The 288,358-nt window shown below is 27.2% G+C and overlaps 12 protein-coding genes and 1 long non-coding RNA gene across 29 annotated transcripts in view; 6 read left to right on the top strand and 7 right to left on the bottom strand.

Annotated features, from left to right (window-relative positions):
- Positions 1 to 6,883: 6,883 nt before the first annotated feature.
- Positions 6,884 to 22,438, top strand: LOC135923685 (uncharacterized). Its single transcript, XM_065458574.1, has 14 exons — positions 6,884 to 7,017; positions 7,200 to 8,269; positions 11,534 to 11,626; positions 12,306 to 12,470; positions 13,186 to 13,347; positions 14,278 to 14,318; positions 15,125 to 15,257; positions 15,525 to 15,658; positions 15,804 to 15,914; positions 16,311 to 16,969; positions 19,882 to 20,018; positions 20,260 to 20,783; positions 21,349 to 21,450; positions 21,608 to 22,438. Exons 2-14 carry the CDS (start codon positions 7,247 to 7,249, stop codon positions 21,669 to 21,671), a joined length of 3,348 nt encoding a protein of 1,115 aa, XP_065314646.1. The 5' UTR covers positions 6,884 to 7,017; positions 7,200 to 7,246; the 3' UTR covers positions 21,672 to 22,438.
- Positions 22,439 to 23,345: 907 nt separating this feature from the next.
- Positions 23,346 to 25,775, bottom strand: LOC135924918 (uncharacterized). 4 transcript variants are annotated; one of them, XM_065460048.1, is made up of 7 exons: positions 25,692 to 25,775; positions 25,494 to 25,645; positions 25,407 to 25,453; positions 25,251 to 25,369; positions 25,072 to 25,211; positions 24,857 to 25,035; positions 23,346 to 23,694 (listed from the first exon to the last, which is right to left on the bottom strand). In XM_065460048.1, the coding sequence occupies exons 1-6, from the start codon at positions 25,744 to 25,746 to the stop codon at positions 24,934 to 24,936; spliced, it is 615 nt and encodes a 204-aa protein (XP_065316120.1). In that variant the 5' UTR covers positions 25,747 to 25,775; the 3' UTR covers positions 23,346 to 23,694; positions 24,857 to 24,933. The 4 variants fall into 4 exon arrangements, with proteins under 4 accessions (XP_065316120.1, XP_065316117.1, XP_065316119.1 ...); XM_065460045.1 differs by having other exon boundaries at positions 24,857 to 25,211; XM_065460047.1 differs by having other exon boundaries at positions 24,894 to 25,211.
- A 5,074-nt stretch (positions 25,776 to 30,849) lies between these two features.
- LOC135924557 (uncharacterized) lies at positions 30,850 to 38,314 on the bottom strand. 4 transcript variants are annotated; one of them, XM_065459624.1, is made up of 5 exons: positions 38,145 to 38,314; positions 37,367 to 37,565; positions 37,099 to 37,250; positions 33,259 to 33,411; positions 30,850 to 31,601 (listed from the first exon to the last, which is right to left on the bottom strand). In XM_065459624.1, exons 2-5 carry the CDS (start codon positions 37,510 to 37,512, stop codon positions 31,354 to 31,356), a joined length of 699 nt encoding a protein of 232 aa, XP_065315696.1. In that variant the 5' UTR covers positions 37,513 to 37,565; positions 38,145 to 38,314; the 3' UTR covers positions 30,850 to 31,353. The 4 variants fall into 4 exon arrangements, with proteins under 4 accessions (XP_065315696.1, XP_065315695.1, XP_065315693.1 ...); XM_065459623.1 differs by lacking the exon at positions 30,850 to 31,601 and adding an exon at positions 32,078 to 32,571 and having other exon boundaries at positions 37,367 to 37,656; XM_065459621.1 differs by lacking the exon at positions 30,850 to 31,601 and adding an exon at positions 32,078 to 32,571.
- Positions 38,315 to 54,963: 16,649 nt separating this feature from the next.
- On the top strand, positions 54,964 to 91,715 carry LOC135923227 (uncharacterized). 2 transcript variants are annotated; one of them, XM_065457867.1, is made up of 12 exons: positions 54,964 to 55,072; positions 79,886 to 80,290; positions 84,080 to 85,196; positions 85,888 to 86,153; positions 86,452 to 86,594; positions 86,858 to 87,085; positions 87,382 to 87,489; positions 87,691 to 87,809; positions 88,323 to 88,418; positions 89,313 to 89,705; positions 89,916 to 90,198; positions 91,275 to 91,711. In XM_065457867.1, the coding sequence occupies exons 2-12, from the start codon at positions 80,111 to 80,113 to the stop codon at positions 91,444 to 91,446; spliced, it is 3,105 nt and encodes a 1,034-aa protein (XP_065313939.1). In that variant the 5' UTR covers positions 54,964 to 55,072; positions 79,886 to 80,110; the 3' UTR covers positions 91,447 to 91,711. The 2 variants fall into 2 exon arrangements, with proteins under 2 accessions (XP_065313939.1, XP_065313940.1); XM_065457868.1 differs by lacking the exon at positions 86,858 to 87,085 and having other exon boundaries at positions 91,275 to 91,715.
- Positions 67,226 to 68,004, bottom strand: LOC135925050 (uncharacterized). 3 transcript variants are annotated; one of them, XR_010571505.1, is made up of 3 exons: positions 67,886 to 68,004; positions 67,644 to 67,682; positions 67,226 to 67,424 (listed from the first exon to the last, which is right to left on the bottom strand). It is a non-coding gene; the product is annotated as an uncharacterized LOC135925050 (long non-coding RNA). The 3 variants fall into 3 exon arrangements; XR_010571507.1 differs by having other exon boundaries at positions 67,226 to 67,356; XR_010571506.1 differs by lacking the exon at positions 67,644 to 67,682 and having other exon boundaries at positions 67,886 to 67,999.
- A 17,395-nt stretch (positions 91,716 to 109,110) lies between the features above and the next one.
- LOC135923371 (sodium-coupled neutral amino acid transporter 7-like) lies at positions 109,111 to 110,971 on the top strand. 2 transcript variants are annotated; one of them, XM_065458072.1, is made up of 3 exons: positions 109,111 to 109,128; positions 109,706 to 109,816; positions 109,949 to 110,953. In XM_065458072.1, the coding sequence occupies exons 2-3, from the start codon at positions 109,741 to 109,743 to the stop codon at positions 110,467 to 110,469; spliced, it is 597 nt and encodes a 198-aa protein (XP_065314144.1). In that variant the 5' UTR covers positions 109,111 to 109,128; positions 109,706 to 109,740; the 3' UTR covers positions 110,470 to 110,953. The 2 variants fall into 2 exon arrangements, with proteins under 2 accessions (XP_065314144.1, XP_065314143.1); XM_065458071.1 differs by lacking the exon at positions 109,111 to 109,128 and having other exon boundaries at positions 109,269 to 109,816; positions 109,949 to 110,971.
- Positions 110,972 to 117,875: 6,904 nt separating this feature from the next.
- LOC135923773 (coiled-coil domain-containing protein 25-like) lies at positions 117,876 to 121,458 on the bottom strand. 3 transcript variants are annotated; one of them, XM_065458708.1, is made up of 7 exons: positions 121,441 to 121,458; positions 121,269 to 121,316; positions 121,188 to 121,227; positions 121,095 to 121,146; positions 120,977 to 121,052; positions 120,834 to 120,937; positions 117,876 to 118,275 (listed from the first exon to the last, which is right to left on the bottom strand). In XM_065458708.1, exons 2-7 carry the CDS (start codon positions 121,288 to 121,290, stop codon positions 117,991 to 117,993), a joined length of 579 nt encoding a protein of 192 aa, XP_065314780.1. In that variant the 5' UTR covers positions 121,291 to 121,316; positions 121,441 to 121,458; the 3' UTR covers positions 117,876 to 117,990. The 3 variants fall into 3 exon arrangements, with proteins under 3 accessions (XP_065314780.1, XP_065314778.1, XP_065314779.1); XM_065458706.1 differs by lacking the exon at positions 121,441 to 121,458 and adding an exon at positions 121,366 to 121,428; XM_065458707.1 differs by lacking the exon at positions 121,441 to 121,458 and adding an exon at positions 121,366 to 121,418 and having other exon boundaries at positions 121,269 to 121,310.
- Positions 121,459 to 130,616: 9,158 nt separating this feature from the next.
- On the top strand, positions 130,617 to 133,507 carry LOC135924727 (uncharacterized). The gene is made up of 2 exons (XM_065459832.1): positions 130,617 to 130,656; positions 132,509 to 133,507. The coding sequence occupies exons 1-2, from the start codon at positions 130,621 to 130,623 to the stop codon at positions 133,448 to 133,450; spliced, it is 978 nt and encodes a 325-aa protein (XP_065315904.1). The 5' UTR covers positions 130,617 to 130,620; the 3' UTR covers positions 133,451 to 133,507.
- Positions 133,508 to 135,379: 1,872 nt separating this feature from the next.
- Positions 135,380 to 152,740, bottom strand: LOC135923292 (phenylalanine--tRNA ligase beta subunit-like). Of its 2 annotated transcripts, XM_065457964.1 has the most exons (20): positions 152,663 to 152,740; positions 152,562 to 152,617; positions 152,414 to 152,517; positions 152,313 to 152,369; positions 152,201 to 152,273; positions 152,093 to 152,155; positions 151,992 to 152,047; positions 150,659 to 150,809; positions 150,086 to 150,194; positions 148,119 to 148,189; positions 147,965 to 148,026; positions 146,642 to 146,696; positions 145,783 to 145,844; positions 144,650 to 144,759; positions 144,334 to 144,434; positions 144,117 to 144,197; positions 143,501 to 143,593; positions 138,367 to 138,484; positions 136,082 to 136,333; positions 135,380 to 135,628 (listed from the first exon to the last, which is right to left on the bottom strand). In XM_065457964.1, exons 1-20 carry the CDS (start codon positions 152,718 to 152,720, stop codon positions 135,441 to 135,443), a joined length of 1,920 nt encoding a protein of 639 aa, XP_065314036.1. In that variant the 5' UTR covers positions 152,721 to 152,740; the 3' UTR covers positions 135,380 to 135,440. The 2 variants fall into 2 exon arrangements, with proteins under 2 accessions (XP_065314036.1, XP_065314035.1); XM_065457963.1 differs by having other exon boundaries at positions 151,992 to 152,155.
- Positions 152,741 to 160,704: 7,964 nt separating this feature from the next.
- Positions 160,705 to 184,159, bottom strand: LOC135925185 (EH domain-containing protein 3-like). Its single transcript, XM_065460404.1, has 4 exons — positions 184,074 to 184,159; positions 183,100 to 184,024; positions 162,793 to 162,967; positions 160,705 to 162,297 (listed from the first exon to the last, which is right to left on the bottom strand). The coding sequence occupies exons 2-4, from the start codon at positions 184,012 to 184,014 to the stop codon at positions 161,591 to 161,593; spliced, it is 1,797 nt and encodes a 598-aa protein (XP_065316476.1). The 5' UTR covers positions 184,015 to 184,024; positions 184,074 to 184,159; the 3' UTR covers positions 160,705 to 161,590.
- Positions 184,160 to 187,317: 3,158 nt separating this feature from the next.
- LOC135925498 (ATP-dependent (S)-NAD(P)H-hydrate dehydratase-like) lies at positions 187,318 to 193,544 on the bottom strand. 4 transcript variants are annotated; one of them, XM_065460856.1, is made up of 10 exons: positions 193,374 to 193,534; positions 193,283 to 193,328; positions 193,156 to 193,244; positions 193,001 to 193,109; positions 192,905 to 192,955; positions 192,758 to 192,862; positions 190,865 to 190,985; positions 189,671 to 189,733; positions 188,059 to 188,167; positions 187,318 to 187,701 (listed from the first exon to the last, which is right to left on the bottom strand). In XM_065460856.1, the coding sequence occupies exons 1-10, from the start codon at positions 193,478 to 193,480 to the stop codon at positions 187,545 to 187,547; spliced, it is 957 nt and encodes a 318-aa protein (XP_065316928.1). In that variant the 5' UTR covers positions 193,481 to 193,534; the 3' UTR covers positions 187,318 to 187,544. The 4 variants fall into 4 exon arrangements, 3 of the variants coding, with proteins under 3 accessions (XP_065316928.1, XP_065316929.1, XP_065316930.1); XR_010571657.1 differs by lacking the exon at positions 187,318 to 187,701 and adding an exon at positions 188,888 to 189,038 and having other exon boundaries at positions 193,374 to 193,543; XM_065460858.1 differs by lacking the exon at positions 187,318 to 187,701 and adding an exon at positions 188,938 to 189,038 and having other exon boundaries at positions 193,374 to 193,544.
- Positions 193,545 to 202,343: 8,799 nt separating this feature from the next.
- On the top strand, positions 202,344 to 263,556 carry LOC135925285 (low-density lipoprotein receptor-related protein 2-like). The gene is made up of 28 exons (XM_065460527.1): positions 202,344 to 202,588; positions 234,572 to 234,808; positions 236,394 to 236,562; positions 236,767 to 236,894; positions 236,985 to 237,076; positions 237,652 to 237,844; positions 237,991 to 238,143; positions 238,525 to 238,779; positions 239,288 to 239,453; positions 240,276 to 240,403; positions 241,437 to 241,670; positions 242,127 to 242,303; positions 242,774 to 242,921; positions 246,520 to 246,614; positions 246,856 to 247,024; positions 247,243 to 247,370; positions 247,516 to 247,716; positions 248,158 to 248,300; positions 254,131 to 254,475; positions 254,839 to 255,082; positions 255,837 to 256,013; positions 256,828 to 257,013; positions 257,845 to 258,222; positions 258,422 to 258,677; positions 258,810 to 259,045; positions 262,108 to 262,290; positions 262,576 to 262,675; positions 262,813 to 263,556. Exons 1-28 carry the CDS (start codon positions 202,495 to 202,497, stop codon positions 262,916 to 262,918), a joined length of 5,121 nt encoding a protein of 1,706 aa, XP_065316599.1. The 5' UTR covers positions 202,344 to 202,494; the 3' UTR covers positions 262,919 to 263,556.
- A 12,465-nt stretch (positions 263,557 to 276,021) lies between these two features.
- LOC135925230 (lamin-B2-like) overlaps positions 276,022 to 288,358 on the top strand; it is a 13,404-nt gene continuing 1,067 nt past the window's right edge. Inside the window, exons 1-8 of the mRNA XM_065460457.1 lie at positions 276,022 to 276,497; positions 285,399 to 285,531; positions 285,921 to 286,070; positions 286,332 to 286,502; positions 286,822 to 287,168; positions 287,288 to 287,615; positions 287,831 to 287,938; positions 288,094 to 288,342. Coding sequence (XP_065316529.1) covers positions 276,118 to 276,497; positions 285,399 to 285,531; positions 285,921 to 286,070; positions 286,332 to 286,502; positions 286,822 to 287,168; positions 287,288 to 287,615; positions 287,831 to 287,938; positions 288,094 to 288,342 — 1,866 coding nt within the window. The 5' untranslated portion in view covers positions 276,022 to 276,117. The remainder of the gene's footprint in view (positions 276,498 to 285,398; positions 285,532 to 285,920; positions 286,071 to 286,331; positions 286,503 to 286,821; positions 287,169 to 287,287; positions 287,616 to 287,830; positions 287,939 to 288,093; positions 288,343 to 288,358) is intronic.

Genomic DNA, 288,358 nt, shown 5'->3' with positions numbered 1-288,358 from the left:
ATCAACGTATTTCTACAATATAGCTTATTAATAAATTTACATAAAATATTATTACCTACACTAGAAAATAATTTATGATATCAATCTCTAAATAAAATGGAAGTTCATGAAGAAAATTGAAGAAAAAACGTGAAGATAAAATAAATGATTCCATAAAAAAGTTAATAAAATATGATACCTAAAAACCTTGGACCCTTCGCTTTTAAAAAGGGTCCGGGTTCGGGTTCAGCCAAAATACAAGGGCTCAAGAGGGTTCCGGGTTCTATGAAACATATGTAATTAACAATTCAAAATATATACAATATTATTTATATATGCAATTATACATGTAATTTCTACATTACTATAAAAGTTAATAGATTTTTTCTATTACTCCTATTTATAACAAACAGTGGACGGGGTTTGAAGAAATTTGGTATCCAATTCTTTTGTAAACAACCTAGTAAATTTAGTGTGAATGTTAATATTTAGTATTGCTCATTTTTGTATTTTGTTCATATTTGGAAATTTTGCAAATCAATTTCTTCTTAGAAGATTTTTAGTATATTCTTTGGTAATTATAGCAGTTCCAAAGTTCGCTCTGAATATCGTATATATATACTATAGCATATCCTAGATTAAATTCGTACAGATATAGCCTTTTAGATTAGACAGGCATGTTGCTTACAAAGAATATTTAGTTTGTCTATCTAATCTAGGTTATTTATTATACCTACTCCAATTCAAGAAATCTATTATGATATCATTATTATTTATCTTTATATCTACCAAAAATTCTTGTAATAATATTTTGTTGTTTATTATCGATATAATCAGTTTCTTTCCTTCATATCCGAGAAATGTACTTTGAACATGTTATTCTTGAATGGATAATTCTCTGTTTATTGGCATGGATTATTTTTTCTTTAGGATTTGTCACTATTAACTGTTATATTTATATTGTTTTGGTTGTTTATTATAATCACTATGAATTTTTTAAAATTATATTTGAATTATCATATTTTTCTATTTAATTGTAATTTTTTATTTTTATTATTTGTTTTTGATCTTTGATTCTAGAGTTGTAGATGTTCGAACATTTTTATTTAGCAATATAATTTTTGAAATTCTAGTTCAAATATATATTATCTCAATGCAATATTTTAGTAGTCTCCAAAATCACAGGTCATGGCTAACTAAAAAGATTCTGTCTTGTGTCGATTAATTTTTTTATCTTTTATTTGTTTAAATTAGCAAAAGTAAAGTAAATTTTTATCATAAAATAATTATATTTGATTTGGGGTGAAAAAAAATTTGGTTAAAATATAATAATATTTACGCATTATGTTATATTAATAGAAATATATTTATTTAACTAAACCAATAAGCATAAAAACTGCCCTAATGGTACCTGATAACTGCAATTTTATCTCAGTTGTACTTAATAACTGCATCTTGATTAGCCTCATAGGAAAAAAAAAATCTTTAAATTATAACAATAAATTGATAAATCCAAATTATTAAAAAAAGGCTAAAATTTACCAAAAACTAAAAAAATTATCAAAAATAAAATTGGGATACTTAAATGTTAACAATATGTTGTAAAAAAGGGGATACTATGGTATTGAAAAAAGTCCTATTGATAATGCTAAAGGAGACTTTGTAAATAGAAAAAGGTTATCATGTAAAAGGAGACTATGTGCTTAAAAAATACATTCTATCACTAAAAAATCATAAATAAAATGAATGTAAGAGAGTGTAAAACAATAAAATATAAAAAGCTTGGTTTGCACCACTCTGAACTCAAGTCGTCTTGGGTAGTTAAACATGACAAGTTGAAGCAGGCGCGTACGCAGGAATTTGGTCTGGGGGGGGGGGGATAATATAATTTTTTTAGAAATTTTATTGTTTTAAAAATATCAAGCATAAATTTATTAGGACTAATAACTATTACTAATACACAATTTTAAATTAATGTGAATTATAAAAATTATATGTAAAGAATCGCTTAAATGACCCAAAATAGAAATTTGAATTTTTTGAGCCTTTACACAAAAAGTTTCTTAAAAATAAATGTATTTTGTATGTTATATATTTACAATGTAAAATCCAATCTTCGTTGGGATTGAGCTAATTTTTCAATTATCTCATCCATGCTTGTTGTCAAATGCCTATGAATATTCAAAAGATCCAAACCTTTCAATCTACTTTCAGATGTTGTACTTCTTGGTATGTTTTCGGACAGTATTTTAATTTTTTTAAATATACCCGGGCAGGGCCCGAAATTTTTAAAAAAACACCCAAGCCAGGCCTGAATTATTTTAAAAAAAAACACCAAGGCCGGGCTTATTTTTTAAAGAGCCTATATTTGAAATCGTTATTATTAGCTAAAAAAATCAAAAATAAATTTAAAAAAAATCCGGGCAGGGCCTGAAAATTTTATTTTTAAAAAATTGGACCGCGTCTGAAAATTTTTTAAAAAAAGCCGAGCCGGGCTTAAAAACTTTTTTTTAAAAAGCCGGGCCAGGCCTGAAAATTTTTTATAAAAAACCCAGGCAGGGCCGTAAAAAATCTTTAAAAAAACTCCGGGCCGTGCCCTGCAAATGGTACTTCTGCAGGCCTCTGTTATTCTTCTTAAAAAAGAGAATGTTCTCTCATTAGTTTACTAATGGGAAGAGTTTATAAACCCTTTTAATACATTAGGAATTTAATCTAAAATGTGTTTGAAATAATGCAGAGCATCCATAGCATTTTTTGGAACTATATCAACCATAGTTAATCTTATAAACATCGTTATTCAGCTAGTAAGGCATCATAAGATACTTTAACATCTTCAATAAAAATCTAACAAATATTTTTTTTTCTATCACTATCTGAAAAAGGTTGGGAAGGCTTTTGTGGAAGTAATATTTGCAGATTAGTAAGTGCTGCATGATGAATTAAAAATTCATTTATTTGGGTTATAAATGTATCTGTATCTAAGTTATACTCTTCTACTGATCCTGTATTAATTTTAACGATGAGCTTGCCTTGCTACAAGTCGAGGGAGACAAATATTAAACGCATATAGCTCTGCTTTGACTCAACAATAAAATATAAAATATGAAATTCTTCATCAACATTAGCCCTAATTTCCTTGAGTTCTGATAAAATGCTCTCCGCTATTCTCATCTTCTTAATCAAGTCAATGTCATGTTTTTGAAAAGTAATACTTAAAAGAGTTGTATAATTAAATAATACATTCTAATGAGAAATAAAATTTGGAATAAGCATTGAATCCAATAATTTATTGCTTCTGAGGAAATATTTTTTTCAGGCAATTGTGATATTTCAGTAATAGCAAATAATTGGCTCTTCTAACCAATGACATTATACTATAGACTGCTGATCGTAATGCTAAAATCAAATTTGAAGTGGCAAAAATTGAATTGAGTAGCAGCCATTTTGTGTTTGGAGCTTATACGTAAGAAACATATGATAATTTCATAAATTTCAGATTTATTTTTATTATATATTATATTTATAATCTCATTTTTTTTTATACTAGATGAATAAAAAACATTTTTAGAGCATTTATGGTTATACTGTTTTGATTATTGCCTAATGTAATCAAAAATTAAAATTAGATTTTTGCCAAAAATTTAACAGAACTGTACTTTTTCAAGGGCATAAATCAAGTATTATAAAAATATGTTATTTAACTTAAATATTTATAGGTCAAGGAAAAATTATGGTGATTATTTGTAAGAAAAAACTACACTTTATACCATATACTTTTAATTATAATAATACATTTATTTTATTAGAAGTAAATATAACATATATACATTATTTGTATTTATTATTGTAAAAATTTATAAGATTATTTTATTCTTCACAATATACATACTCATTATTGATTTTTGTACTTTAGTAAATTAAATTAAATAAATATATTTAGAAATGGATAGTTATAATTATTAAGGAATAACATAATTCAAAGCAAAAATAAAATATAATATAAAAAGACTTATAAATTATGACCTCTTTTTATTTGCTAAAAAAATAAATACAAAAGAAATTATATCAAATTTTTTTTTTATAATTTAAAATATTTATCAATAAAATCATATATATTCAATTTTGTTTTGGAGTAATTTCTAAAATTCCAAATCACATGTTAAATATTTTCATAGCAAATATGACATAATAATTTTTACAAGAAAAAATAGGTTATTAATAGCTGCATCTTTAGATTTAATTCTGAATATTTAATTTGAGATATCATACTTATGACAGGAAATTTTGCTTCCTGAAAAATATTTTTGGTTACAGCCATATGCACTACTAGATATTATCATTTTCTTAAATTATAAAAAATGTATTAAATTTTTTAATAAATTTCTAATCATAATATATCCTTCCTCACTTTGATTTTTTTTATTGAATATATAAATATAAAATATTAAATTAATTCTTATAAAAAATATTCATTCTAACTTGATAAGATATATATTTAAAAAATCTTAAAGATATTCATGAGGTATTAAATAAAACAATAAATCCTTACTTCTCTAGAAATGACAAAATTTTAAACTATATTCTTATTATTATACAGATTTATTTTATATTGATTAGTCTATATAAAATATTAAAGATATTCATTAAGTAATAAACCGCAATGTTTATAAAATGTTTTTTATTCATCTAGTATATAATAAAAATAAACCTGAAATTTATGGAATTATCATATGTTTCTTACATAAAAGCAGAGTTGTACAAAAGATCTTCTTTATTTGAGCAAGATCTTTGAAGATCGTAAAATTTGAAGATCTTTTATTTTTTAAAAATTTTGTGTAACGATCTTCAAAAATCTTCATGATATTTATTTTTTTACCCCTTTATTAAAAGCCCAGATGTTTTTCAATTTTCATCAAGGCAGGAGGAGAGGTATAAAACATAAAAGAAATATTATATTAATAAAATTGAAAAACATCTGGGCTTTTAATAAAGGGGTAAAAAAAATAAATATCATGAAGATCTTTGAAGATCGTTGATCGCAGCTATCTTCAAAGATCTAGATCTTTGAAGATCGTTACACAAAATTTTTAAAAAATAAAAGATCTTCAAATTTTACGATCTTAAAAGATCTAGATCCTAGATCCTAGATCTTTGAAGATCTTTTTATTTTGAGCAAATGCACAACTCTGCATAAAAGATCCAAACACAAAATGGCCTCTACTCAATTCAATATTTGCCACTTCAAATACATTAATCGGCAGTCTATAGTATTAATGTCATTACTTCTAACTCCTTGAAAGCTGTTAATGCACGATGGTAGAGACTCTATCTCGTTGGACAAGGTTGCAATTTCTTTTTCCCTGTTGGACCAGAAGTTATATTAAATAAAATAAATTATTTATTATAGGCTCAACCATCTTTCTCCTCTTTCTTTTCAACTAGAAATTTGGAAATGGTAGATAAATATTCCACTAAAATTTTAAAAATAATAACTAAATATTACGCTGGAAAACTTGAAATCGAGATTAATTGATAAAATAATCTATGAATGTGATAATAAATATAATTAAATATATATTTAATATGAGATACGAATAAATATTAACAAATTAATATAAACAATAAATTTTTGAAAAATATATCCGGCATCTGCATTTTTTGGCTTTGGGGGGAGGGGAGATTTGCCCCCTGCCTCCTCCCTCCCCGCTGCGTACGCCGATGAGTTGCATGAGTCGATTATACTCTATATAGTAGTCAGCGTCTATGATATGATATTCTCTGGAGGCAAATCTTCCTCAAAAAATTATACATACCCCCCCCCCCCCAATATTTTTCAATACTATGGGCGTCGATTTTTGCACATTATTAATTATACTTTTTCAAATAATGATACTCCCATCATTTAATTTAAAAAGAATAACTCAAATTATCATTACTCTATATCAAAATATTGTTAGTATAAAATATATTTCTTGGAACACAAATTAAATAACCCCCCTCCCTTACCCCACTTACAATGAATGCATTATAATAACAGGCTCTTAATTATGGGCATTGTAAATTTTCCTGTTCTAGTAAGTATTGGCTAATAAAAATTTCTCCCTACACACCTCCCCCACCTCTTGTCGTAAATGAATAGAATATACTACTCAGCGTCTACGTGACAGTATATTCACTGGATGCAAACCCCCCTCAAAAATATATATCAACCCCCCTAAAAATACCAAAATGTTATCCATAGATAATTTAAAAATGTAATGAAAAATTTTCTAGATTATTATAGCCTACCCCCCATAATGCCTACCCCCTACTCCCTACCACCTACCCCCTACCCCTTTATAGATATTAGGAAGCAAACTGTTCCTACCCCCGCCCCCCCCCCCGCTCTAGACACTGATACTACTATAAAGAAAATTTTGAAACAAAAATTAGTAAAAGGTATTGACTTTTTAAAAGATCGACTATATTTATAAATTTTTTATAAGAAATAAGTAAAAACTCAAAGTTATTTTTATATAAATATAATATAGCTAAATGCCTAAAATAAATGGACTGAAGGACTCAAATAAAAGTTATTGGGTGTAAAACCACCTAATAGTGCCCCCCTCTCCTAGGTATATTGATGTATTATTATATATTATTTGACATGAATAAGAGTTTGTAAATAGAATTTCTAGCCCTTTAAATTACATACAAAAAGATAGCATAAAATTATTCATAAATAAATTTTAAAAAATAATGACTATAATTATAACTGATAGGTAATATATAGAGTTTGTTAATGTTTAGCAATATTTTATTTTATAATATTCTATAAATTAATTTTTTTTAAAGAAATATATTTGGCTCTATTTCATTAATTTAATTGATAATTATTCAATAAATTTACCCTATCCACCTAGCCCACCTTCTAGACTGTCCCTCTTAAATGTCTATTCTGCATCGTTTCTAAATAATTATAGACAAAATGTTCCTAACCCCCTCCCCCAACCCTACTCATATAGGCGCTGATAGTATCATAGTTTTTTGGCCACAGAGGTTGAATTATTTTTAATTTAATGCCCATAATTTATTTATAATTTTATTTTTTAATTTTCTAACATTTTTACGTACAGCTGTTAAATTATCTTTATCTGATTTTGTTGAGCTAAATGACAATACTAATTTATAACTGATTAAATGTAATTTAATAATAAAGTTTCTATTATATTCCAATAAAGTTTTTAACAGATACCACACATAAAATATTATAAACATTGGTCACAGGATGAATAATCGAGACATTCACATTAATCGTTTAGCTACTCATAATACAAATATTTTTAGAAGATTTTTATTCTTTAATCATTCCAATCAAACATGGAATAATAATTCAAATAATAATGGAACCCGACGAGGCAATAGTAGATTTTTCAGATTTGCTTCTTTCAAAAATTATGCTTTACTTAGCATAACATTTTATCTTATATTGTTTTCACATCGCTATCACAAAAACAATTATCAATATGCTCTTTATAGTGCACACACGCCCAAAAGTCTAGATTATAATGATTTATTTCCATTTATTCTTGGTGAAAAACATTTTATCAATTTTTTTACCAATGGTGAACATGTAGATGAAATTTTTCACATGGAACCTTATAATCAAAAATCAGATATTCTATCAAACCAGAAAAATATTCATAAAGAACCATTACTAAGTGACACCTATAAAGGAAACAAAAATTCCTTTTATGATTTTAATTTTTTCAAATTTCCATCAATAATTAAAATCTCTAGTTATAAAAATAAGGATATCAAAAATGAAAATAATATAAATGTTAACAATGAGTTATCTAATCATACATCAAGTGAAACTCCTGAGGTCACCACGGAAGAGGATGAAAATGACATAAATAACCAAAAGTCTATATGGAGAATTATTGCTGATGCCATTATATTCCAATATTCTAAAAGAAAGGCATGGTCTTTAAGAAACATTCATATATTATCTAAAAAAATTGTTGACTCCTCAAATACTGCATTAAATAGTGTAAATATAATCACTTATGATGCAAATAAAGTAACAGATGATGAAGCAAGTCCATTGAACAAGGATACATTTATATATAAAATGACTAAAAGATTGATCACATTTGTATTTAGAAGTTGGGACAAATTTTTTGCTCCACCGGATAAATATAAATACAAATTCTCTGCATTTTGGGAATCAATGGAGTTACCATTTTATTTTGGTATGGTAGATAAATTAGTATTTATGGTGGTTAGAATCATTCGAACAGATTATTGGGTAATTAAAATCTATTTATTTACATTGACACATTTTTTATTTATTTATCAGTTATCATAGGATTCTAACCTAACAATTCTTTATCACACTATTTGTTTCATCTTATTTTTTATTTTAATTAAAGTGCTTGATATTTTACTTTGAAAACATTTCTTTCTTATACATTCAATTTTTTTAAAAATTTATGTCTTATTAAGGCTAATTTTTTTTTAAAATAAATTAAGTTAATTATTATCTTCCTCCTTTATATGTATATTGACTTCTACTACGTGATTTTTTTAAAAAAAAACACTATGTTTAAAATCTCAGCTTTTAACTTATCCAAAAAAAGTATTATTCGTATTTTTCACTTAGATATTTACATAATTAATGGTTTTAATATATAGTAGAGGAGACCAGGACTAGTCGGCTTAGGAGCTTGTTAAAAACAGTAATTATTATAAATTAAAATTTTGTTCTAAAATAGAATTCTATGATATTCATATTTGAGGAAGAAAATAATTTATATTATTTAGCCATTTAAATTTTTATTTGTTATGACATGTATTTGATGTTAAAATTACAATATTTTCACTTTACATTATTAGGTAGCATTAAAAAATTAAAAGTTTAAACATGACAAAATGGAAAATATATTAAGTTAAAACTCTATTTTAATATTTAGGAAAATTTCAGATTGATATGTAAGGCATAAATATATGTTAAGATTATATTAGTATTATTAATACTATTGGGGTTAAAATTGTGGCTTTTTGGTATATCAATCAATTAATATATAAAAATTCCAAAGAGGGAAATTTTCACCATAAAGGATTATGAAGAATTAAAATTATATGAAAATGATATATATGACAATTATTATATTAATTTATCAATAAATTTTTCATCAATTTTAATAATCAGACATAAATAAATATCCTGCAAACTAAAATCTTCATATATAAATATATATTGTGACTTATTTGATTAAATTCTAATTATATTTAATAAATCAGATATAAGCATTTTATTTACCATAAATGAATTTTTGGCGAACAAAGATTTTCATATCTATTGTAATTGACAATATAATATGATTCAAAGTATTTCATTTAAATAGATATGAACATTTTTGTTATCAAGATATTTATTTTGGCCTGATAGTAAGATCCAATTAATGTTATATATATTTTAAGTGAATTTATTATTTACTTTATTAGGTATACCTACTAGAAATTTTTTAATACATTATAAAATATATAAAATGGCTGGCACTATGCCCAAGATAGGTCAAGATAATAAATAAAAAATATTTGATGATGAGGAGGAAAATAAAATGGTTGAATATCTAATTTCATGAAGTAAAACTTTTTATGGTTTATCTGTTAAAAAGTATTAAAAATTTATAGTCAAATTTTACCTCATCCCCATTCAAGAAGCTCAATTAAAACAGCAGAATAAAAAATCAAAAAAACACATTTAAAACATTAATAAAAGATATTTTATTACATGTAAACACTATAAAATTTTCATAATTTTGAAAATTGGTTTCAATGCAGTGTTTAAAGATTGGGCGCATGGGTTCTGTGCCAAAAAAATTACCATTTTATTTGTTATAATTGAAAATATAATATTATATAAATAAAGTATACATGAAGAAGAAAATTTTTTTTGTGTCTCATAGGAAGCTTAATGCTCCACTTGATTGATTAGCCCCATCCATAATCCGACTAACCGCGAGTTCTACTAGCAAAAAATTACTTTTATTAAAACATTTTTGGAGAAAAAATTATGGTATCTATTGGTATTTTGCAAGATCTATTATTATTTTCGGAGCTGTAATGAATTTGACAAAAATTGCGCCGACTAGCCCTGGTCTACCTTACACTATTTTTTTAAAAGAAAAAATTATATAAAAAGGCATCGTTGTCCTGCTTAAAAGAGTTTGATTTAGAACCTGCACAAACTGCTCTGAATTATTATTTTTTAAGTATAGTTCTAGTCGGCTAAATTTGACTCATTCATCCTTGAAGAGCACCACACCTAAGTTTTTTTTATAAAAAAATAATCAACACAGATTGTAAGACAGATTTTATGTTTATTTGCTTTTTTTAAAGAAAAAAATAATTTACATATCTTATATTATAGAGTTGGAGTTTGTTTCCCTTCTTTTAACAAGAAACATGAGATGTTTCTATTTATTATTATTAAAAATTAAATTAATTTATCGATAAATAATTATTTTTTTAAATAATAATAAAAAAATATAATAATCATTTTTTTTATCAATCTGAGAGATGAGACAAAAGCTCTTTATCGGAAAGGTTGGATAAGAAATATTTTTTTGTGAAAATTAGCCAAAAAAAAATACAAAATATTTTGCCTAGCAATTAATTCTAAAAATTACTTAAATTAGATAATCTCTAATTTGATTATGTTTAAAAAAATTCAAATAAAAGTTTATGAATGAATGAATTATTTGAACATGCAAATTTTATTTTAAAAAGTATATTAATAAATCTATGACAATTCAAGAATGAGGGGGAAGGAGGGGGGAGAAGAATTATTGGAAAATTTTTAATTATACGTTATATTTTATCAGTTAGCTTTTTTTAACGAAATGTGACGTAGAAGGATATCTCATGATTTTCAATTTTTAAAAAAAATATGGCCGAAGTATTCTAATAAATAGCCTGATGGTGTGATATTTTTTTTGTACCAATTCTGAATTTTCATATATAGGATCTTGCATTGTAACTTATAGCCAATTATTTTACATATAGAGGCAGACTGACGATTTATTCATCGAAACGTATGTCAATACAAATCGGCTGTTGCCACGCCTATTTTTGAATGAAAAATATATGGTTGGTTTTGCATATTGGCAAGAAAAACGAGAAAATATTTTTAAACAAACTCATGCATACCGATACTTCGCGATATCGTTCAGTATCGACCGATACTTCTAGTAACCGATACTAGTTCTAGACCTAATATAGAGTTTTGGGCTCGGGTATCCACCCCATTTTATAAAACTTTCAAACTTGATCCATGCCGAACCCGACTAAAAAATTGTCGGGTCTAGAACTTCCGGAATATCCGAACCCATAACGCCATATTAGGGTTTGGTGGAATTTGGAAATAGAATCATTTTATTTTAAAATAAAGATCTTTTCTTTTTTACAAGAACGCTTCACAGCATGATTCTGTTTTCCTTCTTCATTCTTGTCTTATTTATTTTTTATGTTTCCCTTTTTTAAAAAAAAAAAATTATTGTATCCTTAGATTTCTATAAACACGGCCTATTGTTGCTTGATACTGTTTGCCAAAATAATCCACAAAGCCATATTCGGGAGTTTACGGAGCGCCGAACAAATAGTAAAATAAATAACAATAATAACCTTTATAAATAAATTTTATTTTTTAAAATTTAATTTAACCTTGGTTAATAAAAAAACTGACAGATAAAAACGGATTTTGCTCTGTGTTGAAATATAAAGCATTTATTTAAATTTGGTGTACGTATGGTTAGAGGCATAACGCAATAAATCTTCTCTTCACCCTTGCGAAAAAATAAATTCTTATTGGACTTTCTATTCATTTTTTTAGGCTCCTATATTTGTGAAAAATAAATTTGACCGTACGGTACGATAACTTTGTTCTTTATTTGATAAGAGCATGATAAAGCGAAGGACGAAAATTGGGGACAAAGATGATATTTCCATTTTTAAAGATTTTTTCTTAAAAAAATCAATTTAAATAGATGTGTTTACTTCCCTACTATTATTTATATTTTTCAATATTACTTTAATAATTTTCTAGGAGATATAAGCGAGATTCACCTTTTTCGCTGTGTCGTTTTTCTCGATTTAGAACGTGAACCCTTCCTTTCTTCGATTAAATTGAGTAATTTTGGGATTAAAAATCCAAATCTCAAGTCCGTCCTAAAGTCCAATTTCCCCAAAATAGAAAATAATGGAAATATAACCATTATTGCAATTCCGAATTTGGCGGACATATTTATATTTTATTGTTTTCAAATTAAATAAATAATAAGCTATTGAAGGACAAAATATGCAATTTCGTGTTCAATAAAATGATCTTCATGTTCGGGCTTCTCAACGTAGACAATTTGGGCGATTTTACCCTTTGGACAACATGGTTTAGCGTTACTTGCTTTCTACATTCCACGGCTCTGCTACTCAAGACCAGATTAGATTATGTGAGTCAAATAATATACTAACATTTTTACTATTTGAGGTGACAATACTAAACCGCCCACTATTTTCCATAATTAGCCATATTAATGAGAGAACTCCGGAGAGATTATCCATTAACAACACGCGTGATGTGCATATAAAAAAAAACATTTTCTATGCTACACGTATTTTTTTAAAAAAAGATATCTTTACTTATGCCTGGGTATAGATCTCGAAAAAAAATATGTACCTAGTGAAATATTAAAATTTTAGATATGGAGACCTAGAACCAACGATTTTCTTTATTATTTTTTTTCGTAGTCAAAATTTTAGCATCTATCAGTCTCAAAATATGGATGAAAATACTAAAATAAAATTCTTCCAAAATTCAAATGACAATTTTATTAATTATGAATACAATGTTGTTTGTCTATTTATAATATAATAAAGTATGCTTTGTGCCTCATTTATGTGCTCCTTACTCGGTATTTTTCAAAAGCGAGCGAATGATAAGAAAAATTTATAATCTATAACCATATAATTCATTTTATCGCATCGCGCGGTCAATTATAAATATAACCTATTAGCTTGCTCTTGAAAAATACACAGCGATGCGTATGTCGCTTGAATGATACGCGCCTTGCTATATACGAGGTCTGACCTTTTAAAAATCTTCACTTTAAATAAAAAAAAAGGAAGATTAATAAATTTATCTTTTTTTTAAAATTTAATCTATAGTTATCGCTGAGTCCGAAGATAAACAAGCTGACAAAGTTTAAGCTAGGAATTTTACTTTGCGCCCTAATCATTTGGGCGAATGCCATCACGCTAGCGGTCATATTGGCGTACGTTCAATTTCAATTACTCGCCGCTCCCGTATATCTGTTTTTACTCTACGAGGTTTCACTAATATTTTTTTTAAATACAAAAATACATAATATATCATTAGAGCAGCATTTATGTTTTGATTTGTTTTTTTTCGTGGCCCAGGAATCTTAAAATCTTGCCTAATAGTCACTTAATCCTTCTAGAATTTTCTAATCGGAGGGCCGGAACCTTAAAAAACAATAAAGCATTGAAAATAATTTGCAACCAGAAAAGGAACCAGAACGTCTAAAAAAATTAGTACTCTTGTTTACAAATTTTCAAACATTAAAAAAATAATTTGTTTTTTAATTAAACAAATTAATAAGCATTCATTCAAACGTCGTTGTTAGTTATATAATTGTGCCTTACATTTTTTTGTATGGATATTGTTCAATGTTCATTTAAATTTTTTTAGGGCGGAACCTTTTTAAAATCGATTTTGGCTAAGCCCTATAGACCCCCCCCCGTAAGTTAACCACGCTGAGATTCTCCTGGTGACTAAAATATAACATTTGATCATAAAATATACTGATGTATGCTGGCTATGAGGGTGCGGCCCACGCCCCAGGTTACCCCCTTCAATGACGCGATAACTTCATATCCCCCAACCCGAGTTAGTGGGACCCTGAGTTCTGGGCACCAAAACGTTAAAAAAGTAGAACTCGGAAACTTCATAAAGGTTTCGGTCCTTGGTTCTAAGCTTCATTTATTTTTGATCAAAATTAGGTTAGAGATTGGCTAAATCCCCCTCCTTGGAAAATTGTTTTATAGGTTTGGTCATGAAAATAGGAATAAAATTTTTTTATTGATTTTGAAAAAATAGGAAGAATTAATTAAATACAAACTGATTAACTTTCAAATCTGTTATTCCTTTTTTTAAGATATTTGATTTATATTACAAAATAGATTTTATGTTTAATTTTTTTAAAAATGTAATTATTTATCAATTTATTTATCATATAGTGCATGATGCTACAACTCAATACCTACCATATCCTTTACAAGTAAATATTTTTTTGTTTTTCTTTTTATAAAAAAAATAAAATTAAATATGACGAGGAAAAAAATAGCTCCAATTAGTGTTGACATTTGTCAGTGAATAATTTTTTGCAGTAGAGATAGGAATTTAGACCGGACATAAAAATATTACGAATCTTCGCCAAGCCCGTAAAAAATCAATTTTAAAAAATTGTTTGGGCCATGCCGCACTGATTTAAAATGTGGAGCAATCAACTTGGTTGTAATCTTTAAGGATTTTGGAGCGGGGTTTTTTTTACAATCGGATGCCCTTCCTGACATCAAACCCTTAAGGTGACTTTTGGACCCAGTCGAAGAGATGATGATCATATTCTAAACCCTGACCTCAGAGAATTTTTTTAAACCTCTATTAGGTAGGATTTTGGGGGAGAAGCAATCAACTATTAATAAAAAAGTTATAATCTTGTACACTGACAATAAATCGTCACCTCAGTGTTGGCAAAATCTAACCTCTGCTAATACCTTTAAAATTAGAAAATTTAATATAAAAAATAATAAATTTTCTTTCTTGCAGAGACAATTTACATTAATTATGAAATATATTATGATAGAATGATCAATAAAAAATCGATCTGAATAATGATTATATTATTTGTACAAAAACGAATAATCCAAATATTATAATTTTTTTGTAAGTCTGCCATTTGTGTGAATATATATAAAATGAGAATAGGTAATTATTTGTTTTTATAACCTTGACAATTCCAAATAGTTTCATAACCCGACTTAGCTGATAAATGGTTATCTTTCGATTTTTTTTGTTTGCTAAAAGCGTGTTGGTCAACGTTTATGACACCTATCACACCGGATGTTGGGAGAGCAAAAACCAAATGAGTTATTACGGAGATTTGATATTCGGTGTTTCCATACTCGTTATCGATTTATTCTATCACGTTCATATGCTGGTAACACATTTTTATTATACTCTTTATTTTTTTAAAATTTCATCATAGTAAGATTGTACGTCTCGGTCTCATTTGTATAGATCTGAATCCTTCGAGGAAGAGATTTATAAGGTTTTAGATATTTGCTTCAAAAGATAATTCGGAGTAATGGAATAATTTTAAGGTTGAATATCTTTGGTCTTTTTATAAACAATATCTTACTTATATAAAACTAAAGTGAAATATATAAAAAAAAATTTTATCATCCTATTAAAATATATTATACAGCTATGGGGTAGTATAATACTGAGTATGGCTAGCCTATTCATTTGCATGGAACTAAGGTGGCTTTTCGGCGAACTTAAAAGCAAGCTTATCAAGCATCAAAACTATTTGAGAATCATCAAACAAATGGATAAAAAGTTTATTTGATTTTGATATTTATGAGAATTTTTTTTTCGTATACTAATTAAGATTTTTATTTATGTATTTATTATTTTATAAATTTAACCTGCTAACTTTACATAAAAACTTCTTTTTTTAAAAAAAATACATTTTATATCAAAGATATCCAATGGCCAGCAGCGAAGAAATTGAGAAATTTAGCAATAATTGTTCTATCTGCTGGGATCCTATGAGGAGAGCAAGGAAGCTACCTTGCGATCATTTGTTTCACGAGTATACTTAATTTTTAGTTTATGTTAATATTAAAAAGAAAAAAAAAGAGAGAGAAAGAGAAAGAAAGAAACAAAAGAAGAAATAAAGAAACAAAAGAAGAAATAAAGAAAGAAAGATAATATCTATTTTTTTGAAACTTGTATACTTTAAGTAAACGTTATCAATTTAGAATAAGTGTTTCAAATTTTATACGTTTTCCAAAATATTTCATTATTATGGGGCTATATATTTATTATTTAGCATTCACCTTTACTTATTTTGTCAATCATTCATCCAAATCATTTTGAATTATTTGTTTACATTAAAACACCGAAAGAAAATAAAAATATAACTAACATAATGTGTAAAAATTTTAATATAATTTTCTAACATTTTAATTATTTTTTTTAAAAAAAGTTCTTGCCTTAGATCTTGGCTAGAGCACGATTCCTCATGCCCAATCTGCAGAAGATCTCTTAATACTCCACCTCAACTTACTAATAATAGAAATATCACTGAAACGCATAACGCTAATTTAAGTACGCAAAACACTAACTCACTCATAAATACTGATAATGCGAATAATATTATTTCGGATATCAACCCCAGCAATTCTTTATTAGAGAATTCTCTTATTTCCAGTGTTAACAATGCAACTGCCCCATCTTCCGCTTTTAATAACGCCACAAATCACACGGAAGGTATAATAAATAATTTGACTAGAATAAGAGACCAAAATAACGATAATCTTTTGACTAGAACCTTGGAAAGGTTGAACGCTTGGAACCAGCGAATGATTTTTATGCTCTTAGATTTTCTTTTTAACGCTTCCGCCGCCTTAACTTTGGAAACCAACGAAAATTCTAACGCTACTATTGGGTTGCCATCCCCTAATAATAATATAAATGGTCTTAACGTAAATATCATCTCTCCAAATTCGAATAATCCCAATCCAACTACAAATTCTACGAATACCGGAATTTCGACAAATGAAATTGGAGGAGCTAATAACGTTACGAATGGAAATAACGCGGGAGCAAGAGTTAATAGGGTCAATCGGTTTTTCCATTTCGATGGTATTATATTAATGATATATTATTTTTTTAAAAAGATTGAAAAAATTTTGTAGATAATTTATTGTAATTTAGAAGTACTCATTTTTAGAGATTTTTATTATTGAGTATAGACCGATTAAAATTTATTTATCCATTTTCACTCCCTCCCCTACCTCCACCACCATGAAAATTAAAAAAAAAAATTTAAATATGCTTAAATTAAAAACAAATATTATGTTATTATAATCATTGATCTACAGAATTTTATTATTTACATATTTTTTAAATAAATTTTAAATTATTTTGCAAAAAACTTTTCTAGTTTTGTCGTATTCTTTTTTTAAAAAAATCTACTATGTCAATTTCATTGAAGAAACAATCATTTATTTATTCTTATTTCAACAAATGTTAAGCACAGATATGCCAAAAGTCTATTTGACTACCTTTTTATCCCGCTTTTAAATATAAAAGTATCAAAGCTACAACCACATCAAGTCTCATATTTTGAAAGATGATAGGATTTTTTATAATGATAATAATAGTAAATTTTTTTAGACATTTCGTTTATTTAATTTTTTTTAATTGCTTTGTGCTTCTAGAATCTTCTTACTATCTTGTTTAATGAGGTTTAAATTAGAGATCTGCAAAGTTAGACCCAAGGCCGGGCTCGGGCTTAATATTTTAATAAAAATTCGGGCCGGGTCGGATTTTGGAAATTTTATTAAATATATCTAAATTTATCAATTCTATATTGAATTTTTTATATAAAATAAAAATTTTTGATTTAATTTATTGAAACTAAACGCTATATAACATATGTCTTTTATTTTAAGTAATTATAAAAATTAATTTCTATATTTAAATAAATTCGGGCCTGGTCGGGCCGGTAAATTTTTTAAAAATAAATTTCGGGCCGGGACGGGCTTGAAAAATTAGGCCCAATGCAGATCACTAGTTTAAATTACCTCCATATTTATTAAATAAATTGAAAAGAAAAATAACATCTATGAAGATCATAAATTTCTAAAATATCTTGAATAGGGGAAAGAGAAGCCTTAATATATTCAGACTAAATTGATTTTTTGATCATTTAAGATTTGATATTTATTGGTGAAAAATAAAACTGATCGATGAGCTAATAAGTACTTATTATGCATTACATATTGTTGATTGATTCTATAATTTTCCTTCAAGCATGATGTCAATTTTGGCGTTTTTTTTATTTCGCCACAAAATTTTTTCTTTAAAGTCCAAACGGGTTGAGACAGTAAAGAAATATGAAATACGCCCCAATTATTGGCATAAACTTCCGAGATATTGCTTCTAGATGATTTAAGCTACTTTACGCTTAAGTCGTGATACCATAGTTAGATTCTTAATTTCGGCTACTTTTTTAATGGTTGGCGAAATTGATTAAAGAATTAATAAGGCACTAAATATTAACGCAAGCCAGATAGTTAGAATTTCTATATCCTGCGTTCTGACATGATGCTTATTTTTTACCTATTTTTTTCCTCTTTAAATCAACTACTAAAGAGAATATAGTAATAAAATATACTAATAATGCCCTATAGTCCCTAAAACCTTGGTACGTGCGTGACGTCATAGTTTGTTTTTAACCCAGTTTTTTTTTATGATTCTAATATTTGAGTGAGGAATTGGAAGTACTAGTCAGGCATTAAATATTAGCTCACGCCAGATATATTTATATTTCCCATTTTGGCAATTTTCTTTATTGTCTACTAAACGGATTAAATTAATAGACAATTGTGATCTATACTTTGATAAAATTTACTTAATAAATGCTTTCTGTCACTTTTTAATCCTAAGGTTGTACAATATCTTGTTACTAATAATTTTTTCTTTTATACTGGTTAAAGTTAGATAATAATAATGCACAAAACATTACCTTATTTTATCAACTCTTATTGAAATTATATAAAAACCACCGAAAAATTTAACCCCCCCCCCCCCCCACAAACATTGGAAAATCCTGGCTACGCTACTGTCCATTATGATATAATTTTTACAATCATTATTAATTTTTATATTTTTCAGCGCAAATCTACTAAAACTTTAAAACGATTAAATATATAACATTTTTGATTATATCTTTATATTTTTCCGTCCTTAATGAAGCAAGGTGTATTCAAATCATTGAGTATTTTATAAAAGGTTCGATTTTATATGACCAACGCTTTAAACTTGATGATTTATGAATATTATTTTTATAGGGTCTTATTTACTTCATATTTTTATTTTAATACATGAAAAAGTACATTTTTAACATTTCACTGGGTGTCATTATAAAATACAAAGATGATTTTAATTGCATGGTTACAGTTTATGCTTAACGCATAAAACATATTTAATTTTTCTTATGCTTGTGAGGAGATGTAAAACTAAAAGTTTGAAGGAACAATATTAAATATTTATTAGAAATATTTTACTTTATAAAAGATTTTAGTGGGGATAGACAGAATACCATTAATACAGTACTTAAATATATTTAAGTCACTAACCAATACTATGAAAAATAATTTGTAAAGAATCCCAAAAAATAATTTACCAAAAAATTTTAAATACTTATTTATCTAATGTTTTTGTCAAAATTTATATTTAAAAAGATGAGAGCTATAGTATATTTGAGAATTGTTTGTCAGTGCTACAAATATAACATCAAATCAATTGATGACAAATTTTAATATTAAAATAATTTTTAAGCATAGGAAAGGCCACCAAATAATTCCTCACTTATTAAACTGCTAAAATATCGAAGTAAAATGCAAAGTGATTAAGTAATGAATTTTAATAAGGATTATTTTAGTCTAGAATGGTGATTTAAATCCAAATTGATTTTTATTTCCACACCCTTTTTACGGGACCACTAAACGAAAAAGAGCGTAATTATGCATTTTTTTAAATTTAACTAGCCTCACGGTACATCAGTTGGCTTCCAACTTTTTCTCTCCAAATCTCCCATTTAAGGATTCATCAAACAGTTTCTACAAATACCCCTCACGACGCGAATATGGCAACCACAATCAACTCATTTTTATTAGACGATATGGTAATTTATATTTTTTGATGTGATTATAATTAATAGCATCCTGCTATAATATTAATTTAAAAATTGAGAATATCCAATCACAATCGATCCCTCAGTATGGTTATGCGATCCTATTAAACTAAAGGGGATTTTATTTTTGAATATAATTCAAAACAAATAATTCACATGGAAAATGACATAATTTATTTAAAAAAATATAAAAAAAAGAATGATTTATAAAAAAATGTAATTTTTAAAATAGGTTAGACAAGTTACCCATATATTTCCCCACATCCCGGGTCACGTCATTAGATCCGATCTCACACTAACCTGGTCAGTCGATAGGACAGTCGAAAACATCCTCGAGGGAGACCTCGGCAACCCTTACTTGCTTCTCGACGAAAATTTAGACGATACATACATATCCCAAAATCGGGAGGCCAATTTTCCATCCACTGACGATACATTTAGCACTAATAACTCTCTTAATAACAACTCGAATTTCGGGAACTCATCTAACGTAAATCAAAGTACTAATAGTTATTCCAGTACTTCGAACGACAGTGAAAGCGGAGAAGAGACTGACGAGGCTCCCATAAATTCATTAATTAATGAAAATTTCAATATAAATAATAATAGGGGTGAAAGGCGGAGTGGGATGGAGCACTATTTTGAAAGATACTCTTCGCGGGGAATTAATAGTAATAGTGATAGTACAAGTGCACAACAAATTTATGACTTGATGGACGAATGTGAATTCGAGCTCGATGAAGAATGCAAAGAGAGGTCATTATTTTATATTTCGTATAATTTACTATAAAAAAAAGAAGGGGTTTCGTCAAATTGTCTAACAATATTTTCTAAATCGTTTTCTATAAACTCCTCTTTATAATGACTACCTCCATAATATGGGTAGAACGGGAAATTTATTAGGCGTACTCTATAGAGCTATCAATGCCTTATGAACGAGGGGAGTAGTAATTTGTCTTCATAAACCCTTTAGTAGAGTAGGCTATTAGAGCATGGGGGTAAAAATATTTATGAGACTGGGGAAAATTTAGAAGTGTTGCTTCCAATCTTTTTTTTCTAATTTACGTTGAGTTTTATGTATAGCTACTTTTCAAATTCATGAAAAAATATATTTACTTATTTAAAAATTAACGCCTCTGAAAATAGAAAAAAAAAGAAAACAGTTTCGAAGAGAGCATACAATTAGATGTTGTGCTATAATAGTAAATATTTAAAAATTCTTTATCCTTTCATTAAATTGTATCTTTTTTGTGATATCAACCTGTTTTTCATAAAAGTATATTACCCAATTCAAAAATATATATTATACACATTTTGATAGCTATCCTTTTGTATCATACAATGGAAATTTTGTCGACAATTCGAAAGAACGAGAAAGTATGCTGGAAAAACGCAAAAAAACTATGTTGAAACAAGCCCAAAGGTTTTTAATTTCTAGCCATGAATGAATTTACCATATATTAAGAGGATGATAAAATATTATATCAGCTGATTATTGACTTATATTTATGCACATCAAAGCAAAAAAAAATTAAGATTGATTTGAAAATATATATTTACATTAATTTTTCGTTTAAAAGGCGATATTTGTATGAATCCAACCGTTGCGACGAAAACATTGACAACTCTAAAAGATCTTACTAATAAATGATAGCTCGACATATTGATTGAAATTAAAAAAATTTCCTAATAAATAAATCGAACATATAATCAACAAAAACATCTTCAAGTAAAATGACAATTGATACAAAAACATCTTCAAGTAAAATCACAATTGATAAAATGTAGTTTTATATTTAGAAAATATTTTTCCCCTCTAGGAGACTAAAAAAAAATTAATTAGGTTCACTCGTTATTTTTTAAAAAAATTATATTTATATTCGTGCGTAACTTTTAATCCCTAGATGCAATGTTTTATCGTCTTTTAATAAATTTATAATTTCATCAACCTCATGTTTAGTGCCAAAAAAGATTAGATAAGCCGAATTCCATTAGATTTATAATATATAGTATTATATTATATAAATTGCCTAATTGAATCTCCGCTACTAAAAAAATATATATACTAACATAATTTTATAAATATTTCTTTTTATCTAACTCCCCCAAGATTAATATCTTCTTTGAAACATTCTCTAATAGTAAAATGAATATCATGCTAAAACAAACATACAAAAAAACCCATAATGATGTTTCAAATCGATGCTTAATTATTTGTTTTTTATTTCCTGGTAATTTAAAAGGTGAAAATTAATAACTCATATCGCAATATATTTAAACAAATATAATTTTTTTTAAAAGAAATCTTACCATGTTAAAATGATTCGTTATTTATTTTTATTGTAAAAAAATACACCACCTTTAACAAGATTAATGTCATCATTTTTAGTTAAAGGACATTTCGGTTAAAAATTGTCATATTATTATATTTTTTTTAGATTATTGCATATTGTATACATTATCATATTGTAACATAATTATTTTTTGACAAGAAATAGATCTGCAAAAAAAATTATAAGATATAATAAAATATGTACTAGATTACAGATTTTATAAGTAATAATAATAATAATATATATTTGATTAATGATTTTTGTTTTCTGATTTTAGAAAATGTAATTTAGTTAGTAATATTTATTATAATGGAAATAAATTAATTTGTTTTACAAAGAGGGTAAAAACATTATAATTAGCAGAACTGATGATTTTAAAAAAGATTTTGAAATGTTTTCTATTTTAAAGATTGCCTCATTGTTGAAATTTAACATAAATTAATACAAAATAGATTATGAATAACTATTGAATATGGGTCTATAATTTATAATTTGATATTAATTAAGCCAGAGACCGGTAGGCCTAGAATAAGCCAGGTGTATGGGAATAAAAATAATTTTAACAAAACCTATGCCACTTTTTTTAAAAATAAATTTATATTATATCCATTAATCGGTTGGAAAATTGTATACTGAATAATAATGAAGCTTTTAATATTAATTTACTGCTCATATTTTTAATTTCCCCTTTAAACAATGTAACAGAATATACTCAAAAAAATATTTTAAATAGAGAAATTTAAAAAAATCTTAAAAGTGAATTTTTTTTAATATGAGATTTCCAAAAAGTATAGTATTTTCACTCATTGTAGTGCTTAAAAGTAATTAGGGATGTACCAATATTAAATATAGGATCAGTACTTATATTGGACTTAATAAAAATATTATACTGGCCAATATTTTTTAAAAATGTAGTCAATATCGATTTTACACATAATTTTTGTATCATTTTTATTTATTTTTGAAATGATTTCCCTTGTAATAAATCTTCGTAACACCCATAAAAAGGTGTCACTTATAAAATTGTTTAATGTTTTTTTTTACATTTTTTAACAATAGATGGAGTAAAGTTTGCAAAATTCACTTTATTAAATCATTAATAAAATACAATTTTTGTTTTTAACATTTAAACTTAAATATTCCATATTAAATCATTGATTATCACATTCATCTATTTTCTTTGGTATTTTAACTCAAGTGTCTGCAAGATTTGACAAAATGTGGCATCCCAAGTTGATATAAGTAGTTAAAGTGATCATAATCAAACATGCTTTACCATTATTAAATATCGGTCTTTTATGGCTATTTCATTCATTAAACTAATCTTACCATACCTTCATTATTAAATACAAATATATGTACTATGTAAAAACTATTGGAAATAAAAATGTTACTATAAATTAATCATTTTAACAACCATTTCATAAATCTCAAATTTTATAGTGGAAATATAGCTCAAATCATCAGCTAAAGTTGGTTTAGTAATTGAACAACCCTACCAGTTCATAAAATCAAAAAATAAAGATTTGAAAATGTTTTTAGTAGAATATTTCATATCTATTCAATAGTTACTAGTGCTGTAAATGTTACTATAGAAACTCATTATGTTTTAAAGAAAAAGAACATATTACCCTTTACTCATTACATTGTGAAAAAAGGAACACGTTATTTGTTAATTAGAAAATACTAAATAATATATATAAATTTTCTTTTTATATATTTTTCCCAAATAGACAATAAAAATAAGATATTATAAGTTCCTCTTGTATTCATTTTTTACAATTGATCTTCAAAATTTTGACCATAAAAACAAGAGCTCTTATGCTAAATGCATGTTCACTGGTGCTTATGGGATGGGAGTATTGTATCATATTTAATAAATAAAAATTCAAATTGGGGGAATTTTTAAAAATATTTAAAGAATGATTATTATTTTCAAAAAATCTTATTAGATCTCCTTCACAAGAATCTTTATTTAGAACCTCATCAAATTTTTTTTTACTTTATCAGAATTCAAATTTTTATTTCATGTTTTTCAAATTTAAGCTCATGAATATTGATGTTAAAATATTTGAATTGCAGTGTAATTTACAGTGCCCTTAATTTTCTTTATTTATGTAAAAAATGCTTCATACTGGGGACAGGGAAGAGTTAAATCATCTGAAGAAATAGGTACTATTACATATTTTTATAAAATAAATTAAAAATTTAAAACGTAATAAATAAAATATAAATGAAGAATATTGGTATTTGATCTGAATTTAAAACTTGGCATAAATTATTATAAAATTTTAGAAAAAATATAATTTTAGAATATATTAAGTAAAAATTTTATGTTACCATATTTCAAAAAATTGAAACAAGTAATGAGGCATTCCTTTTTCTTAAAAGGCAACGATGTTAATTTACTGCATTAATAATTACTGATTAAAAATCCCTTAAAAAAATTTAATATAATAAAAGCAATCTAATCAATAAGTTTATACAATCATTAACCTTTAATCTTATGATCGTAATCTTTTAACAAGATTACTTTTTCCATTTCTTAATCATTTTAACCCTAACAGATCATTTTAAATATTGATCCATTCAAAGCACAAATATTTTGTCATGTTTTGATCAATTTCTTCCATATTTGTTTTTAAATTGGCATCTTGATATTCATTGTCAACCTTCTGTTTTTCATAAGCTAATATAAACATCTTTTTTACTGAAGTGGCTAATCTTGCTAATATAATAAAATCAAGTATTGATTCTAAACATAAAATGTTTTGGATATCATTTTCAAGTGTATTCTTTATATTTTGATAGCACAATATTATAAATGATGAATGATAGAATTCAGGATCACCTATATCAATTTTAAAAATATGTTATGTTTAAATTTTACCTAAGTATCCTAAAAAATCTGTTCCAAATTTTAATCCTGGTGTAATATATAAATTTTTTAGCCAAAGATCTTCAAAAACTTTACATTGCAAGTTTTGAAATAATGACTTTTCATTTCTCCTATAAAATAGTTTTACAGTTAATAAATTATAGAAACTTTTGAGGGCTAGGGTATTCAATAATGGTTATTGTATCTTTAAATCTCTAAATCATTATTTGTTAAATATTATAAAAAAATATATACTTTATCTAGTAATTCTGCCTGTTCACGAAATAAGCAAACAGGAACAAAAATTTTAGATGAGTTATTGGATTTCTTTTTTCTCTTAATTTTTTGGGGGACATATGGATCAATAGAATTGCCAATTATATGTAAATCCCTTAATTTTTGAACTGCTAAATATAATGTAATATATACAAAGATTCTCGTGTTTAATTTAACTTTCTGGTTCAAAAATTATGAATGCATCTTTAGTTTGGTAAATTTTATAAGACATTATAGAATAAAATTTTAAATTGATGTCACTTCAATCACTAAAATGTTAAAGAAATTTCAAAATATTGTCATGAGAAAATTTAATTGATTACTATTGTCATGCAAATTAGTAACCACTATAATATAATATTGTTGATTTTTCATGTTTTAAAAAAAAATAATAATAAAAAATATATAATATAAAAAAATATCTTAACTTATCCTTAAAGTAACCTAATATTTATGGACTGATTTTTATTTCATTTATCTTACATTATAAAGATATCCGTTAAATCAAAAATTTGTTATATTTATTTATCAACACTGCGAGCGACTAACCAAAATGGTTAACATTTAATGATTGATTTTATATTTTATATAAAGTAATGTAAATAAAGAAACGAGAACACAAAATATTTTTTGAAGTTCAATTACCATGATTTTTGTAATAAATTATCCATCTAATAAATTATATATTTATTCTCCCATATACTTCAAATATTTAGTTCAAATATTATTTTTTTTAAATTTTAAATGATAATAACAATGAGTCCCTTTTCAATATCACAGAGTTGTGCACAGGTCCTAAAAATCCAGATGTGTATTCTTTATATAATAATTGTCCTGGATACGGAAAGTATAAGATTAAATTTTCAAAAGATATAGGGCGCTTATCTTTTTTTTAAATAAGAATATCTTCGATATAAGCAGCGTCTACATGACAGGATTTTCAGTGGATGCAACACCCCTCAAAAACATAAACCCACCCCCTAAAATAATTTACCGGCGATGTTTCCACATTATTAATCACACTTTTTTAACTACAATGGTACTCCTTTCATAAATTTTAAAAAGAATAACTAAATTATTTTAGCTCCACTAACAATTATCTATATTATTAATTCAATTAAAAATCCCCTCATTTAAAATGAATGTAATATTATAGCATATTGTTTGACATGAATATGAGTTTTCTGAGAATTTCCTTTTTTAAATTATATTTAAAAAGATAGCAGAAAGCTTTATATATGAAATAATATCTATGATTGTCTACAGTATATAGATTTGGTCGATGATTTATATCATTGTATTATAATAGGTGTATAATAAAGGTATTAATTTTTACAGCAATATATTTTGCCCTATTTCATCTAAAAATTTAATAGATAACCCCCAATTAATTTATCAACCCCCCTCCCATCCTTAAAGACGCCTACCCCTCTGCAAACTGTTCCTACACACGCCCCCCCCCCGCTTATATAAACCCTGGATATAAGATACTTTTATGGAAAATGTATTCATTCCTTCTGCGCAAAATGTCATAAAATCGATGAGGTCATATGGTACATCTTCATTGGAATTTTAACTCATGTTAATAATATAAATTTTAACCAATTTATTTTTAAAAAAATGCTTTTTGAAATTTATTTAATATGTTTATAATATATATTTTTATCCATTTGCTTCAAAAAAAGTTAAATAATTATGTTTATAACAATTATCACTTCTCTTCTCTATGATACATCTACATTGATATTTTTAATTTTTCATGTTAATAATATAACTTTTAACCCATTTGAGTCAAAACAGAAAAGTTAATAAATAACGATTATGACAATTATCACTTTTGTGTGGTACATTACATCTTCATTGAAATTTTAATTTAACATTTTTTTTAATAATATAAATTTTTAACCATTTGTGTTCAAAAAAGTTAAAAAATAACAATTATGACAATTGTAACTTTTTTATGGTATATCTTCATTAAATTATTATTTTAATTTAACATGCTTACTAACCCATTTACTACAAAAAAATATTATAAAAATAATTATAATATGAAGATCTTTCAAGATCGCTGATCAAATATATTTAAAAAATCTTAGATTTAGATCCTTCAATACCATTACCGTTAAATTTTACTATCTTCAAAGATCTCGATCTTAAAAGATCATTGCTCAAAATATTTTTAAAATGAAAAATCTTTTAATTTTACGATTTTCAAATATCTCCATCTTTGAAGTTTTTTTTATTTTAAGATAATGTATAACTCTGCTGAGAATGAAAACCTAGAAAAGACAAAAAGGCTAAAACTTTTTTATCTTTATTTTACTATGTGTCGCATCTGTTAGGCGAAACCGGTTTTTATTCTGCGTTTTACAATTATCAAAAAATTAGAATATTTCAGAAATTGCTAAACGTTTACAAATTATGGCCTCTACATGCTAATTATCTTAATGATCTGTAAAATTAAAAGAATGATTTTGGGATGTACGAAAAAAAATATATTAAACATAATTAAAATTGATTAAAATCCGAGTAATAAATTTTTACCAAAAGAAATAAATTGCTAGAAAATTTTGGGAACATAGCCAATATTTTGGTCAAATCGAAATAAAAAAATATCTCCCTGGATAAAAGTGAAAGAAAAATTAGAACTGTTATCAAAATTATTAAAATTTAATATGATTGTAAATAATTTTTGGGATTATTTAGCGAATCATAAGCGAGCAGATTCAACAATATTGAAGGAGCCAAAAATAAATTGCAAATATGATTTGAGTTAACAGTGTAGGATCAAAGCTTGGTTTAGGTTTAATGAATAAAGCAACCAGGGACAAATTGCACCTATTTTATAACAATCCGTTTGATCAGAAAACCTCCTCATCAAGGGAGGCTATGCCATCCTAAAAATCATAGATGAATGATTATATACTTGAGACATTTCATAAGAACAAAACTGAGAATTACTTGAAACACATTCGGTCATTATCCACATGTATAGATTCAATTCCTAAGAAGAATAAAACAAATTTCTTTGAATCCATCATTCTAGGACTGAAAAATGAAAATATAGAAGGCTAAATCATTTTTATTGAAAACATATTTTAATTTTAATAGTTATAATAATTGATTCCTAGAAAAAATAATTATAATTTGATCTATCTCTCAAACAAGACCTAAAAAATATAGAAAGCTCAAACTTTTTTATTTTGGATTTATGTAGAATCAATTAATGAAAAAAGTAATTTTTTAACTCATTTTCTTTTTGGGTTTTTTTTACAGTTATAGCAATGTGCAGTCTATGTAAATGAGATGAGAAGTTTATAAGAAATTTGCCCCGATTTGTCTTTCAGGGGTAGATTCTGGTGCAATGGGCGAGGTTTTAGTACGTCCATTCTCCTAATAGACTTTCTAAAATATTTTAAACATTGAGCGGGCGGCAGAGTTGTTACTCGCTACAAGTAGCGCGCTATCTTTTTTTGGTAGCTGTCGCTATTAATTTCCCAATTATTTATTTTTTTTAGCGTGCTACTTAGATATTTTTATAAATATTTAACTATAAACATGAAAATATAAATATAATAACATAATTAATATTTTCAATTTGTAAGTTATATTTTCAATTTTATAAACCTAAATCATCTGGTTTAAATTATTTAAAATGTCATCGCAAATGGCTATCCAAATCGATAAAGTGAGTCATTTCTATTATAATTAATAGAATGGAAGGTGCCCTGGAAGAAAATGTTCTTGATAACAATAATACAAATTCTCATTTTCAAAATTTGGACATATTTTTAAATTAATTTTAAAACAAAAGGTAACTACAAATTTATTTGTCCAAACTATAAAAATATACATCCTCAAATAAATCTAGTAGCTATAATTTCAAAAGCAAAGGTAATTGTCATTTTTATATTTCTAATAGTATTTTTATTTTGTAAGAATGTTCATGCCAACAATTAGAGATAGATAAACAACTTAATAATTTTGGTAGAGGAGAGAAAAGACCAATTCAATTTAAGCTAAATTGATTAATAATATTGCACATGCCAATATTATCAATTTTATATTGATACAGTTCAACCAATGTCATTTGATAATCCATCATTTAAAACTCTATCCCCTGGTACAACAATTTTTTGTCGCCAGACACTGATTGAGATAGCAGACAAAGATGCTCTAGTTAGAACCATAAACGACTTTTATTGATATTTTTTGAAATAAAGGATACTAATATAATAGAAAACCCCTAAACGCGTTACTTAAATCTAAAATACAAATGAGTATTTTGATAATTTTCCTTATATTAACAATATGTATATAAAATTAAATACTGCCTTGCGCTCAAGTGCTAGTGTTGAGAGATATTTAGTAAGGCGAAGCGAAACTCATACTTTCTGATCGTCGCTCTAGACTTGGGAATGATAGTATAGAAATGATTTTATTATTAAAATGCAAAAAAATAAATAAAAATATTACCATAAATAGTTATTTTTATATATCATAAATTATAGTCTTTTTACATATTTTTTTTATAATCAAAACTAACTATATTTAAATATTTATAAATGATGATTTTATGTATTATATACTATGCAATTAAGCAAAAAATAAAACAAATTTAAAAATAGCCAAAGCTACTTTAAAAAAAGAGTAGCTAATAGCGAGCTACTTTTTTGGCAGATAGCTATAGCGGTAGCGCGCTACTTTTAAAAGTAGGGTTTAACAACTCTGGCGGATGGGCAAGCGAGCTAAACAAAATTTTTAGACGGGTGGGCCGGTTAAAAATTTTTGAAAACGACGAGTGGGCAGGCTTGTTGGCTAGAACCCGCCCATTGCAGACTTCTAGAAAGTTCATTAATGGAGATATAACAAAAAGATTGTTGGAGATAATGGGGTAAATGTAGACGCGTTGCCCCTTAAAAAATGAATATGCTGCCCTGTGTAGAATCTGGAATTATAGAAATTGAACTGGAAACTAAAAAAAGATTAGAAAAATGTGAAAAACGAAAACTTTTTTTCTATTGAAATCCTATTTTTGTTTTTTTTTACAGTTAAGAATAGCTTTGTGACTAATGGAAAGCAGAAACTTTTCTGTTTTCCCCCCAGTAATAAATAATCATGCGCTTTAGTTTGCCAAACTGATCTTAAGGAAAATCTTTTTGTGTCCGAACATCATTTAACAACGTTTTCTTCCTTAACTGATAAAGATGTATAGTAATAAATTTATTCATCGTCTATATATTGTATAAAAAAAATTTTATATAGTATTATATACAATTAAAATTATTCTTAAATGTTGAAAAAAAAATGAGATATTTTATAAAATGGAGCGATCACAGTAAAAAACATTTTTACATTTTTGTACAAACAATTCATATAAAAAATTTTTAATTAATATAAGATAACGAAATTGGAAAGAAAAAATAATTATATGTTTGTTTTTGGAATGTTTATCGAAGTTGTGTCATTTTGATTTTTCGTGTACTTACAAAATAATTCAATATAAATGAGAACATATATATATGTAAGATTATCGAAAAGGACTGGGCTAAAATGGTCCAATCAAATTTGACAAATATTTGAATTTAAAAAAAATTTATTTATAAGATAAAGGAATAATTTATGATTAAATTCATGACAAAAAAAAAATGTGATAATAAGAATAGTAGTTAATAATTTTTTTAAAAAAAAATTAATAAAAAACTAATTTCAAATATTATATAATTTTTAAAAAACAAAAAATGATAATTGTTTTAAATTTATAAATTTGACTCTTGTATTTTTAAAAAAAAAATTGATGTAAATTTGTGGGGAATTAAACCAATAAATATTGATTGATTTAAACTCCGCTACCTTGAATTTTCCTAGCCAAATCGAATTGAATATCTTCCTTTTTACGCTCAAATATAAATTTTTTACGGCCCGTACAGTCTACCAAGAATAAGATGGCGGAGGTCAGCTGTAATAAGGCACCCACGACTCCGAAACCGAAAGACCATGAATAATAATTCCACTTCCAATGAGGCATCCAATCCGAATCCTTGCCGCGAAAACCAAAAATTACCAATCCCATAAAATGGCAAAAGACTTTAAATTTTTTTTTTGGATAAAATATAAATAAATTTAGAAAGAAAAAAAATAGGGGAGATTAGATAATAAAGAAATTATAAAATGTGAAATCGTTATATTTACATATCCTATTTATATCTCTCTAAAAAAATTGATGATGTAAAAATAGAAAATAAGCAGTCTTTCCCCATTTTATTTTGATGTTTACAATGGGACTGGTAATATGTGGCTCGGAGTTAGATATAGCATATGATGAAATTGTAACCGATAGATAATATGATGTTTATGGGAGTTTGATCATATTACATATTCATTTACAGCAGCATAATTTTATAATTACATTTTAATTTATAACACATCAAATTTACATATTTTTATTATAAAATAAAAAAGTAGTACATATAAATATACAAATGAAATAGCAGAGATTAAAAAAAATATCAATTTTTGGTATCATTGTTCTTTGAAGGAACCAATATGATATTTGGGTAAATTTTAAAGGATATAAATGCTCATTTGAAAAGATATGCTATAATAAATACTGAAAGAAATAGTATACATGAGTTATACATAAATAAATAAGATTTGTGTCGACAAGAGGCACTAATTTTCAATCTTTTTTATTAAACATACGGCATCCTTTGCTGATTTTGATATATAGAACTTATCCGGCTATTATTGTTATTATTATAAGAGGAGCCATGATTGATATATGAACCATCTTCATTCTTTCCACGAGGGTGGGAATCGTAAGGATAATATTGTTTAGACATTGCAAGGTTAACGTGTTGGGCTAATTCTTTGTTTCTCCGAGAATTTTGATATCTCGCTTCTGAAAAAAACATAAATCCGGCTATCGATTGAGTCACTAGAGCTATCCAACCAATGTAAAATGCCCAAGAATAAACGAGCCATTGGGCGTCTATCATCCAGTCTCTATCGTCTCCGTGGATGGAGAATATCATGAGACCGATAAAATTACTACATGCTTTTTTTGGCATTATTTAAGTTAACATAGTGTGAAAGTTAAAATTTTTAATGGGTTTAATTATTATCACAATGTAAATTACCCGGAATAGTAATAAATAATATGTTTTTCTTTCATTGATTACACGTTTTTGTTTTAGATTTAATTGCTTAAAATTTATGGTTATCATAATACTGAGTTCTATTAATTATTGTGGGTAAAAATATCAATATCTACCAGCAGTAAGCTATTAGAGCACATAAGCCTATTTTATATTATAGTCCATCACATATGAATTTTGGTAATAATTGAGCCGCTTATAAATTAAGGTGAACTTTATGGCAATTTTATCATAAATTTTTAAATTTGGAAAGTCTGATTTGATTGGAAATGTATTCCAGCGGATATACTAGAGTAACTTTCTGCAAATGTTTAGACAATTTTCGCCATTAAATTTTTTGTATAATTGAAAAATCTAGTTTAAAAAATATAGATAAATTAAATGTAGTCCAAAAGTTAACGGCAAAAACTTGCATACTGAAACTCAAATCAGATGTTCGAAATTTAAAAATGGCGCACTGTAATTGTTATCAGAATTAAGAGAATCTGAATCCACAATGGATTCCATTGTCAATTATGGCATAAAAACTGTATAATAAAATATCGTACAAAGGAGGGGAAATAAAAAAAAACTATATTAGAACTTACATGATATCAGCATGATTCCTGACATAACTAGCGTAACACTGATTTCAGTATCGATGTCGAATAAACGTAGGAAAACCGGGATTAACATGGCCATGGATATGAAAAATAGGAGAAACCCAAGGCTCATGAACACTTGGACCGCTATGAAAAATCCTGTCAAATATTTTGAAAAAGTAATGAAAGTTATTAAAAAAATAATTTAATTTAGAATAGGAATTTATATTTAATTATTCATATTGTGATTTGTCAAGTTTAAAGAAGGTTAAGAGATTGAAAAAAAAGACTTTTAAAGAAGTTTTTTATCATTCATTGAAGATATACATTACCTAACCCCCTTACCACTCTTTTATACTAAATTAATTAACTATCTTCCTAAAACTTCAGGCGAAGTTATTACACCATATAATAGGAAAAATTATGATTATGAGCAAAAATTTTATCTAGACCTGCAAACAGGGTTCGGGATCAGACTGAAAAATGGTAAGATTTTAAAAATCGGGCAGGGGGTTTATAACTTTAAAAAAAAATCGAACCAAGCAGATCTCTAAGAAAATAAATTGTAAATTGTTAATTATTCAGTCGCAAAAATCAATTTATTGCTCGTATTTTCAGTTTTATTTTGAAAACAATTTGCAAAATTATTCAAAATAACCAAATTCTAAGAATTCCGGGCCAGGGCTTTATCCATAATTCCGAATTCTATCAATGGAGTAGAGTTTTTAATCGATAATAGAAATTTAGGAAATATTTCGATCGAAAACCCAATTTAAACTTTAAAAAATAATATTTTACATTAAAATATATATTGTATTATATAGAAATTTTGAAAATTTAGACGAATATTGTATGAAATTTATAAATGTTAATAAAACTAAATAAGTGATTATCCTTTAGATTTTTTTAAAAAAATTATGAATAATAAATATATTAAACAAATATGCTGTTATGTTTTGTTCAAAATATACATAAATTTTTTTAGTCCTGCTCAAATTAAACTTATGTTTGTATTTGGAAACCCTTTTGCCCTTTCTCCCCCCCCCCCAAGTAAGTGTGTTCACGTATATTAATTAATTAATAACAAAAGCGTTTGATTAGATAATTATTAAGTATTGTATTTATATTAGAATATATATCAATTTTAAATTTAAAACATTTAATTCCTGTAATAAAATGTTTGTGCAATAAGGAAGAAAAGTCAAAGCTTAAAACAAAAAAAATTAATAGAATCGATCGATTATATAATTTAAATAATATTAACTCGCTTTACGTTTACCAAGATAGCACAAAGTATAATTTTATTTTTTAGAATAATTCAATTTTATTGAAAATATGCTAATATTATGCCGTTTTAATTTATATTAGTTTCTTTCAAATTTGAGCTACTATATATTCAGGAAAATCCCCGAGGCTAAAGTGATAGTTTTAGGCTAAAAATTTGGTTTAACCGATTTTTTAGACTGTTAAAAATTGGCTTAAACGGCTAAAAATATAATAATCTCGCTTCTTACAATATTTTATTCAAATCTTAAGGTTTCCTAAGAAATATTATTCAAAGTAATACAAGATATTGTCTGAAAAAATTATCGCGTTATCTTTAATATATTTTTAATTTTAAAATAAGGGTAGTATAAATCATAATAATTGGCCATGATTATGTTGATATATACAATCAGTGTCATCTTCCTCACCAGGCCAAAATAAAAAATAGAATTGGATTCTTAGTTCCATATTTTTTCTTTTAATAAACAATGGTTCATTTTTATATCCACGCAAAAAAAAGTTATAAAAAAATATTCTCTATCTTCGCAAGATCGTGGAAATAATTTATAATGTCAATGTAAATAATCATTTTTAAAAAAAAACATAAAGTGCAAAATTGCGAGGTAAATATTAATAATTATATTAAATTTTGACCTGGAGGGGAAAAAACATATATATAATTTTGCTTTTATTACAATAATAGGTGCAGATGAATTTTGTAAAATTATGCGCAATAAAAATAAAATATTATATATAATACATAATAATATTCCCAACATATTTAATGGGACATTTGAAAAAGATTCAATTTGGGGGATAATATTAAAAAAATTAGTTGATAAAATTTTTTCCACTTGATATACAATTTTTATTAATATAAATAGTGACATATTAATTAGGTAGGGGAGAGGCGTGTCTAGAATTGTTAAACAGCTCGTCTCTTGGTCCGATAATATTAATACGATCTAGAAATGTTGAAAAGGAAAGGATAGAGGTAGGGATGACAAAAACTCCTTTAATTACCAAAAATTCTTTCTGTGTATATATATTATATATTTGATGAGTTATGACGATATTACATTAGAAGTGATAATCCATAGAATATAGGGTTTTTTAATTTAACCACCCCAAGATTGTAAATAGTTTTTATTTTGGTGTTGGGCTAGCAATATATATTTTGGTTTACGCCTTGTATTTAAAAATCAGGCCGGGCTAGGCAACCTTAGTATTAAACTGGGTAGGGCTGGGCTTGAATATTTTTAATATGCAAACTTTGATACAATAATCAAAACACCTTTATCACATAATATTTATATTCTTTTTTTTGAAAAAAAAACATACATCAACTCTCTATTACATATTTATCGATAAATGATTCAAAGACTATTGTTTTTTAAAAAAAATATATTCGGTCATAATCGGGTAAGGTATGTTACATATAGATCATAACATGTGAACAATAATTACAGTCTATTACACATTATACATTGTTACGCAATAAAACAAATAAGATTCTTATCGCGGATGCCTTAAAGTTAGGTTTAGGCGTTAATTTTTCTGCTCAAAATATAGCTCTAAACCATAGGCAAACCCGAGGTAGTATCAAAAGCCCCATTTAAGGGGTTTCATAAAATGTATGAGCGGCTTAAGTTGAGCAAATTTTTTTATTGATCAACAAAAATTTCTCTTTAAGGCTTTTACGTTTGCCGAACAAAGTGGATATTTTAGTAAATTTTAGATAATTTGGAGATTGTAATTTTTTCTCTCCATTTTGTTTCTCCTCGTCTATAAAAGGTATCATTGTTTGAAAATTTTATAAGTCATTCTTAATAGCTTTGTCATCCCCTAATTTGGAAAAAAACTAGGTTGGAACCGTCATTCATTGTTAAAAAGTAATTTGATTAGATGTAGATCACCCTACCCATCTCCCAAAATATTTTGAGCTAATAGACCTACCCGTTGATAATATCTTTCATTCTCTAACCCACTCATAGTTTATTTTTTTTATTCCATCCGTTTCAAATCTCTAATTAAAGCTAAACCTATGATGTGGATAAACTACTAGATTGGTCATTAGTACATTTAAATGTGTACTTATATACTATTCAGCAGTTAAGCCATTTTATTGCACGTTGATTCAATGATATTAATCTGCATTAATATAATGATGAATAGGAGAATTAGTCTACGTGCAAACGACAAAATGGTTATACAGCTGAGTCTTATCCATATACATTTTCATTAATGAATCGCTAATCGTAGTATATAAACGTTATTTGGCTTGACCAAGTTAACGAAAAAATGTCAATTTGGGGATAGTGTTCTTGAATAAAAAATATTCAAAAAAATTAAACATGATTCTATGTTCTTCTTTATTCCATATTTATTTTATATATTATATAGTTTACTACATTTTCAAACCCTCGCATTTGAGTTTGCCCGTTTATAATACCAAAAAATCTCGTATTTAAAGTAATAAAAATGAATAGCACTTTGAATTCCTTTTTTTTTGATCTCTTGCAAACACTTGTCAAAAATTAAGGGTTTACGGTTATAATCTACTATCATTTCATAAATAACCTTTCTCTATGTAATCGAGCAATTCGTCGTAATAACGCGAGAAGACCCACCAGCAACCATTGTAGACTTTATCGAACGTTTGATGCGGGTGACGAAATCCTTTGAAGCATACTTCCCAAAGACCCAAGTTCTTCATTTGATATTGGCTGAACCTAAAGATAGATAAATTATAAAACCATAAATACTCCCCTGATTATAATAATCGATTAAATACTAATTGGGTAAAATAAGAATTTCATAAATTTATGAAAAATAATTTTGACTAAACCTGGAGTCATGTTGTAACCAATTAGGGCTGGCGAATGATATGACTATACAAATCATCGCCACGAGGGAGAATACTATGGCGATTTTGAAAGCCGGACTCAATTTCCGCTCACGAATTTGTTGGTTGTGATGATCGTGGGGTGGCATTTTTTTTGGTAATGTCTTGTTATTTTTAGTAAGTAATTAGTTTATCCTTTCCCCTATTTGTTTAAGAATAATATTTGATTTTGGTAAAATGTGAAAAATATTTTGTCTTTTGAATAACGAAGATTGAAAATGAACAACATGCATCTGAAAGTTGTTAATTTAATTCATGATATTTAGAATTTAAATCATTAAATGATTTTCGTTTTATGTTTTAAATTTTGTAACTATATAATTTAAAAAAACTTCGAAAATTATATTTTAGTTAAATTATGTTTAATATCTTTAATTTTATGACTTTCGTTCTTTTCTCGATCATTTTTTTAGAAAACCCTTAACACATAAATATTTATTTATCATATTATATATAGATATCACAGAGACCTGCCAGAATATTTCAAATCGCCATTATTATCTTAAAATTAAAAATAATATATTTTTAAAAAAAAATCCGGGCAGGGCTTGAAAATATAAAACCCGGCCGGGCCGAAAAAAATACGAGCCAAGCCGGGCTAAAAAAAATTTTTTTTTAATCTGGGCTGAGTTTTGCAAAAGGTACTTCTACGCCTCTGATATATATATAATTAATATATGTATATATATATATATATATAATTAATATAAGTATACTATACTTTAATGTAAGATTAAGAATAAGAACATATTTTCTTTAAATCAATTTTATATTTTAGAATAATTATGCCCTTGGGCTGAGTTTTCTAGGCAAGGCGTGCATAGTGGAATTGAAATTGATAATCTAATTGAATTTTCCTCATTGGTAGATAAAAAAAAAAAAATTTTTTAAAATGTGATTTTTTTTTTAATTTTAAAAATGTGATTAGGCACACAAAAAGGTAAAATAATAATTTTTATTATATTTTTTATTTAAAAAAATAAAATAAAATAAAATAAAATATCAATAAAAAAAAATATACATATTTTACGCGAGGTATATTCTAACAATACAGACGATATTTATTTATTTTTTTAAGAAAAAAAATTATTTTTTTTTTTTATTGTTTTGTTACCTGTAACAATCAGGTAATGTAGGGGGGGGGGGGGGGTTAAGAATCATGTTTGTTTATTATTGCAACATTTTGTCGAATAAGAACATAATAACAACAAAAGGTAAATAATCTAATAATTATATCCTCGATTTATGGTTAAAACATAAAATAAGTAAAAATGGAACTAATATTTATGTAAATTAAATATTTAATTTTTGTAATCAATTATATCATTCTATAACAAAATTTATAGATACAAAAATATAATCTCCAAAGAGATAGTTATAATATATTGATTTTTTTAAATTTATTTAACAAAAGATGAATCATTTATAATTACAAAATAAATAACTTATTTACAATATCTTAAAGGTGTGAAAAGATAAAAGTTATAATTATATTTTTTTAGTAATAACCGGAAAAATAAATATCTTAAAAAGGTATATAATTAACTACGTACAACTTTTACTTATTTGAATTTATGAATCTAAATTAATTTGAGATAATCTGTAAACGCGATCTCACTTTTCACGAGATTTTGACAATAATATCGAATCCTTTCACGCATATCGTGATAAAAACTTTCATCCTTAACCAAGTATCGATTTACTTTATCTTCAGCCAATCCCAAAATATCCACTAGGTATCGTCTCTTTTCGTAGTTTGAATTCAAGTACACGTTCTTCAACTTATATCCCCATACTTGGACAGACCAGGGTGGATAGAAAACCGTGTCATTATTAGTGCCTAACACAGACTTGTTATTTTTATTATCCACTTTTTTAGCGTTATCATCTTCGTAGCTTTCCCTATCAAAAACGTTCTCCACGCAAATCTCCATCCATTGTCGTGTTCTTAGTTTCAATTTTTCGACCTCACGCCTCATTTTGAGGATTCCAAAACTTTCGATCTTATCGAACAGTCGATGCTTGGCTTCGCCGTATAACAATACATCCCCTTTATTCCATTCGGATATATCTGTCCCCAGTTCGTTTTTATAGGATTGAATGCCATTTTTAGACGCCTCGTTTTGTTCGGCTCGTTCTTGATAATTTCTGTAAGGTTTTCTGGCCTTCATCGGTAATATGAATTCAAATTTTTCACTTGGTTTTCTAACGTTTTGAGGGAAAAACACCCATTCGTCGTAAGAAGGAAAATGATCGATTTTTAAATTTAGGTTATTTTTAAGTTTTGATTTGTGAAAACCTATCACCGTTTCGGGTTTATTATAGTAGTTTAGTAAGTGTTTAAGCAGAACGACGCTTTCTTCCATAAACTCGGCAACTAAGATAAGATCGTATTGTTTGATCACTTCTTTTGTCTTAGCCCTCGTCACTGATCGATACAATTTTTCTAATGACTGGAGAGACTTAAAATGGGTCACATCTTCCTTTAGGCTTTTGTCTAAAAATGATTGCAAATATTCATTAAAACTTATAAAATATTTAAAAGTATATTATATAGTATATTTTATAATTTTAAATATATTTTTGAGATAGGAACCAATTTAGACTCAGGATCGGATCGGTTTAAACCTTTGTTTTGAAAATTTTGTCACTAATTATGATTTAATTAATGTGCAGAAGAGATACATATATTTTTTTATCATTAAAACAAAGCGACAATTTTTCAATTATAACTGCGCATATAAATTCAAACTTATAAATTAGAAGAAATGAACGGTGTCTATTAACCAAATAATATATAATTATTTAAATTACTTGTCTAAAAATACTATTAAGTTGTAAATACGATTAAAATATTTTCGAAATTCATCAAATCAGATTATATCTAATGAGATTAAATAGAATGTTTGATAACACTTATATAATATGCAAACTTAGTGGTACCGTCAAATAGCAATCTACAAAACTATCTAAAAATAGCAGCTGGTATTTAATTTATTATCTTTATAATGATGATCAAAATTCTAAATTACTGTTTATAATATAATGTCTCATTTATACAATGCGCTCCTCTGGAACGTTTAGGGAACTTATTTTGGGATAAAAAAAAAGCCCTGGAAATTGTTTATTGTGAAAAATTAAATAAAAATTTATTGAGCTCAAATTTTTATGAAAAATATATTTATTTATTTATTTTCTGCGCAAATTTATGCCATATTATGATATTTTTTTGCAATGCAATTACTTCCCTAATTAAATTGTATTTTCATTACAGTCCTTTGATTAAAATTTTGTAAAATAAAAAAAATATATTAAAAATCTAGTCACTTTTGAAATTTAACTATATCAATTAACAAGTTATTTTAGAAAGAATATAATTAGTAACTACAGCCTTTACAGAAGTAACTTTTATTAATACTGGTCTTGAATTATTGAGTTATTTTAAATTAATAAAATTACCCAGATTGACTTCGATAATAATCAGTCAATATACATTGTCTTGCTAGTAACACATACTATATATTAGTGATCTACATCGGACCTAATTTCCCAAGCCCGGTTTAGCCTAAAAAATTTTTAAAAAACTTTTCCGAAACGACCCAATCCAAAACAATTTATTTTATTTACCCCGAAAAACCCAACCCGAAGAAAAATAAAAATTTTTATCCACACGACCCGAATTTATTTATAGAAAAAGTTAATATTTTTTTTTATTGTTAAAAAAAATTCTAAGAATAAAGAATATTAGCGCCTTGTTTCCGGTTCGGGTCTGATTTGTAGATCTCTACTATATATATAACACAGAACAATATTAAAATAATTGATAGAATTAAATCATTATGGAAACAATTATTACTGTTTATATCATCGAGAGAGAATCTGAACCCAAAATCGTACATCATAGGGTTCCTCAATATTCTTTCAAACATCTTTCCTCCTTTATTTTCCTTCTTTTTAGTCTTGGAGGGGAATAAAAAAGTTTGCATCCATAGTTTCATTGGATTTATCATAAATTCATCCATCCTAAGGCCTGAGTAAAATATAGCGTTATAATAATTGTAATTCGATTCATAGACCTTAACGGGGTCCCTAACAATTGATATCCAAAGGAGGTTCTTATCTTGCCTAATTGGTATCGATTTTAATTCTGAAGTGTCTTCTAAATGATGACATATCATATAAGGGGATTTTATATTTGCTTGACTATTTTGTTTCAAAACTTTTGAGTCAATGTACATCGAATTCGCGTCGGGAAAAATGAAATGATACCCATGGGTTAAGCCGTATCTCATTAACAGGTTTTGAATGTTTGAACTACCTGTTTTGTGGACTTTGGTAAAGAATATATTTTTCTTCTTATCGATTTGGTAATCTATGGGATGATTTTTGACATTATTTTCATCCAATTTTTCTATTAATTCGTAGCTACGCGAACCCAAAAATGGAGGAACTATGTGGGGCAATATGGATGATGAATAAAATAGAGTAGCTGTTGAATATCTAGAGAGACTTCGAAAGCTTAAATTTTATGATAATTATTCAAAATATTTCTGGTATCAGGAAAAATAATCATATTACTATACATAGTGATATTATATAATTTGTATTTGGACAAACTGAAACAACAGGCTAAAAAAAAGAAGTAGAGAACATTATTCTGCTTTAAAAACTTTACAGCCTGAGAGAATAGATCATGTACATCAAGACAATTATAAAACGTAACAATTTTATAAAAGGAAAATATTTCAAATCACCAAATTCTTGAAATATTATATTAAAGATTCAATTGACTTTAAGATATATACCTACAATTGTATCCAAATTTTAAAAAAATTTATTTCATAATTTTAAAAAAATGTTTTATCACACCTCGTCCTAACTTGACTAAATTATTTATGAATTAAGGTAACAAATTTTTCCATTAATATTTAACGTCCTATCTAAATTTCATAACTAATATTAGTTATGAATTTTTGAGGACTACATTTCGAAACAATATGTTCTTTGTACATTATTTTAAATGAATACATTTGAGTTTATTTATTGGTGTCACGGTATCATCACTAGCATTTGAAAGGTAGAGTGGAAACCCCGAAATATGTCCTTAGTTAATAAATTTTAGTTGTCTTCTTTATCTCTATCACTTCTTGATCTTTTCTAAATTAAATAAGCTAGACTACTTGAGAAATAAGGGGTGTTTCCATTAAAAACACTATCAATTTATCTAATAAAGGCGAATTTCGTTTAAACCCCTCGGACAAGCGTATTAATTAGTTATCTAATTTCGTAATTAATGTAGTGAAACAGGGACTAAGGTATTAAAAACTAATTTTAAAATAAATCACTATTTGTAAAATTATTTTATAAAAAAATATAGCGTTTATAAAAGAAAATTTGTTTAAGAAAAAAACATTTAACTCGGACAATTAAAAATGTGGGTTGGGTTTATTTGCATTGCTATATGGAACCATGAATAGGAATTTGTAATAGCTATGGATGAATGGCCATCGTAATGACTTGTTCTGAGTAGAAGACTTTATTACGTTTTAATATTAATTATTTCATTTTTTTTTTAAATTTTAATATAATAGACTCTAATATAAATGTTAAAATTTTAATTTCATCGTAATCTAAATAATTTAAATGATTTAACAGAACAACTTAGACATGTAGACTAAGCATAACAGCGAAATAGACCTTCCATTGATCTAGTAAAGCAACTTAAAACAATGTAAAATTCCAATAAAAAGCAAATATTTTCTAAAAATTAATATATAGACCTTTCTTAATTAATTTTCCCAAGGAGCATCCTTATGATCTGGGTTAAAGATCTGAAGGGCCCAGCCTAAACTGCATGAATATTTTTTTTTAATTTCCGTAAGTTGCCCGGTCCGTTCCGAAATTTTAACCCAGGGCTTTCGAACCGGGTCGTGCAGATCTGTTCTAAGAGGTTATCTCTCTAAAATGATAAATAAAAAATTTATATTTTAATCACTAATATCAATGAATTAAAATATCCCGGTTATTAAGTATAAAGAACACAAAATTGTCTTAGAGGACAAAGACATTATTTTATTATCAAAGTTATACATACTTAAAAGTCGTTTGAATTTCACTTCTCAAGAAAAAAATAAGAAACACAATTTGGGATGCAAAAATGGAAGAGAAAAATATGTCCCATCTGTTAATGATTATAATTTTTTTGGCCAATATGAATAAACTCCTTTCCGGATATATATTTTTGTTGTAAAAAACGCGAGTCATTTTTTAAAAAAAAATCTTTTTTATTTTAAAATTAAATTTGAAAAAGAAAAGAAAAATTAAGTTAATAAAATTAGACAAAATATTTGATTTTCTTTTTGTACAAAGTTCACAATTTTAGTTATCATAAAAATGCATTTATAAAAACAAAGACACTTATTATTCATAAAGTCATCAAAAAAAAGTTATTGAAGTTTAAATTTCAGTTTGTGGGAACAATGAAACTCAAATCCATTTACAATCTCTCGCTTAGCCTTTTATTTTCGTAATGCAAATCTTCACTTGCTCAAAGATAATTTTTTTCTAATGAATCTGCTTGCCAAAGGGAGGGCTCTCTAACACGGGTGTGGGAAAATAATTCAATTGTGTCATTGAATCTCGAGGGTGAGGGAGTAGGCACCCACTTAGTCAACATATATAGTAAGCATCTATTTCACAATTGAATCATTTTATATTTTAGTCATCAGATGAAGGGGATTTTAGCATTTTCGATCTAGGGAGCTTACAGAGTTCTGATCAAGGAGAGGTATATGCCCTCTCCTAAAAAAGCCAAATAACTTTATTTTTATAGTTTAAATCCTGTTTTTCCCAAAGGGAGATAGATCATAGTTTATTTTATTAATTATACTTAGCTTGAACTGGCTGGTTTGATACAGAAACTATAATGTTTGACTTATCTTGGGGAACGCCTGTATAATATTATAAGTTATTTTATAGGATATATTATTACTCTCTATATCCGAAATAAATAACTGGAAAAATAAATAAATTATAATGCTTGGATCTTGAGGAACATCTGTATAATATATTAGGGGAATGTATAGAATCATAATAATATCAATATTATATGTTAATATTTATGGATGCGCTCGATACAGAAATGAAATTATTTTAATTTTAAAATATACCATTTTAAAAAAATTCAAAACCACTAAGATTAAAAATACACCAATTTGTAATTTCTTTAGAAAGGATCATGTAGCCCGGTCTAAAGGATACCTTTAAAAATTGGGGTAAAATGACTTGAATAAAATTTAATATTGTTTATTTATTTTGGAAAAAAATTTCCGATATATTCTTAATTTGGCCTAAGAACCTAGATTCACGATTTGACGAGAAACAAATAAAAAGAATGTTACTAAAACTGAATATGAAAAGATTGATAGGACTTGATGGATGAAGATATAATGAAAATTTTTAAAATTTATTAACTGTGTGGATACCTGTCAAGTGTTAAAAGTACTCTCATCTTATGAATTTGATCATAATATATAATCGAGCGAATTTAAGAGTAAATAATTTGTCAAATTTAATGTTTTTAAATATTAATGGACACCTTCGATATCGGAGTGGATTCCAGATCTATATATCAAACTATGGAAAATAATTTATAGCGGGGTGAATTAAGTCTATTCAAAAAATAAATGAAAGTTTATGGAATTTTTTTTTAATTCATATTTATATTAATTTTTATAGATAACAACGGTAATATTATGTGACCTTATTTTAAAATATAATATAAATGAGGAATTTATTCATATTCTCTATAAAAATAATTCAATTATATATGTTAATCAGAGACCTGCAGGCCCAGTCCTAAGTCCGGCTCAGGTACAGGGGGTAGGCCATATTTTTTTAAAATACACCCGGTCCGAATCTAAAAAAAAATTTTAAATACCCGGGCGAATATTTTAAAACGCCATTATTATGGTTAATGGTGCTTGGTACCTTAAGGTACCATCTATCAAATTTGAATTTTGTTCATTTTTCATTTGGATAGGCACTACCAAATATATTTATAATATATATTTGAAAAATCGTGATTTTTGGAAAGCCTCTATGGCCTAGTAGGCAAGAGCTTGGTTTACTTATCCCAGGTTCGAATCCCGGGAATGATCATGTTTTTTTTCTTCTTCTAACTTGGTGGTTCCATCCTTGTGGGGATAATATATAGGAGGCTGGACTCGACCACGTAATTCCGTATTAATATATTAAATAATAATGATCTTATTACATTTTAATAAATTTTGGTCGGTATTTAGCAAATTAGGTTGGTATTTAGAATATTTCCATACATTCAGTTGGTAGTAAGCATCATTAACCCATTATCATCTATAAAAATTAAAAATAAATAAAATATATTTTAAAATTGTGTAACAATATATCATTCATTTACTTAACATATTTCCTATTTCCATTTTATTCGATCCCTTTAAAATGTTTAGTAAAATATTATTTAAATTAATTATTCAATTTTTATTATTTAATATGATATTCAATCAAATTAAAAGCAACAAAGACACTCAATAAAATATTCTAATTAAGGGAAAAATTTATTTTAGATATAATTTTATCTCTCATTTTCTTTGTCCCAAATTCAGGCAATTACATAATGCCAGGAAGAGCGCCCAAAATAACTGATACTTATATAAAAGACTATATTATATTACAAGAGGAACAGGAAATAAGGAATTTACTATCTACCAGTTGAATTGAATATATGACGATTCAAACTCACTCCTACGACAAATGGAGAGATTAAATAATTTGAAAGGTTATTGTATATGGATTTCATATTCGCTGAAAAACGATCCGTAAAATGCCGAATAAGTATATTATAATTTTTTTCCAAACCAAGGCAGTAGAAAAAATTTCCATACCTTTTTTAAAAAGAAATTCGGGCAATTTTTTTTTATAAAAAATCCAGACTAGGACTAAAAATATAAAACTCGGCAGTGCCGGGCCAAAAAATTTATTTAAAAAAATTTCGTGTACATTACTGATTTAACATGTGGGTCTTTCATCACGCCAGTGAATGAAGTTTCTCATGTCTAACCTGCAAGTCACTAAAGTATATAAATATATATGCAATTAAAAAAATATATATCTAATCAGCGACTATATAAACGGGGGGAAGGGGGGGGGGGGGGTAGAAACAGTTTGCATCTAATTTCCTTTGAGGAGGGTGGGGGGAGGGGTGCTAGGGATAAGATAAATTTATTTGGGGGGGGGGGGGGGTATTTATTAAATTTTTAGATATAATAGAGCAATATTTATTGCCACAAAAATTAATACCATTATTATTGACCTATTATAATACACTGTTATTGCTAAACATCAACCTATTGCATTACAATCATAGATATTATTTTCCAAATAAAGCTTTAAAGGGGTTAGACATTCTCAACAGACACATATTCATGCCAAACAATATAATCGAATAATGCATTCATTGTAAATGAGGGGTTAGTAATTAAATTCTTATTCTAAAAAATAATTCTACATTCACAATATTTTAATAGCTGGTAGTAGAGTATTAATAATTTAAGTTATTCTTTTTAAAATTTATAAAGGTGAAATAATTCCGTCGCCGATGGCTTTTAAATTTTTTTTAAGGGAGTTTGTAGGTTTTTAAGGTTGGTTTGCATCCAGTAAAATCATGTCATGTAGACACTATATTTAATCAAATACGTTATATAAATGTATTGATATATCATGGAATAATATAAATTTGTCATTCAAAATATCAAACTGGCGATGTAACAAATATTATTTCTATTTGTTGTGGTATTAGGTATAAATTATCATATTTATGCAAATATTTCTTGGTAAAAATGGGATGTCTTCATATACAAAGATATGTTAAAAAATTTATTTAAAAAGCAAAATATACCTATTTTTTTATTGATAACTTTTGTTTTGACGGATGCAGTCTAAAGCAAGAATAGTTTGTTCTCCAGTTTGGTCAACGAATTAAAACTTTGATTTGGTATCTTAATTTTGAGGAAGCTGCTAAAGACATAAGATTAAGTAATAAATTGCCGCTTTTGATAATGACCTCTGAACCTCTTATCTAGTTGTAAATTTTGATATATTAAAAATTAATAGGATGATAACACTTGCACTGGCCTTGGAAAGAATCCAGGTTGAAGCGAGTAACATTGGAGAACCTCAAATAGGGTTTAACTAAATAAGTAGTTCTATAAAAATAGATAGTAAAAATCAAAATTGGCATTAGAAGCTATAACTGAAACGCCAATGTTCGAAATAGAAGAGTAACCTAAAGACAATAACCCAAATAAAAAATCTTTCATAAAAATCTTCCAAAATATGGCCGTTTGTTTATTGAGATTTGCTCTGTCTCAATATACTCCTTTAACATATGCCATACTTCATATCCCAGGGCATAGGCTTAACCAGGGGGCAAGAATAAACTCTACGCCCCTTAGAAAATAAGCTTGTTCTCATAAATATCATTTTCAGCTAATCCCTCTACACCCCCTCCCCTCTAACCCAAAAATGTATACAATATATTACTATAAAGAAGCATTTGAAAGGAAAGTAAAAGTGAATAACTTTTCAAAATAACAGACAATTCAAAATTTTAGAAACAAAGCAATTTTATTTTAAAAAAATAGAACCCAAAATTATTTTATAAAATCTAATAAGTCAGCCAATGCTACAATAAGTGGACTTAAAATCTCTCCAATAAAATTTATTGGGAAAACACCTAATAGCCCCCCACTCTCCCCCACTAACTACCCCTATCCCAGGGCAAATACTCAGAGATATAAAAAATCAAACATAGATTGTTAGATTAATACCATGCACATAATAACAACAATACGATTTATAATCAATGGAGCCCATCACGATGTAATATGACTCTGGGGTAGTGATGCAAAATCGCTACACTCCAGCCGACTTCAAAACGGCTTACTCGAGTATATAGTCGAAGAGTCAACTAATCCTTGGAGCGTTAGCCAAAGGAATTGGCTCAATCTTGGAACTCAAGACGAAAAATTCGGCTCAATCTTGGAGCTCAAAACAAAATAATGGCTCAACCTTGGAGCTCAAGAAAAATTAATCGGCTTAACCTTGGAGCACAAGCCGAAAAATCAGCTCAGCCTTGGGGCTCATATCCTTCCTCAATACAATTAATCATATGACACTTACCAATTTACATTTAAAAAATTGTAAAAGTTTAATTTCATAGTTCTAGATTAATATTTACATAACCCAAATTCCTATCCATATTTATTTTTATTGTCCCAAATAATATAATAACAAGTCAAGCTATAATAATAGAATCATTATTATATTAGGTTTCATTTTATAGTTGTAATACACTGAAATTATTTATTCTAGGATAAGTGGCAAGAAAATCTATTTCAATTATATTAGTTTTTAAAATAAAAATTAAAGCGAATTTTGATTTTTCTTCACTTTTTTTATAAAAATTATGAATTATAGTCGTTATTTTGGAAAGTTACTAATTTTTACTAATTTTTTCCCAGATTTTTGTTTATAATAATGTTGTATTTAATGTTGTAAACGGCTCGTTTTGAGCCGATTTTTAAAAACGGCCAACTCAATCATCCAGAAAAATGTTAAGAAGTCTAAAGATTTTGCTCATAGAATGAACAAAGGTCTATAATTATATTATAGAAATCTCGAGACTTAGGCAATATTTTTCTAGCTAAAATATTGAGTTAGCTGTTTTTAAAAATCGGCTCAAAACATGACGTTTTACAACACTAGTTGTATTATATACTACTATATTGGTACTTCATCAAAAGTGTCATTACATAGTCAGCTGTAGCGCCATTTCAGTGGCGTCGCTAGGGAGGACGCAGGGGCTCGAGCCCCATGAAAAATTTGAATAGCCCCTGAAGTAAAAAATTTTTTAATGGCTCCTTAATATCCCCTTGAATTAAAATAAACTGCCCACTGAATGATTTCTTTTATAATTCCATTAAGTAATATATAGATATAATTTTATTATTTAGAAATTAATAAGACTATTTAAATTTATATTAAATGAATATAATTTTAATTATTAGATTAGATTAATACATATAAATTATCTTTTCATGCAATCAAATTCTGTATTAAAAATATAATATCAATAACTAAATATTAATTTAGCTTTAACAGTTGAAGTTTAATTGACTTTTATTATTTAAATTATTATTTAACCCTAATTAAATAAATATAATCTTATATTATTTGAAAATTAACAAATTTAATATTGTAATTAGCCGAGTTCAAAATGACTAAAATCAACTGTATATTTATTTTGAAATTTTATTATCATACCTTAAAAATATTTTCAAGGTCCAAATAAGTATAAGAGATTTCTTTATAAAAAGTAAGTAGACATATAGTTTATAATCCTCTACTATATACAGTTGTTTATAAAATATCAGATATAATGCTACTTTTATAGATGTATTTGACAGTTATATAATATATTACAGTTAAGATTATAATAAATTTTACTAATAAATGGTTTTGATAATAAATATAATAACAAATTGCATTCAAGTATTTAACGCCATCTATTTAGTTATTTAGTTATAAATAATTTTTAAAATTAAACAATTTATTATTCATCCTGCAATTAATGTAATCAATTTGATATCTTTTCTCCTCTTTTTTTACGTATTTTTAGAAAAGCTATTTTTTTCATTTTCGAAAAACAGTCTTGAGTTAAATTTTTAATACAAGTATATTTTTGATATTATGACAAACTATTATTATTTTAAGATATAATATACCAAGGTGGTGCGACAATATATAAAATCTTAATTGTTTTATCATATCATTCTGGTCCTTATTTTATAGTTAGAAAATGTTTCATTTCTAATATGGCATTGCCGTGTAAATAACTCCAGGCTTCAATATATTTGCATAATTATTTCTTCAAAGATTTTTAGTGTTTTTATTTTATCAATTTATCCAACATAATAAATTCTGATATTAGTTTATATCGTGGGTGTCATGGCTATTAAAATTAACCAGCATCTATTATTTGTGTTGCTATGTAATTTAAGATTATTACTATAACGGCTGAGAGCATATAATTGCATATTTTAGATAAACAATAATGTTCAACTGTGTAGTCGTTTATATATCATTTAAAATGGAAGATAATCTTTTAGAAATTTAATATCTCACAATAATTTTCTCGATTACTTATCTAGCTTCCATAATGTCATCTAAGAGGAAGCTCTAACCACCATATAGTTTTATGATTTAGATTGGTCGTTTATACTCTCTCCTACAAAAATTGTTGATTTGGTTTAGGCCTATACATTTTTCCTTATTAGTCCATTCTATAAAACATTGTCTAAAATGGTTACAGAGATTTATACTAGTTTGATAACCTTTTGTCAATATAAGTTGCTAATAATTATATTATTGCATTATGTGATTTTTTATATGCCAGTTTATTTTGTATGCATAATATACAAAATTTGAAAATCAGAATAATTGTTCAAAGTTAACAAATTTTAAAAAAGTATAATATATTTATATAAAACCCGGCTGAAGGCCGGGCAAAAGCGGGCCGAAGGCCAGCATAAAAATATTTTTTAGTTAAGCCCCCTGAGAGTGTGAAGGCTAGCGACGCCCCTGCGCCATTTTATGGTTTGCACATCAACTAATGCATTTATTTCTCATTATATGATATACAATAATGTTATTTAACTGACGTGCAAAAAATGGCAATACAAGACTGCTATGTACGCATACTTTCAAATACATTTAATTAATGAATCGCAAATCTGGATTATATATACATCATTTATAGTAATATATTGTATCCCTTTTTATGGAAGATGAGCAGAATGTAGAGGCAGGCAATTTCCAAGGGGTGGCCTATCTGTTAAGGTTGGCAGGAGTTAGACAAGATTTAACTAAAAAATTTAAAATTATTATTTATAAAAAAATATATAAAATATTTTAACTATAATTTAACTAAAAAAATATAATAAATTTATTCTTTATATATTAAAAAAATCTATTAAAAATTTAAATGAAACTATTAAGTGAAGTTAATATAAATTGTGTTAATTAAATGAATGCGACATATAAAAATTTTCGCTATATAACAACCAGTAAAATAAAATAATTATCCATGTTTAACATTCCATCCTCTAAAGGAACCCCACTTAGGTTCTCTTTAGACGTAAATCTTTCGTGTTCAAGGAGTTTCCTATCTATTTTGATCATAAAATCTGTTATAGTTTTGTCTTGGAGATAGTTGTTTTGGTTGTTAAATCTTGGGTTGCCATAATATCGTCAAATCTGCCATGGTTGTCTAAACTGATGTTTATAATTATTATCATAATGTCTGTTGCTCTCAGTATATGGCATCATCTGGGTATTATCATATTTAGTATTAGTTGATATATGTTCGTAAACTTTCTTATCTTGTCTTACTCCCTCCAAATCTTTGAAAAATAGTTTAGTTGTTCATATGATTTGACTTTGTCATCCTACTGTTAATTATTATCATTGTTTGTTATTAAATATATATGCGAAGATTTTGAATGATTTTAGAATATAGGTATTATTGAATAACGTCGTAATAAAATAAGAATCGTCGAATAATCGAAATAGAATTAATTTAATGAATATCGAATTTGATTATGAATAATTGAAGTAGAATAAATTAATCAAATATTGAATAATCGAAATAAAATGAATGATTGGTCGCGTTTTATTATTATTTTATATAATATATATTGCATTTTAGATAATAGCGTTTTACGTTTCTCAATTTCCCGTTTTATATAATAGATTTCATAAAATATCATTTATTTTTGATTCCGCTTTTTTTATAATATATCATTTTATATTTATTTCTAATTACGCGTTTTATATAATAATTATTATCAATATTAAATTTCAATTTTAACATCATTTTTTTTTAAAAATATCTTTAATTGTAGCGTTTTATATAATATTTTTTTTTATTAATATTAAAATTCAATTATTTTTATTTTTTAAATTTTACTCCCTTATTTTTCAATATAAACAACTTTTTCATATCATAAATTATCTTTAAATTGTTTTTTCTAAAAAGAATTTTATTTCGCCTTCCATTTCTAATATATGATTTCCATATCTTATTCTTAAAAACTTTTTTATCATCAAGATGTTTAACTATCACCTTGCCTCTCTTAATAAATTGTTCAAAATTTCTTTATTTTCACAGTTTTTTTAAATTTATCAATTATAAAAGTTTTTATTTCATTATTTTCTTTAATGTCTATTTCTTTATTTTCATTATTTTTTAATGTTTATTTCATTATTTTCTATAATCACAAATGTTTCAAATTTTATTATCTAATTTATCTCTTTTAGTTTATAGGAATCTCTTTCATTTTGAATATTTTGTTCAATATTTTTCAAAGTATTATAATAATTTTTTTTAGACTGAATTTTGTCAATATGAATTTTATAATGATCCGGGAATTGAATTAAATATGGCCTATCTACATAATATTTTTTATTATAGCTAAGAATTTATTTTTAGGTAATTCAGTTTATTCCCACATTTGGTCATAATCCCAGAAATCAAAAATGCGAAAAATATCAATGGGTAGGTCATCAAGAAATTTAACTGTAATTCATTATTAAGCAAATATTTTTTAAGGTTATCTAAGTATTCATATATGTTCATTATTACTGATTTATATTTAATTTATTAAGTTATTTTATACAACTCTTAAATAACTTCCTTTTTTTTACTTGGATTTAGAATATTTTGTAAATCGTCATTGGTTTTACTCTATAGAATTTATAACCTATTGTCTAACTATCATATTGGTTCTTGTAAGTTAATATACGCAATTTTAGTAATCATTTCCATTTATAACAAACATTATCCATGATAGATTCGTCTAGTTTGATATTAAGTTTAGTAATTCTCCTTATTGTTGATTTATCCATTTGATCCAGAGTTGTACATTTGCTCAAAATAAAAAGATCTTCAAAGATCGATCGTAAAATTTGAATATCTTTTATTTTTTAAAAATTTTGTGTAACGATCTTCAAAGATCTTCATGATATTTATTTTTTTACCCCTTTATTAAAAGCCCAGATGTTTTTCAATTTTATTAATATAATATTTCTTTTATGTTTTATACCTCTCCTCCTGCCTTGATGAAAATTGAAAAACATCTGGGCTTTTAATAAAGGGGTAAAAAAATAAATATCATGAAGATTTTTGAAGATCGTTGATCGTTACACAAAATTTTTAAAAAATAAAAGATCTTCAAATTTTATCGCTCAAAAATCTTCAAAGAAGATCTTTTGTATAACTCTGATTTGATCTAAATTATATTCGGTAGAAAAAAAATAAATTTAAAAGATTTTAAAATTATAAATCCCACGTCTGCCACCATGTTAAGGTTTAAAAAATTTAAGATTTTTAACTAAAAAAATATAATAAATTTATTCTTTTTATATAAAAAAAAATCTATTAAAAATTTAAATGAAACTATTAAAAAAGTTACGTCATACGTCACAATGAGCGCAATCGCCCTTTATCGCTATATGAAACAGCAGAGCTACGCTTGGACTATCTCGTCCCATCTAATTGGGTTAAGAAATTTGGGGGTAGCCTATGAGATGAGCTCATCCACAATTTTTGGGCAGGCTGCAGTTACCTGTGAGCGCATGAGGCGAAACCACTTGCTTAAACGCCTACGGGAGATAAGAAGAGAGAGAAAAGCCCGACCCGATTAAGTAAAATGTATATTATAGGGAGGGGTATTGGTAAATTTTAAGTTTATGGTCTATATTGAATTTTTTTATTTAATATAAATATGATATATTTTGTTAATTAACCTGCCTTACTACTTAAGAATATTAGATTAGAGGGGTGATAGTATAAGTTAAGTATATTTTGGATAGTTATATCAAGGTTAGATACATGAAAGTTTTGTAAATAAATAAATAAATGTATGTTTACCATAGCGTCATTCATATGATTAATGATGCTTACTACCAAGTGAATGTATGGAAATATTCTAAAATCTTAAGTGAAGTTAATATAAATTTGTTAATTAAATGAATGCAACATATAAAAAATTGCGCTATATAACAACCAGTATGATAAAATAATTATCCATGTTTAACACTATCCCCCTTCCCAGGCTATGCCTAGCCCTGAGTTCAAAGAACGTAAGTGTGCTCATTGGATATATTTGCTTAATAGAGAATTGAACCATGCCACTCATAGAAAATCTCTTAATCTTAACATATTATGTATAAAACAGTTTTTAAAAAGGTATAATAATTTAATAATTTTAAATATTATATTAGTAATAAAAAATATTAAAGTTGCGTAATTTTAATTAGAATTAATAATAAATTAGAACTATATATGACCTAAAACTAGTGTCAAGGTCAGGAGAAAGGACCATAGACACGGTAACATACAAACATTTTAAGAATTTTTAAGTGAAAACATGTCTAGGAAGGACTTTATCTGGTAGTTACCAAAGAAAAATTTTTTTAGCTTAGCTAAGCACTATTGGCATCCATCCAATATAAAAATTTTAAAATTTTTATTTTATATTCTTTCATGCAAAGGTAACTTTACGAGTTATATATAAAATTATTTTTAGATATTATTTGTCTATTAAAATTATTTATATGTAAATATAACTTATATCATCATCTTTATATTAGATAGTTTAATACTCAAATATTTATAAAATAAAATATTTAAAATATTACTTGCCAATCATATAATAATATTTTTAGTTATAAATTTCATTTTAAATGTATAATCTTAATTTTATATTAGGTAACATACTATTAAGACATTGATAAAGATAATCATTCCACCTATTAATTTTAGATTTTTTTGAAAGTCATAACTTTAAAAGTAAATCTTTCCAAAAATAAAATTAGTCCATTTTGTATTTCTAGCTAATTTTTACTCTTATAAATCTTATTGGTTTGTTTAAAATTTAACATTAATAGCATTAAAATATAATATTTAAAGCTACGTTTGTCAAATAGTTTATTTTTTAATTAAAAAACCACTATGCCACAAAATTTTATAAAAAAAAGAAAAATATAAAGGAAATATATATAATATAAAATTATTCAGGTGTGATCATATTTTATTTTATTGATTATTCAGCAATATTTATTAAAATTAATATTTATTTTGTGTGTTCTATTTCTTCAAGATATCTGTCAAATTGTATATTTCTCAAATTTAATTTAAATATATGCACCTAAATTTCAAATGAGTAATTTTATTAGTCATATAAGGCTCTGCTATTATTAAATAACAGATTTGATTATTTTGAAAATATTGGAATAAATCAACATTTTCAAAAAATGGATCTTTTTATACATAATTTCAGAGGTATAATACCAATACTTAATATCATTATTGGGCTGATACCAATAACAATCAGTATTGATGATGATTGTTTAAATTTTAATAGATAAGTGGCCAATAGTTATAAATTTATGCCAGTGCTATAAAGTAATGGCATTTTTTTAGAGAACTTTTCACCTACAATCTAAAATTTATATTAACCCAATTTGAATATTTAGACTGATCTTTATTTACTCTCTAACTTTACCAATTCATAAAAAATTTAAATTTTCTTAGCAAGAAATGACCTTATACTGTAAACAAAATAAGGAGCACTTTGAATTTTTCTTTTTTCATAGCCATTACAATATTTGGTGAATTATAACAAGAAATATATTTTGTTTTTTTATTGCCCCAAAAGTTAAACATTTTATTTAAAATATGGGAAATTTAATAGCTGAATATGGCTTGTTAAATATTTTAAAATCCTTTTCATGTGCAAAATCATTTAACAAAAAAAACAATTTTATTATTAGCTATTCAATAATTTCATTTTATAAAATTATGTATAATATATAATATAAATTACAAAAAAAAAGTGATTATTGGATTTATTTTTTTGAAATAGTGGCCTGACTTAATAATTTGAAAAAGAAAATAAATTTGTCTCCAATCTGTTATTTAATATTGGGACAGCCCTAGGAAAAGTTATGCCATTTACTACAATTTTTGAAAAAGTAATGTTTGTTATGATTAATTTAACATTGCTTGTAAATATATGGAAGAATTTAGTTATAAGTGTAAAATTATAATACCCAACTAAAAAAGTTGCCCTTATTGTGAGTTATAATTTTTGTTAGTCTCTTTTATAAAGACACAACCTATCAATTTGATAGTTTATCAAAAAATAAATAAAATTTTATTAAAATAAAACCACTCTTGAAATGTATAACCCAAAATTTAAATTATAATATATAATATTTTTTTTATAATTAATATTAATTTTAGCCAATTTTTCAAATCAAATCAAAAGATTCTTAAATGTTTAGATTATAAATTAATTTTAACTCATATTTCTAATTAATTTTAAAAAAATATTATCTATAAATTATACATATAAATACAAATTTCTATGAAGGTGAATTTGTTAAAATTTTAGATAAACAAATTACTACAATTAAATTGCTATTTTATTAAATTATAACATTACCCTTCAATCTTTGGCATGATTTAAATGTCTATTTAGCACAGCAAAAGCTGAGGACATAATTTTCAAAATAATATTAAAATATTAAATGAACAAAAATTCAATTTTTTTTAAAAAAAAATATTGATTTATTTAAAATGAGAGAATATAATAAAAAAAATTTCGTATATAATTCGGGTTTTGTCCCCAAAGATACAAATATTTCTTTAAAAAAAACAATTTATAAATATAATAAAATAAGGAAATAATTTCACTGAAAGAAAAATAAAAAATTTTAATCATCATATTTGAAGAGAGTATGATATATAAAAAAAAACTAGCATAAAATTTAATATAAGAAAAATACATCGTAAAAAATTTGGTTTTCTTTAATAAAATTTTTTAAAAAAATTAGTGCAAAATAAAATCATATAAAAAAGTTTCAAAAAAAATGTGATTTTTGTTTTCGCGACAAGAAACGAAAAGGATTTACAAATAATCTAAACGAGTCACGATCAGCCATAATCATTGTAAGTATCTATTTTATTTTTTTTAAATAAGCGATGAATAGATTATAAACTTTTCGGGAATTAAATTATTTTTAATATCAAAATAGACCAGTATTCGTGAATTATATTTAGACAATTACATTTTTAACCTGCTAAAACCGATTTTTTATCGGAAAATTATCGCGTTGGCCTCCGAGGTTATCTTTAAAAATAATTTGAAAGAAACTAATATATATAAATTTAAACGCCTTCATTTCGGCAAATTTTCTTCGGCACGTGCCAATATATTTGAGCCGAATTGGCCGACATATATAATGATAGGTACTGCCTAAGGTAGTATTTATCAAATTTTTATTTTTCATTTGGATAGACACTGCCAAATTTATTTATAATGTATATTTGAAAAATCGTGATTTATGAAAAGCATCTGTGGCCTAGTCGACAAGAGCGTCGTTTTTCCTATTCGATGGTTTTGGGTTCGAATCCCAGCAAGGATCATGTTTTTTTCTTAAGCCAACTTGGTGTTTCAGTCCTTGGAGAGATGATATATAGTAGTACGGACTCGACCACATGATTCCGTTAATATATATTAAATAATAAGTTAGTCTTATTATATTTTAATAAATCTTGGTCGCTATTTACCAAATTAGGATGTGAAAATTGTTATATATTGACTTGGCAGTATCTATCATTAACCGACATTTAGCCATTACCCAATTAATAGTGATAATGCATTAAATATCTATTTTGATGGAAATGAAAAAATTAAAATTTCGGTGTTCCATATTTGGCCAATAAATTTCCTTTTTTGAATAAAAAGTATAGATTTTTTTTTGATTAAATTGGTTCAAATATATATAATATTGGATCGGGAGCTTAATTTGATATTATACGGTTTCTCAAACTATTGAAGAGATGTGATGTATAGCTTTGAACGTTATTGATTTTTTAAAATTTGCTCTTATTAAAATAGATAGTCTCGTAGAAAAATTTGTTATTTTATAGCGTATATGGCTTAATCGGCTAATACATATAGAAATCACCTTAGAAATCTGATTTCGAATTTAAAGACCACTTTTTCTGAAGCCAATCAGGTGGTTCTTGTTACTAGATATGTTGATAAATAGAATTTCGGAAGTGACTGCCTGATTCCCATAATATTATATTAATCTAAAAATGGGTCAAGTTGTATTTTTATAAAATTTGGTCGTTGTTTAGATAATTACTATACTATAACCAACGTGATATATCTATACCCATTACGAGAAAGTGTATGCCAAAAATAGATTAATTGAAGGGAAAATTTTTTAATAAGAGAAAAAAAGAATTAAATATGGTATATTTTAATTTTCATATGTTTTTTTAAATAATTTTTTGGGTTAGGTTTTTCGGGTACGATAGATATTGAATATTATATTGGATTATTGATTATTTTCAAAGTTGGATATAAAGAACTAGTTTTATTGGTAAGTGATTGTATTTGTACTGGTATTTTTTATTTTATTTAATCATGTTTATTTTTAGGTTTCTCACAATGCTAAATAAAAGTAAAATAAACATAGTCAACATAACCCTTCCATAATCAAATTTTTATTTAATCGGGCATGGGCTTTTTACCTCTCCTCTTATTTCCCATGAACGTTTAAGTGTGCCTCTTGCGCGCACAGATACCTGCGGCGTGCCCAAAAAACATGGATGGTCCTCTTAATTATTTAATTATTTCCATCTTTAATCCCACTATGATGGGCTTTCATGAGGGAATCTCTGTTATATATATCACGCTTAGGGCTAGGCGCTTGATATCGCGTAAAATATTTAACACTTGATAATTTTCTTTACTATTTGAAACTTTCCTCATCAATTTTTTTTACAAATTAATAATTCCTGTAATGAATTAGTTGTCGATTTGTGATATTTTGATATTTATATATCTGCCCATGCCTTCTGACCATTTAAAAGTAATTATTGAATCTTGGCATCAGGCCGTGTCCCGGTTTGTCTTATTTTTTGAAACTTTCGGCTAAACAGATTTTGAACTAAAGCAATTTTGTTTTAAGTGTGTACATTAAATAAATATTTTTGTTCAGAAAGAGTCACAAAAATACTTTACGTGTGTAAATCTAAATATCCTGCTTCTTTTTTAGGCTGTTTAGAGAAATCTATATAGACGGCCACAGCCTGCTATTTAGATAAAAGAGGAACTAGGACATAACCTCAGTATTGATATTTGGAGGCTTATCTTTTTCCGAAATCTATTTGCTTAAATAATATTGTTAAAATTGTGCTCTGATAACCTATTAAAATTGCATGAAGGGCATTTTTAAAAATTTATATTGGGTATTACATCTTAATTTATGATATATTAAGAAAAGTTGGCTACCGCTATCGCTATTTGTTAAAAAAAGTAGCGCGCTACCGCTATCGCTATTTGTCAAAAAAGTAGCTCGCTATTAGCTACTATTTTTTAAAAGTAGCTTTAGCTACTTTTTAAGCTACTTTTTCTAAAAAAAATTTACAAATAAATTTTTTATTTTTTGCTTATGTTATTGTATAGTAAATATATAAAAATCAACATTTATAAATATTAAAATATAGTTAGTTTTGATTATAAAAAAATTTATATAATAAAAATAAATATTTATGGTAATTTGTTGCATTTTAATAATAAAATAATTTCAATATTATCAACCCCAAGTCTAGAGCGACGATCAGAAAGTATAAGTTTTGCCTTATTAAATAATCTCTGACACTAGCACTTGAGGGTAAAGGCGTATTTAATCTTTTTACCTTCTGTTATGTGTTCAACTATCTCCCGACTCCACTATTAGAGCATCTTTCATCATTTTAAAGTTATCTGCTATTTTATTCATTAGTGTCTGGCGGCATAAAATTGTTGTACCAGGGGGATAGAGTTTTAATCATCATGGTAAATGATGGATTATCAACTAAGGACATTGGCTGAACTGTATAAATTATAAAATCAACAATAACTTTATCAGCTAATTTCTGAGAAATATTGTCATTTGCCTTATTAATTAATTTGGTTTGAATTAAATTAGTCTTTTTGGATGTAGAGTCGCCTATACAAATTATTTAGATGTTTCTCCATTTCCTTAAAACACATGAACAGTCTTATAAAATAAATATTATTAGAAGTAAAAATGACAATTTACTTTTAGGTGTTTCTTGAGGTTATAGCTACTGGATTGATTTGGGGAAATACTTTTTTTAACATTTTAAACAAATAAATTTGAAACCAGTGGTTATATATTTATTTTAAAAAAAATTCAAATCTATGGAATGGGAAATTTGTATTATAGCTAAAGAACATTTTCTTCCCTTGGTATCTTGCATTTCATTAATATCATTGTCTGAATCACTTTCAGCGATTTGGATATCCATAGGCGATGACATTTTAAATTATTAACACGTGATTTAGGTTTATAATACAAATGAAAATATAAATTACAAATTGAAATTATATTTTAATTTCATAATTAAATAATAAATTATAAAAATTATAATTAATTATGATATTTTATTTAAATTTTCATGTTTATAATTACCTTCATTATATTTTTTAAGTAGCGAAGTAGCGGCTACTTAGCTACTTTCAAAAAAAGTAGCGCGCTAAAAAATTAAATAATTACAAAAAAGGTAGCTTTAACAACTCTAAAATTAAGTGAATGAATGAAGTTCAAAATTGCCTAAAGAACATTTTTTAAATATTTAAATTGGGTATTATTTCTTAATTTATGATATGTTAAGTCAATGAATGAAGTTCTGTCGATATAAATGCACCTTTTTTTTCTTCTCAAGATCTTATTTTAAAATATTTGTTCAAGCGCAAACAAAAGTGCATAACTTTAAAAATCTGAATTATAACATTTTGCACCTATCCTTCCTATTGTTTTATGATTAGGGTTATATATGGGGACCACACTAAAAAAAAATTACGATTTGGTACAACATCAGACCCGCCGAATTTATTTAAATGTAGAAATCAATTATTTTTTTCCCAATAAGATTCGCATTTTTTACACTGAACATAACGAAGTCTTTGATCATTCTACAAACAAATATTAAAAAAATAAATATTGGGACCTTGTTTCTTGCAAAAAAAAATTTTAAATATATTTATTCTAGTTCAAAATTTAAGCCTAACTAGCCTTGCCCAATTTTTTTTTTTACCTATTTTCCATTATCATATCTAGCTAGTAAAAAAATTAAGTTCGTAATCCAAATATTATTATTTTTTGAAAACAATAATAAAATAATTTAAACATTTGACCGGGTCTAAATTTGGTTCATGAAATTGACCGGATCCCGGGTTATAACCCCCGGGTTTGATGAAAATTTTGGGTTCATCTGGAACCCTGGGTCAGACTATTATTCTTTCGCAAAACTTCCATTTTTTTATGGTGGCACAAAAGAAAAGTAAAGTTTTATTATTTTGAAAAAGATCGAATTGTTTACGTATAGTTTCTTATTGGGGTCATCAAATTATTTTAATGTTTACTCTAAAATTAAAACGGTATTTGTTTAATATTATTATTTTTTTTTAAAATACGATTTTTTAAAAATTTTTATAGTTCAAGAAAAACTGGATAAGAAGATAATAATTTATTTAATACTTTTGACTTTATGCCACATAAACACCTTTTTTGATTTTATTTTATCTTGGAAACTTACTTGATAATCATATTGCCCCTCTCTCCCTTTCAAATAGATGTAAATATATTACCATAAGATTATACCATATTACCCCTTACCTTATCATGCCCAATTGATTTAGGGCATCCTTTTGCAAACGACATTTCTTTTACGAGAATATTATTACTTTTAATACATGATTGGGTGGTCATCGGTCATCCCTTTGAATGACATTTCTCCCCCATAAAAAAATACTTATAATAATTTTAAAGGATTTTTATTACCTTGACCTCTTGAAAAAAATATATTATTCCAAAATATGTTTTTTTAACTCAAATAATTATACCCAGAAGGAAGTGATTAAATTTAAAAATTGTTTACCTAAAAACATTTATTGATGATAAATTGCTATAAGCAAATCAGAAACATTTATCCCACGCATTGTAAAATGTAGTAAAAATTTATATTGTTTATACTGTAAAATAATTCAAATCAAAAACTTCTTTTTTTTTGAATTTTCAAAATCAAAAATATTGATTAAAAAAAAGGCTAAATAAACTGCAGGCTCAGAATGGGTCGAAAAATAATTGATTTTAAAAGCTAAAATAAGTAAATAAATTTAAATTTATACCAATTAATCAGTTGTTCACTGCTCAATATAAATATTATTATCCATCGGTAGAAACGAAAATGCGCCATTTAAATTTTAACACAATTGTTCACAAATTTAGAGAAATTTCGCAAATTTGACTAAGAAATTTTAACTAACGAACTTCTAATTTTTTTAAAAAATAAATATTAACATTTCAATTCATCTTTTTAATATAATAATATTTTATAAATTAGGAACTTAATTATTATTCTTTTTTAAATTTATTACCCATACTAAGAAACTGCAGACTTCACTAACAAGTTACCTCAAATTATTTAAAATGACATAAAATAATTATGACAAATTATGTAATCATGTAAAAAAAATTGTGAACTAAATCTAGTTACTGCTTGTCTATTTATTCTTACATACCACTGTATTTTTTTTATAATATATACAAAAAATTCCTCATTTACGGGGAAAGAAAAGATGAAATGTAAGATTTAATATATTCCCCTCGAACATCTTTTTGGCAAGAAATTCAATTGAATCATTGATATAAGATGATTGATTGGGAAAATATTATTTTTGTAAAGTGATAATTGTCGTTCCCCGATTTATTTTTGTCATTTAAAATTTTTGCAATATTATATTTTTTTATACAACCCCCCCCCCCCTTCTCATTTAAAAATAACCATTTTTTTTATTAAGCGTGTTTAAAAATAAATATCTAAATTTCAATCGAAGGAAAATGAAAATTATCGGTATAGTCATATTTAGTTCTCCGCTAAACGTGGTATATTTATTAGGGATATGAAAAACGAGATGATCGGGTTTAATTAATTTTTTATCTATTCTTTCAATTTTTTGCCCGAAATTACAGAATCTACTTACTATACTTATTATTATCGATATACTGCCCCTCCCCTTCTTTTTAAAAGTGGGCTGATTAGGTGAAATTTAATGTGGCTCGATTTTTTAAAATGGCCAACTCAATATTTTAGCCAGTATAGATATCAAAACTTTTTATATTAATATCTTTTAAAAAGTGGGCTGATTAGGTGATTAATGTGGCTCGATTTTTTAAAATGGCGACTCAATATTTTAGCCAGTATTAGATATCAAAATTTTTATATTAATGAACAAAATTTTCCAGTTGTTGCCAAATATTTTTCTGGATAAAATAATGAGTTGGTCGTTTTTTAAAAAACGCGGATCAAATCGAGCCGTTTGACAGCAATAGTGAAAACATTAAACATTTTGATTTTATTTACGATTTTGTGAATCAATATTTTGTAAAGGTCAAATTATTTTAAAAAATTTTCTCATGATAATATTGTTATCTTTGTAATTTATCTAAAAATTTAATTAGCTAAAAAACAGCACATTGAAAAATTTCATTGAAAAAAGTAAAAACAAACAACATTATATAATGGTTTTATAAATTCAAACTTAATCCGATTTACTTTTAAAATTATTATAAAAATTAGTTTTAACAATATCTTTATTATTATAAGAAATCTCTTCATTTTTCCTAGAAATGTAATCATATGTAATATTATTTTGTTTATACTACGTCCAAAAAAATACGACGCAAACTTTTGAAATTTAATAACATGTCAAAAATATAATTCTAGAAGAATCTCAAAAATTAAAACTTCTGAAAGTTTTAAAACGATTAGAATTTTTCAAAAAAGATCTTAAGCTTTAAACTGAACATTAAAAAAAAAGAATGGCATTAAAATGGTAAGTTATATCTAGATTTCTAAGAGTTATATCTGCCAATTAGCATTACCATCGGTCGATTATTGGGTTTTTTCATGTGTCCTTTAAAATTTATTTATATCAAAGGCCTGCAGAAGTACCATTTTCTAGCGTGCCTGGATTTGACGATATATAAGTTTTTTCTGGGCATAGACTTTTAAAAATTTACCTATTTCAAAGAATATAAAATCCTTATATAATAACTAATTATTTTACCTCCTCATTGGCATAAAAAGGAGTGAGTTTGAATCACGACACTTTCAATTTGACTGGTAGATGATAATTCCCTTATTTCCTGTTCCTCTTGTAATTTAATATAGTCATTTATATCAGTATCAGTCATTTTGCGCTCTCTCCTTGGCAACATATATTAATTGCCTGAATTTGAGACAGAGGAAAGGGGAGATATCTTAAATAAATTTTTCCCTCAAAAAGTATATTATATTTTAAATATTGAGTATATCATTGTTGCTTTTAATTTGATTGAGTATAATCTAAAATAAAAATAATTAATTTGAATAATACTTTACTAGAAATTTTTTTAGTTGAAAAAATGAAAATAGGAAATATTGTATCTACTCTACTATTACAAGTTACCTTAAATATAATAAAAATGCCCTTTACTCTCAATTATATAACTTAACAACCCAAAATAATTCTTTCTAATAATATTAAATAAATACCATTGACCATTAACGACGATCCATATTTAACATAATTATCTTTATTTCCAATAAAACCACAACAATCTAACATAAAATATGTAGAAAAATATAACATAATATAATTATCCAATTCTTCATTTCTCAAAGGTCCACAGCTGACATCCAAAGGTCCACAGCTGACATCTAATCCAATATCTCCCAATCTCCAACTACGGGTTTTTCCGGACAATGAAACACACCCCGTGATCCCTATCTCCTCTTCTTCCCCCAAGAAAAATTTAATTTCCCTGTCAGAAAATAACTGACATTTGATGTATTATATTAAATTTATTTCTTCTTTTCTTCAACAGTTACAACACGCCCACCCTTCACAAGCCCAGCGTCCCTCTTCTTCCCCCAAGAAAAATTTAATTTCCCTGTCAGAAAATAACTGACATTTGATGTATTATATTAAATTTATTTCTTCTTTTCTTCAACAGTTACAACACGCCCACCCTTCACAAGCCCAGCGTCCCTCTCTCTGTGGTGTTGTTGTATCGAATCACCTCTTTGAATTGTATCGAATCACCCCTTTGAATTGTATCGAATCACCCCTTTGAATTGTATCGAATCACCTCTTTGAATTGTATCGAATCACCTTTTTGAATTGTATCGAGACGCCTTGAAGACGTTCAGGGAATTTGTCGAATCGTCTTCCCTTATGATGATTTATAATATAATATCGCCAATACCTTTCAACATATAATCGCGAAAACACATATTATCAATAATGACCTGTACATTGGGGTATCTGCATTTATAATCTATGCAACATTAATATGGACAATGTAATATCAGCAAAACATAATAATTCATTCATTTTAAGACATTTGGGAAATATGAGCTATAATACACATTATTTGGATATGATTCATGGTAATTAAGAAATAATGATATTACATATAATAATGTAATGTGAACATATTGTCTGTGTGTGAAATGCAATTTCAACACATGTAATTTTCCTTCTGTCATGTAAAAAAAACAAAGCTACATTTATGTAAATATTTCCTAAAATGAATAGAAAAATCCATCCTTAGGTATTACAAATAATTGCGAAACTTTGCCAAACAAAGATTCTACCTAAAATTACAATATATCCATATACAAATACATTTAATATTTTATATGAAGGAACAAATATAATACGTAGAAAATACAATATTTCCCATCTAGGAATTACTCAGTATCCTAAGAAAAATATACCATTTCTACCTAACTCTGTCATCACAGTTAGCACAAATTCACAAAAATGTAGAATGCAAAATAACAACAATTGAGAATATAATGGGCTATATGGTATATATATAAAGAATTTTTAATATACCTTCACAATATAAAATAATTTGAGTCTTTTCTTTAAAAAATATGTTCATAATTAAATAGTAAAATGTGATGTGCTATAAAATTATTACAAAAATAAAAAAAATGTATTATGCAGAATAAATTTACAAAAAAAATTTACACCCAAAAAAAAAACTTTCTCCAGTATGCAAACTAAACAATATTCTCACCTCAAGGCATACCCATCAACACGGGCTGACCTTATCTGTAAAAATATTTCCCTTCAATCATTGCATACCATAAAAATAATATAATAATTGCAAATATAACTTTTTATAAAATTTTATAATTTAACAAAAAAAAAATATATATATTAAATATAAAGATTTCATAATTTGGAAAAAAAAATATTATACACCATCTAATGTATCATACAAATTCCTATCCAATTTATATATACACTAAATGCAGACACTAAATCAAAATAACTATCCACATCTAACATTATAGATATTATTCTGACTTCATCATACTTCAATTTCTTCAAATTCTCATTCATAATTAAATATATCATATGTTACTTATACAATATATTAACATTATAAATAATAATTCATAGTTAAATATATCATATGTTACCTATGCAATATATTAACCTTAATTAATAATAAATTATCCCATACATATTCATCCCTTTACAAACCCAAAATGCATAATTAAATAATACACACTTTATTACAAAAGTCTATATCCATATATATTTTCATAAATTTCACATATTTAAATATTTAACAATCCTTTCTGTCCTGCTGTTCATGAGGTCTTTCAGCTTCCTATGACGGAATACCTATAACACCATTCAATGAGTTTTAAGGCATACCAAATAATGATCAAAATTATATGTACCATATACATCTAGACATAAGATAATATACCAAATATTACTATCTTAAATTCCTGATCTTATTTCCATATTTCTGCCTAATACTCATTACATACTTTCTATCTTACACCTTTTAAGTTAAATATAAAAGTATAGAAATCCTTAAACTCATGTATCTGTATAGTTTTTAGTACATTGCCTTGTCAAAATTTCTCTTATGTAATATGTATACAATAAAAATTTTGTTTTACTTTAAAACCGAATCAACCCACTCTTTCGATCCTGGTCAGCTGGCAACAATATTACAAGTTACCTTAAATATAATAAAAATGCCCTTTACTCTCAATTATATAACTTAACAACCCAAAATAATTCTTTCTAATAATATTAAATAAATACATTGACCATTAACGACGATCCATATTTAACATAATTATCTTTATTTCCAATAAAACCACAACAATCTAACATAAAATATGTAGAAAAATATAACATAATATAATTATCCAATTCTTCATTTCTCAAAGGTCCACAGCTGACATCTAATCCAATATCTCCCAATCTCCAACTACGGGTTTTTCCGAACAATGAAACACACCCCGTGATCCCTATCTCCTCTTCTTCCCCCAAGAAAAACTTAATTTCCCTGTCAGAAAATAACTGACATTTGATGTATTATATTAAATTTATTTCTTCTTTTCTTCAACAGTTACAACATCTACGACACACAATTTTTAAATATATATATTTTTTTATTTTTAATTAGATAATAATAATAATGGCGATTTAAAATATTCGGTCTTAGGGCAGAGCCTGCAGTTCTTTATATACAAAAAAAAATATTTTTTTACCAGGCTAGGCGCGGCAAGTTAAGGTTAGATTATCAGCTCGGAACATCATTTTTTGTGCATGTCGCTAAAGGAAAGGGAAAGTTTATTTATTGAAATATAATCACATCTGGGACGTTGTTTGTTAAATTTCTATATTTTAACCCAACGTATTATATCATTCATCTGTCATCACTAGCTCTTATTCTAGTGTTGTTAAAAACCCCGATTCGGGTCGACTTTAATAAACGTGATTAAGATAATAACCAAAATAATATTATGTAAGCCTGGATATGTTGCTCCTAGGTGACAAAAAGTTTTTTAGACATCAATTTTCCCAAATTTCCAGGTGGCTAAAATTAATCAATCCATTTTTTTTAATTCCACCCAAATTCGGGATTTTTAGACTACTCTTATCCTGGCTTTAGCCTGCATTCACAGTTAGCACGAATTCACGGCAATATACAAAATTTGCTATATTTATGTGTATTTCTTTTCTTTTTCTTTCAATGAAAGAATTACGTGTATTTTTATATATATTCTCCCCAAATTGGGATTGATTTGTTGATAGTCATATTTAACTTTATTCCTATCTCGGGAATCGAAAAATTATTTTCCGCATTCTAGAATTACAAATTTTGTATTTTTTCGTTTCATTTAATTTATATAACTCACCAGATCGCGTTAATCATCTCAACATTTTTTTAAAAAAGATAAATTTTATTCAATTAATAACATTTATTTCATAAAATTTTGCCTGTCTGCTCGAAATTTGTTATAAAAGCCTTTTTTAACCCTTAATTCATATTTCGCGCGAATTTACGGTCATGGCCGCATTCATAGTAGGATCCGATCCGACAGGGTTTAATATAATCCCAAAATTATTGCTTTTTAATAAAGAAAAAATTGATCTCATAAACAGATTTTAAAAAATTGATCATCTGTTAAATTGTTCCTGGAGCCCACTATCCAGCCTAATTCTACAGATGTCCGATCCCGACGGAGAGAAACGAAATGAGGAAATTTTTTTCCTTAACGTTTTTGTTGTGATATAATTCGGCTTGCTTTTTTTTAGCCATGACGCATATATAAATATATTAAAAATTAAGTCTTGAATCTTGAGTGGCAGAGATCCTAAAATTGAATTTTTGTAGCCTGATAATAAAGATATTATCTTAATCTTTAATCAACTATTAAGTCTAACACAACTTAGACAGAGACAGTGTTTGTAAGAATGTGTTCTCCTTTTGGCTTAATTCGATATAAATTTGGAAGCATGCTTGGATTAGAAAAAGCTGGAAAATTAGGTTTTTCATTTTATAGATATTTTAATGATACTCCGCATTTAAAAAGAAATACAATAGACAATACTAATATAAGAATCAAATAAATTAATAAAAAAATTTTTTTTAATATTATAATTAATAACTTTTAAGCATTGGAAAGGCCACTAAATATAATTATCACTGTATTTCGGTGTTGTTCAGATTTAATGGAAAACTTTGCATATTTTTTTTTAAAATTCGTTTTGTAAATAAAATTATTTAACTTGTAAAAATTGATAAAAGTATATAAATAGGTGTAATTGTAAACAAATTTATTTTGGCAAGTCAAATAATTATTATTGTAAATAAAAAAAAATATGGAAATGTTTTCCATCAAATCTCCAGCACTGTAAACTTGTTTAATAAGCCGAAATAAAATATAGTTAAAATTTATTGCGATTTTTTAAGTTTTGATAAATTATGATTTCGACACCTTGATATTTTTAAAAAATTGTTATTAGAAGTAGTGATCTGCATCGGGCCTGATTTTTCAAGCCCGGCCCGGCCCCAAATGATTTTTAGAAAAGTTTTGCCGGCCCGAACCCGAAATTTTTTATAAAAAAATTTACCCACCTAGCCCGTCCAGAATTTATTTAAAATCTTTATAATTACTCAAAATAAATGACATATGTTATATGTCGTTTAGTTTCAATAAACAAAATCAAATATTTTTATTTTACATTAAAAATTCAATATAAAATTGATAAATTTAGATATATTTATAAAAATTTCCAAGGTCCGACCCGACCCGGCCCGAATTTTTTTTAAATATTAGGCCCGGCCCGAACCCGATTATTTTAAATAGAATTAGGCTCGAGCACGGCCCGAAGCCCTTTTGGGCCGGGCCTAACTTTGCAAATCTCTAATTAAAAGTAAATAAAATATTTGCATTTACATTTTTAGTTTTAATATTCTAATTTATTTCTAAATAAAATCCTGCCCAAACTACTCGTTTTTTTAGCGGTAAAAAGAAGTTGCATAATAGTTCGACCTAATTGAGCGTTTTTTAAAAAAAAGGAAACTGCGTTTTTATAAATGTTTATGCGCTGATTAACATGATTTAATTGGAGATTTAAATCATGATTAAAATTAATGATTTTTTAAAAAATTGTAAATTATTATTTAAAATCCATTTTATTTTTTGATTATAATTTAGGCAATCGTTTTTTTTAAATATTTTTTTGCGAAGTTGTAATTAATTGCTGAATTTTATTACAGATAATTTTATATACTGAATTAATCATAAAAAAAAGTCATTTTAATTGTTACTGCATAAAATTAAGGAAAAATCTAATTATTTTAATTCTCTTTTTTAAAATAAATGTCAATATTTAATATTTTGATTGTAGTAATTTGACTTTTAATTCTATCTAGATTTATATAAAAATAATATATTTAGTTTAATAAAAATATTATATTAGGTAAATAAAAGGCAGAACATAAGATATAGAATTAGATAATATTATTGAAAGTAAGGAGAAAATTATTTTAATTTATACTAAAATTAATAATTAAAAAATTTAACACGACTTTATTCATAAATTTCACAGGCTTAATGTAATAAAAATAAATATGTATTTAATTAAACTTTTTATCGTTATTTATGTTTTTCCCAACACACATAAATAATTATAAAATATTTTCATTATATTATAAAACTTGATTGAAATTAACAAATCATTTTGGAGGGCTTATTGAAAAATGGTGCTCGCTCCCAAATATATTGATTATCATATAATATCATATTAAGCACGTTGGTCATAGACTTGCCCAAGGAGCGAACGTGAAATGGAGGCCCGCCTTCCATATAATTATGCCGATTTTTTCTCAAGGATACCAACTAACCTTGTAACTCAGTAGTTTTATCATAAAAGAGTGGAACTACACCCTATCCGATTATAGTATTATTTGGTATAAGATAAGAAGAATAGAAGGCTATTTCTTCCAAATACAATATAGTTATTATTTAATTATTTAGAGTTTCCGTTTAGGTATTGAAATCTTTTTTTTTTAAACTACTAGTATTTTAAATTATTTAGTAATTTTCCTATTATGAGAAATATCTAGTTAAATTTTATTTAAGTATAATTATTTATAATTAATAACCTTAATATACCTTATTACTATAACTGACTAAAATTGGAACTAATAATATCCATGAAGTATCTTATTATCTTTACTTAAAAAAATCTGTTTTCTCTCAATCAGTTCTCATTCAAATAAAATTAATATCATTTCTTAAAATAAGTTCCTTCAACAGACATTAATTATATAGAAGCCATTTCTTAAAATACTAGGAGTTGAATAATATTGGAGAGCTTTCTTAATATAACTTAAAATATCATATTAAATATTGACTAATTTTATATAAATTGAATATTATTTATTAAGTGCTAACAGTTAAAGAATATTGGAAGACTTACTTAAAAATATTTTTGATTATTTCATTTGCTCTAGATCGACAATCAGCTGGATAAAAAATATTAAGTTACTTCACCAGTTTATGTTTAATTCAGATCACAAACTTTTAGTTTGCCATATGATGATAGACCCTCAACTAAAACTTGGTATAAGATGAAAAAATATAATAGGAAGTTAAATACAAAACGTCCCAAGTTATTAAATGCCTTAGAGGATCAAAATAAAAAGGAGGAGTATATAAAACAAGTTTGAGAAAAATTTCTAAACTTAAAGCACTCTGTTGACACTTTACCCACCGATTCATTATGGGAAAATACTCGTGATATTTTTATTGAAGCAGCGTCCAATTCTTTACCGGTCAAGGGCAGTTACCCGGATTGGATTTCAGCTAAATCAAGAAAGTTGATTGCAAATCTTGTGGGGACAGGACATTATAGGAGGAATAGAGTTAAGTATATTCTCGAAGATATTAGTTATAAATTACGAAGAGATAAGAGGAAATATCTTGAAGACCGGGCAATAGAAATAAATAATTCTTTTAATATTAATGATTCGTATAAAGCTTTCTATTTTCCCATAGTGAGTCGGTGGGTAGTGTCAACAGAGTCCTTTAAGTTTAGAAATTTTTCTTTAATTTGTTTTATATACTCCTCCTTTATATTTTGATCCTCTAAGGCATTTAAATCTAACTTGGGACGTTTTGTATTTAAATTCCTATTACATTTTTTTTTCTTATACCAAGTTTTAGGGTCTATCATCATATAGCAAACTAGGAGTTTGTGATCTGAACTAAACATAACCTGGTGAAGTACCTTAATATTTTTTATCCAGCTGATTGTCGATTTAGAGAAAATGAGTGACCATGTATTGTATGATGGATTGTAATATGTATATATTTCTCTAATGTTCGAAAAAGGTATTTGCGACACGTAGATCTAAATAATAGAATAGTTCTAATAGTAATTACCCCTCAGCATCCGGGATTATATCAAGAGTTCCTGAACCTAGAGAGTTATGGTTCTTAATATCACGACTTACTTTGACATTGAAATCTCCTGCTATTAAAAGGTTTTCACGTTTAGGAGTTTTATTTAGATAGTCCGCAAGGTATGAGAAGAATGTTTTCCTTTAGATATAATAAATGCTTTCCTTTTAATACAATTTGCTGGTGTATATACATTTACAATATTTAATGTTATGCGCCTCGTTTTTAGCTTAATGGCACATAATCTACTATAATAGCTTCGAAACTTTTAATATAACTAGATTGATTTTCCTTTATGATTATGCATACACCACACCAGTTTTTACCCGTTTTCCTGAATTAAATAGTATGTAGCCCTTACAGCTTAATTTATATGAGTCTGTCCAATGGGTTTCTTAGATACAAGCTATATCTACCTCTAGAATGTCCAGAAGAATTCTTAATTTAGCAAACTTATTATTATTTAAAGATCTCGTATTTAAAGAGATCACTTTTAAATTACCGTTAAAGTTATACATTATTTATAGGTTACTATAATTATTAATTATTATAATAGTGGTGAGTATTCAGTATTTCTTTAAAAAGAGGAAAAAATAGGTAAAAATTTTCTGGGAATTATAATTTTACAATTCTAATAGCTATTTAAAATATACGAGAATAAAATAAAATATATTGAATATTTATTATCAGGGTTGAGATATAACCCGATTAGAGCACTAATGTGCCTGTCCGAATTCGGTCCTCGCCTAAAGTCGAATTCCGCAAAAAATTTCTGAACTGTAAGACCCTAGTTTGTATGTTAGTATAGCCCACTTTGCCCCTGTAAATTATTTTAGGATCATGTTTATTAAAAAAAAGGCTATGTAAGTTAAGAAAGAGGTTAATTTGAGAAAAAAAATATTGTTCCCGTCGGAGTCGGGAAACCTAAGAATATTATTTTAAATAATAAAAATGGCGCAATAGCTACCCACTGTTGTTAAAGTAACGCGTTACATTTAAAAAAAATTACTTTGGAAATATGTAACTTGTATCTGTAACTAGTTATATTTGTTAAAATGTAGCTACAAATAACTTATTATTTTTCAAGTTACTTTTTTAAAATGATTAAATAATTATTTATCTTTATAGGATGATATATCAAATTCGAAATTACTTTTTAAAAAGTCTCACACATATAAGGCGTTCCTATAGAACGTTTGTTTAGTCTAGGGAAGCTAGTGTAGGCTTATTCAAAAACAAATCTAATCTAATGGTAACGAACACTAATATTATTCGGAATAATTATTAATATGATATGTAGCTAGTTACTTTTGAGACTTAACGCTAACCATTAATGTATCTGTACCTTTCAAAAGTAACTTTTAACAACCCTATGTATATTTATGTAATAAAACGAAAAAGAAAACCGCTTGTAGAATTAATTGAAGAAACTGGGATGGAATATGAATTCCCTTATTTAAATTATAGAAATCTTACTTCATTTAAAGTATTTAAAAAATACCAAATATTTTTATCAATTTAAAGAGTATCACCGCTGGTGGCGATACCCTATAGTTAATTTTCAATCGTATTCTTTTTCTCTTTTTTTAAAAATTTTTTTTTTATTAAAGTTTATTTTTTAAAAGCGGATTTCAATTTATAAATTAAATATAAAAATGTATTTTTAAAATATATATATAAATATTAATTTGAAAAAAAAGCTGTAAAAAAAGAAACATATCACCCTCGAGGGGGGAATGCTAGGAAATTTGATCGGCAGAGCTGACGAAGGTAGAATCCTTTTTTAAAAACTCTTTTAAAATAAAGTAAAACATAAAGTACGGGTTAATAAAAAAAAGCGCTCATTACTCTTTTTAAATGCAATAATAATCAAAGATCTGCAGTATAATTTTTTTAAATATACCCGGGCCAGACCTGAATTTTTTAAAAAAAATACCCCAGCAGGGCTTTATATTTTAAACCCAAATATTTTGAATCGCCATTATTAGCTATAAAAATCTAAAAAAATCCGGGCCGGACCATGGAAATGATACCTCTGCAGGTTTCTTAGAATATTAATAATAATCTACCAGTTTTTTCAAAATTAATACATCTGTTAAAAGAAATTATTTACGAGTACATTATAAAAAATGTAATAAAAATAATGTTTCCCATCCATCAATTCGCGCACACCTTTTCAAGACTCAATTAGAAATTTTACCTTACAAAATGTTTTATAAAAAAATAACATTCTTTTATAAAACAAATTTTTTTTCTTAAAGGTTCCCGTTCTAAATCGCCAAAAACAAAAAAAAATTGGGAATTTCGCTTTAATCTCCTTAAAATTTTTTAAAGTAAATTTGGAATTAATATTAATATATGCTAAGGGAAGTAAACATAAACACTTGTATTTAAATTAAGTTATTTAAAAGTTTAGAACAATGATATTTCCTCCATTTTCGGCGATTTTTTAAAAAAAATCAATTTAAATGCTAAAGTTTGCTTCTCCTTAGCAACTATTAATATTATTTTCAAATTTACTAAAATATTTCTAGAAGATATAAGCCAAATTCTTAATTTGTAGCGATTTTTCTTTTAGCGATATAGAACCTATCCTTTTTTAAATTATAATAAATATCTCTTTTAAACTTATAATAGCCAAAAAAATGAAACTAAAATAACAATTTTTTATGTGTTTTTCAATTTTCATCTTCATAAACAAAATTTTATTTTTTGAAAGCAAATTTTCTTCTTTTTTTTTTAAAAAAAAGGTCCTTGTCTCATATTTTTTTATAATACGTTATTAATTACGAGCGGGGAATAACTTTATTTTTTTTTAAGGCTGCGACCAAAATATCAAAAAAATTCGAATCGCATACTTTCGAAACTTTATCGAAAAAGAAAAATAAGCTTCTTTTTTTAAAAAACATGTCCAATATATAATTCTAGAAAATTTTAACTTTACCCAATTTTATAAGTATAAATAAGGGATCTTCTAACGATGCTAATTGGTATTTGATTTTGTATGATAAGAATAAGAAAAAAATTCCCTTGGAGATTATATTTATTTTTTTGGAGGGGGGGGGGATTATGAGTGACTAAAAGGGCCTATATAACCTGACCCATAAATTGGTTTTGGTCAAATCAACTAAAGAGTAAGATTTTGCCTTAAATAAAATATACTAGTATATACTATATAGTGGTATTAAAAAAAATTCTATTTGGGTTGATTTTTCTAAACAGCCTTATTAATATATTTTAGCAAAAATAATATTATTCAAGCCTCGAGATTTGGCAAATAGTGGTTCATATCTTTCTGCCATCTAGGCACAAAATCTCTAGGATTACTTAATAATATTTTGGTTATATTCCTCTGACCCAAATCTTTCTTTTTTACAAAACTACTAGTATAGATATTATTTAATTTAATGATTCTGGCATTAATAAAAAAAATCAATCAATGGCACTTCAACTAGAAATTTTGCTCTCATAAATGTTACTGAAAATCTAGCCATTTATTTTTATTATTGAAAAATATAAATTATTGTTTTGATAAATATTTCGTTTTTTTAATGTTCTAAAATAGTCGATAATAAATTACTTATCTAACCTAACCGTAGGCTTATATAAAAATAAAATCGAATAATGAATTATTCTTCTCATAACGAATATAATAAAATATACTTATTTGATTGGATATAATAAAATATACTATTCTTATTTGATTGGGTATAATTAACGAATAGTATTATATTACTAAATTCTTTCAAAATAATCGAATACAAATAATTCATTTAGGTCTACCTAAGTTGCGTTGTTAAACAACGACTCAATTTTTTTTTAAAAGAGTAACTCAATATTTTAGCCAAAACTATTATGCAAGGGTCAATATTTCGTTAATAGATGTCCAAACCTTTCTACCATCTACGAGAAAAATCTTTAGGCTTGCGTATTCTTTGGCTAAAATATTTAACCATATTTTTTTCAAATTATATATGGAAAATAATTTTGCTTGGCATTTTTTTACATTATACTCCGTTACGGTATTTTTTCTTTTCCCGCTTGCTAATAAATTATTCATTATTATAATAATTTAAATTTTATATAATGTTTCATAATGTAAAGTAAAATATATTTCGCCCCCTAAAATCTTTAATGGCATTTTATCTAAATAGTATTTCCCTCCGTTATAAAAAAAAGAGAAAGAGGAATTTGTAAATAATTCCCTCCTTTAGTCACATATTACTCCCCCCCCCCCCCTTCTTACCCTACTTGATTTCGATTAATCTATAAGTATATACCTAAGTAGGCCTAGAAACTAATTATTCATCAATGAAACCCATTTATTTCGTAAGTATTTCAAATATCGTTTCTTTGTTGGGTTGGAATCGTATTGATAGTTGTTAAAACGGCACGATTTTGCCAAAGTTATATTACGCAAGCCTCGATAGTTAATAGATGTCCAAATTCTTCTTCCCATTTATGAGCAGAATCGTCAGACTTGCGTAATATGTTTTTTTGGGCTAAAACATTTGATTAGTTTTTTTAAAAAATCGAGGGTTCACTTATTGATTACAATATATTTTTTTGAAAATATTAAAGTTCAGTAAATGTCCGTTTTTCTCGATCATTCAGTGTAAAAAATTAAAAAAAAATGATATGGTAAATATCAGAAATCTATATAGATCGAAATTTTAGAAACTTCCATATATGAAGAACTTATTTTCAATTGTTAAAAATTGCTAGAAAATTAAATAAATATTATGTTATTTTAACAATTTTTGCTAGTTATGGAAATGTTTACTGTCAATTCTGCACAACACGGCTTTATATACTTCCTTTTATATATAAAATGCTAATATTTTTTAAATAAAATAAACCAATAGTATTATTCGTATTCGATTTGATTCGTCGAAAAAATTAAATTCTTTAAAAATGGATTATTAAAATTTTAAAAAAGTACAGTAACCAATTTGTTATAAAAATAAATGTGGGCGTGACAAGTAATATTTATTTTAAAACTCATCAATTTTTAATCAACATTACTTTTTAGTAATTGGAAGAAGAAGTAAAATTAATTATTAGACACAATATCGATTTTTTTACATTCAATGAGTTATGGACTTCAGCTTATTAACTATATAGAAAATAAAAATTGATTAATAATTCATTAATCTAAAAAAAATTTAAAATAAATTCGTTCATAAAATTCCTCGTTGAATATTTTTTAAATCATACTATTTTTTGGGTTGGGCCTACTTGTTAAACAGCTCTTTTTGAGCCGATTTTTAAAAACGGATTCCAGAGAATATTACGCAAGCCTGAAGATTTTGCTCATAGAAGGAACAAAGATCTAGACATATATTATCGAAATCTCCAGGCTTAGGCAATATTTTTTTGCTAAAATATTTAGTTAGCCGTTTTAAAAAATCGGCTCAAAACAAGCCGTTTAACAACACTAGCCTACACCTTCATTATATCTTATCGGAGGTTTTTTTTTAAAAAAAAATTCAAAATAGAATGAAGCAAAGCACAAAAAAAAATATGTCTTCTTCTAAGTATCATTTTTTGGCTACCTATTCTTCTCATATAAAAACTACTAGCATTTAAAAAGGTATACTCATAAATGCAGTATTTGTAAACGTAAATGTTCCGGTGTTATTAAACCCCATTTCAAATGATTATATTTTTTATTTCTATTCATTATTTTAATTTTATATCCTGATATTAGATAGAAAGAACTAACATTAAAAACTTCTTAAAATATTTATTTTTTTGAACTAGGAAACCCTATTTTGGTTTAGTGAATCATTTTGTCTGGGGGGGGGGGGGTTAATTTATACTTCAAATATGTTTTCATTTATCAAATTAACTCTGATGCATATTTTTGAATCTTGATGATACTTTAGCTCTTAGTTTGGTAGTCAGAAAATATATTCTATCTAAGAAATTAAAATTATATTATATCTTTCATTATATTAGAATTTTGTTTTTAATGATAATGTCCATCCATATGTATATGTAATGTACTATATAATTTGTGTTTTCATTTCGATAACCATAAATAATTTTTTTATTTACCAGATTTTTGATAATGGTTAAGGTTATTTTATATTTGTTACAAAAAATATAACTTGTCATAAATTTTGATTTCGAAGTGATAGTTTTACGTAAATTTCATCATTTTTTTAAAAAAAATTAGTTTTTGATTTTTTAATATTTTTTTTAAAAAATAAATTCATTTATATAATATTAAATATCGAAATCAAATATCTATTATTTATTTATATTGTACCAAAAAAAATATTTGTAGAAATTTGCGTCATTAGTATAGTTGGGTAATGGTTAAATCTCGGTTCAATCTTCAGGCATTTGCCGGAGAAAATCCGTTGACATTAAGCCGTTTTAATTTATATAAGTTTCTTCCAAATTTGAGCTATTATCTTTTAAGAAAAATCTCGAGGCCAAAATGATAATTTTCGGCAAAAACTTGGTTTAAGCTAGCTAAAAATTGGCTAAATTCTAAAAAGATAGTATTTATTAAACGCGGAAAAATTATGAAAAAAGGTCATTTATTTATGATTTACACATGCTCAAAACAAATTTATTAAATTAAAGATAGCTCATGGCATTCGCGCCGAAACCGCTAATTGACCATAAATAAGGTTCCATTGAGTGACCACTTTACGAAGGTTAACTCATCGCCTCCCCCCTCCCCTGTACTTGTTTACAACGAAATTTATATTTAAAAAAAAAATTTCCCTTTCACAAAAAGAAAGGTAAAATTTAATTTTCTTTCACAAATAACATATTTTTTTGATGTTATTATTTTTATCCATTTATTTTTTTTTTGTTAATATAAAATTAATTATTTCATTTGATTTTCATTTTAAGAACTTCTTTAAAAACAGAAAAACAATAAATAAAATAATTATTTTTTTTTGATATTTAATTAGGTATTTACCAGGGATATTATTCACTCAGAGTAATTCTGGAATAGCTCGGCAAACCCGACAATTAAAAAAGCAATCAAATCTCACAAACATTTTTCATCTCGTTTCTCTCGACTGACTTGATCAAGGGGAGAATAAATTATTTTCCATTTTATCTCAAAAACAAGCACACAAATTTGTCGAATTGAAATGTTTAATATTCAAAATTGACGGGAGAATCGCGTATAGATGAAAATGTTGACGGAAAATTTCCCTACCTTTCCCCCACTTACAACCATCAAAAACGGAATTCCTAAATTGGCTTCACCAATTGGTGCCACCTCCTATTCTATCGCCAATTCTACGATTACTACCAACGATCGACCAAAGATGAAAATTAGACGCATGGGAACTTACTGCAAATATAAGGTTATAATACAACACATTATATATATATATAAATATTACTTAGTCTTAGACATTATGTCGCAATTTTATTAAACAATTTAAATATTAGTTTTGAGAATTTTAATTACCACCTTTTCTCAGGAAAAAAAATGTAATAATTTTCCAAAAAATATAGCTATGCATTTTTTTTATCCTGCAGTTTTTTATATTTATTTATATCTTGGATCCTTCTTTCCTTGTGGAATAAAATAACCTATTACATTTAAAAAAATATATTATAAAACTTTCTAGGGTAAAAATTATATCTTATCGGAAACTGGCGGAGGTCAATATTTCGGATTTTAAAAATAATTTTGGTTGTAAATTATTACAAAGAAAAATTATCGACTGAGTATTATAATGTTCTTTATCTACTTTTTTCCTCACAATAAATATCAGAAGCCTGCAGGCCCGACCCTAAGCTCGGTATTTCAATTTTTTAAAATTTACCCTGGCGCTTAAAAAATTTTTTAAAAAATGTATCCGGGTCGGGCCGTATATTTTATAACAACCAAATATTTGAAATCGCCATTATTAGCTATAAAATGAAAAATAAATATATTTTTAAAAAACCCAGGCCAGGACGAAAATTTTATTTAAAAACAACCCTAGCCGAGCCGAAAAAAATTTAAAAAATATTCGGGCCAAGCCGTACAAATGGTACCTCTGCAGATCTCTGATAAAAATATCAAAATATAAATTGAGAATAATCCTTTATTTTTCATTATTATATTATATGATCGCCAATTTAAAAATTCCAGAAATTATTTTTAACACTATATTACTCATCCAATCATATGTTTATTATAGTAATTAATAAGCCATTTCTTCTAAAAATATTAATATCACAATATAATTGTTTTTTATAATCAATCATCAAAATAAATTTATAAATTACTGAAATTTTAGTTTGGGTATCAATAATTTGAGAAAATTTTTTTTTTATAACACTTAGATTTATATTTAGAAAAAATGATGTATCGATAAGATTTGTCCGAAATTTCGCCTCGGTTTCGGTAAATGACTATAAACTATGTCCCCACTCGGATTATGATTACTTTAAGGCTAAGACTCAGGAATATTAGGAATGATTAATTATAATTTTTGAAACCACAAATAATTCCGTTTAATTAATTATAAATTATATTTTTACTTTTCTTTTTTTAATCTTCATTGCATTCTAAAACATGTCTTATTTCTTCAGCGGGGATTCTCTATCATCTTTCTTCCCCTTTACTAGTGTTCTTAACGGTTAACCAATATTACGCAAGCCTAGAGCTTTTGTTAATGGATGTCCAAATAGTGTTGCTTAACGGCTCGATTTAGAAAATTTTGACCAAATATTAGGGAAGTCTCGAGATTTCGTTATTAGATGTCCAAACCTTTCTTCCATCAATGAGTAAAATCTATAGGCTTGCGTAATTTTTTTTTGGCTAAAATATTGGGTTAGCCGTTTTTAAAAATCGAGCAAGTTTAACAACACTATCCTTTTACTGTGTTTTTTTTCACAAAAACTTTTAAAACATTTATAAAAATTTTTTAAAAATATACGAATTAGCCAACTATATTTCTACAACTCTACTACCCATTTGATAAAATTTAAATTTGTATTTAATTTTTTTTTATATGAAAGGTGAAAAACATATCGTTACCAGGAAAAAATATATTATTTTATACAATAATATAATAAATATGTTGTTTGCGTTGTATTTATAATTTAACCTTTTTTAGTTTCACCTCAAAATCATTTATAAAACTTAAATTTTTATATACCAAAATATTTTTTCTGTTTAAAAATATTGTTTACATATTTTTCTCAGATTTTTTTATACTTTAAAAATTATATATTTGTAATAATCATTGTTTTTTTTTCTTTTCGTATTTTAGTGTTCCTAACTCGTCACGTCTGCCCTTTTAAAACACCCCCTTATTTATATTACCTCAATTTCAAACGCCAATAACGTCTTATGTGATTCATTATTCGATAATTTTGTTGGCTTTATTTGCTGAGAATATTTTTTTTTACTGTAATCGGCAAATTCAGTTTAATCATGTATGTTCGGAAAAGATCTACTAAATGATTTTGAGGCACAAATTTATTTCTTCTTCTTTGAAGTTTTCTTATATATTTTCAAAAGGAAAAAAACGCGAATCAGACTGTATTATATAATAGTTTTCGGCAAAAAATTCTAGGTTTTGCTAGTGACATATGTTTTAATGATATAGACCTGTATTATTTATATTTTTGATAATTTGTAATAAAATTTTTGGCAAGTGAGTGAAACTTACACTTCTCTTATTTTTCGCTTTGATAATAAATATTATTAATAATATATTTAATCACTTTTTTAAAACTATGATAAATATCTCAATCTAGAATTTATGCAATAAAACATTAAATTTACTATTATTTTCTTAAAAGTCGATTTTTGGCACTAGCTCGCCCTAAACTCAAGTGGCAAAATAAATCTTTAGAACTAAGTTCGGGTCGCTGGCCAGCCCTGTAGGACTATACATCTCAGCTTATAGCCTAAATATCTACCCGGCTGTTGGCCTTTTTACAACATTATCAACCTTCCTATTTTTCTCCTTTCCGAGCATTATTAAATGTGTATTTTATAAAAACTTTATTATTTTATAAATTCATTGCTTGAGAGTTAAGATACATTTTTAGCTCATCATTACATTTTTAAAAAAATAAAGATATTTCTAGTGGACCAAAACTAGTGTTGTTAAACAGCTGGATTTTTAAAAACAGCTAACTTAATAGAGATTTTTTTATAAATGGTAGAAATGTTTGGATATCTATTAACGAAATCTCGAGGCTTGCACAATATTTTTTTTGTTAAAATATTGGGTTAGTTATTAAAAGTCGAGCCGTTTAACAAAAATAACCAAAACCTAAGAATCCTCTTTATCAAAATTAATTTAATTCATGTAAACTCAAAAAAGATGTGTAAACAATGGAATTATCCTAATATAATAATTTTAGAGCCATTATTTTCAGGTTAAATTTATAAAAAGAAGATTTCAATAATTCCTTGATTACTTTTTGCAATTATCACGATATGTTGTTATTAAATGGCTCGATTTTAAATCGTTAGCTAAAATTATATCACGCAATCCTCGAGATTTCATTGGTAGATGCCCAAACCTTTCTGCCATCTATGAGCTAAATCTCCTAGCCTGAGTAATATTTTTGGCTAAAAGGTTAGCTGTTTTTAAAAAGTGAGGCCGTTTAACAACACCTATCATATGTGATAATAATACGGTTAAAAAGATAATATATGAATATGAACACCAAAAAATCATAAAATGACCAATTATGGTCTCCCCATCGATCAAGTTACAAATTACTCCAGTCAATCAATTAAATTTATTCTTGAATAATAACGCCTGGTTTTAGCAATAAATTTATTCGTCTTGTTACCCTTTCAAAACATCTAATTTCCTTTTCCGTAAGAGAACTATATAGAAATGTTTCATTAATTAAATACTGGACAGCCACGGATGGAGAATTAGATTAGGCTCATTTCTTTCCGCCATTTTATGCATTTATATGTGTTCATATTGCCATTTTCTTTGTACTCTGATAATGTGAAAATTAAAAAATAAATAAACATAATTTTTATTTAATAAAGAAACTAAAGAAATTTCTTTATAAAATAGTTATTATATCCCAATAACTTCTTTTCCACCTTGCACCCTTGGTTTTTTAAGTCATGTGACAATTTATAATCAATATTTTCGGTTTAAAAAATATACTATTAGAAAATGCGAGAAAAGTTATTCGTACTTTGGGAACATTGCGAATCTCCTTATGAACTCTCCCGTCTGGAATACTTCGACATACCTTCCCTTAAACGGCGCAAATGGATTTCAAGCCACTCTACCACTTTGCTTAAAAAATTGCACATTTCTCCTTCCGAACCCAAGAATCAGGATCTCGTCACCGCTAACCATAATAATCGCATATCGGAACTGAGCAACACCAACGTCTCCGCCGAAGTTCTTTACGCGTCCCTTGTAACGAGACACAAACTCAAACCTAATAGGTCCATCAATCTCAAGGATTGCTTCAATGTTGGGCCAGATATTACTAATACGCTTAAAATCGAGGATAAAATCAACAATTCAAGTGTTAAAAAGGTACTCAGCGATAAAAGCGGGTGGATGAACGGATCAGGTTTGATGATTAATGCTTTTCACAGGCCTTCATGTGATGAAACAACACTCAATTTGAGCATCGAATCTGCGAACACAACTACCCTACCCGTTACTATTTCCTCGACGGAACATAATTCCACGTCAGCAAAAATTTCACCCCCTGTCATCAAATCAGATATGCCAGCCCATGTTATCGATATATCATCTCATTCTACCCTCCTAACCACCTTTATTTCCAGTCAAACAAAATATCCCAACCAATTAAAGGAACATTTACTTCCCGCAAAAATGGGATCACCTTGTATATCAACCATCGTTAAGGATCCCATCATTAAACCCGACGATAAAATGAGCATAACCTATTCCTCTTTCGTGGATAGCTTTAACTCCGCGGTTAACTTCTCTAATACATTATCAGACTCCAGTTTATGCGAAATTTCAACTATCAAAACTGGCTCACCTTCTGTTAACTCAACTCGTAACCTATCTTTTACTCCAAATATTAATATGACCCAACATGCACAAAATTTGTCACCTCAATTGGGTAGCGCATCTTCTCTTCTTCCATACTGCATAAGCATCTACGGTCAGGATCCTTACGATTGCCTAACCTTTCAACTGGGGTGTCAGAAAGAAATGGATGATTGGCTGCAAGATTTCTATATTCTTCATCAGCTGGCCCGTCAAAAATCCCTCGCTTTTCCGCTTAGACCAGCTTACGGTTTTTTTTATTTAAAATTTATTTTAAATGTTGGTAGGTGTGCCATAAAATTGATAGTTTTGCAAGTAATCTATTTTTTTTTAATTTACTACTTTTAAAACAACATTTCATAACTAGTTTAATTTTTAATTACTTACATTCAGACAACGATCAATAGAACATTTTAACAAAATTGTTTTCATTAAAATCGTATTTATAAAAATATCAACATAATTTATTTTATTTTTTTTTTGTTTTTATTTTGAAAAATTTTTTTTTAACAACTTCCTTTTAGTTAGTTATTAATTAAGAAACATATTTTATACGCGTTCTCCGATTTATATCCTTTTTAATAATCATTTGAAAAAGAAAAAAAAAATGTGACTTATATAAATATATATTTTTTAGAAATTTCGACGTTATTTGCTTAATAAATGATTCTTGTGGTTAAGGGGAAAAAAATCGATATAAATGTAACGAGATCTCGCTTGCTTTTTATAGAACTCTGAAATCCGGTATCACATTAGAGGAAGCCGACATCTTTAAAGAATTGAGGTTTCTATTTTGTTGAGTAATCAACCGATGTCTGGCTTCTAAAAGCCGGATTTGATTATCAGTCGGAACTCGACAATAATGAGAAACAAAGTTTTGAAGATCAAAAAAAATTCTTCCTCTTCCTAAAATTGGGATCTTATTTTATTTTGATTAACAGAGTCGGTGTGGCGCGTTAGCCTCAAAGCGAGGGGCATAGTCAATTTCCGGCTATCAGGCGATTATTTTTTGGGCCTGAGTAGCGGTGAGGAGCTGTTCTCCCTTTTCAAGTACAATCAATATTACGATACCGACGACGAAGAAAACGACTCTATAAAGGAGTTCAAGGAAAGGTATTATAGCGGTGATTTAGACAAGGACCCCTCTAACAAGCTCAACGTTAACGCGTTTCAAAGGCGACGAGATGTTCAGATAGCATATATAGAGGTAATATTTTTACATATTTTGTTTGTTTTTTTTAATGCGTTTCGTTGAGTTTTTTTTAAAAATGTCTTTGAGGAACAATGGTACATCTGCAGGTCTTTGACAGATATAATTATAAGAAAATGATATTTCTTTTTCCGATGAGAATTTTATAAGGGCATTGATTTATTTTTTTTAGCTATGCATAGTTTTCAACCTTTGACAAGATATATAAAGAAACTTTAGAAAGAAGTCAATAACAGTTTATTTAAAAAAATATATATTATTTTACAACTATTCAAACAAAAACATCAATGTTTAGCTTTGTAGTATAAAGAGATGCGGATATTCTAACTCGTATTTTTACGTGGAACTAGGAAGAACGTCATCTTTAGGCACGGGGGAATTATGGATGAGAACGGAAAATGAATCCCAAGCTCTTTCTATTCACACGCTACTTTTACAGTTAGTATCATGTTTAATTTTTTTCCTCTCCCAAAATAATATGCATATTTATAAGCTTTGTCTTATACTGATTAGATCAATTTTTTGTGTTATTCCTTTTGAAAAAAAGGAATTGAGAAACCAATTTAGTCATAGGAATTTCAATTAGACATTGCATGGATTTTTTATAAAATAAATTATTAGGTATAACTTGGAGTGAAGCTATTTTATTAAATATAATGTAGAAGTTTAATAATAAAAATGCAAATAAATATGAAAATTAGACGCATGTCATTTAAGAAAAGTTATGAGACGCCAGTAAATCGGCCTTCCATAAAACCCGTCAGCAATGGGGACTTATCATCTGGAAGTGGAACGCTTACTTATCTTCCTATCATTACGCCTTCCATGAAGGCAGAACTCCGTGCAAATGTCATGAGCCATAATATTAATCCCTTATCTCCCATATTATTGGAAGAGCAAGAAAAAATTAAAAATGGCTCTAGTTACGAGTAAAAAATATATATCAACTTACGATGTTATTTTCTAAGTGGTGGCTACTAGTCTTAAATGGCTCGATTTTAAATTAAGACTTTAACCTAAATAACATTACGCAAGTCTAGAAATTTCGCTAATAGATGTCTAAACCTTTCTGCGATCTATTATGAGCTCTTCAGACTTGCATAATATTTTTTTTAGCGAAAGTATTGAACTATCCGTTTTTAAAAATCGAGCCGTTTAATAACATTAGTGGCCATATCACAAAAATTTTATCATATGCTATAAAAACTATGTACTGCTTTTAAAGGCATTTAGACACTTCAATGATTCACCCCAATTCGCCAATCCCGTTTTCCAATCATTCGAATAGCAATAGCGACAGATCTAGACTCGGATCGAATGCCTCCGTCTTTAGGTTTGTAGAAAATTTATTATGGTGTAATGACCCATTATTTTTAAAGATAAACTCTATTTTTTGGATAAAACACGATTTTTTAAAATTTTATTTACTCTCAATAATAAAAAAATTCCAAACAATTATTTAAGAAAATTATTATGGAAAATTTATGATTAATAATAACCAAGTAATTAATTTATTTTAACCTTTATTTTTAAGTGATGCTGTCCGCGAACGCTCCAACCTTGAAGGTCATCTCCCTGTACAAGACTTAACTCATCGCCTTGAATTGCTAAAAACTTATTGCAGTCATGGGCTTGGAAGAAAGGAATATCAAAGTTCGACCTTTTATATAACTATATTATAATTCCCAAAAAATTGATCGAGTTATGAAATAATTATTTAATTACTAAATATTTTTTTTCTCGTAAACGTTGCTCTGAACACCCCCCCAAACAATTATCCATGTTTGAATTTTAAAAAAGATTGGAAATATTGCCATAAATTTACTTTAAGACAAAATATTTTGTATAACACCATGGATATGCAACCTGATCTTTTAGATATCTCCCCTACCAAAAATATTTCATTAAAACATTTGAACTTTTACAAAGCGTAAGCTGGTTTGATTAGTCAGAATATTAGAGCGATATGTTTTGTTACTTGCTAAATTCTTCCAACCAAAACCTTTTGAGCTCATTTTCTTTTGTTGCTAGGACCTATAAAAGTATGAAACTTTTAAAAGTGAACTAAATGCTTATTGGTTTCGGGAAGACCATTATTATATCTATATGTTTATATTTTTATGTTCTTCATAATTAAAAAAAAATGATATTTTTATTGTTTTATAGAAGCCTTGTTTTCGTCTCAGGACAGTGGCTACATGGACATGTTATGCCAACAAAATAATACCACAATATCGCCCACTAGTGACTTACCCAATCCTAGTAAAATTCGTTTTTAATTCACATCCCTCGTGATTTGTTTAATTTATATATTTATTTGTCAATTTCTCATTAGGCTTACCCTATGTTGTTTTATTTTCTTACACAAAGCGGGAAAATCTCATTTAACCTCCCCTATAAAAAACGATTAAATAAACTCAGAGACCTGCGAGTCCGGCCAGGATACACTGCCGGGCCGTATTTTAATTTTTTAAATATACATGGACTGGGTCTGAATTTTTTTTTTAAATATCCGAATATTTTAAATTGTCATTATTGGCTATATATTTTAAAAATTCTGGGCCGAGCCTTGCAAATTTTACCACTGCAGGTCTCTGGATGAATTATTTTAGGGATTATGAAATTAAAGTATACGCCTATATTTATTTCATAATATTAATATTTAAAAAAAATTATAATCATTTTTAATCGATACCATATTCGCTTATATATGTTTTTAAAAATTAATTTAAGCAAAGGCATCAGTGTTCTCTGATCTTTTTCAATGGAATTGATGAAGAGCTATAGCTCTAAAACATGAAACTAATATTTTTCTATTTTCTATAACAAAACACCTCAAATATTTGAAGGGATGTATATATTTTTTGATATATATTGGATTTGATCATGTTTTTATGGTTCAATCTAATATATTAAATGGGCCGATAAAAAAATTATGCTAATCTTTCTTTTTAAATTGGATCTATATACATTTTTACCTGTATTGTTAATATAGAAAATCGGATTGGCTTATATTGATTAGTCAATACAACGCTAAGGTTACTGAGCCTCGTCTTGGCCACCGTGTTTGAATACTTACTAGTTTTGAATATTTAATAGATTTATTTAAAGAATATATTTTATTCATTGTAACTTATTCTCTTTTACTTTTTAAAGCATCTCAATACACAGAGATGTCTCACACTCTTCATACAAATAACGCCATGATATCCACAAACAATTTAAACGACTCAAATCCGCTTTCTCAAAACCTCCACGACATCTCACCATTTGGCAATTGGAAAACGTCACTGGACGAGTTGACCCGAAAAATTGAAAAAGTTCCGGGGACTTATTTTGACAACTTCGATTCATCCTCTCCTCGCGCCGCTTCTTTTTCCGTTAATCATCCGCTTGATAAAACGCCGTCACCTCTGAATGAAGCATCGTCATCACACCTCGATGTGGCTAAAACTCGTCAAGAATTTGGTATATCCTTTGAAAAAATACGCGACTTAAAAAGGAAAATAGGTGATAGGACTACCCTCAATGACCTGACGTCTGTCAAAAGTTATAATTTTTAGCATTTCATTACTTAAAAAAATTTGTGTAGCAATTTTGATCTTTAAATGATGCAATGCAATTTATAAAATTGATGTGGCATGATGAAATATTATAAAAAGCAGTTGACTGACATGAGATTTAACTAAAAAAATATTGCCTTCGACATTTTTTACCTTTCTTTACTAACTTTTTATAATATATTTTATACTTATATAGATCGAAATACAATATCCAGAATTTCCGGGAACCTTTTTCCGGCACAATCGGCTCCTTCTCCTCCTCCACTTCCAGCTTTTTTCTTTTCCACTTCCGTTTCTTCGTCCCTTACCTCAGATAATAATTCTTCTCAGGGGGAGCAAGTCAATCACTCATCCCGAGATGCCAATCACGTCGGTGATCTTAAAATTTTTACTGATGTATTGGACGATAGAGTGCGGGCCTATTCAGTCGGTAGCAAGCCACACCCACCTTTCAACTTTTTGAAGAGAAATAAGAAAAAGTTATGATTTTATTTTATCCCTAGGGTGGGTGGTGGGGGTGAACAGCCTATGCTTAAAACAAAAAGCACGCCATTGCATTTTATAAATTAAATAATTGTTTTTTAGGCTCAGTGTTTAAGGGTTTAAGGCTGGATTCATAGTGGAATCCGGCGCTATTTAACAACTCAACTATTTTTGAATTATTTCTCCTTATTGTTAATTCTCCATGATTATAATCTAAAAACTATTGATTTTAATACAGAAAAATTGATCTCATTAAGAGATTTTTAAAACTCAGCTGTTAAATCATGTGGGATCGGATCCCACTTTGAATGTAGCATGTAAAGTTAAGAAATAACAAGCCATAAAAATAATTTTTGCAAAAATATGTGTATATTTCGAATTTTATTATCTGCTTATTAGTTGTATTTTAATTCCGAATAATTTCCATATTTTAAAGTAGTAGATGTACATAGTACTCTATAATAGAGGAACTCTGCTCAATCCGAAATTACGGGTTATTATAATTGTTTTATTTTGGATGTCTAATTGAAAAAAAAAATTCAGATGTTTGTTGTATATTATCTTAAAATTTAAAATAAACAAAAAAATTAATTTTAGGGCATATTTTTTTTATATTTTGATATTCCTGGTGATAAATTTATTTATAGGCTGAATCGTGTTAGATATTTTTTTAATTTTCGGAATACCCCGGATATATTTTTGCTAAATGGCTCAATTTAATCAATTTTAAATTAATATTTTGGCCAAAATATTATGTAAGCTGCAAAATTTTGTTAAGAGATGTCCTAGCCTTTCTACCATCTATGAGCAAAATCTTCCGGCTGGCATGCCATAATATTTTAGCTGTTTTTAAAAATCGAGCCATTTAAAACTACCCGAGAAAATGCTAATCTTACAGGAATCTAATGTATTTAAAATTAATCCTGAATAAATTATTTATCGTTTTAATATTTTTTATGAATACTAAAGGTTCTTTAACCGCGTAAACGCTCTGGTATGGCCTAAGTCTTATTTTGTCTTTTCACTTTTACTACTTAAATAATCTCACACATAATTATAATTAATTTAACAGTAAAAAGAAAATTAAAGACGGCACCTTGTTTAAACAGTACGATTCATCTTCCCCCATAACCTCCTCTTCGACCACTCACAGATGCCCAATCATAGAGAGCTTAGTCATGCATAATCTCGATTCTCCTAAAACTCCCATTAATAAAGGCATGGTGGCCACTTCTTTTTCCTGAAGAAATTTTTAAATAGCCTACGTTTAACTTCGAAATGACATTTTTTTCTCAACATATATGTTTATTTTTTAACATTTTTAAAAGAAAAATATATTTCGAACTTTTTACGTTTAATTTTTTTAAAAAAAATATCGAAAATTCTGACAAAGATCTCTACAAAATCTCAGATCATAAAAAAAAATACAAAAAGAAACAAGGAATTTTTTTTTATTACAAACTTATTGATTACCAATCATAGAGATAATAATATATAAAATTTTACAGAATGCTTGCATTATATTAATATATCAATCTTGGAATATACTGTATAATTGAATCCGTTTTATAATTATATAATAATATAATTTTTTAAAATGATATTTAATAAGTTAGTATTCATGTATTTATTTATGTACAAAAGCTTTATAATAAATAAATATCGTAAATACATAATTTTTATTCTTCCCTATGCAATATGCTCGAAATTTCTAGCCATTGTTTGATGTCTTTATATTGTTTAGAGATATTAACATCTTTATCCAATTCCCAGTGGGTGAATGAATCAAAATTTCCTTTAACCTCATATCTAATATTGTCCGGATCATCACTGGTGGTTGCTAATATTAATCCTGTAAGCTTATGAGATGTTAAATCATTTAATATCACATCTTTTCCCATGAGAGGCCTTCCCCTTTTTTTGTAATAAAAAAAATTTAAAATAACAATTTATATTCCATTATTTAACATAAGTTTCTTGAGTGATATAATCTAAAACATAATATAAAATTTCGTATAAAAAGATATCAAAATTCTAAGATTTGAAAAAATAAGAATTTCGGTGTTTCTTATGAAAAAATGAATTGAAAATTCAATTAAAGAAGATTAACTTTATTTAAACTTGAAGTTGAGATAAGACAGACTAAAAAGTTATTATATATATATACCTTATGTTTTTTTATTATGAAATTTTTTATTTATATTATATTTAAAAATAATGCAAAAAATTTTTAATTAAACGATTACAAATTTAAAAAAATTTAGATAAATCTTTCATTTCTTTGAGTTGTATTTTTTTTAAAAAAAACTGAAATCCATTCCGATATTGAAGGTCAAATAATATTTATGAACATTAAATATACACACAGTTAAGAAATTTTCATTAGGAATGTTGTCATCGATATTATCCACACCCACTATATTCATTTAATTTGAACCTTTGGCAGATTCTTATTCGATTTTCGCCAAATCATACAAAAGTATGCATTGGGAAAGAATTTGTAAAATAAATAAAAATAATTTTATTAAATTCTATTCAGGTCATTTTACCCTCGTTATCAAAGCTATCCGTTAGATGGCACTGTGTAATGCCCTCTAGAGAATTTGTAAATTTATTTTTAATCTTACTATAGTTTGGGATTTTTTCAAATAATATTTTTAAATAAAAGTGGGATTTCTGAATCGAGTGATATCTGTAAATATTTACCTACATGAGAGGGAGAAAGGAACGATTTACCTTAAATTTTTTTGAATGGGTAGGAATCCACCTAGCAGTAGGGTAAATTAAAATCAATTTGTAGAACTAATAAAAAGAAATTCTCATTCATTTACAGCTAACATTTTATAAGTTTGAAGTTATATATTCTCGTGGCTAATATTAGAATATGCTTAGTAACAACTAGTTGATTATCACCAACTGATGATAATTTGTTATTCCTGGCCTAAATAATCATGAGGCCTGAAAGCTTTTAATTAGACATGTTTGAGGCAACAAATAGTGGCTCATTATAAGATTTTTTCAAATTAATATCATGGGGCTTTAGAGCATAAAGGGTGCATAAATCTTGCGGCCAAAGGATGTAGTTCTTTTTTAAATTTTCTGTAAAATAAACACTGTCTAGATAATATTTTCAACATCCCAATAATTTATTTATCAGTCAATAAATAAAAAATGGTTATTTGGCAAAAGGAAACTTAAGGAGCCTGATAAAAAAAATATCCAAATATATTTTTCATATGGTAAATTACAGCATCATATTTATTTGAAAATTTCAAATTCCTTTTTTAACATTTAAAAGATTTAGTTAAAATTGGACTAGTTTTTGCCTGTTTAAATTGTATAAATCCTACAGTCAAAAAATGGCTAAGCCTAATAGTAAGGATATTTTCTTGAAGTATAAGTGATTTTTTAAGTTTCCTTAAACTTCTAACATGATTAAGATGCTGTTTTCACTTAGCCATTTAGAGTTGGCTCAGAGCATGTTAAAATATAACTCACTATATACTTTAAATAAAACAGAAGTGGAAGCAACTCAAAAAATTTTTTTGCAAAAATAATGAAAATATAAATTTTTTCTCTATTTTATGTGTCCATAAAATATTAAAAAGATTTTTATAATAATAAGGAGAAAAACGATTCAAATTAAACACTATTAAAAAAAACTTTAATTTTTTGGAAGGGAGGTGAGGTTCAGGGAAAAGGGCCTAAAATAAAAAATTAATTAGTGGAGTTTTTTAGCCCCCTGCAAAATACCTCTGATAGAGAAATCTGATTGATAATTATTTATGAAATATTAAATACTCAATTACAAAATAAAGAAAACATTTGTTACAATCATAAAAAAATTGGATTTACTAATATTTGATAATGTATTTCTTTTCTAAAATATCTCAACTTCCAATACCTTGTTCTTAAAGAATGTTACCTTATGACAACATATCATTAACATATTTAAAATTTAATAAAATTGCGTTATTACGTATACTATAATAGTGTTTTTTTAATGTAATTTTTCTAGAATTAAACTTTTATAATACCTAAAACTTGCTGTTTTGTGGGTTCCTTTATCTTGAATTATTGGTTCAAAATAGTTTTTAACAGATGCTGGTCCATTATGTTTAATTGTACATGGCATACGATGACATACTACTTTAGGGAGTTTATTTTCATTGTGTTTATCTTCCATAATTTAAATGACATGGGAAAATTTAAGAGTATCTTGCTATAATTAAGATTAGAAACCTGTCATTGGTTAAATATTGATTGGATTGAATGTCATTTTTTTGGATGAAGGATAAAACGTACAATTTAAAAACCCTATAATAATATCAAAATTGATAAAACATATAGTAATATATGTTATAAGTCAATAGCAAAACTATACTTGGACTCTCAACAGGGCCGTAGCCAGGAATTTCCTGGTCCGAGGGTTGGGGGGGGGGGGGGGCACTATTTTTTTAAAATAAAACAAATAATTTAGCTTACATAGAAATATTTAGCAATTTTTAATAAAAATTTGAAATTGTAATATAAATATAATATAATACTATAATATAAATATATAAAATACGATGATTTTTAAATTTTAGCATAAATAATTTAAAAGATAAATTTTGTGTTACCTTTTTTTACAAGCCATCAACACTAAATTTTGCTTACTTTGATCACTCTCTAGTGCTAGATAAAACTTTCTGTAGTGTAGAGAATGAGGCCTCACAAGAAGCCGTTGACACACCAATGATAATAGCTGCTTAGTAGCAGGGTTGGGCAAATTTTCAGAAAATTGGATTCGGATACAGATACTTTATAAAATTTTGTATTTAAGATACAAGATACTAGATACTTTAGAAAAATTTCAATAAGATATAAGATACAAGATACTTGTATTTTTTTAAAAAAAAGTATCTAAGATACAAGATACTTTTTAAAAAAACTTTAAATAATCAAAATCAAAATGTATAAACTTTATTTTCTTATCTATAATATAAATTTATAAAAAAAATTTTAAAATAAATTGTAGTAAATAACAAATTTATTATAAAAAATAATGCGATATTCCATTTAATAATTATATAATTAGTAAATAATAATAAATCAGCATCATAAATCAGCATTATTTTTTAATATTATTAATTTTTCAAATGATTTATAGTTCAATCTTTGACGATTTGGTCTATTAACCATATTAGCAAAGCTAAATAATCTTTCAACGGGGGCTGAGGAGGGTAATATTGTTTTATATTTAATAAATATTTCTTTTATATATTTATAACTATTTAACATATTTATAATCCGCCTGTCATCTTTCATATAATTTAGGACCTCTATTTCAATATCATTTATTGAATTATTAGAATTGGATGTGGTACTTATAAGAAAAAAGTAATCATCATCTTCATCAATTGAAGATTTTGTTGAAGTATTAATTTCAATATTATTTTTAAAAACAATTAAAACTTCATGTAATAACAAATCCTGATGGTATTTTTTTTCCTTTTCACCATCAATCCAACGATTTTTAAAATAGGCATGAGAAATAGTTGCCAAAAATACACTTTTAAAATTGTTATCAAAATCATATATATTTTTAAATCTTTTTTTTAAATAATTTTCTATGGCAATAGCTAATGGTTTGCAAAATTGTAGATTGGTTTGAATTAAATTTGTAATTTTTTTTAACGACATTTAAAATTGGAGCTGATTCTCCATAATAGCAGTTGATTTCACTCTGTATTTTGTCAATCGCTATAGCCAATGGGGCCATTATATTGCAATATTCTTCTAAATATTGAATTTCAATATCTCTTAATTTAGGAAATTCTAATTTTTGACATAATTTATGAAGTTCGCCTTTAAATTTTAATAAACTATGAAGACTATCATACAAACTATTCCATCTAGTGCAACAAGGTTAATTGTTTTACTAAAACTGCTTTGATAAGTTCTGCAGTTTTAGGCCTATTATTTGCATTCCATAGCTTAGTACATTTAGCTATTGCAGGATGATGAATTTTAGAAATGTTAGGAGAATCCTTAATAGCTCTCTCGACATCTGTTGTGGCAATTAGACTTATCGTATGGCACAAACAACGAATGTGTTGAGGCAATGTTATTGAGGCTTCTTTAGACCCTTAAATAAACAAATAAATAATTTTATTTGAATATTTTTTACTAAATTTACAATATTAATAAATTTTAAAGTATTAAATAATACTTACAATGATTTCGAATTCTATACATTCATCATCATTGATGTCAAAGTCATTCTCTACAGCTTCCATAGAATATCCAAACTCCTTGAAAGCTTTCTTAAAGTTAGACCATTATCTGTAACAGTTGCTATAACTTTCGTCAATACCAAAGTCACGATGAATTTCTTTATTATGATCATCTTGAAGTACTTTAAAAAATTTGCCATTAAGTATGCTTAGTTTAAATTTATTGTTATAATTTTCGGTTAATCATCTGAAGACGAAGATAAACATATTATTCTATTTTCTTCTTCCATAATTTTAAAATAGACAGATATAAAACGATTCAAATATGGTAGTTCTAATTGTTAGCAAATTTCTATATGACGACCAATGTCATATATCAAAAATTATCTTAAAATTATCTTAAAATATCTAAATTTTGATTAAATTTTTCATTTAAATCTTAAAATAATATCATTTTAACTTTTAATACTATTTAAATTAACCAATATAAAATTTTTTTAAAGTATCTGTATCTTTTTGAATACAAAGTTGGTTAAGATACAAATACTTTTAAATAATATATATCTTATATACTGGATACAAGATATTTTCCAAAATTTTTAAAAAATTCAAGATACAAGATACAAAAGTATCTTGTATCTTAGATACAAATATCCGCGATACTGCCCAACCCTGCTTAGTAGCGTGTATATAATTCTTTAAATGCGAGAATCTTTTTTATACTTTATATTTAAGATATTTTCAAAATTAGGTGTTTCTTTAACTTCTTTGGTTAATAATACTTTAGCTACTTTCATTTCATGATGTACTGTTTCAATATTTAAGTTTAATAATGACCCTAATGGAGCCATTTTATCTGATATAAAATAATACGGATCAAGGGGGGACAAAGTATTAAAACATGATAACAAATTATAATCATCTTTTGTAAATCTATCCATAAAGCGATTTAGAAAGTAATCTAATTTCATAATAATTCTTTTTTAAAGCACTCCAATTGGAGACTTTTTCACAATCAAATTGTAATTTGTCTCAACTAAAAAATCTTGAAAATTTAAAGGCGTTTTACGTACCCTTGATGATTTTTTTGGGTTTAGATTAAAATTTACTAAAAGTTTTTCAGCTTTAATTTTTATCAAATAAGAAGAATTATCTCTTCTTTTATTTTTTTAAGATATTGATCGTGGATTCAATACAATTTTTAGCATCCACTAGATTAGTGCCTACTGACTGTAGATATTTATTTAGTGGATCTATTGTTATCATAGGCGTAGTCAGGGGGGGGGCAAGGGGAAATTCCCCTCCCTTCTTAAGAAATTTTTCACTTTTTGTAAATATCATTTTTAGCTGATAAAAAAAATACCCCTTAGTTCTCCTCCAACTTACCCTCAAAAATGTATGCATATATCTTAAGCAATAATTTGAAAGAAAGAATATAAAAGTTGATATTTTTTTATAAAACTATTAATCATAATTTATACCTTTTTGGGAAAATAAATTTATAAATATATAAAATGAACCAAATATGTTTTTTTTTAACAAATGGAATATAAGCCAAAGATAAGTCTTAAGACAATGTAATATAATTATTAATAATAGATCCATAAAATGATTAAATAATATAATATATCAAATATAATTTTTTATAAAGTGGGTAATTTTAATTTATTTATCTTAATAAAAGTAAAATATAATTATAAAACTATTGATAAAATTAAATCATAAATTAAATAAAAATATTAAAGCACAATACAAACAGTAGAATATTATATGTCATAGATTTAGAGTATATCTAATTTTATCAATTTTCATATGACAATCATGTAATTTTTACCAATATAGCGAATTATATATTTTACAAATACTATAAAATATTGATAAGGACATCAGAAAATATCTTTTAAAGACATTGTGGGATGAATAATATGAAGATTAAATTTTAATATCATTTTTTACTTAAAATAAATAGATGGCGTTAAATAATTGAATGCAAATTGTTGCTATATTTATTATCAAGAGCATTGATTAGTAAAATTTGTTAAATTATTAACTGTAATATATTCTCTAACTGTCAAATATGTCTGTAAAAGTAGAATTTTACCTAGTATTTTGTAACTAATTCTATATAATAGAGGAATATCAACTATATGTCTACTTATTTTTACAAATAAATTTCTTATAATTGTTTGGAATAAATAATTACCATGCTTTAATATTAATTACGTAATTTATATTAACACATTGTGATAAAAGACCAGAGGCTTCGATTGAATCATTGGAAACCTCTGAATTAAGAGTTCTATTGGAAAAGTAAAATAATACTTTGCCAATAGCCTCAAAATTCTCATAAATAATGCGAGATGTTTCTAAATGACCAGTGCACTTCTGGTCTAAAAATCTATTAAAAATGTGGCCTGTATATTTAAATGACATATTATGACATTGGTATATTTACAGGATACGTTAAAACTCTTAAAAAAATTATACAATGCATTGGATAAATTAAAAAAAATAGAAATAACAACAAAATTATTGTATCAATTTTGAACCACAAGATGCAACTTGTGGTTGTAGCAATGTATAAAAGGAACTTTTTTTATTAATTTTTTTTTGAAGCAGGGTGTGGACCCTTCCATTTGGGCCAGACATAATGTTTACACCATCATATGCTTGGCTTATTACATTCGTTGAATTAATATTTAACGCATTAAGTTGCTTTAAAATGCAATCAGTAATGCTTTCAGCAGAAAGAAACTGTATATTAATAATTATGATTAAATTTTCTTGGATTTCTCCATAAAAAATATAGCGAATAATTATGCTCAGGTTTCACAACCTGATACATCTTTTGTCTCGTCAGCCTTGAGACAAAAAAAAGGCATCTCACTTTGTTATATTTATCTGAGATTGTTCAAGCACCATATCTGCCATAATAGAATATTACTTGGTTTTGAATCTGGGGTGATGTATATTTGGGGTATTAATTTGATATTTTTATTTAATTCAGGATCTTTTTGGATGGAGTATGAAATCATTGCTACACAAATAGTCTAGATGAATAAATTATGTTTTCATCTATTGCAGCATCAGTAATTTTTCTAGAACCAGTTCCACGAAAAGATAGCTCTAGTATGCTAAGAAATAGCATCAAATCAAATATTGATTTAAGATAGTAACGATTAAGATCAATTTGTTGGCTTACCAAAATTGTTGTTATCTCAGTATCCTTATATATATATTTCGCTTTTTATCATGCCAAATTGTTATTGAATGTAAATGAGCTTATGAGCTTTCATGTTTTAGCAGTCCCTTTTTTGCAGCTAAGGTATTTTTCCAATAGCTGAAACCCATTTGTCCAAATTCATCACTTGGGCTACACAAGTATTTCCTACATGGAAAACAAAAAGCAGCATCAGCTTCTACTGTACTCCAACCAGTCTCGACCTATATACCATGATTTTTGAAATGATCTTAGCCTTCCATGGATATCTTTTTTCACGTAATTAGTTAATTTGATTTGCTTTGGTTTATTCTGGCCAAGGGCACTTGGGATTTGAATTGAACTTAAATTCTTAGAAGATTTTTTTGGCACTAAAATATTATAATTAATAAATTGTAAGGAAGGAAAGGGTCATAAATATAATGGTCATCAGGATGGACAAATTTAAAGGAATGAAGGACATGCTAAAAATGAACATATACAAAATTCTCTATCATCCTGTATTAAGTAAGACACAAGTTTTTGCTATATTGTAGTGCCCAACTCTGATGAACATTATCAAATAAATTTTACCAGTAAAATCATAGATATTCAGTATTAAAAACCAGTTAGAGAAACATCACCAGCTTATGAATTATTGTCTATTTATATGATTGTTTTTTTCATATCAATATTGATAAAAAGGTCATAGAAAAATTAAAGGAAAAAATAATATATTTTATATTTATAAATCAATTACTAGTTGCATCTTGACAATGAACTGAGCTTGTAGATGATTGAACCTCTTCTTCATTTTCAATATTTGTACCAAAATTAAAATGTAATAATGAATTATATATAGGAAAATATGGATTAAATTTTAAATTATTTACCATCTTCCTCCTCCTGAGAGTAGCGAGGATCATGATCTAGATTATTAGCTTCATTCATATCTTGAAATATAAGCATATTTATTTATTTTAATAATTACTATATTAAAATGATAGTATTAATAATAAATGTCTCTATTTCTTATCTTATATGAAATAATAATATAAGGTTTTGTGAACTCTATAGAGTTTATGCTCACAAGTTAGAGTCACAAATCATAGTTTAAAAAGCTTAAGGAAAAAAGTTGTCAATATAAATAAATTGATCATTAATTTAAAAACTTTAACAAACGTATTTACCTTCAACTCCTTCTACTTCTAAGTTTAGAGAATGGTGTGTACTATCAGTCCACTGACCTACCATGTTCAAGATGAGGTTTTTCATTTTGACGAGGAACAAAAAACGTGGAAATTTTCTATATTATATGAAACGATAGAATGTATTTTTTATAACCTATATTTATTAGTATATTCTTGTTTATTAATTTGTATAAATTAAATAAATAATATTTTTCTAAAAAATGTTTTGTATTTTCATTAAGATTTAATTATTAGTAACTAAAATTAAATAAACTAATTTTTTATAAATGTGGATGGCAGGAAAAATTTTTGGGGGCCATTTTTGGGGGTTATTTTTTGGGGCGAAAGATTTCTTCTGGGGGTCAAGTTTGGAAGCCAAAATTTTTTTCAACGGCTCTGACTCTCAAATCCTATCTAATTGAGGGGATTTTTCCATATTAAAAACCACAGTACATATAAAAGGGATTTTTTATATTACAAATATGAATAAATTCTTTATTTCTATTATATTTTGAAATAATGTACCAAATTAAAATAAATATCAATATAAATTTTTAAATATCTATAATTTTTTCGTTTATTCTTTTTATTTATAAAGATTTCAATCCTCCGCTATGATCCCTTTTCCATGTTTGATATATGGAGCATAATTCATTTCGATGAAAGGTCCCATTAATATTTACGAACATTGAATATGACAAATTACTCAAAACTCGTTTGTTTATCTGCATAATCAATATCATAAGATGAAAGCCCTTTTCATATTCAACAGTACGGCAAAGTATCCACACCAGGGTTGCCATGTCTCCCCCCAGCGGGAGACTCCCGCAATTTTTTAGTTTACACGTAGACATCTCTCTCTCGCAAAACTACCACAATTGGAAATCTCCAGCAAAAATCTACCGCAATTTTTTAGTTTCTCCCGCAATTTTTTCAAAATAATATTTTAATGTTTTTAATATAAAAATAATAATTTTGAGAGACAGTAATTGATTATTTTTATATTTTTAAAATAAATTTTAAATATTTATTCGAAAAACATGTCTAGTTTATAAATTTCTTTTTATCCTGTTTTATTTTTATCCAATAATAAATCAACATCATTTCCTTCATATATGTTAGTACAGGGGAGTATATCGTATATCAACATCGATTGCAATGCAAAAATATTCTCCAAAATAATAAATAATACAGATGCAACTACAGCTGCGGAAATCATATAAACTTATCATGTAATTCAACAATCATAGAGCTATAGCATTACAATGTTGGTCGAATCTTTTTCTCATATTTAATGTCTCCAATATAAGTGCAAACCTTACTTGTGTTAGAACACAAATGAGCAAGACTATCACAAGTGTTTTAGTACCAGAATCCTAGAGGTCAATTCTAGACGATTTGAAAGATAGGCATCCATATGCAATTCTAACAGATGCATCTAATAAGGGAAATATTAAAACACTTCCCTTGAACCTTCGCTATTTCATCAAGAATAATAAATTTCAATATAAAACTGTTAAAATTTTTTTCCTCGGATAGTGAAAAATCCAACGATGTAGCTAACCACATAATGTAAATATAGCTGATTCAGGGTTAACAATGAACTTGCTTATATAAATTTTGACAAAAACCGTGTATTTACCGAATTAAGGCAGCACAATAATGAATTAATACCAATTGGCTGTATATGCAATATGCTAATTCTTGCAAGAAGCAATGAAAGTACTATCTGTGGATGTCGAAATAATTGTGATGAAATGTTTTAACGAATTTAGTTCATCAACTAAAAGAGTTAATGAATTAAAAGAGTTGGTGGAGTGGTCTGACTTGGAATGGTGTAAGTTGTTGCGATATGTACCTATCAGGTAGTTATCATTAATACCTGCATCGATAAAATTTTAAAATTTACAAACCCTTAAAAAAATACTTTTTAAATAAAGATTTTAAAAGCTGTCCTAAAATTTCGAAAAATTTTTTGGATATAAAATGGCAGAAGCATATTTGGGATTAGTTTCACATGTAGGTAATCTACTTAATGCAGTTAATATTCAGTTGTAATCAGAATATTTTTTATTAATAAAGATTCACAAAATCATGCTACAGCTCTGTTCATCTCTACAGTTAAAAATTCATAATAAATTTTATGGCGCTATTGCTAAAAATATTATGTTCAAATAATACTCTAATTATACATTTTTAAATGAAGCAGATATTTTTATTAAGACAATTTTAGAATATTTACAAAATTTGATTTTAATAACTCTATTTACAATTATATAAATATTGTGACTTTGGAACAGAAACCATCAATTGATGGTTTTATAATTTAATAAATATATTAAAAATACAGAAAGACATTGATGCCTTGTTTGAGGAGATTGTAATTCTATTTTTTTTTATGATTCGCCAAAATAGTTAAAGTTAAATGGTCTAAAAGAAAAGGAGAAAAGGGTAGAATTTTTTCGTGATAACGATAAATCCCCATGCTTGGAAAAAATATGCGAGTATGTCTTCTCCTTATCTCATTCTTATGCCTCATCCGAGCGCATTTTTAGCATGATGAGGACTGCCTGGGAAAAGGATTGCTTTAACAACATTAGAGGCCGAGCTAATGGTTAAACAAATATATAATATGTCATGCCAGGAATTTTAAATATCTCAATAACGACGGTAAACATTTAGTTCTATTATTTTAATCTCAAATAAAATATAATTAAGTTTTAGCAATGACGCCATAAAATTTATTGTCAATTTTTAACTGTAAAGATGAACACATCTGCAGCATAATTTTGTGAAGTTAAGATTCTTCTGATTGCAACTGCACATAAACAGCATGTAGTAGATTTCCTATATGTGAAATCATTCCTAAATATACCCCTGCCATTCATTATTAAAAAAAATTTTTTAAATGTTAGGACAGCTTTTATAATTTTTATTTAAGAGATATTTTTTTAAAGGTTTATAAAATTTTAAAATTCTATCGATAGCGGCTATTAGAAACATATCGCAACCAACATTGTGCTGACTCGACTCCGTAAATACATTCTGTTTTTACCAAATTCACTGAGGCATTATCAGATCAGAAAGCTAACATGCAATTTATTGATAATCTCGAATCGCTAACCATTAGTTAGCTATGTCTTTTGATTTTTCACTATTTGAGGGAAAAAATTTAATAGTTTTATTGAAACGACCTTAATTTTGTTGAAATAGCGGAGGATCACGAGAAATATTTTAATATTTCCTTATTAAATGAATCTGTTAGAATTGCATATGTATGCCCATCTTTCAAAACGTCAAGAATTGACTTTAGGTCCTAAAACATTGATGATAGCCTTGCTCATTTTTGTTCTACAAGTATAGTTTTTAAATCTGTTAGAATTGCATATGTATGCCCATCTTTCAAAACGTCAAGAATTGACTTTAGGTCCTAAAACATTGATGATAGCCTTGCTCATTTTTGTTCTACAAGTATAGTTTTTATTTATTATGGGTAAAAGATTCTACCAACATTGTGATGATAAGTATCTTTGTGAATGTTGTACTACTAGATAAGTGATTACAATTACCGCAACTGTAATTGCATCTGTATTATTTTTTATTTTTGGAGTCCTTCTCCTTATTATGTATTTAAACGTGATACGTGATAAATAAGTGCCTATCACTATAATGTTATAGACACACGGTAGATTTCCAATCGGTCGTTTTGCGGGACATTCGCTTAAAATATATTTTTAATTGTAAAATTAAAATTTTATCTTGTTTACATTCTTTTAATTTAAAAAAGATCGTTGGTGTTTTTATAAATTTATTTTAATAAATCAAGATGTTATTTTATTTTGAAAAATAGTTACCGACTTTGTATTTATATAAACTAATTATAAAAAATAATAGGCGGATAAGTCAATTCAAAATCCCGACCGAAGGCCGAGGCCTGCGAAAAAATTTTTTTAGCAATTTTTTTTCTACCGCAATTTTCATATTTCTCCCGCACAATCCAAATTTCTCCCGCAATTTGAAAATTTTGACTTGGCAACCTTGATCCGCAGTTAAGAATTTTTTTATAATGAATTTTTTCATCGATGTATTGTCGAAACCCATCACAATCACTTAATTTGGTTCTTTGGCAGATCCTTTTTATTTATTTTTGCCAAATCGCGCATCTAAGTTCTTTAAACCAATTTCTTTTTTTTATATCGGGAAAAATATTGTTATTTAAATTTATTCAAGTTTTTATCCTCTTTTTCAAAGCTATACATTAGACGGGGCTGCAGGTTGCTTTCTTGAGAAGTTATGTATTGGTTTATTTTTAATCTTATACTAGTTATAGATTTTTTAAATGGTATATTTTTTAATAAAAGTGGAATTTCTGAATTGAACGACATCTGTAAGTATTATCCATCGTAAAGTAAAGGTCTTTGCCCCCGTGCACTGATAACTTCAATCTGCCCAAAAATTGTGGGTGGTTTCTCTCTAGGATTACCCCCAAATTTCCTAACCTAATTAATTGGGATTTAAGAGAGTTCAAACGTAGCTATTTTATATAACAAAAGTGTATATGTGTTTATACCACGTATCACGTATTCTTATATGTTTGATTATTATCAAATTCGATATTATTATTGTTGGGATAGTTGAATTAGATTTGTAAAGAATTTACATATTTAATGTAAATAGAATAATTTCGATTTTGTATTATATTAAAATTATTATTTTAGTAAATTTGAATGTTATTATTGGGAAAATATAGACAATCAGAAGATTTTTTTAAAATATTTGAATAAGTAAATTAGAGATTATTTTATTCGTGAAAAGGGGTTGATAATTACTATAACAATGATATATAATTTTTCGATTTTTGATTTGTTAGATTTTTTCATTTTATTTTTATTTTTAATTTATTTTACGTGCTTTTAAATTTATTATAATAAAATAAATGGGGATGCGATATATTACTAAAGGTATTTTAATTTATGTGTAAATTATCTTATAGTTTATGTTTAAAACCCACAAGTGATTATTATGAACAACAAATTAATTTATTAAATAATATAGTTAATCAAAATTAATCTAAAATAACATAAATAAAGCTAAAATGTAAAATATAAATGAAAATTTAACGTAAAAATTATAAAATTTTCCTTTTCCTTTTCTTTTTCTTTTTCTTGTCCATTTCTTGAATTATTACATTTTCGATCTCACTATTTATACTACTAAAATTTATATACCATCAATAATTATTTCATATAATTGTCATTTAAATTTCTTAAAATTTAAACCTTTCAATTACCATTACAATTACTACAAATTTTAAATTCAAATTAATTGTTTCTTTATAAATAACTTCCTTTTTTTCAATACACATATTTGACACCCCTTCCCTTAAATCGCCTAAATTCATTCTGAACTACCAATACAGGATAGCTAGCTATATATGATGACTGATTCTTAGACATTGAGTTATCCCAATCTATTGCGAAAGAAACTCCTGACTACTTCTTTTGCCCATAATGTCTACGATAAAAATCTCTTATAACGATAAAGATCTCTTATAACGATAAAGCTCTTTTGAACGATACTGACCTTTTGTAACGATACTAACTGTACCAATCTTGTAACAATAACAATTTCTTGTAAATATAACAATTTCTTGTAATAAAGATCCCTTTACGATAACTACTTCTCGTATCTTAACGACCTCTTGTAACAATAACGATTTCTTGTAATTAAGATATTTTATACGAAACTAATTCTTTTATCTTAACGACCTCTTGTTTGATAACGATTTCTTGTACTGATAACAATCTCTTGTAAAGAATTTCTTTAACGATCTCTTATACTTATTTGTAACGAATTTCTTTTAGCAATAACGATCTCTTGTACTGATAACGATCTCTTGTAATTCTTGCTATAGCTACTAAAATTTGCTCTTCCGTTTCTTCTGCAACCATTTTCCTGGATATTGATACATTTGTTTTTTATCTTGATTCATTTTATTCTTTATCATAAGTTCTATGGTCATTTCAAAAATCCACTCTCACCTGTTTTTTAGAATTTCCTATTTTGAGTTAATTAGACTGAAATTTTAGGTCCATAGTACATAAATAAGGCACCAGTTGTCTAGAACACACAAGTGATTATTATGAACAAGAATTGAAGATCACAAATTAATTTATTAAAATAATATAGTTAATCAAAATCATTCCAAAATAACATAAATAAAACTAAAATGTAAAATATAAACAAAATATAACGTAAAAATTAGAAAACTTTTCCTTCTTCTTTTTCTTGAATTGTTACATTTTCGATTTACTACTAAAATTTACATACCATCAATGTTTCATATAATTGTCATTATATTTGCTTCTTACAATGATGCCAGATAATGTCAAGCAGATCAATAAAAGATGATATTAAGATTTGGAAATTCATGAAGAAAATAGGCTAAGAAAGTTTCTAAAATCGGCGTTCACATTATATAAGAATTTTGGAATGATGTTGATATAATACGAGAAAATAATTTAAAGATTTGGTTTTTAAAAAAAATGATAATTAGAAATATTTTAGTAATTTTACCACATCATATAAAGGTCATATTTAAGCCAATTTTTGTTTATTTTGATGATAAACAAAATACTCTTATAAAATTTTGCACTTATGATTTAAGAACATATGTCATAAAGAATATTTTTTGTAAAGAATATGCATTCTCAAATTGTTTTGCAGGATTATAATTTAGCGCAAATACATTCGCCATAAAAAATTTGCATAAAGGGTTCGCGATAAAATTTTGTTCTATTGTGTCGCGATAAACGCTTTGCTATAAGTACAATCTCAGTATCAGTAGCTCAAAAAAAAATTTCAAAATATTAGCTAAAATGATCTTTTTTTTCAAATTTTTCAGTCTCGAGCCCCCGCTCATTCCCCTAGTGACGCTACTGGCGATAATGCATTCCCTCAAGCATGATTTAGCTATCGTGGGAATAGATTACGAATATTGTCTTCACTGTATATTTATGGAAATAAATCGAAAAATTTATATCGCGATATTATTTTCGCTCTATAATTTCTTCATGATAAACGACATTCGCCACAAAAGTTTCGCTAATGGCAATAGAAATTTTCTCAAATTGACCTAAAATTTCCCCTGTAAAAATAGATTGAACTAGTTAGATTCTTAATATACATAGAGAATTCATATAACATCATAAAAAATTAGCTCAATCCCAAAGAAATTGAATTTTATATTATAAATTTATAATATGCTTTTTAATTTATATTGTTTTTTATGAATACTTTGTATGTTTACACTTATGCAATAATTCTTAAGAATATTTTTGTACATAATCTATACTACCATCATTTAATTTTTTTTATATTTATATAAACTTTAAATTCTTAAAAATGATAATTTTTACAATGTATTTTTTCACAACATTTATTTTATATTCATACCCTGGTTGTAAATACTAAATACTTTAACATTAATACATTTGAATTTGGGTATTAGATATTGTCAATATTTTATAATCATATTCCTAATAAATTTTTTAGAAACTTTTTTAATTATCCCTCCCCCCCCCACCACCCCATAGAAAATTCTTGCGTGTTGAATATTATACGTGATCACTGACCAGTTCTTACATGTCCGGAGGGTTGGAACCGTTAACCTCCATATATATTTCCGAAAGTGGGCTCTTCATGAAAATTTGTTTGTTTTTTACCAAAATATAATAGTTATATATTTTTATATTAATTAATATATCATACACCTGTACTTTATATAGAGGAAATTTTTTTTAGACATAATAATATTTTGAAATAAAAAAAATTAGTTTATTTATTCCAAGGAATAATAGTTAAAACATATGATATGTTTTTTAAATTTTTCTAATTGATAGAGAAATGAATATTGTGAATAGAAAATACGATCAGAATGACATCTTGGCTGAGAATGAAACGGATCTTCTTTTACCAGGCTCTTCAAGCAATCTATATAATAATTCTAGACATATAGAAAAATTATCCTGGTTAATGGCAGCTTTTCTCTTAATTAATACAACAATTGGTTCAGGTTTAATTAATTTTCCAACGGCATTTTACCAAGCAGGTGGAATTAGAACAACTATTATTTTACAAATTGTTATATTAATTTTTATCTTAATATCAATGCATTCTTTATTGTATTTGGTTCATAATTGTTATCAACAACAACTTAAAACTACATGTAACTTACATGATATTTCAGACCAAATTAAACTAAATCAATTTAATTCTTATGAAAATATTATAGAATATTATTGTGGAAAATCAATTAAGGTAATTGTGACAATAGTGATAATATTTTATTCATTTGGAACTTGCATTACATATTTAATTATTATAGCTGATCAAGAAGAAAAAATTATTATATTTCTCTATGGTGATAATATTAAACCATGGTATCTAAGAAGGAATTTAGATTTAATATTAATATCTTGTTTAACAATTCTGCCATTATGTTTCTCCAAAAGCATCAATTTTTTAAAATATCCAAGTACTATTGGAGTTATAGGTATGGTATACATACCTTTTATTATGTTGACTAAATACTATCTGCATCAAAATAACCATGAACCTTATAGTTATACCCATAAAATATATACACAGTCTGATAACTTTTTCAATATTTTTGATCCATTTAATATTAACCTTTTGATGATGGGCAGACCAAAATATTTCCCAGTTTATAATATATTACGCGCTATACCTACCATATGCTTTTTGTATAATTCTCACTTAAGCATTGTCCCCACCTATTATTGTATGGATCAAACAGATAGTTCCTCTGTCAAGAAATTTTCCAAGAGCATATTTCTCAATATTATAGTTTGCTTCATTCTATACAACTTAACAGGCATATATGGATACATATCTTTTGGAAAGGAGGTTATGACTTATACAGACATTTTGACAGCTTATGACCCCAAAGATTACAAGATATTTATAGCTATGATATTACTAGCAGGTATCCATTTTTAAATTTATTTTATTTTATGTGTTTTTGAATAATTGAATCAATTTATGATTTTTTAATATGTCTCAATACTTTGTTTAAACAATCATTGAATTTAAGATATTTTTATTAAATTATTTACAGGAAAACTTGTAACCACTTATCCCATAGTGCTTTTTTGTGCCCGTATATCCATTCTTAATACTTTACCCACCCTTTCTCCCTCCTTATTATCTCGTTTTAGCTTTCTTAGCGCTGAAAAAACAAGAGAAATGGTTGGGAGGATTTTTGTCACTCTTTTATGGTTCGGTCTGGTACTATCTATAGCAACATACGTCCCAGATGTCAGCAAAGTTATACCCTTTCTGGGATCTTTCTGTTTGCTTCTCATATTCGTATTTCCAGCCCTGGCACTTCTTCAATACTTATTATCCACAAATGAACTGCAAGACGAAGAAATCGACGATAGCTATCAATCATTCACTAACGGTTCAAATTTTGGTGAAACATCCTCCCAAAATAATGAGATGATAATATTTGGCAAGGTGGTTAGTTGGATTTCAGCTAAAAAAGTCGCCTACAGCTGTTCCGTTCTTCTGATCATCTTAGGAATGCTTCTGTTTGGAATGGTTTTCACTCAATCCGTTATGGATACAATTTATTAATTCTATAATTTTTCTTGAATTTGTTAAAATTACTATTACAATTAGAGACTAATGTAAATCCTTTAAGAATCTTTTATATTTTTTAACATTTAATATTTTATCGGCATTTAAATATTGTTATTTTGAAGGGGGAAAAAGATAGTCAAAACGAAACCAAAATCTTAATTAAAAAAACTATTTATTGTTCGACTTTTTTTTTGAAATAGTCACTTTGGCCCAGTAATAATTATATATAATTGTTTTTAAACAACATAAATCACTTACATCATAACCAACAATAGTCATTATATTTTGCTCATGTTTTAAAAAAATATATTAAAAAGAATTCGTACATTAATAATATACTAACATTCTAATTTTTTTAACATGTATTTTTAATACTGTATAATATATATATATATTTTTAATATTAATAATAACTTGATGAACAAAGTATACTAAAAAGTAAAATTTTTAAAGTGCATGATATTTTATTATAATTTTTCATTCTAAATTTGCAACAAGCTATAACGGAGTTAAAGCAGGAGTTTTACAAATTGGTAATAATAAAGAACTCTAAATATTATATAGTTCCTAATGTTATGCGATTCATTTCATGTTAAATATATTTTTATCGATTATAGAGTTTAGAACCAAAGCTAGAATCTATAAACCCTCGGAACCGCATTAAAACTAAAAACTTAAAGCAGAATCTCCCCCCCCCCTCCGCTTCGATTTTAGGAACAATCTAGTTGGCCCGTGTATTTTCAAAAATATCATAGTAAACCCTGGGGATATGCCAATTTATTTTAGAAGGCGATATACTTATATATAGTCATATAGAAAAGATACTTAAGGATAAGTGTAATATCGAATATTTTTAATAAACGGAGAAATTTTAAAGTCAGTTTTTTGAGAAAATATCTTTGAAGGTCAACCCAATTGAAGATTTCTTTTATAAAGATGATCAAAAAAAATTAGTGATTTCATCATAAAAAATTTTTTATGCATAAAAATCACAAAGTATTTATAAAAAAAAATTTTTTTACAGAAAAAAAATTAAAATTTTGGGTAAATTTTTAAAATCTTTTGACGGCATGATAGGCAGGGATTCTTAATATATCTTTTATTAAATCAAAATTTATATATTATAATATTGATAAGAATATATAAATATGTTATTTTAACAATTTTATGCAAGTCAAATAATTTTATTTTCAAATAAATTAAAAAATATGGAAATGTTCTCCATCAAATCTGGTAAATAGTAGAGCTGTGCCGATATTAAATATCGAATCGGCACCGATATTTAGCGTTTTCCAAAAATATAAGATCGTCTGTAAAAACCGATCCTATCTTTTTTCTTTTTTTTGTTATTTTATGTATATTTATTTTACATAATTATAATATTTTCTAAATAATTTTTTTCTAAACAATGCAAAGCAAATGCACAAAACACCCTCTAAATTTTATTTTTTTAAAAAAAATAGATTTATAGTATTTTAAAAGTTTTTTTTATAAAAATAGAAGGAACACCCAAAGTTTTATTTATTTTAAATCTTTTTAGGTAATAACGCCAATTTTATTAAAAATTTTTTAAATATGATATCTGAATTATGAAAATATTTTACAAAAGGCAAAGATAATTTTGCAAAATGCGTTATCTGTATATTCATCTGAGTCTGCCTTCAGTACGGCAGGAGATAATAGTCCATATCGTAGAAGCTTATTGCCAGAAAATTTAAGGGGCCCTCATATTTATAAAAAAAAATTTAATATATTAAATATTACAATTTTATAATTCATACCAACATAAAATGGATATATAATTAAATATATTTTTTTTAATTATAATCTTAATTGTAGAAATAAAAATAAATTAAATGCATAATTCGATTTTTTGTATAAAAAATATTGATTTCTTAATTTTGTTCAATGGGGGGAGGGGGAGTATCAGTATAAATATCGGATCGGGTTTGAAGCAATATCGGATCGGATCGGTAAAATATTTGGATTAGCACAGCCCTAGTCAATACTGTATACAAAATGTTGATTTGAATAATAAAATAAAAGTTTATACATAATAAAATATAATTGTAAAAAATAAACAACAGTTGCGAGATTATCTAATCTGAATATAGATGAATCTTTAAAGATATAAATAGACGAATGAACACGTTAATGACAATATGTTTTCTAAATGTAACTAAAAAAACATATGTTGCATTATTAAATAAATCAATGCTTCTAAAAAAAAATTTCGAAATCCAAATCTTTGAAGATTTTTTTCTTTTTTTTAGCAAATGCCAAACTCTGATTTGTATACAATGTAATATCTATGAGATATGCTCAAAATAATTTTTTTTAACTTTAAATGAAATGACGAAATATTTGCCGAGACCGAAGATTAATTTTTGAAGCGTCATTTAAATACAAATCAGCTGGCGTGTTGACATTTTGTAAGAATTTTTAATGAAGAAATTCATAATTTTTTTTATATAAATTATTTACACGGGAAGCCAAAAGTGGCGTATCACCAGCTGATTTGTACTGATACACATTATATGAATGAATCATATGTATATAGTATATATCATTGGCTTAAGTTTACTATTAGGTGAAAGATGGGATGGGGTCAGAAAAGACGATTCTTAATTTCTAAGTATTTTAATGTTATTTTATGTAAATTGGAGGTTTGTTAGGGCTATTTGTTTTAGCCCCACCCTACGCTCGCCCATGCTACTGGTTGGCGTGAGCGAGGGGGTCTATTTTTAAAAAAATCATGGGTGGAGGGGGTAATTATTAGAAAAATGACTGGGCCGGCGTTTTGATTAAAAATCAGATTGCAAACATCTAATATGATTATCATAATTAATTATTTTTCTAAAATCTCGATATCATAAATGTAACTAACAAAATTGCAAATAAATGGGTAAAATCAGATTTTCATCTACGTCAATCTTATATTCTTCCATGCAAATCCAACATATTTTCGATATATATTTTTTTACTGTTAATTTCTTCCGATTACAACATCCTCAGTTGTCGGAACTTAGGTATTAAAAATATTGAAATTTTATATAGCATATATTTTTTAATGTTTACTTAAATCAAGAAACAATAAAAAATTTTAACACGCCCATTCTTTCGTTGCAAATCTCAGATATATGATATTGATTGTATTTACTTTATATTTTAAGAGTAAACCCTTTATTTTTTCAAACAAATTATATTGTAATAGAAGAATAAAATATTATAAATTATTTGCTATAATAAAAGTTTATATTTATTTTTTATGATTTTTAATCATCCTACTAGAGAACTGTGTATGGTTGAATCAGGTAAATATTTTTTTATTTTAATCCTATTTATTTACAGATTCTATGAACATTATATCTCAACTAGAAGATAGCCCGTCAAAAATGACGGGGAATGAAAATTTTCTTCTTACTTTTATGATAGCTGTTACCTCTTATTTGAAAATAATATCCAGTTATTATTCTTTTAATCCCTCCCACCCCCCTTCATACCAGGTTTAATCCATTAAAACTAAGTGTAAATACTATGGTTTGGTAAAATTAAATTTAAAGCTTTTACTTGATAATACCAATATTATTTGATAAATATCATTTATACCTAATATTTAATATTAAAAAAATTCCCAGGCAAAGTACAAAGCCATAATAATTTTGAAAAATTCTTCCAAGCCCATTGAATATAATAATTTTGGTAGTTGAGAACTGAAATAAAATATTTAAATAATCATAATCTTAAAAATACAATCAAAATCAGATTTTCATGGGCCTAGGTTTTTTGATCAGGCCGAGCCCAGGCTTGCATAAAATTTTTTTTAGGCCAAGTTTGACTCATAGTTAATAATAAAAAAATTCTCAAGCATTCTAGCTCATAATATTTTTGAAAAATTTTCCCCAAGCCCAGCCTAATATAATTTATAAAAATATTTTTCAAACCCAGCCTAACCTATAAAAATTTTATAAAAAGAATTTGCCCAAGCCTGACCAACCCATAGTAATTTTCAAAATTTTTTCCCAACCCGGGAGATAGGTAAATCTCTAAAAACCATATCTATTTTTTATACCCCTTCAAACAAAGGCCAACCCATTGAGACTGAGAATGAATACTATTTTTGAATAAAAATATATTTAAATTAGCTTTTACCTGAGGGCCATATAAATATTCATGTTAAATATTACACCTATGCCTAATATTAAAAAAATTCACAAGCAGGTCCTTGCACTTAAAAAATTTTCTCAAAAGACCATAATAATTTTGATAGTTGAGAACTGAAATAAAATATATAAAAACATTTAAAAATACAATCAGAATATGAAAGTTGCATGGGACTAGGTTTTTAATCAGGCCTGGCTTCCAAAAGAAATTTTCAGGCCAATTTCTAACCCATATTTAAAATTAAAAAATTTTCAGGAATCTAAGACTATATTAATTTTAAAAAATGTTTCCCAAGCTACTTCCAAGCCCATATTAATTGTGAAAGATATTCCCCAAAACCCAGGAAAACTCAGAATAATTTATTTTTTCCTTGGATCCAGAAAAATAGGTGTGATGTAGGGGTTTTTAAGAATTAAATCTGTCTAATATGTATATATTTTTTTTGCCATTTATATTATTGGGAAAATTTTTCAAAATTAGGATCAAATGAAGGGGAAATATCTGATTTACCTATCATTCTACTGGTTAGCTCCTAGTATTTATATGAAAATCATGAATACATATTAAAGTACCATGCTAAAAATACGTTCATCCTGATTTAAATTTTAAACAAACCACCACCCTTCCAAATGATTTATTACTTAGTTATAAAATATAAATTTAAGACATTGTTATTAAATTACAATAGAAAAAATAAAGATATTCTAAGTTAACAAATAATAGGAGGTTAACTTTAATCATAGTCAAATTATATATAAGTAAAACAAAAAAGTTATACATTTAATCAAAAATGTTATAAGTTATGAAAAATATACATTCTACAATTAAATTATGAAGTTATGAGAAAATATACAAAACTATGGAATGCATGTAGAAAGGCCAATTTCAGAAAAGATAAGAGAGATGCAAATATTTACTTATGCATAAAAATTACCTAATTAAGAGATATAAAGTTGTATAAAATTCAATGTGGAATGGATCCTTCTTAAGGGTTTTAACATAAAACTCTCATCAAGCAATAATAAATTTTTAGATTATAAAATTAAAATTACTAAATATATACTTTAATAACATATTTTATAAATATAGAAAATTTTAGAATAACCCCAAATAAATATAAATTTTTAAATAACACCTCATAAGATAGGAAAATTTCTGATTCGTTCCTCATCAAATAAAAGAGAAAATTCTGATTCCCCATATAATGGTTTAAATTTTAAATTATACATAAATTCAAGAATTAAAAAAGTATTTAAATAAATCTCGTACTTGGATTGGTACTTGATGATGATGCATATAAAGTTCTAAATGTATTTAATTATCTTGTGCAGGAAAATAGTTTAAATTTTAAAGTAGCTACAAACTTTGAATCGTATCTATTTGATTAATTTTGTCAGATTAAGAAAAAAAAACATTTGCCGGGGTTCGAACCCAAGTCCAATAATCCATCTAGATTTGTAAGCGAAGTCTTGCCCGACTGGGCCATAGGCACTTTCAAAATTAACGATTTTTTGAATATATATTATAAAGTGTGATATGAAAAGTTAACTTACACTAAAGAAATAAAACTTAAAATCAGCTATCACTCACCTTTAAAGTAATTAAATTTTATGTAGTTCTCGGGTATAGGCTCTTTCCCCCCCCCACTCCTTTTTAATAAGCCTATAGAGGTTTAAGCAATATTTTTCGGAATGTTGTGCCTACAAGTACGTGCGGCTTACCCACGAACGTGTAGAGGGCTCCTCATATTTTTACTTTTATACCCAAATTAAATTATTCCAATTAGATGAAATGAGGAAAACCTAGCGTAACTCTGTTGAACCTTCAACCCTAGAGGGCAGAAGCGCTATATATCACGTATCCTACTTTAATTTTACCATAAAAGGAATTGTGATTATGTAATTATAATTGCTCTAAAAATTACGATTATACATTAATTACTAATTAATTACCATTTTTAGAAAAGAAATTATTAATTTTAATTAAATATAAAAATTTTGCAAATAATTGTAATTTTTGAGTAATTATGCGCATCCCTGGTATTATTCATATACGTACAACAAATTAATAACTTTATTCTAATTTTAACAAATTGAATAATTCGTTAATCGTATTCGAATAAATTACATAATTAGTTATTCCTATTCAAATAAATCGCGTAGTTTATTATTAGTATTCGAAAAGATCAATTAATTTTTTATTCGTAATAAAACAATTCGAAATAATTCCTTATTCATATTCGAATGAACCCTCATCTCTAATGTCTCATTTATAGTAAGCGAGATTTGTTCGATGAGATCATTCGCTTCGTAATTTACAAAAGCAAGTCAATAATAGATAAAATTTATAAATAAGGAGCAAAATGATGAAATCGCGACATCTGCTTTCGGTATATATCAAAAAGTATTTATAGCTTTACGACTGATTTCGCATCGCTTGAACGAATCGGGATTATTATAAATGTATCGAAACGAATAATAAAACAGAATCTAGGAAAATAATTTCCCGGAAAAAAAAATCCCCGTTTTTTAAGATATTAAAAATAACAAAATAAATAAAATAGGATAAATAATTCCCTATAAATATATACACGAAATAAAAATCCTCATATAAACTATTTAAAAATTTTGAAAAAATTTATTCCGGGGCATTATTTTTTTTAGAATTATTATTGAGAATATTTTTTCCGGAGATTTATTTTCCGCTTACCAATAAAACCATTATACAATTTGTCGAATATTCGATTCGATTCTACAAGATATAAAAAATGTTTTCAAACACATTTCCATTAACCTTTTTTAGCATTAAGCTAACCTCGTACAAGAGAATGATTTAACGTTTAATTTATGGTAAAGGCGATTCGCTCATAGGTATAATTTATAAATACTGAGCGAAATGATGAAGGGGACAACTGTTTACGTATATTTCAAAAAGTAATGTTACATGAATTAGCTATTTTGCTAGCGATTATTATCGCAGTACTAATTAAGAAGAAAACCTTATCCCGCAGCAGATTAATTCCTTTTATATATGATTCCTCAGCATGTCTCTAACAAGCTAATTAAAAAATGTTGTTTTTTATATAATAATTATTATATATAATCAAACAATTTAAATACCAAATATCCAAAATAATCCTGATTACGAAATTTTATGTGAATATTTTTAAGTTTAAATGTTTTTTTTACAAAATATTTTTATCATAATTATTCTTCTTATTAAAAAAAGAATACAGATTAAATATTGCTATTAGACAAATTCAATAATGATAATAACTATTATCTTATTATCACTGCTACATTTTCACAACGCAACTTAAAACCATAATATACAAATCTATAAATTCATAAATTACATAAAATCATCTTCTAGATTTGAGGAATTTGTGTTTGAGACCATTTTTTCAGGGTTCATGAGGTTAACATAACTGCGTTCTTGTTCTAGCGCGACCTTTTGGCGTTCGGCCATTTTTTCTTTCTCCTTGATCTCAGATGATATCTCTTTGTTTTTTCGCCTCTCCAGAGCATCCCTATCAGAGCGGGACTGAGCGAAATCAATGGATTCTTGTATTCGCTTCGTTTTATTAAGGCGATTTATTATAAAATTTTCTCGACTTGATATTTTGCATTTTCGAACCTTTTGGGTTAAAAAAGTATAAAAAAAAAAATTAAAAGGAAATATTAATGTGGTTTATTGCGTAAAATTTTGAAAAATCCATAATTAATTATATAAAATGTGGAAGGTAGTTTGTATGTGAAGTTATTAACTCAGGAAAATGGTAAAGTAAATTGTGTGGGAAGGAAATATGTTTACAAAGATAAACGTTAATAATAATTTTTTGTAAAAAGGAATTAAATCATGCATACGCATTCAATTTGTTTTTTTACTAGAGGTTGCGATGATAACACAAGTAATAAATAAAATTCAGAGTCTCATTTATTTATAAATCTTATATAAGAAACCAAAATAGCATGTACCATCACCACTAGGAATGTAAATTTCGCGGGAAACTATAATCAAGGGAAAATAAGGAAACAAGGGAAAAAATGAAAAATTTCCTTTAAAATTTTTTTATAGGTGAATATTGATTTTTTTTAGAAAGGTTTTATGATATAATTTAAATTATTGTTCGTTATCCTCGTTGAAAATGATCCCAGATCAGAACTAAAACATCAAGAATCGAGCAATTTGTCGTTTGCCTTGCAATATCTAAATCTAGGTATCCAGAAAATCGGTTTATAACATCTAATCCTTTAACAAATTTATTGTTTTTCACCTAAATCCACAATATTTTGAATCAAATATATGAGCAGCGTAATGTATATCACGGCAACAAAAATTTTTCTAGCTTTTTTATAAATTGCTCAATCTCTATAAATCCGCTATGTAAAAGATTTGATATTGCTTTATAATAAATTAAATAAGTTGATGATATGAATAAATGTTAAATTCGATTAATCCATTTCACTTTCATAATCCTAATTGTTTAGAAATGGATTTGATTCTGAAAACAATTCTAATGAAAAAAAACAATCATCCAGCTTACATTAAAATGATGCTTATTTTAAACACAATCGATTTTTTTTTCTGGCCATATCTAAAATGTGTGATTTATGTATACACAAATTGTCAATCGAGTAGAGTATATGAGGGCCCTTGAGGATGCTAAAAACTAACACCACTTTTTTCTAAACATAAGCCATTTATATATTAAATTCGCATTCATACAAGTGAAATGTTATATTTGCGATTCTATGAATTTTTATTATCTTTAATTTTATCCTGAGAAATTGGATAAAAGGTAAATTTCTGAATTCCTGACAGTACAGGCTTTATTTGCTCTTTCTCATATTCGTCTTACATAAAATAAGAAAAATCGACTTTCTAATAAAAAAAATTTAAAACTCTTTAGGACAAGTTATTTGTTCTGAAACAGGCGTAACTAAGTTTGGGCATTAAACGTTTGACTGTACCTCCGACTCTAAGAAGTGGCCCAGAAATATCATTTATCTTTTATTCAGAAATCAAAACGCCTTTATATAACAGCAAAAATTGGTGCTATATAGTGGTTGCAAAGATTGATAAATTTTTGCTATTTTTATATTGTGATTCTGCTTCGTCCGAATTGTAAAAAATTTTTTTTGCGTAGCTTTAAAATTTATCTATCATCAGACTAAATATTTTTGGAATAAATGAACGGCAATTGTATCATGAATGAGAGATTCCAATATTAATATTTAACTTAAATAATTTAAATTATTAAGTGTCTTGTAATAAATCACAAAAGGATGAATGGTAACTTGAACTTTAAACAATAAAATCCTGGGAATATCATCTTGATCCATAAGGGCATCATTTTCAGTAAAATCTACCTAAACAATATTCCTTCATTTATATTCATGTCAAGAAAGTTTTTAAAATATAAGCAATTTAAAAATTTTACAGGTGCATCTTTGAGTCTTTGGGTACTAGGTGTACATTCTTATTTATATTTATAGATCCAACTGATTCCAGAAAATTTTAATAAAAGTTGGCCAAAAATGTGCCTTTTTTAAAAAATTTGACATATAATGCCCCAGAAATTCAAAATATTTTAATATAAAAAGTGCAAATATCTGGTTATTGCTAAGTTAGCACCAAAATGTTAATCATAATCCATAATTTCGTATAGCTTCATCAATTTTATGCAAAAATGCATATTTTAAAAGAGTCAATAGCAGTGTCAAGGTTTTTACATTGTATATATTATAAAAAGAGAATAGATAAAGCAAAAAAATTTGAAAACCAACTCCCCTAGGTAAACTAAAATTAGGCTCAAATTAAAGCTAATTTTTTTTGATAGACCTTTAGTGTTTTTTTTACTAATCATTTTAAAAATTTTAGAGATTGAAAGTGATTATTTGTACTTTTGAGATTGTACATCTCTAGAACTAGGTGTGCTATTATAACTAAATGGTTTTCTCATTTCTACCTATCTAAATAATTACAGAAATTTCTATCAATTTTAAAAAGGGTAGGACAAAAATGTGCCTTTTTTGATATTTGACATTGAATAACTTATTCTCAATCTGTAACAATTCCCCAGATGTGTGGAAATCTGAGTTTGATGACCTGGATTTTAGGAATAATTTAAATTGATTATTTTAATTTTTGTACATAAAAATAAGATTGAATATAATTTTTCACATTATTACTAGTGATTTATCCTTAAATCCAACTTGACCAGCTACCATGTCCCCTGTTTTAAGGAGATTAGACCAAGGTGTATATATTATATCCAAATTGTTTATTTTATTGCCTGTAAATAATATTTTAATTTGTTTATTAAATAATCTACCTTTAATACTATTTGCTTTAACAAGCTGACAACAATCCTGTAATAACTTTTCTGAAATATCATCCATTGTTTGATTCTTATTGTAAGCACTTATAAAATATTAATAGTAAAATTCAACTTCTTTTAATCGAAGATAGACATGCGCTGATGAATGATCATCTACATGAAACCTTAAAAAATGTATTATAAGCATTAACTTTAAAAAAATCACCATATATCCTCTGGCCAGCCCCACCTTATAAGCTCTTCATCTTAATAATATTGTAATTTTACAAATTTTTTTAGTAATTACTTTCAAATTTATCTTTTCCCATATATAACAAAGCCGGAGGTTCTACAACTATGTAAAAAATAATAATTCAGATAAAACATAATATAAATTAAATTACCTATACTTTCGAAGTAAAATACCATTAAAAAAATATTTTTATATTTATGCGAGTGTATGTAAAATTATGTTAAACCTGACTATCATGATGTTAGCATACTGACAAATAGAACTTAATAATTCATAGACAATAATAAATTTCCATTTCTATGGATGGTAAAATTATATAAATTTGCATAAAATAAAATATAATTAAAAATAGCGTATGATTATATATTTTGGAGAAAAGGTATGAGCATAGGCATAGCCAGGATCTTCCTATGGGGGAATTAATATTTTTGCAGGGTTTCGCTCCCTATACTCTCCTTTGGTGAGCCTTTAGCCGGCCTCAATCTTTTATATCTAGATAATATTTGTAAGAATTGGAGGTTAATTCTAAAATAAAAACTTATTATCATTGATTAAAGTACGAAATTGGTTATTAAGAAATGGTATCAAAAAAAGGGTAAGTTGGAACATAAAAAAGAAACTTTTTATTAGTTAAATATAATAAAATTTATATAAGTACATGTATATACATTAATAAAAAAAACGTAGTAAATTTTCTTTCTTTCAAATTAGTTTAAAATATATGCATACATTTTTAGGGGACAGGGAGTGGGGTAGGGAAGATATCTTTTGTTAGCTTAAAATGATATTTACAAAAAGTGGCATTTCTGAAGTGGGGATTTGCATTTGCTCTTCCCTTCCTGGCTACGCCTATTGGTATGAGAATGACACAAATGGAACTCCCTTGGACATTTCCATTTAGGCTTTTCCTTTAAAACTGATTAAAGTAATCTTTATTGTGTAATCATTTATACTACATAACGAACATATGTAAACGCTGTCAATCATAAAAACATGATAATCCTGATATTTGATTGATTTAAATAGGGTTAATCCAAAATTTTTGGGAAGAATAAATAATAGTACTGTATTTGTATGGGATGAATCATAAATAAAAAACTATATTAAATCATACTGATCAGGCAAATTTTAATCTTATCTTTATTTACAGATTCTATGAACATTAAATCTCATTAAGACTTACACTATAATTTAAACTTAAAATCAACCACCACCCACCCTTAAAGTAATTAAATTATACTGTAGTTCCCGATATGCTCTTTTTCTGCCCCTCCTTTTTAATAAGCCTATAGAGGTTTAAGTAACATTTTTCGAAATGTTGTGTCTACAAGTACATGCAGCTTGCCCACAAACGTGTGTAGGGCTCCTCATATTTTTATTCTTACACACAAATTAAATTAATTCCAATTAGATGGAAATAAGAAAAACCTAGCGTAGCTTTGTTGAACCTTCAACGCTAGAGGGCAAAAGCGCTATATATCATGTATCACGCACGTATCATAATATAATCCAAATATGTAATATAAATGCATCAGTGTTGTTAAAATAGCGCGCTACTTTTTTCAGTAGCGGTAGCTTTAGCTGGCTACTTTTTTAAGAAAATAGCGATAGCCGTAGCTCGCTACTTTCAATTTTACATAATAAATACATCTAAAAAATATTAAAATTTTTTTATTAAATCCAAAATTATAATCCTTTTATTTAATTTAATTTTGAAATTTAAATTTATATTTAAAAATATACATTATAAATGTAGTTAACATTATAAATCTAGTTATTAAAAATGTGTGAGATTGTTGAAGATAGGGAAATTTCTTTGTAAATTAGAAAAATATAGATTATCCTTTCTATAATATTAATATATAGTATTAATATAAAATTCAAAATTAATATATTATTAATTAGCTTGTGTATAATAATTATATTTTTTAAATCTTTATTTACGATAATTTAATGCTATTTTAATATTTTTTATAAATGAATCTAAATCTCAGATAAATTTAAATTTTGAAAATTAAAAAGGTATTCTTCTTTTTTTATAAATACAATCGCTTTATATAAATTAGATTTCCAGATCTGTATGATGATGATAATGTAATAGCTGCTATCGTTCATCCTAGTTTCAAGTTAAATTGGCCATATACTAATCTAACTGAATCTAAAGGGCAACTTGATAGGCTGATGGTAACGTTAAAAAATGCCATGCCTAACCACGATACTAATACTATAGCAAAATCGAAATCGCGGCCTTCCATAGATGATTTTTTTGAAATAAATAATAATAATATTATTGAATCTCTAAATGCTTTTTTTAAATAAAAATACTCATTTAAATATTTTTATGATTTTTTTCATATAAAAAGTGTGTTTATTAAATTTAATATTGCGTTGCGCTCAAATGCTAGTGCTGAAAGATTATTTAGTATGGCAAAGCTTATACTTTCTGATCATCGCTCTAGATTTGGGGATGACAGTACCGAAATGTTATTATTATTAAAGTGCAATAATAAATAAATTATATATATAAATGTATCAAATTATAGTCATGTTTTTATACCAATATTTTATTTGTGGAAATAAAGTTACGTAAAAAATATTTTAAAAAAAAATCAAAATAGCTTAAAAAGTAGCTAATAGCGCGTTACTCATTTGAAAACGATAGCGGTAGCGCGCTACTTATAAAAGTAGCGTCTAACAACACTGAAATGCATGAACTATAATAATATCTTCATTTATCACATTCCCCCACACTTAAGATTTTATAACTTCTCAATCAGACGATATGTAGTCTTCCTTGATATTTGTGATTTTCGTCTCATTGTTGTTTATAGCAAGGTAGTGAAAACATATCCTTTGTACACACATTTTCATCAGTCTTTTCCGTTTCGCCGCTATTTCCCTCTATAGGTTGCCCTTCTACTTTTTCCAAATTCTCATCTATATACTCCATATTTTTCATCATTTTCTTCCTCTCTCCCTGACTCCCCATTTCTTTTGCTACATCCCGTTTTCGCAGTTGATCAGTATGCTTTCGTATCGTTAAATCTTTACTTTCTACCAATTAGGAATAACCAGTTCTGGATTTTATAATTTCTTCTCACCAAACTGAATTGATTTCATTATGTATACTTACAGGTTTTGAAACTTCAAATTCCCTAATTTGAATATGTTCAGCATGCGCTGTCTTTTGTCGCATATTAGATCGTTTTATATTGTCCTTAACATTTGGATGTAACCAAACTAATCCAGTTTTTAGATTGCGCCTCAACAATAATTTGTCCGGTGAACGTCAGTTGATTGGTGCTCGCCCATTCTGTATACTGTCAAACCCCAGAGCTTCCTCGGGGTAATATTTTTTCTAGTGGCAAAATATTGACTCTTAGGTGTTCGTATTGTTTTTTCAGCTAACCCTTTGTTTTGGGATAGTAAGGTGTTATATTAATTTAATATTTTTTTCTCTAAACAGAATCTTTTAGATTCTCCAGAAATAAACTATTGATGGCCATTATCTGACACAATTTCTCTTGGCGTTCCAAAATATGAGAACCATTTCTTAGCACCCTGATTATTGTCGTAGACGTGGTATCTCTCATCAACCCGACATCAACCCATTTAGAATGTGCAACAACTCCAACTAACCATGAAAACGAATCGATAGGTCCCGTGAAATCTAGAATGTGGCATACACTGACAAACATGTTGTTCAATGTCTTTATCGCAATTAGGCTACTAACAATACTTACTAAAAATTGATTTCATGGCATTTATTTCAATGCAGTTAATATTAATTTCCTCAATGCGGTATAAATTACCAACCTTCCATTCCATTCAATGACATCACGATCTACTGATAATTCCTCACTACGATTATTAAAATATAATAACTCTGCATCATTTTTGGCATCAAACCCCACCCATTCTCACCCAATGTTTTTAATTAATTTATTTAGCAATCTATCTTTCCTTGTTTCTTTCTGGAGCTCAACTTGACCAAGATTTATATCGAGCAAATCTTTAGCTCTTATTTAATGCATGTTTCTGGTCGTTATTTGACCCCATACTTGCTACTGGCAGTAGATAATGTAACAACCACTTTGTTTTCTTTTCCTGCACGATATTCAATTTCAAAATCATATGCGGACATTTTCCATGTCCAGCGCGTTAATCGACTACAGGATATTTTTGGTAGTTCCCGTTTATCACCAAATAATTTTACCAAATAAAAGTATGAAAATTTTCCATTCCAAACAAAAGCGGTAGTGACTCATTTTCCATTGGTGCATAATTTTTCTCTTATTCCAATAATGTTTGCGAAGCAAATGCGATAGGTTTTCTAAAACCATTTTCAACTACATGAGGTTGCATAGCTCCATAACCAGTTGGAAGCGTCACATTCCAATATGATTGGCAGTGGCGTATCCAGGATTTTCCTATGGGCGGGAAAAATTTTTTGGGGGCTTCGTCCCCAAACCCTCTTAGCTGGCCTTCGGCCAGCTTTTACCCGGCCTTTGGCAGGGTCTTATGTTTTACTATTCTATTAAATTTTTCATATAATTATATATCTTTTTTTAACTTTTATTTACTAATTTGTGCCTAATGATATTACAAGCCTATTTTTTATTATTTTAAGTTAGGTATGTTATATTTAATAAAGTTTTTTTAAATGTAAAGTTGAAATAAAATGTCATTTAAAATTTGTTTTAAAAACTAGCCTCTGCTTAAATTCTCATACAATATAAGTAGAATAAATTTTTTTTTATTGAAAATACCACAGTAAAACATTGACTAAAAAATAATTTATAAAAACAAGTTTTTTTTAACTTCTTATCAAATACAATATTATACAGAATATTTTATTAAATACTATAATTATAATGTGATTTTTAATTTTCGTGGGAATGTTGCCAATGTATCAAGAATTTCGTTTGTCGTGGGAACCAAATCTCTGTGGATATTTAACAGAGCTAACCCATTTAGCCGAGATTCGGAAGTATTACTTTGTAAATATGTTTTCAACCTTCTCAAGTTTGAAAATGTCCTTTCATTCGTGCATGTTGTAATCAATATTAATTTATTGCAGGCATCGATGATTTCATTCTGAATTATTAGGCTCAAGTAGGTCGCATTTTTAGAACAATTTAACAAATTGTCTCTAAGTATGGGATCTCCAAGAGATCTATTTCGAAGAATAGCTCTTAGGTTACCATCATTATTGTTATTATCATTATCAAATATCGCACCGCTATCTCTATGACCTCTAAGAGCGATACCTTGGATGCCACATACCAGGATAGCGTCAATTATTGGCGTTAGTCTTGATCTATTTTGCAAAGCTAGTTCTTGCTTTCCAGTATCTATTATTCTAATAATATCCATAGATTCTCCATTTTTGATAGATCGCAAGGAATATATTGTTTGTTCTGCATTAATATGATACTTATTATTTTAATGGTTGTTAAAAGTTTCAGTAGCATCTTTCCATTTAGTAAATGGTGTTAATACTAAGCTCTGTAATTTTTGCTGAGCCCTTCCAGCAAATTTGGGACCAAATAAAACACAATTCTTGCAAAATGCACCATTAATGGCAGGTGAAAATGCTGCAAGCCATGTCCACCTTGATAACCAAACATATTGGAACTTTAATTTTTTTGTTGTCGTGTCCCTAATAAATGGGAAAGTTATATCTGGTTGATATATATTTTCCAAAATCTCCAGTTTTTTTTGAGGAGTTAAATCATTCTTTAGGAAATTATATATATCCCACGGTTGCCCTAAAAGACATTATTATTACCAACATTCATTAATGTACATATAAAAGCTATAATGATAATAGACAGGCATTATCTGGCCAAAATTAACATTAAAAAAATTATTATAATTATCAAATCTATCATTAAAATTAAAATGCTTATTCTTACTGAAATGAAAATGAACATATTATTTAATAAGCAATTGTTATGATCAAATAAAAATTCCACACTATTAATATCTATCAAATCTGCTTATTCTTACTGAAATGAACATATTATTTAATAAGCAAGTGTTATGATCAAATAAAAATTCCACACTATTAATATCTATCAAATTTAATATTCTTATAATATTCACCAACTGCCTAACTTAATTTTTATAAAATATATGCTAGTGCTTGCTACCTACCTTTATCATTATTTCCTTCAATTTCTATTTGTACATTTTTTTCATGCTCAGACCTATTTAAATTTTGTATATCTTCTGTTCTAAAGAAAAATGAAAAATATAAAATTAGATATATTAATTAAATTATATACCGTTTGTTTTCAATATCTTTGTCTTTGACTAAAAATTTCTCCATTTTTTATATTTTTTTTTGAATAATGTTAATGTACTCACAAGGAAAGGAAATTTAAAAAAAATTTATTTATAAAAAATAAGTTTTATGTTGGAAAATTGATATTCAAATATTTGTAAAATTTTGATTTATGGGGGGCGGGGGGGGGGGGGTGAGTAAAATTTTTATTAGCTTAAAATGATATTTATGAAAACAGTCAAATTTACAATGGGGGGGGATTTCCCCCTTTCCCCCCCATTGGTTACGCGCCTGATGATTGGTAAGTTTGATGAATAAGGAATTAAAGTTTCATCTGTTGACAAAAGCTGCTTTATTTTATTAAATACATCTTGTTCCCTATCAGACCTACCCCAGGAACCTTTAATGCTTGTTAATTGATGAAGTGGAGCGGCTATACCATGTAAATGTGGTAAAAAATCTCTAGTAATAATTCAAGAGTCCTTAAAAAAATCGCAATTCATATAGATTCTTAGGAGATCCTTTAAATAGCATCCATTTTTTTCGCTGGGTGTATGTTTTTTTCATTTATTACAAATCCCAGAAAAACTTAATAAAAATTATTATAAATGATATGTCGTGTTTTTAACAATAATAAAAAAAGAAGAAAAACAAAAATAAATAACAGTATTAAAAAAAATAATTTTAATTTTAAAGTAACCTATGATTGTTTAATTTAATAGTTTGTGATATAATTTTATTAAGAATGCGAGCGACTACTATAAAATGATTATTTATTATTTTATATTAAATTAATATCATATATATAACGTACGAGAAATAGTTGATAAAAGGGAGTACAAAATGTAATTTATATATTTTGACTCACGCCAAATATCAGAGAAATGATATATTGTAATTCATATATTTACTAAATAAAAAAATATTTAATTCATATAAACATATTTATATCGAGATGCTATACGATTATTATATTTATAACAAAATATGAATTCAAAAAAAGATTTTTATACACAACTTATTCGCACCATTTCTTCAATAAATATAATTGAAAATATTAGTAACAATATTTACATTCAAATTAAGTGAAATAACAAAGGAAATAATTGATTAAGAAATTTAATTTATATAAGAATAAAGATTTATATAAGAAGATTTGGAGAAATATAATAAATAAGGATATAAAAAAGTATATAAAAAAGTATATAAAAAAGTATATTAGAAGATTTTGAAGAGATATAAAGAATTATATTAGAAAATTTTGAAAAAACCTAATTGGAATAGATATATAAAGAATTATATTATATAAATTTGAAGAAATATAATTTAAATAGATATAAAGAATTATATTTTTAAAAAAAAATTAATATGTTTTGGGTTATTATTGTAATTTCTTTTATAAATGCATAAAATAATCATATACTAATTTGTATCGACAATTCAGTATATATATAATTTATTTTATAAATGCATAAAATAATCATATACTAATTTGTATCGACAATTCAGTATATATATAATTTATTTTATTGTCTTATCAGTACTTAATCTTTAGGTATACATAATATAATGAGCCTTTAATTCATTTTATATTCCCATATATAAGGTATCCTTCTATTCAAATAAAACTAAAAAATCTGAACTTATTTAATGAATGAATACGTTCAATATTTTTTTTCTAACGTTCTTTGTTTTCCTCTTTTTCTAATTGCCACCTCATATATTTCCATATATGACAGGTATCTTTTGATAAATTAAGGAAACTATTAGATTTGAATTAATTAATTACATTTCAAGTAAGGTAATTATAATATGTAGCTAGTTAAGTTTTAGGCAAGGTAGCTTTTTGCAATGTATTAATTTCTTTTTAAAAGTAAACTTTAAAAAAATTAGTAATATACTTATAAAGATTAATTTTTAAGATAAATTCATTGTTTATCAAGCTTATTGGGAAAACTTTGCATAATTATATACTTCAAATTAATTTATTATGTTTGGATATGTTACAAGATCTTTTTAAATTACAGTGAAATTTTAATTATTTTCTAAAATAAATTGATCAGAAACATTATAGATTATATCTTCAAATCTAGATAGTAGTTATAATATATATTTTCAATTTTTATAATATTGATTTTTATCGCCTCTTTAAAATTTTCAGAGGCACATTTTCGACTATATTTTTATTTTCCACGCCAGAATCGGAATTAATAGTTTGAATTTCTATATTGTAGACGTTACATTTACATTCTTTTTCAAATGAAAAATAAATTTCTTATATAATTTTAAAAGCGAGTGTTTATGCAGAGAATGCATTTTTATTGCTAATGGTCAAATTTTCTATAACTAAAAAAACCCCCACAGTTTTCTGCGACAGGAATTGCTGATTTTAAATATAAAATTTTTTAATAAGTTTGTATCAGTTAAAGGGGGTCATCGAATATAAATTTTGATTAAAACCCAAATTTTCAAATATTATTTTAATTTTTGGAGGTTAATTTTGTTGAATTACTTTAAATTATTTTTTTTCCGGTTCGTTCCTAAAAATTGCTAATGTTGAAACGGAATATTTTTAATAGATACAGAATCAAAATTCATGTAGAGTTTCAATTCCCTGATCTGAGGACACTTTTTTATTTAAATTTGTATAAAACTTTTGTTAGATAAAATTTTAAAACTATCCTTTCCAAACTCAGTCGTTATGATTATATTTTATAAAATAATAAAAATTTTGGCCTTTAAGATATTTTGAAAAAGAAAAAAAAAGAACCTTGGATGTAATAAAGATTTTCTAAAAAAAATTTACTTTTTGTTAAATTTAAATGAATTTTATAAATATAATTTGTGAGTTTGGTATTATATAAATGTTTTCGCCACTATAGTATAATATACATAATTAATATCATTATAAATTAAATAATAGTCCTTGGGCTAAGTTGACATTTTTTAGAGTTGTCACGAATAAAACCACACTATTTAATATTTTTAAGAAAAAACATAATCAGATCACCTTAAAATATGTTTTTGTTTGTAAGTGTCTATTGAATAGGTAATATATATAAATAAGGTGTTTTTTATGAATATAATTATATCCTTTATATTTATAATAAAATCGGAATGAATAAAATATATTTCATATTCTTTTTTATCTTGGTAAGTAAATCTTTATGTTTTAAAAAAATTAGTTGGGCTACGTCCTAGGCTAAGGTCATATCAGAGCATAACATCATGTTCGATAAATTAAGCGTTTAGTAAATTATACAGTGAAGTTTTAAATAAACAGATTATTCAGAATTAGTATAACTAAATACAGATAAAAAAAAAAAACTATATGCAACTGCTCAAAATCTTAAGAAATTATGCGCAGCGCTCAATTTTTTGACCTATTTATTATTGTTATGGATTTGAATCAAATGCTAGAACACCCTGGAATAACCATATACCGCATTTATAGCAAGCGCGATATGCTCAAGCGATGCAAAATTAATCGCTACCGAACCATAGCTATATTACTATTCGATGTATACGTAAACAGCTGTCGCGATTTCAGAAATTACGCATTAACTAAATTTGCATCGCTTGAGCAAATTGTGCTTGCTATAATTGAGGAGTTACCCTGCATTTAAAATTAGAGCGAATTCGCGGCAAAGTATTAAAAAATACCTAAAAATAAAGCATATTTTGTATACTTCGCCGCGAATTCGTCTAAATATGAATACAAGGTAACCCCTCATTCAGTTAGCGCGAATTAGCGGTGGAGAATATACAGCCATTTTTTTATAGTTCTAACTAACTATGAGTGAGGTGTTAGGCGTAGCGATAAGACATGAATCGCTGGGTATTTTTCAAAAGCAAAATGGGTAAATTCATTTCATCGCATCGTGCAATAAAATTTTACCATTATTTTCTTGCTTTTGAAAAAAATAAACAGCAATACGCGTTAAACAAGGCCTTACCTTATTATGATTAATCTTCTAGGTAAAAAAACTAGCTTTTGTTTTATATCTTTTAACTTTGAGCAATCAATTTCCCATCATTATAAGCTAGAAATGAATTACAAAAAATTATAACTAATCTTTGCTTAATTCGTAGAAAACAAAGACAGAATCTCTCTTTTAGTAGGCAAAGTATTTATATTCATTGATAATTCTTTTATCAAACTTTTAACACCTTATATATATATTCTGATCAAAATATTAAGAAAAATAATATTTACCTTGACCCAATGGCATATAAATTACCTATATTAATGTTTCTTTCATTAAAGACCATTTTGAGGCCTCATTGAATACAAATTAGTTGGCGACACGCCATTTTGGTTTTTTATATAAGATTTAAATAAATAAAAAATTTTTCAAAAAAATGTTTACATAAAATTTTAAATGAAAATTTACACGAGAACTCAAAATGGCGTATAACCTGCTGATTTGTATTGATACACATTTAAATGAATTAATCGGCAGTCTAAGTAATATTATATCTCATTGCTCTGATCATATAAGTTTTTGGATGCTAGAAATTGCTAAAAGTTTGCAATCAAAAAATAGAAGAGTTTCAAAATACCTTTTCCAAAAAAATTTGAATGCGTTTGCATATTAAAATTTTTATCTTATGCTTACTATTTTGTTTAAATCCCGAATAATTTTCATATCTTAAGTAATTTTATAAAACCACCCTGTATAATTTAAAACTAGTGTATATATATATTTCGTCTGTCCAGAATTGGAGTAATGAATTAGAATTAAATAAAGATTTACTGCCTATATTATATAATTTGATGATTTATAGTAACCTTGATTTATTTAATATATTCAAAAATAAAATTAAAATGGAGCATTTTGAGCAAGAAAAATCATTTAGGCATTAAATTTGATTTAGACTTCATTTCTTTTTAGCCTATACTAAAAATCAATTAAGTATCCAAATTGAGCAGACCTAGGACACGGCCTTAAAACATTTTAAAAAATATGTTTAATGATAAATAAAATAACACATTATTTTTTAGAGTATAATTTTATCGTCAACGCTCTTAATAGCCACAGAAGAGAAGTTCTCTGAATATGATACAGGATATGATGTACATCAGATAGCTAATATAGATGAACATAAATCAGCGCATAACCTTAAAAAATTATATTATATTGCCCATTCTAATTTTGCAAGGAAAATAAGGCAAGTCAATGAGGATAACGACCTTAAAGATCGTCGGCAAGATTTTACAAGAAAACGCAGGCAAATTAATGACGATAACAACCCGAAAGATTATAGGCAAGATTTTACAAGAAAACGGAGGCAAATCAATGACGATAACGACCCAAAAGATCATAGGCACGATTTTACAAGAAAACGCAGGCAAATCAACGACGATAACGACCTGAAAAATCATAGACACGATTTTACAAGAAAACGCAGGCATGAGGAAAAGAATCTAAAAATAATAAATAAACAACCGCAAGGTTTTAGGAGATCTAAAAGATTCTACACTGAAGCTGTCAAGCCAGAGGGCTATACTGCTGGAGCCTATGAGATAGGGGTAACCGCTGAAGCAGTTAAGCCAAAGATACACGGTAAGATTCACAACGCCTGGAAAGCACACTATGCTCACTTAAAGGCATGGTGGAAATCCCACTACAAGCGTTGGTACATCTGGTGGATGAATAAATATACTACTGCTTTTAAGCCATCAGGGCATGCTGCGGCGACAGGCGTCTATGGCGCTGAAGCGGAGACAGGAATCTATGGTGCTGGAGTTGCGGCTGAAACTGTTAAATCAGGGGTCTATGGTGGTGAAGTTAATCTAGATACCCAAGCTGCTGTAGTTGCTAATCCAGAGATTAAAATCGATATACATGCGGACTGGAAAGCACATGTAGATTATTTCAAAGCCTGGTGGAAATCTTACCACGATAGTTTAAAAGCGTGGTGGGAGAAAAAATGGAAATATTGAAAATATGCTTTGAAAACGCGAATTTTATAGAATAACTGGAAGCTTGAATTAAAAAAATTTTTTTATACCTATAATAGCTTCTGAATAGCAATTATATAATTCTTTATATGTAAAATGACACTTATAATATTAATAATATATATAATCGTATTAATAAGTGAGATATTATTAAGTCATATTTTTATAAAAAGCGCAATTTTTAAATATTTAAAGTATTACATACCGCTCATTTTAATACATATTTTTAAAAAAAAACTATAAATTTGTTAAAAAAATAATAAGCAGTGGTGTACATACAGTACATCCTATTATAAATTAACCCTTGCATGATTTTTATTTTTCCCGGGAAACTTCTCTGGTATTCTTACTGACGATTAATTATCAAAAATAAAATTTTAAATTATGAATGTAAATAATGTTACAATTTCGTTTTGCAATACAAATGCTTAGAATATATTATAAATTGACAAAGATTAATTAATACACTTTAACTATTTGCACCTTTCTAGAGTAATTTTTTTTACCTCTTTGCCACTTCACAGACTCAGGGCTGATCAATTTGAATATAGATTCAAGGATCAACAAGGATTCTTTTACCATAAAAATATGTGGCTGGATTGTATGATAATTTTTTAAAATACTATTAGAAAAATTTTATGAAGACTTTGAATCGACCCTTGCGACGTTACTATTTTGAAAAGTAACGAATCACCTAATTTTTTACTTTTTAAGTAATGGTCCTAGAGTTTAATCGAATTTTGGGCGTCATAAAGTGGATAGTTTGAATTTTATTACTCAAAGTCATAGTTATAGAAAATGGTTCCGAAGTAAAATATCTTGTAGGGATTTTTTGTCAATAATTAAAATGCTTAAAAAATAGGACAGAGACCTGTCCAGAAATCTAGTAACAACATGTATAGAGGTACCTACCACGTAAATATCAAACAATTTTGTCATGAATTTTAAATTAAAAAAAAATAAAGAACATTTTATGGCGAAAGTTTGATCCTCATGCTTGAAAACGATTCTGTTAAATCAAGTCTTTTAAACATTTTTAATAAATGCTTTGGGTAATTCAAGATTTTCCTATATTTTGCTTTAATAAAAAGCGGGGTCTGGAGGTATCCCTGAATTCGCGAAACCTCTTCGATATTATCTATAATTTTATAGGAATTAGTAATAGGTAATTTAAATTTATTGTCAATCTTTGTGTTATACTAATCCCATAGTGACTGATAACCCCTCTTTCAAAGTAAGAGTATATACGTAAGGAATAAGACCAGTTCAGTATAGAAATATTTTAGCCGATGTTAGTGGGTGATACATAAATATGATGATAATTAATCATCATAAATTAAAAAATATCTATTATTTTTATTTAATTCAAAAATTAATTTTTTTAATTATAATTTAAAAAATTTTTTATTAGTTAAAATATACATTTATTTTAAAACTATTTACAAGATATTAATTAAAAATATCAAAAGAAAAAAATATATGAAAATATTATAATCGAGTACTTAAAAAAGGAATCATTATTAAATTTAAAAAATTGGATTGGATCCTTTTTCTTTTTCTATTGAAGATGAAAAAATCCTTTGGGATCATTTATGAGGTTTCCTAATTCTTTGGAATTATAGTTTTTAACAATTTAAAAGTGATAGGTAAAATAAATTATCTAAAATGATAAAACGACTATAAGGGAGTAAGATAAATAATTTTTTAATATTTCATATTAATTATGTTCGTATTAGCATGAATAATGGATCTAACTGGTTTGAATACTAAATAGTTTCGAAGATGTATATCATAGATTTTACTTTATTTTAATTATCTTTTAAAAGTAATAGATTAATTACCAATTTTATTCATGAAGAAATTTAAAATAAATATGTAAACACTATCGTCACTTACATAACTAATAAAATACCTCTTTTATTATTAAATTTGTTATCCAAAAATTTGGAAGTATAAAATGTAATCCTTTCAGTTATTCATAACAATAGGATATTAAAAGGTCAATATTAATTTCCAGAGCTGAACACGGAAGCGTAAGGTCAAAGTTTTTGACAACCTCTGGATGGATGATGCCAAAATTTCCGAGGAAAAAATGCGATTCAGGATTGGAGTAATTGTAAAGATACACGGAAGCACAACGGCCATCAAAATATGTAGGATCTGATATTGGATAAAAATTTATTAAAATTATTTTTAAAAAACGATTATAAAAATTGTGTAATAAGTTGATAAATAGAAAAGATTAAAACATAATTTCTTTCATCATCTTAATCATGAATAAATCATATTTTTCTCTCTGCCCCAAAAGTGGTGGGGGAGTGACACCATTTTAGGACAATCATTGAAGGTTTAACCTTCATCATAGTCTAAAATCAATGTTTTTTGAATGGAATGCAAAAGATAACTAATATATAAATCTGCTCCAGTCCCGGGTGAATCTGGAACATCGTGATAAGTTATAGTTCTAATTCCATTTTGGTCGATATTGAGTTCGAGTCAATATATTATGCTTAGAGAGTACCATCAACCCCTTAACATTGCTTCCTTACCAAGTTATCACTATTCTCTACCTCCATCATTTTATCGGCATTTTTTATAAAAATTATCTAATACTAGTTCCTTCACGGATGAAATATGCCCTAATCTTTTCTTCTCCGTGATTTTCATCCTTTTCGCACACGTGACTTGCACTGTTTTCGGTCTTTTTGTCACCGTTAATTTCACAAGACGTTTCGTCTAAAACATGATGACATCCGACGATTTGTAGTATTCTGTCTACTATTCCGTGAACCACTTCGAACCCCGCTCCTCCAGTTTTAGAGTAGCGTACTATGCAAGCATTGCGTTGATTACGTGCTCCTACATCTTTATAACATGTTTCAAAATATTTATTATTTCCCCAAAAATATTTCTACGAATTTTTTTTTAATATTTTAAATATTTTTAATGAAATCAAGGAATTTTCTTTGAATCGATCAATCCTATTATTTAGTGGCTGAAACCGCGGAGTCGGAAAAACGGTAGTCATCCCAACAACAAATTGTTAAAAAATTGCTATTACAATTATAAAGTAAAGCGTAATTTTTTTAAAAAATGAGAGAATTATATTAAATTGATCATTTTACAATTTCATATATTAAAATTGATATTGATTTAATTATTATTCGTCCAAAGATTAAATATAAAAGTAATTTTAGACTGATAATAGATAAGACATATTTTTTTCATATAAAACTTCACTCCCCCCCTCTCTCCCACCATACTTCCCTCAATGACATTATTACTAACCTAAATTGATGATTCGTTTATTATAAGTGTAGATTACATAGAAGACAACTGTAGTAGTCGTTCATCTAAATATTTTTCAATGAATGAATAAATCGTTAGTCCAGATTGGTATTAATATTGAAAATACCTCCCCCCCCCCACAACCACTCAGTAAAAAAAATTGTTACAGCCAGTACGTAGACAAGGAAGAATGGCGGTTAACCCAATCTCACGGAAAATATGATTAGGTAATATTTTGTGCCTTCATGAATATTTTTATAGTGATATCAAGACGAAAATTTGTTTTCTTTTAAATTAGTAAAACCCCTTTCTTAATTTTATACTTCCATAAAATCATCAGAACTTTCTTCTTCCATTTAAAAGGAGTGCGGGAAAAAATCTTTAAAATCTGCCAGTTACATTTTAAAAAAATTAAAAAACGGAAGATCCCAATAAAGCTTTTAATTCGTGTACAAAGGTTTAATCTTTTCTATTTCCAAGTGTAAAAGCGCATTTAGTATATTATTTTATTAACCAATAGTTCAACCTTAGAGCTTGAGTTTAAATTTTTTTTTATCAATTGTAATCGTGTTCAATTTAACCACCACTTAAAATTTTCGAAAATATACTCGATTCAAAATATAATGAGATTTTAACTATTTTACTTCTATAACTATTAAATAATCCGAAAAGAACAAATGCTGAAAATCTTAAGATTCAAAAATATTTTGAATCACGGAAAAAAATCTAAATATATTTGGATGTAATTGATTCTTGAATGGGTATTTAAAATCGGATATTTAACAATCAGCCATAAAGCCTGACCGTTATAATTTTTCGATTATAACTGATTCCTGTTTATTGACTAAACTGATTGATAAATTATTTAGTAGGTACTAAAGGCATTACATATTGGCTCAACCAGTTAGTGCTTTCATAATTTTTGTTATAGCATGCTGCCAATCTCGGTAAAAATGCCATTTTCATTAAACTATCTACCAAACGGGTTGAAGCACTAAAATTTCAGAGGTAGTGCTTTGAGAAGTTTGGTTGACTTTACGATATAAGCATGACTTCATAGTTTTCCGTGGTTCACAAAACTGATTGAGGAATTAATAAGAGCTAGTCAAGCAGTAAATATTAGTTTAAACAAGATATTTAGTTCTTCTATATTTTCCTTCTGAATGAAGTCATTATATAAGATTTGCTAAAATTTTGTTATTCATAACTTTACCTTTATACTGGTATTATTAAAGCCTTCCAAGGCACTAATAAGGCACGAAGCATTGGCATTTAATTTAAATTTAATGAGTCCAATTGTTCAACTTTCTTGATGTTAAAAAAATTTACATATTTTAAAAATACAATAAAAAATACTCAATCAGAATTTTCCAAAGGTGACCCGACAGAATGACAGGGCAATAAAGGGTTGAGGGTAACACCCCCTCCTTCCATGACTCTGTATTTATTAGTTAAATTGCTAAATAAATTTAAAAAAATTTGTTCTTTCTCTAATTTTTTTATATGATGTAGTTCATTCAGCATGTCGAATAAAACTTATTACTCCAAAACGTATTCTATCTTACTTCACAATCGTTTCCTTAATTTAAAAAAACCCCAGCCAGTTTTACCGAAATTATCATCCTTGAAAACGACGTCAGATATTTCAAATAACTTTAAAGGAAGCGGAATGTTTTTGCTTGAAGAGATAACCTTAAGAATTCCTGGAATGAGTGACGTTCTAACAACCTTTATCATAATTTATATTTATGTTTTAAAATATTATAATATATTCAGCAAGTAAGATACCAATTTTAAATGAGTACCTTAATAGGATAGGTCAAATTTTTTTATTATAAATTTGACATTTCGGTTATATTCCTACTGAATAATAAAAAAAATTAACGCTGAATTTATGATCACCACCCCCCTCTCCCATTTGATTTAGTTAGGCTGGAAGGTAGAATTTTCGAAAAAGATGCACCTTCCAGAGATTTTTATATTTAAAAATATAAAGATCAACAACGGCCCAAAATTTTTATAATCATAAATTTAAATTCTCGAAATTCCAAACCAGGCCATAATATTAGGCATAAATTTCCCGGCCCGCAAGTTTTTGATCCGGCTAATAAATAAAAAAAAATTTTATCTCAGCGGATTAAAGAATTATCCATGTTTTAAATTCAGAAGTCGACAATCAGTAAAATTATAATTTCAAAAATAATATGTAATGTAATTTTTAAAATTAAATTATTATGTCGTATTGAAATATGGAATACATATGGATTTAGAACCTCTCGATTTTGAATCATTTACTAAGGGCGATTTTTATATTTTAAAAAAATCTGATTTGACAAGAATTTTATTTCAGCATGTATAGAGTACCCAAACGTAAATTTCAAGCAAATTTGTTTTATATTAATTTTTTATATAAATTATAAAATACTATAATGTATATGGCGGAAATGGATTATTTATAGGGTAAAGTACTCTACACATGGTAGAATATATTTCCGGTTAAATCGGTTTAAAAATTTTTTTAAATCGCCCTCTGTAAAGGATTAAAAATCGAGAGATATTCGGAATTCTAACGAATTCCATATCCAAATTCGACAATTATAAAAAATAATTTAAAAATTGTAAAAAATAACAAACGGGAAAATAATTTTTAAATAGAACGACTTCGGTATCGGGTTTGGGTCAGCAATTAATGTAAAATCTAAATATTTGGAAATTGAGCCACGGTTTCCTTAAACCGATTGAGCGTATCAATAGCATGCTCAATACCACAATTCGAATTCATTGAATAAATTGATTTCAGTATCACAATCATATGAATAAAATTTTGCTAAATATATAATGTTACCAATGGTGGCATCAGAAAACGAAGAAGGGTCTTTAGGTAATAAAACTTGAAGATTGCTAAAGACTTGTTTTTTTTAATCTAAATACCGTACTTTTATTTGCGATAAAGAAGTATTTAAGAATGAGATGAAAATGGATATTTTATAATATTCTTCATTTGAGTAAACATTTATATTACATCTCGATAATTGCCTAGGTGCTAGAAGAGGTTTAATTAGTGTTATATCATAAGATTTAGCTTTCGATTCAACGTCTAGATAAATATTATGAAAATATTCATCTACATTCATTCTTATTGTATTTACCTTCATATCCATTTTCCGCCAAATCAATAACCTGAACCAAGTCCAAATTTGGTTTAGGTAAATTTCTACAAAGTAATGAGATAGGAAAATAATTTAATAATGCAACTAGCATCAAAGATAAACTCTGATTGTATCGCTTTCGAAGACACATTACCATATTGCTATTTAATAATTTCATGTAAAGATATTCTGATCATCTCTTCCAGTTCTACAAATGCCGAAACTGAATCATGACGTATAACGCTTCGTGTAGGGCATATATTTTTTATTTAGATGAGGAGTGTCTGGTTCATTTATTGATATAATTCGATTTAAAACATCTGACCGATTCGGATATTTAAAAAAATCACAAATTTTGGATATAATGGCTTATTTTATAAAGTTAAAATACCTATAGCATTGCATATTGAGCACATGATTCGGATATTGATAATTCAACGAATGAGATGCACAATGAACACGGATGGATATTTTTTTAAAATATGTGCTTTGACATCTTTTAAATGGCCACTCATAGCTGGACACCATCATAACCTTGTCCTCACATTAAATTTATATTTAGCTTATATATCTCAAAATTTAACAAAATAGTCTCCCCTCACATAACCATAACTTTTATAAACTGTAAAAATTCTTCTAACATTTGTATATAACCTATGGTGTATAATTTTTTTATTATCAAGGAAAGGAAATTTTAATAAAATTCATTTTTAAAAAATAATTGATATTCAAATATTTGCAAAATTTTAATTGGGTAGGGATGGGCGTAAAATTTTATTAATGATATTTATGAAAACAGTCAAATTTGAGATGGAGGGGGGGGGGTGGTTATGCGCCTGTGATGGACAAAAAAGTCAAACATAGTTATAAAAATAAATATGATAATTGCCAATAAATTTTTTGGAATATAAATGTTTGAATATTTTTTGTAAATATTCAATAAGATTATATAAATTTCCACAATAGAGGATTATTATATCTTATTTTATCATCTATCATGATATATTTTTATTTCTTTCAGAAACTTTTCGTCCATCATCTAACTGCATCAAAAAAAACCATATCCTGCTCTAAATATTTTTATGATATCAATAAATAGATAAATGTTGGGGTGAAGATAAGGAATGTATTCCTCTAAAACACGGTGAAAACCTTTGTCGTGGTTATTCGTCCTCACCTCCCTAACACCAGATGTATTTCACATTTAATATTTAAACTCGGTATTACTGATAATTCAAGTATTTTCTAAATAATTTTAAAAAATCCTAAATAGAGCTGAAGTGAAAAGATTGAAACTTGCGACTTAACTGAATTATTATAGATAGCATATCCCATTCTAATAAAAATTTCATGGTCATTATAAACGAAAATATTTATTAATTTCAGGATTTTGCCTATGCAGTTGGGTCATGCGATTCCTGAATGCGTCTTACGATGCATTGACAAAAATGGAAATAGCAACCCTTTACAAGAATTCACGAGAAAAATTTTCGAGGGCTAAAAAAACGCCAATTTCAAAACTATAGTTGGACTTGGTGGCGAAAAAATAAGGCCTAATGATAAACAATAATTTTTTGACAATTAAAGCATTGGAATGTATGTACTTTTATATTTATTTGGTAATAGAATATGCGCACTGACAATTAATGTATTGTTTATAATAATTTCTATCCCATAAAGTGGTTTAAATGATTTAGATAAGGCAATAAAAGTGTCATCTTGATATATTCTATCCTCCCAACAAAAGCGAGATAGAAGAATATGAGTAGAAAAAATAATTTATTAGATTATTATTAGTCATGGCGACTTTATGTTCATCAAGTGCGAGGTAAAGTAATATCGTCTTACACAAATGCACAGACGAAATCCTTATATTAACAAATTTTTTCGTATTGACCATTCACATTTTTATTAGGATGGGATGTGCTATCTATAATGATTCACTTTAAGTCGCTAAGCTCAATCTTTTCAATTGAGCTCGATTTATAATTTTTTTATAATTATTTTGAAAATACTCGAATTAACAGTAATGCCAAGTTCAAATATGAAATATGGAACACATTTGGTGTTAGAAGGGTGAGAAGGAATAACCACGACGAAGGTTTTCACCGTGCTTTAAAGGAATACATCCCTTATCCTTATCCCCAGCATTTATCTATTTGTTGATATCATAAAAAAAATATAGAGTAGGATATATTTCTTATATTGATGCAGTTAGATGATGGGCGAAAAGCTACTGAGAAAAAAAAATACATCATGATAGATGATAAAATAAGAGATAATAATCCTCTATTGTGGAAATCTATATAGTCCTATTGAATATTTAGAAAAAATATCCAAATATTTATATTCCAAAAATTTATCGACAATTAGCTATTTTTTATATTGCTATGTTGGTGACTTTTTGGTCCATCATCTAATTAAATTTGATATTTTATATCAGTAGGAAGGATATTTTATAGTAGTTAGGTTTTGCCGAAGTGCATATGCTAATTTCAAAATCTATGGTATGTTTCTCAACTAATGCTGTATCATCTTTTATGGAGCGCTTCATCTGGTAAAGTTTGTAATATTACTAATCATATTTTTTTGATATTATAATGCTTAACTTTTTATGGTACACTAAACTTGAGATCTGCAAAAGTAGGCCCGGCCCGTACCCGACCTCAATCGGGTCTAATATTTTTTTTAAAAATTTGGGCCGGGCCTTGTAAATTTTTTTAAATATATCTAAATTCAACAATTTTATGCTAAATTTTTTATGTAAAATAAAAATATTTGATTTTATTTATAAAAACTAGACGCCATATAACATATATCTTTTATTTTGAGTAATTATAAAAATGAATTTCTAAATTTAAATTCGGGCGTGACCGGGCCGGTAAAACTTTTTAAAAAAAATTTCGGATTTGGGCTGGGCTGATCTTACACTAAACCTCTTACCTATTTTTTTTTATCAGTTTATATAACTTATGCATTTATTGACCTATATTATTTTAATACAAAATTATAATCTTGCATATTGTGTTACCCTAACCCTGTGTGCACGAATAACATACCTTATATATATAGGTACATTAATTATAATATTGTCCACAGAGGCTTGAATAAATAAAATTGTATTTGCTAATTTTTAGAAAAATTTCAAATTGAATGTTTAGTGTTGTCTCTTACATTATTTGTATATATAAATCAAAATGGTGCACAAACTTAAATTAGAGCATTATTTTTTATAATAAATTTAATTATGGAGTAATAAGTAAAAATATTTACGAAAAAATTTTTATTATGAGAGTTCCTAACAAAAAAGTGATTAACATATTCCCATAAATCATTAGAAACCTCAAAAAAATTAAAACATGAGTAAATCTGATATTTATAGAAATAAGTATTAATTTCTATGATAAAAATTATATTAAGGGAGTTCTTAGTAAGAAAAGGGATTAAAATATTCCCATTAATCATTAGAAACCAAAAAAAAATTAAATATATTAAATGATATTCATAGGAATAATAAGTATAAATACCTAGGATAACAACACAACGTCTATTTGACTACTTATTAAAAAATTCATTTAATTATATTATAAATAACTTCGAAATCAATCGTTTTTGGATTCGATATAACGCAGGCATCAGATAGACTTTCGCATTTGCGCATTTTCCTATAAACGTCATCCTTTGAACACTTGTCAAGAAAATGTATTTTTATGAAATAAATATTAGCAAATTACAAAGTTTTTGTTGGTTTAAATTTGGAACACTTTATGTGAATAACATTTTTATATATTCTTTTAGCTATAAAAGTCACTCATTTCATGATAATTAGAGTACTCCAATTCCAAGCCTGTTACTTGTATATAACTTAAGGGAAAAAAATTTGAGGGCAGAACTTTTTTGGACAAAATAATTACTACAAATTAGTTAAAGATGGTCAATCACAAAAATTATTTGAGTTTTAAAATGAAAGGCTTTATAAAATAATAAATAAATTACATTAATTTTGAGGCCAATAAACAAGAAATTTGATGGGTATCCTTAAGCTGACATTTTTGAGTTAATATTTAGGTATTGGTATAATCAAAACATATGAATGCTAAGACCTAATATAAATTATTTTGTAATCGTATTTCAAATTTAAAAAATCTTTAAGAGACCAAATGAGTATTAAATAAAATGATTCGATTTAATGTCTTTTCAAAAATATTTACCAAACTGAATGTCAAAACCTCAGTGTAACCCATGGCAACGATTTCGTCCCTCAAGATTTCGGTCAATTTATTGATAGGCAACTTTTTTAGGCGCGAAAAAAAAGAATTGAAACTATTAGTATTATATATATGTTTTGTTAGAACTTTTCATTCCTTTCTTTCAACACTTCATCCCTTATTCCATTTCAAACAAGCCCTTGTGATTAGAAATTTTTACCTGATTAGCAATAGTACAAGTTTGAGGATATCTGTGTGGGATGTTATTGAATCCATAGGCCACGCCAACATCCTCCATGATATCTCTCACGTGTAAAACATCTTCAAAAAAAAACAATCATACAAAATAAAATAAAAAATAAACAAATTCCATCATCACGTTCACGAATAAACATAAAATTCTGATTTTGCAGTACTCCTTGTGTAATTTTTATTATAATTCCAAAAATAAATATCATCGTTCGATTATGAAAAATATTTTTAAGAACAAGAATGAAATAAATGAATTATACAATAAATCTTATTTTAAAAAAAACCGCTTCTTAACGGGGATACTTCAAGGTGCACGCTATCGTTGCCGCTTTCACTAGGTGACACGAAATAACCCATCTTCGTCAAATATTGATTCACAGCAGGGGCATCGCAACTAAAGATATTATATATTTATGTGTGAATAAGTGAAAATCAGTTAAAACCGTTTCAGATCGTTCCATAAATCCGAAAACAGATTTTTAAAAAAGTTGATCAGATTTTAAACTCGATCTGAATGCAGGCTAATACATGTTTTTTATTTAAAAATTAAATTGTGGAGTGGTCAGAACTGGTCCGGTTGACATCACTACGTGTGATTCGTTCTATTTGTTTGCCCTCTTCTGACTAGTATACTTATCACGAATAATAATGTATGTTATATAGAGAAGATCAAACGTCGGCCCAGGTATTATCGCTTAGGAGTATTGCTGTTTCGTTATTTTATGATTTAAAAAAATTGAATTATTTTTTATAAAAAGTTATATTATCTGCAACAAGAAATTTTTTATTTACTTAAATAATTTAAGGGGTCATATTCAGCTAGTGTTGTTAAAACGATTCATTTGGCATTACCAAACCTAGGAGATTTTGCCCACAAATGTTAGAAAAGTTTGGACATCAAGAGGCTAAGTTTCGAGGTATAGGTAATAATATTTTTGCTAAAATTTAGATTTCGCCATGGCATTTAAACACTATATTTAACTATACCCTTCCCATATTTTAAATGAAATTATTAACTTTTGAAGAATTAAAAAATCCACTTTAATCATTGATGAAATTTAGTTAAGTTAGGTTTTTCTTGAATATTAATTTTTTGACAATGATTCAAAGGATAGATGGTAAAGAATCAATAAATATCGGATCGGGCTCGCAGTAATATCAGATAAAATCGACGAAAAATTTGTGGAACGCACAGCCCTACCATTTTTATTCCTAAATCTTTTCGTTTCCCTCATTTTTTTCCCCCGTGTAAATCCCTAATTTGTCGCTCTCTCCTTTTCCATATCATCCGTTTGTTCATTCCTGATATCGACAAAATATTATCATCATTAATTCATGGAAAAAAGTGATATAAATAATATTCTAAGAAAAATTACGTCAGGATGTAGTTATTATAAGAAATTACAATGATTTTTACTTGATTCCTATAATCTTATTAGTTTCCTTGACTGATAAAGTTTCTTTCCTATATACGAATTCCTGAGTCATGGTCAACATAAGCAATGATATTAGCATGTTTTTAAAAAAAAAAAAATAATAATGAAATAAAACGAAAAGGTTGTATTCATATTTTTTTCTTAATGATGCCCTTAAATAAGGCATAAGCCAATAAGGACCCGTCCTAGAGTGGACCAATTCTGTTAGGATTTACTGGAATACAATAGAATATAAGAAGTCAGCTAATAATAAAGAATGGGGAAAAAAAGAAAATCTCCAAATGTCTAAAATTTATATGCTCCTTAATCTACGATTATAGTTTAACCCATGGGAAATGACCGTTATACCAGCTGATTTATTTAAATTTCTATTCGTCTATTTATACGTATCAGATTTGTCGGGTTGTTAATTAAAATGATTAAATTTAATTTAAAAACACATTATATCGTTAACCCTAACCCATAGCTCTCTAATGTACAATCCTACTCCTAACTTCAGTTACTTATTTAATTATATCTCATCCAATTAAAAGAATTTCCTTTAGATGAAAATTCCTTCTAACAATATTATTGGAATATTTCTGACAAAATCAAATTTTTACATTTAAAAAAAAATAACAAACAACCCTTCATTAAAACTATCGTCTTACCAATTTTTTTTAAAAAAAAATATGGCCGACTTTAGGGCATCCGATGTATTTTAAATAATTTAAAGGGTTGTTTTATAAAAGAAAGTAGCGGAGGGATTTATTACATTAATACATGATGGATTTTTTTTGCTAATTTTTATATTCTAAATTTAAACGGTTACATCTTTTATTAAAAAAAAAATTAAATTACCGGAAATTTGAATCTTGAATTGGAATCCGAATCTATCACTTGAACTATTTCGACTCTTATAAATTAAATTAACATTTTGAATAAAAAGTAATTTTTTTTAATTTATATATATTTTAATAAAATATAGGTTTTTAAATATGTTAACATTCATAATTATTATTATTAAAAATCTTTAATTACATTTGTTTATAAATAATGAATGAATTGTTAAAAAAGTGATGAGAACAGAGAACAAAGATTGCTCAAAAAAAATTCAACACCAAAATTGCGTTGAAATTAGTGCTGTTAAATGGCTCAATTTAGCCAATGTTAAAAGATATTGGCCAAAATAATATTATATAAGCTTTGAGATTTCGTTAATAGATGTCCAACTGACATCCATAAATCTCCAGTCTTGCGTATTGGCTAAAATATTAAGCTATATTTAAAAAATCGAGCCATTTAACACTAGCTGAAATTGTAAACAAGCATTTATCATTTAATTAATTAGAAGCAAAAAAAAATATATCGGGCTTGATTTTCAAACTTGCCCAATCTAAAATAAATTTATTCATCCCGAAAAACGCGGTCCGAAATTAAAATTATTTGTTACGCTACGCCAGTCCCGAATTACTTATAAACACAACCCAGCCCGACCCGATTTATTTTTATAAATAAACCCAGAGGTTTGGGCTAGCGTTGCAGATCTCTAGTAACAACCTGGTTAAATTCCCCAAAAATAGCAGGTAAATGCGGTATTATTGGAAGTTAGCTCTGAAGCATAGTAATGCGTTACTCTAAAAAAAAGAGTAAAGTAATTATTTTGCATTGCTCGTAACTTTATATTATATCATTGTCTTTAAATGAAAAGAGGAAACCATATTTAATTTTTTCTTTTAAATGAAACTCTTTCTATAGGAAATCAAATTAATGACATGACTCCCTCCCACTGATACCCAAGATAAAATATTAAAAAAAAATTTTTCGATAAAGACATGACAGAAGACTGATTCTAAGATGAGCTAACAAAAAAAAATTGGAAAATAATATCGTTAGCAAATTTAATCTCAATCTTTGGAACTTATTGGTCGTGCGCTTAGCACAACAAATGTAGTGTTGAGATAATTATAAGAAGCCATTACTATTCATTAGCAATAATAATATACTGTAAAAATAAATTCATATTATATTGTCCATTAATTATGAATAGATGGAAAATAAAAGTGGAAAAAAAGTATGTGATGCGATTTTTTTATAGTATCAAGCAATGTTTAAAGCTTTTTTTAAATTGCAACGACAGCTACTTTTTTTGAGTAACGTATTGTAAGTGAATATATTTTTTACTCGTAAGGTTTCGCGCAGTATTTGCTGAATATTCCCGATAAACTCTCTACCACTATTTTAGCCTTGAAAAAAATATATAACCGTTTATTCAAATAACTAATTTATATATATGGTATGTGTCATTTTTTTATTTGAAATTAATTAAAGTGATAACTTTGTGTAAATCTGTAGCCGTGCATTCTATGAAGATATTTTTTGTGTCTAAAGTAATTTTGGAATGATCACCTGAATTTTTTTTTATAAAAATGAGTATTAGAAGAAATAAAAATTCCAAAACGCATTATTCTAATTTGCTAGAAATTTTCTTTTGATCGACTTCAAAACCAATAAGATTTATAGATACTTCGTAAACTAACAGGAAGCCGCTATAAGTCATTATGTTAGTAGAATAATTTAAGACTCTCCCATTCTATTTTCTTCTGCCCACATCTTTGGCTAAAAGGAAATACACATCAAAATAATGGATATCTACTCAAAATACATTTACCCCTACCTTTTTTTTCAATTTTTATTATGGTTTTCACGACTCCCTATCTTCCCATAATGTCAATGACGATCTTCCATTTTACCACACTCTCCGCTGGTAGAGGTGCCTGAACCCTATTGCTTAGTGAGAATAATTTTTTAAACAATTTCTTTTTTATAAATCTCATTAGCTAAATACAGATCTATAACAATGGATATAGGGTTATATTACACTATATTAAAATAAATATCAAGTTTACCCATTTAAATAAAATAATGTATTCATAATAACTAAAAACAAATTTCATCTCTATTTACATCTGCCCTATTTCTTTTTATACAATCCTCACAAAACAAATAAATTATCAATGAAATTAGAAATTTCAATTACCAACTGCCTTTTTTTAATAAAAACTACCACAATATAAAATAGATCAATTATACATATCGTTTTGCATTTTCACTACCCCTTAATTTAACATTTCTTCATTATCTAACATATGAGACTAATTTAAATATTACCTATATACACCATAGTAATTATATTGAATATTTAAATAAAAATATACCCTCCTTAACTATGAATAATTTAATTTTTTAAAAAATTTAAATTTATTCTGTATAATAATTTAGAAGATACAACAATATTTATATAAAAAATATCATCAATTAAGAAATTATTTCAATTAAATCCTTTTTTCAATTTTTTGCCATCTTTGTCTTGCAATAGATATTGTTATAAATAAATGCTGTTACATCTTGTTTTGAACTTTGAATGCCTTTCTGTTAATAAGGCTCTTACTCTAGAAAGTTATTGGAATTTTAAAATTTAAGATTTTATTGAAGCCATTTATACATTCCATAGTTTCCTTTAAATATTATTCTGTATATTAGATTTATATAATAAATTTTGACGTTTAATCTTTGCTTGAACATCATGAAGTCTCTTGTTAAAACATTCTAACTTTTGCTTTGCTTTATGGTACAAAAATTTGATTATCTATTTTGATTTTTACAATTTGGATATTTTTATTGGAATGAGCATGAATAAAATTTATTATAATTTTTGAAATGTTATTTTTTTTACCAGCAGTAGAAGGATGTTTTATTTTTATAGAAACTTTACAAATTTCTTCTTGGAGTTTCATTTTTATATCTTTCAATTTTTTATAAAAAATTTAATTAGTACAATTATTACAATTTTTTCAATGTATAAATGACTATATTATAAAAATTTAGTATATTTTTGAATATACATCAATAAATTTGGAACCTTTCTACTTCATAAATGTAAGAATATATGGTACAATTTACTTAGGCAATCGACCTAAAACCAAATATTTTTAAATAGAGATTTAAATTCGTCTTATATGTTAGACAATGAATGAATGTTAAATCAAGGCAGAGTGGGAAAAAACGATATGATAAATACAATTGTAAGAATTGACAAATTTGGTCTTACAACAACACTTACTATCTTGTGTAAGGAAATTAATCACCTAAATTTAAACATAAATCATTTTATTATAATAAATGGATTTATATTTATTACACATACTATTTGATAAGTATCTAATAAATTGTTTTTTAAAAAAATGGAGATAATTAATAAAAAAAGAAGGAAAAGGGGTATTTATAAGAAAGAAATAAACTAACTATTAATGATAGGTGGTAAAGAGAGAACAACGCCATTGTAATCCAGTACCACGGGGTACAGTGGACTATCCTTAATTATATTCAGGTATGGCCTCAAATGGCTCTCTTTCTGTATTCAAAATAAAATCAATAATAAAAAAAAACTTTAAGTTGAACTAACATAAAAATATAAGAGAAGAAATTTCCAAAAAAATTTCCAAATAAAATAAATAAATGGTAAACAAAAACCATATTATTTCTCATTATTAGATAATTATTCCTATTCAATAAAAATTATGCAATCTTTTCATTAATTGTAAAAAAAAATTTAAATTATCAATATTATTTTTTTTAAGGGAAACAGTACAATTACAAATTTAAATTCTATTAACTCATCAGAGCCAGTCAGATTCCAAGTATAGTGCATTTATTTCAAAAATGAGGTAAATCGTTAAGGAGGTGCAACATATCCATTTTAGGTTAGAAAAAGAAAAGAGATATGTTACAGCTATTATCCCATGCTAATATATAAATATAATTATGATTTTTATAAAAAAAATCATATCGTTTTTTTTAAAAAAAAGAAAATATTACATTGTAGAGTTCCATCAATTCGCTAGCTTTGTAGGACTTGGTCTGGTTTAGGGGTACAAACTCAATTTTTTCAGGGCTTTTGGCATCGTAAGTAAACGGACCTTTAACCATGTCATAATCGTGAGTGCCAATAGAGACTAAAGTTCTCTTGCTTAGGGAATATTAAAATAATTATCCTTTTTTATTTTAATATAATGGATTGAGTAGCCATTTGGCTAAGAGGGAGAAAGCATTATCGAGCGCCTTTTTTCCCCACACATTTTATTGTTGTGCTTAAATCCTGTTTAATAAAAGGATTTGGCTGGATTACAGTTTTTTAATGTAATTGTGTGGTTTCCCTTCTTTTTTTTAATAAAAATTTAGAATTATATACATTATTTTTGATTTTTATAATACTTATTACTATTTTTTTTAAAAATTATTATTTATTGACATATTGTATAAATAGAAAGGGGGGGGGGAGTGTAGGGAGATAATTTTTATTAGATTAAAATGATATTTATGATAAAGGGCAGATCATTAAATGGGAAAATATGCACAACTCTTCCCTTTTAGCTATGGTTATTATAGGTACCAAATTTTTTTTAATGTAAAGAGCATTACCGTGAAAAGTTATTTCCGCACATGCATTACATCAAATATATTTGCATGATTATAACAACAAAAAATATTATAGCGAATGAATTATAGTGAATGCATTTCCACAAACATATTACAGCAAAAACATTACTGCGAGTGCATTGTGAAAATATTATGGGGAATATATTAACGCAATGCATCATCACGAATACATTATTGCAAATGCATTATGGGGAATGCAAATATATTCTTGTAAATCGTAAGTACATAATCGAATTATCGTAAATGCATTAAGGGGTGATATAGTTATATATATATATATAATTTAGTAATATAAAATTGAAATTATATTTTCCAAATAATCACAATTGAAACTCCAGCTTCAAAAATCATACTTTTTTAAATGTTAATATTAGTTTGTGAATGAATTAAATATTAATGTATTTGTGAGTATTGGCATTAACCTGAAATAAAGAAAACTATTACCATAGAGGGTGTTTGGAAATTAGAAAATTAGGACAAAAATTGGAACCCCTTCTCAATCAGAGTCAAGACATTCATTAGAAAATGATTTAATTCATTAAAAAGGTGTTTATAAATTTTCCATAACCTCAAAAATAATTAAAATATTTAAATCTATAGTCAATAAATAATAAAAAAGCTTAATGTTGTTTTCCAAAAAAAATTATATTTATATAAGGAATAATAAAATATGTTTCCCTTTATAAGAATACAATATTTATAATAAATATACCGAGCTATTGTTTGATGCAATCTATCTTGATAATCTATAAAGCTTAAATAGCATTCCTTAACAATTAAACAATATTTAAAATATAAGTTATTATAAATTACCCTATTTGTAAATTGAAAATTTCTCAATATTGCACATACAATGTATGGTCTAATTAACTTTGTCTAAATATAAATAATATTTATGATATAATAAAAAAATATATATACATTTTTGGTTATGTATATTCTTTCTTCTTTATTAATACCTGGATCTCTGGCAAAAATTCTAGGTATAGATATTCTAAAAAAAATCATTAAATTTTGTTTTATTTCTTATTACTTTTGTATGTATACTAATAATGAATATACCAATCCTTCTAAGCACAACAGATCATATCTAATAATCATCTTATAAATAATTAACAAAAAAAAAATTAAAACCTATTAGCAGGCGTTTCAATTTTATATAAAACATCATCCTTTTTAATTGTCATATTATCGGTGAGCACACCTTTTTCCTTTAATTGTATTTCTATATCTGATGTCTGTAACAATTATATTATATCAATTTATTTTTAATAATTCTTACAATTTCATCAAGTTCTAAACCATAATCAAATAATAGTTCAGAAAACTCTTTATCGGCTAAAATAAAATTCAATAATTTCAAAAATTAGATTATGATATTACTATAATTCCTCCCCATGAGTTCAAATAACTTCGAACGATTTACTGATATTACTGGCATGCTTTTTTGAAAAATAAATAGGAATGTATGAATATTACGATCATTTATAATTTACTATCTCCAGACCCGTCAATTAATAGCTAAAAAATTATGGGATGAAAAAAATAATTTAAGAAATGCAAGCAAAAATAAATTATTGTTATTTTTAAATTTTATTACCAATAAACTTTATAAATATAATATATCACTGACGAAGCGGGAAGTTTTACTATTAGTGAGTATTTAAATTTTTTATTTGCAAAACCGTCCAAATATTAAGGTCTATTAATGAGCAGAATTTTTTTTTAAATAAAATTAACAAGTACTAATTTATAAAGTATTGTTAGGTAATAAAATTTGTTAATGAAGTAACGGGGCTTCAGATACAGGTACATTGGACGTAGTATTATTCATGGGAACAGTGGCTGAAGGGTCCTCTAACCCTTGAAATCTGGTAAGGGTCATGATTAGCTGGATATTAATTTTAATAAACTGCAAAAATTATTAATGACAGACATTTACAGAATTAATTAACACTATAAATATTTTAAAACTCAATATTTAATTAAACCGTACAATAATAGACTTTTATAAAACGCATTTAATTAATTATAAAAATTTATGAATTAAAATATAAGATGGTGATAAACATAAAAATTATTCTCTTTTATAAGAGAAATGAAGAGCGTATTTTATTTATAAATTGAAATAAAATTAACACAAAATATAAAAAAACGTTTTTATGAAGAGGAGTGTTAGTTTTCTCGTATATAAGTGATAAAATCAATCCCCTTATACTTTACGGAACTCTCATTATACCTCTCTATCAGGCGCGTATGCAGGAATTTGGTCTAGGTGGGGGATGAAAAAATTTTTTAAGAAATATTTTTGTTTTTTAAAAATATCAAGCATAAATTTATTAGGACTAATAACTATTCCCTAATACACAATTTTAAATTGTTGTAAATTATAAAAAAATTATATGTAAAGAATCACTTAAATGACCCAAAATAGAAATTTGAATTTTTTGAGCCTTTACACAAAAGGTTTCTTAGGAATAATTGTATATTGTATGTTATATATTTACAATGTGAATCCAATCTTCGTTGGGATTGAGCTAATTTTTTAATTATCTCATCCTTGCTTGTCGTCAAATGCCTATGAATATTCAAAAGATCCAAACCTTTCAATCTACTTTCAGATGTTGTACTTCTGATATGTTTTTCAGAGACCTGTAGGCCCGGCCTATGGGCCGGAGTATTTTAATTTTTTTAAATATACTCGGGCTGGGCCCGAATTTTTTAAAAAAAAACACCTAAGCCCGGCCTGAATTATTTTAAAAAAACACGCAGGCCGGGCTGTATTTTTTAAAACAGATATTTGAAATCGTTATTATTAGCTATAAAAATCAAAAATAAATATAATTTATTTTTTTAAAATACGGGCCAGGCCTGAAAATTTTATTTTTAAAAAAGCCAGGCCGGGTCTGAAATTTTTAAAAAGCCGAGCCGGGCCTAAAAAATTTTTTAAAAAAAGCTGGGCCGGGCCTGAAAATTTATTTTAAAAAACCCAGGCTTGGCCGTAAAAAATCTTTAAAAAAAATCCGGGCCGTGCCCTGCAAATGGTACTTCTGCAGGTCTCTGTTATTCTTCTTAAAAAAGAGAATATTCTCTCATTAGTTTACTAATGGGAAAAGTTTATAAACCCCTTATACATTGTGAATTTAATCTAAAATGTCTTTGAAATAATGCAGAGCATCCATAGCATTTTTTGGGACTATATCAACCATAATTAATCTTATAAACATAGTTATTCAGCTAGTAAGGCATCATAAGATACTTTAACATCTTCATAATAATAAAAATCTAATAAATATTTTTTTATCAAAGGTTGGGAAGGCGTGGAAGTAATATTTGCAGATTAGTAAGTACTGCATGATGAATTAAAAATTCATTTATTTGGGTTATAAATGTATCCGTATCTAAGATATACTCTTCTACTTATCCTATATTAATGTTTTAACGATGAGCTTGCCTTGCTACAATTCGAGGGAGACAAATATTAAACACGTATAGCTCTCTCTGCTTTTGACTCAACAATAAAATATAAAATATGAAATTCTTCATCAACGTTAGCCCTAATTTTCTTGAGTTCTGATAAAATGCTCTCCGCTATTTTCATCTTCTTAATCAAGTCAATGTCATGTTTTTGAAAAGTAATACTTTAAATAGCTGTATAATTAAATAATACATTCTAATGAGACATAAAATTTGAAATAAGCATTGAATCCAATAATTTTCTTGCTTCTGAGGAAATATTTCTTTCAGACGATTGTGATATTTCTGTAATAGCAAATAATTGGCTCTTCTAACTCCTTAAAAGCTGTTACTGCTTGATGGCAGAGGCTCAATCTCGTTAGACAAGGTTGCAATTTCTTTTTCCCTGTTGGGCCAGAAGTTTCAGAAATAATTATTATTTGACTAGAAATTTGAAAATGGTAGATAAATATTACGCCACTAAAAATTTGAAAATAATAAGTAAATATTACGCCGGAAAACTTGAAATCGAAATTAATTGATAAAATAACTTATGAATGTGATAATAAATGTAATTAAATATATATTTAATATGAGATACGAATAAATATTAACAAATATAAATTAATATAAACAATAATATTTTTGAAAAATATATCCGGCATCTGCATTTTTTGGCTTGGGGGGGGGGGGGGGATTTGTCTCCCTGCCCCCCCCCCCGCTGCGTACGCCAATGCTCTCTATTCTTGACGATCTCCGAGACCTAATTATCGAATTTATAAATAATGAACACCTTACTAAGGAATCCAAAAGTATAAAAACCCTAAGAAAGCAAAGACATGTTTTGCTTTTAATGTAACTTAATTAAACAAAAGAGGAACTTATAATTTTTATATATTTGTGGCGAAACAAAAGTGGGATAACAAAAACAATTTTTAATTTAAATAAGATTAAATCTTAATTATTGATTTTTAATTGAAATCAATGTTTGATATAATAATCGCATAGATTTATATTAATGTGTTGTTAAAAAGCCCGATTTGGTTGATTTTTCAAAACGACCCGATTAAAGATTTTAACTAAAATCATATTATGTAAGCATCAAAATTTGGCAAATAGATGTCCAAGCAATTCAGCCAGCTATGAGCAAAATCTTTAGGCTTGCATAATGTTATTTAGGTTACTATCTTAATAGGGCCGTTTTTTAAAATAGACCCGGATCGGGCTTTTTAACAACACTACCAACGCCCATACTATATTATCATAAAAACGTCTTTTATTTGGAAGCCATTTGCAAAGGAACAACCTTTATTTTAATAAGTCTATATTTTAATGATTTTAACTATAAAAATTTATGAATCTTTTTTATTTTTTATTTAAATCGCATGTAAATATAATTTACAAATATAATATTTTCCAAAAAGATATAATATAAAAATAATTAATTATTTTAAAAATTCATATTTTAAATATAAAGAAACAATAATTTAAGTAATAATAGAAAAATATTATTTATTTAAATTTAAAAATATGGAAATGTAATGAGAAAGGTAACCGATTCAGGAATTAATCAATGGGTGGAACGATAGTGATGTAGACAAATTAACCATAGGCCTGGAAGGAGTGATTCATATACTGATCAAAGTTTGGGACCGTATAGAAAATAAAGAGAAATTTTGCATAGAAGGAGTGTGGAAGTGAGACCAAGCATTGATTCTCGAGTGAGGGGGAGGATGAATTGTTATAATTGAGGAAAACAAGGACATATGGTCAGAGATTGTCGGAAGATGAAATATTTCAAATGTGGAAAAATGGTCATATAGGCCCTTATTGTCCAGTAAACAAGAGAAATTACGATGTCCGAGCTGTGGAAGATTTGGTCACAATAAAGAGAAAGTAAATACGGGGATTATAATACCAGAGGTAGTTTTGCACAGAGATTATTGGTACAAAATGCTTCAAATGTGAGTGGTATTAAAAATGAAAGAATTGATGAAATTATAATGCATAAACTGCAGGACAGTGAAGAGAAAACAGCGGAGTGTTTCAGATGTCGAGAACAGGGAAATATGGCATTGACTATATGATGGCAAATAAAATGCGACACAGATCAAGGCGAGGCAGTTAATAGTGACAAGTGAGATATATTCTCGGACAAAATAGATTTGATGGGATTGTAAATATGATACAAGAGGGGGTAGTACATCTTTGTCCTAGAGTGATGATAAATTTTAATGGGGGCATGGTTACCATGTTATTTGACACAGGGACGACTATTTCGATGATGGATTACGCTAAATATCGGATTATTTGGCCCGATGAAATGATAAAAATGAGGAGTTAAGAATTCCCCAATTTAATGGATCACAAGTGGTGGTAATGGGGAGAGTTGTAATATAGGCAGTAATGGAAGGAAGAGTAGATATATTAGATTTATGGATTATTAATCGGAGAGTAGAGTATTGGAGTGGGACTGGATCATACGAATCGGTCCGTGGTATAGTTTTTGGGGACTATTTTCATGGTGGGGTTTGTTTGTGCCAGTAACGAGTGAGGATATATAAGTGAGTAGAGCATACAAGAGTGTGAGAATACTGCTAGGAATTAAGGCTATCTTCCATCAGGAGAGAGAAGGAGTAGTGGAGCGAAGAGGGTAAACTGAAGGGGGGCGGACGTTGATGATAGGGGTGTATTGTTTAGAGATGTGGAAATAGGGGAAAATAATTCTAGTAGAGAAAATGCGGGGAATTTTAGGAGAATTGGGAGAAATAACTATATGAGAAAAATAAGAGGAAATCTACTATGAAAGAAATATTTGGGGGGGGGGGGGGGGTAATTTTATGAGAGAAATTGGGTGGAATAATTTTATAAGACAAATTCATGGTAATAATTTTATGAGAGGACTTGGGACGAATAATTTTATGAGAGAAATTGGAGGGAATAATTCCATGAAAGAAATCGGGGCGAATATTATAATAAATAATGGGGTATTTTTATTTTTTTTTAATGAAAATGAATTGAAAAAAATAAAGAAAGCGTGGAACGGCGATGATTAAGTTAAAGAAAACTAAAAATATTATTCTTTTTAGAAAAATAAAAAAACTTTTAGATGAAATCATTTTTTAAAATAAATTTGGTTTCTTTTAACATTAAAAGTCTTTAAATTTTATTATAAATTTGGAGATTTTTTATTTTATTTTCCTAGCTGGCACCTAGAGCATAAAAAATTATTATTTTGTCTATTTTTGTGATTTTTTATATATTAATTTAATTGTTTTTATATAAAAATAAATAAAATCATATCTTTTTAAAATGGTTTTTAAATAATTTTGATCTACTCTTTAAAAGCTTCAACTTTGTTTATGTTAGAAAACCTGCTTAATAAATATTTTACAATTGTGCGATAAAATCCATGCGTTTATTGAGCAATTATTATTTTAATTAATGATCTTCAACCCTGGCCCGACACAAATTTTTCTTAGAAAAATAAATTTGTTATATTAGGCCCGATCTTGAATAAAGATTTTTTCATTTATCCAGAGTTTGACCCGAAATAAAAATCAAGATTATTTTTTCGCCAGTCGTGGCCCGAATTTATTCAAATATGGAAAACAAGAATATTAAAATATTACAATTTGTGTAACAAAATTTAATATCTTATTTAAAAATTAAATTTAAACGGGCCGTGATTTGCAGATCTCTAATGTCAATCATATCCATCATAATTGATAATAAATCGATTCTTATAACTTCATCTGCATACAGAATGAGATAATGAAAAATATATAATTGCAAATCTTTTCAAAATTTCAATATTTAAATTGAAAAAATTTACCCATTTATCTTGTGCTTTCATTATCTTTATTATTAAATGTGTATTGAGTCTGACGGGGGATTTCTTAAAATTTTTAATGATGATATCATTTTAAAATTCATACAGCTTAGCTAATATAGTATGACCATAAATTATATAAAATCCCCTCTGTTGGTTAGCTATCATCAGACAAACCATTGCACATTTAAGATCAAGGGGTTCAACAGAAAAACGAAATTAAATATCTTGATTTTGAAATTTCTTTTTTATAAACATGTAATAAATATAAGTAAAGTATAAACTTTTTGCTTCAAGAAAAGTAGGTTTTTACAAATATTTTATAATCTACACATAAATTTATTTAACAACTTTGCTATAGCCTTGATTATCATTGAGAACAAAAGCTTCAATCAACACGTTTAAAATATATAGGTTTATTTATATTTGTTTCAAAAAAGTTTTAAATGAACGATTCTGACAATTGTCACTTTTCTATTGTGGGTACATCTTCATTGAATTTTCAATTTAACATGTTTACAAATATATATTTTAGGGATGTACTTATATTTTTTATCGGATCGGGCCAATATATCGCCCATTTTAAAATATCGGTTATCGGCCAATATTATAAAATTTTCCGATCCGATATAAATGGCGTTTTTAACAAAAATAAAATGTTATAAAATTTTTAAAAAAGTTATACCTAGAATCATTAATTTTTATAAATAAAATCGAAATCCATTTTTATGTTTATTTTTTCAATAATAATAATAATTAATTAATAAACATTCTGCCATATTGTTATTTTTGTGGATTCTGTTTATAAAATTGTGCGAGAATCTCTTCAGAATCTGTTTTTAGTGAGCTGGTGATATTGACAGTTACAATAGCCGCAGGCTGACCTCTAATAAATTGGAAATTTTGGTATTTCTAGAAAGAAATCATCGATATATTAATTTCGAATTTTATAATATATTTACTTATTATGTAAATAGATTAATGTTATTACTTATTATTTAAATAAATGATTTTTCAATAAAAATATTTTATATACTTTTAGAATTGTAATTGAATTGAATATAAACTATAACAGCTCATTATAATATATTTAAATGACATGTTATAGTTAGTTAAATTATAGATGTTATACTAATGAAAAGTATATTAAAAATTAAAATCATTGGTATCTTTACAGAATACAAAATTAGATAAGATATCGGATCGGTAATCGACCGATATTAATTTAATATCGGGAATATCGGATCAGATCGGCCTCCAAAAATGGTATCGGTACACCACTAAAATATTTTTACCCGTTTGCTTCAAAAAAGTTAAAAAAATAACGATTATGACAATTGTCACTTTTGTATGGTACATCTTTATTGAAATTTTAATTTAACAGTCTTAACATTTTTATAAATTCATTGCAACCATGGGTATTACAAATATGCGGCAATTTCTTAGATCGAAATTGAAGGGGCAGTAAGGAAATCAAATTAGTAAATATTAATAAAGATGGGCTGATATTTTTATTTTTAATTGAACAGATTGGAAGTTTCGAGGGACAGCTTTGTGCAGCCCATAAATGGGCTTGTTGGAGTGATTTTTTTTCGAAATCCATATGGGGGTTAAGAAAGGCGAACATACCTTCAATTCTCGAACCTAAAAGAATAAACTTAGGGCAAAATATCTCTCACCCTTTCGATATTGGGTCGCCCCTCCTTTGGGATTACACATGTATAGACGCAGTCACAGTATAGAATAATCGCTCCCGCTCTCCGTAAATGACAGAAAGCTATATATATTTTTTACTTTCAAACCATATTTATCCCACTTTTAGTACCAGGCAATTATGAGAAGTCCCTTATAAAATTTTTAAAAATATTGGGTATAAATTATTTTCGCAACACTGGGAGCTTTTATTCGCGAAGTCATAAAAGACGTATGCCGATATAACCTATCATTCATAGTTGTGATTGGGTAATGTTATTTAAATTCATGGATGCACGCTCATTATATATTTTTTAAGAACTTAGGAGACTAGCAGCTCTTTGCACCAAATAATACAAGACGTGATTGATGTTTTAAGAAATTTTTTAAATGTTAGCATTATACATACTACATAAAAATTAATATATTAAATTATAAACATGACCTGATGAGGATAAATTATCGATAACATTATATAGTAATTAATAATAGGAGTATAAAAATTACCCCTTTATAAAATAATATTAATATCAAAATAGTAGGTCGGCTACATTATGTTTTTATATTATATATTAAATTGTATTGCGATTCCAGCTTATCCGATTTCGAAAAATAAATTTATGATTGGAAGATATATTATATAAATATATATTTTTTAAAATGATTATAACACAATTAAAAGTTTGAAACAAAAAAAATTACTATATTAAATTAAATCCGAATAAAGGAATAATGTTTCACTTGAGGTTGCTTTCCCTATTTCATTTATTGTTAATTATAACATCTTGAATTTGTGTAGAAAAATTAAATATATTTACAACGATAGATAATGTTTAAAATAAAAATATTAACTAAACGATAAAATTAAGGCCATGTTAATGTAATTTATCTAATTCAGGTGCGAATTTATAATTTGAATATAAATTATTAAAAAATCAAAATGGAGGGATTGGTGCGTAAAATATATCTTGAATTAAAATAATTTAAGTAAGAAAAGCAATCATCCTCGAATATAAATAAATTTCACCTGAAAAAGAAATTTTTCTCAGAAGAAACATGAGCAAAAAAAACATATTTTGATATGGAAAATAAAAAATTAATTTCTTAAAAATTGGGAAGGTGAAAAATCGTATAAGAGGGACCATTGTGAAAATTTATAGATGCAAGGGAAAATATTTGAGGATTTAGCACATCCTCTAATATACAAAAAATTGTTACAACGAAAGGCATGTGGTGCATTCATTTTTATGTGCATATAATTTAAAAAAAACCCTATAATCCCCTCGCTCTAGTTTAGCAACCGTAAGTAGACAAACTAATTATCTATAAATTCAAGCAAAGGATCTTTTAGAGGGGGGAATAAGGTGCCGCGGCAAAGTTGTAGGTAATTCAAAGTTATCCAGCTTGAGTTTGATTAGATAACTTGTAAGAGCCCATTCTTCCTCGTCGAGAAATCCATCTTTATCTACGTCGGCCAACTTCCAAATCTTATGCAGTACCGAGTTGGGGAGCTTTGACTTTACCATCTCGGCCTTAGCTGCCGCTCCTGTCACCTTTCCATCTATGGGTCCCAAGGATCTGAAAATCGAGGTGCATGATTCTCTCTCGGGCATTCGGTCTACTATCCATCCGGCTTCACCCATTCCTCCCTCGAACCCTTCGCCACCCCCTCGACCTCCCTGTCGGAGAGTAAAAGGCACTACACATTTTTCCGGAAGTTGCTCAACAACTGAATCTTGATTTTCGAAGTGATTAGCGTGTTTATCGTCATCAATTATAGTATCGTGATTATAAACGTTATTCGAAACAGGCAATGGATCGTCCCCGAATATCCCGCCAGTTACCCGGTTTCTAACTGACCCAAAATCAGAATAGGATCGACCCGTGTCTGCCCGGTTACCAATTTCGGCTTTATTAACGGCTGCGGTTTCTGCCGACACCATGGACATCAGCTTAGCTATGTCGAAAGCAAGCATGTTATCGACAGTCTCCAAAAGTTTAGGTTTGAGTTTTTCGAACCGGGTAAAATCGTGGGTTTCTTAAAAATTGGAAAAAAAGTTCAAATAACTTTAAAAAATGATTAATATTATCAAATTGCTTTTTATAATTTCTAGGCGAGTACTAAACCATGACTATCAACAAATATGGCCATAATGAAAAAAAAAGTAGTATCATATTTATTTTTAAACAAAAAATTGACAAAATTATATAATGAACGATCGGGATTGATTTACCATCTGTTGCGAAGCGGAAGTCGCAAAAATTGAATCACGGCTATTAAAAAATTGTCATTTAAACTAAAAATTGTAAGTATTATGGAAAATACTCCCGACAGGTCATGGTCAATTTTGAAGGTTTTAAAAACAATTATAAAAGAGAGTGACCTTAATAGAACTAAAATATAAAATAATTTGAATATTAAAAAATTGCTTTACAACGAAAAGCAATTTAACAATATATAAAAAATATTAACGTTGGTTTTTAAAAAAAAATATATCCGCTATAACTCGAATATCGTATATAAAATATGTACCTAAAGCATGCTGCATGCGTTGTATGGGGGGAAAATCTCCGGGAGAAATTTGATGAGTTTTTTGAATTTCGGAATATATGCGATCGAGTGAATTTATGAGTTCCTTTTGCTTCTTTTCCTTGCCGAATACGGAAGGCATATCGCGTTTCAGGTAGCTTATTATATAGGCGTGAACCTTTAATAAGATATTTTTTTAAAAAATCAAATTTAAGTAATTTTTTTTAAAAATTTAAGATTGTCGTCCCTTGCTGAGTCAGTGACCAGTAATGTACCGATTTTTTATTATCGAATCGATAATTCATATTTTTAAAGAATTTGGGTAATCAGCCAATATATTGGGTAATTGGTCGATACGTTACATTAAAATGGCGAATAAATTATTTATTTGGAATAATAAATGAAACATGGAAATGTATTTTTTTTTAATGATAATTATTCTTTTTTAAACTGGAATAGCCCATTTGTTATATAATGCGTATTCATTTTATTGGTCTTAATTTTTTATTCGCTATGATACAGGAAATTTTTCCATGTTTAAAAATTGGACCAGTTGATATTGGTAATGGGCCTCTAAAAAAGCTGTATCAGTACATTAACCAAATAAAAATCAAACTAGGTAGACCGAACTATCTTTTTTTCGAGGTTTTTGTTATAAAAATTTTATCGGGTTTTGCTTATGATATTTAATTTTCTGCGGAATACTTTTTATTTCAAAAAGTGATAAAATAGCTAGCTGGGAAGGACAAGTCACCAGGAGGAAGGTATTAAAAGAAAGGATAGATGGATAAATTTAGCGCCTAAATTAAATAATCAATATAAAGTGAGAATTAGAAAAGTTTTTCAATCATGAAAGGAGATATTCCACTTCCAATCATATCGAAAAAAACGATCAATTATTTGTAAGGAGAAATTTATAAAAATCTAATGAAATTATCTGCTATATCGTGCAATTTAAGGTTGGTCAGAAACTTTCGATAGTTTTCTTTTATCAACGTCCTAGAAAAGATCAGTGTTAGTGTTTAATTTATATCAGAAACCTGTAGAACCATTTGCAAGGCCCGCCTTAGATGTTTTTCTTTAAAAAAAATATTCGGCCCGGTCCGGGTTCATATATTCAGGCCCGGCCCAGGATTTTTTAAAAATATCCTCCATATAGCAATATTGGAATAACTGTGGAATTAAAAATTCTTAGTCTGGTGTGTACAGATATTTCTTTTGTTTTCCATATTTTCATGTATTTATAAAAATTTCCTCTTGCTTTTTGTATTCTTATTTTCAGCTCTTCTTTATAACCTCCTGTGTTGTCAAACATGACGCCTAGATATTTTATTTTGTCAACTATTTTGATTTCATTTCCATCGATTGTGAAATTTAGTTTTGAGTTGCGTTTGGAGAAGAAAGGATACAAGTTTTTTTGAAATTTATTTTTAACCCCATTCTTAGGCTAAGGGTTCCTAATAAATATAGCATATCTTTCGTTTCTTCGAAGCTAGTCGATATGATGACTATGTCATCGGCATAAGATATTATTTTGTTTTCTAAACGTATTGTTGTGTTTGAGCTTATTTCTATTAGATTTGCGCATCCTAGGACCTCTTTTATAATTTTACTGATTATGATATTAAACAGTAACGGTAATAGAGTACAGCCTTGTTTCACACCTTTTTTTATTCTGAAGGTGGGGGATATTTTATTGTTGACTTTAAAGCAGGCAGATAGTTTAGAATAATGATTTCTCAGAATGTAGATAATATTGGGTTCGATCCCACTTTCCAAGAGTGTCCTCCATAGGGCCTCGTGATTCACAGTATCGAATGCTCTACTAAAATCTATAAAAGTGAAGAAGGCAGGGATTTTATATTTGTAGCATTTTTGTATTGTTATTTTTAATGCTAGAATTGGCTCTAGAATATTTTTATTTGGCCTATAAGCACAGATGTATTTGGGTAGTAAGTCTGGAATTGAAGACATGATCCTGTTTTTTAGAAGGACCATGAAAATCTTAGACACTGTAGATGTAAGGGCTACCGCACGATAGTCTTTAAACTCTCTTGGGTCATTTATTTTAGGAAAATTGAATAAATAGGACTTATTCCATTCTACAGGTATTTTGCCTTGCCACTATCCCAGATTTTGTTATATAGAGATAACAGGAAAGAGGATACAGTTTTGGGTGCTGTTTTTAGATGTTCCGCTGTTATATTATCAAGCCCAGGGGCTTTATTATTGCGTAATTTTTTAATTACTATTTCGATTTCCTCAGTGGAGAAACCGGATGGGGGTGGAGTTACATGCTCATTTGTGTTTGTCTGGCAGACGGCTTTTTTGAATCAAAGACTGTCATATAATAATCTAACCATAATGCTATTTGTTCATCTTGGTCCGAAATTAAATTTCCATTTGCTAAGAATAAAGAAGGTAGCTTCTTGAAACTGTAGGGTTTGCAGAAATATTTTAGTTTATTATAAACTTCATATATTCTGTTTTCTTTCATATCTTTCTCTATTTCAAACGCTTTTTTTGCCACAAATTTCCTTTAACACTTCTCAGCAATTTCTGTATCTCTTTCCAAAGTTCTCTGTTCAAGTTATTGTCTTCTCTAAGCTGGCTGATTTTTCCTACAGTTTCATTGGATAACCACTCTCTCCTTAAGTATACATTTATATTTGGTAACATGTTATAGTATATCTTTCTTGAAAAGATTCCAACATATATCTACGTTCCCATTTGAGGTTATATTTAGGAAATTTTCTCTCTTCCTGACCAACATTTGATCAAATTGTTGTATATCCTCTTGTGATTTTGCTTTTATTTGTTTACGGTTAAGGAGAGGTTTTAAGAAATTTATTCTATGTCTGGTCATATTTGGGCCTATCTCTTCGCGATATAATCATATATTTTTTATTGTCATTTTTGCCACTATCGCTCTGTGGTCTGACAATTTAATAATAGTGGACACTATAACATCGTCAAACCACCCATGAATATTTGATATAATGAAATCGATTTGAGATTTTTGGTTAGCTCTTACAAAGGTGTATGTGTTTATTTCTCGATGGAGAAAGAAGGTGTTTTCTATTTTGAAGTTTTTGTTTTTACAATAATCAAGTAATTTTTTACTATCTTCATTGTTGGTTTGTTGTATAGTTGCATTTCCGATAGTGTTGGTATTAATATATTCTACGCTTTTGCCAATTTTCAGATTGAGGTCTCCTAGTATTATAATGTTATGTCTCAATGGCAGAGAATCAATCAAGGTAGTGACTGTGTCAATAAAATTTAACCTATAATTTCTTCTTGGTGGGGCGTATATATTTACAATTATTGTCGGTTTGAATTTTGTGTTTAGATATAGGAGACCGCATCTTTCTGATATGGGTACAAATTTAATTAAAGATCTTTCTATCTTTTTGTTTGCTAGGAATGCGACTCCTGACCAGCTATTAGAGGTGGTACCGGAACAAAAGAGTTTATAATCTTTAAAATCTGCGGTATTATTCCCTGGGCGGTGGGTTTCTTGGATGCCAATCATATCTAATTTCATATATGCAAAATCTCTAAGCAGTACTGTTAATTTATTTTTCATTCCGTTTATATTTAGAGACGCAATCCATAACTTACCATAAACTGTGTGCTCCGAATTTATGGGTGCCATATTAATTACCGTTTTAAGATAGGAATCAAAATCTAAAAGTTTTGTAGACCAAAAAGAGAAATCAAAAGAATAACTATATTATTATTAACTATATGTTTCTCAAATGTGTTAAAGACTGGAGATAGGAGTATATAATTTAGTAACATAAGCAATTTTCCCAAAATAAATGACCCAAGAGAGTTTAAAGACTATCGTGCGGTAGCCCTTACATCTACAGTATTTAAGATTTTCATGGTCCATCTAAAAAACAGGATCATGTCTTCAATTCCAGACTTACTACCCAAATACATCTGTGCTTATAGGCCAAATAAAAATATTCTAGAGCCAATTCTAGCATTAAAAATAACAATACAAAAATGCTACAAATATAAAATCCCTGCCTTCTTCACTTTTATAGATTTTAGTAGAGCATTCGATACTGTGAATCACGAGGCCCTATGGAGGACACTCTTGGAAAGTGGGATCGAACCCAATATTATCTACATTCTGAGAAATCATTATTCTAAACTATCTGCCTGCTTTAAAGTCAACAATAAAATATCCCCCACCTTCAGAATAAAAAAAGGTGTGAAACAGGCTGTACTCTATCACCGTTACTGTTTAATATCATAATCAGTAAAATTATAAAAGAGGTCCTAGGATGCGCAAATCTAATAGAAATAAGCTCAAACACAACAATACGTTTAGAAAACAAAATAATATCTTATGCCGATGACATAGTCATCATATCGACTAGCTTCGAAGAAACGAAAGATATGCTATATTTATTAGGATTAAAAATAAATTTCAAAAAAACTTGTATCCTTTCTTCTCCAAACGCAACTCAAAATCTAAATTTCACAATCGATGGAAATGAAATCAAAATAGTTGACAAAATAAAATATCTAGGCGTCATGTTTGACAACACAGGAGGTTATAAAGAAGAGCTGAAAATAAGAATACAAAAAGCAAGAGGAGCCTTTTATAAATACATGAAAATATGGAAAACAAAAGAAATATCTGTACACACCAGACTAAGAATTTTTAATACCACAGTTATTCCAATATTGCTATATGGAGGAGATCTATGGGAATTAAACAAAACGGAGAACAGAAAATTACAATCATTCATAAATAACTGCCTCCGAATCATTAACGGAATCTTCTACCCGAGAGTAATATCCAACAATAATCTATGGAAGGTATCAAAACACACCCCAATAAACATTACCTTAAAAAAACGGCGCATTTAATTCCTCGCCCACATCATAAGGAACTCAGAACATAATCTAGTTCATGATGCAATTAAATGGCTATACACTTATAAAAAAAAGAATACACTAAATATAAATCCCTATGGTACTATAAAACAATAAAAGATGTTATGGAACTTAACTTAAACATGAAGCAATTCATCAAACTAAATAATTGCAAAAACTCTATCAAAAAACTTTTCCGTATTAAGGATAGATATCTGAAATAAATAATTTCTTAATATTTCTAAACCACTGTGTTGCTACTAGATCAGGACAAACTAAAACTCAATTGGTATGTACTTTATATTTTAAATGTTGTTTGAAACAATATATGCCTGAACAAAATTTTTTTAAACTTAAAATCAGCCACAACCCACCCTTAAAGTAATTAACTTACGCAGAAGTTCTTGGGCATAGGCTCTTTATCTCTGCCCCGCTCTTTCTCTTGGAGCCTATGGATGCCTAAGTGCGTACAAGTACGTGCGGCTTGCCCACAAACATGTAGAGGGCTCCTCACATTTTTTTACTTTCGTACCCAAATTAATTTCGTTTTTCCAATTAGATGGAGTGAGGAATACTTAGCGTAGCTCTGTTGTTTACTCAACGGTTAGAGGGCATATGCGCTATATTTCACGTATTATTCCTATTTTTAATTTATTATAGGCAATAATGGCGATTAAAATATTTTAAAATATATGGCCCGGGTATATTTAAAAAATTAAAATAAGGCCCGGCCCGGGATATATATTATAATAAGTATATGTATATATGTTAAAAAATTGGAATTATTGTATTTTAATAAAAATTTGAACGTTAGGTAAATTGCTATAGGTTCACCGGTCATATATATCGTTATTTCATTATCCATCCCGTTTATTTTATTTATTTTGCAATGGAATTTTTTCTTTCAAATTTTTAATAATTCTTAGTTATTTTAACTTTTTTAAATGTATATTTATATTCATTAACATTTTTTAAAAAAATTATCAAACAATGATAACAATGGTGCGGAAGTTGAATATATTAGGATGACGTAGACATATTTATAAAGAAATTCTACAAGAGTATACATTACATAGACAATAATTCATCTAAATAAAGTTAATTTCGTTGTTTACCTACACTTATGGTAAAAAAAGAAGTCAAGGCTAAAATTATCATTAGGGAATTTCCTCCACATAGCTGGTCATATTTAAAATAAACCTCAAGGTGTGTCTCTCGTCCTAATATTGGTTCTTAATTCTGAATGAGCATTCTATTCAGAAAAACAGCTAGGGCCCCTTTCTATTGGTTTTTCTTTAAAATAGATTTAAAAAATTTTTAATTAGTTTTTTTTCGTCCAAAATTCATGTTCTACTCAAACAGCTATTTATAATTCTGAAAAGAAAAATCCCCTATTAGGATTCAGCCTCAAAGATTAAATAACACAGCTGATATTTGTCAGTTAAATGAAACTCCAATATATTTATTATTGTTATGATTTATTAGCTTAGATTATAGAAAAGTTATAAAATTATACACCTTGGTGTACCAGTATATCATAGTTGTTAACAGAACTTTTCAAATGGATCTAGATATAGATATATAGTGTAAGATACAAATGTCCGAAACTCATTTTTTAAAAAATCATTCAAAATTTGATGAACGTCGACTTATATATTTATTTATATCGTCTAAGGGATGACCAAAAAAAATCTGATATTAAATTATTTGATTTATTTTCAGAGATTGTCAAGAAATATTGATCTAAAAATAAAATTTACAATTATATAATTTATATTGTCATTCATTGCGTAAAATAAAATTCTTTGTTTTTGTAATTAAATAAACTAGGACATAATACAAATCTAACTCAAATATTATTATTTTTAATATAAAAACAAGCAAAATAAAATTATATCAAAATGTATCTAAATATTGATAGTATACATACGGGTCATTCTATGTCAAATGAGCAAAAAAATGAGATTTTCGGCCGACCATCTTCGATTTTTTTAAAATTTGGTAATCAAAGAAAGGTTAATGTAGTTAAGACTCGTAACATTTATATTTTTGGAGATATTAGGGCAAAGTGGCAAAAATGACGTATTTTTACCATTATCTGCATTCATTCAATTAAGCCTATCTTAAAAACTACGTAATTGTAAATAACAAATTTATAATCAAAATTACGTACAAAGATTCTACTTTCAGATAAAAAAAATTTTTTAGGGCTGTGCCGATCCACATATTTTTCACCAATCCGATATTACTTCAAAACCGATCCGATACCGATATTTTTACTGATTTTTAATCACCCCCGTTTGAACCAAATGTAATTAAATAATCAATATTTTTATGCGAAAAATCGAATTATGAATAATTTAATTTTATTATTTCTACAATTAAGACTATAATAAAAAAATATATATTTAATAATATATCCATTTTATGTTGGAATTATAAAATTGTAATATTTAATATATAAGATTATAATATATAAGATTTTTTAAAATAAATATGAGAGCCTCTAGATTTTCTGGAAATAAGCTTCAACGATATGGACTATCTATATCTCCTGGCGTACTGAAAGCAGACTCAGATGATTCCGCAGATAACGCATTCTGCAAAATTATCTTTGTCTTTTGTAAAATATTTCCATAATTCAGATATTATATTTAAAAAAATTCTAAGTATAAATAAAAAAATTGGCGTTATTTAAAAAGATTTAAAATAAATAAAACTTTGGGTGTTCCTTTCTATTTTTTAAAAAAAATTTTTTTAAATACTATAAATCTATTTTTAAAAAAGAAATAAAATTTAAAAAAATTATTTAGAAAATATTATAATAATGTAAAATAAATATACATAACATAAAATGAAATAACAAAAAAAAGAAAAGTAAAAAGATCGAATCGGATCGGTTTTACAGCCCTAATTTTTTTTATTTTTTTCCAATTTCCGGCCATTTTATTTAATATGCAAGGACTAAAAACGATTTTTTGGAAATAATACCACCTTCAATTGTTTTAAAAAATGTAGGAGACATTACTAAACTCTTCCTTTATATTTCTAAAAAAAATTGGTCTGGGACGCAGCCATCTTCATTTTCAAAATCAAAAAAATGTTTAGAAAAGTGTATAAATATTTTCCCGAAAGGGGGCTCTTTGTATAAAATTATATATTAAGCAGTTTTTAATAGTTTTTCTTGAACTATTTGATATAATTTAAAGGATTATTCATCTTGTAAGTGAAAATAACAATAAATGGGGCTTTCATTCAATTATAGAAATTGTCTATCGATAAAAAAAATTGAATTTATTACTTTATTTATAATTTATTATAAAATTTTTTGCCCATATAACATATATTTAATGAATATTAATAAATATATTCAACCAAGTTTATAGTTCTTGAATAATCAGAATCTTGTGCATTTCATATATGGCCCCATAAATATTATAAATAATTTATATAATATAAATTTAAAATTCTAATATATAACTCACTTTTAAAATATTCTAATTTTTCGGTAGCACATTTACTTTCTTATGACGACAATGTATAAGTACGGCCAGTAGCAGTTTACGGTGAAACTAATGTTAAGATATGACATTTTGGAAAGTAAAAAGTGTCGTCTATACTTGGAAATATAAAGGAATTAGAAGGTCCGGATGGGTGTAAAACTTTAAATATATTTCTTCCTGCTTTTGATTTTTCCCTAAAACAAAGGCTAACCATCAATTAGAATCATAAACACACGTATGTATCCTGATATTTCTCCAAAAATTATACTTTCATCATTATATAATAAATATTCTATAGTGCTCTCTATATAATTGGAATACATTTTACTTTTAAATTGATGTAGACCTGTTGGAATCTCTGTGTAAATTTTCTGTGTTCCAGGTATAGGTCTAGTTTGAAAATCTTTCCCTGAGTAATAGTTCTTCGGAATCATAATTTTTTTGGGTCATATAAATATATGCCATAAATATTTCTTTAGCAAACTCGTACAATTCATATGATGTGATTATTTGCTTTGAGTAAGGCTTAAACTAGCTCTAGAGGCTGATCTTTTAACAGTGCCACCAATCCCATCACAAACACTTTTCCCGTGTGCTGTAGCAGAAAAATGTCATTCCGCATTCCGAAGAACTATTACTCAGGGAAAGATTTTCAAACTAGACCTATACCTGGAACACAGAAAATTTACACCGAGATTCCAACAGGTCTACATCAATTTTAAAGTAAATGTATTCCAATTATATAGAAAGCACTATAGAATATTTATCATATAATGATGAAAGTATAATTTTTAGAGAAATATCAGGATACATACGTGTGTTTATGATTCTAATTGGTGGTTAGCCTATGTTTTAGGGAAAAATCAAAAGCAGGAAGAAATATATTAAAAGTTTTACACCCATCCGGACCTTCTAATTCCTTTACATTTCCAAGTATAGACGACACTTTTTACTTTCAAAAATGTCATATCTTAACATTAGTTTCACCGTAAACTGCTACTGGCCGTACTTATACATTGTCGTCATAAGAAAGTAAATGCGCTACCGAAAAATTAGAATATTTTAAAAGTGAGTTATATATTAGATTTTTAAATTTATATTATATAAATTATTTTTAATATTTAGGGGGCCATATATGAAATGCACAAGATTCTGATTCATATATTCAAGAACTATAAACTTGGTTGAATATATTTTATTAATATTCATTAAATATATGTTATATGGGCAAAAAATTTTATAATAAATTATAAATAAAGTAATAAATTCAATTTTTTTTATCGATAGACAATTTCTATAATTGAATGAAAGCCCCATTTATTGTTATTTTCACTTACAAGATGAATAATCCTTTAAATTATATCAAATAGTTCAAGAAAAACTATTAAAAACCAGAGTTGTTAAAGTAGCGCGCTACTTAGCGCGCTATCTTTTTTGGTAGCTATAGCTAATAGCCGCTACTTTTTTAAAAATTATTTAATTTTTTAGCGCGCTACTTCGCTACTTTTAAAAAATATAATGAATGTAAGTATAAACATGAAAATTTAAATATAATATCATAATTAATTATAATTTTTATAATTTATTATTTAATTTTGAAATTTAAATATATTTTCAATTTTTAATTTATATTTTCAATCTGTGTTAGTAGTCTAAAATGGCATCGCCCATGGATATCCAAATCCTTGAAAGTGATTCAGACATGGAAGATTCAATGGAAGAAAATGTACTTAATAGCTCTAATAACGATTTCCCATTCCCTAGATTTGAAAAATTTTTTAAAATAAATATTAAAACAAAATCTGGATTCAAATTCCTGTGCTTAAAATGTAAAAAAAATATATCATCAAATCAATCGAGTAGCTATAACCTGAAGAAACACCTAAAGGTAAATTGTTATTTTTACATTATAATATTATTTATTTTATTAGACTGTTCACGCCAATTGCTATTAGGAAATAGAGAAACATATAAAAAATTTTGGTATAAGAGAATCTTCATTCAAAAAGACAAAGACTATCCAAACCAAATTAACTGAAAATAAACATCCCAATATTTCACAAAAATTGGCTGATAAAGTAATTGTTGATTTTATTATTGACACAGTTCAGCCATTGTCCTTGGTTGATAATCCATCATTTACTATAATGATTAAAACTTTATCCCCTGGCACAACAGTTTTATGTCGCCAGACACTTATGAATAAAATAGCCGACAACTTCAAAGTGATGAAAGATGCTCTAATAGTAGAGTTATAAGTTATATGTATGTACACCGGCAGATAGGACACATAACAGAAGGTAAAAACTTATTTATATTTAAAAATTGATCTGATTAAATATTTTTAGAGCTTCCTTGCCCTCAAGTGCTAGTGTCGAGAGATTATTTAGTAAAGCAAAGCTTATACTTTCTGATCGTCGCTCTAGACTTGGGGATGATAATATTGAAATGATATTATTATTAAAATCCAACAAATTAAAATAAATATTTATTTATATTGCTTATTTTTTTACAATCTAAACTAACTATATTTTTATATTTATAAATGTTGATTTTTATATATTATTTATTATACATTTACATTATAAGCAAAAAAAAAATAAAAAATTTTCGTTTCATTTGTTTCTAAAAATTTTTTTATAAAAAGTAGCTTAAAAGTAGCTAAAGCTACTTTTGAAAAAAAGTAGTTAATAGCGCGCTACTTTTTTTGACAAATAGCGAAAGCGGTAGTGCGCTACTTTTTTGACAAATAGCTATAGCGGTAGCGCGCTACTTTTAAAAATAGCGTTTAACAACTCTGTTAAAAACTGATTAATATATAATTTTATACAAAGACGCCCCCTTTCGGGAAAATATTTATACACTTTTCAAAATATTTTTTATCGATTTTGAAAATGAAGATGGCCGTGTCCAATTTTTTTTAGAAATATAAAGGAAGAGTTTAGTAATGTCTATTAAATTTTTTTTAAAAATTGAAGGTCGTATTATTTCCAAAAAATCGTTTTTAGTCCTTGCATATTAAATAAAATGACCGGAAATTTGAAAAAAAATTAAAAAAAAATTTTTATCGGAAAGTAGAATCTTTGTACGTAATTTTGGTATTAAATTTGTTATTTACAATTTATAGTTTTTAAGATATGCTTAATTGAATGAAGGCATAAAATGGTAAAAATACGTCATTTTTGCCACTTTGAACCCTAATATCTCCAAAAATATAAATGCATACCTTTAAAATAGCATCTAGATAGAGAAACTTTTATAAAAGCGTATTTAGATACAGATACCACATTTTTGCATCTAGATACTTTAAAAAACTCTGCAGTATATTATCAAATTTGAAATATTTATCGACAAAATCTTTAAAAAAAATATTTATATATATTCTTCAAAAATATGGATTGTTACCTAAAAATTAATAATTATGGGGAAAAAAATAATAAAACCAATTTTGCGTAATTTAGGAAGAGGGAGCGCACCTGAATAAACCTTAATTATAGTTACTAAAAACATATATAACTCAAATTAGTTTTTAAAATATTAATTTATTTTAGTGATAAAATACCCGTTTTTAGGAAAAAAAACAAAAAAAAAATAACATTGATTTTTCTGTTTTCGTTTTTATAATTTTTACTTATTACTACTATTATTATTTATACCAATATTTTATTGGAAATTATTCGATATTCGCTTCGATTTACGAATAATAATAATATCTTACCTTATCTAGCACGTTGGTCATAGACCTGCCCAAAATGAGGGAACGTGAATTAAATTATATGAAGGCCTACCCTTCATATAATTATGCCGATTTTTTTTTTCTCAAGGATATCAACAAACCTTGTACCCAGCTGAAACTAAACAAGTGAGTGGAACTTACCCATACCGTTTTTGTAAATAGTTTGATTTAGTAGAGAGTAAAATAGAAAGAAGCAAAAGGTAAGATATAAGAAAATACTGTTTAATCCCAAATACAACTGTCTTTTATTAAATTGATTTATAAATTTTATAAAATTTAAGGAAAATTTTATCGTTTTATTATATATCCAATTGAATTTTATTATGCTTAAATTCTATTAGGTACTATAAGTATTAGGAGGTTAACCAGTAAGAAGTAATTATTTATTTCTTGTTGAATTTTTTAATGAATATTTTATTTGATATGGTAATTTATTCACTAATTATTAGTAAAACTACAATGATTACAAAAATAGGATATCATATTTATATTTGTTACACTTAGTAATAAGGTGATTCTTGTTGAATTATTAAGTATTAGAAAATTTAATGATTATTTACTAATTAGAGTACAATGGCACAGAAATAAGATATCATACTTATATTTAATTTCACTTAGCAAAGAGATAATTCATGTTGAATTATTATGTGTTATAATTCTATTTTATAATTTATGACTAATTAATGGAAAAGACTACAATGACAATAAATAATATATCATACTCCTAATTAAATTTTACTTAGTGATAAGGAATAGTTCTATAAAATCAGACGAATGAACTTCCCTACAAGTGGAGCAAGGTTTCAAAATACATTGTAGAACTGGAACTGTAAACTGGACTGCTAAATGAAAACACTATAACTAGAAATTATCAACTAAAGTGTAAATGGAAATAAGAAATTAACAATAAAGGTATAAAGGAACGTTCGAAAAAACAATATTACTGGTTGTTAACAACAGTCTAGGATTAGAAGAGCATATCCAAATGTTAGGGGAACTTTCGTTAAAAGGCCTCCTTTTCTAGTATTGTAACTCACCATCTTATGAATTTAAAATATATCTTAATAATGAAAATTATTTATTATTTTTTACCACATTTAGCAGTTGTTTGTCATATGCTCATAGATGAGCCTCAGAATAATCTTGAAAGTTTTCCTATCCGTAGAAACTCTATTTAAAAATTCCCAGGATAGATCTAACTCCCCTATTAGACCTTGTTATTTTCCAAACCAACTACATCTATATGATAGGAAGGGGTGCTGTTCGGGAATATGTTTACGAGGGCTTGATAGATTAAATTGTTAAAACCAACAAATTCGATTTTCCTATATTCAATCATTTTATAAAGAGGAAATATATCGCATCTAGCCCATAGGGTATAATTTGTTGTATTTAGGGGGTAAAACGTTCTAGTAATGTATCTGAGACATTTATTTATAAACGTTTGAGCCTTTCTATCATCCATTTTAGTATCCTTCCAAGTTTCATTACCATAACAGAGGGATGCATTATTAAAACTTTGAATAGTCTTATCTTTAGAGGAATTGATAATTCATGTGATGACCAAATTTTCATGAAAGAACTGTATTTTGTCCAAGTTTTATTTAGCTTAGCCATCAAATCTTGTTTGGTACACCCTTTTCTTTCTAGTAAGACTCCTATATATTTTTAATGAAGCACTTCAGTAATCTTCTACTCTTTTACTGTTAAATTTAGGTGTGAGGAGGTGTAGAATGGTGGTCATCAGTTTCGTTTTTTTATGTTTAATTTTAGACCAAAATATCCAGCCTCAATGATGATACTATCAATGATTGATTGAAGATTCGACACCGATTCACAAATCAGGCATAAATCGTCGGCAAAAGTTAGAATATTAAGCTTCTCTATTGTCCACCAAACCAAGTGTGTAGCACCTTATGATATAATTAGTAACAAAATTAAATAATAAAGCTGATAATATACATCCTTGTTTCAAACCGATATCAACCGGGATTTTAGGAGATTTTAGGCCAGCTTGGATTATTTGAATCTTTATAAATAGTTTTCATCAGATAACTGAACTGGAATTAGTTGATATTGGAGGCCAAATTTTCGAAGTAGTGGGGCGTTGATCATACTGAGGAGAAATATGCGAAAACTGAGTCGGGTCGACGTAATTACGGCCGTAAGTTGACATTAGAGGCCAAAACTTTGAGGTAGTGAGGCGTTGATCATACTGTGGGGAATAGTGAGAAAACTGAGTTAGACTAATCGTGGAAGACGATGAGGCTGAGCTGGAAGTTAATTCATTTGTTAAGGAAATTTCATTACCACCGTAGAAACTAGTATAAGGATAATACCAGATTTTCATTTTAGCTTCAGGATCGGTAATCATTTTATTCCCGTGCCAGAGTTTAAAAATTTGGTCTATCTTGCCTGACATAAAGGATTTCAATATTCTAAAGGCTTTATATGTGTCATTTGTACTAAACAAGTTATTAATTTCAAAAGCATGATTTTCAAGGTATTTCATCGTATCTCTTCTAAGTTTGTGGCTTATATCTCCAAGTAAATATTTCGCTCTGTTTCTCTTAAAATGACCTTTTACCACTAGATTAACTATCAGATTTCTTGATTCCATAGAGATCCATCTGGATAACCCCCTTTTTTTGGTAAAGAAGCAACAGCCGCATCTGTGAAAATACCAAGAGTATTTTTCCATAGTAAATCAGAGGGTAGCTTAGCAAAGGAATCTTTTTGACTTAGAAACTTATCACGGATGTGTTTAATGAAATTATCCTTTGTGATTTGATGGCTGAGGGACTCCATATCTAATTTAAACTGTTTACTATTAGTCTTTCCTGTATTCTTTTTCATCTTATACCAAATTTTCGGATCAATCTCCATATAACAAACAAGGGTTTGCGATATGAATTAAACATTCTATTATGTAGAACTTTTATATTTTTAATCCTACCAATGGTTGACCTGGAACTGATAAAATAATCAATTTGTGATCGAGTGTTATATGATGGATTATAATATGTGAGAATATCTCTAATGTCCGGGTGTTCAAAAAAGGTACTCGCTACTCGAAGGCCAAGCTTACGATATAGTTTTAATAGTTGTCTTCCCCCAGCATCAGAGCTTTTACCCAAAGCTCCGGAACCCAGAGACACATAATTCTTTATACCTAGACGGCCAACTCTGACATTAAAGTCGCCTGCTATAAATTATTTAAATATTCCGATAAATAAGGGAAAAAAATTTGTCTTTCTGCATAATTAGCTGACATATACATTTACTATATTCAGCATTTTATACCTCGTTTTTAGTTTTATACTACAGAGTCTACTGTTTATAGCCTCGAACTTAGTAATATAACCGGATAAATGTTTCTTAATAATCATAATTACTCCCGACCATTTTTTTCCGTATCTCCCGAGTTAAATAAGAGATAACCTCTACAATTTAGCTTGTTTGATTCTGTCCAGGGTGTCTTGGATGCATGCTATGTCAACCTCCAATGTATCCAAGAGAATTTTTAATTGATCAAATTAGTTATCGTTCATGGATCTGACATTAAGTGTTAATACTGTAAGATTTCCCGAAAAATTAACCATTTAATTTAAATTTACTTTATTATTACAATATTCAAAGTAAAAGAAATATTATTATCTTATGATAGAATATTAAATTAAATTAATAGTTCCATAAGTTTGAAAAAAGAAAATATACTTACCAATTAAAAAAAAATTATCAATTCCTAAAGATATTCGTTAAATAAATATGGGAGGCATAATGAAAGTCAATACTTATATTACCTAATAAAATTTAAGCATCATAAATTCAATTGGATAAATAATAAAACGATAAAGTTTTCCTTAAAGTTTATAAAATTAATTAAATCAATTTAATAAAAGACAGTTGTATTTGGAATTAAACAGTATTTTCTTATATCTTACCTTTTTTGCTTCTTTCTATTTTACTCTCTACTAAATCAAACTATTTACAAAAACGGTATGGGTAAGTTCCACTCACTTGTTTAGTTTCATCTGGTTTATTGGTATAATTGAGGAAAAAAATTGGCATAATTATTATATGAAGGGTAGGCCTTCATATAGTTCACGTTCGCTCATTTTGAGCAGGTCTATGACCAACGTTATTCGTAAAAAATAAATTGTGAGTATTAATAACTATTTAGGATATTCCTAATATCAGCAATCAATTTTTTTAAAAGTCATTTCACATATACAATTGTTTCCGGTACCTGCCGTATCGACTTTTTGTATTGTAATCAGTGGCTTCCTGTTTAAAATTTCTTAAAACCAAAATATTTTTATAGTTTAAATTGTGCAATCTGAAGGGGAGCAAGTAATAAGGTAATTCTACATAAAATTGAAAAGGTATCTTTTATAGGTTATAATTAATGATTGCCAAAAAAGTCATGTCTTTAAAATGAGAAATATGAAAGAATGTGTCTATTTTTATAAATTTATTTTAAAAAATAGTTATTTTTTTAATAATTATACAAAAAAATGTTAGAATCTGATCTTTTTGTTGTACGTGCTGAATAACATATCCGAAAAAATAATTTTTTAAAAAATCGAAATATTCATCATTATTTGTATTAAACTAATATGAGTAGTACAATTATTTGATTTTCACAAAAACGAATAATAATGTGATTTACAATTTTGCGAATCAAATATAAATATTTCATAGTTCGATTCGATTTTTTGGAGGTCTATCACACCATTTTAAATATAATCTACCAATATTTTGTTGAAAATTTTTCATTTTTTAAATTTTATTTTAAAAAAGTTACTAAATTTAATTTTGAATGTTTCAAAAATTGTTTCAAAGCAAGCTTTTTTAAATGTTTTTATCTCTGTTTTATCCCGTTTTTTAAAAATATTTTATTGTTTTTTTAAATCCCTAATTCTTTTCTTATTGATCAAATATACAAGTATATTAGAACGCAGAGCTCACATTGAATCTTAAGGTGAGGGACAATCAGGTTTAGATTTCAAAAAATTTTCCTCATTTTAAATGATTTTAGCTTTATTTCGTTTTTTCGTTTTGAAAGGAAAATTCAAAAAGGTCCTGACAAGGGTTATATATAATTTCATGCCAGCACTTAGGATTATAAACAAACCCGGATTTTTAAAATCAACCATTTTGCGATACTGTTATTAAACAGTTCGATTTTCGAAAACGGTTTAACCAAAATATTTGCGTCAAAAAAAAATAATACAAAAACCTGAAGATTTCTCGAAGCTTACATAATATTATCTTGGATAAATTCTTAATTTAAAATTGATTAAATCGAGCGCTTTAACAACACTATTTCGCGATCTGCCTAGAGTTGGGCCATATTTCGGGGTAGAATATCTCTGATCGAATAAAATAAGGCTTTATTATTTTCCAAATACAAAAAAAAAATATTAAAGTCACTAAAATAATAAGTTCCTTTTTTTAAAAAACTTTAATATACAAACAATTGATTTTCACTGAAATTTCAAAAATAATGATCAAGATTGAGTCGTTATCTAGTTGGCTTCAAATTCCAAAATTAATTATATTTTAAAATTAATTAATCCATCCTTATTATATTAAATTAAAATAAAATATCGATTAAAAAAAATAAATAAGTAAATTCTATTAAATAATGTTTTTTTTATTGAATCTCGTCGAAAAGGTTTAGCAGACATAATTTCGCCATATGTTTTATCCCACCCATTTCCAAAATTAAATTTTAATAAATATTAGAAAAGGAATTTGGCGACTGGTGAGTAATTAATATAGATATGAATAAAAATTCTAAGTTTTATTCAAAATCAGTTTAAAAAAATGCTAAATTTAGATATAGGAATATAAAAATAGTTAAGGTTAATAACTTTCATAATTTTTAAGTTATTAATTGTAAAATAAAATTCTCCAACCTATACAATATAATAAGAAAAATCTAAAGATGAAAATTTATAACTCATTAGTGTTGTTAAACGGCTAGATGACTAGCCTAATGTTTTTCTAGTAAAATATTGAAGCCGTTTTAAAAAATTGGCTCAAAACAAGCCGGTTAAAGGTTAAATACAGGAGCATTCTAGCAATTAGGGTATAAAATATATATTAATTTTAAAGCAATAAGCAATATAATATAATTAAAATATACATCTACATATATTAACTTTAAAATTTGTTATTCGGCATACAACTAGTTCAGACGACAAATTTTATAATGCAAAGGTTAAAAAATTCAAATTTTTGGAAACGATATTTTACAATCGATTTTTGACCTGTTTTCTTTTAACATTATGCGTGCGATTCCTAGAACATTCTGGTATGGATATGGCCAAAATGGTAAAATTTCCAAAAAAGGAAGAACCTAAGTGTGAGATAATAGCAACTAAGTTTGTGTAAAAAAACAACGCAAAACGGGTCTGCTTAATTTGTGAACACTATTATTCAAACAGAAATATATTTTCAATAATATGTAAAAATAACTAGGCAATGCTTTTTGACTATTGTGTAAACTAACCCTAGTTCATATCTGTGTTGGTGGAGGGTGATTAGGCATTAAGTAGATGCAGAGATCCCCTCCCCCTCATTTCATTATAAATCAAACACCTCACAATCTACCTCTTTCGATATCGATAAGGATTGGTGGGCACGTCATATGTTCTAATTAAATTAAAAACGAAATCTTAACTCGTTAATTACAATATTTGAGATAATAATGGAAATTTAAAGAAGCAAAAATCGTAATTTTTTACAATTTATTGCTGTTAAATAATTAGTTATTAACCAAATGAAAACGTTAAGTTAATGAATGATTGATAAGTAGAGGAAAAAAACAAAAATGAAAAACTTTATTATATATGAATCCAATGTCTGAGTTTATAATAATTTTGTAAAATTAGTAAATGAGCAGTAGAAAAAATGTTGAAAAAATTGAAGTTACTATTAGAGGTATCTGCAATTGGGGGAAGGGGGGGGGGTTAGCCAGCAAGCCTGTCCACACGTTGTTTTAAAAAATTTTCAAATCCATTGTCAGACTAACAACCTTCCCATTACAAACGTTAAGTAGTGTTAAATAGCTCATTTAAGCCAGAAAAATATTGTTAAGTCTCGAGATTTCGCTAATAGACGTCCAATTGCCTTTATGTCATCTATGAGAAAAATCTTCAGTCTTGCATATTATTTTTTCATAAAATATTGAGTCAGTAATTTTAAAAAATCGGTTCAAATCGATGTGTTTAACAACCTTAAACCTCTTCATCGTTATAAATATAAAATTTAATATTCAAATTCATTTAATTTTAAATAAATAAATAATTATTTTACAGTAAAAACAGTTAATAAAAAAAGGTCTATTTTAGAACTATAATTTCATTTTTGATCTGATTAGAGCAAATATGGTATACCTAAAGATTTTTATGAAAATTGAAAGGGGTTAACCAAAAATCATTTTATTTGTTTCATTTGTAATGTTATAACCCAGCTCTTAATTAATAGGTTATATTACACTAGAAAACCATGCTTCAAATATCAAATTTGTTTCAGCAAAAAAAATGTGTTTGTGGCTAACCCAAGTTTAGAATATTTTTGATTTCTAGGCATAATCCTTTCTTCAAAAAAAAGATTCCATTTGTATTATATTATGGTATTTTGCAGAGCAATAATGCTTTTACCATACTAATATAATATTGTAATAGAAAAAATGGAAAATTATATATATAAGACCTGCAAATGTCAAAATTTTAACCCCAGTAAAGATATGGGGAAAAAAATTTCAAGACCCAGCTGGCTTGGGATGTTTTAGGCCATGATCTTATTTTTGGGCTCAGACATAAATTTTTATAATTTAATATTTTGAATAATTTTGGCTTAATTTTGCAAATTGTTCTAAAAGGAAATTGAAAATATAAGCTGTGAATGATTAGTAAACACTCTATTGTATGATTTTCTAACTAAATAATTAAATATTTTTTTAAAGGTCCATATTTTTAATTTTTTTTTATGCCTGGTCCAGATCTTAAGCTCAGCTCTTTAAAATTAATAATTTAGCCAAATATAGGCAGGTTCCAGGCCAGCAGGTCTCTGATATATATATATGGTAGTTTTGGTTAAAAGTATAAAATATTTATTTAAATCAATAATTATTTAAAATATGGGCATTTAAAAATAAATAACCTTAGCTAACCGTGCTCTTTTGATCAGATCATTTAATTTTCTAACAGCAGCAGTCTTTGGTAAATTTTGAAGATCTGCAAATAAATCATATGCTTCTGCTTCAAATAATCGTCTATTAACATCATGAATCAGAGGTTGATCCCAAAATGATCCAATATATACTCTGGGAACTTCTGGAGTATTAAGAACTTTTCCCAAACTCCACATCAAAGCTCCATACACCCGCATTAATTGTTGTGCATCAACACCATCTGCTTTATTCAAAACTATCCTAATTTTATCATCATAAGCACGTATTGATTCAATTCCACGTTTAAACTCATCTGATATATCTAATTTATGAGCATCAAATAAAAGAATAATACGATCACAGCGTTCAGCAAACCATTCTAAAATACCAGTAAAGTCATAACCTCTATCTACTCTTTGTTTTTCACCTGATAATATACCAGGTGTATCCACAATTGTGAGGCTTTTAAGTACAGAATTATCAACTAATGAGCATTGAAAACGGTTAAGAAATGCATTTCCAAATTTTGACAAGGGCCGAAATTGACGTTTAGGATCAACAACTAAAGCATTACCTGGAATGATGGTTTCTGATTCCCCATGCATAATAGCTATAAAAGAATCTGTTGTAGGCTCAGGACCTATTCGAATACCAGGAAAATCTTGCTCTAGAATATACCTGATAAATGTTGTCTTACCAGTTGAGTATTGTCCAACTAATAAGACCATAGGTTTTGCATCAAAATCAGCATCCTCCAATGCAGGTGAATGGAATTCATTAAATTTATACTCCTTTTCTAGAGGGTATATTTTTTGTTTATACAACCTTTTTAAACCTTCTGATATACTTTCAAAGACGTCAGTATTCTTTTTCTTTTTTTCATCACGGGATAAATATTTGAGCATTTTAATGACACTGAAAATAAATAAAAAATAGATTATAAGTTTTAAAAGATAAGATATACCTTGATAAAATGCTAATATTGCACTTCTAAATCTAAATAAAATTTAACATACGAAACTAAATAATGATAACATAATAATTGATAACTGACATGTTGCGTGTCAGATTTGAAAATATATATGTATCCGCACGAGTGTATTGGTACACACTAGAAATAACTCAACAATGTTCTACTTTATTATTTTAATAAAATGATTCTTTTTAAAAATTATGTACGTTTTCTATAAATTATTTCGATTCAAGTTTAATCGTGTATATCAAACTTTCTGTATTGAGAATATGAATAAATTCTTTATTTATATTATGTTTCAAAAGAAATACCCACATTTAATATTACATATGTATATTTCTATGCATTGTTGAAATATATAAAATGAATTTAAAAAATTTTAATAAATTTTTCATTTCTTAATTTTTTTTTGGCTTTTATTTTGATAAGATTTCACTTGCCCCGTGATTATTTTTCTTATGATATAAGGATGTAGAATTCATTCCTTTATTTAATGATAATTAAAATTTATAAACATTATGAAGAAATTAAGTAATATTAATCGTATTTTAATTGATTTTATTAATCACTGTTTTAATTTTGACAAATTTGCCATGAATTACATATTGATGCTTTTAAATTTTTGAAACAATATATATACATAGTAATTTCAATAATCTAATTTGAATACAAAAGGTAAAATATAACGAAATATAAAATTAAATATAAATATTAAATGTTTTATAAAAGGTTATTCTAGTATTATATAATTATCCATATAATTGTTATTTTAAGTTATTTTAACTAATATCATAATTTATTCAAATTTATTTTATAAAATATTTTATTAATTAAGTTAAAATTTTTCTAGTTAATATCTAAATTTATTTTAACTATTATTTTAATTTATATTTAAAATATTATTATTTCTTTTTCCAAATGAACCAACATATTAAATTTAACAAATTATTTTCTCTTTCGATTATTTACCATGATCAAATTCATAAGATAAAAATTCCTTTGACAAAGTTTAGATTAATTAAGCAATAAATTGTGGAATCAAATAATCTGAGGCAGAATTGAAAGAGCCAGGGAAAAAATTATAAGTGAAAATAATCATGCAAATAACATTAAAATCTCAAAGGGAAACATTCTACCCAATAAACCCCCCACCTCCATATGCAAAACCTTCATTTAATCTGGCGCGGGCTTTTTTAAATCTTTTTTTTATTTACCATGGGGCCTATGAGCTTCTTAAGCACACGGGTAACTGCCGCCTGCCTAATAAGGTGGGTAATCCTTTTCATATTTATTTTTCTACATTTCTGTTTACTGGTTATAGGATAACCAAGCATTCCTCCATTGCATGTACAACATATATGGGTGGGCACTTATGTCACGTAATGTTTAACAGCTTTGAGACTATTATATGAATGAAAGTGAAAGTTCAGATATAAATTAAGAAGTGAGTAATGAATTTAATAGGCAAAAGTTTTTTTCCCCCAGTGCTTCGCAATCTCTACGACTTTACATTAGATAATATATTATCATGTAACCTTTATATGTAATTGATAGTCAATATCTTATCTACAAATCAATCTTCCGCTGATTATTGGTCATAACTCGTCTTATGATTGGTTGATTTGTATTTACTTGATTTTGATTGGCTCCAAAATTTAAATAATTTCTCAAAAGATGATTCTTTTTAAATTTCTATTGAAATTTTACTTATGGTTAGGCTCCGTAATCCTCTTTCCAGCGTTAAATATAAATGGCATAATGGCAACACAGTACCCAAGGATATCAACATTATTAATATAAATTTCAATATTTAATGCTTTTTTTAATAACTTAGTATTATGTAATAATGTGTTGAAAAAATATATACTTATTTTGACAAAAAAAGCACTTATTCACCATATAACTTTTTCCTCTTAAGAACCTTTCACACTCTTTTAAACTTCTATAAATTAACATAGAAAGAGGTTTATTTTCTCTCGCTTTATCAAAATAGAATGACAGTTATAATTTATCTGTTATAAGGACAAAATAGTTAGTAATTTTCACTTCATTTTAATAATAAAAATGCGCTTTTAAGTTTAATAATTTTTCAAAAGATGATTATTTTATAATTTCTATTGAAATTTTTTTTACTTATGGCTAGGCTCCGTAATCCACTTTCCAGCGTTAAATATAAATGGCATATTGGCAACACAGTACCCAAGGATATCACCATTAGTAATATAAATTTCAATATTTTATGCTTTTTTAAAATAACTTAATATTATGTAAATATGTGTTGAAATAATATATCCTTATTTTGACAAAAAAAAGCACTTATACACCATATAACTTTTTCCTCTTCAGAACTTTTCACATTCTTTTAATGTTTCAACTTCTATAAGTTAGCATAGAAAAAAGGTGTATTTTTTCCTCTCGCTTTATCAAAATAGAATGAGTTATAATTTATCTGTTATAAGGACAAAACATTTAGTATTTTTCACTTCATTTTAATAATAAAAATGCGCTTAATGTTTTAAAAATAATTAAAAAATTTAGACAGGACCTGGCTCGGTCTAAAAAAAAGAGATTTTGTAGTGCATTAATCTTGATTGCTTACTCTTTGATTTGATGATTTAAAATAAAATTATGTGATATTTTCGAATAAAATTTTAGAAAAAAATTAATGTGATTGATCTGAGTTCACTGACGCGATCATCTGAAAAATTATTTATGAGAGTAAAAACTCTTTCGAATTTAACACAAGGTTTTCGAATTTCCTTAAATTCATGCTTATTTAACATAATAATTACTGTTAATAACATATATTATATAAAGGTTATTGTCGTATTTTTATCTGTATTAATATATTAATATTACGTAATGCCAATCAACCGATTTAAATAAGGTTGATTGGATAGCATTTAATTTTGAATAACACGTGATGTATATATTTGTTTTTTTTTAAAAACAGGATTGTAAAAAAACGCCAATATTATTTTTATTATGAAAAATTTTCATGGATTTCTTTTTTGGAGATTCTTGATTATGAAAAATTATTTCCTAAAATAAATAGTACTTTGAAATTTATTAATAAAAAATAAGCCAGAGGAAACAAGTGTAGTTTAATTTAAGATTAAGTATTAACAGGTTTGAGAGTAAGAGTGATATTTATATATTTTTTTTACAGTTATTACAACTATGATATAAATAACTAACTTATTAATTCATAATTCATTTTATTCTTTTATTTCGCACAATAAATATAAGACAATTTTTTTTACATTCATAAATAATTTAACAAAGATTAATGTTGTCTGCATATCTTTTTTTATAAAACAATATACAATATAATTTAATAGTAGTTTCCTCAATTCATGTACATTTTTTGGCAAAATCTTTTCGTATTTATTTTATCGAGGCCAAAGATTTTAAATGGGAATTCGATATAAAATGAAGGAAAACAAATAACATAACAGTAATCTATTTATTAGGTTGAGATTTGAAGATTATTTTCATGGATTCGTTAATTTCTTCAATCATATCGGTGGTTAGAGCCGACATTTGTTTCTTTCCAAATGCTTTTTTGTTGCATTCGCGCACTAGATTGCAGGCTGCAAAGGCGGCTAGCATAGTATTGCTAAAATATTAATTTTTTTAAAAAAAGAGATTGGCATTGATAATAAAGGGATTTTAAATTATTTAACTTATTAATAAAAAAAACAAAAAAAATTATGACAAAGTTACTGTGATATAGATTTGAATTTATGCATCATTTGTCATTAATTTATTTAATAGTTTTTTATTATTAAATTCCTATTTTTAAACTTTCTAATAAGTTTTCAAGTCAATAAAATGGTAGATCTCTTTAAAATTCATTCCTCTATAGAATATTCCAAAGGTTAAATAAGCCTATTATCATTCATACCATATGCCTAAAATATTTTAAAATTTAGAAGATTAAAAAAAATCGATACAAAAGTTTTCCACCACTCACCTTATTTGAGTATCCACTCTGAATTGACTATCGCGTTGTTTATCGTCGAGATTCGCGGCTTTGTTGGGATTCTTCCAGTCAAACCAGTGCAAAAACACACCCATCGTACCTGCGTTGAAAAAAGGGAAATAAATTACTATAATATTTTTATTATTATATAGGTAAAAGCGGAGGCTTCGCGTAAGGCCTAGATTCTTGGAAAGAGGGTGTATAAATTGGAAGCTTACCCAAGATCGGATAAATTGAAAATCCAAAACGTATTTGGGCAAAAAAACCTGAAAATAAAACAATGCGTGAGTTTAGGAGAAAGGATACGTTTTTATTTTAAAATTTAATCTAACAGATTTTTTTTTAACAATGGGAAGATTGCGATAATATTAATAGTTTTAAAGGAATGAAAACGTAAGAAATATGGAATAAAATGCGAAATATATATTTTTATAGCATTAACCAGTCGTTTTATCTAACCCTAGCGTCATAAAATGAGCTTAGATAAATATTTTTTTTATGAGTAAATCGAAGAATTGGTTAATTAATATGCTCAGGAAATGTTTATTTCATTTATTTGTATATATTTATCTATAATTTCATTTAAAGTTTAGATTATTTTTATGCAAATTGATGCATAAAATTATTTTAAGCAAATAAATTTATCTAATAATTTTATAGATGTTTAAGTGTAAAAAAATTATATTTTTTAGTAGATTTTCGTTTTAAAGGGGAATTTGTTCTAAAAAATGGGATATATGAAGGTAATGACATTTTTTTGAATTATATTGTTCTATAATGTTCAAATTGTGGGAACAAAATATTTAAAAATGTTGTTTACGTATTTTGCGCTCTCATAATAAGAGTTTCTGTTGGAAAATAACGGCAAACCTTGTAATATAATTTAGAGCCCTAAACGGACATATCCGAGTACCACCGACTAGACAGATATTCTCTCGGGTTAGGTTGGATAATTCGAGCAGAACGCGAGACTCAGAAAATTTTTCATATTTTATTATCCTAATGCTTATATATATTTTTTAAAGAATAATATTAAGTGGCTCGATTTGAGTCGATTATTAAAAGGGCTACCTCAATATTTTATCCAGGAAAATATTACCCAAGCATGATGATTTTGCTAGTACATGGTACAAAAGTTTGGACATCTATTAGCGAAATCTTGAGGCTTAGGCAATATTTTTTTTGCTAAAATTAGCTATTTTTAAAAATTGGCTCAGTCCAATAATATTCTCTAACTTTATTTTTGGTTCGGTCTATTTCTATAATTAAATTTCGGATTAGTAGGATAAAAAAAATTTCTAGGATAGGGTCAGACCTCAGAAAATAGGTATGATGCAAAACTATTCTAATATAATTATATATTTTTTTACATAAAAAAGGACTATTTCTAATTTGAATATACAATTAAAACCTCATAAGTGTGAACATATCCAATGTTTTATATACTACAACCTGCCTATGACTGCCAAAAACGTGACCATCATTGAATAGTCAGATTTACCTTATGTAGTGTTCTACCGCCTTGCCCCCATTCCGTTTGATTTAAAAAAAAATCTATCTAATCATATTTATCTTTGTAATGTCATTTAAATTAATGAATCACCTGAAAGCAAATCTCCTTGTCCTCCACATCGCCTGGGGCTTCCTGGTCTATCGCAAAGCATTACTGTTTATTTTATTTGTTTATCATTGTTATAACAATATTTAAACATAAATAAATTTATTCTTATAATCCAAGAAAAATTAATTTAGACAATTATATATACTTTTATATATACAGAGATCATAAAAGTAAATTTTTTTTTTCAAAACATGATTTTTTTTGTGGATTATTTTTATTTATAAAAATCGCAAAGATTTAAAAAAAAGATTTGGAATTTTAAGTAAAATTATATCAGATCAATCTCAACAAAATCTTCGGAGATCAAAAATTGTTGTTTGAAGATTTTTATTTTATTATGAAAGCATTTAAAACTATACTTTTACGATTGTTAAATTTATAGATTCAAATTTTTATTCTGATTTCCATTGCGTAGAATTAGTAGTCAAATTTTTCGATTCAATTTTTTCGAATAAGAATAATAATGTATTTGTATTAGAGGGTCTGCAAATGGTAAAATTTTAGAGATCCGTCAGGTGGAATTTGGGTATTGCCCCCCCCCCCAACCCACGGCTCGTTTCCGATTTTTACTAAGGTATCCCGGCCCGTTGTTTTAAGATCATTAAATATATCCTAAGAAAATAAGAAAGCCATATGATGAGGATTTTTGGTTTAGTAATTTTATGAAGGAAAAGGAAATCATATTTATGAATGAATGATAATCATTAAAATTATAATCAATAACAAAATATAATATTTAAACAAATTAGGCTTTAAAATAGTTTTTTTAAAAATTATCCAATAAGCACGCCGGCCATTTAATTTTTTTGGGTCGGGTTAAATAATGTTTTTTTCTTCAAACGTTGTCCTGAATATCTTATTCGACGAATAAAAATATATTAGATTCAAAATATCGAAATATTCTTTCTTTTAAATTAAATTATCACGAACGCACTTTTAATCAACAAACATAACATTTTTTTTATTGTTTTGAAATTTATCAAAATTGATAATTTTTTATTAATTTATAATTCCAATTAACAGTTAATATTATTCTTATATTTCATTTTGCTCGTTAGCCTTTAATTATTGACTTCGAAGATTTAAGATACGATATCTCAAATATGCAGAAAATTTAGGGCTAATCCAAAAAATTCTGGGATTTTAAGAAATAGGCATTTTAAAAATATATTAAACCAAATTTCCCGTCGCTTATAATATCTTTAGGTCCTTTCAGGCATATCGTGATTCCCCCCAGCATTTCCGCAACTTCTTTCACATTTTCCTCTGTGGCGCAAAAGCTGTCCGTGCGCTTAATCTAAACAAATAGATTACACATTATTTATATTAATTATTACTATTAGCTGCGAATTATAGATTATGTCTAATAAAAAAAAGATTACATATATTTGTATCTGTTGATATAAAAAAAACCCATATATTATCAGTGTTGTAGTCCTAAAATTGGAGGAAAAGGCAGCATGCTCTTTCTCTAAAAAAGAATAAATAAGAGCACATATAAGTAAGCAATTCCTATTTGAATAAATTTGATAAGGGTAAAAAAAATATGGCCATTTTTTTGTAAAAATTAATTTTAAATAAATATTATTTTTTAACTTTTATAATTTATTAAATTATAATAGAACCTTTTTATGAAATTTTTTACGGTAAAATGAATAAATCAAACCTTTATATTTTTCTAAACTTTTTATCGGTATTATTTCTTTACTTATTTTATAATAAAAAAAATTTCTTCAAAATTTATGGGAAACTATTAAAAACAAGCTAAATTAATATCTTTCTTTCCCTTTCTTTACTTTTTTTCCTTTTCAAATAAAGAAATGTATGTGCTTCTTTTCTTTTCTCTTTCCTTTTTTTATTATTTGCGATCTTGATTATTTTTTATTAATACAAAATTAGGTAAATTTTCATGTTTTCAAAAACTTTAATAAAAAAAATAAAATTAATAATTTTGCTAAAGTTTTGGGCCGAATTTTTCGACTATAACTATTAATTAGTCGTCTGTTAGTCGCCTAAATTTGGTCGATTAACAACTATTATATAAATAGAAATTATAATTAATTCTTAATTCTTTATAAATACAATATATATTCTCAAAATATTATTTACACACATTTTTTCAATTAAAAATTATAATACATTTTTATAAATAAATGTTGAAATTTTTTAAATTTATAATATCTAATTTTTTCTTAATAATTAAGAAAAATATGTTGTTTTTATGGTTATATTAAATAAATTAAGGTATATTAATATAATAAATTTTGCTTTCAAAATATTTGTTTTTAAGTCTAACATTCTGGCAATTGTATTTTTCTATTTTATGTAAAATATTATAAATGAAATAGCCTATGCTCCATAAATGTATTAATTCAGTAATAATAATCTGTTTTAATAAAAATATAATACTTTTTATTTCATAATAAATTAAACGTTAAAATAACATATTTTAAAAAAGTTTCAAAAGGTGTACTGCCCTTTATATCTTTCAATTTGGAAAGGGCACACTAAATTATTTCCAAATTTTAGGAGCCAAGGGTGCCTTTGTATGCACTCCCAACTAGACAACTACAATTACCATCTATAATATATTAAAATTTTCATAAATTTAGATTTATAATAAAGATAAGAGATTTGATGATTAATATAAATCAGATATTGTCTAGAACTCTGAGGTAATTTTTATGATGCTAAAACTATATTAGATAGTATCATTCATTTTATTTTTGTTCAAAAAAATTCTGAGAAATTAATTTAAATCCTGTACATATTAATTATGTTTTGATACATTTTTTCTAAATTGAATGATAATTTTCTCATTCTTTTTATATTATTTTTTTCATGTATTTGGATAATTATTTTGCCTTGTTTTAAGATGGAATTTATTTAATAAATGAAATAATTTTAATTGCAAATACAAGGTCTCTTAAAAATAATAGGTTGGGTTGGAGAATGGAAAGCAAATCAGTTTGAAAGTGCAAGCTCAGTGAACTACTCTAATAAATACTTGTGGACATGCCACCTGCATATGTAATATATTATCAACTGTACTATATAAAATTTGATTACTGTTAGAGAGTACAATTGTTTAAATTCATTAGCATTAGGTGTTAAAATAAGATTTTGATATCCTAAAATAATGTGAGGATTTATTGAGATAAAATGAATTCCATCCTTAAATAAATTTAAATATATGAGGGAAAATGTAAATATTACGGCATCAATAATCATTGGTTTGTTTAACTTTTTAGCTACTTCAATAATTTTCTAATTTATAATTATTTATATTAAATTCTAAAATTTTTAATTTACCTGGAAAATGGGTATCTTCTTCTCATCTCTTCCCATTCCAGGGCCTAAAACCAAAACATGCATCTTCTCTAATAAATGAGCCAAATCTTTTATGTTAGATATTATATCCCTAAAGTTTCAAATTAAAGTATCTAAATTAAATATAGAATTTAGACAATATAGGATGGACCATTAGTTCAGGAGAATATGTTTTAATAATGGGAGCTGCCTCTGGAGGGCATATGACATGAGCTAAATCAGCACCCTGAAAATAATTGAATAATATAACAATTAATATTTTACCATTTTAAGAGCGGATATTGAAGCAAAATAAGGAGCCCCTGTGTAACTATGTTTTTTAATCATAAAATAAGGTTCAAATAAATATTTATACTCTATACTGCCTCCTATAACACAAATTTTTCCATTCTGCCCTTTATGGGATATAAGCGTAGGTTCTGGTATAAATCGCGATGCTCTATTAAGATATTCCATAAGCATATTATTTTTAAGCCCAAAATAAAATCTATTACAAAATCTTAATAAATTTCCATGTGATATTAGCATCCTATCTATTCACTAGGATAATATTTACTACTGCTAATATAATAATTATCTAAATAATGATATAGGGTAGTGATTGACTACTAATATTGTCAATAAACAAATAATTTGACTTATGATGCAGATGTAAATCAATTTTCCTATTCAGATAAATCGCACAATATATAATGTAAATATAAAAATGTATATTTATATTCTTTGAATTTATTTTACATTTGAAGTTAATAAAAAAAATTAAAATATTCTAATTCTGCTTCATTCTGAATTTACTAAAAATATAGAATTTGAGAGAAAAATTATTAATAATTTTTTTAATAGCAACTATAATTCAAACATTTTAGAAAAAAAACATTATATAAAAGGTTAAAACCCGAAACTATCTTTATAACAATCTAATATAGTCAATGGCTTATAATATGTTAACCTAAAGATATCCAATAAAATTTACAAAATGATATCCTATCTATTATTGCCCCCCTCCCATAAAACCTCTGACTACGCCTATGATTTTGGATAATTAAATCATATATTTTAAAAAACACGATTTTTATTAATGTTATTTAAGTTCTAATTTGAGTTAATAAGTTTTCATTTGAGTTTTTCTCAATTTGAATAAATTTAATTTAATCAAAAAATATAAATTGTCATTAAAATAACAACTTACATATATATAATTATTTTTTACAAAAATTGAAAACCCATTTTCTTATCATGTATTACATTAATTTTTTCTAACTATTTTTTTAAAATGAAATAAGCTATTTTGTAATTGATTCTTATAGTATATAAAATAAATTTTATATTTAAGTTTTGAGTATTTTGTATAAATTTTATTGATATCAATTTTGTCATTATTTAATTTTATCCTTAATAAATACCTGTTTTTTCTCATCGAGCGTAAAATATTTAAGTGCTTTCTTGCTTGCTTGAAACTCCTTTGTTACTGCTATGAAAAAATGCTGGGAAGGATCTTTCATGTCTAGAATAATATCTAAATGGGTGCGTCTAAATTCTATATTTGTATCTTTTGTTTCTCTAAATAAAATTTAAGTTGAAACTAAAAATCATCGGTTTTCTTTTGTAAAAACAAACTACAATATTTATTTTCTTAATAAAATTCAAAGATACCCTTGCTTTATTTTTATTATTTAATTAATTTACCTAACAAATAGAATAATCTAAATTTTACATTTTTAATCAAAATTCCTTAGTTCGAACATAATTCGGGTTACAAAAATTGAATCAAACCGAACACAAGACCCACTTATTATTTTTTTTGTCTTCAACAGAACTCGGTTTTTAGAATATCCACATCACAACCCTGATTAAAATAGCCTGCTTTGTAGATTTTAAAAACCTTTTTCACCACATATTGCACTAAGTGGTTACCTCTTCCTTAAATCTACTTTTTATAAAATTTATAAAATTTTTCAGTACCCTCTAGACTTCCCAAAACGAATAATGTCAAGGTCACCTATGAAGGAAAATATATAATGGTTCAATTATAAAATGAATACTAAATATGTTGGTTGACTAAGATTGTACTCCTAGTATTACAGGGTGGAAAACTATTACATATAGCTAACAAAAATAGCTACGGTTAAATTGTCATATTCAAATGACCTTTATTAAAAATCAGAGAGCCATATTTAATTTTATACAAAATAAAATAAATTATTGTTTAATATTTTTCATTTTCTTTCGTATCAAGCTTTTTATAGTCAATAGGGATACTGCCCATCTTTAAAAACACTACATTCGTACCCAGAGCTATAAATGGTTAGGGCTTAGTCTTTATTTATGGCTACATCTAATAGAGTTAATATTTTATTACTACCAGCTGGCTTAGTCATATAGACATTCACTATATATGCCTGGGTGCCCCTTGAGATTTCTATGATGCAGCCCTGCAATTTTACTGATTTCACCAAATCCATCATCCTATGACATCTTTAGAATGCGTAAGAGGGTTGCAAATTAAATCAGAGACCTGCAGATTTTTTTAAAATATATCTTTATTTTTAGCTTTTATAGTTAAGCGATTTAAAATATACCACCCGGCCCGGGTATTTTTTTAAAATATATCTTTATTTTTAGTTTTATAGTTAGGCGATTTAAAATATACCACCCGGCCAGGGTATTATTTTAAAACCAAATTTTAGGCTCAACCCGGGTATTAAAAAATTTTTTTAGGCCCGGCCTGGACAGCAGGCCTCTGATTTAAATAATAAAACTGAATTCATTAGATTTGCGTAGAAGCGTTAATTGAAGGACAACATCTGCTACCTCTATATTGGATCAAACTCTTATCTATAAATGTTGGATGATCTATTTCCGAAGAAATGTAATAAGAGGAATTCATGAACAATTTTTTAAGGAATATCTGTAAATACACGTTCTATCTTGTTTTATATAATAAAACATCAATTGTTGCTTCAATAAACCTTATGCTCTCTTATTGAAGGCTGGTACTAATTTGCCCTAGAAGGTAAAAATATTAACTAAATATTTTCGAAGAGCATTCCTGAAAATATAAGTTTTGATATCTTATGACATTTCATAATTCATCACTTTATACATATTATTTAAGATTTAAATTTAAGCCTCATGCATAAGGCGTAATGATAATATATTGTTAGATAGCAGAGTTGTTAAACGATACTTTTTAAATGGATCCAGATACAGATACATCGTCTAAAAATTTATCTAGATACAGATACAGCTTCTAAAAAGTTATCTTGATACAGATACAATTTAAAATGTATCTAGGTACAGATACATTTTTTATTATACTCTTAGATAAGGTTATTAAAAAAATTTTTAGGCCTGGCCTGGACAGCAGGCCTCTGATTTAAATAATAAAACTGAATTCATTAGATTTGCGTAGAAGCGTTAATTGAAGGACAACATCTGCTACCTCTATATTGGATCAAACTCTTATCTATAAATGTTGGATGATCTATTTCCGAAGAAATGTAATAAGAGGAATTCATGAACAATTTTTTAAGGAATATCTGTAAATACACGTTCTATCTTGTTTTATATAATAAAACATCAATTGTTGCTTCAATAAACCTTATGCTCTCTTATTGAAGGCTGGTACTAATTTGCCCTAGGAGGTAAAAATATTAATTAAATATTTTCGAAGAGCATTCCTGAAAATATAAGTTTTGATATCTTATGACATCTCATAATTCATCACTTTATACATATTATTTAAGATTTAAATTTAAGCCTCATGCATAAGGCGTAATGATAATATATTGTTAGATAGCAGAGTTGTTAAACGATACTTTTTAAATGGATCTAGATACAGATACATCGTCTAAAAATTTATCTAGATACATATACAGCTTCTAAAAAGTTATCTTGATACAGATATAATTTAAAATGTATCTAAATACAGATATAATTTAAAATGTATCTAAATACAGATATAATTTAAAATGTATCTAAATACAGATACATTTTTTATTATACTCTTAGATAAGGTTTGAATAAACCTAAATTAGGATTCTATTGTAAAAATTCATAAAATGATCTAAAAAATTTTGATATCACATTTATCAAAATATAAATAAAATAATGATTTTTAGATATTAATATAATATATGCTTAATATAAATAATTATTATATATCATTAATAAAATAATATAATATATGATTAAATGATTATAAATAATCATTAGATTTCAGCAACAAAATACTTTCAAAATTTTGGTCATTAAGACATCCTTGTTAATCTGTAAAGACATTTTTAGCTATACTAAAAAGTCTTTCAACAGCAGTGCTGGAAGGGATTGTGGTGTTCTATTTAATGAATAACATTTTTATATCCGGATATTGTTTAAAAATACAAAAATCTCGACATTCATTTTTGAAAAAACTATTAAAAATTTGTTGATTATCAGAATTTAAATCATTAACAATATCTACTGCTGTGGGATACTGAAAAAAATCGGATATTAAATTATTGGTTTTTTTTCACAGGTTTATGACTCTGATATTCCAAAATCCTGAGCAGTAGTATAAAGATCTAATATTGATATTGGTGCAACTGTTTCTTCATCTTCCAGATCATCGATGGATTCACTAATATTTTCAATTGTTTTGAAAACCCTATCATAAATAAGTAATATTATGTTTATATTTATAATAAAATAAACCTAAAAGACTTAATAAAGTTTTTGGCAATATCAGTAATGGTCTTTGAGATTTTATTTTGTATGCAATAATCCTTTGCTATATCTTGTAAATTTTTTGCTATTTTATCATATGTATGACTACCAGTCATTCATTTACAAGCCAAGGCTACATTTTTTCTTTCCAAACTTGTTGGATCTATATAGTGTGTAGTGACTCCTATGTATGAACTAAAATTAACATTTCTTAAAACTGCTCAAATAATTTGTTTGTAATTAAATTATTATACAAATTTAAATGTTAGCTATACCGGCGATAGGCACTCCAACAATCTGCTGTTGTACATATTAACGATGGTTCTATTAGACTTTTAATGATTTCTTTCTTTTCATTCTCCCATCTTTGGGAGATTCTAGTAACCACTGTCTGTCGGCAAATTATATTTTTTGTGGAGCTAATGTTTTGATCATTTTTATAAATGAAGGATTTTCAAACAATTGAAAATGGCTGAATGCTATCTATAATAAAATTAGTTATTAAATCATCTAAAGTGGTTTGGGTTAAAGTCTGAGGTCTCTTGGGAAAAAAATCAATAGACGTTGAGCCTAGTCCAATATTTTCTTTAATAGATTTTTTCTCCTTCCCCTTTTTTATTTGGATTAAGAGTGTTTGATGGTTTCTCTTAATATTTAAAATTGTAAACATTTATTTAGTATCTATATCCTTAAATGTTTTACAATGTTGCAAGTTGAGGTAATGCTAACTAAAATTTGCATATTTTTTGTTAGACATGGCAAACATTTTACCAATTTTCTTTATTTTAAAATATGGTCTATAACATGGAAGAATGTCGTCATTTTCGTCATCAATATTAATCGTAAAAATTAATATAATAGAGTAGAATAAAATAAAATATCAATTCCATTCCAATTAAAAATCGCAAATTCCGGATTGTAATATCAGAATTTGCTTGTTATTGATAACTCGGACAATATTTAATTTATATATTCTTTTATATATATAAGTTTTAATATTTTACATATATATATAATTTTTTAATATATATATTAATATTAAGTTATTTGCTCATATGAAATAAAATAAATTTTACATTCAACTATTTTTTTTTATAATATAAAAAAGCGTTAAATAGAAGTATATCAAAATTTATCTTAAAAAGTATCTAAAAACAGATACAGATACCTCTAAAATAATATCTAGATACAGATACTTTAATCAAAAATCTATATAGATACAGATACCACATTTTTATATCTAGACTCTCCAATATTTTTATATGGGATAAAATGAATGATATAATAAAATCATTTTGGGTTCAGTTATTTTTTGTAAATTCAATATATTTTTTTTATTATTCTCTTTCAATAATGTTAAAAAGTGTAGAAACCCACCTTGTTTATTAAAAAAAATTAAATTTTAGAACTTTTTTTATATAAAGGAATATATTCTCAATTTTCCAGAGAGATGCAACTGAACCCCCTCCGTGTTGGCTCTCCTGGTGCAAATCTGTTTCATTCAAGGCTGAGTTAAAATAAAATTTCTGACTGAACTCGGATATTTGAAAATAAAATTTAGATTGGATTGGTTGGATAAAGATTTTTGAATTTGTTTCTTAATTCGGATTGGACTTTAAAAAAAAATGTCCGATACAAGACCTGAAACTAACAATTAGAAATGTTGTTTGAACGCGCTACAAGATGTTTAAGAAATCTTAAATAATTTTTAAAAAGGACTAACATTTTACACTGGATGGATACTTATGTATTTTTTTATATTTTTTTCTTATAAAAAAATAAATCATCTATAAAAAATTTTTTTTTTTTTCAAAAAGAAGTAAATATTAAATGCAACAAAATAAAACAGAAACAATTAGAACATTCCTCGCAAAAGCAACACACACTCAAATTTAATAAAATAGGAACACCACAGATATTTTCTCATAGTAAAAAATAAAGTAGAAAGAGAAAGGGGTTGGTAGGGTTATTATGGTTAATTGTAATGTTTATTTTTTTCAAAAATAAAGCTTAATTAAATCATTCTCTCTAATTTATTAATGCATTATTTATTTTTATGATTATTTTATGTATATTGAATTGAAATAAAATGATAATTCGCTTCTCATTTTTGTTTCATTTATTTTATTTTTTCTTGGAAAGTTTCTTTTCATTTTCTTAAATAAAAAAAAATATATAATTAAATATAATTTGTGTTAGAGAATCGAGTTCGATGTACTTTGTATTAGGAATATTATAAATTAAAATAATGAGTCTGCATGGGTACATTGGATAAAAAAATTTGAGAATGATGGGATGGGAGGAATAGAGTAAAAGTGAAAGAAGGAGTCAAAACTAGTATTCATAAACTAAAAAATATTAATAAATCAGGATTCCAAAAAAATTTTTCCACTATGGGACCGGGATATTTTGGTCCAATTACGTATTTAGGACATTTATTTAGGATAGAATATTTTATGAAAAAAATTCTTAAAACCATAGTAGTTATAAGAAGTAATCATATGTGACACTGCTGTAAAAATAAAAAAAAGTCGTTAGAATTAGGTGTCAAATATACATAATGGTAATCGGTCATAAGGGTCCTGGACATCAAGACACTAACAAAAATACCCCGAACAAAGAGACATCTGATAAAAATACCCAAATTTTTATAATTCCTTCAAATGTGTAGTGAGGGGGAAGTTTTAAAAAGATTTTATTACTATATTCTACACATTCATTCTTAACTAAAAAATATAACTAATGTTAATGTGCAGCCGCTATGTATTTTTACACAAATTTTTATTAAAAACCATGCACATACACGTGGCACTGGGGAAATGTTTAGATGCCGGCTAAATATATTGCTACGCGTTCACGGTTTGGCCTGTTTTAAGCTAGTGGTTAGATTAGGACTGTGAAATCAGCGCGAAACAATTAATAAGTTTGTTTTCGTTTTACGGAACTTCGGGGAAGGCTGATACTAAGCTTACAGACCTCGTTAGCGCTTAGCTAGTTATTGAAGAAAAATAAGAGTTAGTCGTTATATTAGAGGAGGAGAAATACCATTCTATTAGACACCAAACCCACTACATTTGTAAAATTTAGCAGATATCTAGAGTCTTTTAATTTTTAAAATTCCCCTTTCTAAGTATTTAAATTTTTTAAAATTAAAATAGATATATATGTCTGATGTCTTTTAGTCAGGAATTCATAGTATTCCATAATATTCCTAAGAAAAATTAGTTACAATAACGAAATGAATAATAAAAAAATTCTATATAATAAATATACACTCAAGATCAAATTATGATTGTTTTTTTATTATTCATTAGTAAGCCTGGCTGGAAAATATAAATTAAACACATTTTTACAATTCTGAAAAGCAAAAAAATCTCATTTGGTCCTGAATCAAGCCAGGTTTTAGGCAAATCCCTACTATCCAGCTTCACCTATAGGTTCCTACCCAAATAGCAATGTTATAGCTCTAAATCTCATATATACATATAAGATTTTCAACGAAATCAATAACCAAGACCAACTAGATAGAGACTTATTTAGGAAAGTGGCCCGATTTTAACAATATTATGTTAGTCGGAAGGCTTTGCTCATAGATAGCAAGAAGGTTTGGACATCTACCAAATCTCGAGGTTATTTTGGCTACTACAATCTAAATCAGGCCGTTTCTTATAATCGACCCAAAACTAATTTAGAAGTTCAATAACGATTCGAGGACTTCCCTAGTAACTAAAAGTCATTCTGGGATGAGTTGGGTTTAAAAAAGATAAACCCATTATGGTGTTACATGAAAAAACTAACTAAAAAGGATTTTTATTTTTTTTGATTATCGATAATTTATTTATCATATTTTATTTATTTTATTATCTATTTTAATATACTGCCTTTTTTTGTCGCCTGTGTAAGAAATAACAAGTATAATAAAATATCCATATTTTTTAAATAAAATAAATATTTATTAATCTATTAATTCTTTTATTTTTGTTTGTATAATTTATTTTTGTTATTTAATTATTTTGTAATTAGTAAAAATCTAGAGTAAAAAAGAAACCATGTTTTCTGAATGGGGTTTTTAAAAAAAAAACTTAATATCAAATTTAATTATCCTATATATATTTAGTGACCATAATTTGAATATCACTGATCAGCTTATGCAGGTCTTTTAAATTTAATTTGTAAAAACTTTTTTTAAAATAAATAATATTCCTTCGAGGAAAACCACGTTTATTTATTGTTTGTTAAAAAATGTTACATATTATAAAAATTCTTTAAAAAAATAATATTGTTTTAAATTCGTTCCTTATCAATCATTTGATTTAATTTTAATTATTCATTATCCATTTATTTTAAAGCAAATTGAAAATTTAAATTATTTCAATATTCTAAAAATGTGGAATTTAATTTATTTGAAATAATAGTTTCTAAAGTTTTTATTTTAATTTGTCATAATTTTTTATTAGAAAAAATTAAAAGAAATAATTAATTTAAATTATTGCTCAGTAATTAATGCAAATCTGGATTTCGATGTAATAAATGAATATCATCTGTCCTCAAAAGGTGGGAAATAATATCCTTAAAATTTTTTATCTTTCTCAAATATGAATCTCGTAAATATATTCTCAAAATATTTTATCCTTATCGGTTTCGTTAGTATCAAGATAAACATAATAATCTGAATTAAAACAAAGAAAAGGAAGGTAATTAACTCAATTGTTTCTTATTTATTCTTGTATAAACTGGTCAAAATTATAATTAATCCATCTCAAATTGAAATAATGACGAGCAGACGATTTACATTATCGTTTGGGATTTCCGGATTATATCGATCATTCGTATTCTTAATTCTATTTATTCGATTTATTTATTCGGGTAAAAAAAATGAATATTGATAAAAAAAATTTATTTACATAATTAGTTTTATTTTTTAAAAATTTGGAGAGAGGTTTGCTACATTACTCAGATTCACTTGTAATTATCATTCTTCTCAGTGACTCTAAGAGTTCGGTCCCAGCTGGAAACTTTTATAACATATGGTAAGGTAGGAGAGGCAGATAAAAATTAAGACCCTATTTCCATATATTTTTCTTTTGCAAAGAATTATTTGCTAATATGTATGAATTACGTTTTATAGGCCTCGTTTATAGTGACTGAGATGTCGCTAAAAAAAGGGAGACATTGCAGGCTTACAAAATTTTATATTAAATTTTACAACATTCCTATTGTTTAGCGACGAATTATTCATCGCGGTTAACATTAAATTATGATCATTAATTTTTTTATTTTGAATCCTCAAGTGCGTTGGTTACTCTTTAATATTGATGCCTGTAAACTTTCATGCATTGGCAAGGCCATTTATAATTATATAGAATAATTCATTTATTAAATTCATAAAGATTCTGATATAACTTGTTTTGTTGTATAAAAGAAACATGATAAGTTCTCTGTCGCGTGTTTTTTAAAATTATGGAATAGGTTCGAATAAAAATGATATAAGCGACACTTTCCTAACTTTAAATTTTTCGAAGTTTGAAAATACTAACCCCCCCCCCCCCCCCCATTTGCTCCTACCTCCTGACAACTAGTGTTGTTAAAAAGCCCGATGTCAATTTTTAAAAACGTCTCTATTTTAGCCAAAATAATATCGTGTAAGTCTCAAGATTTGTCAAGTAGAAGCCCAAACCTTTCTGCAAATTTATGAGCAATATCATCAGGCTTACACAATATTATTTTGGTCAGATCGGGCTTTTTAACAACACTACTGACAACCCCTGAACCAAGTGCCATATATATAACTAAAATATTATTGAACAATTTTTCAATCATTAAAATTTGTTTAGGGGGGAGTTTTCTTTTTGATATAGAATTCATTTTGAATAAAAAATATAACAACTGTTTTATTATCTCTATAACATAATTATAAAAATATCGAAATAAGCACGAAATTAAATCTAAGATTTCTTCGAACTCCTTCGATATTGAAGGGAAATTTTTTTTTATATAATTCGTAATGTGTGACCAATTTTATCAAGTTTTTTTAAGGCTGTCAAAACATTAAAAAGTTAAATTCACAAACTTACAAAAACTTTAATCAAAATAGACTTATAAAAATAAAAAAACATAAAATTTGCGAAAGTTTTGAAACTTTTCGAATTTTTAAAAATTTATGGACACCTCTAGGGTTGTTAAAAAGCCCGATTCATGTTTATTTTTAAAAACTACCCGATAAGATTATCTCGATGCATAATATTTTTTAACAATGCTAGACAACCCTAATAAAAATTATCGAAATCTTTTTTAACTTTTTTTAAAAAGCAACAAAAAATGAATTTTTTAAAAATTTATTTCTAGATCGAAAAATTTATTAGCCAAAGTAGTGTTCTTAAACAGCTCGTTTTGAGCCGATTTTTAAAAACGGCTAACTCAATACTTTATCCAGAAATATATTATGCAAGCCTTAAATTTTGTTCATAAATGGCACATTTTTAGGTGCGTCTTGTCTACTTTATTTTTTTTCGAATGTTGAACAATAAAACATAAGCCATATGATATGGTTTACTACAAAATAAATTTACTCACAAATTATGTTATGTTTATACATAGAAAAATGATATTATTCTGTAACATATGTTTTTGTAATCAAATAAAACGTATAAAAAATTGGTATGAGAAATTTCACCGATATTTTAAAACATAATTCTCTTCATTTTTTTTTAACATTATAGTTTTTTTAATTGTAATAACAATGAACTTGAAAACGTAATAATCACACGAATTATCTTAAAAATTTTATAACTCATCAAGGAATTTGGGATGCAAATAAGAATGATAAATGATTTATTATACATATTTTCACTCTTAAGTTTTTTATAAAAGAAAGCCAAGGGCATTGATTCCAATTTATTAAACCTATTATTTATCCAATTTTTTTTGATGAGTTTTATTTATATTTTTGTTGATGAATTAAAATAAGCCTTTTAAAAATTTTACTAATGAATAACTTTAGAACCATAGGCGTAATTGCCTGGAAATGATAGCGCTTTTACTCATGCACAATTGCGTAAAGAAGTTTCCAAAACGAAGATTTTTTTTAATGGCTGGAAACTTCAATTCTAAATTTTATTTCTCCGGTATTTCATAACACGATTGTCTAGGTACGGTGGCTTTGACATTAGTGGTAAACTTCTCTTAATAGAATAGCTAACTCCTTGTTTGAACATTCCGATCTTAGTGAGATCTTTACTCACTAAAGCTCTCAATATAACTCCTGGTTCCAGATTGATTTTTTGATTTGTCCTAAAAACACCCATGGACTGATGGACAATGTTAAAGTTCTTCACGAAATAAGTTTTAGCTCGTATCATAAAATAATCATGTGTATTTTAAACATTGATCCTATGGTATAAAAGGAAAAAGAAGGGAGATATATAATCAAATAAAACCGTAAAATATAGTGTGGGACCACTGAGCGACCCTGCCGTTAAAGTAAACCTTTTGAAACTTATTAAGGACTACACATAGGAATTACGATATGAATATTATTACAAATATCAAAGGGTTGTGGGATCACGCAGGGAGTCTTTTTTCCAACTCGGCGATTAATACCATACATAAAGTAGTATTGCGCTCTGACTGGATTTCCTTGAATTCAAAGAATCTAATTAGCCTAATAGGGGCAAACTTCTTTAATAGAAATAAAATAAAATTTACTTGATATACGGCATAAGCTATGACGTGATATAAAATCCTTCCTGACAAAGATAGCTTACGAAATTCAACACTCCTTCAAGTCTCGACTCCTAAGTTGTTGAAATCTTTCAGTTTCCAATAAGGCGGACAAAAATTCAACTTAAATGATCAACCAGAAACGTGCACGTCTTATTCGAACATCTTTAACATTTGTCAAGATAACTCTTAACAGATCCAAGAACATATGCAGGCTACAGCCTTATATCAGAAACCTTCATGGACCTTAATTTTTTGACCAAGCCCGGCCCAGGCCCGCAGTAATTTTTTTTTGGTCCAAGTCCAGCCCGGCCCATATTAATGTTAAAAAAAATTCCCAAGCTCACATAATAAGTTTCACAAAAATTTCCCAAGCCCAAGCCCATATACAAAAATATAATTTTTTTTATTTAATTAAAATTAACAATATTTAAATATATTTAGGCAATCATTTTGTTTACAATACTGAAATTTATTATTATTAGAAGAAAAAAAAGGCAATATTTCATTAAATTAGCAAGTGTTTTAAATGATCTAAATTTAAATATAATAATTTTAGGCCCAAGCCCAGCCTAAGTCCATTAAAAAATATTTTTAAAAACCCAGGCCCTGCTCAGAAAATATTATATTAGAGGCCGGGTATGGGCATGCGGGCCGCAGGCCGGCCCGGTCCATGATCTCGTGACAAAGGAGAATAAATTTGACAAAGAAATTAAAGACCCACGAATTCCTTGCCAATTTTAAAAAATTGTTATATATGGCCCTCACCAAATTTTGTTATTTTAGATATTTTAGCTAGTTATTTTTTAAAGAACATTTTGAAAATATTTATATAATTTTCCCACATTTTACAACCGAATAAATTGGTATAATTTAAATTAATATTTTAAAAAATTTTTCTGATCCTCCCCGGATTTTAACGGCAGATATTTGAGTAAGTATCTAAAAAGTATTGTTAAACGACTCGATTTTTAAAAACGGCAAACCCAATATTTTAGCCAAAAAATATTACGCAATCCTGGAGATTTTGTTTAGATGGCAGAAAGGTTTGGACATTTATTATCGAAATTTTGAGGCTTGCATAATTTTATTTTGGCTAAAATTTTGACTAAATCGAGCCGTTTAGCAACACTATATCAAAGAGTTAGCTTAAAAAAACAACAAATAGACTATCTAAAGCACCAGAAACTTACGTAAAGTTTCAAATTTAAAAAGTCTTACCATATTAAAATAATCTTAATTACATAAACCATATTTTTTTTATACTACATAGGATTCGATTCTTATACTTAATTGAAAATGTAATAATTAATCCATGTGGTTTAATTTTTATTTACGGGAAAAATGCAATCGGAAGTTTTTACATTTAAAAAAATTTATACATACAATTTAATTATAAATTGCATCTTGAAATTTTATTTTAATTTTGATACTCATTTTATTATTAAATACATCTGGACTTGGATGAATTGAATAATAAGCGCAATTACGAGTTTAATTAATCATAAATATAAATAATATATGGATCAAGTAAAGCCCTGCTAAGTAATATTTTGCGGCCCCCTGACCAAAGCTCTAAATGGTCCTAGCCCGACCCTAATAAAAAAATTTTGTTCCAGCCCAACCCGAGCTCGACTAAAAAAATTATGGAATTTTCAGTTTTATTAAGTAGGATCCGTACTTCAGATTATCCATTTGTATTTCTTTTGGTCACAAATTATTGAATTCTAATCTTTTCAGAAATTATTTTTAGATTTGTATTTCTATAAACAATTTTTTTAATTATAAAAATCTGAGGTTATTTAATTTCATAGATCTTTGATAAAACAATTAAAATATTTCATAACTGTTATAACAGAGATAAAATATAATATATTTTATTTAACTTGGTAGAATATGATGTATGTAAGTATTAGGGTTTTAACTAGTCACAATACAAATCATATTCACAGGAAATTGTTAATTTGGGAAATAGAAATTACATATACATAAATGAATAGGTTAACTGTGATAGATGAAAAATAGCATGTGGTTCTGATTGATATTTCCATGAAACAAAATGATAATTGAGCATATTTCTAATATATAATATTCAGTCCTTTGGGCTGCCAGCCCGAGAAATAAGTCTTCAACTCAAGCCTGAACAGCCTATACAGAGCTATAGGTCGAATTGCCCCTTCAGAGACCTGCCCATAACAGGCCGAAAAATGATGCGACCTTAAAAATCAGGGTCGAACTTAAAAATTTAAGATAAAAAAAATATAATATCGATTAATTATTTGGAAAAAAATATTGAAAATTTTATAACGTAGAGCGTTTAATGTTCATTTGTAGATCATATTTCCATTTCCCTTTGAAAAAAAAATTCGCATAATAAAGCTAAATTATTCAAAATAAATGAAATTATAAAAATTATGGGCATACGCATTAATAAAGATTAATTAAGATGTAGCTAAGAATTACATGGCAAATGTTTAAAATAAAATAACGTTAATGATCCCCCTACTAATATGTGCTAAGATGGATTTCTATTGAGGAATTCGATTAAAAGTCTGGAGAGGGATCTCCTTGAACTGCACGGTTTAGAATATATTTACTTAGACTATACTTAATAGGATTAGATATTTTATAATGATTAACTTAGGAAAATAATTTCCTAGGGTCATTCATAACCCAATTAGATGCTATCACAACTTTCAAATATATATTATAATATAGTATTAGAAAATATGTTTTATAAATAATATATTCGTAAAAAAATAAATGGTATATTATTATATAATGGTCAAAAAAATTTGCTGAATTCATAACTGCTTCTTTAAGTTTTTTTTGAATTTTTTAAAATTTTAGATAATTTTCAGCGCTTTGCTGTAAACCTTAAAATTTGCCAGAATTGTTCAAGCAACATGGCATATAATAGTATAGCATTCATCCTATGAATTTCAAATAATTCTACATTAGAATTTTGGCTGAATTTATTAAATTAATATTTCAAAAACTACCAAAATACTTTAATTATTAGGTGTTGTTTTAAAACGGCTAATTCAATATTTTAGTCACAAAATATTGCGTAAACCTCGAGATTTCGCGAATATGTTCAAACCTTTGTGCCATCTACTAACAGAATCTTCAGGCTTGCATGATATTTTTCTGAATAAAATATAGAATAAGCCGTTTTTAAAAATCGGCCTCAAATCGAGCCGTTTAACAACAACTATAAATAATTCGTCTTTGACTATACTCTCATTTTTGATAACAAAAAATATAACAATTAAACAGAACAAGAAATATACACTAATAGCGAATAACAGTGTTATTACGTTATTATGTTTATGATTATTATGTAATATTGAAGTGACAATTTATTACAGTTATTTAATTTTTCGCTTGCTAAAAAAAAAATTATTTCTCTTTTATGCCTGAAGAAAGCTTTATAATATAAAAATCATGTATTTTACAAAAATTTTTTTTAATAATTACAATAATTTGTCAAAGAGAAAAGTTTTTATTTTCGTTTATTTCGGATTTGCATAATCCGTTTTATATTTGAAGGGAATCTTTCTAAAGGTTGAGGTCGTTTCCTAACAAATTTATTATTCATTTTGTTTATTTAATATTTATTATGATCGGGCGGGCTCAAACGTATATTCTATCGGTTTCGGTCGGGACCGAAAGCGGACCTCGGAGATTTTTTTACCATTCGAATTTTAAAAAGCCCGATTCGGGTCGATTTAAAAAACGCCCGATTAAAATTTTAGCCAAAATAATATTATGTAAGCTCATAGATTTTGCTTATAGATGGCAGAAAGGTTTGGATCTCTATTTGACAAATCTCGAGGTTTAACGGTAATATCATTTTGGCCAAAATCTATTAGGGTCTTTTTTAGAAATCGGATCTTTTAACAACCCTACCTCTTATCGATTACTGTTTTTATATAAGAATAGTTGAAAAAAAATATAAAGAGGTCATAAAATTAAAGATTTTTTAAAAAAAATTGATCGTTACTAATTTTCATTAAAAGATATTTTATGCATGAAAATCACAAAAGATTAATTTATAAAATAGTTTTCTTACAAAAAAAAAGATTTTGGAATTTTATGGATTTTTTAAAATTTCTTTTTATTTTAAAAAAATAATAAATTTTTATAAATTAGAAAAAATGATTTAAATCACTATTTTATTTTTACATTAAAAAATAGCTTGTTATTTTTTTCATTAAAATCAAAATTTATATTTTTGATATTTAGGACACCTTTAAAAGATTTTGAATGCATAAAAATTACAAGAGATTTGATCAAAAATTAGATGTTTGAGCATTATCAAAAAAATCTTTAGACATACTCTTGAAAACATCAATTTTTTTAAAAAATTTTTTTATTTTATCCTTCTTAAGGCTTATAATATTTTCCGTCTTCTTTTGAAAACTATACTTATTTTATTCCTCAATCTAATTTGCTTCTTTAGCACGTAATGGTTGTTAATCTAGAGGAGCTAGCCTTAGTTCTCTCAGGCCAATCGAACCGAGGAAAATATATTTAGGATGTCCATTAATTGGAACCATACTCTGAGATCCGTTTTGGGGCTCAAAAATTTTAATGTTTTGGGCATTTTGCGAACAGGTACCTAATTTTGGACAACCACTCAAACTAGGAAAAATACTAATTTCGGAGAGTCGCAAAACAATTTTATTATGAACTCGAGTTGGAACAATCTACTATTCTTGGATAGGCCTTAGTTGCACGCCCTAGTAAGGCTAGGTTATATGTATACGTAGCATTTTAAAAAGAATAGAAATGAAATCGATGAACCAATTTGTAAATTTAAATCATTTTCATGCCATTAGCGATCAACAAATTCCTTTTATTTAATACGAATTTCAGTGGTAATCTTAAAAGCTTAAAAGTGGCATTGTAAAATGTCTTCACTATGTTTTTTTTATAAAAAAATAGTTTTCTGTGTACTAACAAATTATTCATCCTTAAAAAAATGATTTTCTATTTATTTACGACAAATATTGATTTATAACAGTGGAGGTTCGCTAACTCTTATTAAAAAAAATAAATATTTTTTTGTAATTTGGACGCGCCCAAGAAACGCTTCATTTCTAATTAGAAAGAGTTTTTGAGTAGAAATCTAATAGTGCAACCGTTTGCGTTTCGTAATACAAAATGCACACAATGCTTTTCAAATTGAAAAACAATTTATAAAGTTAATAAAAACGCAAGCTGATGTGCTTTTTTTTTAAAAAAACACTCAATTATGTCGCACTATAAGCTTCGTTCTCAACTATTTTACTTTTTTTATAACGAAATATATTTAAAAAATGTTATAGCCGCCTACCCGGTGCTTAGAAAAAAAACCCAGGTCTTTATTAATAGACGCCATTTATTTTCTAAATTTTATCCATCCACCAATATTTTTTAAATGTAGAAAAGTAGCAGGGGAATGGATGGCGGGGTGAGGGGGGTAGGGGATAGAAATTAAGGTAAATTTAATGGTAAAGCAATAAAAAGAAAGAAATAATAATATAATAAAGATTTTAAATTTATTTAATGTTTTATGCCTGGTTGCTTGCACATAATCTTATTCTTTAATGCCATTATAAATAATATTATAAAATAGAGGAAAAATAAATTACAAATAATTTTTATAAAAATAAAATATTTCTGGGTCATTGTCGAGTGAATTACCTTATTTATTATTTACCTTACAACATTTCAAACAAGGTATTTTCTTTTTTGAAAAGTGCATTATTAATTTAATATAAATTATGATACAATACAATTATATAGTGACATAATCACTAAAACTATTGTTTTTTTTTAAATTTTACGAATCGCTTTATATATTTATTTTTCTCTCCCTTTTTCTAAAATAAAATTTTTGAGAAGGAAAATAAAAATATGTGGTAATAGGCAAGTTTCAAGTCGTGACAACGGGGTTAAGACTTAGGAGTTGGAATACAAGTAGGGATTGTATTTACGATACAACAAGCCGATTCAACCGATTTTGCCGATACAAAGTTGATATCAGCCGATCAACCCATAGCAGTCTATCCAATTTTTATCAAAATATTATGGGAAAATTTTTTAAAAAGGAATCTGATAAAACCGATATATATAACGATAAAATAAATCAGAAAACTACAAGCTAGGAACGGATATACAGGGTTTATGAGCCGGGCCAAAAAAATAAATTTTTATAATTTGATTATCAGGCCGAGCATATCCCTACTGCATGTGTATTTGCTAAATGTTGGCTGATTCAGCTCAATCGACAGCCACGTGCCAAAGAAATCCCGCTAACATTGAGGCGCTTTAATTCATATTAGTTTCATTTAAGCTTGAGCGGCTATATTTTTAAGGAAAATCCCGAGGCCAAAGTTATAATTCTCGGCTAAAATCTCGGAAAAATTGGCCTAGAAGGCTAAAAAATGAAGTAAAAATCCAACCCCTATTTAGAATAGACTTGATTAACCTTTTAAAATCATTGACTGCTTTTTCCATTAACTTATAAAATCATAGATTGATTTTAGAGAGCTCATTTTTATTTTACCTCAAGAAACAGATGTAAGTGATATATTATGTTCCAAATGTGAATAATTATTTTGATTTCATTCTAGCTACCTGCTGATGTCAAATATCCTGACTTTTTCCTTAAAGGTCTATAAAGCTAGGAGCTAGTGTTGTTAAACGGCATTCGATTTTAAACACGGCTAACTCAATATTTTAGCCAGAAAAATATCGTCTAAGACTCGAGATTTAACTATAATAGATGTCCGAACCTTTGTGCCATATATGAGCATAAATCTTCATGCATAATATTTTTTTGGATAAAATGTTAAGTAGCCGTTTTTAAAATTCGGCTCAAATTGAGCTTACTACTCGGAGATGTGTAGTTGGAGAAAATAATCATTTTCTTATTTTTTTGGCAGGGGTCAGGGGGGGGGAGGATGTGACTTTCATGTCCATAGATCTTTTCTCAGAAACATAGCCTTATTTTCATTCTTTCAAAGTTGTCAAATTTATCAATCCTTTAATAGATGAAATTAACTATATTTTTTTTAAACATAATATAATGATTTTGTATTTCAGATATTATAAGTATGTCAAGGTAAATGTATTACTTTTTTTTGGATTATGCAGATGAAATTCTGGCCATTATTTTTACTTAATATGCCATTTTTTTTTGAATAACCCTCAAAAGAACAAAGCTGTCAAACGTTTTTTGACCTTTTCTTATTATAAAAAATAATAATATGCTAATTAAGATAGGACGGTAATAAATTATATCACAATAAAGTTTTTTTTATTAACAAAATAATAATTTTATATCATAAAAGGATATAACAAAATAATTTGATTGAATTTCTAAGGTTACTTACAAGGTTTAATTTTTTTTCTAATCTATCTCACTATCCATGTGCTTTTTTCGTTGGATCCGCGAGTCCTATTTCTCCGTTACTCTGAGGTTAGATAGAGTTAGTAGCTCTGTAATTTTTAATATAATTTTGCAAAATTTCTTCGAAAAATAAAAAAATAGAAAATTTTTTTTGAGAAAGATGATATTAATGTCTGACTTTAGAACCAACGGAAAAGAATCTAATGAATCTTGGACAACAAAGATTTATCAATGAAGATTGATCTAAACATAGCCCCTTTCGTATAACATCGCCCCTTAGCATCATAAATATACATAATATCAAAATCAAGTAGACACTGATTATTTATGACTACGGTTTTTTCTTATCATTTAATAAATTATATTTCCCCTATTGGGAACTTAGAATAACTCTAGCCCATATTAGGTCATAGTCCATATTTACCTAGTGTAGGTTAAATCGAGCCAATGTTTGGGACTCCGAAACTTACAGAACTATTAAATTTTATTTTTTTTTAATTTCTGAGGGTTTTTGCTAAATTATTTTTAAAAATAGATATAATTTAATTTCATTTGTTTTAAAATATTTATTTGCATCTTTAATATTGTAAAATTAAAAAAAGTAGTCTATCTCCTAATCCCATAAAAACAAATTAGAAAAATTGTCTAATTTGGATCAATCTCAATAGAGTTGTTAAACGGCTCGGAACCGATTTTTAAAACGGCTAACTGAATATTTTAGCTAGAAAAATATTGCTAGGCCCTCGAGTTTTCGCTAATAGATGTGCAAACCCTTGTATCATCTATGAGAAAAAATTTCAGGCTTGCGTAATATTTTTCTAGATAAAATATCAACGAAATTTTGAGACATATTTCCTGGTCTCCAACTCGGCTATATCTCTTTATAGAGTCATCTCATAGAGCGAGATTTTACAATACTAATCGTTTTAAAAAAAATGTCCCACCCGCAAATGCTTCAATATTCTCATTTGTAATTAATTTTGAAACTTCACTAATGGTCGCGAAAATTAGATTAGCAGAAGGGTCAACAAGGGCGGATGAAAAAAAAGAGGAAGATTATGGACAGACGAAAGAAAAGTAATAGTATGAGAATGGTTCTTTACAGTTCGAAACTTCATTCATTAACATTATTATCCTCATTATAAACGGTTATTAAATATAAAAGTTGGCTAAAAAGTAACACCTGTTTTTGGAGGGTGAAGGGCAAAAATATTCCCCCATTCTTGTATTAACGGCTCTTTTTAAGGGTGCATTACTGAGTTATAACATTTTAAAAATAAAATACACAAACAAATATTTTTATTTCGTGTTCATGTATTTAATTTTTTTTGTCATTCAAAAATTATTATAATTTGCTCTCAAAATTCGTTTTCTTATAGTTCTTAAAATTAACTCTTTTTTTTGACCTTTTTTTCTTCGCAAATCATATTAACACATTGAAAAATGAATATATAATAGTAGAACAAAAACAAACATTGATTTATTATCGCACGATACAGATAGAATATACTTTTTTTAGAGATGTAAGGTAAGAAATTTTTGATTTTCCAATGCACATACATATTTGTAATAAATAAGGTATAACCCCTTTACCCCTTTTCTCGAAAGTCGATTTTTATTATTCTATGTCACTTAAATGACATTTAAAATAAAACATTTATTATATTATTATTTATTTATTATAAAGATTTATTTCGTTTTAAAATATATTTTTAATTAAATACTTTAATCAATATAACTATACCATATATATAAACATTAATTTATCCCTTGAAAGAGAATGGATATTAATTACTATGCCTGCTTTTCATTTTAAATTTTACAAAATTTGGCTTAGCTCTAGGTAGTGATGTAAAATCGCTCCACTTGAGCCGATTTTTAAAAACGGCTAACTCGGTATTCTATCCAAAAAATATTAGCAAGCCTGGAGATTTTACTCATAGACGAAACAAATTTTTGGACATTCATCAGCGAAATCTCTAGGCTTGGGCAATATTATTCTGGTTAAAATATTGAGTTAGCCATTTTTAAAAATCGGCCTAAATGGAGCGATTTTTGCATCAGTAGCTTTAGGCATGAGCCGAAAATAATTAGATAGGCTTTGAGGTGACAGCTGATCTTTTTCGGCGTAATGATAAAAATTAAATATCATTATAGGCCTTATATTTTATATATTTCTAAAAAAAATAGAGAAAAGATATCATCTTAAAAATTCCACCCCCCCCCCCCCCCCCCCCACCCAGATGAATTTAGGCAAAAAAAGGTAAATACAAAATTAATGCCCTTTCCTATTATGCAAGTTTAGTCTTTCGGCCCCATATATCCTCCTAATGTAATTCTTGTGCCATAATCTTTTAGCCGATTGAAAAGGCCGGGCCGAATATTTAAAACAAATATTTATCGCCATTATTAACTTTAAAAACTAATAAAATATATTTCTCTGGTGTGATTTTGTTCGGCACGCTCATATAGTCGATTTTTAACCATTACCTAACTATACTAATTAACCCCCCCCCCCACCCATTATTTGTGAACTATGAATAGTTTTAAAAATTTTTTTGCATTATTTTTCAAGGTGCTCTTAATTTTTTTTTACTTTAACGAAATGATGTTCTATATCTTATAAGTTTTAACTTTAGTCTATTATATTTTTAAAAAATAAAAAAAAATAATAATTAGACCAAAATAAAAACTTCAAACGTTATTTAAAAAAATAAAATAAAGTTGCATTTAACGCCTCATCAAACAGAAAACGATTCCGAAACACATAATTAAAGGATAATGATTCCCACAAGATTATAGGCGGGTTTTTAAACTATTTTTATTATTATAAACTTTTGGCATAATCTAATTTAAAAAAAAGCTTCTGGGCACGTAGTGAAACTTATTATTTACTGCCATTTTGACAATATTGAATATTAAAAAATTTCTGGGAACTCTAAAGGCCTAAAAATACTGTCCTTTTTTTCAAAATAGTTTCATCAAAAATTTTATTAAATCGAACACGGCTCTATTCTAAATCTCCAGTTTTGATGAGATCTGGAACTTAAAGTGAGGCAAGCTTGATAATATCACTATAATTTATCCCAACTGCTCACGCACACAGCATTATGATCAAAAAAAAATGATGGATCATCATAATTATCATATATAATTGACATAATATTAACACCTCATCAAAATTTATAATAAACAAAACTTCAATTACAGCATCTTCCCCCCCCCCTCTTAACCAGGCCTAAACGCTCATATTAAATGGGAAATGATGTCTTACTTTACTTACAATTGTGTCAATACACTATACATGCCACTACCCTCTGACTAATGGCTATGTATTGTTTTCCACTTAACCCAGATCTAAGTTTTGAAATCATTCTTCCCCATGTTGATATATTTATCAATACATATGCAAATACCCATAGTCCCTTACAATATCACGATTTATATAATTTTGTATAATGTTACAATATAAAGAGTATGTTTCAACTATATAAACAATTTAAATTTTAGAAATTATTCTCATCCAATCTTGTGCCTCTCTTTAACCCATACCCCTTTCAATAATCTTGATCATCCTCCAACCCATATCGCACATCTCATTCTTCTTCGTTCATCATATAATCACAACAATATGATCACATAATCAATGATATAGATATACTACAAGATTAGTGATTTATTCATTAATAAGTGTCCATACATAGGAGTCAGCTCTAGCGTCATTTTGTGATGACATTAATGTTATAGATATAATTAATACTAAAAAGACAATTAGTCGAAGTGCAAACCACGTAAAGAACTACAGCGGACTCCTATGTATGGACACGTATTAACGAACCTCCAATTTAGTGATATATGTACATCATTACACAAAAAAGAACATCTTCATATCATCAAAACTAGTATATAATCGAGATATCATTACCTCATCAAAATATATAATAAACATAACTTCAATTACAACATATTTTATTGAAAAAATAGTTTACAGTCAATTCTCCTTCGCAAAAGAATTTTTTTTATTATAAATCAATTACTCTTTTGCTTAAAAACGTGAGTAAGTAAGTAAGCCAGTCATCGCGCATTGATACGAATTTTAACAAGTACACGATTATGCTGTTATAAAGCGTTAAGATGTGAATGGATAGTGTATTAAATTTATTAATCTATAAGTTACAGTTTTTCGAAAACAAAAAAAAATCATATTTATAAAAAAAGCAAAAAATAAAACACATCGACATGCGAACTAGTAGTCTGGAAAACCCAACCTACCGGGGTCGATGGATAGTGTTTAGAAATCATGAAATTTAATCATTGATAACAATAAATCGTGATTTGATTCTATTAATTTCCCCATATGTTCATTTAGCATAAGTATTTCAGTTAATTATCAAATGAGCAAGAATATAGTGATTTTTGGCAAACCCCTTTCAATTTTGATATTAAATTTGGAAAGCTTATTACAATTCTTCTAAATCTCCTAGTCCTATGTTACCCGTGATAATTAGGTTTAAGGTATAATATAGTGATCTGCATCGGGCCTACTTTTTCAAGCCCGACCCGAACCCGAAATATTTTTTAAAAAATTTTGCTGGCACGGCCTGAACCCGAAATTTTTTTAAAAAAAAAATTACCGAGCCCAGCCCAGCCCAAATTTATTTAAATATAGAAATTAATTTCTATTATTACTCAAAATAAATGATATATGTTATATGGCGTCTAGTTTATAAATAAAATCAAATATTTTTATTTTACATTCTAAATTCAACATAAAATTGATGACTTTAGATATATTAAAAAAATTTCCAAAGTCCGATCCGACCGGGCCCGAAATTTAAAAAAATATTAGGCCTGGCCCAGCTAGAACTTAAAATAGGCCCGAACCCGGCCTTGCAGAGATCTCTAGTATAATATTCTCTTTTTTTATTACCCTTTGTTGATAATTTAAGTTATTTTTAAATTAAAAAACGAAATCGGGTTTGGAAATTGAGTTAAATATTAATACGATTGATAATAATAATTATTGTGGTAGAAACTCAAATTAATTTGTTTTTTTTGTTTTTCCAAAATGGCTACCCTGCTCCAATTTTTTTTGTTTCTAATGTATACTTACTCATTTTCTAACAATTTTAGGACGGCCTATATTTTATAAACGGCGTTTTAATTTATCTTTTAATATAATTTATTGTTTTAAAAACATTATGCATAATTTCACTTAAATAAAATCGATTTAACGCCTCATTTGGTATACACTTGTTTTCAAATATTAATGTAATTTTTTTAAAAAAATAGGAATAATAAGAATTTAAAATGTTTTACTTCCAAATTTTCTTTTTTACCGCTTCAAGATTAATTCTCTATTATGTATTAAAAACTTAGAGAGAAAACATATTTTAACATAAGACAAAGTAGCTGCTGAAAAAAAGAACAAGTTCAAAATATTGGCAAGTTTTTTGACAGTAACAATTTTAAAAAAATTATATTGAAAATTTGCTTTTTCTAAATGAGAGAGTTGTAAATCATAAGATATAAAAATGGTAGAAATTAAAACTAAATTCTCAAATCCCAGTAGAACCCACAGCCTTAAATTTATAATGATATTTTGATTTTGCTTGATCCTGCATTCACAGTTAGCGCGAATTCGTGGCGAAGTATATGATGAATTTTGTATTCTTCCCCGCGAAGGCGCTAACTGCGAATTCAGAGTAAATCTCATGTATTATCACTGATTAATCCTTTTTACCACTACAGGGTTAACTTATTTTTATTTATACTTGATGGAATATTTACAAAAGTTGGGCTTTTTAAATGAAGATATTAGGAAATATTTTTATATAAGAATTATTATATGTGGGATGTATTACCTAAAATTTTATAACAAGGATTGAATTAAAGTAAATATATTTGATAAATCGATTTTATTTAATAATATTAAGAATTAAATTTTTTAACGTTTTCTATATTTTCTGTTAACGATATTTATTTGAGAAAATACCAAGCCGTTCAAATTATAAAAATGAGTAAAAAGGAATATGAAAAAATTAGAGCCTGTAGACTTTTTCAAAAGTTACTTTAATATTAAAAAAAACATAAAATCATCAAAAGAGCAAAAACTTTCAATTTCGATTTTTACCAATGACATATATAATACCTAGACTGATGATTCATTCATTAAAATGCATTTTTAAGCGTCGTTAAAAGCAAATCAGCTGGACCCGCCATTTTGGTAACGCATATATTAATTATTCTCATGTCAAAAACTACTATTAAATTGATAACTTGCTTCCTTATTATCTCGATGATCCGGTAATTCTTTAACAAAGTTTGCATCAGATATAGGAATAAATTAGGCTCTCGTTTAAAATTTTAATAATGATTAGTGTAACCAAGATGGCGTCTTCAGCTGATTTGCATTGATGTACACTTTTAATGAATGAATCGTCAGTCTGGTTATTATATATGTCATTGGTTTTTACCACATATAACTACCAATCATTAACTTAATTAATTAATAATATTAAACTTAATATCCACACTAATTTCCAAATTTTATATGTCAAATAATATAAAAGATTGAAGGCTTAAATTTCATTTTTATTTTAACTATAAGATGCGAATAATAACTTCCTAAATTATTAAAAAGAGTAGGTCAAATAGTTATTGATTTGACATAGAATAACCCTAAAAAAAATTAAAAAACTTCAAGGTAGATTTATTTTTGAATATTTAGATTTTCGGAGTTGAATCGGGAATATAGAATTAATTTTAGTTTCGGGTTGATTCGGTTGGGGAAAATGCCTTACTTCCTAAGTATCAGGTTGGGTGGAAAGAATTTACCTCTTGCAGGTCTCCAAGACACGACTCCATGTTATTATTTAAAAAATTAACGTTACTTTTATGTTGTGGTGATTATACACAGACACGAGACACTGTTACGATCATTGAAATTTCGGAATTCTTAGCGTCATTTAGAGGGGGGGATCTAAAGGTTTCTGTACACAGGTTCCTCATTTTTTCTTTCCAAAATGAGAACAATATCCCACACTCCGTCAGGGAATTCTTTCGGAGAAATTACTTAGCATGTTTCATGGCACTTTTTTTCACTCCCTCAAACACGTAAATATTCCCTCGTTTTCAAGTATCCTGGTAGCAGCCTAGCCGTTTCTCTTCATTATGCTGGCTTTGCTCACCGAGTACAGCCCATTCAATAGGTTTAATACCTTAGATTAGACCTATGGTCTCATCATCTTGTCGCATAAACTGCCACTTCATATATTCCCCTCACAATATTTGTTATTCTAAATAATAATTCTATATATTACAATATAGAGTTACATTTAAAAATTCCTATATTGTCAATATCTTATCTTTATTCTTTATTTTTCAATAAAAATTGTTTAATCAAATATATATTTCTTTTTTTAAAAAAAAATAAAATTTAAAAAAAAGAAGAAAACTTATGCCGCTAGTGTTATAATATCTTATTTTATTTATATACTATTCCATTTTAATTTATTATTCTTCCTTTTTACATAAGACTGTGTCCAAAACATCAAAAAATTAATTTCACAAACTTTGGAAAGCTTTTTAATGGAAAATAAATTCATAAATATTTTAAAAATAAAAATATGGCCAATACATAATTTTAATTTATTTTTTATAAATTTCAAATTAACATATACGATTTCATTAGAATTCTTAAATTTGCGAAAGTTTTGAAATTTTTCAAATTTTTTTTAAAATGGTTATTATATATTTATAATTTAAGTTTATAATCGGGCTGAATATTTATTAGAATATAATATAAAAAAAATATTATAATTTTATATTTTCGCAAAGCTTTTATAGTTAGAAATGAAAAGGCAATGTTTTTTTAATCAATTATGAAATTTTATAAATCGAAAGTTTTTTTTAAAAAAAACGTCGATTCAAGCCGTATTCTCTACATATGACATAACTTTCTTCGAAATTTTGCCATAAATTATGTTCTTTAAAATGTTTATTTTTAAAAATAAAACCCGCTCAAAATTTTTGGAAAACCTGAAATATTGTCTATAGGGTAAGTCCAAAATCTTATTTTTTTAAAAAATTTATAATAAAATTGTGAATTTTTGAAATATTCTAGGATTATATTTTGGACATGTTTTATATTTTTATATTTAAAAAAGCTTATATTTTATATATTTTTTTCTATAAAGTTTCATAAGTTTGTGAATCGTATTTTTTGATATTTTGGACTAGTCTTAAAGAACTTTCGGATATTTTCATAGTGCACGATTTAATATTTGGAAATTAACATTTCCGAATGTCAGACAAATTGGCTATAGCAAAATTAACCTACTTTAATAATTCAAAGGTTGATTTATTCAAACCCGACGATTAAAAATCCCCATTTTCCGAAATATTATTCGTAAAATTAAGCGTTTTTTACATGACTGAGTATTTTATAAATTTTGAAATGACGAATGAATTAGCTATTTTTTTTAAAAAAATTTTAAAGTAAAAAATTATGAATATAAAAAAAATATATATTTCCCTAGAGCATTTCTAACTTAAATTTTTAACGATTAATTTATTTAATAATAGATCTCAATCAATTAGAATTTTAAAAATTATTATAGCATTATATATTTCTATTCTCTAATAATCAATTCGGCCTAAAGTTAGCCCACAATATTTTTTAACAAAATCATATAATTTCACTTTCGCCTCAATAATCATGTAAATCTTGTGATATTTATGGTCTCTATTATCTTTTAGTTTTCTAAATTGTAAAATAATATTAACGATTCTCATTACCTCAACCAAATTCAAATCATATTTTTGTTAAATATTTATAAATTGGTTGTGTAATTAAATAATATGTTAATCAATGCAAAAATCGATAGTGTATCTAATAACTTATCAGCTTCAGGTAAAATATATGGTTTTGAGGCCATTTTGATATTTCTCCAAGGACACTCAAAATAGGCTCTTCAAACTTCTGTAAAAGTTATATGTAGAAGTCTCCATCTTGTCGGGCATGTTTTTTAAGTTACTTTCTTCTTGTAGCACAAGAAGTCTTAGAAATAATTTTATTGAGCAAATTCCGTCTCTTCAGATATCTGAAATTTTCATACACTAGAAATTTTGCATTATCATAATTATTAGAAAATAGAATTTTTTGGTGATAAAATTTTCTTATAAAGTTTAAAAAATAGTGATAAAATATACTTTAGATTTTCGTAGGATAAATATTTAGAATTAATTTTTTTGCTAAAATTAAAATAGAATACAACCTGACAACTTTGAATTTTAATTCATCAAAATCTTATATATTTTTCCAAAAATTATTTCTATCTCCGATGGCTACGATCTTGCTTGTTCTATATTATTTATTTAGCATTTTAAAAGCTTGACCTTTATGGGCGAAGATCCTTGTAAAGTTGAATTTTTTAAGGCCCGAACCCGACCTAAATTTTTATTTTTTGGCTTTATTGGTCCCGATATTTTTATTTGTAAATATATAAATTAATCACATTTTTATATATTAATATAAAATAAACAACTAATTGCATGTACATTATTGTTTTAACGAGGCAAGTCGCTGAAAATATTTCTCTACCAACCGAAATAACGCAATTTTCTCAATAAATTCACATAATATTAAACATTACCCAAAGTCATTTTAATTTTATTTTTTGTCTACCACTCTTAATTTGCCATTTAAACAAACATCACTTAATATATGTGAGTCAAAATAGTGCCCCCCCCCCACCATACCCATTTAAAAATTAAAATCATATATGTTAATCATCTTCTTAACTTGGCAAAATTAGGTTAGAGGGTTACTCGAATACTTTTATGGTAATTATAGTATGTGCTATATTAAATAAATATTATTTTCTTCCTTCCTTACCTATAAAATAAATAACGAATATAATAATTACAGATGTACCGGATTAGGTGGTTCTTCTTTATATCGTATTTAATTTTTTTTTTAATGAAAAAATTATTTTTATATAATCATTTTTTTTAAAAATAAATAATGAAATCATATATTGAATATTAAAAATTTTATGGAATTATATTTTGGAAATTCATTCATTCATTCATTACCACGCAAGAAATTGCACGAAGTGCAATTTCATCACCCACCAGGAGTTGAAGCGTGCATCATGTATTTTCACTAGTATATAGATCCCATACATGATGTCTACCCGTTTTATTATAGTGGACGGTACCACTATGTAGCCAGTTAGCAAAGTGAAGAAGGAAGAAGTACAATAATGGTGATGTATTAGTTCCGTTACCGGCAGAATAGTGTTAAGGAATAAATAAATAATGTCATATAATAATGTACCTGCATCCTTAAGTGGTATTTAGTGAGGCAACAAAAAATAATAACCCTTATATCTTGGTAAGTATTGAGAGTTTATGTTAAGTTTGCATGAAGAGTCTCTTCCTTGTTTGTTGTTCGGTGTGCCAAATATCGTATGTCCTGTATATCTTGTATATGCTGTGCCAATGATATTTGGGTTCGTCCAAGTTATTGCGTTATTATTATAACCAGTATACCTTCTCATTGTCCATTATACAACTAATAGTCTCGTAATTGTTATCGTTATCGTCGCCGATATCGTGTGTCCAGAAAAGAAAGGTCGTGGGTTAATAAAGGAAGTTAAGTTATGTTGTTGTTGTTCAGGTTATTATCATTATCAAACATACTTTATTCTATTTATTGCAAGAAAGTAAAGGAGAAGAACGGTTTCAATATTAATTTAGGCCATATTTTAACATGTATTGTAAATGTTCTTTTAGGTGTTTCTTGTTTTTGCTGAGTGCCATGAAATCTGCAAACGAGAGGTTAATCAGGTCCATATCTTTCAAACATTTCGCCAACCAATAGTATTTAGGAGTTTTCTTCCTACCGTCAGGGCACCATTTCAAGGACGAGAATATCATATTTTCCTGCGAGTGTCTTAAGCTATGGCCTAGTAATTCTAATCTCCTCAAGTGTATGAGACGATTGATTGGTAGGATGTCGCATCTATTCCAGAGCGTTGTATTTGATGTGTTGTATGGGTAATACGTTTTGGTGATTCTTCTAAGTCATTTGTTTATAAATGTCTGAATTGTGTTTATGTTACTTTTTGAGTCCTGCCAAGTCTCCAGGCCGTAGGTAAAAATGGGTACAATTAGGGACTTGAAGAGTCTTATTTTTAAATTTTGAATTTGGTTGGATAACCATAATTTCGACAGTTGATAATAGCGGAGTCTAGCATTATTCGTTCTCGATCTAAAAAAGTGAGGCCTAATGATGTTATCCTTGTTCCTAGGTATTTAAAATCTGACACTAATTCTATCGTATTACCCTCAAATTAATGGGGTTTAAGTAACTCGCATCGGTATTTGAGGTTATCAGCTTGGTTTTTGTGTAGTTAACTCTTAAACCATATCCATCACAGTTATTGACAAATAATGATAAAATATTTCTTAATTTGTATTCTGAGTTGGCTAGAATACATACGTCGTCGGCATAACATAGAAAGTTTAAAGAGTTGTGGATATCATTGAGGTGTTGTTGATCACTGTAATATGTGTTGAGTGCATATTCCTGTTTAAGGGATTTATTTAGGATATCATTCATTATTACATTTAAAATAATCGTTAAAAGGATGCATCCTTGCATCCTTGTTTGAGGCCCCTATTTGTTTTAAAAGGTTGTGATTTCATATTTAGATGTTGAGGAACTACGCTATGATTGTCGTAAATTATCTTAATTAGCGCTATCAGATGCTTATCTATTCCAATGTTTTCCAGCAAGGGCCATATCTTATTCTGAATTATGGAGTCAAAGGCTTGACTTAAATCAATCATTAGGGCAAAGATGGGGGATTTATGCATTCTGGCATTTTCCAGAATGACCTTAAGTGCCATAGTCAACTCCGTAGTATTTCTGCCCTTCCTGTATGATGTGATAGCGTTAGAAAGGAACCTGTTAATGATTGGTTTAATCCTGACCGATATGATGTATGTGAAAATTTTTAGTGACTGGAATCAATGCAATACCTCTGTAATCCTTAAGGCAGTTTGGGGACTTATTTTTAGGGAAGTCTAGTATAATTGATGTCATCCATTCGTCAGGAAACTTACCCGTATTCCAAATCTCCTTAAAGAGGGGAAGTAGTAAGCTGACACTTAGGTCTACCTCTATCTTCCAGAGTTCTGCAAAGATCCTATCAGCTCCAGCAGCTTTATGCATTTTTAGACGTTTGATGGCACCGACTATATCGGACTTGTTCAGATTCTGACTGAGTGATTGGAAGGGGTAGTCACATCTAGGTCTAGGCCATCCCGTTCTGTAGAGGTTCATGTAGTGGTCTATCCATAAGTCTAATTGTTCCTTAGGGTCAGTTATAATCTTGTTGTTATTTAATTGTAGTCTTGGTAAAGGATTGTTTTAAAGGTGGTGTGTAGTTTAAGAGATTGGAAGGCCTTATAAATGTTATTATTATCAAAATTGAATTGGATAGAATTCGATAAGTTAGCAATAAACAGTCTTTTGTCAGCCCTTATGCTGTGAGTAATGTACCTCCCATGATGTCTTGCGAATTGGTGGTGGGATATATTTGTTGTAAGATTCTTAATTATTTGTATTGTTGAAGGGGTGAGCCACTCTCTGCGCTTGATGCGTGGTCTTAAGCATGATATTATACTACCTAATAAATTCAGCTTAATGTACTTCCAGGTCAGATTTGGGTTTATCATGCCATTTACTGTATTTCTCCATGATGTTAATTTAGAGACGAACTCTTCTTTCACCTCTAAGTCATTTAGTTGTGCCAAGTCTTTTCTACCTATGTATTTTACAGTGGTGAGACTGTTCTGTCTAGTGTGGTTTGGGAAGATACTGTTGTTAATTTTGAGTTCACAACCCAGTGGATAATGGTCCGTAAAAAGTGTAAGGTTTAGTTTACTGATTACTCTGATGTCTCTCACCCACTTGAAGATCTTAGTGGAAATTACAAAGAAATCTATCTGTGAGGTAGTGCCAAAAGAAGGACTCTTGTAAGTCATGATGTGATGAGTTGGATGATTGAAGAAAGTATTTCCAATTTTCATGTTGAAAAGCTCACAAATTTCTATTAACCTTTTACCGTTGGGGTTCGTACTTTGTATTAATGTGGCGTTTCCAAGGCAAGAGTTCTTAGATTTACCTACCGAAGCATTGAAATCGCCTGCTAGAATGATGCCATCCCGATGCGGTAGTTCCTTTAAGACATTCTCCAATTCCATATAGAAAACACTATCATTGTGAGGCGCGTATATATTAAACTAATGAACTTTTTTGTATCCTAAGTTTAGGGTAAGGTAGCATATTCGGCTGGAGATTGGGTTGAAGCATACGAATCTTATTAATTTATTATGTATCATAATCGCCACCCCAGCCCATACGTGTTCAGCATTTGAGTTGCAATATAAGGTGTAATCTAAGAGGTTCCTTACCTCATTTGCTTTAAGGTGGGTCTCCTGTAAAAGGAGGATATCGTAATGTTGGTCTTTCATGACTTGCCTAAGTATAGTTAGTTTTCATTCAGGGATCTTATATTTAAAGAGTTCATTTTAATATTGTGGTCCTTCATTGAAAAATTTTATTAAAATTTAATTATGATTACCGTGCCGATTCTGTAAGGGAGAGAAGGGAAAAAGTAATATATGTATATATATTCATTTCAATTATGTCATTCTGATGCAAATATCGTTTATAAAGTGCCATTACTTATTTGTGTGCTACCTACAAGATATATTTCGAGTAATTCCTTATCGGAGATAAAGAGACGTAACTATCTATCTATTTTCATTTTTTGTGCTACTCATAAAATATATTTTGGATGATATCCTTGGTATCAAATACTTCCTGCCTTGGAAACGCCACATTAAAACAAAGTACGAACCCCAACGGTAAAAGGTTAATAGAAATCTGTGAGCTTTTCAACATGAAAATTGCAAATACTTTCTTCAATCATCCAACTCATCACATCATGACTTACAAGAGTCCTTCCTTTGGCACTACCTCATGGATAGATTTCTTTGTAATTTCCACTAAGATCTTCAAGTGGGTGAGAGACATAAGAATAATCAGTAAACCAAACCTTACACTTTTTACGGACCATTATCCACTGGGTTGTGAACTCAATATTAATAACAGTATCTTCCCAAACCACACTAGACAGAACAGTCTCACCACTGTAAAATACATAGCTAGAAAAGACTTGGCACAACTAAATGACTTAGAGGTGAAAGAAGAGTTCGTCTCTAAATTAACATCATGGAGAAATACAGTAAATGGCATGATAAACCCAAATCTGACCTGGAAGTACATTAAGCTGAATTTATTAGGTAGTATAATATCATGCTTAAGACCACGCATCAAGCGCAGAGAGTGGCTCACCCCTTCAACAATACAAATAATTAAGAATCTTACAACAAATATATCCCACCACCAATTCGCAAGACATCATAGGAGGTACATTACTCACCGCATAAGGGCTGACAAAAGACTGTTTATTGCTAACTTATCGAATTCTATCCAATTCAATTTTGATAATAATAACATTTATAAGGCCTTCCAATCTCTTAAACTACTCACCACCTTTAAAACCAATCCTTTACCAAGACTACAATTAAACAACAAGATTATAACTGACCCTAAGGAACAATTAGACTTATGGATAGACCATTACATGAACCTCTATAGAACGAGATGGCCTAGACCTAGATGTGACTACCCCTTCCAATCACCCAGTCAGAATCTGAACAAGTCCGATATAGTCGGTGCCATCAAACGTCTAAAAATGCATAAAGCTGCTGGAGCTGATGGGATCTTTGCAGAACTCTGGAAGATAGAAATAGACCTAAGTGCCAGCTTACTACTTCCCCTCTTTAGGGAGATTTGGAATACGGGTAAGTTTCCTGACGAATGGATGACATCAATTATACTAAACTTCCCTAAAAATAAGTCCCCAAACTGCCTTAAGGATTACAGAGGTATTGCATTGATTCCAGTCACACTAAAAATTTTCACATACATCATATCGGTCAGGATTAAACCAATCATTAACAGGTTCCTTTCTAACGCTATCACATCATGCAGGAAGGGCAGAAATACTACGGAGTTGACTATGGCACTTAAGATCATTCTGGAAAAGGCCAGAATGCATAAATCCCCCATCTTTGCCCTAATGATTGATTTTAAGTCAAGCCTTTGACTCCATAATTCAGAATAAGATATGGCCCTTGTTGGAAAACATTGGAATAGATAAGCATCTGATAACGCTAATTAAGATAATTTACGACAATCATAGCGTAGTTCCTCAACATCTAAATATGAAATCACAACCTTTTAAAGCAAATAGGGGCCTCAAACCAGGATGCATCCTTTTGGAAATAGTTTTATATTTTTTAAAAAAAATCTCCTTTCTTTTTTGACAGAGTTTCAAAAGTTTGCGAATCAAATTTTTTGATATTTTAGACAGGTTATAATTGAATCAATAAACAGGTTACTCATTACAATCAGGGTTAGGCAGTTACGATAATACTTAAGATTTTGTATTACGATTTCATAATTTTCCGACAAATACAAATACTTTTTAAAAAAAAATAAATTATAAAAAAATGAGTATTACCCTAAAGCGATTTTTTTTTTGAATATTAGGGAAAATATAGTAATTCAAGAGAAGGTGCTTATATTAGTGATCTGCATCGGGCCTAATTTTTCAAGCCCGGCCCGGCCAGGCCCGATTTATTTAAATATAGAAATTAATTTTTATAATTACTTAAAATAAAAGACATTTGTTATATAGCTTTTAGTTTGAATAAATTAAATCAAAAACTTTACATAAAAATTTCAATATAAAATTGATAAATTTAGATATATTTAATAATTCCAAGGTCCGACCCTGCCCGAAGGTCCGGGTACGGGCCGGGCCTAATTTTGCAGATCTCTAGCTTATATATTAAGCTTATTATGTTTATATGATATTTTTGCAGGGATTTTTTAGCTACAACTTCAACATCTAAATATATTGATAATTTTGTATGGATTTTTTTTTATGTATCATTAAAAATGTTAGATTAAAAATAAAATCAAAATCATAAATGTATCTCATCTAATGATCTTCATCGGGCCTAATTTTTCAAGCCCGGCCTGAACCCGAAATATGTTAAAAAAGTTTAATTCTTTTATAGATGGCTTCCTATTTTAGAGTAGGAAATAGAATCATAAAGATAGAAATTAGGGAGATAGATGGTTCTGTGGGGTCCAGGAAAGGGTTGAACACAGCAAGAGAAGAAGCACAGCATAGGTACGGAGAGATGTTACAAGAGCCCCCTAAACAGAATGCATCCGATAGACAATGGGGATCAGAAATGGTTAAGAGAAAGTTAAAATGTTGGTCGTGTGGAGGAAACCACGTAATGCGAGCATGTCCAAATATAAATGACCAACAATAACTCATTATTCTCGTTATCTGCAGAGGCAGGAGCCAGCAATTCAGTCCTTGCTAAGGAATCAGAAGGAGGTGAAGGACATAGTTAAGTGTGGTGAGGGTGTTGTAGATATGCAAATTTATGTTGTAATGTTTTCATGAGAAATGAAATTAACTTTTGCAATATTCATATTTTAGAAAGGAGATTGTACTTTATTTTCATTTACAGTCGAATTGGATGTTAAAAAGAATTGTTATAAAATTTGAATTAGTTAATAAAAAAAGTTTATAAAAAGAAAGAAATTGTTTTTAATTTTTACCATTTGATTTTTTTACTTTTAAAATTGTTACAATTTATATATATATCTTAGTTGTTATTTTACATTTATATCTATTAAATAAAATTATTCTAATAACTCTGATACTATTATATTGAATAATAATATTCTCTATTAATTATATTTGTTGAAAATATACTAACCAGAGTTGTTTGAACTTATATTAGAGTTTACAAATTTAAAATTATTTTGTTGAACATTTTGAGACTAACTATATATAGACAGACCGATTTACGGGACGCATCACCCCGAGTGGCGGGGTCAGACCTCTTCCAAAAATCGGATTCGGTTAAGTTGCCTCTTATCAAAAATTTTCGCTAGATAAAGTTTTAGTTTTCTGAACCCTAATTCGGGTTCCACTACCTTGTTATTATTACTAAATAATTAAATATATTTTTTATTGAATTAAATTTACATTTTACATAAATATGTAAGAAAGTTAAAACTCTTTTTATAAGATCCGGTAATCGTTTCTGCAGGGTTAATAAAAAAATTAGGATCCGGTCCGATATTGATGAATAAATTTAGATCCCATAGAACCCTAAAAAACTACATAAACAATATTAAACGCTGCTAACTTTTTCTAAATAGCTTATTTTTATATGATCTACATCTTAAATTGTTGCCCGCCTAATACCATTCTTAAATTAGACCCGGCAAATCTCTAAAAACAATATTTAAATACAACTTTTTCGAAAATAATATTATCTACATCTAAAATTGTTTCTCTCGGCATTATGTAAATCTTAAATTTATATCGGGGAAATCTCTAAAAACAATATTTAAATAAAATTTTATTGACGATAGCTTATTTTTTTGCCAATCTTTAAAGTTGACATTTTTCAGAATCAATTTCCAGTGGACTGATTGAAGATAAATTTAGGAGATATTCTTTTATTCATCATTAATTTTGATATGAATTATAAGCCACGATTTAGCCTACCCCTATTTTTACGAAATTTCTATAACAATGTAAGATTCATGTGACCTATATTTGGGTAAAATTTTGGCCTCATAGCTGTTGGATTTTTGAAGATACCAGGGTAGGAAGCATGTTAATGACCTCTTTTTACGAATGTCGGTTTTCATATACGTAATAATTGTTTTTAATAATATTTTGGCATCGTTTGCCGAGAACTCTATAAAAATGGGTCACTCCGGCTTTAATAAAGTATTCCAAAAACGCTACTAATAACTATTCTATATGAATTTTAAAAAAAGTTGAGCCTTTACTATAATATCATCAATTAAATCGATAAAAATAATTATTTTACAGAAATGTTCAATATTTTTATACTATATATGGTGTATTTTATTTTATTCGTTTAAATGATTAATAATGTTTCCTTATATTTTTTTAAAAATAATAGTTGATGTAAAAGATTATTATCACAACTTCGCTGTCTTGTCTGCGAACGAGCGGATTTGGGTTACGGATTATTGGGCGGGCTGTGACGGATCTTTCTTTCTTGTGGGTTTTTTTATTGTTTTAATTTCTTTTTGATATCAATCAATAAAAAGTATTAATGCCGTATTAGAATCGGAGACTGCAGAGCATAACGATAAATTTATATTAAAACATTGGCTTTGTGCCATAAAATTATTAATAGTTGAATTATAAAAATATTTTTTTTAAAAAATTCCAATAAATGAGCTATAAAATTTATATATTGGCACGGCCTAAATTGGCCCGATTTTTTAAAGAAAATATCATATATTGAATTCTTCTAACTTTAAATTTTATATCCTAAATTCTGTAAAATATTTTGCATGGGTTGCCTGTTCTTAATTATTTTAGGCTATACCAGTTGTTGGGCTGAGCTATGCTAGATATCTAGCTCTTTAAAATACTTTTTATTGATCGATAATAGAACGAAATCAATCAATAAAAGAATCTATGCCATATTTTTATGCTATTAATTTGTACAACCCAGTCCAAGGCATATCTCACATTCCACAGGCTCGTCCTCAAGCTAACCTATTTTTCTGTATTAAATATTGTTCAGGACAAGAAATTTAAATAGTGTATAATTATATAAAAACTGAAATTTATAAAGAAGGTCATTTTTTAACTTATAATACTGATTTCCCTTACGGTATAATAACTAGAATGTTGAAAAGTTACCCAAATATAGGTTGCACTAACCTCAGTTTGTACACTAAATTTCATAAAAATCAAGGAGTCATCTCAAAATCATGTATTTTTTGGACATGGAAACCAACCCATTTAACAAATAAATCTAATTAATCGAATGAAATCATTTTTTAAAAAAAAGAATACTCATTATCAATATAAAAAGATTTATTTTAAAAAATTAAATATTAACAATATTTATTTATACGCTTGCAGCTTTATATAAATTATGCTTATTCAATTAATTTTTAAAATTTATTTCAAATCGATATAATGAAAAGTATGAAAATTTTAAATAATTAGAAGAAATGGATTATATATTAATTTCCAATTGGGTTATTCCTAAATATAAAATACCTAGGATGTGTCCTGATCTAAACAGCCGGTTTAATAGAGTCTAGAAAGTAAAAGAAAATTTTTTTCTTCAAAAAAACAAAAAAAAAACAACAAAATAAAAATACAAAAAAATAAATACGAAAAATAAAAATATTTTAAAGAAATCAAAATAGGATGTCCTAGTTCAAAAGCTGTTTAGTCAAGGCTATACAGCAATTAAGTATCAAAATGAAGTCGAACTCAGGATACAGTCTTAGCGCTTATTACCGCAGTCTTTTTTATTATCACCACTTTCAAAAATCTTTATCACTTTTATTTTTGCTGTTTTTCTGGGGTGGGGGGGGGCAAAATTTTAAAAATAAATCTAAAATCAAATTTTGCTAATTGTTTTTGGAACATCATATTCATAATAATTATTATGTATGGTATTCATAAATCATAATTCATTTAAAAAAATTTTTAAAACAATAAGATTTATAAAAAAAAATAAAATTAATGTTTTATAAATAGTCTAATTCAAGGAATTTAAGAAAGGAAAAAAGATAGAAAAAAAGAAAAAACGCTCTTAGCTAAAATATCAAAATCTACCATAATTACATTTTTTATAAATGAATATGATCTTGCCGACTAGTGTACTTTAAACAGCTCTATTTGCAATTTTAAGTAAAGATTTTGGTCAAAAAATATTACGCAAGCCTCGAGTTCACTTAGATGTTTAAACCTTTCTGCTATCTTTGAGCAAAATCTCCAGGCTTGCTTAATGTTTTTTTGGTTAAAATATTGTGTCAGTCGTTTTTTTTAAAAATCACGCCGCTTAACATTATTGCCAACCATGATAACATAATAATTATATATTTTAAAAACATTACTTTTTTCTTAGAAAATAATAGTCATAGATTGGTAGGGTGTGTGTAATGCTGGTTAGGCAAATAAAAGTAGCCCATTATTTTTGTATTCAAAAAATAATAACATGGTGTTTTATGTGCAAATCCCCTATTTTGGGTAATGTCCATGGTCGGGAGATGGAATGGGGAAATTTTTATTAGCATGGCAGGAGAAAATCTGAGTTTCTAGGAGATCTTTAAAATTTTATTTATTTATAACGCGTGTTTTTTATCGAAAGCGTATTCTTGAATAGATAAATAAGTAATGAATGGGTGAATTTCAGACCTTACTGCCATGAAATTTTGATGGCTCATAAAATTGTCTGAAATTCACAGGATAGATACTCTATAGATGGCGGAATGCGGTTATGGCGAAATCCGGGTTTTAAATAACATAAGTTTTTAGAAAATTTGCATAAACCCCCTGTACCTAGTTAATTTTTTAAAACCCTATACGAATATATAAAACACCGTTAAAAACAATTAAAAATATCTATTACGCACTAATTGTTGTCCACTTGGCATTATAAAGTTTTTTTAAATTCTTTAATCCAGTCTTGGGAATAGTTAGTAAATTTTCGGCTATCATTTTCTCATGATAATTTGAATTTATACATACATCACTTTTTTCCTTTCATTACTTATTATTTCAAAAAATGATTGTTTATAAATTATATTTCATTTAACATGGGGGGGGGGGTTAGTGGATTATCAATTTTCACTTGCTTAATGATAATTATAGTTGAGATGTCGATTAATTCGGCCCAAGTTTCCCGGATAAAATCTGTTAACTTAAAACATTTTAATTTACACTAGTTTCTTTCAAATTTGGGCTGTTTTTAAGAAAAACCTGTGAGCTAAAATTGACTTATAAACTACTAAAATATAAATGATAATTAAGAAACTTTCAAACGTTAAATGGTGCGCGACAAATTGAAAATCCTTTTTTTTTACAAACCTTTTAAATATTTTTTTGGTCGAACAATTATGTTTCAACCAAATCACAATCCTAATTTTTTTTAAAAATATATATTTCAAAGTGTCTTTAATTCACTTTTTTTTAAAAAAAAAATTAAATTATTATGGGTATGTATTATGTACCATATTTTATGTAAAATTATAGCACAACATTGTACATGTTAGCAGCAATGTGTTTTTTCCTGCTATGTGTTATTTTTTCAACTTTAAATCATTTTTGAGGGCATTTTTTTAAATTTAAAAGTCTAATTTTGCCGGAAATGTATTTCAATTTTGGAATGCATACCCTATGAATTTCAGATAATTTTGTCATAAACATTTGAACTTTATATATATAATATTTTTATATACATTATAAATGACTCAAAATTTAGCGGTAAGATTATCTACAATTCATAAGATAGGTATTCTAAACATGCTGGAATACATTTTCGGTAAAATCAGATTTTAAATTTAAGAAACGCGCTCAACAAATAATATAAAGTTGAAAAATAACTGCCTATAACATATATATTTATACCGCTAAACATGCACATAATTATTATAAATGCAATTTAAATCTTTTTTTTTCTCTTTCCTTTATCATTAGATTACATAATATTTCCGGAATCCGAATCGAACAAAATATTCCGTTACAACATATCGGACAGCTTCCTCATACAAAATGGCACAGAAATATCGCCCATTTCGATCGCCAGTCCGCTCGCTATGGATGTGGACCCAGTTGAGCGCAAGATTTATACCACGAATTCTCAATCCGGTACCATTATTCGCTTCAACTTTGATGGTTCAGACCTCGAAATCATCCGGAAACTTAACCCTCTAAGTAAAGGGCACACTTTGTATAATTTATTATTTTATCGAGTTATAATAAGTGTCAAATATTTATAATACAAAGTCATTTCTGGTGGAGTCCTTTATAGTGGTCTTCTTAAATGAATCATTTTTTAAGATGGCTTGAAGATTGTATCCAGGGTCATGTTTGACTTTTAGTAATCTAATCTTTTACAAGATTCACCTATGATAGAACATCATAAACAAACATTATTATTCCGTTTTTTTTCTTGTCAAAATTTTTTTAAAGGAAGAGCAAAATAGACCCTCCTCCTATAAAATACAAAGTTTAAGATTTAAACTCTAAAGAAAGTTAGCCACGTTTGAAATAACATCCATTATAGCATGATAAATATTAGTAAACTGATATCAGATTGCCTTGACACTCTAATTTCCTATCGAGTTCTCGCTATCGGATTTAATGTAAAAATATTGGTATCATCTTTAGTAATGTGCCATCTTTAAGGAAGCAGCAGAAAATATAATTATTACGTTTCCCAATACCAAAAAAATGAAATTGCAACTAGTGTTATTAAACGGCTCGATTTGAGCCGATTTTTAAAAACGGCCAACATAATATTTTAGCCAGAAATATATTATCTAAACCTAGAAATTTCGTTAATAGATGTTCAAACCTTTGTGCCACTTATGAGCAAAATCTTAAGGCTTGCATAATAAATTTCCTATTAAAATATTGAGTTAACTCTTTTTAAAAATTGGCTCAAAATGAGCCGTTTAACAACACTAATTGCAACAGCTGTTGATTGTGCCATGACACCAAGCAACATGTTGAGGCTACGATCCTGCAAAGCATGAAAACGATTTCAATTCATTTTTCTAAAATTCAGATAATTCATTTTTCTAAAATTGAGATATGAACGACCTTATGCAGGAACCTCTTACAAGAATAAAATTTAATTATCTATTCATACCATATTTCTCTACTTTGCGAATTTCTAAGAAATATAGTATAATGTAGAATAAAACAAAAGAGAAGAATATAATAAGCCAGTTATAGAAATGTTTTTAAATTGAAAACTAAAAAATTAGAATGTTTTTCAAATTTGTTATGTTAAAAAAACATATAAAAATAACCTTAACCACCATGGTCTTTTTTACAATTAATATTTAAATATCTTTATTCTTTTTTAAAAACGGCTATAAAGATTTTAGCCAAAATATAATACGAAAGCCCGGAAATTTTGCTCATAGATGGCAGAAAGTTTAGAACATCTATCTTGAGGCATGCCTAACATTTTTTTGGCTAAAATATTGGGTTAAGCGTTTTTAAATATCGAGTCGTTTAAGAACTCGCGTTTTACTATATATTATAATGTGAAGAAACGAGTTATTTCATAAAAAATATTGAAAATTAAGAATTTTAAAATACAATTATTTAAAAATAGTCAATTCCCATGCCTCCTCCCTCTCTTGTGTTCTCAACACTGGTGTCTATTATGGTATAATGGTATTGACTAGTTGGTAAGCATTTCTTTTTTTTCACAGGACTTATCTAAAATAAATACCCTAAATTTTGAATCCGATATTTAAAATGATTGTACTACTGTCTTTTTAAGATTCCTTAACTTCCGGCGTGAGCATAGACCCGAGCTCTAGGCTTCTATATTATGGCGATCCCGGCACGGACACTATCAGCGTCATGAGGTTAGACGGTATGTATCACAAGGAACTGTTCAACGAAAATACGACCAAGGTTAAGGCCATCCAAGTCGCTCCGGAACTCGGGTTTTTTTTTATCTCATACATTTTTTTTTGCTTGAATTGAAAGAAGACAGAATAAAGGTAATAAGAAAAGGAAGGAAAAGAAAATAACTTATTTACGACAAAAATATCCAATATGAGACGTTATTTTTTTGTTTATCCTAGCTGTCTATAAATTGCTCATAATACTTTAAATTTTATAACATTATTAAACAATTTTCGTAATAGTTTATTGTATTGGACGGATTGGGGCCAACCGCCAAAAATCGAAAGATCTCACATGGACGGCACCGATAGAACTGTCATTATAGACACAAAACTCGTCATGCCTTGGAGTTTGGCTGTCGATCAAATCGGTTTTTTTATTATATAAAAATTATATATGTATCATCTTTTATTACCGATTATGAATTTTTTCTTTAAAAAAATTTGTTTTTGCAATTAAGAGCGTAAATTGTATTGGGGCGACGCTAAACTCAAAAAGATAGAAGTTTCCGAGTTGGACGGGACGGGACGCGCCGTTGTACTCGAAACTAAGGTGATTTGTTTCCATTATAATATCAAATTTTTTATATCACATAATATATATGTTAGAAGGTAATTCAGGGCATTTATTCGCTGACCTGTCTTTAATTACTAATGCTCTACCAGTACGCATGATCACATAATCTAAATTAACACAATTTTAAGCTAATTAGTTAAGTACTATAAAAAAACTCGTTTCAGTCTTTGAACGTTTACTTTAAAAAAATCTGATACTTTAAATATTTATAACTATACTAGGAAAAGAGAAACCGTATCTTATATACTGCTAGATTGGCGATTCATTCATTAAATGCATGCAGTCAGCGGTAGCGCCATTTTGTACTTTGCACGCCAATTAAATGGTATTAATGTGCATTCGTATAATTATAAATAAGACAATTAGTCGACGTGCAAACCACAAAATAGCCTTACTGCTTGCTGACTTATATTTATGAACGGTTTTAATGAATGAATAACCAATCTAGTAGTATATATATCATTAATTTCAAACCAGATCTGTCACATCATAAAAACTTTTTCAGGATTCGAATCCTTTAATATTGCCTTTTAATCAAATGGCTTCTATAGGTAATATACCCTTTCGGCCTAGCCTTGTACCAAGACCATCTGGTGTGGACGGATTGGAGCCAAAGCAAATTATTAGCCCTTAAAAAAACCGAGAGGGACGCTCACCACGTGATAGACCCAGTTGACCGACTTTTCGATAAGCTGGGGGACGTAAAGATATACAGAGACACGGATGCCAAGAATGCATTGTCACGTTTGTTACATTATTATACATTTTTTTAAAAAAAATATAGGTCCATTTTTTCATCTCTGTTACACTAATTGGATAAAAATCTCATTTTGTTTAATTACTACAAATAAAAAAGAAAGATACTCTATATTTTTCCTGAAAATATTTAGCCATCAATCATCCTTGCTCGACTAATAATGGTGGGTGTACTCAACTATGCTTTCCGACTCCATCTAGTGGTTTGGCGACAACTGATTCATTGACACGCATTTGTGGGTGTCAAGATGGCAGTTCCTTGCTGAGCGATTCCACAACTTGCGAAGGTTATATATATTTGTTGTCATTACAAATGAAAGATAAATATAATGACTTTATTTAATTGTATTTGAATACATTTATTGTAATAATTCTAACACTTCATTACGAAATTTGTTTTTGTAATGGATTATAGCTAGAAAGAAAAACTTTTCTTTTACAAATGGTACATAACATCATTAAAACAAACACTATTATTTAATTCGTCGCATACATAATTAAATTAGTATAGGATATTTATATTATATAAATTATAGGCCGACATTACCCCGACCCATCTAAATTTGATCGGTTTTCAAATCCGCTCTGAAATTTTAGGCCGGGCCTTGGGGTTCTCGGATATTATTACACAACACGGGAATATTATTAATATATTATACACACAAAAGGTTATCGTCCTCTGGACGAATTCTTGCTAGTCAGCGATTCCTACCAAGCCAAGATAATGGTGATGGACATGTCCTCTCACGAGCGCCACTTCTACTTGCCGATACTCGAAATGAAACGGCCCGACGCCGTCGATTACGACCCCAAGGAAAAATTCGTATATTGGGTCGATGAGGGGACGAAAGTCATAAGGCGCATTCATTTGGATCCGACCGGACCTGTTAATGGAATGTCCATGAGATTTTTGAACGATTTGGGTATAATGCGAATTTTTATAACTGTTCGAAGATCTTTAAATGATACGGGTTTGAAATAATATTTTTGCGAAGTAAAGGATTTTACTTTGTAACCGGTCCGAGTTCGGTAATATTTTTCCGATACAGGGCCGAATCTGTTTCCTGTACCGGTTTTATATTATTAATATATAGGAACTGGTTATTTTCATGGAATTTGCGGGATTCCAACTTATACCAATATCCTGTCAAAAAATGACCCTAATAATCACGCCATTTATGAAATAATTTTTTCATACTGATTTATTTAAAATCCTAGCATCTCTCATAATTATTTCATAATACAAAATTCTAAAATTTAAAAAATAATAATTCAGAAATGAAATAATTTTTAAAATATCAAGCTTAAACTCGATATTCTGCCTAATGCTGATTTATAAATGTAAATCGTCCCGCCCGCTTTAAAACACCCCTTAATAGTATCATCTTAATGTAATTAAAAATATACCATTATATATTTTTTATATATTAGTATCGAACCCAACTGGAATGGCCATAGATTGGTTATCACGTTTGATATATTACAATAACGCTGGTTTGAAACTGATGGCGGTTATGGACGTAAACGGCAAAAATCACAAAGTTCTCATTAAGAATTTGGAAGATCCTAGGGCTATGGCCCTAGATGCAGAGGCTGGGTAATTATCGTATACACGTATAGTATTTATTCTTTTATATATGTTAGGGTCAATGTGTTTTTTCCAGCAATGTGTTATTTTTAAAACTTTAAATCTTGAGCGCATTTTAAGAATTTAAAAACCTGATTTTACCGGAAATATATTCTATCATGTTTGGAATACCTATCTTAATTGTAGACAATTTTGCGGTTAACCTTTGAGTCATTTATAATCTAAATAAAGAATATATGGAAAATTGAATATAAATTTAAAAGTTCATCGAAAAATTATATGAAATTCATAGGATAGGTATTCCAAACATGATGAAAGGCATTTCCGGTAAAATCAAATTTAGAAATTTAAAAAAAAGGGACCAAAAAATGATTTATAATTTGAAATAATAACACATTGCCGGAAAAAACAAATTGACGTTAATATATATAAGAGGAAATGTTTTAAATTCAAAAAATCTCATAAATTTGTACAAATTGAAAATGGTCACTTGTAGTTACTTTAGTTTAAGAAAAATAAATAGGAGGGAAGAGGGCCCTGCATGTCAGTCTCCGGTCGAATTATTTTTGAAGCGGTCCAGAATGGGGCTTTAAAATACTTAAAAAATGATATGACAAAACAAATAGTGATTTTTTTGAAATATTTTATTTTAACCTCAAAGATATTTTAAATATATTTTTTTATACCGGGCCTTTAAAATAAAAATTCTGACCAAACTTAAAAATAAAAGGGGGAGGGGGTTAAATTTTTGGGGGCTCTAATGCCAATAATCAAAATTTTTAAAATTGAATCCTACCGATATTTTAAATAATTTTTTTTATTTAAAAAAAGTATGTTATTCTGGAACGAGTGGGGTGAGAACCCGAGCATAAAATCGAGTTGGGGCGATGGGACCAACATTAAAATTTTAGCCACCGAAGGAGTCAGTAATCCCACTGGAATAGTAGCCGATCATCAAGGTATCATTTTATATAAAAATTCTATAAGAATTTTTCTAAGAATTGATTTGAGTGAACCTATTTCTGCCAAAGGGTTTGTTCACATTTAATGGGTCAAAAATAAAAGAACCTAATAAATTAATATCAATTTATTTTTTATTACCCTGCATTCGCACTTAACGAGAATTCGCGGCCGAAGTATACAAAATGAATGTAAAATTATTATATTTATATCATAGACCTCCAAGAGGTACCATTTGTACGGCCAGTACCGGGTTTTATATTTTCAGACCCAGTTCGGCCCGGTTTTTTTTATAATATATTATATTTATTTTTAAATTTTTATGCCTAATAATGGCGATTTAAAATGTTTGGTTTTAAAATATAGGCCCGGGTATTTAAAAAAAATATATTTTAAGACCCATCCCGGGTATTTTAAATAAAGAAATTTTAGGCCCGGACCTGGTATATTTAAAAAATTAAAATACGGCACGGCCCGTGTACCCTGGTTTAATACCGGGCCTGCAAGTCTCTGATTTATATCATATCTTTTATACTTCACCACGAATTCGCGCTAACCGTCAACATATGGTTAGGCATATTTTTTGGCTAACTTTCAGTATGTATAAAAGCCAAAAAATTTTAACACATGTTACGCTGGCTATATATTTTTTTAAAATTTTCTAAGCATTCGGAAGACATAATTTTTTTTATATTAATTTAGGAAAATTAACTATAAGAAAAACTTTTTATAAATAAAATTAATAGTATATAATTATTAAAATTAAAAAAATGAATAATAATTATAAAAATATTTGGATTTATTAAAAATGGATAGATGATATCAGAGTTTGGAAGTAAAATCTGGAAAGTCCGGGTTAAAGGGGAAATTCAAATTTAATAACCGAGATCAAAACCCATTTTTCAGAATTTTAGAAACCGGAAGACCGCATTTTAAAAAAAATGTTTGGAACTAGAATCAGAACTCATGTTATGCTTTCCATTTCCTTTTGAAAACTTTATTTCCTTCAACATTTATATTTTACTACGAAAGAGGGTAACTTGTACTGGTGCGACGCACGGCTTGACAAAATCGAGCGCATGAATTACGACGGCACAAACCGTTCCGTCATATTTTTCGGTACCTCGATCCATCCCTACGGAATAGCCGTTGATTCTTCTTTCATTTACTGGTCTGATTGGACGAGGTCTAACGTGTTGCGCTCCCCCAAGTTCGGCCAGTACAACGATAAACTCAGCCTGGGACCTAAAGTGTTCAGTCGATTAGGTACACGTTTTTTTTGCTCTATGTATTGTCGGTTAATATTGGAATTTTCGAGACTAAGTTTAGTATTTTTTTAAAAAATTAGTGGCCATTTTAGCTTAAATATTATTTTTGAATAATCGAACTATCGGAACCCCTAATATTTCTTCTTTCTATCAATGTATCAAAGTTAAAAAAAACTAAATAACTTTAAAAGGATCTAAGGAAAATTTTTTGGGATGATTATTATAATTTTATTATTTTAGCTGGTAGATAGAACATTTTGTGAGAAAATTGAATGTTTATAATTGTTTTATGATATAGGGTGGATATTTTTATTAGCTTTGATAAATTTGCGGTTTTTGCCCATAATATTTTTATTTGCTCATTTCTTAATTTATAAATAGACACCTTCGTAATATTATATATTTATTGAATTTTAAGAAATCCTTTTAACTACTAATTTTTTTATAAATAAAGGAACCTTAAGAGTTTTCCTCAAGAACCTAACGGCCATCACTAATAGTTGCGTTCGTAACGGTGGTTGCAGCCATATTTGTTTTCCACTCCCTATTTCTGCCGGTGGAAGGCGTGTCACTTGCTCTTGTCCAGACGGACTCATTCTCTCCAATGATAAACGAACCTGCTCATCTGAAAGTTTTAAAATAATGACATAAACATACTATAAATTAGTGATCTGCATCGGGCCTAATTTTACCAGCCCGGCCCGAAATTTTTTTCAAAAAGTTTTGCCGGCCCGGCCCGAACCCGAAATTTATTTTAAAAAAATTTACCGTGCGGTCCGAATTTATTTAAATATAGAAATTAATTTTTATAATTACCAAAAATAAAAGACATATGTTATATGGCGTTTAGTTTCAACAAATTAAATCAAAAATTTTTATTTTACATTAAAAATTCAATATAAAATTGATAAATTTAGATATATTTTAAAAAATTTCCAAGGTCCGACCCGACCCGGCCCGAAATTTTTTTAAAAATATTAGGCCCGGCCCGAACCCGATCCCGCATTAATTTTATGTTTGAAATTTTTTAAAATTCCCCGCCAGCTGAAAATATTTTAAGTCATGTAGAAAAAAAAATTCCCCACATTTTTTTTTAATTAGCCGAAATGTTTGAACGATTCTTGATATTCGCTGACGGTGTACTTCCCGATATATTTGTCATGAATTATGATGACATGACAAAATTCCATCTTATCCCTGGCCTATCCCATGCTAGGCCCGCGGCCCTTGATTATGATCCTGTTGACAAGTAATATCAATATTTTATGTAATTTTTATTTATTTTTTAAAAACAATCCTCACTAATCCTCCTCGTATTCCTGCATTCATAGTTAGCGCTAATTCGCGGTGAAGTATATAAATTGACTCAAAAATACAGCATATTTTGTATACTTCGCCACTAATTCATGTTAACATCCAGGGTAAGACCTCATTCACAGTTAGCACAAGTTCGCCGCAGAGTATAGAAAACAATATATTTTGTATAATTCGCCGCGAATTTGTGCTAACTACTAATGAGAGGTTACCTTTCAAAATCGTTATTATTAAAAAAAATTGTAGAAATTTAGCCTGTTTTTTAGTAGCCTCCTATCTTATGCTAAACATTTCTTATATATTGTTTTATTTTTGGAGAAATAAACCCTTATTATTTTATATCTTATTGTTATTTATCAAAAAATGAAAACTATTTTATCATAATTTAATAATAATATTTAAATATTAATTAAATAATTTTTATGATTATTGCTTTATTTTAAATAAATTTTTATATAATGAAAATAATGGTACATATTATTTATGACAATTTTCCAGTGTTGTTAAGGTAACTAATTCACAAATGGTTTTTGTGAAAAATTAGCTGCAGCTAGTTACTTTTTAAAATATGATAATATCTCATTTATTATTTTTATTTGTTGATTTCCCAAATTTAAAATAACGTTTATTAAATATCGTGTCTCACTTTTTTTATAGCGGCCTCTTGTAAAATGCGTTTAGTTCATAGGAAAGCTTATTGTTGGGAATTAGCATCTATTTTAGACACAAATTTGTTAAATTTTTTTAAAAGAACATGCGTATGGGCGGATTATGCAAAATATTTAAACTATGGATGGGCGGGTGGGTTAAAAAATTTACAACTTTTATTTGTAATTTAAAATCATTTAAGTAAACATTGAAAAAAATATGCCCCCTGAAATTTCAACATTTTTAATACCAAAGTATATCGATAGAGGATGTTGGTTGGAAGAAATTAATTAGGTACTAAATATATCGGAAACATGTGTATTTGATTTGCTTGGAAAAATATAACACCAAACATGGATGAAAATCTGATTTTACCCGTTTTCATAAAAGCAAAGATAATTCAATTCAGATTTATAAATCCACCTCAAAATTAAACAAGTTAGATATGGTTGTTACAGAGGAGAGCAATACTTAATGACAAAATAAAATATTTAAATCTTAAAGTAACAAGTTTTTGTAAGTTTACAATTTATTAACAATTAATTTAAATTACTTTCTAAAATTTTTATTATTAATGGATTCACTTTTTATTTAAATATCTCACTTGAGTAGAGGATATACTTCGAACGGATATCCTACTTTGATGGAAACGACAAGAAAAATATTTGTAAATAGCTAAAAAAAATATTGGCAATTCCAGTAACCAGTGCTTCTAAACGAGAAATTAGCATTGCTGGAAGGTTTTTAGTATCAATAAATATTTTATTCCGTAATTTAAATTGAATATTCTTAATATACCAATTTTCTAAATTATAGATTTTTTTTATAGGTATTTAACGTTGTATGAAACAAAATCATTTTTTTAGATGCTTAAAAAAATTGAAAGAATGAGTTTATTTTAATTTTATATGGGCGGCGTGTGGTAAAATTTTTTTATAAATGGGCGGGCGGGTAAGGAATTTTACACTAAAGGGCGGGAAGGGTGTATTTTTTGAAAACTATAAACAGGTTGGGCGAGTAGGTTAAAATTTTTAAAAACCTGCTAATTGCAGACCTATAATTTGTATTCTTATATAAAATTTTTATATATTCAGAAAAGCTTTATCCGAAACTAAAAAAATGTTCGTAACATTAATATTTTATTTTTAATAATAAATTTATGAATGTATATAATGGTGGTGGAATATTATAATGAGGAAATAATTAATTTAGAATATTAATTAAATTTTCTTTTAGTGGATTAAAGACGTTTTATTTCAAATAAAAAATTAATGATAAATAAAAATTATAATTATATTACATAATTGATTTGTGATTTTTTTTGTTTCTTTCTTTTACAGTGATGTTATGCTTAGAAAATAGTATCAAGAGACTATTTTTTGTTTAAATGATATAGAAATAGGTATCATTTAATATGTGGTATAATTACATGTGATATGAATGAAGATGTTTTGGTTGATCGTGACACTTCGGCTATGATAAGATCTAAGGTATATGTGCCTTTGAAATAGAAAAATGTAACTAATAAATAATTTAATTTACTGTAATGGTGTGTATCTAAGGTTTTTTTTTAGGTGCTTTGTTATTTTTGGTATATATTATGTTTTCCCAAACACTAAAATGTAAAAATAAGGTGTTAATAATATGGTAAGACATTGTTGCCACTTGAGGGATAAAAAGGGAAATGTTTGATGTTGGGATTATAGTTTTGCAGACATTAAATTTATAAAGGCATAAAATATGCCTCTCGTAGACTAATAAAATATTGTTATCTAAAGTAGTTTCTCACTTTCATTTTCATGTATTCCTTTTCTTATTTGATGAAAAATGTTATATCTTGCAATTTTTATTTATATGCGATTTAAATAATTTTGTTTTTATAAATTCATAAAATAGCTCTATGTTAATATAAGTCTATGATAAAAACCAAAATATTTTGGAAATGGGAAGAGAAAAAAAATTGATTCCTCGAGAAAAAAAATTTTAATTTATTTTTTAATTTAAAGGTTTAATATTTTTTGATACCTAGAATTTAACCCTCCACTTTTAAAAAAGGGTCCGGGGTTGGGTTCAGCCAAAATACCGGGGTTCAGGATCCGGGTTCACATCCTTGCTTTTGAAAGACCTTTGGGCCCAGCCCGGATCTTAAAATGTTTATATTATTTAACCGGGCCGGTTTTTTATATTTGATACTATTTTTGGCCTAACCTTTATAATATTTTGCAAATTGTTATATAAGGTCGGTATAAAGATGAGCAATAAATGAATATTAAACCCTACATTATATTATTTTCTAATTGATATAATACAAACTTATTTTTATTTTTTAAAAAATGGTTTAGCCCTGATTTTTAAAGATTATACCATTTTAGTAACCATAACTGAATTATAGTTACTTTTCAAAAATAGCCTTTTAACAAAACTTGATTTTCATTTTTTTTGAGTCTTTGCAAATTTTCTCTCTAGGGTCAAGCCGTTAATTTGTTTTTTTTTAAATTTAATAAATCGTTTTACTTTACATTTTTATCCCCCCCCCTCCCCATTAAAATGATATTTATTAAATTTTACAAAACATATTTAAATAATAGCATTATATATAAAACTTTATTATAATATGTAAGAAAATCATGTATAAATATAAAATTTTTTAAAAAACAAAGAGCACCGAGAGGGGGGGGGGCAAAAAGTGGCTCTCAATGAGATCCGAGATAACTAAGATAGTTGTTTCGAAACACTCCTATTAGGAATTATTATTTTTTTATAAATATGTGAACGAGATTCTTAAACTGCTCTTAAATTAAAAATTAGTTCCTTTTTAAAAAAAAAACGAAATTTAATTCATTTCCTTTATTAAACATTTTTTTTCTTTATCTAAACGCAACTAGGTTCATGTATTGGTCCGATGTACGGGAGCGGAATATTAAGAGAGCGACTTTAGACGGCAAGGGATATAAAGTGGTCAAGCAGCTGTTGCCTAATGGTATATTCTTACTTCTAATATTTATATTTTTAAATAAATTCTTCTAGAAGCCTTTTTTTTCACTAAGATGTAATTTCCTAAAAATAATACATAAGGATTTCTTCAATTATTAATGTTTTTTAAAATAGTAACATAAAAAAACATTATCTTTGAGTTATCAAAAATATAGTAATAATTAAATTAAACCACGATTATATTAGAATATTAAAATTTATTCAAAATAAATTAATTTTTTTTAAAGTTTCCTTACCGGATGGATTAACCCTTGATCCGGTCATAAGACTAATTTATTATTCGGACACGGGTCGCAACGTCATAAGCGTGCTCTCACTGGATGGTGCCAAGCACAAGGATATTGTTACCGAGAATTTGGACGAACCCAGGGCCATTCAATTGGACGTCGATAATGGGTTCAGTTTATATTGAATTTTTTAAAGCATTCTCCTTCCTTTTTGTTTCTTTACGAAGTCTACGAGTAGCTTTCATAGCCCTACAATCATGCAAATTTAAATTCAATTTTTAAAATTTCTGTAATAAGTAATACCTCAACAGAAGGTTTTAAAACCTAATAGTTTTACAAATTGGTCTCTACTTTTATTGTTATATTTTATGTTATACATTTGTAAAGTTACATGTATTGGACCGATTGGGGCTCGCACGCCAAAATAGAGAAGGCCTATATGGATGGGACCCACCGCAAGACCCTCATCGAAGATGACATCATATGGCCTAACGGGTTATCGATCGACAAACAAAGTTAGACAGGGAAATCTCATAAATTTTTTTTTTCTTTTTAAAAGTTTATTTATTATTGGAGGAAAATGAGAAACGAGTATTAACTTATCCCTAATTTTTTTTTACGCTTCCTAATTCACAATATATATTAACAAATCGATCACAGACAAACGACTGTTCTGGGTAGACGCTAAACGCGACACCTTATCATCCTGCGATTTTGATGGCGGGGACCTTCGTTTGATAGTTAGTATGGTGAGAAAACATCCGTTTGCTTTAACCATAACTCCTGACTACTTTTTCTGGACCGATTGGATAACGTCTACTGTTAGGCGATTACCTAGAGTCGATTTACAGCTTACAACAAGTTCATTTTAAAAATTTTCTCATTTTTTTTAAATTATTAATTTAAGAATATATATATACAAACATTTTTATTATTTAAAAAGAATTTATTTTTTGATTAATTTAATATGACACCACACGAGTTCAACGTGTTAAATATAGGTTAATAAAATTCAATATGATACAAACACGTATAAAATTGATTGACAACTGACTATTATATTAAATTAATCTCAGAAAAACGTCAATCATAACAGTTATATCTGCATAATAACGTCGTTACTTTTTTTCAAAATAGTAACATGTTACGAAAACCGTTACTACGGGGAAATATTATTCGATAAATTATTTTCCTTTTATTTAATCAAATTTTTTTTAAAAAAATAGCACCAATAAAAATTAAATATGAATATATTTGCCCATAACTTTTACCGTTATATAATTTTGATTGATTAAAAATTAGCCGATGGGAGTAGGGGCAAAAGACAAGCCTCTACGACTTCTGCTTTCCGCCCTAAGCAGGTCGCCGTCTCTTCCCTCACTTCTGCACCTACCCCTACCTCCAATGATCAACAATCACTCAGTACTACTTTGACTAGCCTTGTGGTAAAGATATAATTTTATTATTGCCTGATATATTTTTTTTAAAATCATATATGAAGCTGGATAATTATTATTTATAATCTTTATATTTTTTTTAATGGATATATAAATATAATTATGAATAAATATGGATCTTTATTATTTATATTGTAAAAATTAATGAATACTTTTCTAATAATCTATATCAAAAAAATATATATATCATCACATGTAATTTTCATATCCAATCAACCTTATTTAAATCGGTTGATTGGCATTTCGCGTAAAAAATAAATATATTCGTATATACAAATACGACATGCCACCCCTTTATGGGCTCATGGCATATCGGCATATATAAAACAAAAATAAACCTAAAAAAAAAATATGGCTTTCACTAATAGTTTGAGAATTTCTTCACACATAACTTTCTTAGACAGACATAAGGTTGACCCAAAAATCCTCAGTGCCCGCCGTCTGCGGAACACCAGTAGTTAGCGTAGTGGCCACAGCTCTCTGCAATATATCATTGTAGCTGTTGAAGAAAAGAATAAATTTAATATAATACATCAAATGTCAGTTATTTTATGACAGGGAATTAGTCTTTCCTGGTGGATGGGAAAAAGACGAAGGGATCACATGGGTTACTGTTAAAGAAAAGTCTTTTGTTGGAGATTTGGAGTGAAGATATTGGATTAATTGGAGAAGATGTCAGCTGGGAGGAACAAAGAATGGACCTGTGGGGATGAAGAATATATGAAGCTGGATAATTATTATTTATAATCTTTATATTTTTTTTAATGGATATTGATAATTAATTTTTAATTTGAATTTATAAACTTCGAAGAGAAAAAAAAAATATAAAATATTAATTAACTTTTACAATATAAATAATATAGATTTATTTATAAACAACTTAAAAAAAAAACTTTATTAATTAAAGTTTGTAATTATAAAGTTTGTAATTATAACCTCAACCAGGCATCCACTAACCTCACTCCTTTTTCATTTTATTTTAATAACAACATTTGACAAATTTTATGCAATTTTTTTAAAATTGTCTATTTTTCCTTAGACTAATTAAGACTTTATAAATCTCTTGACTTTTACTATAAAAAAATGCTTTTTGAATATTGTTTATGCTTATTTTAGCAGTCAAATGAAATTTATTTAATGGCCTTTCCTTGCTTAAAAATTATTATAATTAATACTAATTTTTTTAACATAACACTTAAATATTTAACTAGTATACTCTTTAAATGTAAATTTATAACAATAACAAATTAAATATATAAGATTTTATCATTAAACTGCAGGGTGTCAAACCGAACTGCGAAATCGATATAAACCGTTATAATTTTCTGAACCATAAATAAGATATCTCACTCATAGGAAAATATGACGTACTAATATGACAATAGGCAAATATAAAAAAAACGTTACATCTAATTACTAATATACTATATTTTAAAAAAACCAATGCTCTCCTAAAAAATTATGTAACGATCATAATTTTAACAAATATGCCCATTCATCCATTAGGAGACAAATATCCCATCATTTTCGCCATCTCTTTGCGATCCGTATTTAGTCCTGGAGTAGCTACAGTCGTGTTAGAACCCACACGTTACTATGGCCGGTTAAAGACTTAATCGAAATCGATTCCAAAACCTCCCTTGGTGGCCCTACAGGTATCATTCGAGTTGTAACATAGACGGGCTACATGTTTTGGGGGTCCCTCATACAGGGCTCAAGATATTATAACGATGCTGATTTCAATCTCAAAATCTTTGGATATAAATTATAAAAAAATCACCGATATAAGATTGTGTCGAAGATTTTGTACACCAATTAAATTAAATGGAAACGTTTAGTAAAAATAATGCTTTCGCCTTTATTTTAAATAATGTCTCGAATCTTGCGGGTGGAGATACTGAAATATAATTTTGACCAGTGGTAATTAAGGATGAAAGAAACACGAAACAAACAATATTATTAACACGGGGTGTTGTAAATATAGGTTTTTTTTAACGCGAATTTTACCATGATAATTGTTTTTATAGTCGCACAGTATTCTATTATTGGATGTATTTATGATTGGTTAAAGTAATCACGCGAGTTATCTATCTTTGTTTAAAGTTATTTTTTATTATTTTGTTTTTATTTATATATAATATTATTTTGTTTATTTGAATTATTGTATTTATGTTATTTTTATTATTTTTTTATTTAGAATTGTCTATAAAAGGGAACGAAATTGGTTAATTTTCCATTAATTCTTTTTTTTTGAATAAAAATATTCTTGTTTGGTAAAGTTGGCACTTTAATTCTTGTTGTGGAAAACGTAGAACTACAATAAACACGTTGTGCCTCAGAATAAATGGTGGTCACTATATGGAAATTTATTTATCAAGTTTTGCCTTTCAATTATATTTTTCTGAATCCAAAACTTTTCTTTTAGAAAAATTTTTAAAATTCGTGTAAATATAAAAAAATATTGGTAAAAGTAACCAAAATCGGCCCTTTTATAGCAGATCCGCAAATATTCGAATGAACAGAAAACTAAAATAATATTGATTCATTAATCACCAAATTATCAATATAATAACTATGACTACACCCACCAAATATGATTCTACACTTTTATTGCCTAAATATTATAAACATGTATTAATGTAAAGGCACATTATATTGCGAAAAAATTTGTGGAACGATGCCCAAGGCTCATACGGAGGGAATGTCTGAGGCATCCACGCGACGGGGAGGAGGCCGAGGGGAGTTTATGGATCTGGTGGTAAACTAGAGGTCTGCAATTTTGAATTTTTTAACCCACTTGCCCTCCCGTCCTTTTAAACTTGTCCAATACTTAAAAATTATTTAATGACTGGTTTTACTCTTTATTCATATTTTACTGTTTTTTATAAATTAAACTTATAAAATATGCAATATTATGAAATAAAAAAAAAGGACCTCTTTATAAATATAAGTCTGTTCTGCCCATTTTGACTAGTAAAATAATTTAAAATACACCCGCTCATCGCGTTTTAAAAATATTTTTTAATCTGCACGCCACCCGCTCAATGATTAAAGGGCGCTCGGAGAATAGGCGGGCTGGCTAAAAACCCGCCATTGCAGACCTCTACGGTAGACTCCCAGGAGTTAAAGAATTTTTTCCTAACATTGGTGCCATTTAACACTCTCTACCGAGCTATCTTGGTACTCGGTAGGGCAGAGATGTTGTTTATATCTTATTTTTAGTCATGAAAATTTTTCTCAATATAAAATGTGCTTATTCATTTCAATGACATATAATAATACCTAGACTGACAATTCATTCATTAAAAGTGTACATCAATACAAATCAGCTAGAGACGCCATCTTGGTTACTGTAATAAATATTAAAATTTTAAACGAGAGCCTAATTTTATATTATACCTGATGCAAACTTTATTAAAGAATTGCCTGATCATCGAGATAATAAGAAAGTAAGTTATCAATTTAATATTAGTTTTTAACATGAAAATAATTATTATAAAGGTTACCAAAATGGCGGGTCCAGCTGATTTGCTTTTAACGACGCTTAAAAATGCATTTTAATAAATGAATCGTCAGTCTAGGTATTATTATATGTCATTGATTCATTTATATAATACATTTTTATAATATTTAGGCACTACATATTGTTGTTATTTATGCGGAATTGGTTGTGTTTTGTTTTGTAAATAGCTCGATTTGCCCCTATTTTGAAAACTGCTCACTCAATATTTTCACTAGAAAAATATTATCTAAACTTGAGATTTGGCTAATAGAGAATCCAAACCTTTGTGCCCCATCTATGAGCGAAATCTTCGGGTTTGCATTACATTTTTCTGAATAAAATATTGATTTAGATCAAAAATCGGCTCAAATCGAGCCGTTTTACAACACTAAGAATCTGCTATAAAATGGCCGATTTTGGTTTATTTTTATCAATTTTATTTATGCGGATTTTACATAACTAGATAAAATTTTTAGATTTATAAAAATTATTATTGGAGGTAAATTGATAAATACATTTTCATACAGTCACCATTAGGGATGATAAAAAGCCAGATTATGATTTTAGATAAAATAATATTAAGTGAGCATCGAGATTTGGCAAATGGATATTCAAGCATTTCTACCAGCTATGGAGCAAAATTTTTAGGCTTACTACATAATGTTATTTTGGTTATTAACTTAATCTGGCCGTTTTTTAAAATCAACCCGAATATGACTTTTTAGCAACAATAGTGAACCCCCCCCCCCAAAAAAAAAATCCCTGAATCGCTTTTGGATGCAGGTCTCTGCCTCCATCCACGCCCCAGACCAAGTCATACCAATCAAGACAAAAAATGAATACTTTCAATCTAAAGATCATCATTTAATCGGTGGCACATCATGGTTATAGCAGTTTCGTTGTAAGTGAACGATGGAAATTTTTTTAAAAAAAACTTTGATAAATTTTATTTTTCAAAACATGCAAATGTAAAAGTTAGTTCAGAATGTTCAATAAAACAATGGAAATTATTTTTATAACTAAAATTTTATTAGTTTTTTTTAAAAAAATAACAAAATATATCAGTTAATTTAATATTTATTTTATTTTTTTTTATTCTTTAAATTAAAATATGCCGCTATACAAATCTCTTTATGAGAAACAACTTTTTATTGCTGGAGAAAAGGGAAATATTGGAAATTTAAACTTATGTATATAAATTTTGCTCAAAGCACATTTCTTCTTCAAGTAGCAGCAGAAAAGGATCATAATATAAACTGTAAGAATGATAATTGCTCGAGCAGAAAGTGATGATATTACTTTTAACATGAACATTTAGAGCATGCCATCTTGTTCATAAAATTCAATGCAACCAATTTATATCTCAATGAAAGAATATGAATACTTGATTGTCTATTAATTGTATTTTTAGTTTTTTTAAAAATATAAACTTATGTGATTGTGAAAATAAAAAATTTGCAATTAAAATATTAATTGTTTTTTTCTCATTTGTTTTTTTCATCCCCAATGATGATAATACATGAATAATCCTAATTTTCAATCAACTCTTTGGTATAGCCGCTTCTTCAGAAGGACTGTAGAAGGAATGATTTCTTTTTTAAGTCAAGGTTTATCCAAATTTAGAAACGAGCAATAACATATTTTTACAATAATTACGGCAAGTTAAACAATTTTATAAAGAGGTTGTTAAAAATCGAAGGAAAAGTTTTATAACAAATTATTTTAATACTATATATATAAATACAGGTTGTGCATTTTACAGGTCAAATAGGATTCGTGAAATTGACCTAATCAAATTCAAATTAATTTTTTTTAAGACAATATTAACTTTATTATATAATAATAAAAAAGGATCCACGTAATATTAAACTAAATTTTTCAAAATTCTACAATTAATTTTTCACTCACGTTACCCTTAACTGCGCATGTAACCGTAAAATGTAATTTATTTTTTATATTTAGCAAGATGGGCACTCAAATTGTAAATTTGACTTTCTTATTACATGTAGTTAAATATAAATATAAAAGGTATTCCTCTTTAATATGAATAAAGATATCATTTTAATATGATGGCATACAAATTTTATTCGTAAATCCACCACGTTTAAAGCTTTTGTAATATAAAATTCCAACCTTTTAAAAAAATCGGCCATAAATTCTATTTAAATTTTTTTAAAAATCTTATTTTTACTTTTAAAAAAAAATCAATATTACCTTGCAATATAAAATAATTCGATATCACAAAATATATCATATAAACATTTATAGAAAAATATTTAATATATTCCATACACTCGAATTTATCTTTCATTAAAGATAATGACCCAAGCGTCCTCAATCCAACCCACTAATAATGCATCTCTTACCCCATCTCCTTCTCTCGATCCCATGACTTCTGCCGATAAAGTGGTAGACATCACGAGCCCTACTTTTTCACGACTTCTAGATATTCACGCCTACGTGGGTCCACCCAAATCTTCTTCCTATATGCCGCATCCGTGCCGTCAGCCCGAAAATGGCGGTTGCTCGGACTTATGTTTTCCCGTACCCGAAGGCATGAGAAGGGTTTGCGCATGCTCAGATACGAGGTATCCCAAGACGAGGGCCCTCAGAGCAGGCGATACCGAACTCCCTATAAAAATGAATAGAGACGATATAGACGTAAGCTGTTTTATCTCATTAAATTAACCTTTTATTATTTATTTATTTATCGAAACAAAGATTAAATAAATCTGCCCAACCATTTTCTTTTATCTTAAATAATATTACACACCTTAAAACGATAATTGGTTTGAATGATTTTTAATTTAAAACTTGAAATATATCATATTTATAGTATATAATTTGGGTACGATTAATTGATTGAGATAATTATTTTTAGCAATCTATGAGACATTTTTATCGATCTGATTTCATTTGATCAACTTAATTTACTTATAAATTTATAGTCAGTTGAGGTTGACAATTTGTTATCACACAAGTTTTAAAATAATATATAATAATATATATTTTATTAAAATAAAGGATAACCCACTCTTATCTGACGGCCTAACTTGCTTAGCAGATTTAATATGCCGACATAATCTATCCAGCCTTTTATCCGGTCCCTTTCCACCTCAGGATATCGAAGCTGTCAATTGCGGGTTTGGTCGGCTAGGTTCGACTTGCGAATTCAGATGTAAAACCGGATATGTCAAAGTATCCGGTACCGAAATTCGAACTTGTACCAGCAAAGGCGACTGGTCTGGAAGCCTCCTAAAATGCGAAGGTAATTGGGATTTTTTTTCCTAATTGTTCAACAGTGTGAAAACTGTTTGAGAAATTCTTGAATTTAATACTGACATCATTATTGTTAGCATTACAGTGTTATGCAGATTTAATACAGCGTTATAGTGTTATGCAGATTTAATACATAACATTTCCATATTTTTTTAATTCGTTTGTAAATAAAATTATTTAACTTGGAAAAATTGATTTGTTTAACAATTTTTTTTCAAGTAAAATAATTTTATTTTTAAATAAATCAAAAAATATGGAAATGATTTCCATTAAATCTGGTCAACACTAGAACATTCTCGTATTACTTATAGTTCTATTTACTTCCTCTTTAGGCAGAAAATTACCATAAACCGAGAATATTCAGAATTTTTATTAATTTTCTTTTGCATTTTCTAGGTCACCTATGTTAAAACAAGATTCTAATTTTTTTATTGGATTCTTATTAATTCATTAGTTTATCTCAAACTTATTTTAAAAAAAGTGTTTATAATTTATTAACGCATTTTAAAATTGATCCTACGACTATGATATAGGTAAGATTCTATTTTTTAAAGGTTTCATATAAATTCATAGTTTTTTTAAACTCTTTCCTAACTTATCAAAAAAATGTGTTTATATTACTACCGTATTTTTATTCATGTCATCTCTTTACATTTTAAATGACGGAAAAAAATATACCTTGGAACAAAATGGAGAATTTTTTTTAAATAAATGATTATTTTTTAAAAAAAAATTTAAAATAGGGCGTCAATGCGTTCCAATAAACAGTCCCGCCAACGCTATAATAGAAAAATGCCCTGGCACTTACGGAACTACTTGTCATTTTAAATGTCAAGACGGGAGTAAATACATCAGCGGCGACTTTGAGAGGACTTGCAATTCTGATGGAACTTGGGGCGGTTATCCACTTGTTTGCCAAAGTAAAAACATATTTTAAAATTAATATTTGAAAGAGTTTTTTTAATAATTATTATTTGTGTATTTGGAAAAAAGAAACTTTTTGATTTGCGCATGCTCGTAAAAACTTATTTTTATAAATTTAGACTAGTTGGCGGAGAGCCTTTTTATCCCCTTCTTTTAGCGACGTCGCTGATTAATTTTTTTTCTAAAAATAACTATTATAAATGAATGAATCCATGCATCCCTTTTCGTAAATGCGAATAAAGGCCTAAACGATATCACACCAAACCAACTGTTTTTAATAATTAGGGGGTAAAAAAACAAGGGAAATGAATGAGGATAAAGAAAAGGGGGCAATTGCGAAGAAATGCATAAATCCCGAGACATAATTACTCAGATCTCATCAAGGGTCAAAATAAATAGCCTCTATTCACAGCCACGCTCATAGCTAATGAATGTTCGTAAAATGAAGAGTCTATATACCAAAAATCAGATAATTCGGCCCAATCTATATAAAACAAAATTTTCTAAGCACTGAATCGCGGATTAGCTTATTTCTGCTCTCTTCATGGTCATTTACATTTTCAAAGAAAAATTTGTGGATATGGTGAGAGTTTTTGATTAAAAATTAGTTTCAGCCATCTAAAAATAAAATAATTACCTAACTAGAGTTACCACTTTCCTTTAGTACCAAGCATTTATTACATCCATTGAACTTTAAAAAATCACCTGATAAATTGTCAAGTCACTCTAAATAGCAATGATCTTCACAAATATAATCAATTTATATAACTTATACTTATAACCTTTAAAAATAATATATTTATTAAATAGAAACGTCTTGTCGATACCCTTACCTAGATGACGAGAATGTCATAGCTAGTGCTTGCCCGACCGAGCCTAAACCAGGGTCGGTGTGCCATCTTAAATGTAAACCTGGGTTCGTGCCGAAAGTTGGGGCGGAATCCGCAATTTGTCAAGATGACGGAACATGGTCTCAGCCTTTACTCTCTTGCCACGGTAAAAGTTTAATTTATTTTCGCCTTTTAAGGGGATAATATAACATGTATTTCTAAAAAACTGCACAAGTGCATTATGAGATAGTTGGCCATAAAATTTGGGAGATTTTTTTAAAATTTAATATACGAAAGGTTCCTTAAGTATTTATAAAATAAACTAAAACTCAATTTCAACCAAAATAGAATCTATGATAATATATGCATGCCGTTTACTGAAATTATTTATAAAAAATTATATTGGTTTTTGCCTTAACTCCAGTAGAACTTACGAATTATTTTCTTATCTTTTATTTATTTCCTTTCAAAGAAATTTTGTGCACAGTTATATCTCCTTATTAAAACTTTATTTTGAAAAAACAGACTAATTAAAATATAATAATAATGAATTACAATAAATTTCAGCCTTGTTATACATATAATTAAAAAATTGGATGATAAATAAAAATTAAAGATAATATTTGCAAATAATTCTCCAACCGAATAAATCAGAAATCATAACAATTTATCCAAAATTGATATAAATATATAATTAAAAATATCAAATCCACGAGCAAATTATCGGCCCAAAATTATTACGCGTGAGCAAAAATATTTAAAAAAAACACCAATCATAACAGAACATGTGATATTTTACGAAATAATGAGTTTTTTTGGTTGCCGATGTAGAGTAAAAGTTTACGATGTTGATTTTATTAAGTTAATAGAAAACCGACAGATTACCAATCTTACTTATATGCACTAAGATTCTACTATCTCTCCATTTCATTTTTTTTCTTTCTTCATTCTAACAATTGTTGGATTACTTGCACGATTATTAATATTTGTATTTAAGCCCTAAACTGTGGCTCCTTGCCCCCTTCCATCGCGAACTCGGTGGACATTTCATGTTCCGACACGACTGCAGGTTCGGTATGTCTCAGAAAATGCCCTCCTCATCTATCCTACATCTCCGGCACCAAGGCCAGAGAATGCCTTCAAAGTGGGACTTGGTCTGGTTCAGATTTGATTTGCTCTACCTGTCACCCATTAGCCAAACCAGCTCGAGGAATATTGGAATGCTCGGCTGGAGAGAAAAGTGGAATTGGAGCAGAATGCAAGATCACCTGCGATCTCGGCGCTGTTATGATAGTCGAAGAAGCCAAAGAAGGAAAGAATTTCAAATGCCAAAATACTGAATGGTTACCCGACTTGGAGACTCCTAGTTGTTCTGGTAATATATCTTCCCCTTTTAATTTGAATTTTTCTGCTTGATCATATTAGAAACTCACCGATTTATATATCAACAATGTAGGATCTAGTCTCGATTGCCTCACATTTTTGAAAATTAGAATACTCTCCATTTTTAAAATTGGGTTGGGAATATGCATGGGAAGATAAATCATTTCTCTCTAATATTATCCCCACTACAGAACTCGTTCTTCCTACCACTGTTACAGTGAGCGGAAACCTCTCTCTCAAAACTGCTGGCAGTGTTCCTTACATAGATAACAAGGATTGTCAAGACACATTTTTGAGGGAAGCCCTTACGAATTGGCTCAGGAATTCTCCCATGCTTTTGGGCTGCATGGACAGCGATCTATGCGAAATCAAGGACCTCAAAGTTGTTTGCCTCGATTCTAAGGACGATATACGTTTCGATTACCGTTACAGTTTCGTAGCTGTCAAGTAATTTTTTAATTTCATTATTCGAATATCTTTTTTACATTTATCTCGTCTAATTCATTTCATATGCCCCCCCCCCTTCTCATATTTTAATTCAAGCACACTATTTTCTCATTTTTTCTTATTTTGAAAAAGTTCTCTAACCGGCCGATTCCTCGCAGCCGATTATAGATCAAAAACAACGGATGCCGCTATTAACGTGACATCATCTGTCGCTTCCTTCTCTCGTTCTATCCAAACGCGTTCCTTCTCTTCGGTTTCGTTGATTCGAGGTTCCGCGCCATTCTCTGTAGATCCCATGGGCTCGAGTTTGCCCGCCATAAGCATTACGTGTCAGCCCGGCCATATAATCGTCGACAACCACGATTGTGGTAAATGCGAATAAATCAATTTTGATAAAAATTTGGAAAATAATCTTTCACGATATAGTTTTTTATCATCAATTTTTTTTCTTTCAAAAAGGATTTAATCTCCTTGAAATTTTTCTATTTTGCACCATGACAAAATTGTTTCGTAAATTTTTATAATCTTTTTTGGGTTTCAGTGAAAGCTACATTATACAGTTTTTTTTTCAATTTTAGATGTCCTATTTATTATATTGTGTTCAGAATTCGAATAAGAAATTTGAACAAAAATCATCGACAAGTATTTTGAAAAATAGATTTTTGATTCAATTTTACCTTAAAATACCGAAATTAAGATTTTTTCCAATCTCTTAGTAGCTAATTCCAGACAGATTTTAAAAGCGATTTTTAGGCATGTTTCCAGCTAATTTTTTATAGTGAAGGTCAAAGGTCCGGTCCTATCGGTCTTAGACCGGACCGATTGTCGGACCGATCTTTTTTCTTTTATGGCCCAGACCGCGGTCCGGACCGGTCTTTTATTATTATTTAAGTTTCTTTACTATTCAATTAATATAATTTTTTTGTATATTTTATTTTATGATATTTTTCTAGATGAGTTATTTTAGATTTTGTTAATTTTTATTTTACAATATGAAAACCATAAGTTTGTCCAAGAAACATTTTACTTATAGTCACAATAAAAAACATAGAGTATGTGTTCACTGCAGTACCAAATTTAATGTATCGTCAGCAACAAGTAACAAAATAATTGTTTATAATTTTTTAAGCAATAAATTAATCAAAATAAGAAGTATTATTATTAAAATATTTTGGTTATTATTTATATAGTTCTATTTTTTCTTAAGAAACTGTCTGAATAATTCATTGTTAAAATAACTTAACCTTATTCTTAATAAAATAATTAGGTACCTTAAGCAGACATCTGATAAAACATAAAATATATAATTCTAATGATGAAAATGAAAATATCTCAAAAACACAATCTACTCTTAATTTTAATATGCCCCCCACAAGCACAAAATCACTCTCTTCAATACCATTGGATAAATTTTATTGTTTATATAATACTCTTATATTTAATAAAATGATAAAACAAATTTTAGGTTAAAAAAAAGTTTTTTATTTAGGACCACGGTCTGGATCGATCTTTTTCTTAAGGACCGTGGTCCGGTCCGAAGCCATCAGTCCAGTCCGGACCAAAGACCGGACCGTGACATTCACTTTTTTATATATTTATTTTCCAAACTCATTATATATCGAATTAATTTTTTTTACATAATAAATATTTTAAAAAAGGTTTTTCGCAATCTCTTCCAGACGCCATTTAATCGTAAAAAAATAAAAAGATTTTTTAAAAAAACTAATTTTACCAAATATTATTCTTTGCTTGTTAATAATTAAAAAATTTGATGGAAACATACCTACTCTTTGAAAACGCTTTTTTCTGGAAATGACACCTAAGGGGCTATTTTTTTTTTTTTTAAAAAAAATTCTTTTCGCTATTGGACTAGTTACCGTTTCATTAAACTTACGGAAATAATAGAATCATTATTCGATTAGAATAATTTTATATATATATATAAATATTTTTTTTAAAATCCATTGTTTCAACGTCGAATCGTAAAATCCAAGGAATATAATTGATTCCAGTTTATTTTATACTTTTCCCAATTCATCCTGTTTAAGAATTTTTTTACATCTACTTTATGATTTTAACTAAGCTTTGATAGCAAATGAATATAACCTTTAAAAAATTATTTTCCTTTTAAATACTGCCCATAAGTAAATCACGTATAAAATATTTTTAACATAAAAGTTATTCGCATTTTTTTATGAACATTGTAACTCTCTTTTAACATCTTATTTCTTTACGTCTCTTTCAATCAAGTTATTTCATTCATATTTTATTAGCATAAAAAAACTATTTTTAATCTCTACGTTAAATCATAAGCCCCCGTTTCACGAGTATTATCTATCATAAAATTGTTTCTTTTTTTAAAAAAAAATATCAAATAAGAAGTTATCCCCAAAGCAATGTATGTATATATGTTAAAATGTGATTTTTCCAACTTTAAATCATTTTTTGAGCGTTTTTTTAAAAAATTTGATTTTACCATAAATCTATTCCATCATGTTTGAAATACTTACTCTACGAATTTCATTCAATTTTGCCACCAACCTTTGAACCTAATATAATTTATATTAGTTTTTCCATAGATTTTTTATAACTTTTCTAACTTACTTAGACCTAGCTGACTTTCTAATGATTTTTTTTTTAAAAAATAAATAATTATTATTTTTGTGTTCAAAGTTGTTTTGTGTTCAAAGTTGTTTTGTGTTCAAAGTTGTTCATTTTAGATGAAGAAAAAAGAAAGTAAGACAAAGAAAAAGAAAGGAAAAAGCCAATAAAAATGTAACAAGTAAAAAACAAGTAGAAATTTATTTTTAGGGAAGGCTAAAAATTAAAAAGAACGAAAAATATTTTTAAAAAAAAATCGTTAGAAAGTCAGCTAGGTTTAAGTAAGTTAGAAAAGTTTATAAATGACTCATGGGTTAATGACAAAATTGTCTACAACTCATACGATATTTATATTCTAAACATGCTGGAATACATTTTCGGTAAAATAAGATATTTTGAAAAACGCTCTCAAAAAAAGGATTTAAAGTTGAAAAAATAACACATTAACACTAACTTATACAATTTTAAAATTTAAATCATCGAAAATGAAAAGTATAAAGTTTTTTCGAAACCTCTCTTCGCCCATCTTTTTCACCTATTCTTAATTTTTTTCAACCTCTTCATTCTCAAATTAAACTTTGGACTTAGCCGGATTCTACGAGGGTGGATTTATCGATGTTTGAAACTAGAACCGGTCAGGCAGAAATAAAGTTAGAAAGTTTAATCTGGGTTTTTTTTTAAATTTCTGATCATCCTTAAAATGAATGACAACATAATTTTGAACATTGAGAAAAATTTTGTAATTAAATAACCCGATGCGGTCATAATCAACCTATGCATATTTATAAGCATTTCTTAAATTAAAAAAAAAAATTGATTCTTTTTAAAGCCGCATGTCCGGCTGGTACCATGTTAAACAAATTAACCTATCAATGCACGCCCTGCCCCGTGGGCGAATTTCAAGTAATGGCCGGGCAAACATTCTGCTCCAAATGCCCGACCGGAACATCTACTCACGTTAGAGGGTCTTACAAATGCCAGAAATTAATCACTAATGCTTCCTCTCTTAAAAGTTTGTCCAAACACGTTTTATAATCCCTAATAAATATATTTCTCTCTTTTCAGATAATGAAATCTTTTTAACTTTCTGAAATAGATAACAGGTTAAATTTCTGTAAATTAGAAGCATAAGAAGCCACTATTATATTCAGACAAAAAACAAATTATCCGGGAAAAAGAAAATACTAGAAGCTTATATAATTAGCTAGTCGTTTAGGGAAAATGTAAGTATGAGGATGTGAAAAAGAAAAATTAGAAATAATTTTATATAATCATTTTTGCACAAATTACTATTTAGATGGTAATGTATCAAGTGGTGTAGCCTTGGTCGTATTTTTGGTGCTATTCATTTTAATTGCCATTTCTATCGGTGCTTTCATCTTTTATCAACGTAGAGGGTAAAAAAATTTTCTTTGTCTCGTATTTAAAATATTTTTATTACATAGGGAAATGATAAATTTATGTATAAAATTAAAAATGAATAATTAGGAGAAAAAATTTTATTTTTTTAAAAACTATATTTTTATATATACAGAATGAAGTTACCATCTATCGCTAAAATTCCCTTACCACCCAAACTCACTGGCCGGGGCAAAGCTGACCAACAAGAAATGACCAATGTCCCATATGAAAATTTTTGAAATAATGAGGAAAAAATCAAAATTTATAAACAATTATATTATTATTTATCTCTTATGAGTGAGTTGATAACGTTGCTAGAGAGTCTTGATATGTAAGATCATCCTCCTCTACTTTTATCTTTTTATATATATTATAATACCTCTTTATCTTGTAATTCCTTTCTTGATTCTATATTTCTCTTCCACTTAAATTATGAATCTCGGAATCAAAAGTTTACCAACTCCTCCCACCTTCCCATTCCTATTTATAGGAATTAATTTAACTAATTGATTAGCAATGTTAATTGTTTAGATTTATTTTATATATATATTTTTTTTAAACTATACAAATACAAAGTATTAGATGGCGATGATAAATATGTTTTTTTTTGAATTTATAAATCTAATATTTTTGATTTAATGTTTTCTTTGGTTTTTTTTTTTGAAAAAAAAATTAAACTTTTGCAAATAAATTTTCTATCAAAAGATAATATATTAATTAGGCATATATTTTTTAAAATTATAATTGAGTCAAGCGCGCAATTTTAATGAATGTATGCGGTGAAATGGCATTATTTTATTGTTTTTTATATATTATCACCCCCCCCCCCCCCTCATATGCTCTTTATTTTTAAAATTTCTTCCCATTGTTTAAAATATTTCAATACATATAATATTATGTAACATAAATTTATATTATTTAAATAGAAAAAAAAAATTATGAACAAATGAAAAAATAAATACATGTATATTTTTCTTTTGTTGATTTTTTCTATGAATTTAATTTGTTATAAAAAGTCTATTCATACCTGCATTTACAGTTAGGGCCAATTAGCGGCGAAGTATTTAAAAATACACAAAATACACCATATTTTAAATATTTCGTCGCATATTCGCGCTAATTATGAATGAGAGATAGGACTAGCATTGCCGGCATTTACGCAGTGTAATTCAAAGCTGCATCAAATTTTGATTTTTAGTTTCGGCTATTTTTTAAAAAAATAATTGAAAAATGACACAAAAAGACCTAGAACAACTAATTTAATAATTATACTAGTGAGGATTCAATGGTATAGTCTGTCATTTACATCTATCCGCGCTGATCAAAAATATATTTACTTTATGTATTTTTCTTATCCGTTTTTTATCTTAATTTTTTTTAAAAACCTTGATACACCAATATAAAGGATTCTCATATAATTGTATATAACACTTCAAAGTATTAATCGCCACAAAATAAAAAAATCGACAATATATACAGTGGAGATCCCATTTTAGTTGAACACCTTATCATTAAAGGCTAAAGTTATACCTTTAGTAACATTTTTTATAAACTTGATGATTGCTAATTCTAGATGGTTATTAAATTAAACCAAGGTCAATGTTATATATCATTGGTGAAGGTCTAATAGTTGGATATAAAAAGCGAAGGGGTGTTACAATATCAGATTTATCCTTGATCATGTTATGTGAAATAGAGGTCTGCATTGGGCGGGTATTTAGCTCCGCCCGCTCATCTAAGTTGGCGAGCTGGTTAAAATTTTTATAAAAACTGGTGGGCGGGAAAATATTTAGACTGTGAGCGGGCGGGTCAAAAAATTTACAACTTTTATATATAAAATGATTTGTAAACATTTAAAAAAATGCTCTCTGAAATTTCACTATTTTTAATATCAAAGTACCGATACCTGAGGATGTTGTCCGCAAGAAATTAAGGTAAAAAGCATATCAAAAACATGATAATTTTATTTGTATGGAAGATTATAATATCAACGAGGATGAAAATCTTGATTCTACCAGTTTCCCCAAAAGCAAAGAGAATTCAATTAAAAATTATATATGTAATGCTTGAAATAGATAGCATCCAGAGTTAGGTAGGTCCTCCGGAAAAAGAATCTAGATACAGATTCCTTATAAAAAATGGATCTTAGATACAGATACTAGTATCTTATTCAAAATATCACAAAGATACTTGCATCTTTTGCCAAATGAAAGTATCTTAGATACTTTTATAAAATTATCATTACCAATTTAGAATAGTATATAAAATACATTGATGAAGAACATAACAAGCATATGATAAGAATGAATATTTACAATAATTAGAATATTTAATGACGAGTTAATGATAATAATCAGGCGATTTATTATTAGTTTTAGTCCATTCATAGCATAGTCAAGAAAGAGTATTTTTAGGTGAGTTTAAATATTAATTTGCAAAAGAGTATTTAAAATAGATTAAATTAAATCCAATTTTTTTAAATAATTTAGCATTACGCCTTTACCGTTTCGGCGCATTTAACCTTGTGCCAAAACTAAATAACTTTTCAACTGGAACTGATTAAAATATTGCAGTATTATATTTAAAAAAAAATTTCCTTGATGCAAGAATAATAATTAAGCATTTCTAATGTATTTCGACTGTCTTTAAAATAATTTAAAACCTCCAGCTCAATCTTATTTGTATTGAACTCAGCAACATTTGTTTCACCAAAATAAAAGTAATCATCACTTTCTGTATTAGATATTAAATCCTGGTGGTATAGTTTGAGCTCTGGTACTACATTTTGGACTTCCTTTAATAATATGAAAGCTTTTTTTTATCATTAGTGTTAATATGACCGATTAATACTAACCTTATATTGTTTTTTTTATGTTGTTATAAATTGATTTTTTTTATAAATTGATAGATTGATTTTTTTTATATAAATTTTTATATATTTTGTTATATAAAGCAGATTTTTTTTAGTTTAAAAGAGAATGTAAAATTTAAATAGAGATATTGTGTAAAATTAAATAATTTATTTAAATAAACGATTTTTTATATAAACTAATCTTCTAAAATACTTTATGGATTACATCAAATATTCAAAGATACTTCAGGCATAGTAATAATTATAATGGAAATCGAGGAGGAAGTTACGCATGTAATTGTAGACATCATGTCGACCATAATATTCAAAGATACTTCATGGTGGCAGCTCCGCTACATATTCGAGGAAATCGTAAATAAATAAATAAATATGAAACAGATTCCCAATAATAATGTTAATATAAATATTGAATTTCCAATATACGCAGGCAATGGCGATCTTTTTTTGAGTAGATTTGAAGACATCTTCAAGGACACTCAGATATCGGACATCGTAAAAGCAGGTTCCTTTACAAGAAGATTACCAGATGAGGTATACATCAAGCTTAAATCGATATGTTCACCTACCGACTTCATCAATCCATCGATATTGATTGAAAAATTCAGGTTATTACACCCGAGGAAATCTACAAGTTCCAACTTATTATTATTTAATGCAGCTGTACAAGGTAAAAACGAAAGTTACATCGATTGGGTAAGTAGATTATGCATTTTAAAAAATGAATGTTTGCTAAGTGATAGTAGAGTTATTGAAAAAGTAAAAATTTCGTCAATCAGCAAAAATATTAGGCAGTACGTTAAAAGAAAACATTACATGAAGAAGTTCTTACTTTAAGAGATGATTTTGAAGAGTTAGAATTGAAAGAAAATATAATTGCTAAAGTTGAAAATATTTCTTTAAACGAAAAAACAGAAGATGATACAACCGTGAAACATGTAGAAAGGCAAAGAGGCAGGAAAACAGAAGAAAATAAACAATTGGTGAGATATGGAGACCATGATGAACGACAAAATTTACAATTTAATTACGATAACAGACAACGATGGACAGCAAGAGGCCATGACTTTCAAAGAAATATTTATCAAGGAAATAATTATAACCCCAGATACCAAGGAAATAATTACAACCCTAGATATCAGAATTTTAACTCGAATTATTACAACAACGTCAGAGCAAACTATCCAGGATCGTATAATAATTCTTCGAGATTTGATAATAGAGCTAGTTATAATAAAAATGACTATAATAATAATAGATTTAATAATGATTATAATTACAGATATAACAGACATTATAACTATTCAAGATGCGTTCAAAGATATAATGATAATCATAATATTGGAAATCGAAGAACAAATCAAGTATGCAATTGTAAATATCATAACAACGACAATAATCAATCACGATATACAAATAAAGTAAACACTGTAAATATAGAAGAGATAAAAGAAGATGATAATGACAAACTAGAAAGAAAAGAATATAATTTATACAATTTAGACATAAACAATATGGATACCGATAATAATTACACAGCTAACGATGCTTATAAGGTCACGGTATATTTGAACGACATGCCTATTTTGATGCAGATTGATACCGGATCAAGGTATAGTATTCTACCGATTCATATCGCGAAAAAGATTGGAGTAAAAATCTTAAATAAATCAGATATTAAATTAACTGGATATGATGAAAACACAATAAATGTATTAGGAACTACCAAAGTCAAGGCAAAATTCGAGGACAAAAGTCAAATCTTAACTGCTTATGTAGTCCAGAGTGATAAGATTGCACTGTTAGGAAGGACTTGGATAACAGTTTTTGGGAATATACTAGATAAATTTGTGAATATTGTCGAGGATGATTATGATAATACCATACAAGAATTAATCGAGCAATGTAATTTTGTAAATATAATCGAGGAAAATAGAAAAGTAGATAGTAAAATTATGAAGGTACATATTACAATAAAAAGTATGAAAATTATAATTATAAATATCATAATAAAAAAAATTTGAATAAAATTGAATTATGTAACTTAATAACAAATGTTACAAAAGAAATTAATTCTTATAAATTAGAAGAAATAAATCATTTGATAACAATTGGAGAAATAATAGTTATTAAAAACAATAATGAAATAAAAATTGAAGAAAATAATAAAATAAAATTTTTTATAATTAATAAAAAATTTAAAAAAACTTTGGAAAAGAAAATTAAAACAAGGGTGATTAAATGTCGCGATGAAAGAGAGATTAGGAGTACGATATGGAGATCATATGTTGAAAATGGAAGGAGAAAGAGAAATTTTGTTATAAAGAACAAGTTAAAGAGAAATTATGATATTAAAAAAATGTTTAAATTGAAAAATAAAGGAGTAAAATTTAAAAATAAAAATAATTAAATAATAAATAATAAATAAAAAAATTATTATTATATAAAATGAAACAATTCCAAATATTCTATTATGATTCTTATGAATGAACCGCAAGAAGATAAAGTGAACGAATTTAATAGCAATTTATCGTCAAATAGAAACATCATGAATGGTGACAAAATATGGTATAAAACCTTCAAAGGTAATATGTGGGACAAAGGCACGATAAAACGTAAAAATGGAAATTTAACATTTGAAGTTGAAACAGGAGACAAAATTATTAGAAGACATTTAGACCAAATTAAAAAAGGTCTACGAGTAGCGCACCTCTGGATGAACACTGTAAATTTTAGAAGAAATGATGATCAAAATGTAGAAATGCAAGAACAGTGTCTTGTTAGTCAAAGACCTAGCAGGAATATAATGTTGCCCAAAAAATTCGATAATTTTATAATGAAATAAAGACTAAAAAAATATATATATAAAATTTTGAAAGAGAAATGGAATGATCAATACAAACAGCAAATCAAAAAGCAATATTCAACTAACGACGTTTCAACCAACGATGTTTCATGATGTCGATAATCGATTCAACAAACGATAACATGACTGAAGTGACGATAAGATTCACGTGCAAGAAAAACTTGAGTGGAGATCATATTTTTAAAGGGTGGAATGTTAATATGACCGATTAATACTAACCTTTAAATTGTTTTTTTTATGTTGTTATAAATTGATTTTTTTTATAAATTGATAGATTGATTTTTTTTATATAAATTTTTATATATTTTGTTATATAAAGCAGATTTTTTTTAGTTTAAAAGAGAATGTAAAATTTAAATAGAGATATTGTGTAAAATTAAATAATTTATTTAAATAAACGATTTTTTATATAAACTAATCTTCTAAAATACTTTATGGATTACATCAAATATTCAAAGATACTTCAATTAGACAATTCATAAGTTCTTAAAATATAGATGTGATAATAATGCCAAAAAAGCCTTATCATATTATCATATTTCCCAAATCTTTTGCCCATACCATCTTGAACAAATTTTAATAAAGGTTGACAAAATTGTAACTTAAATTTTTAAGTTTACTTAAGTCCTTTTTAGCACAAATAGTATGGACACTAATTCCGTACTACTCTGCCCTTGTAGTTTGTCGAACAATTAATTGTTTCAAATAATAAATTAAAATGTGATTAATATTTTAACAATGAAGTCATATTATCGTATAGGCTATTCCATTTGAATATGCATGAAAACTTTAGCTGATTACCACCAGTTGTCTCCCATCTTTTAAGAAGATTTGGGCCTTCCACTTGCTTTCCATAATTTTGTACATTTTCCCATTACCACATATCATTTTTATTTAGTGTAATTATTGGTTTTATTTTATTAATGGTAGTAAATGAAGTTGATATACTGGGTTGAATTATTTTTTTATGGTAAAGAGTTTGTTGATTTTCTTTTTTGCTCTTTTAAATACAACTTATATTGGATATAAATGCCTAAATGGCATCTCTAATTTAAAAAAATAAGAATATAATTATATTGTGATATAAAATTATCATATAAATAATATAATAATATCTTAACAAAATTTGTACAGGAGTTTGTTGATACGGGTTTGAATTTAGCCTTATCTTATCCTTTTTGACTTAAATTATTTAAAAAATTCTATATCTAAAATTTTAAGATTGGGATTTGATTTAGGAGAACTTATTTCCATAATTTTCCTTTCACTACCTTCTTCACTACCATGAGTGTTAATCATATTACAAATTAAAAAATATTACATAAAATTGGTAATTATATTCTCTCGAGTTAAATTTAATTTATATATAATATATGTTCTTTATTTATTCCGTTCTGATGTTGTTAATTTTTATCTATCTATCTTAATGTGAGTTGTAAATTTTCCGGATAATTTTGGTTGTCGAAAAAAATAAGGTTATAATCTGTGATATGTAAATTTTTTAAACATGAATATTAAAAAGAATCTATATTTGTATCATTTATTGAAATAAAAAGATACAAGATTCTTTTAAGAATATAAAATCTTAGATTCAGATACTAGTATCTTATAAAAATGTCAAAAAGATACTGAATACAAGATACAAATGGATCTTATATCTTAGATACAAATATTCGCGATATTGCCCAACATGATGTCATCCACGTCAAAATTAAACCACAGCAGATGGGAAGATATGGCTGTTACAGATAAGAGCATTACCTAATGATATAACAAAATATTTAAATTTTAAAATAACGGGTTTTTGTACAATTTAGAAAGATTCTAGAGTGCTTAGTTTAGTATAAGTTTACAATTATAAACAATTAATTTAAATTACTTTTTTTAATATTTATTATTAAGGGTTTCATTTTTATTTAAATATCTCACTTGAGTAGAGTATATAATTTAAATGGATATACTACTTTGATACGACAAGAAAAGGATTTGTCAAAATGCTATTAAGATTAGCTAGAAAAATATTGGCAATTCCAGCAACCAATTATAATTGCTGATTAATTTTATATTACATAATCCCTTATTCGTAATTTAAGTTGAATATTTATAAAACTTTTCTATAGGGATGTATCGCTGTAACTAAATCATTTTTTAAAATTAGATTGTTAAAAAAAATTGAAATGAGTTTATTTAAATTTTATATGGGCGACGTGGGTTAAAATTTTTTTTATATGTAATGGGTGGGCGGGTAAAATTACATCGAGCGAGCAGGCGGGTAAAGAATTTTAGACTAAAGGGCGAACGAGCGTGTTTATTTTTTTTACTAAATATGGGCAAGTTAAATTTTTTTAAAAATATTGTACGTGCGGTCATGTGGGATATCTGCTCATTGCAGACCTCTAAGGTGATACTCGTGCTCTCCCTGACATGAGAAATCTATTTTTTCAGAAAACAGGATATTATTAAGATGATAATAATTATTCTCTGCATCTATTCATTCAAATTCAATTATGTATAAAAATACAAAAATAAGATTATCATTATCAAAGGACCTATAAGCAAGGCTCATTTGATTAGAAAATTAATTCATTTAAGTTGGCTATCTTAGACAGGGATGTGAACCATTGGACAAAAAAAAGGGCTCAGGTCCGGGTTCGGGTACAGGAATTAAATTTGAGAAGATCCGGGTCCAGGTTCAGGGAACATAAAAATAATGACTCATTATTTGTTTTATTCATTTATTATTATACTTCTATACATATTCATAATTTACAAATTAAAAATTTAAAAATGAAATAATTTATTTTTTGAATGTTTTATTCTCCTCGCACAATATTAATATCTTCTAAAATGTCATATTTGAGATTTCCACGTAAAGTAGACAATATATATTTCAAAGATGAAAATTGACGTTCTACCCTTACCTAAAATAGATAGTTATCTTTACTTTATACCTGTGTCGCCGGTACTGCCATGAAGATTCTAGATAAGATATATAATTCTGGATATATTGAAGAATTTTCTTCTCAGAATTTTAAAATATTTATATCCTTATTATTTATTCTCTTAACTTCTGAAAACTTTACTATTAAAGATGCAATAGGCATTTTTGATCCTCCTTTCTATCTGATGATATGATTTTTTCCTCTATCTAAAAGTAAAATTTCAAGATCATCAATGTTGATATCATTAATATTATTATCACTACAACCAATAGGTATTGTCTTAGCCTCCAATATATTGTAAATAAAGGAGTTTTGCTTATGCCATAAATCCTTAAGATGGTATTTAGCCATTTGTTTTTGCTAAATACTCAATAAAACTTGATATCGAGGGTCTAAATATATAGAAGCGTATACAACACTATTTTGCACATATTGTTGCTCTCGAATTTTTATGTTTTCTAATATTTCGTATAAAAAGGACTAACTTTTTTTAAATCTAATTGGTATCTAATCCATATGCCTTAAAATCAACTAAACATAATTGTTCTGATTGTAATCTTAATATTGTTATTTTTAAAGAAACTAATACACTAGTAAGGTCTTTTATTTGGCACCAATCATCTTCTGACATATTACAGAAATCTATCAAACTTAATAATCATTCTAGCATCATACAAATTGAGGACCAACGTGTTGTGCATTATCATTTGAATTAAAATATTATTACTTGTACTACAAAATAATTCCCTTTCAAAATAATCAACGTATTTCTATAACATAGCATATTAATAAATTTACATAATAAAATATTATTACACTGGAAGATAATTTATGCTATCAATCTCTAAATAAAATGGAAGTCCAGGAAGAAAATTGGAAGAAAAACGCGGAGATAAAATAAATGATTCCACAAAAAAAGTTAATAAAATTTTAAAAAAATTTATATTATTTTTTAAAAAAATATTTTTATTTTTAAAATTATTTATGACACATAGAACCCTTGGACCCTCCACTTTTAAAAGGGGTTCGGGTTTAGCCAAAATACGAGGGTCCAGTAGGGTTTAGGGTCCGGGTTCGGGTTTACATCCCTGATCTTAGATTGTAAACTGAAAATATTAATTTGCATTTCCTTAGCAATGTTTTAAATTATTTACAAAATGATAATTTATTAATGACTACAATCTGAATGTAGCAAAAGGTCTTCCGATTGTAATAGTTATAAATATTATCGACAGATAAATTTTTTCTCCCTGGTGGAAATTTTATTCACTGAACTGATTTATGTGTGTATACTACTAGATTAGCAATTCATGCATTTAAAAATGTTAATATAAATAGTAGTCATTTGTAACATCATTTTATGGCGCTTACGTCCATTAAATGGTATTAATGTGCATTAATATAATGATCGAGATTTAGAAATATCATTGTATTATAATAGGTCAATAATTAAAGTATTAAATAATTTTTTACAGCAATATATTTTGCCCTATTTCATCTAAAAATTTATTAGATAACCCCCCCACCCTAACCTAAAATAAATTTATCCTACCAAAAGTCTTCTCTCTTATCTAACACCCTTTAACTGCCTTCCCTCTACCTCTCTTAAGAAAATCAAACTGCATCTCCCATCCCTCCACTCATGGAGATGCTGTCTCTGCCTCTTCAAAAAATTTGGAAGCAAAATGCTACCCCATCTTCCCACTAACTCACCTGTTCATGTAGACTTTGTTAGTAATATATGAGGCGAGCATTAAAATTTGATAGTTAATTTGATTACAGAAAAAGGGGAGGTAATTAAAATTTCTCACTTAAGCTGTAAACACAGCAGATCAATGACATATATTAATAATATGTCATTGCAGCAGATAGAAATCATCCAGTCACATCTGATTATTGTTGGGATGGTGACAGATTATAGAATTAGAGATTTTACTTGATAACCGAAATTAATAAAAATTGCATTGATATTATCTGAGTAGATCACAATTCCATATTGTTTTAAACCATTATGTAAGAATTATAAATCAAGGGTTGGGTATATGAAAGCCCATAAATGCTAGAAATGATATTACATAAAAACGGTTAAATATTATGATCTGGATTCTTCAGTAGCTTCATCAAATTTACCTTAAAATCTATATTCCAAATTTCATATATTTCGGTTGAGTAGTTTTTAAGATATAAGCATTTTGTGACTGATTGTGCTTTATGAGACCCCACCAGAGTAAATTTGTAATTTTTAATAAATTTAAAAAAAAATTTAAATTATAAATATATACTACTATATTATAAAATTTTTTAAAACAAAATTTAAATATCTTTTATTTTGATTGAGATATATGAAAAAGAAAACTTAAACATTTCTTTTGGTGGAGTTATTTTACTTATTTTCACCATCTGGCTCATTTCTCAAATTATTTTATCATATACTATGATTTTTGCAGTTTCTGATATTAAATAAAAAATTATTTAATATGTAATATCATTTTATTTGAGGTGATTATGACTATGTAATTGATTGTGGAAGAAGATTTTATTTATGATAGTGATCATGATACACAAGCTGAATTAGATGATGAAGAATATAAGCTAGTTGAAACAGACAATAAACTTAAATATCATTTAAGTAAATATGGAATTATTTATCATATCTATTTCTCTGTAAAATTAGCTAAAAATACGGTGACTCAATGGAAAAAGGATTGTCCAAATCAAAGAGTAAGAACACGTCAACAAAATTTAATTTTTAATATGCCAGGAGTAAATGGGAAAGAAGAAAAATGTTTGATTTGTTAATATCACCAAAAATGATTGAAGAAATTATTTATCATACAAATGAAAAAATTAAAATTATATGTAAAAACTACACTGATCAATATGAAGGTTCTACTAAAGAAGTTGATATAATAGAATTCAAGACATTATTTGGAATTCTTTATTTAGCTGGAATTTTCAAATCAAATTATTAAAATATATCAGATTTATGGAAATCTGATGGGTTTGGAATTGAGATATTTAGAGCAACAATGACACTCAAAAGATTCAGATTTCTAATCCATACAATAAGATTTGATGACATATTAACAAGAGAAGAGAGAAAAATGGTAGACAATACTTCTTATAAAAAAACAAAATATTTTTGTCAAATATATAAAATAAATTTATGTTTAGAACACATTAATATTTTATGTAATAAATGTTTTGCATGTCTAGCAATTCAATGTTCTATATTTTTTTTATATTTAATGTATTAGTGTAATTTCTTTTTTTTATATTGAAGAATAAAAATCCATATTATGAATTATCATAATTATAATAAGTTATTTTTTTAATTTTATATTTGAAATTTAAAAAAAGAAAGCTTTTTTTGAAAATATTTGGCACAAATTATAATTATCCTCATCATCTTTAATCTAGGCTTAAGAAATAAAAATATTTAAATGTCAAGCTTAAGGTTAGATCTATCTTATATCTAAATATCAAATGAAAATAATGAATATAACTGGAGATATATGCATTTGAAATTGGGGTCTATTAAACCCTCCCGAGTACTAACGTCATTTTTTTCACCTGAGTATTGAAGGGTTAAGGATAATCCTTCAAATCAACAAAATATTGCCGTTTTAAATTTCACATCTAATTATCAATTTGAAAACTTTTGAATGGTTAATGTCTGATCAATTATAATAAACACTGAAATTTTCATTAATTATTTTTGAATAGCTGCTATATTAGTATTATTGGAATATAGACATTAACCAATATCCTCTCCATTTTTTACCTTCAGTTCTATAAACGCCAGTTCTTCCTCCCAACTCCATCTGTGCCCATTACCTTGTGAAACACTGTGGGAAAGATTCTGCATCTAATATAAAATTTATATTGGATTTCGATTTGAAAGTATAGTGATAATGAAATAAAAAAAATATCAACCCAGGAGATAAATTGAAATATTGCAAATATACAATAATATAAATACTATTCGTTTTTACAAATCAAATGAGTATATTATATTAAATCATATAAATTAATTAATTCCATATTTGTATTAGTAAGAATAACAAAAACAATATTCGACTTGATTTGTCGAAAATTCGATTCGATAAGAAATTAAAAATATATAAAAAAAAAATTATTAAATTTAAAAAGGTGATTTAATTTATGGATAGGGAAAGTAAAATATAAAATTCCCTCAAGAAACATGTTCTATTAATAATAATTTCAAATGTGAAATTAATAATATGTATATATAAATTAAGAATGTTTACAAATAATTTCTAATAATTAAAAATTATTTCGAATATAGAAATTCAAAATATTTTTGTTATCATAGAATACAAATCGAATATCTTTATTATCATAGAATACAAATTGAATCTAATAAAATTGAATCGAATAAAAAAATAACCAATAATTTTTTTTATATATATAAAACTTAAAATTTGAAATAAATTAAATGAGCCTCAAAATTTAAATCTAGAATACAAAAAAATTACTTCATATATTATTTTTTGCAAATTAAATGAATAATATTAAAGTTACTTCATATATTAATATTTTATTATTACAATCCATAATATAAGATTATTTTTCAATTAATATACAAATATATTATTTTGATTTCAAATATTATTAATTAATATTTTTTCCTTGGGATTTTATTTTTAGATCGTTCATTTTATTTTCGCCGTTGTTCTTAAATTTATATATTTTTTAAGATTGCCAAACAAAATAAATTGTATTAAAATAATCAAATCTATGTCAACAACAAAATCCCATTCTAAAAGGAGTACATTCTCGACAAATAGTACTAATTCTACGCCACGTAATAGGGACGACAATTCAAGCCCAGCCAGAATATCTAGATTACAGGAGAAAGAAGAGCTACAGCATCTTAATGATAGGCTAGCAGCTTACATAGATAAAGTTAGACACCTGGAACACGAAAATGATAGGCTACTTTATCAAATTCATTCTTCTGAGGAAACAGTGAAAAAAGAAATTACTAATATAAAAAACATTTATGAAACTGAACTCTCTGATGCTAGAAAATTATTAGATGAAGTTTCTAAAGATAAAGCTAAATTACAAATTGAAGCTGGAAAATACAAAAGCTTGGCAGATGATTTTGCTATAAAGTAAATTTATTTATTATAAGAATTTCATCTAATTATATTATTTTTTTCTTTTTAGCTTTCACTTCTGGTGATAAGCTCCTTTAGTATCTCTCCACTTTATCTTATTCATACTATCTCTTTTATCTAATTTATATTTCTTTTCATTTGGTTTATTAGACAAGCATCCTTTCACCTGGCTGTCCAAGCCTGTCAGTGACTGGGGTGGATAAGCTCAGAAATTCATCTTATCATATGTCTTTAGATATCAGTCATCGAAGAAAAACCTGAAAATTTTTACATTTCCTTATCAGGATTAGACCTACTACTTTTTACTTCCAAGCATACATCATAAACCCACTAAACCACCCTGGCAACTCATCTAATTTATATAATAAATATAAATATTTTAATTTTTTTAAGATAAGAATATAAAAATATTTGATAACATTAAATTTCATATAACATAAACCAAGGTTATTAACTTTTATGATTTAAAAACATTACCCCAGTTGTTGGGTTTATTTTAAAACCATTGAAGTTTTTAATTCAAATTAATTATAATAATTAAAATTGTTCTAAATATTTTCAATTTTTTTTCTTAAAAAATAAAATCAAAAATTCAATTATGAATGAGTCATCAATGAGATTTTTTTTAGAAAAATGCTAATATCATAAATTATGCAAATCATCTTATCTTATCAATAATATTTTTTATAAATTATTATTTGGATGAGAATTTTTTTCAAATGAATGTTGAATCTCATTTGACAAACTTGTTTATAAAATATTTGATTTTTTTGGAATAGATATTTTTCCCACCATTTTTTAAGATATTTGATTTTTTAAAATATCTACAATTTTTTTTTAATAAAGTATTATTTTAATAGATTTTTTTGATAATATAGAATCTCTTAAGTAGTGAAAGCCATATTTTATTTTTTGGATTAAATTTGTTCCTAATACACTTAAACTAGGGTGGACTAATACTCTTTTCAGCCCATTACTTTTATAAGATATAAATTTATTTAAATTTATAATATACTTAATTATATATTAATGAAATTATACTTTATATAATAAATAATAAATTAGCTATTTAAAATTTATTATTGGTCACTTAGTACCTCAGGAATTGGAGGACATAATAGAACCATTTTACTTTCAGCATCATTTCAAAGCTTTATTCATAAAGGCTCATTCATAGATTTCTATAATATCTCATTCTCATTAATTTTTCTTATCTAGAGTGCAATATTATTTAAATAAAAGCATTTTTTCAAAAGATGTAGCACATTTTTTAATCTCCATCTTTTTTGCATCCTCTTTTTAGATGGCCTCAAAATCTCTATTTATGACTATCAATCCATTGTAATTGACCTCGACCAGACTATCAATCCATTGTAATTGACCTCGACCAAATACCTTGAGATATTTTTTTTAAAAAAATAAAGTGATCAACACTTATTTTTCTCATCTCCATATAAAAATTAAAGAAAGATAGGACTGAAAAAGGCATAATTAAAAAGCAGAAGATTATAAGGACTGGAAAATAAAATAATTTTGTCTGAATGCTCTTCGAAAGAATAAATCAAACTTTAGAATGCAATATTATGAATGCATCCAGATTTGGCAAATATATGTCCAAGCATTTCTGCCAGCTATGAGCAAAATCTTTAGGCTTACATAATGTTATTTTAGTTATAATCTTTGTACCATTTTAAAATCAACCTGAGACAAGTTTTTTAATAACACTAAGCAAACAAGCTTTTTTGATCAAATTTTATCTTAAAACTCCAATTTTTGTGTAAAATTGTTTTTATAAGTAAATCTTTTGTGATTCAGAATAATTTAACATTTTTCCTTATCCTACATCCAATCAAGTCTGAGAAAATGTCTTCCCAAATTTCAGGGTTTATTTAAATCATTGATATTTTTAAAAAACTCACTTGACTTAAATCACGATATTTTTATTTCCATACTCATCCAAATTCAGTAGCAAGATTGAAGTTTAAATTGGTGTTATAGAGCCAGCCCTGCATTGAATCCATTTTTCAGGCCCTCCTGATACAAAATTATTATATAGAAATAGATTCCACAATCCAATCCAATTATTTTTTATTGCACTGTTTAAATTGGAAAAATGTCTGCCTGTCTGATTAATCCAAGTTAAATTGATTGGATTCTAATTGGTTCCTGCCAAAGCTCTAGTATATTTCTATTTAATAAGGATTATAAATTTCATTTTGAATTCAATTATTAATAAAAATTAATTTTGTCAGCCACATTCTGATTTAACTGGCTAAAAATAAATCCTTATTTTTCAAAATTGCAATGAATTGCTTCTTTCTGAAAATGGTGCATCAGATTAGTGTTGTTAAAAACCTCAATTTTATTTTTCAAAAATGCAGAGATACACTCATGCCACTTTTCCCATATTTAGGGTTTTAAAAACCTCTATTTGCATCAATTTTTGAGACAACTGATTGGTTTTAGTCAAAATATTTTTTTCTAAGCCTTGAGATTTGGCAAACAAGGTCCAAACCTTTCTGCCACCTGTAAGAAACATTTTCAAGCTTACATAACATCATTTTGGCTAAAATCTTAATCAGGTAGTTTTTAAAAATCGACCTAAATTCGGCTTTTTAACAACCCTAGCCATACCTATACCATTACATTATTGGATGATATAAAAAAAATTAATTATCTAAAAAAACGAAGTTTGTTTAGAATAGTATTACATATTGCAAATTGGGATATAGTTAACCATTAAGATTTTAAGCTAAAAAATTGAAAGATTTTTTGGATGAAAATATATTATAATAATATGACATATAATTAGAATAATAATTTTAATATAATATTCTTATTGTGTAAATATTTTATAAAAGTAATTTAACAATCACTTGACAAAATAAATTTTAGATTTAAATTGTTAATAAAAAATTTAATGCAGATTTCCAAAATTTATATTTTATTTGATTATATTATAATTAGAGGTGTACTGTGCCGATATCATTTTTTGGAGGCCGACCCGATACCATATTGGATATCAGCCAATTACCAATCCAATATCACTAATCTGATTTTTCAATTCATGATCATTATAAATTGCTAGAATTTTAAAAAAATTAAATTTTAAAATTATATACAATACTCTTAAAAATGAATTATGCATTTTATCATATTTTTAACATTTTCAATGATTTTTTTTAAAATAATCATTTCAATTATACAAGAATGTTCTTACATTTAAATAATTTTCTTAATATTGATATATATAAAAAAAAAATTAAATTAAGATGCCATTTTATTGGATTTAAAAGGGTTAATATAATCATATTGGCAAGTATAGTTGGGTAATTACTATATTTTTAGACGTTTAAGCCAATTTTTAGTCGGCTAAGCCAAGTTTTTAGGCGAAAACTATCACCTTTCCACGTGGTTTTTCTTAAAAAGGCAGCAACTCAAACGCTTTAATGTTAACGGATTTTATGGCAGGCGCCTGAAGATTAGGCATAATTAGCCGACATTTAGCCATTACCAACTATAGTGACAAGTAATATATACAATAAAAAATATCGGTACATCCCCAATTATAATATAATGATGTAATCTTACATTTTTGAAAGATAATAAACATCATATATATCTGGTACACATTTGTATTAGTATTACAAAATACCAAACTATAATTCTTATTACACATTTGTATTAGTATTACAAAATACCAAACTATAATTCTTATTATTAAGAGAAAAGAATATTTAAAAGGGCTTAAATATTTTTACATTATAATATTTCTTAATTATTCAGAATTTTTATTTGTTTCACGTATTTTAAGCCCTATCTTGTTTTAAAAAAAAATAAAAAAAACATGCAAAATTATTACGTAATTTCAAAAAAAACATGCAAAATTATTACGTAATTTCAGGGAATTAAAGCGCATGCGTTTTTGAAATTGTTTTTAAAAAGAAATCGTCTGTAAAATTTGTAATTGATATTGTTAATAAAAAACTCATCTAATATATATTTTCTTTTTAAAGTTTGATGACATATTTTCATTTTATAAATATCTCATTACATTTAATTTACTATAAAATTTCATATATAGATATTGTATATATAAAAAAAGGATGACTAAAAATTGTTTGAATTATACTATAAAAAAATGTACGAGTTTAGGAGGGTAAAAAAAATAAACCAGAAAAGGGACTAGATAATATATTTAAAAAGAATGAGAAAGTAAAACCCGAGAAGTTGGAATACTGATTGAAATTTGAACGACTGATCTCCAAAAAAATCCTTAAACCCCTCATTGTGATGGATTGCTTATTATTTTTCTTTAGCAACCTCATGGCCGAAGATTCCTAAATTATTGGTGGCAATAGGGAAGAAAATCACTTTTAAATTCTTTTTTTTTGATAGCCAGTTTTAAGTGTTTTCTTTCAATCTTAGCTTCCTTCTCTTCATGTCATAGTATATTTATTTAAGATTTTCTTCCATAGCAAGTTTTTTTATTATTATAGTATAGAAAAGAGTATATAATAAGCTGTTGTATAACGTTCCTTAAAAACGCGCAATAAAGCTAGTATAGCCACCTGTCCTATCCCACCTAACTCATCTTTCGGACTCAGCATTTTCTTAGACTATCCCCTAACCTAAAGCTTATTCTGGCCAGACTTAAAACACCAAAAAATTATATATTTTCTTTAGCGCATAATATTTTCCGCCTTTCTTTAAAAATAATCTTACTTTTTCCTTTGTTTATATATATTTTTCCTGATCTTACATGAACTACAGTAAAAATTTGTCTAATTTGGGCTTTTGACAATTCTGGTAACTCCGTAATTTGACCAAAATTTTGAGTCCCAATCATTCCTATTTAACTACCATTAGAAAGGTAAAATTCTTAATAAATTGGGAAACTGTTTACGTTGGGCAAAAATCTTCGTCTCTATTTCCTAAATACGGAATTTTTAAAAAAGTAATCACATATGTAGAACAAATTTTTTTTCCCCATATTGGGCTGAACCTAGAAAAAGAGGTCCTATATAGTTTTTCTAATGACGTCAATCTAAATTAAGTATTTTTTTTATAGTTTGGACACATTTAATTTTTAACAATACGACTAACCCTTCATTCACAGTTTGAGCGAATTTGCGGAAAAATATACACTTGAATGCAGGGTAAAGATGGGGTCTATTAAACCATTATAAATTATAAACCTGATGCTTGAGTTTTTCCCAATGGTTTAATTTTTTATCTGGTAGTATATGACTACCAAATTTAATTATTTTTCGAATCATTGTAAATTTCTATTCACAATGATGACCATTTCTGTTAAGAAATTTTTTTTAAATTAAAATTGAAAATAAAATATTAATTCTAATTTTTATTAGTTATCGTAGTTCTGAGCGAGGAAGATGAGATTGAAAGTAGCAGAGGGTTAGTATATATTATCAAAAATATAATTTAATAATTGATCAACTTAATCTCTCAGTTCAAAACAATGACTTTCCCTATTTCCTACCCTTTATGTATAAACAATATATTTGCGAATAATTTATAAAAAGAATATTTAATATTAAAGTATTAGCTACAGATAGTTGATCACTTCTTTCATGATTGCTAGACATAGAAATGTGCGATTATGCATTTTGGGGTGTATTATAGGAAATATTCTCAATAGAAAGGAGTTAAAGCTCATTACTTAGTCAAAGAGGAAGATGTAATTCTTCCCCAAGGATGAAGGATAGATAACCCAATTTTAAATTTCAAAATTGTTCAACTTTTATTATGATTAAAATTTTTTTATAAAATTAATCTTTAATATCAGTAATGTTGATAAAGAAGTTTATAAAATTTTGAATTTACTTTATAATATTTTCTAAGATAAGGCAGCTTGAAAAATTAGAGAATTGACACCACCACTTTCTCACTAGGCCCCTCCCCCTCATATTTTCTCTGAAGGGTTAATATTTAAAATATTTTTTAAATATAAATACTTAAAAATTAAAATTATCATTTTTTAATAGTTCTTTAAATTTATTTAAAAAACAATGCTCCTCTATTATTGCATGCTTTTAAATACTAACATTTATTTATTTTTTGATTAAAAAAAACATGCAATACAAATTTCATGTGGTTTATATTAGTAAAATCCATAGTTTTCCTTTAACTTTTTTTTTGGTGATCTTCCCCTTTTTTAAATATTTACAATAAATTTATTTTATCTCACATGATTTTATGTTCATCGGATTATGTTTGAAAGCTTCTTTATTTAAAATGTTTATTGATAGATAAAGAAAATATTTTTTTATAAATTTGCCATTGATAAAAATCATATAAAAAAAGAAATTTATACCCCCTGGGCTTCACAAAAACAAGGCAGAGATCGATTGCAAAAAATCAAACGGATCGAAGATATTTTGAAAAATCTATCCGGTCCGGACCGCTCACACATAATCTCGCATATTTAAAAATACATAAACCGTAGTTTTTCAGTTTCTGATGCTTAAAATGCACCTCATGCTTGGCGGTAAATTGATCCGATTATTAGCCATTACTTAACTATGCCGCGTAACTCATCTAAAATCTAAATATTTTATAATTTTAAGATCTACAAATAATAAATTCATTATTTTTTTTAAAAGAATAAAATATTTATAAACTTTTTGGCCTTGAAAAAATGGCAATAAAAAAAATATAATAAAAATAAATATATTGAAATATTATTTATTTAAAAAAAAACGTTTAATAATAAATCCTTCATGAGTCAATTTTTTTTTTAAAAAAAAAGGAAATAGTCCTAAAAAAATCGATAAAAGCCTTTTCATCATAGTAGAACACTATTTATTAAAACCGTATAGCAATTTACTAAATAATGACCAAATTTTATTAAAATGCAATCCATTTTTAATGTATATTAATTTTGTCTAGTCCAATTTACCCTAAACATTCCCCGCAGTAGAGAAATACCTTTGGTTAATTTTAGAAAGACTCGTCATGCCTGGACTCTAATCCAGGGCGAACCTAAAGTGTCTTAAGGTCTCTAGTCTCTGAGCCACACGCCACTAGAAAACAGCGACTTTTTTATATATAATAATTTCAAAACATTATCATAACTCAAATCCATCATTGAACATTCGCGCGGGAATTGTTTTAACGTTATATAGTAATCATGCTTTTGAAAATTATTATTTAAAGAACCTTTGTCGTGATTAGTGAATTTAATGTAAATGTTGGTTTATCTAAATCACTGTTTTGTTTCCTCTTCTTGCCATCTAAACTAAATTAAAAAAAATTTTTTAAATATTATTTAGTACATTATCTTTATCATCCATTTTAAAAATTTTGTCTATTTCTCGCTACATAAATTGTTTAACAAATATTAATGGTACTTAAATGATGGCTTGATTGGCTAACTTAGATAAGGTTATTTTATCTTTTTTTCCACCTATTTTTTTTTAAAAAAAGTTGTTTTAGGTATCAGATATCACGCACAATTTGTTAATGTTTTGTTATTACCTTTTATAAAAAAAGGTAAATAAATATGTAAAACACAGAGAAGACAAAAGGAATATATTTTACACTATGCGTCGGCTGAGCATTATAGTGTTCTATATCCACTTTATTGCAAAATGCTTTTTTTTATAAATGAATTCTTCAAGTATTATATTTTTATATATCCATCATAAAAATGTTAGAATATAATTGAGATTATACCTTTATTTGCATTTTGTATCCTTGAAGAATTTTTAATAAATGGATATAGAACATTATATTACTCAGCCGACTAATGCTATTTATAATAAAGAATGCCTACGGGTATAATTGCTATGTCTATTCATCAAAGCCATTTGAATTATTTAAATTAGAGAGGAAGCAGAGGGACACCTTTTAGACCCAACCCCACATTTTTCGAATTTTGATCATTTTACGGCTTACGCTATGGGAAAATGTTATAATTTGGTCATTTTAAATAATTTTATACATGGATTTTTTTATTTTAGTTTGACCCAGACCCCTATTATATCTACAAAAATATGAAACGAATGGAAAATTTGGATTATTCATATTCGTTCGAATTGAATAATTTCTCATTTATATTCGTATGAGTAACGAAGACATTATTCGATTTGATTCGTCGAATATTCGATTCGAAAATTAAATTCTTTAAAAATATATTCAAAATTAAAAAAATCGGAGTAGAGAATTCTTTAAATATAGAAATTTTAAATTGTTTATAAAGGATTATTTTTACTAAACATATTTGGAATTTTAGGTAAAACTTAATCAAAAAAATCTTTATTCTTTAAAAAGATTTTTTTCCAAACTTTGGAAAAATTGTATGATTAAAATTTTAAAGGTGATTTATAGATATGGAAATAAAGTAAAAAAATATAAAATGTTTTATAAGGAAATTAAATACTCATAAATAATTTTAAATATTTATGAATAAGTTTTAATATTTATGAATAGTTTCGAATATTTATGAATAAGTTTTAATATTTACGAATAGTTTCGAATATTTATGAATAATGTCGAATATTTATGAATAATGTCGAATATTTACAATGAATTTTGAATAGACTATTTGACGAATAATATATTTTCTTTATTCAATTCAAATCAAATAATTTGGTTATTCGTAAGGTAATACTCCCGATTTAGATATTTGAGATTCCACACCATCTGATTTTAATGCATATTCAAAATATCTTAAATCTTCAGGATAGTTAAATAAATCGCCGTAATTTTATAGACCCCCCCCCCACATGACTACGATATTTTTCACCTTACTAATACTACTTACGAGTCAGGTGATCCTAAGTTGATCAAATATTTTTAAAATTTTATTATATATATTTTTTGGTTTCCTTGATTTTAATCCCTTGTTTTTATTAAATAATTATTTTATAGGTTGGGAAGGAAGGAAAGAGAACTAAGGGAGGCCGAAAAGGTGATCGCCAACATGGAAGGAGAGCTCAATGATCTCAAGGGCAAATACAATTTACTCCTAAACGACAAGAAAAAAATGGAGGAAGAAAATAAGGTCACTATATTTTTTTTATCTCGAAAGGATATATGGTACGTTGGCCACATTTAAATAGGGTAGCGTCAAAAATGCGATTTTATATTTTTAAAAATTACATGAAAATTAGGCATCACCCTATTCGGTTCGTTTTTTGTAGTGCTCCAAATTAACGTCGATGAAAATAACATAATTACTAACAGCTTTACCTTTTTTGACTTGTTTGAGCAATGGTAACGCAAAACGTTACTCGTTACTTTAAATTTTTTCTTAAAAAATATGGAATATTTACAGTAGTTTTTTTGAGCAAAATTTCTTATCTTGATTATATTTAATAGTACTCAAATCGCAATCCTAATTTACATCAAAAATTGGCGTATTATAATTATATTTCCATGTTTATAATGCAGCAATACCGATTGGACAATATGAATCTAGAAAAGCAATTGGCCGTAGCCAAGAAGCAACTAGAAGATGAGACATTGATGAGAGTGGATTTAGAGAACAGAATTCAAAGTCTGAAGGAGGACTTGGAATTTAAGAAAAACATTCACGAAAAGGTTCATTTATTTCTGAAACGATTGTTATCACAATAATTTTTAGTATAAAAAATTTGATGGTTATTTTTTTTTATTGATTCGTTCGTCTTTCACTTGGCATTTTTTTAAAATTAATTTTTATGACATCTTTGAGGTTTTTTAATCTTAAATTATTTAAAATGAACATTTTAGCACGCAAGAATATTTTTTCTTACCTTTTTTAACTTTCGAAAATAAAGGTTGCCAAACGATGAGTAGTAATAGATGATTTTTTAAATTAAGGAAATAACCGAAGTACGAACCAGGAGAGAAATGGCGATACGAGAGATTGACGACAAATTGCAAGAGGAATACGAACACAAGCTCGAAGACGCTTTAAAAGATATGCGCTTTTACCACGATAATCAAATTCAAATGGCCAAGGACGAGATCGAGGAAATGTACCAATCGAAGGTTTCTTGCTATATTTAATATCTTTTTTTAAAAGAAGTGAATTTTGGAATTTATAAGTTGAGGAGTTGAGAAAAAACGAGAATAAAAAGAATGTTAGTATCGGCCAATTTTAATAGGTTATGGTATATACCAATCCAGACAATTTTTTGGAATCTTTAGGATAAGATTAGTTAGAATGGAAAATATCCGAAGTAATTTCCCAGCAGTAAATAATGATAAAGAAAGGGATACAGTTTAACGTTTCCTAAAGGGTAAAAAATGGTAAAAAAATTTACGCCCATTATAATTTTTTTATGAATTTCCTTCTCCCAATTTAAAGATGGCCGACATGCAAGGATGTAGTGAACGTGACGCCGACGCCAATACAACCCTGCGTTCCGAACTTTATTCGCTCAGAACTTCAGAAGATAACTTAAAATCGAAATTGAGAGATCTCGAATCGGCCCTTACCTCGGCCCAGGGCAAAATATCCGATCTTGAAGAGAATTTAAACCGAGAAAGGACCGATAGGGATCGGTCTATTAAGGCCAGGGACGAGGAGATAAAGAGACTGAGGGAGGCTATGTCCGACTACCTGCTGGAATATCAGGAACTTATGGATATCAAGCTGGCGCTTGATATGGAACTCGCGGCCTATAGAAAGATGCTTGAAGGCGAGGAAGCTAGGTTAATTATCCCCAGTTTATAATTTGCAGAGCTTTTCCTAGGATAATACTCACAAGTCTAAGCATTAAAAATGGATATAAAAAGCTAAATCATTGCTTGTTTTTTATATTTTGTCTCAGGCTTAACCTAACTCCCTCATCTCACAAAGCTCATTCTGCCTCGACGCGCTCTTCAGTCGAGACTCAAAAGACTTCCGCTTCCTCTCAAGTTTCTTCGCCTAAAGATTTTCAAACGCCCGTGGTTCACCTGACTGCTGGCGGGCATCAAGGGACAGCGAGTGTAGGCGGTAAGCGTAAGCGAAATTACGAAGAAACTTTGGAGGAAGATACAATGAGCACGAGCTTTAAAGCCACCAGAGGTGTCAGTAGCCAAGAGCATTGTGACGTGGAGATTGCCGAGTCAGACCCAGACGGTTGTTTTGTCAAACTCGTCAATCGTTCTAACAAGGTTTGCTTTAACTCCAGTTTTTTAAAATACTTTCCTATTTCTCATTTCAGTCATCTTTATTTTGCGCGCATATTTTTTAGGTTGTCAATCATTATAAAAATAGTTTCACTTCTTACTCTAACCTATTTTATCGTAGTACCCTATTTTATCTTTCGATACTTTAAACAACTTTTTACACTATTTATAATCATCGTTTCATTCCCACTCTTTATCAGGACATTCCGCTCGTTGGTTGGACCGTTACCCGCACAGCTAAAACTAGTCATAAAAAGACTACCCAAGATACCGGAACGGATAAAAAAGTTTCGGGCAAAAAAGAAACGGTAAACCTAAGAATACCAATTTCTAATAATTTTCGTTTTTGTAATTAATATTTTTTACACAAATTTATATCAACTTTATACATTTAGAAGCTGATTATAAAGCTTCTATATATAATAGAATTAGTTATTTTATTTTTATGACCATTTACAAATAGGTCTCTTCTGACACGCAACTATCGGAACCTGAATCTGGAGAAACGGAAAAGGAAAGATCCGTGAGTCATAAGATAACGAGGGGATGCTTACTTAAAGCCAAGGGAGGTTCCCTTACAATTTGGTCCCCGGGCCAAGGTACCCCGCCAGCTAACGACCCCCCTACCCATTTGGTAGTTAACTTGACCAAACATCAGGCCTGGCCTGTTGGGGATAATTACCATACCAAGCTTTTCAACAAAGAAGGACAGGTTTTTAATTTATTCA

This window comes from Gordionus sp. m RMFG-2023, chromosome 2, assembly GCF_954871325.1.
Source record: "Gordionus sp. m RMFG-2023 chromosome 2, tfGorSpeb1-WG-v2, whole genome shotgun sequence".
NCBI classification, from domain to species: Eukaryota; Metazoa; Nematomorpha; class Gordioida; order Chordodea; family Parachordodidae; genus Gordionus; species Gordionus sp. m RMFG-2023.
The sequence above is the reverse complement of the archived record's forward strand: the minus strand, read 5'-3'. Positions and strand labels throughout refer to the sequence as shown.

Bases quoted from the DNA above. Each gene is read 5' to 3' on its own strand.
- LOC135925498 (XM_065460856.1), bottom strand. From the start codon at position 193,480: ATGCTTATGGAATATCTTAATAGAGCATCGCGATTTATACCAGAACCT. The intron at 193,110-193,155 runs GTCTAAATTCTA...TTGAAACTTTAG, and splicing joins CTAATGGTCCATCCTATATT to GGATATAATATCTAACATAA. The intron at 187,702-188,058 runs GTGAGTGGTGGA...TTAATATTTTAG, and splicing joins AGAGTGGATACTCAAATAAG to CAATACTATGCTAGCCGCCT.
- LOC135923227 (XM_065457867.1), top strand. From the start codon at position 80,111: ATGAAAATGTTGACGGAAAATTTCCCTACCTTTCCCCCACTTACAACC. The intron at 87,490-87,690 runs GTTTGTAGAAAA...TTTATTTTTAAG, and splicing joins TCGAATGCCTCCGTCTTTAG to TGATGCTGTCCGCGAACGCT. The intron at 89,706-89,915 runs GTTATAATTTTT...ATACTTATATAG, and splicing joins TGACCTGACGTCTGTCAAAA to ATCGAAATACAATATCCAGA.
- LOC135924727 (XM_065459832.1), top strand. From the start codon at position 130,621: ATGAATAAAATATATTTCATATTCTTTTTTATCTTG. The intron at 130,657-132,508 runs GTAAGTAAATCT...ATTATTTTTTAG, and splicing joins TCATATTCTTTTTTATCTTG to AGTATAATTTTATCGTCAAC.
- LOC135923371 (XM_065458071.1), top strand. From the start codon at position 109,366: ATGGTATACATACCTTTTATTATGTTGACTAAATACTATCTGCATCAA. The intron at 109,817-109,948 runs GTATCCATTTTT...AATTATTTACAG, and splicing joins AGCTATGATATTACTAGCAG to GAAAACTTGTAACCACTTAT.
- LOC135924918 (XM_065460045.1), bottom strand. From the start codon at position 25,746: ATGTCTTATAAAATTTACCAAACTAAAGATGCATTCATAATTTTTGAA. The intron at 25,370-25,406 runs GTTTCTATAATT...ACTATTTTATAG, and splicing joins GAATACCCTAGCCCTCAAAA to GAGAAATGAAAAGTCATTAT. The intron at 25,212-25,250 runs GTAAAATTTAAA...AAATTGATATAG, and splicing joins AGATTTTTTAGGATACTTAG to GTGATCCTGAATTCTATCAT.
- LOC135925185 (XM_065460404.1), bottom strand. From the start codon at position 184,014: ATGCTCAAATATTTATCCCGTGATGAAAAAAAGAAAAAGAATACTGAC. The intron at 162,968-183,099 runs GTTATTTATTTT...ATCTTATTAAAG, and splicing joins AAAGAGCACGGTTAGCTAAG to GTTCACGCCTATATAATAAG. The intron at 162,298-162,792 runs GTACATATTTTA...CCAATTTTTAAG, and splicing joins ACGCATGCAGCATGCTTTAG to AAACCCACGATTTTACCCGG.
- LOC135923292 (XM_065457963.1), bottom strand. From the start codon at position 152,720: ATGCCAGTAATATCAGTAAATCGTTCGAAGTTATTTGAACTCATGGGG. The intron at 152,370-152,413 runs GTTTTAATTTTT...GATGATTATTAG, and splicing joins ATTGAAACGCCTGCTAATAG to ATATGATCTGTTGTGCTTAG. The intron at 150,810-151,991 runs GTATATTTATTA...ATATTCCCTAAG, and splicing joins TTGCATCAAACAATAGCTCG to CAAGAGAACTTTAGTCTCTA.
- LOC135925285 (XM_065460527.1), top strand. From the start codon at position 202,495: ATGACGAGCAGACGATTTACATTATCGTTTGGGATTTCCGGATTATAT. The intron at 257,014-257,844 runs GTAAAAGTTTAA...TTTGTATTTAAG, and splicing joins GCCTTTACTCTCTTGCCACG to CCCTAAACTGTGGCTCCTTG. The intron at 262,291-262,575 runs GTTTGTCCAAAC...ATTACTATTTAG, and splicing joins TAATGCTTCCTCTCTTAAAA to ATGGTAATGTATCAAGTGGT.
- LOC135924557 (XM_065459623.1), bottom strand. From the start codon at position 37,512: ATGCCACCCCACGATCATCACAACCAACAAATTCGTGAGCGGAAATTG. The intron at 33,412-37,098 runs GTTATTTATGAA...AATATTTGACAG, and splicing joins GCTCGATTACATAGAGAAAG to GATTTTTCATAGCGGTCCAA. The intron at 32,572-33,258 runs GTAAGTTCTAAT...TGCCAAAAAAAG, and splicing joins AGGAATCATGCTGATATCAT to CATGTAGTAATTTTATCGGT.
- LOC135923685 (XM_065458574.1), top strand. From the start codon at position 7,247: ATGAATAATCGAGACATTCACATTAATCGTTTAGCTACTCATAATACA. The intron at 8,270-11,533 runs GTAATTAAAATC...TTGTATCCTTAG, and splicing joins TCATTCGAACAGATTATTGG to ATTTCTATAAACACGGCCTA. The intron at 15,915-16,310 runs GTATACTTAATT...TTTTAAAAAAAG, and splicing joins TGCGATCATTTGTTTCACGA to TTCTTGCCTTAGATCTTGGC.
- LOC135923773 (XM_065458706.1), bottom strand. From the start codon at position 121,390: ATGGTATTTTACTTCGAAAGTATAG. The intron at 121,053-121,094 runs GTTGAATTTTAC...GCTTACAATAAG, and splicing joins TCTATCTTCGATTAAAAGAA to AATCAAACAATGGATGATAT. The intron at 118,276-120,833 runs GTAATAATGTGA...TTAACCCAAAAG, and splicing joins GATTTAAGGATAAATCACTA to GTTCGAAAATGCAAAATATC.